The 286,294-nt window shown below is 36.6% G+C and overlaps 11 protein-coding genes and 1 long non-coding RNA gene across 12 annotated transcripts; 7 read left to right on the forward strand and 5 right to left on the reverse strand.

The window, feature by feature from the left end:
• Positions 1-7,832: 7,832 nt before the first annotated feature.
• On the forward strand, positions 7,833-9,026 carry LOC137391760 (innexin unc-9-like). Its single transcript, XM_068078293.1, has one exon. The coding sequence runs from the start codon at positions 7,833-7,835 to the stop codon at positions 9,024-9,026; it is 1,194 nt and encodes a 397-aa protein (XP_067934394.1).
• Positions 9,027-9,430: 404 nt separating this feature from the next.
• Positions 9,431-16,057, reverse strand: LOC137391118 (mediator of RNA polymerase II transcription subunit 19-like). Its single transcript, XM_068077482.1, has 6 exons — positions 15,763-16,057; positions 14,859-15,012; positions 13,701-13,800; positions 12,829-12,928; positions 12,154-12,255; positions 9,431-9,866 (listed from the first exon to the last, which is right to left on the reverse strand). Exons 1-6 carry the CDS (start codon positions 15,935-15,937, stop codon positions 9,856-9,858), a joined length of 642 nt encoding a protein of 213 aa, XP_067933583.1. The 5' UTR covers positions 15,938-16,057; the 3' UTR covers positions 9,431-9,855.
• A 288-nt stretch (positions 16,058-16,345) lies between these two features.
• On the forward strand, positions 16,346-48,563 carry LOC137391996 (syndetin-like). Its single transcript, XM_068078576.1, has 24 exons — positions 16,346-16,498; positions 17,290-17,490; positions 17,639-17,710; positions 18,319-18,443; positions 18,553-18,706; positions 19,465-19,547; positions 20,529-20,670; positions 22,455-22,595; positions 23,245-23,259; positions 25,822-25,960; positions 26,186-26,363; positions 27,153-27,342; positions 28,656-28,859; positions 29,725-29,801; positions 30,254-30,369; positions 32,176-32,267; positions 33,295-33,324; positions 33,970-34,145; positions 36,274-36,370; positions 38,127-38,285; positions 43,804-43,925; positions 45,246-45,344; positions 45,747-45,837; positions 48,188-48,563. The coding sequence occupies exons 1-24, from the start codon at positions 16,457-16,459 to the stop codon at positions 48,371-48,373; spliced, it is 2,931 nt and encodes a 976-aa protein (XP_067934677.1). The 5' UTR covers positions 16,346-16,456; the 3' UTR covers positions 48,374-48,563.
• A 148-nt stretch (positions 48,564-48,711) lies between these two features.
• LOC137391997 (uncharacterized) lies at positions 48,712-59,306 on the reverse strand. Its single transcript, XM_068078578.1, has 5 exons — positions 59,081-59,306; positions 54,063-54,165; positions 50,196-50,267; positions 49,138-49,381; positions 48,712-48,964 (listed from the first exon to the last, which is right to left on the reverse strand). The coding sequence occupies exons 1-5, from the start codon at positions 59,189-59,191 to the stop codon at positions 48,823-48,825; spliced, it is 672 nt and encodes a 223-aa protein (XP_067934679.1). The 5' UTR covers positions 59,192-59,306; the 3' UTR covers positions 48,712-48,822.
• A 543-nt stretch (positions 59,307-59,849) lies between these two features.
• Positions 59,850-119,052, forward strand: LOC137390367 (tetratricopeptide repeat protein 28-like). Its single transcript, XM_068076699.1, has 32 exons — positions 59,850-59,882; positions 72,664-72,831; positions 75,799-75,912; positions 79,215-79,362; positions 84,297-84,569; positions 88,134-88,403; positions 88,698-89,263; positions 91,890-92,117; positions 93,229-93,600; positions 94,299-94,505; positions 95,724-95,876; positions 97,300-97,484; positions 97,743-97,870; positions 99,723-99,895; positions 100,033-100,242; positions 100,737-100,970; positions 101,110-101,356; positions 102,149-102,317; positions 102,649-102,870; positions 106,423-106,604; positions 107,224-107,549; positions 108,710-108,944; positions 109,338-109,618; positions 110,169-110,380; positions 111,739-111,919; positions 112,905-113,004; positions 113,114-113,229; positions 113,338-113,535; positions 113,877-114,018; positions 115,155-115,343; positions 116,706-116,858; positions 117,073-119,052. Exons 1-32 carry the CDS (start codon positions 59,850-59,852, stop codon positions 118,233-118,235), a joined length of 7,578 nt encoding a protein of 2,525 aa, XP_067932800.1. The 3' UTR covers positions 118,236-119,052.
• A 106-nt stretch (positions 119,053-119,158) lies between these two features.
• LOC137391840 (elongin-B-like) lies at positions 119,159-124,569 on the reverse strand. The gene is made up of 4 exons (XM_068078383.1): positions 124,420-124,569; positions 121,088-121,234; positions 120,862-120,961; positions 119,159-119,420 (listed from the first exon to the last, which is right to left on the reverse strand). The coding sequence occupies exons 1-4, from the start codon at positions 124,420-124,422 to the stop codon at positions 119,296-119,298; spliced, it is 375 nt and encodes a 124-aa protein (XP_067934484.1). The 5' UTR covers positions 124,423-124,569; the 3' UTR covers positions 119,159-119,295.
• Positions 124,570-124,817: 248 nt separating this feature from the next.
• Positions 124,818-139,357, forward strand: LOC137390165 (mitogen-activated protein kinase kinase kinase 13-A-like). Its single transcript, XM_068076445.1, has 12 exons — positions 124,818-125,018; positions 126,056-126,127; positions 126,314-126,492; positions 126,831-127,066; positions 128,667-128,853; positions 131,102-131,293; positions 132,567-132,731; positions 133,925-134,083; positions 135,158-135,234; positions 136,885-137,041; positions 137,154-137,270; positions 138,620-139,357. Exons 2-12 carry the CDS (start codon positions 126,113-126,115, stop codon positions 139,041-139,043), a joined length of 1,908 nt encoding a protein of 635 aa, XP_067932546.1. The 5' UTR covers positions 124,818-125,018; positions 126,056-126,112; the 3' UTR covers positions 139,044-139,357.
• Positions 139,358-139,694: 337 nt separating this feature from the next.
• Positions 139,695-144,208, forward strand: LOC137391632 (tumor suppressor candidate 2-like). Its single transcript, XM_068078150.1, has 4 exons — positions 139,695-139,788; positions 140,865-141,032; positions 142,332-142,473; positions 143,599-144,208. Exons 2-4 carry the CDS (start codon positions 140,899-140,901, stop codon positions 143,680-143,682), a joined length of 360 nt encoding a protein of 119 aa, XP_067934251.1. The 5' UTR covers positions 139,695-139,788; positions 140,865-140,898; the 3' UTR covers positions 143,683-144,208.
• Positions 144,209-144,517: 309 nt separating this feature from the next.
• On the reverse strand, positions 144,518-152,051 carry LOC137390069 (protein Tob2-like). Its single transcript, XM_068076311.1, has 6 exons — positions 151,823-152,051; positions 151,463-151,717; positions 150,410-150,601; positions 150,033-150,248; positions 148,606-148,839; positions 144,518-146,122 (listed from the first exon to the last, which is right to left on the reverse strand). The coding sequence occupies exons 1-6, from the start codon at positions 152,049-152,051 to the stop codon at positions 145,992-145,994; spliced, it is 1,257 nt and encodes a 418-aa protein (XP_067932412.1). The 3' UTR covers positions 144,518-145,991.
• A 5,080-nt stretch (positions 152,052-157,131) lies between these two features.
• On the forward strand, positions 157,132-182,189 carry LOC137392145 (2-hydroxyacyl-CoA lyase 1-like). The gene is made up of 15 exons (XM_068078775.1): positions 157,132-157,213; positions 157,592-157,696; positions 157,901-157,941; positions 158,070-158,150; positions 158,706-158,856; positions 160,216-160,310; positions 160,391-160,503; positions 163,364-163,499; positions 167,893-168,082; positions 168,317-168,469; positions 170,375-170,475; positions 172,725-172,883; positions 178,266-178,373; positions 180,190-180,379; positions 181,624-182,189. Exons 1-15 carry the CDS (start codon positions 157,151-157,153, stop codon positions 181,654-181,656), a joined length of 1,719 nt encoding a protein of 572 aa, XP_067934876.1. The 5' UTR covers positions 157,132-157,150; the 3' UTR covers positions 181,657-182,189.
• LOC137392109 (uncharacterized) lies at positions 173,489-177,478 on the forward strand. The gene is made up of 2 exons (XM_068078735.1): positions 173,489-174,360; positions 175,450-177,478. Exons 1-2 carry the CDS (start codon positions 173,489-173,491, stop codon positions 177,476-177,478), a joined length of 2,901 nt encoding a protein of 966 aa, XP_067934836.1.
• Positions 182,190-187,702: 5,513 nt separating the features above from the next.
• Positions 187,703-192,347, reverse strand: LOC137391844 (uncharacterized). The gene is made up of 3 exons (XR_010978180.1): positions 192,261-192,347; positions 188,583-188,703; positions 187,703-187,860 (listed from the first exon to the last, which is right to left on the reverse strand). It is a non-coding gene; the product is annotated as an uncharacterized lncRNA (long non-coding RNA).
• Positions 192,348-286,294: the final 93,947 nt, after the last annotated feature.

Below are 286,294 nucleotides of genomic sequence, written 5' to 3' on the forward strand. Positions count from 1 at the left end.
TTACTGTGATACAATAATAGAAACTGTGTCTGTTTGAAGCCACCATTTAGAGGTTGTGAAAAAAGATCGCTATAAATGGGATTTGAACTCGTGACATTCAGCGTTGGTGCATTGGGAATCCAACAATGTAACACGTGCACCGATCACACGCCTCAGTGCACTTATTCGCTCTCTGTGCTTTATTGGCACACCCGACGATCTCATACATTAGACTGCCAGGGTACTAATTGATATACTCTCAGGTTTACATGCTTATATCTTGCTGTTCCGTGTGTGATTGCCCATATTTTGGACCTTCTACTGTGAATGTCTAATGGAGTAGTATCTACCTCAGACAGTTGTGACATTTACAGCCAATTCTGGTTTTGTGCAGCTACGTGAGCAACTCTTCCATCTTTGGTCAGTCAGGGTGCTAGTGCCATTAAAATATAAAACAGAAACTAACTCAAGGCTTTTTAATAATGGCTCACCAAAACCCTACTTGAAATGTATTCTTGTAACTTTTGCTCATCCAATGACACTAACGCAAATATTGCCTCTCTTTTAGTAAGTTTTGAAGAAGGGCTGTTCGATCAGCCATTTCTGAAAAACTTGCATTCAGCAGCCTTACAATAACATTTATTGTTTGAAAAAAGGGTTTCCATTTTATCTTACCTGGCTGTAAAATACATGTGAGGGAAATGAGCATAGGCCCTTGCGTAAAATCTGTACTATCTGATAAATATTAAGCTGTATGTGGTAAACTAAGCTATTTAAATATAATATAATGTATTTACTCTTTAGTTGAGTAATTATGTTGGATATGTCATTGAGGATCGATCAGCGAGCCAGGCTGAGTCAAACAATCACGACAGAAAATTCCATTAACCACAGAACAGCAAATTTACATAACCAAAAAATACATGTATATAATGATTGGTTTCAGCAGAGGAAGCAAACAAACTCTTATCTGGTCATCAGATTCACTTAACCTCTGCTGGCCTTGAATATTTGGTCGGTCTAGTTGTCAAATTATCGGGCATCTGTAGACTGAGAGTCTTAACATTGCATCACATTTAGTTGTTTTGGTCTTTCGACAACCTACCTTCAATTCACTATAGAGGAATATTGGAGGACATCTACCCAACTTTATCAATGACCACTGCATCACCAACACCAAATGCTGCTGTTTTATCAATTAATGGTGTAATTCGACTCTTATATTATGCATATTTATTATTTAAAATAGTACTCTGTGCTAGTAACTAACTAACTAACTAACTAATACCTATGTATGTGCACAATCATTCCACGATGTAGGAAGATAATTGTTGTGCAGATAGTAGTGTGCTTGGCCGAGAAACTGAATATCTGGGTTGGACTATTGTGCAGTGCAATCGTTTTTTCGAATGCTCTCAGTGTGGTTTTAGACAGACAGACAGACAGACGGACACAGTTCTTATTATACTAAAGACTGATGTTGTATTGGCTATGTTGACTTTTGATTAAGAGACCCTTGTTATCTGACCTCATGGTAATGAGGTGGTAAAATTAATAGAGCATACGCAATCACAGAAATTGTTGTCTTTTTCCATTACAAATGTAGCTGTAGATTTTTTCACCTGCACTAAAAATGTGACTATAGAACTTGTTCGCTCATCTTTCTTGACTCAAAAGAGCGAATACATCGTTACCATTTACCCTAAAAATTTATGTTTAGAGGATAACCCCGAGCTGACATAAAAGCAGAGGTCTCAACAATTTCACATAGTCTACCCTTATAAACGACGATTAGTAATGTCACTCGTACCCTTTTAGAGTGTGCCTAGACGACCCAAAAGCATCTTCAGTTATCCAAAAATTAAGCTTGGGTTACCCAAATTACACAGACTCCTTCAGCATATTATAGGCTATGTAACGCCAAAGGAAAGAGAGAATGCTATAGATCAATACTTGAAACATAGTCATGTTTACCATCAGCTAAATTATTGATTTACATCATGGCATCACGTCTTGTATCATTGATTAATAGAAACCTGTACTGTAGACAATGCTTTCCATTATATGTATATTCAAATGTCGGTCAGTTCAGCTGTGAATATATGGCTGAATGTCTGTAATAGGTGCGCCATTATCATTCAGCTTTCCCATGTTTTCTTCATTCTGCTTATCAATTTTGCTCTTTATAGCACAATTATTTTGCTATGTGGTCAAAGCTCGGTGTTTGAATGAAATTCTTTCAAAAGGGCTTTTTAAAAACATTTTGTTAAAATTTCAAAATGATGTTTTTCATATCAAATAATCTAAATAATTTTAGCTCTTTCCAAAACTAGAAAATGAGTTCTTCATTGTTTTTAGATTACATTTTAGATTTACATCATAACCTGTCAATTAAAAAGCAGTGAACAATATAATTCACACTGAATTTCTCATAAATATTTAATTAATAGAGTAGGTTAGGCTGGGTAATATATTATCACATCAGATCTGTAGCAGCTCGAACTGGAGCCTTTTCTCCTCAGATTTTTGTGTAAAATTAAAAAATGTAGACTTTAACTATGTTCACTTGCTGTGGAGGTTTTATTAGGACTCAATATACTACACAAAACACAAAATATAAAATACATTCAGTATATAGTAAGCCACAATTAAAATGTTTTCACATACCAGTTGAGCTCTTAAAATATCGAAAGAGAAAACATTTGTAGCAATTTCTGAATTAAAACAATCTTCAATTTTTTGTTTGAACTCCTACTTGTTCATAATCAGAGATGTTCCAAAACCGAGGCCTGACCAACGTCATCATCAACAACAGGCAAATGTTATCTTTGCTTCTATTGTACAGCTCTTTTATAAAACGTTAAGAAGAAAAGTTTTTTGTTATAATTTTTACACAGAACTATATAAATGGTAAGCCGACTAACACGCCAATCGTTTAAGATCATGATGATAAAGGGTATGACTTTCAATCAAAAAATCATCAGTTTCTTTCATTTATGATAAACTACATGTTTTTTTTATTTATGATAAACTACATGCACAGAAAATTAATAAAAGTATGAAATTGTTTTAAAAAATGTTTTTTATCTCTTTAAAACCTGAAGACTGCAGGTGGCTGCACAAAACTTTTAGTAGCTCAGAAAAACAGAATAATAGATACTCCTAAAACCACTTTACATTTTAGTAATGGTTTTAGTCTATACAAGTGATATATAAACTTATTTACTATAAACAAGCTTTTTTATGATAGAGAATAACAGTGCTTTGCAAAGTGTGTCAATTTGCATTCTCAAAAGCATGAAGTCAGTAAAACACAAAATACATGAGACAAGATTTTGTGCCAGCATTTCTGTAACAGTTTTACTCTGGTTAACTTTGTGTTACTAAACTAGGAAATTATTATGCAAGCAATAGCACATCAACTTTTACAGACTTCAAGCAGAGAAATAACTATTTTATACTTTAAATATATGATACTTTTCAAATCGGCAAAGCAGTTAATGTTGGGTTAAGATGGCACATAAGATCAATAAGTTATAGTGTATTACATCATACAACGGTTTGTTGATGAGACATATTTAACCTGATTAGAAACATAATACATGTATATCTAACGATTTTGTCATGGTTGACTCTTGTATTAAAGAAAAGTTATATTTCTCCTATCAAAAGAGTTTTATATGATGTCAACTAGCCAGCTGTAGTCTATGGATGGTGTAAAATGTATAAATCATATTTTAGATATTACACTAAAAATATATCTCTTAATGCCATTCAAAATACGGCTTTAATTTATCCAAGTTATTTTGTCATTTTCTTTTCTTAGTGATGTTTGCTGATAATGAAAAGCAAAGTTTATGCTATGAGACACAACATTGTGACACCTGTCATTTTATTATGCTTACTCTTCCGATGAGACAGTAGAAGGTAGAACATACCAAAGCACCAATATCTGTAAGTGCCACTGTTCACTCATTGTCATAGAGGTTTACAAGTGCAGATTATTGTGAGAGCAACTGATAACAATATACTTGTCGTTTTTGACTCAGAGAATTTTTATGGCAGGAAGATCCTATTGTTGTTATATTCTAATGAACAATGCTCTCAATTGATATTAGAACAATGTTAACTTTGCTCATCTATACAACATCAATAATGGGTGACTCCGGAACCATGGATACATGTACACAACTTTGCTGTCACGCTTCTACTGATATACTGATTAGTAAAGACAATTTATTGAAACAAATGCTAACACAAGCATTAGAAAACATCAATGCGTGCGCTTATGCAAACTTTTTTGTGTCAGCATAGATTATTGATCGCTGTCAAAACTGCGTAACAACTGTATCACTTGTATCTGGTGAGACATGAGGAAATCATCCAGTTTCACTGTGGTTACGCTTGTTTTCATCCTCTGCAGTAAACAACCTAACGAAATGAGTAGACAGATTTCACAGAGTTGTCTAACATATTTTTTTTTAAATTTGCTCTTCTAAATTTTTGAAAAAGGTAAGATACATTGGCTTTATATGTTTTATAGAGAATATCAGTTCTGTAGTTTGTATATAATTACAACCCGACCACTGACTCATGCTCGCAATGGATTGGTCAAAACTGACAGTTTTATATTTGTTCAAGTCTGTTTATATACTATGTATATGTACTTGTGCTTTTAGAAGCTAGGTTAGAATCAGTATTTATTCTAAAACACATGAAGTCAACTCAGACTATGGCATTGTTACACTTAATATAAACAGGCAGTTTGTATGTGTGTGCGCACATGACATTTTTGACAGGTGTATAGAAACACTAGTTTAAAGTGGTATCTGCTTGTGTACCAATTGCATGTTACTTACCTGCTTTTAAAGCTGATCCAATGACAAATTTAATGATTTTTTCTGAAAACTCGCAAAGTAAACAATAAAAATTGATTTGGTGCAAAGTTAAGAAAGTTTGACAGGCAGTTTGCATGTTTTTGGAGTGAATTACATTATTGTCGAGTATACAGAAGAGCTCAAAGCTCATTACACACTACAGAGTGCTGCTCACAGAGCTTCTCTCGCTGCCACTCATAGTTTAGAAAAACTTATCACAACTGATTCTTTAATATTTTGATATATTTTTAAAACTGATAATGTATGTATTACAAAAGGAAGTTTTTTATTACATGCCAAAAGAGAGAACAAAAAGAAAAAACAGAAGTCAGGAATTATTGAGTGAGTTGAAGAAAAGTGTTTTAATAGTTGGTAATCTAATACTTTTGCAGGATTTGGAAAATGAATTGAAGGCTGTAGTTACAGAAGGTTCATAAACTAAATTAAAACTTATTATGGTGTATGTAGTAAGTTGGTGTCACAAAAGAGAAAACGATGTTTGTCATATGTGGAAGGATAAATACAAATATTCAGGGCATAGTTTATGCATAGTTTACACAGAATTTTAAAACCTGTGACACAAATGCAAAAATGAGAAAGTTTGGGATAAGAGAATATGTTTAAAGATTTTGTGATGTGATTACTGATAGTGTAGTAAGCTGGAATACGTGATCGGTAGTACAAAGCTATCGATGCACTTACTACAAAGCTAGAAAGTATAAAGCTGTACAAAGCTACAAAGTTCTTGCCGTTTCTTTGTAAATCAACATACTTTATAGCAGGCAACATTCTGAACTCAGTTATGCACTCAACTAAATTAATTGCTTTATTAACAGACAACAACATTGTTATCATATTATTGTTACATTATTATATAACTCATTCAGTTAACAAGATTGTTTCCCAACTAGTATAAAAGTAAAGAGAAAGTATTTTCATATTAAAGTTATTCAATGAATCTTGCTTTTTGTATACCAACTGTTTTGTATGTCTTGAAAAAACGCATACTACTGGGTACAGATAATAACATTCACAAAATTTTTTGGCCTAAAATTACCCAACTTTTTAATTTAAGCTTTATTATGGCTGCTACACATTTTTATATAGGACTATTTTTTATCCTATCACAACCTTAACAATCTAAGCTACACATACGTAAATGCTATACACCCTGCTTCATTGATTTATTGAAATTTTAATCATATTATACGTTATTAGAGCATACTTAGCGCTGTTTGCTAAATGTATAACACGAAGCTTATCGAGTTCAGAAACAAACTAAAACACTTACTACTTGAATATATATACCTGGTGCTGTGGTTGGTGAACATTAGTTTTTCAGTTGTGTGTTGACTATGAGTTAGAAACACGAAGAGCTGAAAGCCTTGAGATAACTTGTTTATAGCATTTTTATGGCTACACAGGTGAGATTGTATCTATAATGGTGCATTGTGGAAAGTTATACATTCACACATAAAAAGCCTAGGAAGCTTGAATATAGATATAGCTGCTTAAACGAAAAAGGTAGTACCCCGGCCTGGGTACCTTTGCAGTATTGAAATTGTGAATGCGTACGCGTTATGATGCAATATTTTGGTTGTGATCATGAAAGTCTTTAAATAATCAATAACAACACATGACTTTTATACAAAAAACTTCCTAATTTTTGCACTTTTGTAATACAAGATTTATTTGCATAGAACATATCTAATTTATTTTATAAAATGACAAAAAAGAAAATAACATTTATTAAATGACTGACTTCATCATTGTCTTAAACATCTACTACTAATAACTAGCTGGATTGTGGGTCTGTCTAGATATTACAAAACTATTTATTGGAAGCCATTGAGGTTACATCTGTTGAACATCAAATAACTCTAGCTGTAGCAGTTTTAACTGGTCTGCTAATACTGCAAGCTACTGACTGGAGCGTGAAACTTCACTGATGGATGTTTGTTCAGAGAAAGTTATAATGTTCTTTATATATATGTATTTCCAAATTACACAGAAACAACTTTGAACGAAACACTGTGAAATTTACAAAATAGTGGGTTTAACATAAGATGAGTCCACACGATAATATGTGATAATATGAAATTGATAAATTGATATACAAATCGTGTATCGTATACATAGTAAATAACTTCTCACGAAGAATAATAACCAATGTATGACACGAATGTTTGTGAATAATTGCATAACAATAGAAGTAAAAATAAAACAACCCTTTTAGCTCTTATTTAGTAGCTTGGTCTATCTTGTTAACTATTATTTCATATGTACTTCTAAATATCAATACAGAACAGCAAGCGCATCCTTTTCCGAAGGCTGCATTCAAACTACTGCTCAAATAACCAGTGTTACTAAATTATTTGGGTTTGCAAAAAAAGTTATTTACTTGTTACTAATTGGGCTGCGAAAGGGGGACCATTGAATTTAGACCAATGTCCACCTGGGTGGCTGCCACATGATGATTTTGGCAGACTCATCTATAGACGAAGGAAAACATTGGGATTGCTCTTTTTAATGAGTGGTCAGTGCAGTTGAGGCTACAGCTTGCCATAGAGTAAAAATAAGAATGCAATTCACTAGACTAGCAATGTTTTTAATGCCATGTGATTAGAACACTAGACAGAAGAACTCACTATGCACAACACAAGAAAACTATAATTTCATAATTTAATCATTGCAAGTGACCTTGGGGAAAACAGTTTCAGAGCACAAAGTTTGCTGCCTGAATAAATACAATGTGTCAATAATCGACATGCGAGTGAGACTAACAGACATTAAAGCTCGGTTTGACGTAATAATAACAGAATCGAATTTAGCCTAGGATACGGTAACCCTGCGCTATGGAGTACAAACTGTGAGCAAGTCTGTCTCAGGCACAGGCTCAGTAAGGAGAAAGTTTTAAAGATATGCGTGCTAAGTTATTATATAAAGTTCTAACGTTTCATGTATTTCCCTTTTAGAATGACTCTCCTCGAAGCTCTCTATCCGTTGACGGAAGTCTCCGGATTGAATCGACGGTATGATGACGACTGCGTCGACCGTCTCAACAGCCGATATACAATGTTTATCTTCATAGTACTGGGTATCATTATCAGCACTCGTCAGTATGTCGGTGACTCAATATCGTGCTGGGCACCAGCAGAGTTTTCTCATGAATGGATCGAATATACCAACAAAATCTGTTGGATCAGCAATACCTACTACGTGCCGATGGATGAGGCGATACCAAACCGAGATGATAATAAGGATGTAAAAATTGCTTACTACCAGTGGGTGCCTATCGTGATCTTTTTGCAAGCTATTCTCTGTTTAGCGCCGAGTATGGTATGGCAAACGCTGAACAATCAGAGTGGGATTAACGTAAACAAAATTGTGTCGGTAGTGACTGGAAAAAAACACGGCGGCTATGGAGTAGGAGAGAATACTATTAAGTATATTGTCAAAAATTTAGACAGAGCCCTCCGATCACAACAAGAGTATCGTACAGGATGTTTTGCCAACCTTCGCCAAAGCATCGCTCGAAACTGCTTCATCATATGTGGAAAACGATATGGAAACTATTTAATAATGCTCTATCTATTTGTTAAAATTTTGTACATCGCAAATGGAATCGGACAGCTGTTCCTATTAAACGCTTTCTTAGGCGATGGGTACTACTTGTACGGAGTAGAGGTAGTAAAAGATATAGCTCAAGGTAAGAACTGGACGACGTCTCCAAGGTTTCCTCGAGTAACTCTTTGCGATTTTGATATCCGAGCTCTTGGCAATCGAATACACTCATACACCGTGCAGTGTGCCTTACCTATAAACCTTTTCAATGAAAAGGTTTACATATTTATCTGGTTTTGGCTGGTATTCATTTCTATAGCGACTGTTCTGAACTTTGTTCTGTGGATGTGGACACTTTTCAGAAGGAACCGCCGACAGTATGTGCATAAATATCTTAAAATAATGCACAAGAATTTCGCAAAGGATGATTGCACACCTTCAAAAGAATTCTGCGAAGACTACCTACGGCAGGACGGCATATTCGTGCTCAGGATGATCGCTAAAAACACGAATGACGTGGTTGTAGGATGGATAATACAAGAAATGTGGGAACATTATAAAAAGTACCATCCACAAACCTCAAAGAAACTTTCTGAAGACGTTTAGCATTGGCTTCCATGTTGGAATAAATGGCAATTAGAAACCAGTTAATTCCCAAGTTAAAGGATACCAAGTTAAATGTGGTATAATTTATGAAACTTTTAAAGCACTCGTTGCAGAAGAACCCCGTTATATCTAGTTTTACACTCTGTAGTAAACTGATGTAGGCAGTCCTTATTTTGTCTGTCTAGATATTACAAAATTATTTATTGGAAGCAATTGAGGTTTCATCTGTTGAACATCATATAACTCTAGCTGTAGCAGTTTTAACTGGTCTGCTAATACCGCAAGCCACTGACTGGAGCGTGACACTTCACTGATGGATAATTGTTCAGAGAAAGTTATAATGTTATTGTTATAATATAGCCGGAGTGAAAAGTTCTCCTGAAATAAGAAGTATGCGGGTGGATAGATATGGAACAGCAAGAAATAACACTTAAACATGGTTTGTCCGTACAACACACTGTGTATTGTATCTTATCAATCCATAGAGAAACTGTTTCACAAGTTGAACATAATAGAAACATTTTATATTTTTTAAATTATTTCCAATGATATTATTTTGTAACTAGTAAATTTTATGCTGACAGCAAAATGGACCAATGCGTGAATAGTATTAAATGATCAAATAGACTGGCCAATATACTGTATGTTGCGACTATACATATGTCATTTATGTCTATGTACAACTATGCATTGTCAGTTATGTTTATATACGATGTATTGTGTGCTAATATAATATATAACTACAGACAAGCAATAAAAACATGCTCATAAATATGAACTTTCAGCCACTACTCCTGGTCAGAGGTCTTATGCATATGACTCCTTGGTGTCATGGAGACCCTGCAAAAGAAAGGCAAGCAATCTCTGTTCAAAGAAAGCTAAACGAGCATACGGTATATATCACATTTGAACAGCTATCTTGAATTTTTAGCACCATTAGTCAACTTCGACTTATGATCCTATCAACATACGGACTTTTCGATATAAGATAAAAAATGTTGAGCAAATGTATCTCTCAAAATATGAAGTTTTTGAGAGATGCATAAATCTCTCGAAATATCTCTCAAAATTTTCACAGAAAACTTCTTAAAACATAATTCTTTAAATTAGTACATATGTATGCAGTTTTCCTTCATATTATTTTGTTCTGCAGTACTTGAATAATAATAAAAAAGGCTTCTACCTTTCTTGACAGTCTTAAAAATGGCTAGTATGAGTGGTAGTAATGGTAAAATAAAGTGGTAGAATAAAGGGAGAAAGTAACGTTGCTCTTAGCAGTAAAACAGCAACTATATAAAATTTAAAAAAATTTTGGGCAAATGTCTGCGGATAGTATACTTGAAGAATCTTCCAAGCCATTTATAAAGTTATTTTAACCTAAAGCTTACAAAGTCTAAGAGAGACGAATCTCTATCACCAACTCTGGGATAGAGATACATCTCTCTATCACCAACTCTGAGTTGTCTCTCTTAGGCTCCCAGATATATATATATATATATATATATATATATATATATATATATATATAACAGCCTATACATTTCTCTATAGCAGTTATTGTGAGAATGAAGGTATGTGAGGCAAAAACATCTTGGAACCAGAACAAAAACTCGAAACAAAAAACCAACCATGAACAACCTCCTTCCAACCACCAACAACCACCTCGCCAGAAGAGATATATGAGCAGTCGAAATAACATTTAGAAAGACACATCCCAAATTTTAGGCACATTTCCAAGTTTCTGCTGAGCCATATCTGTACATTTACATTCATATCATTGTAACAATATCTAAATTGCTCAGTTAATGAAACAATCTAGAAAATCATAAATACTGATGCTAGCCTGAGCCCAGCCAACCTCAACGTGTTCACCCTGTATAAGGAACTTGTCTCTGCTGAAATAAACTGCTTTAAATACCCAATACTCCTCAGTTAGTTTGGCTACTAAGTAGTGAGTCTAACGTCTATAATCTTTGCTTTAAAACTTTAGCTACGAGCAAGCTGCAGAAAAATATTAGAGTTGTCTGCTCTATATCATCTAGTTTATACTTGGAGCAGATACACTAAAGCTCTGAGCATTATAGCATCAGTCTAGATCAATTAATTCAAGGAATTTTTGTTACAATTGATTTACAGACGAGATTCTGTTTACAGCCAAAAAAATCTGGTTTGCTTTAATTTGAAACAGAAAACATCTCAACCCCAGCATCACCTTGATCTTTTCGTTAGCAATTTCCATATTCTGAGCAGTGAGAGATCCTCAAATCGTGCCCATAAAGCGCAGAGAATGTAGCTGCACAATTATTAAGTAATACCTAAAGGCAATTGACGCAGGCGGTAGAGTAGTGTCGGTTTACTGATTTAAATATACCGAATCGGAGTTTCATTAAAATCAATTTTTTATTCTAACCATTAACCCTGGCTTCGGAGAAATGGATGGCCAAACAGAGATCTTTTTTTACAATAGTAAATATATATAGTAGGCATTTTTGTTTTACTCTATTAAAATATAAAATATTTTTCTTTGTAGCGTAGATTTTGCAGTCTAGAAGGAAAATGAAAAATTCGATGTAAATTGACATTAAAGGTGCACGCTTCCCTGAACGCAACATATTCATAATACATGTACATGTGCAATAAACATAATATGTGTACATGTACAATAAGCATAATACATTTACATGTATTCTGTTCATAATACAACATGTACAATAAACATATGACATGTACATGTATTATGAATAACCTTTTTGACATGTTTTTAATGAGTCATCAGCACATTTATTTTCCTTTTCTAGCTGATAAGAGTAACTTTATGTTCATTAATTATATTTATTCACAGACACATACTGTAAAGAATTGCAGTCATAGATTTCTCAACTCTATAGTAGTGATAGTGTACCTTACCTTCAAAGTCTATGAGCCTTCTCAACTACAGCTTTTGATGTGATTTTACAAACGTGCTTACAGCCAATAAACAGCAACAAAAAATTACAAATGAATAAACTGGCATGGTCATTTTAACTAGACAATTGGTAAGTTAAAAGCTAATGAAAAAGTGGAAACAGGTACTAAGAGGAGACAACTACTGATGAAATTGTTATGAAACACGAGTAATGATATTTACCCTTATCTTTTTCTTTCTTTTTCTTTTTATCTTTACGTTTCTTAGGCTTGTCTCTTTGGCTCTTCTTCTTTTCTCTAACTCTCTTTCCCTCAGCCGCTTCATCTATATCAGATTAGATGAGTAAATATCCAAACCTGCTCCTAGAATTTTCTAGAACGCTGACCAAGAAGAAATGACTCAAGTAAACAAGGAGTATCGATAGTTAAAGTGGCGAGTATCAGTGACAGATTGAGACAGTACAAGAAAGCAAGAAGAACTTTTAAAAAAAGACTGAGTGCGAGGAGAGTGAATGTAAATAGAAATGGTGGAATGATAGGAAATGGATAAAGAAGCTAACGTGAAAAAAGAATGAGAACAGGCAGCATGTAATAAAATATACACATCATTAAAAGCATGTTATCCATAGAACTCTTTTTAGAAGGTTAAAATGAAAAACAAATTATATCAATACAGGCAATTGAAGTTATCTTCTCTACCCTTTGATAAGCTAGCGACAGTGCCTTGAACATTCTTCATTAAGATAAATGTATGCCTTAAAGCGCAGCTGTGTTTTACTAACATTGCGTATTAAATGGTCTATTTTATACGATATCCACTAGAGGACACCCGCTAAATAATAAGTTAATGTACATCCTGTAAAAGAAACCTACTAGTTATGCACCCTACAGCACCTACCGGGTGGCTGGTAGGTCATTGCACTGGTTCCTGGGTTTACTTCAAGTTTTGATCTCTTCGGTTTTTTTTGTGGAGCAAATAATCGGTGCTGCTCAGGTAGCTAAAATATCCAATACGCTAATAAATAATAATAAATAATAATACGCTTTAAATAAATACTCCGAGAATAAACTGAAATATGCAACATGAAACTGGGAAGAGACAAATTTCATACATCTTCTATTAGGGAAACGGTCACGCAGAGTTCAATTAATAAATACATGCTGTGCATTTACATGCCACAACTAACAAATCCTGCATCCTGACACTGACCAGCAGGTGCTTACACATAGTAGTCATCAATAAAAAGATTCCTAAACTTCTTGTTGAAAATAAAGCATTAAATCTCAAACTGTGCAGATCTACTAGTGGTTCAACATTTTATTGTTTCAAAAGATGGCAAACAATCTTTCTCAAATTTGCTATTGAAATCTTGGAATAAAGCATCCATATCGCAGAAGATTTGATCTCTAACCCTCCAGTTCACCAGTCCGACACCTTACCAATTCAGCCATACAAGCTTGATGCATTCAGGCGATATATGTCGCTATATGTGAGCAATAACGCTACCGCTTTCGGTCATGACACAAAGTGATGGCGTAACATTACGGAGAAAAGTAGCTCTTATTAGTAAGCTTACTCAAATTATCATTTGGCAATGTGTCAGACAACTCTCATTACCTATCATTGTTTATAAGCTAATTTTAATACCCAGGCAATGACGGGTAGCACAGCTAGTTAACTAATATAATTAACTTCGCTAGAAATGTAAGAGCTGGATTTTTGATAAGAGGCTAAATTAGCATTGAGAGGCTGTATAAGCTGATTAATACCTGTCCTGGGTGCAGACGGAATCCTGCAAGCTGGCTGCTCGATAAAGGTACAAGTTCTTTGCCTGTGATTGGTGGTCGGTCTATTAATGACCGCAAGGAGCTGTGAAATAGCAATAACCTTTCAGAACTCACAGTTATCGCTCTCCAGAGCACAACTAATGAGCAGGACCACAGGCTAAACTGGTCCATGAAGAATTTTGTTAGGATTTACCCTAAGTGAATGCCAGTCTGAGTCTCAATCTGGCAGAATCAGCTTGCTATTAAAACTATATATTCAAAACCTTGCTATTACTTACACACCTTATGGTTTCACAGCATTTTATTTACAATGTGTAACCTTATATCTAAAAGTAACACAATGATTTAAACAAATATATACTAAAATAATAAATATTTTATAACAAAAAACTCTTGTGTCAGGCCTTGTCAATAAATGAGTATACTTATAAAACAAACTAACAAATTTTATGTTAAAAGTTGATCGAGTATTAGACAATAGACTTGCCATGAAGAGAATTAAAACAACAGACTGCAACTACCACAGGCGATTAGTAATTGATGTATTAGATTTTGTGCCGGAGACCTGTATTATATAGAGTCTGAACTTGCAAACCAACGGTGATGGTCTAAGTAATTTCGTGGTTCCAAGATTTCCAATGTAATCGTGAGATACTTGTTTGTTCAATAGATAACTGTTATAGATTAACAACTTTCGTAACAAAACTTGTTGAACAAATAAAGATTTACATACTAACTTGAGTTCTTGTATACCTTTTGGTAAAAATAGCATAAGATGATATGAATCACTTCACGATAGATCGCGAAATAGTAAAAGTTACTAGCATATTTTATCCAATAAGCTATAGCAAATGATTTAATCAATTTAATTTACTCATTTAATCAATACACGATTGATCAGTACATTTATTTATTGATCATTGTATCGATTGTACATTTTCATTGTTCTGCCACACGCTGTGTTATACTATGTTGGACATATTACAAATTTTAAATAATTAGTATAAGTGAACATCAGTTAGTTCGCTACTAACAACAATAAAACAACAATTAAAATAACTAATAAAAAAGATGACACTAACCGTTATACTATAGTGGACCAACTACAAAAAAGGAAAATAATAATTAGAAATTATTAACCTGCTCTCATCAGAGGCACTAAGGTTGATGCTGCCAGGTAGTGAGAGAACAGAACTCAACTCTTCTTTCATTTTCTTACCACAGAATTTAGCATAAGCATTCTGAAGGCCATGATGATGAATCAGGTTCATGGAGCCAGTCACTTCAGAAGGTTCTAGAATAATAGATTTCAAATAGCTTGAGAAATTTTGTGAGCTAAATTTGTGATGGATTGATTGAGCAGATTGAGAAATGTGAGCAAACTGAAAGCAACCGGCAGCTAAAAGATAATGAATTAAAAGAATATGAGCTAGAGTATTTTAGTCAGCTCTGATTGCATGAATGCTCCTTTTAACCATAAGTAAGCCAAGGTCCAAACTATAGCATACTTCATATATGTGAACATCATTTGAAAAGTTTAGTTTCAACACAAGTAAAATTTTGCAAATACATTTTTATATTCAAAATACATACCAGTATATATATAGTAGGCTTATGAATGACGGGTGGCACGCAGTACATGTATTTAAAATTTAAAACTACAAAAACAAATGAGAAATTAAAGCCAACTTTTTTGATGCAAAGTGCAAACAACTTCAATTTTACAAAAATTGTATGGGATTGATAACTCACACTTTTTAAAGCCTATCAAGAAAAATATTCAAAGACTGCCATAAAAAACTTAAGTTCTGTGTGACTTCTGACTAGGTTTTAAAATTCGGTCTGAGACAATGTTAAACTTATTAAACTTTAATCAGTCACTTACACAAAATGTTCTTGAAGGTTATTGAATTTAGCTGAGTAAAAAGAACCGAGTCTTAATCAAACACTCGCGCTCATGCCTTCGTGAAATCGGGTGGATGTAATAAATCCACTGTTACAACAATTTAAACATTCTAAATAGTGGTTTGTCTTGAAGTATTACCTGGTAAATCTTTGCAAAGATAAAACGGTCCCTTTGGAACAATAGTAGGATTTCGACCAAGAAAAATCGTGGTTTTAAGAGTACCAGAGGAGTCTTGTCTCGGTATGTTAGAAACCACTTGAGGTGATCTGCCACCCTTTGGACTAGTTTTCAGTGGTGAATCAAACGAGGCCATTTATAAAATTAACGTAACACAACACATGACATATGTGGTATTCTTATATTTATTGTACAATTTTATGAGCTAACGAATGTAGTAGCATTAATCAAGCATTAACCATTTATTACAGTAAGTTTTTGTATTATCGCTCCTTTTTATCCGCGACACAAAATTATCTCGTACTATGTTGTAAAGTAATATATTTACCTGTCGCTAATGTGAGTTGACTAAACATCAGTAGACTGCTGAAGAATATTAAATGTTTATAAAATGCTAGATATAAACACCACGTTTTTAATAAATAAAAACATTTAATTAAAAAATATTAACATAACCTATACGTATAAAACTTTCTATACAAAATTCTTGGAAAGGTATGTTATTTGCGAGGCACACAGAGGACATCCTCTTTTTTAGAATAAGTTCAGTATGTACTGTATAAGACAATGGTCTGTTGACCTAGTATTGTTAATGCTTAGCAATGTAGATGCTTGTGCTTAGTTTTTCGTGGGAATATATTACTGTTACACAAATATGGATATTAAAAAACGGCTGCAATCATTGGTAAAATCCAAGGTAATACACACTACATTTGCTTACTTTGCACATCTGATTATTTTGTTATTCAAAGCTTCTTTATTCCCTTCCCTATTGCTGCAACATCTTTGTACTGAAATTTCGTTCATCTATAATTTATAGAAAACTGTTTTGCGAGTTGACTTACAAAGTAAGTTACAAGTGACATCTTTGCAGATGTCTTGTTTTATGTTGGACCTCAAAAAGGCTGACTGTCTCAAACTCCATAATCTGTGAAAGGTTTCAAGTATTGCAGAAAATAAAAAGAAGTCGTGTTTTACGTTTTTTGCGTAGCTATAGCAATAACAACTGGCATGAAACGCTTTGGTAGTTGGGTTATATAAAAAAAACCAGTATTATCCCATTTGGCTTCATGTTTCTTTATCTGCAAACATGTAAAAAAAAGTACTAATAAGAAATTAGTGTTGCAACTAAACCATCTCTGATCTGTGTTATACACGAGGATCTGATTCGTTTGGGATCTGTGCACTGCCCTTCCAAGGCATGATAATTGAAACTGAACAGTTTGATAGACATTAGAATTCAAGTAGAAAATTGCTTTGCCCTATTGGATATTGATACCTCACACAAAACGAATATTTTTCTCAGAATTGCTATTGAAAAACAAACTGAAAATTTTGTTTTGCATCTTCAGTCTTGGTAGGCCTATATGCAACACTGAACTTTGATGCATTTTGTGTCAGCTAGTGTACTATGTTATAGCATTTATGTTTTATCTGTTTATAATGCTTTACCTTTTTTATTTTTTAGTGTTTTTCTGTTTATTGTAGGGCTCATTGCCGGGTGGATTAGAAGGACATCAAGACCTTACACAACTGTCTTTAAGCGATGAAACAGCTATTAGCAAGTTTAAAGAGCATGTTGCTGAATCACATCATGATCCACGAATTGATCAAGAGAACATTGACAGCATCGAGGAAAACTATTTTACTTTTGATAGTAGTTTTGACCCTAATGCATATGAATTAAAGGTGAGCTTCAACTTGTAGTGAGCTTCAACTTGTAGCTAGCAAAAATAGGCCTACTAATACATTTGGGGATGCGCTGAATTATTTTCAGTTTGTAAAAATGTTAGTTTTCTATACAAATACTATGGTTGTTGTGTATTGCATTTTATAGCACATAAAAGATGGAGTTACGCTGTCAGATATTGCTGCACGAAGAGACAAACTTTGCAAACAGCTGAAATCTGTGAGTTATTGGGATTTACAGCTAAACTTGTGCTTACTTTTAAATCACTGACTGATTTAATGTTATATTATTTTATGTTTTCACAGGAAAGCATTTCATTACTACAGCTATTTTAGGGCCATAAAAATTATAAGTTTAACATGCTGGTAAAGTCGGCCTTTTGGGCAAGGGTATCATAATTTGTGGGATGAACAGAGTAATGCAAGCCACCATACTGCCTCAGTTGAGAAAAATGGACAGATTATACAGGATCACTCATGACGTGACAACCTATGGCATAACAGCAGTAAATGCAGTTGTTAGATATAATAGTTAGGTAGCTTCACAATAAGGCTTGCCATGGTTTCATGGATCACCACATTTCCTTACCAATCTTGTATCAATGCAGTCAACTAGGGGTTCAAAGGTTACTCAACTAGACAGACCGCTAGCTGTTTCAGATTATATTTTGTCACACCGAGAGGGGATCGGCACAAGCAGCTTGCCTGACTTTTTCAACTGGGCTGTAGTTACATTTTTTAGAATCATTTGTTACAAATTACAGAAAGTGGTGCATAATGCAAGTGATTACGTCTGCACCATTTCTAACTGGATATCACATGCTGCAGGTCTCTAAGAGAGTGTCTGAGCTAATACTGGAGAACCACCCAGCTTATGCAACCGAGCTAAAAAGAGTCATGGAGCTACAGCAATGCTTGTGCACAGCCCTGACCATCTGCACTAACAGCAGGCTGTGAGTCAATCTTTCTTAATACCTTTTTCTTGATCAAGTTTTTAGAATTTTTTTCAAAATTTTTAGTTTTTCTATAAAGTTTTGTAAGTTTGTGCTCTTATTCTGGCAGATCACTGAAACACTCTCAGCAAGAGTTTACGGTGGCCAGTCTTCGTATGCTCGCCAATCATCGGAAGCGTCAGCAGTTGCAGGGCATTATGAGGTCTCTTAAGACTATAAAAACTCTGCAGCGGACTGATGTGCGTCTCAGAGAAATGCTTCAGGTGATATTACGCAGACTGAGAGGTAGTAATATTTCGTAGCCCAGTTTAAGGGTATTGTTTGGAGCGGAACAGCTTATAATCTGAAATTGCTTTTGAATAAATGGAAACTACTTTTAGCTAAAATGAAACTACTTTTAACTAAAATGAAACTACTTTCAACTAAAATGAAACTACTTTTAACTAAAATGAAACTACTTTCAACTAAAATGAAACTACTTTCAACTAAACTTAAATGCCTTCAACTGAGCTGGAATTACTGAAAAACAAACCGAAATTCTTTACAACTAACCTGAAACTACTTGTAAGGAAACTGAAACTGTTTATGACTAAACCGAAACTACTTAAAGGTAAACTGAAACTTCTTATTGTCAAACTGAAACTACGTATAGATAAACCGATTATTGGCACTTGAAACTTGCAACTTGAAACTTATTGGCAAATTAAAACTATTTATGGCAAGTTTAAATGACCAAAAATCTACTGAAACTTCATATTGGCAAACTAAAACATTCTATTGTGTGAGTAAACTGAAACGTCATACCTGTAACCTAAAGGTTTTTATAGGTTGCGCATTTAAATTATAGACTAAAACCTCTTTCAAGCAATCTGAAACTTACTACTAGGACTCTGTGTGATCTATAACATCTCGCGTTGACACTCCATTCTATGAACATCATCGTCAATAATGCTTCTGATAGGAAGTTAGTACCAGCTTATACTACTTGTGTTCATCTCACCTTTGTGTATAACCTTTGCAGAAGGAAGACTATGCTGGTGCGATTGAACTTTGTCTGGAATGTCAGAAGGCTGCCAGCATATTTCGTCACTACACTTGCATCAGGTAATCTTAAATATGATGTCAGTCCTTCAAGTATGAGAGCAATTTTCTACCTCTTCTTACTCTGTCTTTATGATAATATATGACTAGTAACTATGTAACAGGGCTTCTTATAGGGATGTGATGTTATATTGTCAGAGAATAGTTATTGGAATGGTATCCATGACCAAATATCAAGAAAATATCCATCATGACAAAATCATTTAGCTGTATGCACCTCGCTAAACTTGGATTTATCTTCTATATGCCCCTTTCATGATGAATGCTCAATGACCTGCGAGTGAATCCGCTAAATCATTTTGTCATACAATGAACATGTTTGTTATGAAATCAGTGTTCAGTTATCATATCCTACAAACATTAACATATTTATAATGATCTTGGACATGGCTTTTAGTGGCGCATGCCATACATTTAACTATCCACTGTCAATGGATTTTGCTTAATTCAGTTATCATAAACCATTGTGTACCTCGGTCAAGGTAAAATCTCATGTATTTCGTCTCAAAATGTGAGGCTTAGCCAATTAGAATTTGAGTTCCTCACATGTACCTAGTCACATACTCCCTACTAACAGGTATTCCAATCACGCACCACTACATGTAAGAAGTGTTAATTACTTTAACACTTCCAAAGCAGCCTTGGTCGGTCTTGTGTTATGGCCAACTGTTACGTCTGTGCTGTGATACCAGCCGGTGCTGCTTTCTGCATGCTTTTGGAAGTGTTAAATTGATTTAACGTGCGCCGTAGACTAACCTCAAGTGAATGCTGAATTTATTATAGTAAATATTCCTTGAGTTAGTGATTGATGTTGACAGTGCTGATTGAATAGTAAAATAGTGCATCAGAAGTGTTCACATCAATCATCTCAATATTAGTTTTGGGATGCGCCAATGGCTGTTGTAGATGAATTCGTTATTCAGTCTAGCTCACAGTTATTGTAGCATATGTTTGTTTGAACCCTGTTTATGTCTGGTGCTTCAGTGAGCTCAACTCCAAGTTGCAAGATACTCTGGAGAGCGTGGAAGAGCTCTTGGACACGGCCCTTCTAAAAAGCTGCAATCACTTTGATCTCTCTCACTATACCAAGGTTCAGCTCGCCTACAGCTTGTTAGGCAAAACTCAGGTGCCTTGCTCTCTACATTTTTTACCTCGATATACATCTGCGTGACCTCGAATCTCCAGGTCTGCAGTCAGGCAGTGCTATTTATTAGGCCAAGCAGCTACATTGCTATATAATACAATAATTGTGGTCATACTCATTACACCAATTAAAATACGCACGCTTGAAGCACTTGGGAAAATGCTATTGGTTATTACTAGAATGCTTGAAAATCATGATTGCAAAAGAGATCATTACGCGTAATGATTATTACGCTGACTTCAAACACGGCTCTTATTATAGTCAAGGTTTTGACTAGCTTAAGTTACTCAAATTCATTGGGTGATTATATTATTACCTGTGCAACGCTCAATGCTACATACACTAGTATTCAGTTAGCGTATGTATAATTAATATTTATATAAACATTTATTTAGATATATTTATATATTCAATGATATATTTAATTATAATATATAATTACCGTGATTCTATTTTAATATACAAAGTATATACAGTGGTGTTAAAAAGTAGTTGAGCTCTTTAAATTGGCCAAGACATCCACTGTTTTTATTGATTAAACTAGTTAGTTATGAGCTAAACCTAGCAAAGGTGTGTATCGTTAGAAAGATTAAAAGTTGTAAAATTGAAATATTTCATTTAGAGTTACTTAACACTTTCACTGCCATCCATGTAAAAATTTAGCGTTCGGCCTACTGCTAGCCATTTTACTGGAAGTTGCCGGTTTGGCTGCATGATATATATCCAATTTTTTCAATTTCAAACCCTATCTAGAACATTTTTGTTAAATATTTTATGTTGCCAACATGTTAACAAACAGAGCTATGCAAAAAATTCAATGTACTGAAATTATGTGCATTGCTAAAGCTATGTAAAGCTATGTGGAGCTACAAAGCTGTAACGATCCTCTACATTGTTCCTTACTCTTACAAAACTACTACTTTCACCATCATCAGAGTCAGTGCTCTCGCGTTCATTATCTGAGTACTTGATTAATTCTGAATCAGCTATGACATCATCAACAAAAGCTATTCTGTTTCTAACACGGGAGGTGCTTGCGGGAGTCATATTACAACTAAAAGGTTCGATCATAAGAAAATAATGTTCATATTTTACTGGGAATTTTCTGACCAAAGATTATAATTTGCTTCGCGAATATAGGCTAATATTTTAGAGAATTATTCAAACAACAATATAATACTGATAATATAATACTAATAATACAAAACAAATAGTAATGATCATTGGTTATGTTGGCACGAATCATTAGTCTTCAGTTACACGCAACCACAGTAAATTTTGCAAAAATGTGTCTGCGGCAGGCGGTCATAGAATTCGGATGAACTCGCGTATTGCAGTGAAAGGGTTAAATGCATGCCAGCTCACATTCCATAGGAAAACGGAAGTGAAGAAATTCCCTTTCCAATGTTATATAGTATCCTATAGTTTGTGGCAGACAAAAAAGATATTGGTAATAAACTGCGAACTTTGCCTAAAAGTGCAGCCGATCCATTGTTTTGGAACATCACTGCGTATGATGTAATAAATAAAATGGAGTTTATTGCAATCGATTCCTGGTACAATTTTTTGCTTAAGCAATCGTCTAACACTAGAAGAAAACTAGGTTTTACGGTGCCATAGTTTTGTGCGCACGGGTAGTTGGTTCATGTTAATTACCATAGCTGAATGCACAATTGTGTGAATCCCTACACTGAGATGATAATTTGCTTCGTTTGTTTGGAGTTGTTCTCTCTACGCAGCTGCATTTCTTATTGCACTCTTTATAGACTGCTATGGACCAGCTGCACATGCATTATGCGAGTACAATCCATAATGTGGCCTTCACAGTGGTGCTTGGCTACGTGGAGCTTTGCTCTGGTACAGGCGACAGCACCTTTCAGAAGAAGCAGTATGCCGAGCTCTGTAAGGTCAGCTGTCTTTGATCAACATTTGGTTTTTGTAAAGTTTTGCGTGATAAGCGATGCTTTTCTCTGACTCATTCATGTTTTCATGTTAATCCGCGAGTTTCCATCATCCGCAAAATAGAAATAGCAAAAATCTGCAAGTTCAGCTAGTTTTGTAACTCGCAAATTTTTACCAAATGTTTCATATTTGTGAAAAATCGAAACGGCACTTGCAGATGATGCGCAATAAAATGCAAGTTATTTAATTTTAAACATTTTTTACACATCATTCATTCTTATTTTGATTTAAACAGTTTCGAGTGCGCCCTTTGACCTATGGCGTAGAAATCCTTATATTTTTTAACATGCGAATGTCCTTTGAAATTCTTATCGCAAGGTAACTCAATGTGCGCACAACTCCAAATCCGCATCATCTAAGTCATCGAAGCATAACCATCAGCTCTTATATCTCATTGTGTTGAGAGGTAGGCAGGGTTTACGATCCAATTAAGATGCTTGACTGGGGCGGAGACATGGTTAGCAAACAACCCAAGGTTTAGCTTACTTTTGCAGATGTTGGATGGAATACTCATTATATCCTCTCGTACAATATATTGCTGTTACAATGACTATTCCTGTTTTAACATTAATATTTACATTTGCTTTTTCTCAGGATCTCGAGAACATGGCAAGTACTCTATATATTTGGTATTTGTTTACACTCTGACCAACTTTAGCTTTGGCTCTATACTGTACTGCTAGCTCTGTATATCTCTTAGGAATCGTTGCTGGAAGCTATTTTTTAGCTTAAGAGCAGAGGACACAGTAGATTGGTGCATAGTGAATGTCTGCTTTTTAGCTGATAGAAGCGTGAATGGTTTAACCTGGATAAGAATGTGTTTGTGTGCTATTATGTGTGAAGGGTATCGCATGTGGGTGGTTGGCTGGCGGACACTTGTGGTCAATATTTATGAATGTTGATGTGAATGCTTGTGTTCAGTATTTATGAATGTTGATGTGGATCCTTGTGGTCAATATTTACAGTATAAATTTTGTTGTGGATGCTTGTGGTCAGCATTTTTAAATGTGGATGCTTGTGTTCAGTATTTATAAATGTTGATGTGGAGCCTTGTGGTCAATATTTATAAATTTTGATGCGGACGCTTGTGGTCAGTACTTATAAATGTTGATGTGGATCCTTGTGGTCATTATTTATAAATTTTGTTGTGGTCAGCATTTTTAAATGTGAATACTCGTGGTCAGTATTTATAAATGCTGACGTAGACACTTATGTGCTACCTGTTGCAAAAATAGTTGAGAACCTAAAAAGTCTATGTCAGAGAGCCAATGCTAACAATGTCACAAGCCCCTAGATGAATTGACATTCCAAAAGTTCCATATGTTCAACCCTTTGTTAAATAACTGCAGGTGCTTTTTTTTGCATTAAGAGTTGACCTGATCTGGGTAGAATGCTTGCTCACCAAGTACATGCATATCTGTAAAGAGGCCTCCTAAATGTTATATTTGGCAACACTGACTCTGAATTGTAACAGTCTATTAAGTCAACATAGTATAAAGGATGCATACATATATATGTATAACATAATAATCAACCTTACTATAACTCCCAACTATCTGCTCACTGACTAACTGGATTCACACTTGTTTAGTTTTACTGTTTTGTCCTATCTATGCATTTTCAGCCACTCTAACAAGGTTCTCCTCCTAAACATTAATTTATTTGTAAAGTTTCTATTTTTATAGGATTTCTAGCTTTTACAAAAGGGATCAGCAACAATGTACGATTGTTCAGATTATAAAAAATAACTATTGCCCAATAACAGTTGACCTGCAGAGCATTTAAAAATGTTTTGAAATTTTTTAAAGAAATAGTTTTTATACAATTTTATCAGATTTGTGATGACAACAAAGTTTATATATATAATTATAGCCATATTTCAACGTTGAAGTTTATTTGCCATTCAGCCACTGACACGCATTTCTGTTTGGCGCATGCAGCAAGCACTTGTTTGTGGTTGCCATGTACAAATTGTCATCTTGGCTAGAATACTCAATAGTGCTGAAGTCATTTGTTATTTCTTCGTTGCACTTCATGTACACTTTTACAGTCAAACCTCTTCATACGAAGGTAATTCATTCAAAGATTTTCTTTGTATGTTAAAACCGTCATATGTTGCAACACATATTTCTATAAGAGTGCATTATAGTCCATTTAATTTGTTTCAAAGACATCATATAACTTCTTAATAAATACTGCGGATAGTTAGCATATCATTATATTCAATTCATTATATAACGCTTTGTAAAAAACTAAACTTAAATAATTTCTATAAAAAAAACTAAATAATCAATAAGGAGAGGTTTTGATTGTTACTTCACCTTAAAGACAAGCCAACAGAAATGTAAGTCTGACACTGCAAATGTTTGGTGGAAGAGTAAGTGATGGAAATACATGGCGTAACTTACTCTAACTTACACTAGGCGGAGTTTATAGCTTATTTATATTTTATCCATTTATTAGCTATCACATTTTTTTTCATTTACTTTCGCTAACAAAACCGAAATGTGTCAAAAAACTTTGATAGCCAATGTTTGAAATTATCTTTATATAAAGTCAAGTATTTGCTCTAATTGTATATTATGTTGGAAATGATGATTTTGAAAGGATTGTAAGAAGAGGTTTGACTGTACCTTGTCTGGCTATTTCTCCTGATTAAGTTAGCTATACTGTTAGGAAGGCGTGACTAGTGGAGTGCCAGTTGCGATTGTGCTAGTTGTAGGGATGCACCAGCTAGCACATCTTACTCTGTCATAATAGAAGCTGTCTAATCTCTTAAACATTCACACGCTGAGGATGAGGTAGCTTCGTTATGTAGTACTAACGCGGGCTATTAATATGGTATGTTGGCTCAGTTGTCTTAGCTTTGGGAAACAATTTCTCTGTTTGTTTTATAAAATGATGTATAAGTAATAAAATTGTCATTGATACTCCTTTTTTATTTTCGACCGTACAAATTATAAAATGTAATGTTTAGAGGTTGTGCTGTCTGAGGCTGCGTTTAGATATCTAGTATCGAATTAATATTGAACAATTCGGTCTAATATTAATTCAATTGATGAGTTTTTTTAGCAAAGTTCTTCTGTATACGCAGTTGATGCGCTTTTAAGCGTCTTAGGGATGCCAGGCTAAAGTCAGCCCCTGTATATTTTAGTTACAAACTATTTGCAGCACATCACTCATGAGTCATTTATTCCTTGCTTCTTGGGACTATGCAAAGCTCTCTGGGGAGTTCTTCTTAACTATCACAAGACAAGAGAATGGCACGCTAGCCAGGAGGGCTCAACTCCCACTAGTACTTCTGATGATAGTAAGTGACAGATAGATGTTTGAGGCTAACACTGGTTGGAAGTGCACATTTATGCAGCAATAGCTTCAAATTTATCTGTGAATTACTATTCCACATTTTATCGCTAAATCTCATTATTCAGCTGCTATGGTTTGGATGAGTCTCATAGCTCATAGTCTCATAGCTGTCTATCATATATAATTTCGACTGTAGGAGTGATGTCAGGTGATGTGGCTGATTGGTTAGTTTTAGATATTGCATCTGGGGAAGATTTTGATAGAAAGTACGTCGCACAAAAATTGGAACACGGCCGAGGAAGGCTGTGGCAAGAAATACAGCTCAAAATAAAAACATTCCTTCTCGCCATTGATCTCTCCAACTTCAAATTCAATGAATTCACCCAAGTACTCAATCTTGTCAACAGGTTAGTCTAGTGAAAGGTCACTAAGTAAGATGTGCCTAGTGTGCCAAAATTTACTCTGGAATAACAAAGAAAAGTGGTTTTGAGTGTTCCCGATCCTTGTTAGGGTCAGTCAAATTAAACTTTGACCTCTATTACTCAGTTTAAGATGACATATAAATGGCTTATAAAATTGCAGTCATCATGAGCTTGCTCCTGTATGTAGCTGGCAAGCTACCTTAGGCTGCACACTTTGGTGTTGCTAGAGGGAGATAAATCCAATCCGCTGACTTGGCTTAGCTGTTCATTGCAGTATGAGGTCATTGCATGGCTAGGCATCTTTCCTCACAAAGTAAATTGACTAATATCATGTTGTCATTCATGTTATTGGCCTTGACCTCGCTTCCCTTGGCCATGACAAATGTCAAATCTATGACAGTGCTTATGGCTTTGATCAAAGGGAGATAATTTTACTGCTAAATTAGCATAGCTAACAAATACAGGAATCATTCGCTATAGCAAAAATATTTAGTTTTGTTGCCGATTGCGGCAGACATAACCTGTAGTCACTATCATGTATATAGTTACATGTATATTTACAACTAGTCAATATTGGGAGTTGTTCGCTCAGGCTTTCTTACCTCCGAAATTTTGTTTTCGCTTTTTCCTGTTTACTGGAATATTTTATAAATTTTCAGTTTTTTTGAGTTACTCAAATCTAATTTGTTGGTCAGCACTGAGGCTGAGAAAGTTGATAGGTGAGAATGCTGTGTCTTTTTGAAGCTGATAATTCTCTTGTATCTGTTCTTAAAGGTTGGTGTCCATCGGCGAAGATTTTTCTGGCTCTAAGTCTGAGCTTTTACAGGAAGCTATGCACACTCAGACCCAGAACTACTTTCATAGATACCACTCAGGCTGTATGGAAGAAGTGAAGATGTTTCTGGAGAATGAAGGGTGGGAGTTGTGTCCTGTGAAGCCCTCCTTTACCATACTCCAATTACAGGTTTGTGGTAATAACACGTCTATGGCAACGATAACATGTCCAGGCCCGTATTTCCTGGGGCGGCTGGCCAGCTGAGCCGCCCCAACCTTTTAAAAAATTTCGGCGGACAAGTACAGTCAAACTCAGATCACTTGCTCTCGGATAAAATGTAGAAATTAATTTTATCTCGAACACTTGGTTAATTCGAACGTATTTGTTTGGTCCGTTCCCACCCAATGATAAATTGCTTTAGATAACTCAACCTCAACATCATTAACTCAAACAGTTATTTGCCCAACGGCTACGAGGATGGTTTTTATCGCTGTAGAATATCACTTTATTCCAAGCCATAGAGATAAACATTAACTTTTAATAGTCCTTGGGCGTCATTATTATCATGATCGGCAAAATATTCTTGTTAACGACTTTTAAAAAGGTTTGCGAAAGGTCAAGTTTTACCAAACATTCGTTTTGCAATGGCCCAACGAAAGCGTAAAAACCTTCGGATGAACTTAAAATAAAATCGGCAAAATTGATCTTTGTTGAAACACTCAAAAGAAAAAGATGTCTTTTTTCTTAGCGTTTAGCTGCGGCCAAGTTTAGCCTATTTTATTCTAAAAACGTACTGGCAGTCACATCACCTCAAACAAACAAATCTCAAATAATAGAAAAATATTTATACTTTCCAATAAAAAATTTTAAAACTACAAGAGAGGCCCGGTTGAGGCCCTACATAAAAGAAACCTGCTGAGGGGGCTTACACCATCCCCCCTCCAAACCCTCAGATGTTCATAACTAGTTGCCTAACATTTGCTGCCCCAACTTGCAACCAGGGAATACAGGCCTGAACATGTCTATGGCGATACATCTTTGAACGATGCTTCTTTGTTCTGTCTAGTTGTTTTGGTATTCTGTTTGTCAGATGTTAGAGGTGATATGCTGTGTATGCTGCTGTGTCTATCTATAGTGGTGTTTCTATTGCTAATGCTTTTTATCGATGCATTTATAGTAGCAAATTTGTGATGATATGTCTATGAAGATGAATGGTGATATGCTTATGATCACACATATGTCTATGCTGCTGTGTTTATCTATAGTAGTATTCCTATGATCAGGTGCTTTTTGTGCTGATATGTCTATGATGATGAGCGCTATATATTGTGAGGTCAAGGATGAAGTGTCTGCTATAACAGATCAGTAGAGGTTGATGGTATAGAATGCTGCTCTAACTATATAGTCTTGAAGGCTGCATCATTAGGTTAGTGTATATTATCAAGTTAAACAAGTGAACCGGATAATACTGCGATTGCTGATTGAAGATGATTGGCTTACAGGAGTTTAGTTTTATGCGCAATACTGGTCACTCAAGTGGACTGACAATCCGTACAAAGCTTTTCGCTGGCTCCGATGCCACTCTCTCTTCCACATCTTCAGCGAGTGAACTCTGCCAGTCGAGCAACCACTTCTCTCGGGATGTTTCGCCATTCGATGAGCAACCAGATGAGGAGGTGCAGGAAGACTTGTTCACTACTAACGGGGTTAGTTGTTGGTGTGGTTAGAGCTGGAGTACTAAAGGAATTCTTCAGTGATAGCTGAGCTTTACTGCAGAGTTCTATAGAGTCAAACCTCAACTTATAATCACCTTGATGCTCAAACACGCGACAATTTTGATATACAAGGAGCAGTCTAACATTGTATGCCAAGGTTTGACTGAATGTTGTTTACATTTAAGGGATAATCTCTGTTTCATTTTTAAAGATACAAAGAATTTTTAAAATGTTGAGAAGTTGTAACCTTTTCACCTTTCAACAGTTAGACTTGCCTCTGTTGGCACATGGAAATGCTGCCAACTACACATGTTATTATTGTACACACAATACCATAGAAGGGTATATAACAACGTAGTAAAAAATCATCTGTTTTCCTTTTTCCTGTCTTTGCAGATAAAACTGGGATATTTAATAACACTTTTCTAATTTTAACAAAACCAAAATTTAACATCGAGTAATAAATGTTAATGATCAATAAGGGATAAATAAATAAATTTGGTTTCTGAATCATTTTCATAAATTGCCTAGACTGTTCTGCTGTATTAGCTCTGTATTATTATTTGCTAACTCTTAAACCTCATCCGCTTATTTATATGTTTTCATTACGGTACTTTAATAGTCATAATTCTCTATAGAGGTAGTAGATTTGTTCATCCGCTAAGATGGTTGATAATATGACTCGGCCTACAGAAAACATTTTTGGTCACAAAAAGCTATTAGTGTAATAATTACTGTTGAGTGAAATGGTGGGGCAGATTTATGTCTGTTTGCATACAATTATCCTTGTTCTAGTTGTCAACTGACAGTAGAAGTAGGCAGTTGCTATCAGCTAATTTGTCACTCTGTCTCCCAGAATGAAGACTCGTCCGACAGCGATGCTGACATAGCCAGTGAGTTGAAGGCTGATTACATAGATGAAGAAGTTGACAGGTATGTAGTTTCTTTTACTTTGCCTGATTCTATGTCAATGGTGAGTTTTAACAGATATAGTCCATTGCAGGCAGACTTGTTTGTTTCACGAGTATTGTCATCAATTTTTAGCGTTTGCACTGAAAATGACATTCTCCTGAAGGAATGATTCCTTTTTATAAAATATAGTCGAAAATACTAGGCTCTAGAGGTCTATAAAATATTTTGTAATATAAACACCCTTAATGTTTATAACACTTGACAGTCAACAATGATTTAACAATAAATGAAATGCATTAATGCTTCGTCATATGAGCATGGCATTGTTTTAAAGTTTTCCTAAGACATCGCCATTATTTTTTTTAATATGAGTTGCTGAAATCTCCGCTAATAAGTTCTTTTTTTATTGTATGAAAAAAAATTTTATATCAATTTTTTTATATTGCAGTGTATTTATTAATCGTTTATTGTAGTCCTTCCTCTAGACCAAAGCGAAAAAGCATGTTACGAGAAAAGAGCATGGATAAGGACCGGCGTGTGAACGCCCCTGTGCTGACTAATTCATCATTAACAGTTCTTAGGCAATTTGGTCAGTATCCATCCTCGCTCTCAGTCTATAAGTCTGTCCTAATTTTTATTGATAGAAAAGTTGAATAAACTCATGTAGCTCGGACATGAGACAGCAATAGAGGCTCAATCTAAACAATTATTCGAATGTTATTTTGGACTAATTTTTAACATAAATACAACAAAGAGTTGTGTGCTCTTATTCTATTGAGACGAAGAGAAGACTATTCTTAATCTCATGCTATGTAACTAATAATAGTTGTTTATTATATGTTTGTGAACTGCTCTCTCAACTGCTACCAAAATTTGCTAAAAGGCTTTTCGGTAAACAGCTATGAACCTTTTTTGATCTCTATCTTATTGGAAAGTCTAAGGGTTTATGTTCTATGAAATCTTGTTTTTCAGGAACCTAGTAATAATTCTAATCTTTAGTCCCTAGGCTACATTGGGAGACACGTTGAAGAGCGTCAATTTATTTTAAATTCCACTTTGTCATTCAGTGTGTTTTAGTTTGTGTAAAGGCTGAGCGTTTCCAAATTGTTTGGCTGATTTCATTTTATCATCACACGCATAGCATATGCTCCATGCCTTCCGCCAGGTCGCTAAACATATTTGGTTTCAAAACTTCATCTGGTTCCTGAAAACCAGCCACTTAAAGGTTGACTTGCAACAAATTTCATATTACAGTTATTTGGTATCAAAAAATTTACCATGTCTTACTCTGTTGTGTTGAAGGTGCCAAATATCTGGAAATGTGATTACAAGCTCTTGAAAGCTCAAAAACGAAAAGCCGCCATAGATTGGAATCCATTTATTTCTCTGACGTAGTCATGACAGTTTGGTTATTGTCTTGTCACGTGATGTTTTCACGTGAATTGAAAGGCCAATAAAAAGCTCAATATAAACTTATCGTAGCACTAGTTTATGACAAACACTTCGGGTTTTACCGAAGACCCCGTATCAAATATAGATGCTCGCTACTTTACAGTTTTGTTTCGGCTTGAACTAATCGTCAAGTCGTAATCTGATCATGTGACCCAATGCTTCGAAAATAATTTTTGCAGCACTTTTCGATTATCACAGGTGACCAATAGGCTCGTCATGATTATCAGACAATGATATGTACTCCTTTGAGCTAAGGTAAAAAAATTAAAAGAATTTTTACGGTAAGTTATAAGATATCACTGCTAAAAGTGACAGCATTACGATGACGATAAAACAGACGCGTAAGAACAATAGACATGGTTTTATTGAATGCGTGAAGTATATTTGTGAAAATATTTCGGCGGATAAGGTTGCACGAAAGTGTAAACAGAAACCATCTACCACAACTACGACATATTTGAGCCGTTTTGGAAAGAGAATCCAAACTACGGCGGTCTCGTGTGGCTGCGATTAACTGTTTGTTTTTTAGCTTTTAAGAGCTTGTAATCACATTCTCACATATTTTCCACCTACAACACAACAGAGTAAGACACGGTGAATCTTTTCATATCAAATAACTTTAATGTGAATTTTGTTGCAAGTCAACCTTTAAAGAACCACCTGCGGACTATATGATTGAAAGTTAAAGAAATTCTGGACATTGTGTGGCTTACTGCTAGTATTACTTGACTGCTGCCGAGATTTTAACTTCAGCTCTTGAAGACTAGTTGGACATGTGCCTACAAGTTAGAAAAGATTTGTTATTAGTAATTAGTTGCTTATAACAAAAGTGAGTTTTAACGGCTGAATTTAAGTTGTTATTAAAATGCATGTGTAGCATATGTCTTTATTAACCTTCTATTTGTGTGTGGCTATGTTGGTAGACTGAGAATGACTGTTGCAGGTAAATACATGAAGATGATGACCTTGCTAGAGCCGATTGCTTTTCAAGTAATAAACAGCATGTCTCAGCTCTTTGACTTCTATTTTTATACAGTGAGTACTGGGAATAAAAATAAGGATTGTCTGTTCTTGCTTTTACTAAGTGATCAATTGTTTTCTTTTTGCATTTAAAACTTTGTCCATTGTGTGATACCAAACGAACTAATAATGTAGGGCCAGATTTCTACTTCATGTGGGACGACACATACTCGTATATGCTGTCTTTAGGCTACAAAGTTTGGTGTTTTCAGAGGGAGATAAACTTACTTGACTTGGCTTGACTACTAGCTGCTGTATAAGGTCATTGCATGTATAGATACAGTGTTTAGAGATAGGCCCAACATTTAACTGGCATAAGAGTTGTGCTTCCATCTGTTATATTAATTATATGTTAATTTATATGCTAATGAGTATTAATCAGTAGTTATGATTAACTGTTCAGTTGCAGCGCTATGAAGATCTGGGAACCTAAGTTTGATATTAAATATTCTGTTTCATGTCTCTAGCAAATTCCTTTGGAAATCAACTTTGGATTACTGGTTGTCCACAGTCTTCTGCCAAAAAACATACATGTTATATAGCAACAAAGTCATAAGATTTTACTGTTATTGTATGTTTTAGATATGCAGTGTATGATTTGGACAATATTGGTCATTTCCTTGTGTTTGTTTAGCTAAAATATTTTTAGCACAAAGTTCACATATACACCTCTGCACAGTCGCTGTAAATAAGACATGACAAAAGTAGACACTAAGTATCGCTACATATAAGTATACACGGCATACTTGCTTGACTGATCAGGGTATCAGCGATGTTATATTAGTTTTTACTTTTTATTATGGATTGATGAAAGAATTGTGATGAGAGCGAAGATGTGTCAGTCAGACAGCTACCTGTAGCCAACTAAAGGTATTTGTGTGACTCTATGTTGACATAAAGTTTCTGACCTTGAAAGTTGTGTTCAGGATTAGCGACTTCTCTATGACATGTTCTTTGCTCCTGCACCGTTGACAGTGTTTTACATTTAATGGTTTTATCATTTATTCATCTATTTTACAAATTAGCATGGTCTCTTTTTTAGGTTTACAAAAGATTTGCTGTGATTAAGATGGTGAGTTACTTATTGAAAAGAATCAATTTGTGAATGACCCACTCTATGATTTTTTAGCACTCTATGTCTTCGGTACCACCGCTCTTTGTCCTTAGTACCACACTCTGTTTTTAGTCCCGCGATGTCTTCAGTATCATTCTATGTCTTTGGTACTACTCTATGAGTTGACTATCATTCTTAGATGATAGTATCACTCTATGTGGTACAGCAGGTACTACTACAGTAGTAGTGGCAGTTTATTTGAAACACTTAATAAATCAACAGTAAAAGTGGAATCTTGTGAAAGTGGACCTAAGTCTTCAGTGAGTTTCTAGTAGAAGTTTGTGTTTATTAAACATTAAAAACGACAAAAAGCTAGGTTGTCATGGAACAACGATTTTTTTGCTCATATATTGATCATTTATTATTATTTGCTGTTATCATTATTGTATGAACTTTGCATTGTTCAAATACATCGCTACAAGGTAAAGTCAATAGCAAATACCTGGTCATATAACTGGGTCATCGTCTGAATTTGTTAAGTTGCAGTAAGACAAGTTATTTTCATTGTTAGAGGCATAGATTTCAATTGCTCACTTTCATACCATGTTTTGCTCAACCAGCCAACCATTATATATGATCGTAAAGATGAGTCTTCTTGCGTAGGGAGAGGATCCTACGGATGCTAAATCTGGCATTAGCTCAAAGCTGCAGGCAACTCTCCAGAGGCTCAATGATGATTTTCAGTGCAATGGAACCTCAGGCTATCAGGAGTTTGGAGGCAGCGGTACTGCGGAGACCTTGTACAATCTGTCAGAGAAGGTTGTGGCCACAGAGTCTTTGTAAGCATATAGTTTAGTTATTATTATATTGTACTTGAACAAGATGGTTGGAATGGAGTGAGTAAATCAGGGTTTTTCAACCTTTTTCATTCAGTTCCCCCCTTTTGCCTTTTCATAAATTTGATTCCCGCACTTTTAACTCACATGACTAAAAACAACCGATACAAATTATAATCCCATTTTATTGTACATATCTAAACATGACAATTTATTATTAATTTTTATACAGCACGCATACAACACACAAAAATCATGACCTTCGGCATGCCAGTGAATTGGTTTATGACTAGGTTAACTTACTATCCAATCAAAATCTGGAGGGATGTGTTGACTTATATCTGGGTTCTGACTAGTAGCTCATTATTAGCAACTAGTGTTATAGATAAAACCATAATATTAAATGATGAAACCCAAACTCACTGGCACTTCAGGACATCAATTAAAAATGTAGCAAATCAGACACCTCTCTGTTTCCCCCTTTGTATATTCAAAAGTTCCCCCTTAAGGGGAATCTCTCCATGGTTGGGAACCCCTGGAGTAAAGGGAGGGGTGGGCCGGAGAGCAGGAGGGGACAACAATGGTCAATTGTAAGTGTTGACGGAGTCAAACATGTGTATACAGCAAAGTGTTGATTCTGATTAATATTGCAAAATGTTGGTTCTGATTAATATAGCAAAATGTTGATTCTGATTAATATAGCAAAGTGTTGATTTTGATTGATGCTAAGATACATTGCTAAAAATTGTTAACACAAAATATTTAATGGGTTGCAAGTATCTGGTTATTAAAAGTTGTCTCATCTTGCTTGCAAATGATTAATCATAAAATATGTTTTTGCTTTGCTTTTACTGTGCATTAGAAACGCTATCAGCTTTCATAGCTGAAACAAAATCTTCCAGCAACATTTGCTGTGAAATCTTCATACCGTAGCATTCGAAACTATATAAATGGTATATTTCAACATATCTTTTGTGCCTACATTTGTGTTATAATTTGCAATGAATTGGATATGCTGTTTTACTCTTTTTTTTGTTTTTGTATTTTTTCTCATTACGGTTGGTTCAGCTAGTGATGTTTGTTGATTACACAAAGTACAAGTTTCTCTTACTCCTATCCATTTAGTGTTACGGAATAGTTGTGCGCTCAAGAACCAGAAAATAAAAAGAACACAAGCTTCAGAGAGACTAGCGATGCATTTGTTAAAGTTGATCACAATTATTATCTTATGATCATATAAGCATCCAAGCATTGTTAGTACACTTGTAATGCTAGAATTGATAGCATAGCTAGTTCAGAAAACCCAGTTCATTGGGAGGACAACTCCGTTTTGTCAGCGACACTCGAGATACACAAACAACTGCATTGAGGAATGTTGATGATTAATTAGATTGTCTCTCAGTTTTAAATACAATGAGGTTTAGTGAAAAAGAGCAGCTGGCAGAGCTCTCGGAGTCACAACCTGACTGAATGAATCCATAGCAATTATCTTATTAGTATCATGCTGAGTCGCTGAACATACGCGTAGTTGAGGTCAATCTGTAATGATGCTGTAATTAAATGTGATTGGAGCATGCCTGACACTTGACAATAGTCAGCGTTGAGGAATGTATTGTTATGAGTCACTGCACTCAGCACTGGTATCGTGTACGCTTTTGTTTTAACATCTCTACTCATGTTCACCTGTTGGTGATTTTACTGCCATTTGCTAAGCTTCCTACTAAATAAATTATTATGATTATGAAACTGAATTTATTTACAGTGAAATAGAAATTTTGAGACATTTGCTTATAGCTTGAGTTGTGTGGCTACATTGTCATACATGACAATTCTTGAATTGATTGTGGCCTTGATTGTTCTTCGGTCAGACTCCGTTATTTAGAATTTATTGGCAGCTTGATTTTCATTGTTTTTTATATTAAATTTTGTAGTTTCACTCTGAAAATTAATTGTTACCAAACAAGTGGAAACGTACAGAGTTATAGAGAGAAATGCTGGCATGTTGTCACAAGACACTTTAGCACACTTCATTATTGAGTTAACCCTGATAGCAAATGAGTTAATCATGGTAGCTATTGAGTTAACCCTGATAGCCACTGAATTAACGCTGGTGGTTATTGCTCTACTGCAGAGTTTACCTTGCCAAACAATTTGAGTTTCTGGAACCGTATTTGGAGAAGGCAATTCCAGCAAGTAAAAAGGCATTTCTACAGCAGTTTTATTCACAGGTGAGTTGCTGTTTAAGCATATCCTTATAGACATAATATGGAACCCTCTGGGAATCTATAAACTATACTAGTGTAACAAAATATAGATATAGCATACATTTATCTACATGCAAATTTCTATGTTTTTTCGCTCCTGTTTTAATTTTCGTATAGATGTTAATTTCACATAGATTTGTGTTTATATTATGTTACCTCTATGGAGGTGCACGTTTCTATGTTTCCTTTATTTATATTTGTATACTCTCTCTATACCGAAGTGCCTTTTGTAAGAGATAGCTACAAGAGTTTATACCTTACGCGCAAACACGCTGTGCCAACATGGGTCTGCAACATATCACTGCTTCTACACACACCTGATTATGCGGGTGTGTGTTTTAGTTGAATCATAGGTGACTAAGTGAGCAACTTTGTGACACTGCAGAAGTATAAGATGCGAGGCTATTGATACAACTCTGGTACACTCATATAGCTGAAGATGTTTCAAAGACTCACCCACTGCTAGATTTCTGGTCATGTGACTAATTAGGAAAATCTAAGATGACACAAACCATTATTAAATTATAAGTGAGTCGTGTGGATGACAGAGCTATTCATAGTATAACGATCAAGCGTAGTTGGTTGATATGGCTTGTTTTCTATCAAAATTACGTTGCGCTGCTATTTTTGTTTGTTTCGACGACCACAAATTTTGTCTTTCGATTTGCAAACAAATACTGGCAGGCAAGCTCATACATCATACAGAACAAGGGCTATTTCGTGCTACTTTTATCATCTCACACAGAACTCCCAGAACAACTTCTCTCATGACACTCTATTAGTGCCTTATGATCAGACTCTATATAACTACAGTAATAGTCTTGTTGGTCAACAGTCTATTAGCAGAATTCTAGTTTCCTTTCTGTACATGTAATTGGAACAAATTTGTAGTGATTGGAGCCTTCTATATTTGATATTATAGTTTATATATTATATATTGTGGATGGATAATCAAGCGATGTAATAGTTTGATCTAAACTTGTGGCATGATATCCTTAGAGGAGTTGTGACAGTGGCCAAGTCTTTGCGTGTGGGAAAAAAACTATGGAAAAACTTGTTTTTAATTCAGAATTCAAAATAATGCACTCAGAATATTTCTATTAAAACTTTGACTATATCCACTTTGCGGGTGTTCTGTTGTTTTATTTGTTGTTTTCATACGTTGTAATATGATGAACCGTAAGTACTGATTGAAATTTAAGCGCTCTTCTATCAAGTCTGTTTCCTTTAATTGTGTTATTCTACATAATCCAGATGTTAGTTGTATACAATATGATGATTATAAAACATGTTATATTATTATTGTCAGTTGTTGAATCATTTCGAAAACTAGCAAGATGTATATCTCATTAGTTTTTGTTTCGTTTTAAGAAAACATTTTCATTTCAAGTATTACTCAGATAAGATGTGTAATTTTATGTTTTTAGTCAGTTTAGAAATCTAGCAAAAGTTTTGAAATTGTACTTTATTATTATGTATGACCTATTGCGTGGATACTTGCAAAACGTCTGGTTATCAGCTCTTGATTGTACCCTCGCACAAATGGCAGAGTAAAGAAAACTAATATGATTTTAGTTCTAGCATAAATCAGAAAATGCTTTTGAAATGCTTTAAAAATCATTTGTCACACCATGATGAGACTCACTAGTGTATGTCTATTACTGCAGTCCGCTAGTGTACGTATATCTGCGTACATGGCTACAAGGTAAATGTTTTGCAGACCATAGTGACTATTCCGGAGTTGCGGTACCCTGTTTACCAAGCTGTGACGGACAAAGTGCTGAACCAGGAGCACATAGTATCCTTGATCGGTGGGGTTCGATGGGATATCAAGGACATTATGTCTCAGCATAATAACTACGTAGACATCATTCTGCGGGTGAGTGCTTTCTGCTAAGCTAGCAGTTCGGTGTATGTCCGGTAGTGCAGAGTATAAGTTAGGAATAAACATGGCAATATAGCAAGCCCATTACCTACAGTTAGTTGCTGAACGTTTGCTGTGTTATACTAAGTTTTCATACAGTGATAGTGTAATGACACCTAGTTGTGTCAGTTTGAAGCACTACGCTGGGTCGACAAGCAGATCATGTTTTCATAGTAGAGCGATGGTTATGCGCCGCCTTATGTCAAGGTCAAGCAAAATCTATGCGCACGCACAAGTGCGATGTCGTTGGGCGCTAAGGCCACTTCTATGCCAGAAAGACTGCACTTCGCATGGGTGTCTCTCTTCTAAGCAGCGACTGAATCATAACAGAATGAGATGCGCCTGTTTTTCATGATGGTATTGCAGCGCCATAATGGGGGTGTGTTGCTACACTATCACTGTATGAAAATTAGTATTTGTTTGTGCCTCTATTATGCAATAAATTCAATATAACATTAAAAGATAAAAATAATTGTTATTTTAGGTGTCAATGTATCAGATTTACAATGGTAGTGTAGTTACTATCATAAGGTGATATGGTCGCGTTTGATGAACCAAATAAAAATCTAAATTTTTATAAGAACTTTTTTTTTTCAGCACAGTTATTGCTTGAGGGCATCATTGTAAAGAAATGGATTTGCTCTCCAATTGTTGAGACTAATGTAGCAACTGGTTGACTGGATTGTAAATTTGTACACGTTTTGTTATAAACAATGCAAAAAAATAGGTATCCTTGGAATCTATGATTGGGGGTTAGCTAATTCAGTTTGTTAAGTGTGCTGAACAGCAATAATATTTAAAAGAGCAAAAGATCTGCATGATTTGCATTTGATTGTAAAAACTGCCTTGTCTCAGTCGTCGACGCAAGATCAGTAAAACGCTGCATTCTATATGTCTGTTTTTGACAGCCGTCATTGACAGCGCACAATATGGAATTGATCAATCAGATCTTACAATAGCGCTGAATGTACAAACATCTATCGATGGAGATTATTATTCAAAATGAAATGGATATCGATGTTGTATTTCATTAGCTTAAAGTGATACATCTTGTATAGTCAGAGTTTGTTGGCTTAGTGTAGAAATATTGCAAAGCCGTATTTCAAATCGTAAGTAGATTAGAAACCATTCTACTTCCAACTCTCTCTGCAGAAACGCATCTCCAACAAACCATCCTTATTCAAATAAAATAGAACCACCTTTAAACCACCAAAGCTTGAGAGCCACCAAAACTGTAATTGAGACTTACAGTCTAGGAGTTGTCTGCTCACTAAAATCTGGCAGTAAGGAGACAACTCCATATTGAATAATTGATAAGAAAGTAATTGGTAATAATAAATCAAGCCATCAATAGACTGGGTCTTCAGTTGCATTTCGCACTTTCACTACGACTCTATGATTGGTTTGGTCAACTTTGGGTCATAAGTCTATCATCAACAGCATATGTTAACCTATAATCATACGACTATCATCGACAGAACATGGTAACCTCTAATCATACAACTATCATTGACAGCATATGTTAACCTATAATCATACGATTATCATTGACAGCATATGGTAACCTCTAATCATACGACTATCATCGTCAGCATTTGTTAACCTATAATCATACAATTATCATCGACAGCATATGGTAGCCTCTAATCATACGACTATCATCGTCAGCATTTGTTAACCTATAATCATACGACTATCATCGACAGCATATGTTAACCTATAATCATACGACTATCATCGAAAGCATGTTGAAAAATGCTCTTCCTCCTATTAATTGAAGATTTTCATAAGGGACTTCAATGCTTTCTTCTTTTACATAAAAAGAATGTTGTGTGCGTTTTATATATTATTAGTGCATCTGTAATAGTCTTCATAACAGTTTCTTATGATAGAGCTATGGCCAACAGCGCTTCCATATGGCCAGCAGCGCTTGCTTCGGTTTATTGAACATAGAAGAGTTGATCCGTCTCAGAAGTCTTATTATTTAGGGCAAGACTAGCTTCAGGGTATCAAAGTGTTTGTGTGCAGTATTTTTAGAGACTGCTTTAGGACGCACTCTATTGTTTATAGCCTTGCCTTACTTGCGATTTTCTCTGCGGGCTATAGCTAAAACAGGACTAGAAGCTTGATAAGCTCAAGCGTAAAACCTTTTGCTCTTGCTTAGCTTTTTTCACAATATTAAATGGAGAGAAAGTGTTGTCAGCCCCGGAGTCGTGACACAACAACGTCTGCATAAAACTGAGAAATAAGCCTATTTCCTAAGTTGATGTCTCATTCATAATAGAAGTTACAAAATGGCTCCTTATATTTTTGTGTACAGTAGTGTACAGTACTCCTTTAACGTAAACTCCTATAACATAAATTTCACTTACTGTAAACAATCTATGTAAAGTTGTTGCTTCATATTACATAAAAAATTCTATATATTGTAAAGTGTTTGGTTGGTATAAATTTTTAAATTTGATTTTTACAACGAGTGTCCCATAGTTAGCCTTCAAAATATTATTTTCTTTGGATTTTTTTGGAATGGATTTTTTACGTTGTCGGAGCGTCTACTGCATCTTACAATCCTTACAAGGTAGCTATTTCATGATCTACTCTGGGTAAGAACACCAGCCTGCCAAAGGAGAGCTCGATGTTCATAGAGTGTTCCACATCTGGATCTAACTGCTTTAGTCTGTGCATGATATTTGCATCTTCTGAATAGTTCCGTAAAGTTTAGGGTTAGAATCTATGAAGCCTCTCGACCTCTATCGGAGAGATCATTGGGGTGTCAGAGCTCTGCAGATTCACTACTCTATAACTAGCAAACAAAGTCTGTTAGGAATAAGTAAAACACCAAAGGCTTTTTACCGTTTATACCGCTCTGAAGAAATGAGGAAACACTATATACTCTTGGCTTAGGCTGGTATTGCATGTACTTGTGTGTACCAACCAACTTTCTAATAACTGCCAGGAGTATCGCTCGAGCCACTTTTAAATTATAAGAATGCTGCATGAATGGCATAGAGAGATGTTGTTACAGTAGACATTGGACACTGTAGGATGATATGTAATGGCTTGTTTTTTACAGCCACAAAGTTGCACCATTTTTTTTCTGTAACCAGAAATTTAGTCTTGCACTTATGGTTACAAATAAAAATCCCTTGCGGGTGTCGAGAACTTCATAAGCAACGATTCACCACTTCTGTCACCTTTCTAAAACATGCCAGAATGTAAATTCATTTGCAGTGACTCATAGCATTGCGTCTAGCAGCTGCGTTGAGTCATTTTGTCTCTTGATTCTGAATCAAATAAATTACTCCAAGTGTATTTTTATAAGAATTGACAGTTACTGTCTCAGCGTGTGCCAGAGGTGATCCAGAAGATCTTCTTGCACAACACTCTCAGTGGTGTGCGACAAGCTTTTGATCTATATTGCTACAGTAAATCAGCAAAACACTTGGTTAATTTTTATAAAAAATGCTAGCGTTGGTGGAATAATCTATATGGTGACTGCTCATGGCTTCACTTGGCTTCTCTCTGGTGTATTTCATGGGCTGAATTGAAAATACATGTATATGAATCACCCTTGGACCTCATTACAAATCCATGGCAGTGTATAGTTATCTTATTTCTCCAGGAAACTAGGAATATCTTGTTGGTGAAGCAAACGAGACCCACTTTTGGCAGCGTCTATGTAAATCGAAATTTAACAGTTAATAATGTGAATTGAGGTCAACTAAAGATCAAAATAAAGAACCGATTCCATGTCGCTGACATTTTTACCAATAATAACTGCTTATGAAAACTTTATTGAAGTACAGCTGATGTTGGTATTTGTTCCAAGTACTATTACATATAAGTATGGGCTTGCGTAGGACTCCAGTTCTAGGGAGAACAAACATTTCCTGTTCTGTGTTACAATATTTTTGGTTTATTTTTGGAAGTTTTGGCAGACATTGTTTAGCTGGCAGTCTCTCTGATTACATAAAACTGGGTTTCCTCAGCCTTTGATGTCCCAATTTATTTGCCATGCACCGGTATCTGCACATATAGACATATCTCTAATTTGCTCACTGCATACTGGCGTCTCTGCACGTAATAATATCTCTAATTTGCTAGCTTTCTTCTGGCATTTACGTGCATAGACATTTTCCTGATCTGCTAGCTGCGTTCGGGCATCTCCGCACATAGACATCTCAAAGACTGTTGCAAACCTTGTTAGCGGGTAACAATTAAGTTACTCGAGATGCCATTGGAGAATAATAGCCGCAGGCGGCTACCCCTGCAGGCTTGACCGCCTCCATTGTAGCTGGTGTCGAAGGAAACTCGTGGCATTTATGTGATGACTGGCATTGTGAGCCGTTGGAGCGGGTGATATTATTACATGGCTGGTTATATGATAGCTCCCGAGTACTCACCGCTGTGACACTCAGTAGGGGCTAGAGTACTGTGCAAATATGAGTAATTGCCCACTAATTGTGGTATTGACTTAGCTGGTGGAATATCTCTCATTGATCCACGGCTTTTATTCCTCGACTGAGTGTTGGTCTCTGATAGCTGCACCGAGACTGATGTGCTGCGCCCTCATTCGTTTGCACAAATATGTACATCAATTAGCAAAGCTCTCTGAACTCTTTCAAAAGTTGGTATTTATTTGCACTGTCTATTGTGTTATCGAGATAGAAAATGAACAGCAGCACCTCTCTTGTTTTAGTGATTGAAGGCATATTAGTAGGATATTGCGGTTATTTCGTGCTAGCTATTGTATTCTGGTACCCGTGAATAGAGGCACCATTCTGTTTTTACATGAAGGGTGATGGGAGATAGCATGTGGGCTATTTTGTTGAAATTCTATGCTGTGCATATTGTCCCAGATGCAATCCCTAAATGTATTGCATTTCCTTGAAAGGTTAGGATGCGTTTTGTACTTCTGACAGTTGTAAATAGAATCTTAGAACAGTAAACGCGGTTTAAATTTTTAGAAAAGCTTCATGTAAAATGGCTTAGTTATTGTTAAAATAAAAATTGGAAAAGTTCTACATTATGAAACAACAATTAAGTATTTCTGATATTAGACTGAGAACATGAATATAAAAATCAGTACAATTTTTAATTTGTAATAATATTTTACTTCAACGAAAATATAACAATTTTAAAGCTATGTTTGTTAGGTAAGCTATCATGCAAGCTAGTTAGGCAAGCTATGAAAAGCTATTATAACTCTTTTGATTTGTATTACTAGTACGTTGGCAGTGAGATCGGCATGTTCAATTATTCTAAATATGTGTACAATTGTTCTTTGAAATGGAAAGGTGGTTAAGTGTCACAGTTGGTAGTGCGCTTGTCTGCAAAGCAGAACGTGGGAGTTCAATTCTAGTACAAGGCAATCTTTTTTCCTAATGTTCTTAGCGCTGCTACAGATGGATGGACTAGGGCTCTTATTATAGTAAAGATTACCTCTAATCCTAATCTACTTGTGCTTTGGCAGGAGCTGCAGCAGTTTGCTATGAGGTTAGCAGAAATAGAATACTCAGTGCCGGTCTCTGCTGAGGTCAAGGCTGTTCTATGGCAGCAGTGCGCCAAACTTGCATCACAAACTTTTGTAGAAGGGTAAGTATCACTGTTGCTGCGGCATGCTTGCTATTTTCTTCGCCTGATGAATTCATGCTGATCGTTATTGAGCGTTTTATGTAATTAGAAAGGAGTGCTGCATTTGATTGCATAAATAATTAATTCATCTTTGGCTGCTTGTATAAGACAGAGAGTAATTATTTAATAAGAGATCTTAGGCGGTATATCGCTCAGATTCCTCCAGCCGCTCAAATATTCTCTCTATTACTCATTACCACCCAACTTATCTTATTTGTTTCTGCCTCTCTTTTTTACATCATTTCCTGTTTGTCTTAGATATGTCATAATCCTTGCAATGGCATCATATTCTATTTGTTCTTATCATCAAATTCAGAAATGCTTCCTACGCGGAATGCTGACTTGTGTGCAAAGTTGTTAAACCCGGAGATTCAACCGTTTTGTGGCCAGATTCTTTTCACACTGAACATCGATTGAGGTGAAGAATTAATAACGGCCCTTATTGTGTTGAAACAACTCTATGGATGGCGTATTAGGCTGTTTAAAAAACTGCAAACAGTTTGGCAATCAGAGCTATTGTTGCAAGGGAAGATAATTCTGTGTTTTAACACATTTTGCTGTTTTTACTTCAACATCCTAAAATGTGTGCGCGCAATAAACCACTTGGTATACTTTCCTAATTATAATTTGGTAACATATCTACCGCTTGTTTTCTGTGTGATATTAAACATGAAAGGCAAAAATGTTTTTTATGGCAAATTAACTTGCATATTAAAGAATACAAAGGGCATGTTCTTGTGAGGGCATTGTTCCGTGACACATATTTGAATAACTTAGTTGCTACAACTGGCCACGATCTGACAAGATAAGAGTTATGGGCCTTTCAGCTGTTTTTAATGTTTTCAATGATATGTCTAATGGGTATTTTCTACATTATCTTCGGAAATAGCTAGTGTATGGTGGGAAGCCAAGACTGTAGTAACCATGGAACACAACATAACTGCAGTCAATGAGTATCATAGTACTTTGAATGTAGAAGCCAATGGAGGGCATTGAGCATGCTCAGACTTGGGAGGACATTGGTTGGCAATAGTCTGCACTTGGAAATAGTTTGCAAAGTAAAATTTTGACTCTTTCAAATGACAGTTTTCGTTTTAGCAGAAACCAAGGAAGTATACTTGTTTACATTTCTGAGTAGTATACAGGATCTACTAGTAGTAGTATACAGGGTCTACTAATGGCTTATGTCATGTTGGTGCGTTGTCATGAAAAAGTGTCTTGTACATTGAACAAATGGAGGGAATAGCGTGTCTCCAACTGGTTGTTTTATTTGTTTCCTAGATTGTCTTCTGTAAAAAAATGCAGCCCGGAGGGACGAGCGCTCATGCAACTTGACTTCCAGCAGTTCCTTATGAAGTTTGAGAGAATCTCGGGGACGAGGTGGGTAACCTAGCTAATAATATTTCAAGTCCTAAGCCGTCTGCATTCATAGCAGCTTTTAGCTGTGATAGTTTTAGCTCATCCGTGTTAGCAGATCGTTTTAGGATTCATGTCTATGTAAGTATTCCGTAGTCCATGGTTTATGACTGCAGCAAGCTTGTATGCCTGCATAGTTCTATGGCTATGAAATTTTAAATTATGTGTACATTTGCCATTGTGTTGCTCTATAGCCATACAACTCTGTGACTGTGTGATTCTCATTATGTGTAGATTCATTGCTGTTTAAATCTATGATCATATAACCCTATTCTGCGTATTCAAGTGGTCGTGACTTATGCTTATGGGTGTAAAACGCGGAACTAGTTTAGTGTTGTTTGTATATCTTTGAACTTGTACTTACAGACCAGCTGCTGCCCGTGAATATGTTGAGACATATATAAAAGCCTACTACTTGCCCGAAGACAAGCTTGAACTTTGGGCTAAGGAACACAAGGTACCTCGGGCTATTTGTGAAGTTACTCTCTATTTTTATAATATCAAGTTTCATAGCTCTCAAGTTAATGATTGTTTTTCCGTAGTATCGTATTCGAACGACGTGTATGCTTGTTTTCGTGCTTTGATTTACATATCTAAACCTTGTATTCATTAATATTACATATTCTTACACCTTTATTTTAATAGTTGAATGAATTTGGTTGAAAGTGAATTCATTTTTAAGATAGATAAATTTTTAGTGTGTACCTCCATGGAAACATGATGATATTACTTGGCAACACTCCAAAGATCATATCGAAAGCAGCAGATAACCTTAAAAATAGTAATATTGGTAAAGAATGTTAACAATGTAATTATTTAGCGTTGGTTGTCAGTTTGCCTGTTCTTCCATTCCTGATAGCTGATCTTCCATTCCTGATAGCTGTTCTTCCATTCCTGATAGCTGTTCTTCCATTCCTGATAGCTGTTCTTCCATTCCTGATAGCTGTTCTTCCATTCCTGATAGCTGTTCTTCCATTCCTGATAGCTGTTCTTCCATTCCTGATAGCTGTTCTTCCATTCCTGATAGCTGTTCTTCCATTCCTGATAGCTGTTCTTCCATTCCTGATAGCTGATCTTCCATTCCTGATAGCTGTTCTTCCATTCCTGATAGCTGTTCTTCCATTCCTGATAGCTGTTCTTCCATTCCTGATAGCTGTTCTTCCATTCCTGATAGCTGTTCTTCCATTCCTGATAGCTGTACTTCCATTCCTGATAGCTGATCTTCCATTCCTGATAGCTGTTCTTCCATTCCTGATAGCTGTTCTTCCATTCCTGATAGCTGTTCTTCCATTCCTGATAGCTGTTCTTCCATTCCTGATAGCTGTTCTTCCATTCCTGATAGCTGTACTTCCATTCCTGATAGCTGATCTTCCATTCCTGATAGCTGATCTTCCATTCCTGATAGCTGTTCTTCCATTCCTGATAGCTGTACTTCCCTTTGTGACACCTGCACTTACCTTAGTGACACCTGTACTTACCTTCGTGACAGCTGTACTTACCTTCGTGACACCTATACTTACCTTTGTGGTTTTCCTTTGGTGTTGCTTGCTGCTCCTCTCTCTACATAGATTACATATGTATACATAGTTATTTATATATCACAATCTAGTTTATCTTTATACCACTTATACGTGTCTCTCTTTATACCACTTATACATGTCTCTCTTTATATCACTTATATGTGTCTCTCTTTATATCACTTATACGTGTCTCTCTTTATATCACTTATACGTGTCTCTTTTTATATCACTTATACATGTCTCTCTTTATATCACTTATACACGTCTCTCTTTATATCACTTATACACGTCTCTCTTTATATATCACTTATACGTGTCTCTCTTTATATCACTTATACATGTCTCTCTTTATATCACTTATACGTGTCTCTCTTTATATCACTTATACGTGTCTCTCTTTATATCACTTATACGTGTCTCTCTTTATATCACTTATACGTGTCTCTCTTTATATCACTTATACGTGTCTCTCTTTATATCACTTATACGTGTCTCTCTTTATATCACTTATACGTGTCTCTCTTTATATCACTTATACGTGTCTCTCTTTATATCACTTATACGTGTCTCTCTTTATATCACTTATACGTGTCTCTCTTTATATCACTTATACGTGTCTCTCTTTATATCACTTATACACGTCTCTCTTTATATCACTTATACACGTCTCTCTTTATATCACTTATACGTGTCTCTCTTTATATCACTTATACACGTCTCTTTATATTACTTATACGTGTCTCTCTTTATATCACTTATACGCGTCTCTCTTTATATCACTTATACGTGTCTCTCTTTATATCACTTATACACGTCTCTCTTTATATCACTTATACGTGTCTCTCTTTATATCACTTATACACGTCTCTCTTTATATCACTTATACGTGTTTCTCTTTATATCCCTTAAATCAAATACTGTATCAAAGTTAACGGGCCTGAATTCCTAAACTCAATAACGAATTATTTGTCTAAAACAAATGTGTCATAAGCAAATTTTTGCTTTGTTCTATTGAGTTGAAGTTGCAAAGAAGTAAAAACTGTAGCGATGTTCAAATGCTTTAAAGCTTTGATGGCAAATGCATGATGCACTGATGAACAGTATAAGAACCTCTTTAACATGAAAAATAAGATCTGATTGGCTGGTGTTTAGCAAGCGAGGGAATATCTGATTGGCTAATGTTTAGCCTGTGGGGAATTATTGATTGGCTACAGTTTGGCATGTAAGGGAATATCTGATTGGCTACAGTTTATCATGTGAAAGTATATCTGTTGCGTGTTGTTGTAGGAGTACACAGGCAAACAGATCATGATGTTAGTGAACTGCGTACCACAGCTCAACAGAAAGGGCAAGCAGAAGATCTTCTCACAGTTGGAGGAACAGGACAGTAGCCTAATCAGGAACATGAGTAGCTCCCCACTCGTCCATATACAAAACTTCACCAAGAAACATAGGAGGGACAACTCTACCTAGTTCACCTTCCACAGAGTTCATCATGGTTTATTAGGTTATATACATTCAGGTATCATGAGATTCCATATATCGATATAGCTATATGTAATTGCTATTTATATCACACACAACATTTATAACTATGCATTATATATTTATTAACATACATATAATTTCTCTTTGTAATAAAATAAATTGCATGTCAAAAGTATCACGTGTAATATATAATCATATAAATAGGCCTACTGGGGTACATGATGCGGTATGAGCTGGAATGTAAAGAAGGTAAAGTTTGAGTACAGACGTGTGCTTGATGCTCAAGCGTATTATAGATGTTCAAGTGCAATTCTCTTTGCTCCTTCAGCTAAAATATAGACAGGATAGACAGTCTATAGACCCTTTATCTTGATTGCCCTCATAATCTGCTTTCAATTCAACCGGTTTCGTTACAAATATCTCTGAGAATTCGTTCACTGTCCTTCGAATATCTCCGGCCGTCGATTTCTGCTTCCCTTCCTTGATTTGGCTCGTTTGCGTATTTGCCTCTTGAGCTCTTTTTCTCTTCTCTTGGCTAATTTCGCAGCACTTCGTTTTTTGTTCTTTCTTGCCTCCCTGTAGAGAGAGTAGAGAGGTGTATTGATGCTTGACTACACACAAGTAGGAGCAGAGGTGTTTTTAATGAGGATTATCTTAACATGAGTGTTTGCATAAAACATTTCTGAGCCCACTTACTCCAGCTCTCCCACCCTCCTTCAACTAATTGCTTAACACGCTTGCAATCCTACCTGTCGCTTTCTATTTTGTTCATCCATGTCGTCCATTTCTTCTCTCTGTAGTCAGTCATCACTTCTAACATTATGTCTCCGTGTTCGATTCGTCCTGTTGCGCTAGTCAGGGCTACTGTATACGGGCCATTGTCTTCTTCCGTCACATGCAACAGTCGAAGTTTGTAGTCAAACCAAGTGTCGTAAAATGTCCTCTTTCTGTAGTGTGGCTGAGAAAGTGACATAAATCGGCTGCCTGCCACGCCTAAAATGCAACACACTACCACTGATCAGATCATTAACTGATAGCTGGGATGATCCACAGGCCTCACAAAATCTTTGCCAATTTCTGGTGCAACGATCATTACCATATTTATGTAATGAACTGAGTGATTCATTACTTTTCATTGGACTGTCATGGCAGCATTTTACTATGAATGTCGGTACAAGTGAATTGGTAAGTTTTGGGATATCTGAAAACGAAGGTTGGAAGGATGAGGCATGCGTATCAGTTAAACAATACGTCTCCCACGATATGGCTAAAACATTTTTTTTCTGAGCATTAATAGACAAAGTTTTCTGTTTATTGGAAATTGTGCAAAAGAACTGAATTGTAAAAACTATGTTCAAAATCGTTCAAGGTAGCTCTGTCAGCTACTTGCTAATAAGGGCTTAACTATTGGGAAAACTAAACATTTGTATGAAGCATGTAGAATTTCTTAATCATGGTTCTACCGTAATGAAATTGAATATTAATTAGTATAATTGGTTTTGTAAGTAAACTAGATTTTGACAGATGCTGAGGTTTAGAATAAAATGTTCCAGAATTAAAAAAATTGAAATAAAATTAAAAATAAAATAAAAATTAAAAAATATCCTTTGGAGTATACAGACTTGAAACTCTACGGTGCTAATCTCCATGTTGTGTAAAAACTCAAAACAATAAAAAATTTTGGAATTGAAGGTATAAGAGCTGACCAACTTGCTGGTTATCGGGAGCTTCTTTTATTTCATCATATCATAGCTGACAGCTGAAAGGCTGATACTGATACCTAACATGTTACCAGCAAGTAGCTCACCTGTATCTAGTAGTGTGTCGTTATAGTACCACGAGACCTCTTTGGTCTCTCCAAGCACTTCACATTGTAGGTCTACAAGAGAGAAAAGCGCAGGTAAACTTCAAACCATGATAAAAAATGCTGTCGCTTCAAACGGAAGCAACCAAAGAAACAAAATCAGTAAGGGTGTTTTTCATTGCTCAAAAACTGCTAGAGGCAAGGTTACCATGTGTCATTTGACTTATTTCTCTTTTTTGACAGACTCACAAGTACATGGTAAAGCTGTCAAGTCTTTCTAATTAAACACCTTTCTTGTTATTCTAACTTCTCTCTGCTTTATGATTTCTTTTATGATGCAATGTACTATGAGTCATCTGTGTGGGTGGTATTATTTTACCACCCAAAACCATACGCAGGACCTTGGGTCTCAACAACAGATCAGGTTGAAGTGCAACTTGTTGAGGTCCAGCCAAGCAAGACCAAGCTGATAAATATTCACGCTCCGCCTTACATTTTACCACAATTCTTTAAATAATCGCTGCAATGTTCTGCTGGAAATATGATGTTTACAGTAGCAGTGATTAGTAAAACAATTTTGATTTGATTTTACAGCGAACTACAGGTAACAGCCGACTATTGCTAGTTAAGTATTATATACATATTTTGTTTGTGGGTTTAAGACATACTGTTGCTAGGCTAAGTGATTTTGTGGGCAACCTTTAAATTTCAAACAGTTCACTGCAAAATCACATAAGTAGGCGATAAAATGTATGTTGCAATACGACAGCATGTGATTAATCTTTAGCAACCTGTTTCTGCTAACTTGAAACATTTAGTCACTGTTGATTGGCCAATATCAGATCGCTGTGATTGTTCAAAGATAACACATTTTTCATTAATTAAAGTTAAACAAAATGCACTCTAGTCATATATACAGTAAAACTTCTAATTGAACGCCATGGCGCTCTATTTTTCAACCTTTCCTCTATGGTGGCAGTCAATTGGAAACGGCGTTTAAATAGAGGCTGGCGGTGTATTTTTCAAATGGCTTGTCAGAATTTTCGAAAGATTAATTTAGCCATATTCCGAGCGAAGTGAATGTCACCTATATTTTGCCCTCTTTTTCCCGTGGATCGATATTTAACCTTTTGGATGCAATAAATCGGCTAACTTATCTCTAACTTGTCAAAAATCTTTTAATAAATGTGCATCGAGAAAGCGGGAAATATCTTTTGGTTTCTCAATGCCAGTTGATATCTATTGCTTGCCATTGACCTGCGATGATATTAAAGCCTGTGTCCTTTGCAATTTGTTAGAATTTTCAATTTTTATTTCATTCTAAATTTGAAGACATTTTTTATACCTATATTTAACAATCTTGCATGAAAGCTCATTGCACTCACTGATATGTTTGCTACAGTTTGTAGCCAAAAATAGCTTTTCATGTGCAATAGAAGGGAAGTTATGAGCATTGATTCATTGTAAGCTGTGTTAAGATAACCACAGGGATGCTATTAAATAACATGCAATAAATCTGCATATGTATAAGTTATACAACAATAGTCTATCAAATGATACAAATGTATATTCATGAACAAGTGGCATAAACGAACCATACTTATATTACACGCAGAAACAAAAATTAACGCTTTTAAAACAAAAATATTTCCATCGCTTGCTCGGAAAGCTGCTTTCTAAGTGTTGCTTTCAATGGAACGAACATCTCTTCTTCTGCACTGCTGAACTAATCGATATTAGCGTCTGCACAATTTTTTGGCAGAGCAAAACTTTCACGCGCTGCATTTAGCACTAATGCAACACATAAAAGTTTGCTCGCTAAACGTAACCTTTGGTCCAGAACTTGCAAACCGGTTTTATATGCATGTCCTTCGAAGTATTAAGACCCTGTTAAACAAGGAACCACTATTAGCCTGAGACAGTTAGTAGTTATTTCTATGGGATTACTTTTTCAAAGTTCCATCTACCATTGTAAATTTAATCCATTTTTTTGCATATGTAGGCTACTTCAAAGTAGAAAGATCCAGTTAAACAGAGAACTACTACTAGCCTGAGACTGTTATTGATTATTGGTACGGTGTTGCTTTCGAAGTTTTAACGAAACAAGCGAAAAGCTTTGGAATTGAACAACGAGAGAATTAACTGTTATTGATATAAACGATTCATTATTAATACAATTTTGTGAATACTTTTCTACTGATCAGTTGATATTATGAGCTTGTCAAGATCAAATAATGTCAAAGTGCCAATCAAATAGAGGTTGCGCTCAATTGGAGAGTGGCGGTCTATTTTTCAACCATTCTCTCAAGGTAACGATTAATTGAAGGTGGCATTCAAATAGAGGTGGCGTTCAATTAGAGGTTTTATGGTATTTTAATTTTTATGATTAGGTATTGAACAGGAAATGGATGTACTGAGTATTAATTTATTGCTAATATTATTGCTTGTTTTAGTGAATCCTAATGACCAACACTGGAGGTAACCACATGGCAGTATTACAAGTTAGTGGATCATATATTAAAATGAGAATAAATAAATATTTAACTGCAAAAGTTAAAAGTGACGATCATCTGGCGCAAAGCAACCTTCTCGCTATCGCTACCGTTGAGGTTCAACTCAGACCAAAAGCACTTATTCATTAATCTTCTATTCATGTTTACTTGTAATGTTTTTTCCTTAAACTAAATTCCTGCATGCTTTATACCCAAGTTGAGTTCCTCCCGATCGTTGAGTACCTGGATATTCAGTCATAAACATAACTTCCTGAAACGATTGTACAATTAGATTTTACGATTATCGATTTTCAAAAAACCCAAGGAAACTTTTTCTGCTAGTACTCTAATCAATAGAAGTTCTACTGTTACATTGCAGGTCCACTAGTTACTACTGGTCTCACAGTATGCTCTGTGGCTGATGATGCTGCCATATCTAACCGATAGTACAGTCGACCCCCGCTTCTTCGAACTTCATTCCCCCAGACTTTCAATTTTTTAAACAACACCTGGGTTACGGACGATTGTCTGATGGAGCCAGCCGTGTCTGACTAAAGAATGACTGCTTTGTCCGATAGGTGGCTTTCATGATAGACGATGCGAGCAACGCGTGCTCCTGAGTGATTTTTGTACAGTAATTTTTGTTTGTTATTGCACTGCTAATAATATTATACTGTATCCTATTGCTGGTATGACCATACTTTTCTCTCTCATGCATGCTGTATATGCATGTTGTACGATACTGTAGCCCACGAGTATGTGCGTGAGAAACAATATAGGCTGTGTAATGTACAGTACTCTATTTTCAATGTCCGACCATATTTAGTCTCCAGACATGGCCCAGTCTGTATTAGTGCGAATATACAAGGCGTGTCTGTAATTAGAAAAACTTTGTAATACTAAAAATAAGTTTTTCTTTGGCGGTCTATTTTTTTTAACTCTGTAATTCATTAGCACGAGACTGTCTCAGTGTCTGGTATTTCAAGTCAATCTAATAGGTCACAAAAGTATGTCATAAACAAACATGAACCCGCTGTGCCTTGCAGGATAAAATTCTATGAAACTAGCTCTACATGCTCTGCTACCTGCAGTTTATATTAGAATCAATAAACATGATGGCTATTAATACATTCTAGCCTACTAGCATTTCATGACTATCTCCTGGCCCCGCCCTTCTTCCTGTTTATTATTGCACTTCATCATTCAACCTATACACTGTAGATACTCACACAGTAGAAACCTACAGTTTTAATGTCTTCATGAATAACCTTACATAACTAATGACACCCTTTAATTTTGGCTCAGAGGCCCATAAAGCAAGGTATAACGAAACTTTTAGATTACAAGAGTTCAAGGTCAGATATGTGTATGGGCTTACCAACATATGGAAGGACGCTGTGTAGCCACTGTATCATGACAACCTTCTTGCACCTTAGGACCTCCATATCTTTACCCTTATTCGCCAAGTATCTCGTCACATCCTAATCAATCAGAACAATTAATGAAATGCTTGTCAGGCAGTAAAAATGTGCGTCAACTTTCGCCTTATTTTTTACGTGGGCTGACATTTTTTGCTTCATTTTATGTGTCCAACTTAAGTCACCTAGAACATGATTTTATCACTTCCAAAGCATTTGAATAATATCTCATTGGGTGTTACAATTTAGTCTGCCCTAACAGTTTTGATAAAATGCATTCATTTGTCCTTTGTGTCTTCGGTAAACAGTTATGACTGAACTCTTTACTTATGTGATCAAGTGAAAAGAGTCAACAGGTGAGTCAGCTAGTCGCTGCCGTCTGACTGTCGTATAATCAAAATAGTGAATCAGATGTAGAAGTTGATTTGATTCAAAACATGACATAATGCTTGTGCCGATCCTAAGCCTTTTCATGGAGTTATCATATAAATCAGCTGGTAATATGAGAAAGCTACTGGTTTGTTGTTGGTTAACACCTTCTGATACACAACTAAGACTTGCTGCTGTATTCTTTGGGTTGCCGTTGCTGTAGTCACACCTAACATCACACACAATGAGCTTTTCTTTTAAAGCTATTAATCCTTAAATGCAACTTTTTGAAAAGATTTAAATTGTATTCTATGAAATTACAAAAGACCATTTTAACCACATTTTTATGAAACTAAACTTAGATGAAGAACCTTAAATTGCATGGAAACCGATGAATGAATGATTTGGTTTGTTGGCACAGCAACCTGCTCGAGGCTGTTACTAATTCCAATATTTTAGCTTAACCGTTTTATGTCATTTATGAGGCCGACACTCTGTGAGTAGTTGCAGATCTGGATGGTATAGCATCCATTGTAACGCCATAATAAAAAAATTGTAAAACTGAAATATATAATTTATGAATCTATAAAAGTTTTGGTGTTGCTACTCTGTCATCAAATTCACTTTTATCTAAGGCAACATTAATTATTCAAACATGTTTATTTTGTCCAACTCATGATCTAGTCTGTCAATCACAAACTTCAATTCATAATTTAATACAACTAAAGCTCTTTTCTGAAAATTTTTGCTGCTCAATAGTTAGCTCATAGAATTCTTGTCTGTGGCTTATCAGTATGTTATTTATTTAAAAACTTCTAAAAAGAATCCACAAAACACGGCAAATGAGTGACTGCCCCAAGTTTCTGTACAGCGATAAGGTAGTGACACGCCCCCATGTGGAGCTGCAATGCCGTCATAGAAACAGCTGTGTCGTTCTCATTTTGTTATGATTCAGTGTTGCTATTTGGAAGCGAAACACCTGAAAGATGCGCCATCTTTGTGCCATAGAAACTACCTTTGCGACCAATACGTCTCACTTGTGCATATGCATGTCTTGCTTTCTTATGTCTTTAACTATGTCATGTGCATAACGAATAACGCTATAGGAAGTAGATGTTTTTTTTTCCGATCATCTATGGTTTGTTTTGTCCTTGACCTCTTAAATATACAACCTTGACATAAGGCGTCGCACAGCCATCGCTCTACTACAGCCTCTTATGGAAGTATGACCCTCTTGTCGATCCAGCATAGCACTGCGACGCTAACGCACCCAGATATCGGTGTGTCAGCGAGATATCGGTGCGATGGAATCGGTGCTGTATGGAAACTTAGCAATAATCTAACAAGTAGGCAAAACAGACTAGTTTAGGATTTCTAGGAATCTATATATAATATTATATCATCGCTTTACAGAACCGTATTAGAATCATAGCAACAGATTGTGAAAAATGAATCATGTCTTCTTCATAGCCCATGATTTGCTCCAGTATCATAACCATATTACTATTAGCATTATTTGCATATTACCTGCAGTAATAAATAGGTCATTACTAACATTCGTCTTCATTGCTCAACGTCCTGGTGCGATTGGCATGCATGGACGAAGTATTTTACAGATAGAAGGTGAAAACCAAATGTATGCTTGTGTCTATTTAAATATAACAATAGAGTTATAACAATAGAGGTATGACAAGGCGTTTTAATATTTAACCTGCTTCCATGACAATAGCGTAGTTACTATAAGTGGTTTGTAAATACTTGTGGTCCTACTCTTGCCAAACATTTTAAAGAGAAACATCAACAATTTTTAGACCAAAGGCTAAAGTGATCATTGTTTATTTATGTAGCACAGATTTATGTTTCTTTGACAAGTAAGAACTACAAAAATATTTTATTAAACTTATGAGCAATTCATCTCTACTAGTGAAAGTAACAGACTAATTATAGACGATCCTAGATCTTCTGAAAGTACGATTCCTATATATAATAGGTCTATCTATTTGTAGTAAAGTTGTACAGTTGTTTAATTTAAGGCAATAGATTAATTCAATTGATAATTAATTAATATATTTAGCGAACTAAAGTACATGTAATATTTGGAGTAAATTGCTCACCCATGAAGCACAATAATAGAACAGGGATAAAACTGATAAGAATAATAATCCAGAAATCAGCACTTCTAGGGACAGCAAAAATTCTTAGAAAACTGCTTTTGAAGTATTGAATGATGTGACAACTCTTTGGTTCAAAGATAGGACAGGAGCTCACTATGAGACCAGTCAGACAGCTATGAAAATTATATATAATAATAATAGTTTGTTTATTATAATAAATAAGAATGATAATAGTAGCTTGTTATTTATTTGTTTCACAGGTCACACCAATTAAAAAACCGGCAGTAGTCGCAGCAGATAGAAACTAAGCTATTTCAATTATCGTTATTATTACTATTACTCTATATACATTTATAGTAAATTGATGAGTAAGGCGGAATCTCCCTTGAAATACAAGGCCTGGAAAAAAACACCAGAAACACGCATTATACTAACTTGATGCTTCAGTTTTATATTTGCACCTGGACAGCGGCAGCGCAGCCAAGGAGTTAATTTTGGTTGCCGAGGAGCAGTTGAGGCTGTTCGTTGACTTACAAACAGCTAAATCTAATTTAGATGTCTATAATTAGCTTTAATTGGCTTACATTGTAAGAATTTTCTCTCTAAACGCTGCCAGATGTAGACGTAGGCGAGGTACCAAGTAGTGTTGAAAATTAGCAGTTATGTAAAAGATTTAAAAGCAAATGTATACAATTGTGAGGAGGAATAAGAAATGAATGAATATGTTTCACATTTGGTCAAGTAGAGTGAGAACGTGTGACTGCACCAGCTACATGCGGTATATATCATTGATATTTGTATAAAAGAAGTTTAAACATGTTATTATTTCATTTGATTTTAGTTTTATTACACTGGCCAATGCCAAAAAAGTCCAATCAGGCAGAATAGAAATAATAACATGGTAATTCATGTATTTTATTTATTATTATATTTATATATTTGTGGACCTCTATACCAATATAATCTTGCACGAATGTTGTTTCTTTAAAATGAGTGATTATCTTAGCTTGATCAACAATTGTTCGAGGGAACTTTGCGGCTACAATGTACGATGCTATAGCAGCGATTTTACCCTTCACATTTGGTTTAAAGAGAGCACATATTACTGTCATTTAATAAAACAATCTTTTAATTTGACACTTGGAAACCTAAGATTGTGTGAGATTTTGTCAAGAACATGTGGTTTGGGTTATCTCAAGCCTCTGCTTTTTGGTTCGCTACTAAATGACCTCTGTCACTGTCCTTTCACCTTTACTGCTTTCAGAATTGCGCTCAGTAACTTGACTTATAGTAATGAACCTCAATATTCTAATCCAATAACATAGAAATATTTTTAATTGAAAACTATCTCAAATATCACACTATATTGTTGGAGTGAAAGACCTCATGTTAGTCTCGGTGCGGAAACTATTTTTCTCACGCTTGCAGCTACTATTGATCTAGACCAATTCTAGATAGATAATTAATAAACACATGTACAAAGTAGCAGAGGTTCTAATCAGATATCATGCCAGAAGTAAATTACATGGCAACTAGTAAGCAAATGACAACTGACTTAATGTGAAGAATCTATTCAACAGTGTTGTTATTCTATCTGTTATGTGGCATCAGATTTTGGTTGCACAGTGTACATGTTGGTTGTAAGATAACCCTTGGTCTAAATGGATCAAATTATTACATTACCCTATAATTAAATAGTTTGTTATAAATATAGATATAATCAATGTATTTAGATAGCTCGTTATATATATAGATACAATCAATATATTTAGATAGTTTGTTATATATACAGTATATATATATAATCAATGTATTTAGATAGTTAAATATACAGTATATAGATATAATCAATGTATTTAGATAAATATATATGTTTATATAACTATAATATATCTATTCATGTTACATGAAATTCAAATCAAACATTTACTGCCAAACTGAAATATAAATTTATTTAGTATAAGCTGTATTTCTTTAGCTAAGCTGAAACAAAGTTATTAAAATCTCATATATCGTGTTACCACTTAAGTTGCTAAGAGGATTTAATCTGGATTAGACAAACTGAAATCCTAAAAGTACAGGCGTTAGAAGTTCAATGAATATTTTATGTAATATCTTTAGAATTGCTTTTCTATTCATATGGCTCAAGACTAGGTATCTTTTCATGCTACTTTATTGAAATCTCTTAAATTTAATTGAGCAGAATAAATTTTAAAGTTCAATGTATTTATTAGGCACCTTGAACAGCTTAATACAAGAGAATTGGCGGCCAGCTCTAGCCGTCGACAATAATGGTAGTTCTCAATTTTTTAATTGCTTTAGCAAACAATGAAGCACATTTCTATGTCTTTGAAATGAAAGCATTTGTGGTTAGGATATAAAAACTGGCTTGTAGCTTTGATAGAATTGTTTTAACCAGGTGGGAAATAGGCGATACCGAAAACCTTACTTTCATTAAAAGAGATCTTGATAAAAAATTAGTCAATATAACGTACCGCATCGCTGCTAAACTCAATCTCAGTACGCTTTCCTCTACTTTCTCCTGTTGTCAATCGAAAAAAGAGAATCGTCGTTAATAGTCCGATTGAAAGAATATTAATCCACATGCTTGTTGATTTCTTCTTTCTTTACAGTCTGTGCTTTAGGGTATGCTAGGATAAGTTCGATCCTTTTTCACCAAAATTAGACAATAAAATCCTAAGCTATGGTATGCAGAGCTATTTGATGGTTTGCCATTCATAGCTTCTGTATGTATCAACAATAAACAGGCATGTGTAAAGTGGCGTGTTATAACAGTGTACTTGGCACTACTTGCTCATTGGAATAAATAATGAATACAGCGCCAATGCTGATTGGCCGACTATATCACGATTGCCGCACAATCGCTTTAAACAACTAAGTTCCGCATAAATTTGGGGTTGTCTCATCAGAAATGTAAAAAGAGTTATCTACTCATCTCTGAATGTATTAAACAAAAGTTTCGTACATTATTTACTAAATTTTTATAGCAAAAACTTTTAAAAATTATGTGTTAATATTATAAACTAAAATTTAAAAATATTGATGCATTCAACAATTTTTTGTATAGTGCAAATTACGCAACTGAGGCTACTCAGCTATTAGTTTCTGGACAACAACATGGCCGATAAGTTATTATTTTTTAGTTAACGATTTTTGATGTCATTCGTAATGTAACGTGCAAATGATTTTACTTTATAGTAAAATAAAAGTTGCTAGCTCGATTGTGTGGGTTGGATTATAGCCATGGCTTCTACAAGCCGACGAAATTATGATGAGGTAAGCAGTCATTTTCTATTATGACATGCCTATGGGTTGTAAGACATTGAAGATTTTGTCATAATGTAACACAAAACCGAAGTGATGCACAAGAGGGAAATCACTTATTTAATATTTGCTATGTGGATATATCTGAAAGAGAAAATAAGTTTGATTGGTTTTATCTGCAAATACCACCTGTTTAGACGTGTTGTCTATATGTTTTTATATCTAAAGAGTTTTTAAGTGTAGTTTTGTTTTGCATACAACTTCTAATTTTTTAGAGATGTTATTGGTTGGCATTTTTTCGTATAGAGGTTTATTTGCACTTATGGAATATTTTAATTTTGACAATGGAAAATTATAAGATTCCAGTGAAACACAAGTTTTTATGCACACTTGGGAGTTTATGCCAAGCATTTTTGAAGAAATGCTTTGCTCAGGTTAGCGATCAAAAAAGCTAAAATCATTTTGAGAATAATGGAGTAGAGTATCCTAAGCTCTCTATTTGCGCAGTAGCTTAAACAACAGCTAGTTCATGCCTTTTCAAGTTCATGCTTATCATCGAAAGAAAGTCATTGCGTTGCCTTTATTGTTTTTCATACTTACATGTATGTCTTTTGGGCCATCCTAATAACGGAGGTACATAGTTGCAAGTAGAGACAATGTTTTTGCTGTTTTAATGGTTCATGACTGAATGACAACACATGGAGAATTCAACAATTAGGTAGATTGTTGTATGAAATCACAAAGTAACATCAATTAACTCAAACAATGTGTGTTGCGGTGAATTTTTTTTACAGCGCCAATGAATAACTAGTTATCTTTTAACAGAATTCTATTATATAAATAAGTTATAGCAGTTTTGATGAAAGTTTAGAGGTATAAACGGAGCAATGAGAAAAATGTTGGCCAGTCTTTATAACTTGGGAAAATCCTGTGATTATACTATGTTCAATTTTATAATAAAAAGATTTTTATGAACATGCTCATTGTACACATGCTCAAGTCGCAGGGCGAAAGCAAGCTAAATGGCTAACCATATTTTATAGTAGACTAATATCTGAAGGAAATAAAAAGTCAGAAAGAGTAGATTAAGAAATCCGGGGTTACCCGGTTAAATTGGGAAGATTGACAAGTACATCTTCATGAGTAAATGGTTGTATGTTTGCCACTGAGGGTTTACAAGTTTTTTAAGAAGCTAACCGTATTTGGATCTTGCGACCAATGTTAATTTGGATTAATTACTTGATTCACAGCTAGATCTAAAAATGGATGTTCGAGATTTGCAGCTGGTTGTCAAATATGTGAATGGATGACATTTAATGTACACGAAGATTTGCCGGCGCAAATACATGTAAACATGTTGTACCTACACATGTAAGGCAAGTGTCTTGACAACTCTGGTAAAATGCTCATGGTACATTTCTTTGCACATCTAACTATCCAACTACAAAATTCTATACCAACGGCGGTGAACTTATGCCAATTGAAACTAATGTTATTACTTGAGACTGCCAGCGAAAGATTTTTTTAGCGACATGCTATGCTCACCAGCCTTGAAAAATATAGATTCCAAATCTAGAATATAGATAATGAACTACTTCTGTATTCCATTTGGTCTCTTCAGATTGTAACTGTAACCTGTGTGCTCAGAAAACTATAGATATAACTTCTGGAAGCCAGCAAATGTGCATGTATGAGCAAGCATTTTTCAGCAAACTAAGGAAGTCTACCATAAAAACATAAAAAACTGTCCCGATTCTAAAAAAATCTACTTTCCAGTTAATGCCCAGTTATAGCTATCAGTGTCTTCTTTGTGTTTGATGATTATTATTATAAAACCAAGTTTTTTATGAATTTATAAACCTAATTGGTTTTATTGCATTAATCATGAAACACAGACAATGCGCTGATAGCTATAACTAAGGATCAAAGGAACGATAAATTTCGTGGACACCTTCATTCTCGTTGTTTCTTTTCACTGTAGACTGACATAGAATGATTGCCGACGAATTTTTGTTTGCCTCCAAAGCTTGTATAGTACAGCGATACTTGGACATATGAGCTTAATGTGTACAAGGACTGAGCTTGAATGGCAATGTTATCGTATCTCAAAGCATTATTTCCTATATAACATAACTGGATATAAATTATTCCGTTCCCATCTAAAAAGGATATATTACGATAGAAAATGTGTTTCGATTGTTTTAATTCTCTACGTACACTCACAAAGTAACAAATCATTACATAGTGGTTATGATCTGCAATAAAATGTAACATTACTATGTACAGTACTGTATGGAGTTCTTACCTTTGAGACAGACGGTAGTTGCTAATGGTAGTGTCAGAGATAATCGCCAGAAACACTTGAGTACGCTACACTTTTGTGATGCTTTGTAAAATAACATAGACATAAAACTGAACTTAAATGAATTTAGCTTACTAAACACACACTTGAACATGAGTGTGTGTTTTGTAAGGGAAATTCATTTAAGTTATTTGCATTTTGTTATTTATGAAAAAGAAAACAAAAGTCTAATTTTATTTTATTTTTTATAATACTATCGTTGTCTGGCTTAGCACTTTTTGCCTCGCTTTCACTATGACTGTTAGCCGGCCTTGAAGCATTTCAAACGGATCTGACGAGAAGGACCATGTGCTGCTGTTTTCGTAAGCAGCCTCTTACATGCTCAGCCACCTAACAGCCGCATCAAGAACTGTCTCGTATGCTCATATCTCAAATCTTTCTCGTGTCTCAAGGCACAAACTTGCTCAAAATTTTGCTCATATCTTGAATTTTTCGTATGTTGGAACATTGGTATGTTGAGGTATGACTGTACACCTGAATTGAATATTGGCAACATAAGTAGGAATAGCGAACTGGTAAATAAGCTATCTTTCTTTCGTTTTGTTATTCAGCTCGAAACCATTGAAGGTTATTTTAGGTGATCTTTCATCATTCGTGTTAGTTCCAATGGATTTATATGCCGATGGTATTTGTAAAGCATCTAGTGTGTTCCACGATTTCAGTCAGGCATTACCTCAAAAAGGTGTGGTTCTACTATATACATCGATTGCTGTAAAATGTTGACAGATGGCCTGTTTCCTGAAATGAGCTTATCATGAAAATATATATAGCTTTTACACAGAACTGCCAGATTAGCTTCACCTTTTGGTTTTATAAACAAATTATTCTTTATTCATGACTGACATCAAATAATGTTAGAGGCTTAGGGTGTGCGTGTAACCTGAAGTTACCTTTATCTGTCCTGCGCTTGCAAATAGGAACAGCAGCGCTGTTCCTGCACCTAGCTCGGGATATTCCATTTGTTGTACACGGCTTTTCACTACTAACAGGAATTTCATCATGTTCGGTTGATTTAGTTCAGGTGTGTTTACCTTTTCCTCGTATTCACGGTTTACATAGTCGAACCTATTGAATTATGGATGGTGTTAGCGAAGGCTGCATCAATAACTGAATGGGCTTTTAGAAACGACACGAATTGAAATCGTATGGTCTACTTTATGGTATGTCAGCGGCCAGCGAATATGGCGAAATGAAGGACAAGGCAGATTGGAAGATATCTGGTTGAAGTGGTATACTCAATGCTAGCCTCTGGTAAAGTCTGCTCCCTCGATCACACAGTTATCGACAATTTGTTTTAGATTCTGGTTTGGTTTCATGTGATTTTACTCAATCAGCCAGTTCATCCTTGCTGGTCTGCCACAATCTATTTCCAGGCACTCATCTTACCCATTTGCATATCCAGTACTACCATCTCTACTACGATAGAAGCCTTTTCGTTTATCCAAAGCCGTGCTTACAGGGTAGGAAAAAAGGTTGCTTTCAACTGGGTTTGAAATCATGACTTTTGGATTGACCACCTGGCACGCTACCACATGCACCAATCATTCATCTTATATGGTTTTGAATTATTGTGCACATAATTATTCTCTGTCCTTTATTGGCACACTTGAGCGACCCCTCTCAGCGCATCAGACTGTCTGGGTGCTAGTCATTAATAATTTGTCATATTGCCAATGTATTTTACATACACAAAAATATTAGAGAAAATGATAGGGTCTACACAGAGTAAAGTTTTCTCTTCTACATGGTATTGTGCTGTGCTTCGTGAGGCGTTTGGCTGAAAAAACAGATAAAAGTTTTTCCGATCTTTGATGACACTCGTAAAAATGAACTCGCACAAATTTTTTGCAGATTTTTATCGGAAAGTATTTGTATTTTTTATCATTTACATTTTTTTATGTTTGAGGTGGTCGATCTGGCTGGCAGGATGTTTTAGGATTAAAAATGATAAAATCTGATCGCGGTTAAAGACGCCTCAAGTAAAAGTGCGATTACGCTGTCTATAGTTATAAAGAGACTAACAGAATAGAGGCGCGTAACGCTGCAGCTTGAAAGCAATAGCCGATATTAACTATAGCAACGATAAGAACTAGTGACATCATTTTTCTTCTGAGCGTTTTAACCGCGATCGAGTTTGGTCGATTTTAATCTTGAAACATCCTGACAATCAGATCGACTCAAACATTAAAACAATCGCAAATAATAGAAAAATACTGATACTTATAAAATCTACTAAACACTTCGTGCAAGTTCATCTTCAAGACTAGGATTTTAGAGTCCTTCAGAGTTCAAGGCCATTAAATGACAGGTCTAACCATTACAAGTAACTGTCGGAAGCTTGTTGCATGTCTCATTGGATCTACTAGACTGCAATATGGTACGTGATGCAGTCATACTGCCAACAATCTCTCAGACTCAATGACATGTCACCACATGTCTTATTTGGCATCAATAGGCAATTCATTGGCTCAACTCAATTGAATAGGTTTACAAAGTGAGCGATGTAGTTGTACACATCCGCTTTGTGTAGGATTATTCTCTCGCTATTCAAGAGTAATAATACTGTTACATCTGCTCGTGTCTAATCCCAGCGTCTGATCCATAAACTATCCTATAAGTGCTGTAGGCATAGCCATAGAAATGAATGCAACTCTCACATACCAATCACTCATCGCCATAGCTACCAACTCTCTCCCTTATGCTTCTGCGGTTAATACTTTCAGTTTAGCATTATTCTTCTTATAGTTTAATTAATTAAGCCCAGTGTGATTTCCCAATGGCCTGATGCACTCGTTTTATTTGATAAAGTAATTGACATGCTCAAGCGGGTTCGCTAGATTAGACCTGTTGCACCTCTGGTGTCACTTTAGTTTTTGAATAATTGCTTTCCTTTTTATGGCCATATTTTCCTACTAGTAGTATTTCTACATACATTCTTTTCTGAGCAATCATCATCGTGTACTGGAAATGGAATAACTCAAAGACCGGTCACCTGGTTAAGTTGACGATTCCTATCGATCAGTGCTGTGAGTGCTGTGTCTGTTCCACCACCCCTTTAACAAAATTTGTCTGCATATCATTATACCATGTCCTTTAACACGTTCCCTATCCGAATGGTTTTGTTATATAGTTAATAGAGGATTGGCCAGATTATAGATTATCTTAAAAAAGCTTGCATGTTCACAGAAATATGGATGATTACATGCATACTCCTTTACTAAATTTAGATGATGATAAGTTGTTGGTGTGCCATGGAGTGTCGATACGTGCTATAGTGTGTAATCACAGTTGTAACCTCTATATCTTTACTAGTATTCTTTTGTTTCCATTGAATCCTGTAGCAGCCCTTGGCACTGATGGTATCTTTTCTGGTATTATGTCATTCAAAAGCTTCGTTGTAAATATTTAGAACTTTATGCATTGGTAAGAATTCCTATTTAAAGTGCCTTAGGAAACAGCCATTATTCATAATATGACGTCTCAATAACATGTATTCTGCACAAATGAAATGCTATCATTGATGGGTAGAAACTTGTAAAATAACCTTGTATAACCATTCCTTCTAAGCAGTCAGTTTGTGACACGAAATATTTATAATATATGCAGGTATGAAGGTCCTTGCATATTCATTAGTTGGTGCCACAGCGTTTGTGAAATCTTGTTTGTGATAAATAAATCATTCTGTTAGAAAACTCAACAAGTGTATTAGCTGATTTCTATTCTAATATTTAATGTATTTTATCATTTTAACGGTCGTTTGATCTCTAGGTTTGGCCGAGGGGTAGTTGATCGATGTCTGTAGGAAACACGACCTTATCTGATCAATCTGATAATTACACTCATCAATAAAATTGCATCATCTGCACTCAACCTGTTGTTGACCAACAAACCTTTTAAATTCCAAGATACATGTAGAATGAACTGTGTATAACACCTATGTTGGTGCCGCAGTACCCACGAGGAGCCCTATAAACTAGGATCTCGCGGTATCTAGAACTTCTTTTCATCTCAGACCTACGGTCTGTCGGTAACATACAAACAGGTCATGCAGAAGATCACATCGCTGACACAGTCGGTGTATTAATTAGCAGTAGACCTCTTTGCTGGCAGCCGTTTATTTACTTTACTAGAGAGCGAGCTCTACCCTAGTATATACAACTGATATGTCATGGCCCAAAGCCCTAGATAGCCGGGACAGCCAGTTGATAGAACCAGCTTGTATGGCTATATGGTGTCTAGTTGTTTGGAATCACTTTGTGGAATGTTGCGAAAATCGTGGCATTTTTATTTTCCTACTTGGTTTCACTCAACGAAGTAGGTGCCAACTCTATGGTACCAATGACTATACAAAACATCCAAAATAATCATTTCTTTTAAGCTTTCAGTACCGAAGCGGATGACCAGTCAGACGCATACTACAGTTATTTAGTGTATACAGTTAAAACCTTATCTTTCTTATGGGTTACTTTTTTGACTATAAATATGCAGCGTGTTATTTTATTCACAGTACCCTTTAGACCCTATTTTTTTAGAAACTCACCTTGAACCGCTCTTGCGAATAAAAAGTTTTGACGAATCCAAAGTTTAAATAAAAATTACATATATAACAGGTGCAAACATACTCGTTTCACTAAAATTTTATATTTCTTTGTCTAGAACAGGCTACTTGAGCAACAACACAAAACATAAATTTTACTGATAAATTCATCATCAATGGTTAAGAATTTAATCATTAGCAAAGCTGAGTATAGAAATGTTACATGTGGTAATAAAATAAAAATAATTAAATGGCTTGCCGAAGCCTTGCATATACAAGTAGAAATTCAAAATTATCTTTTTTGAGTACTGTAAACCCATCCCCCACCATCCGACATTAATTCGTTCCAGTTTTGACATAAGGTTCAAATGTTGTATAGAGAGGCATAGAAATCCATAGTAATTATCTAATGCAAACACCTCCTGGTGAAAACATCAAAATTTTATATATACATACTGTAGGTCTACATATTAAAAATTAGTAACATAATAGTATATTAACCTTATACTAACTAAAGCTACCTACAGTAACTTTAGTGTATTTAGCGGTTATGATCTGCAATAAAATGTAACTTTATAATGTACAACGTGAACGTGTATATGCGGTACCAGCGGTATGTACCGAACGGAGTTCTTACCTTTGAGACAGACGTATAACATGAACTTAGAATTTATCTTAAATGAATTTAACTTACTAAACACATACTTAGAGCTAAGTTTTAGTTTGTATTTCAAAGAACTTTAATTGTTCATCATCTTAATCTTTATTACCTGTTCCCGGTTTTCACTTTCCCTATAACTTATAAGGAATAATGCTGAACTGAGAAGAGGAACGAACTTCGTATCTCTTCCCGGCGTTGTGGAAGAGATTTCGGCGAATATCATATCGGCGTCTTCGTTATTCCGAGGTATTCAGCACATCGACTGCCAAATTTGAATTTCAAGCGACATTTTTGTTGATGTCACATGGCAAAAAAAATGCAGTATGGAGGGGTGAAAAAATGACGTTCCACATCATCAGGCGAAAAACTGTAAAACGGAGACGTCGTAACCCAAGAGTGCACTGTGCTTGGTCACTATCTAAAATAATTCTCATTGTAAAACTTGGCTCCAGTGGCTACTAATTTCAATCAATGTAATAATTAAATGTTAAATTTTGCGTGTGGCGCAGATGAGTCTTGGAAACATAAAAATGATCTCAAATATATTATTTTTTATTTCTAAAAAACTATTGAGTTAAACAAAAAATACATTAGGCCGCTTAATAAAGAAATTAAGTATTAGATCTGGATTTTTAAAATTTGAGGCATTCAAATATGCTGTTGGTGTGGTGATGAGGTTATGTAAAAATATATCGAAGCCGTGGATCATAGCGTCAAAAGCTGGCTGCTTACTCTGATTTTGTTGTTTTGGCAAAGGTGACAAAAATTTTTTGGTCTGGGATTGTATTATGTCAGTCTGATTAGCATAGAAAGCTCAAAATTTGAGTCCATCATTTCATCAGCCCAAAGAAAAAAATGGACTCCTTGTTCTATCTTTTCGCTGAACAAAACTCATAAATCGTATATACACTGCTGGAACCATTTTGGCATCACTTGCGCATAGTTAAGTATTTTTGTTTCAGTAATTAAACTTTCAATGAGCCCCTCTTTGCTACGTGATTTTACCAAATAAATAGTCTAGGTAAAAAGTAATTTAGAAATTGACATTAAGAAGCTAAGTAAGGCATTTGCCACCCAGTGGGTAGTGGGTTGTAAAATCACACAGCTTTTGTTGGAACTATTTATCACGGATCGGATCGCTTGCCAAATACTAATGGAAATTTGATTAACTTTATTGCGTTAAGTTGTAATTAAAATCCGCCTAAATTTTCAAATGGATACATTGATTAGATTATAGGCTAAAGTCAGTTTAAAGCCAGGTATAATCTGAAGAAGACGTTTATTAAACCGTTCTTTGAATAATTTAAAACTGTTTTGTGGTGTTGCATTATTATTTTTTATGGTCATACCTCTGCTTAGGATCACCTTAACACGTGAATTTGTGAACATATGAATGTAAAACTTAACCAATCATTTGGCACTACATCTAAACGTAATTTTCAGCATGCGTTATTCGAAAAATTTCATTGCATCACAGATTCATGAGTAGAATTGAAGATGCTCGTTAGAAGTAAACGTAAAAATTGTAAAATTGCTAAACATTGCAAAAAATATATATACAGTCAAACATGGATAACTCACCCACGAATAGCTCGAACACATGGTTAACTCGAACGGTTTCTTTGGTCCGTTCCCACGTAATAATAAATTGCTATAGATAACTTGACCTCAACTCTGTTAACTCGAACAGTTTTTTGCCCAACGGCTACCAAGACGGTTGTTATCGCTTTAGAAAATCACTTTATTCCAAGTCATAGAGGTAAACCTCAACTTTTCGTAAATAATAGGCGTCGTTATTACCACCGTCGGCAAAATATTTTTGTCAACGACTTTTCTAAAAGTTTGGTGAATTTTGATTTTTACCAAACATCCGCTTAGCGATCGCCTTTTGGAAGCATGGAAAAGTGAGGTGACCTTCGCATAAACTTCAAGAAAAATCGGCGAAGTTGATCTCGGTTAAAACGCTCAAAAGAAAAAGATGTCTTTTCTTCTGAGCATTTCAACAACGATCAAGTTTTGCCAATTTTAATCTAAAAAACGTCCTGGCAATAACATCACCTCAAACAACAAAACAATCTCAAGTGATAGAAAAATCTCCTATAATTTTTGATAAAAAAGTTTTAAACTTTACATTAGAAGCATTTAATTTGAAACAAGCCATTTATGCTTTTGATTTCTATTATAGTTTGTATATGTGCATGTATCTACTAATAAATAAATAAATACATGGACTTGTGACAGTGCTTTGATAACTTGAACGCTCTGATAACTCGAACACTTTCGCTCGATCCCGTGAAGTTCGAGTTATCCATGTTTGACTGTATATACTAAATTAGTTTAGATTTTAAATAATCTAAAGTGAAGCAGGCTGCGCAGAATGCCTTTGCTGCCGCCTCTACTTCCAAACCTTCTCATTGCAGAGTCTTCACTTCCATTTCCCTTCTCCACAGTAAAATAACAATAAAATCCTTTTTATTATTATTTCTGTTACTTTATTTATTTGCTTTTGAACATGGCTTTTATATATCACATTAGGTTTTGGGGTTCTAAAACGCATTAAATGATATAGAATGAATTCTAATAGAATTATCTGTTGTCATCATACAACAATTTTGACCTAAGAAGCAAATATCAGAATGAACTAATTTTGTATGTAGAGGCTTTACTATAAAGAGATCAAAGAGCCTTAATGAGAATGGACTGTAGCAGGAATCAGGATACATTTTAAGTTACAACATAGAGAAACCGTCCTACTTGAGTCATTGAAAAAAATATTTTACAAATGTGGCATAAAACTGTTTCAAGCAAATGAAATGTTAGATTATCAAAAACAAAAAGCTTTTTTGTCAGGCATTATCAGTACCTATACTTGAACCTAACTTATGCTAGTCGTGAAGGAAAGAAAGGAGTGGTTGCAATAGTTTCTTTAAAAGGGCCTTTTTTGATTTTTTTAATGTTAGCAAATTGATCGAAGTCTTCATGCCTGATTATATACAGAGGTGTAGTAAACTTAAAGTCTCTTTTTAAGTTTACTCTGGAATAAATTTACCCATTTTTATAGCTTGTTGATGGTGATTTAGGCTGATTTGGTCCTTGAGCCCTTTTGCTGCCAGGTAGTCAGTTGCACTTTCTGCTGCAGTGTCACCTTAAATTGGGATTGCGCAGCTTTAGTAAGATTCATTTTGTTCTATTCAATATCCAACATTTTACTGCTTCAAATTGATTGCATTCTTTTTAGTTTCCCCAAAACATAGAAAAAATTCATTAAGTTGTGAAAGACCACTATTAAAGTTTAATAGTATGCCGACATCTGATTGAAAGAATGTACCATATTTTCGCGAATAATTTATAAAAACGGCTGCAATATAAAACTGCTTCTTGATTTTAATAATCGTTTAAATTGTGATTAAACTTCATGAAAATAATTTATCAATCGCTTAAACGTAGCTGATTGAGATTGTTAGCGCTATAGCCAAGTTCTATATTTAAAAAAAGTGCTGTCACAATAATGAGATGGCTTTTGATAAACAGTAACTTACCTTGTCATATTAATAGTTGATTAATATGCAAGGAAATCTGTAGATATTTACTCCATACAAAGGTAATAACATTTTAGCTGTTTTTGACCTTGAGAAAATAGTTTAGCTACCACCAAATAATGAATTTTGGAATCAAAGCATCATTTTTCATAATAGTAAAGACTGGTTAAAAGATTATATAGCCTACTAATCTTACTTTTTATGAGAATAAATCGTCTCAAACTTCATGAAACTGATAAGATTCTTGGGTTGTGTCATGAGGAATGTTAGCTCAAGTTTCAAGACTGACTACGCGGAGTGAAACCTGTCAAAAGCCTCTTTAGCTAGAACAGGAGCTATATGCATCATCAATGTCAAGCAAAGGTGAAAAATTTAGAGTTCCTAGACAGTGGTGCAACCAAGATGAAGCTTTGCAGCGTGTTTGGAATAGCTACCTTTATTGATTTGAAGTATACTAAAATGGATATGACAATAGCTACCTATAGTGCTGGGTAGAAAATTCTGATTTTCCAGTAAAATCGTTTGTGGCATAAGAAATGTGAATACACTAGAATGGTTTTTCACGCAGATGTGATCGTAGCTTCAAAGAGTCCTTCTCTTCCCCCATGTAGTTGGAAAATGAATAAAGCTTCAACTTGTTTACTATAATAAGAGCCGTGTCTGTCCGAAGGTTGGGGGGGTTGAAAAAAATTGCATCATGCGGTATTTGAATCCGCTCCATTCAGCTTTCCCTCCCGCAAGCACCTGCGCCATGTGTCCACCTTTCACGATGTCAGAATTATTGTGCATATAATTGTTCTCTGTACACCTGACAATTTCTCACAGCGCACCCACTGCCAAGCTTCTAGTATTTATAATTGCGGTTAAAAATGAAAGCTGATCCAATTTTTTGCTGTAGAGCTCCCAGTTCTCATTATAAATGCTAATGCAATAGCACCCGAGGTGTGTAACTATTCTGAAATGAATCTATTAATTTCTGTACAATTACAGTTTATTTGTGGTTCATTTAAAGATTTAAGTGAGATCTACATGTAAATACTTCAGGGTACAAAATTATACCTACAGCGTTAAAGCATTTATGAGACTGCTGTGTGGAACAAATTTACTCTTTTGTTTAACCAGAAGAGGGTGGCTTGGGTATGATGAAACACTTCCAAACAAGCTAGCAACAAAATGTTCAAGAGAATGATTATGACTACAGTGTGAATGTCATCCAGTTGTTTTTAGCTCTTCTAAGAACAGCTCAAAACAACTGCAGTAGAGGTCTTCACTAATGTTCATGGATATACTGTGTACACAAGTAAAAGGCAGTATACTTTGGTAAACTTTAGAATAACCTAAATTTGAAAGTACTTTATAAATTATATATGTCTTCATAAAAAGATTTAGGTTTTGCTATTATTCATTTATAAAAAATATTTCTCTCCCATTTATCTTAATGAATTGTGATATTTTGAATATTTGTAAAATTATATTTTTTGTAATTAAAAGTGAACTTGTTATTTCATTTGTGCACTGTCGCAAGTACTGAGCCACTTTGCTTGGTACCAAAATACTGTGCAATGACCTTTGCTCGGAATATGGTGCTTTTTAGATCAACTGAACATATTTGAGTGGGAGAGAAAGTCTATTTCTGTATTTTGACATACATAAAAGTCTCTGCTAGCATAACATTCACCAACTTCTGTCAATAGCTGGAGCTGAGCCAAAGCGAATATTTGAGCGCTGACTCTGAAGCGAGTGGCAGCGGGGCTAATCAACAGCTCTTTGCTGAAAAGGTACGGCAGAGTCATGGAGCCATTCAGAAAGGGGATTACGAGGCTGCCATCACCTGCTATACAGATGCCATACATCTAGACCCGGTCAGTTAATTTGTGTTTCTGGTTGAACTCAAAGAGTTATTGACTTAATATACACTGGTAATCGTAACTATGGGACCACCTAGTTCCCTCTCCTCTACTATCCTTAAAGTACAATGGTGATAGTAACTATGGGACCACCTAGAAGTTTTTTCCTCTTCTATGTTATTTATGGCATAAACTCACCTTTATATGGCGCCTTACAGTGCCTCGCGTTGCGCGTTCACAACTCGAGTTGTACAACTCGAGTTGCCGTGTTGTCCAACTCGAGTTGCCGAATTGTACAACTCGGCCTGGGTTTATGACCTCGAGTTGTGTTACCTATACGCAAAACTAACACGGGTTCGTAAAGAAAGCAAAGTGAGTAATTGGGGTGTCTCATTTACAGAAATTTAATATTAATAATAATAATGATTTAAATATGTATACATATTTAAATTATATATTGGCGAGATTTGCGCATATTCATTTCTATAAATATAAAGAGACAAAAACAATTGTAGAATGTAAAAAGCAAACTAAAAACAATCTATATGAGAACCGAGCAGCGAATTTTTTTTTCCCAAACAGGTTTACACACGGCAGTAAAATTTTGGCTCATGATTGGCTTTAGTAATCGAGTTTTAGTAATCAAAACCTACATCATTACATTGAAAGTCAATAGTTATAATTAGAGAGGAACACAAAATTCCAAAATATTATTCAAAATGGCTTAATTTAATGAGTTTCAAGTGAGCGCCTCTTACGTTTTAACAGCACTTTTTGAATGATAACATCAGTTTTGCTACGTTATTTAGAATTTTGTGTTCCTTTCTAATTATAACTATTGATTTCTAATGTAATGATGTAAGTTTTGGTTACTAAAACTCAATTACTAAAGCCAAACATGAGCCAAAATTTTACTGCCGTATGTAAACCTGTTTGGGAAAAAGAAATTCGCAGCCAGCCGGGCAACTTCTTTTTCAAATAAAAAAAGAGTCATCTCTCTAGAATCTGACAAGAAACTGAATGAACACCAAAATGAACATAGAAATTATTTCAACGGCGTTTAATGATGCACAAAAAATTCCATATAGCTAGAGAAAATGAAACGATGAGATGTTCTCAAGCCGAGTTGTTGAACTCGAGTTGCTGTTTAAAGAACTCGGCTTGGGTTTTGATGAACTCGAGTTGTACAACTCGAGTTATATTTACAAACTCGTGTTGTACAACTCGAGTTGTGCAACTCGAGTTGTACAACTCGAGTTGCAAACTCGGCACAGTATAATTCTAATAATTCGCTATTAGCTCTAGTTTTACAGTACACACATAGTTTAATTTCTATTAGCTAACGGGTGTCTATTGATATACCATTGTTAATATAACCAGATCTACGGTTATTCTACCGTAATACCAGTATATTGCGCCTTACTTTCGAAAAGTCGTGTTGCGCGTTCACAACTCGAGTTGTGCAACTCGAGTTGATCAACTCGAGTTGTGAACGCGCAACGCGAGGCACTGTAAGGCGCCATACCTTTATTATCTCAGACCAAACATGCTATACATATTTGATAAGCAAGTTTTGTAGATACTGCCACCAAAAGTATTCTCAAGAAATATAATCTATTTATTGGGTACTCATTTTATCCTATTCTGTTATTGACTATAAGGGCAGGCCAACTATATAAACTAAAATGCTAATGATATCCCAAAGGCTACTAATTTACGTTCATATAGTTACATTTATATATAGGCCTTAAGTTCAAAAACTGTGTTGAATCTGGCGAACTTTGTTCACAAACATAAACTTAGTTATTGGATTTTTCGTCATAATGTGCAGATACTGCTATGTTAGACCAAACAAGGCTAAAATGCAAATATGAGTTGATATTTACTATTCGTGTATAAAACATCCTAAGCTTTTCATTGATGTGCATTTTGCCAAAATTCAGCTAGTAAATACTTAAACTATGATATTAATAACGAATAGCATGTATTTTTATGCGGTCCCATAATTCCGATCATCACTGTATGTTTACTGTGTTAGGAATATTATTCAGGGAATATCTGTACTTAGTCATCTCAACAGTATGCTACCTGCTCACTCATGCTTTCTATTTCTATGACAATCAGGGTTAGGCCAGAGATGGAACCTTAAAAGGTTTATCCCGTAACAGTAAGTTTGGCTGCAATTTCCTAGTTTCATGCATGATCTGGACAGTTCTGCGCTGGAGTGATGAATGCACTCTGATTACTCTTGTCTGATTTGGAGCTTCTGCCTCTTTTCCTTGGAATAATGTGGAATCCTAGAAGGGGTTAAGCCTTGGCTGTCCGGTAGAGGTTCATATTTTTTTAACATAATTGAGAACCAGCAGTGCTGGGTTGTCCGCGATACATTTAACCCTGTAAGCCAATCTGCTAGCTTTTTGCTGACAGGACAGCAATATTTAGTGTAGCACCCACTTATGAGGATGCTAGTACATGATGTTTGAGACAGCGCATTCCCATTATCTGTACATATTAATATAATTACTAACTATTTTTAACTCCACCTCATAACCAGTCTCAATAAAAAGTTGATAAATGGATTGGCTAATGTAGCACATGCTCATGCCTGCCTGTCTGTCAGAAACGGTAACGCTATAGAGTGTGGAACATAAATAACGGATGTTATGTATTACATAAAAAGGTTTACTGCTCTTTTGAGTGCACATTTCTAATACAACAATTTGTGGTAAAGCTCGGCCTTTATTTCAATTAGCGCTGGTGGGATCAATTGATTCGTGTGGTGAGAGGAGAACTTGTCGGGTTTGTGTTTGGCATGGGCTACTGTCAAACTTAGAGCCAACTAGTGTAAACCGGACTCGATCATTTTGAGATAAGGGTCATAGATGTATCTCGTTTCTTTAGAGCTCTTTAGCATTCTATGAAAACATAATGTGGTTTGATAGAAGTCAAGAACATCAAATGAATCTTTCTATATATTTTCAGATCAACCACATATTGTATAGCAACAGATCCGCAGCGTACATAAAACTAGAGCAATATGAAAAGGCACTGGCTGACGCGCTCAAAGCGAAGGAGCTAGATCCGTCCTGGCCCAAGGTTGGTTTGGAGCTGCTGTACCTGGAACTCTTATGTAATGATAGCCGTATATGGCATATATGACATGGCGTGCAGGTGCTTGTACAACTTGTAAAAATGGTAAATGACAGCGATAACCTTTAGCTTTGACCTTATGGTACTTTTATCTCTGACCCGCTGTCACCACTATTTATCATCTTCTAAGCAGGCAATAAGGGGCGCTGCAGTTTTCCTGTTCCATGTTTACTTCTCACAATCAACTGTTTTCGCACTGATCAGTCAGTCCTCCATTATTACCGCCTGTACCTGTATGCGAATCACCCAATTATCGATGCTCGTTATGAGAGCTATTGTTATATTTGTGCGTGTCCGGCTTATTACCTTGAAAGGAAGTTCTTTATCACCACAATTACCCTGAAACAACTAGTTTTTGTCTTTTTCTATTGTCAGAATTTATGTGCCATTGAATAGGTTTGGCCTTTGCAGTTACTCTATTGACTCGACTATTATAGCAAACACTCGTACTGCACTCATTACTCCCTGTTTGAAATTTCTGTCTGGAGTAGCCAAAAATACTCAGTTGGTACTCACAAAACAATTATGATCTTCCGTGGCAAAAAAACTCGTGAAAAAAAAAACTCGTGGCATGCACATTTCATCACCAAAGCTTGCAGAAAAGGGATTTAGATAGCCAACTGGTCTGCATTACGGTTGCTGAAAATATAAAATAGTAATGAAAGCTGGGTTGATTACTCGGTGTTACCGATGTCTGTTACTTGATGGTAATGAACTGCATCTTCATCCTTGACTTACACAGAGGTCAAGGATGAAGGTGTTTGCAATGTATGTGTTACTTTTAAGCAGACTTGCAAATACCCACAAATCTGCTACATTTCCTGTGATTTAACATTATGCTTCTGAAATTTAACATTTGTATTTTCAAATACACGCGTAATTTGCTCCATAAAGACAACTCGCAGAGCTGTTTGATCTGTCTCTACCTGGTCTACCGAAGTAATGTAAATTCTTTCTGCAGATTATGACGTACTTTCTCTGGGTGAGATTTAGTTTTCCAAAAGCTATGAAACTATCTTGTTATTAGAATTTTTCAACTTATTTTCATTTACATAAATGGCCAATTGAACTTATATGGTTTTTTGATCGGCAGCGCTAGGGTGAAGTAGTCATCAGAGGTCAAAGAGACTAATGATTACCTGCATTGTGTGCAGGTAATTTCAACCAGGCTCTTTGATCCTTTCTCTAAATACTTGTGGTCCAACTTCAGACATTTCTTCTTTCTGTCCAACCACTGCTCATTGCTTTGTTATTGCTATGCCACAGGCTCTTAATATTGTATCACGGAATACTGAGTCTAGATTCCCCTTGGTGTTTGACTTGTCAGCTACTCTTGTGACAGCTGGACTACTAGCTATGCATGTTTTCATTAGACGTGAATCGTTTTAAAATGTTCAACTGTATATATTGTTGGTTAGATTGTTATGTTTGTAAGAGATCGGAATGCATGTTATTTTATGAGTTCATCATCCACCGACAGTCGTCCAATAGTGTTGGGGTTATTCAGTTGTACTTTGTTTATTTGTTTACTCCTATCTGGTGATCTTCATCGTCAAAGCACTCCAGTTCTTGGTCCGCGTTTCAAATAAAAGTTACGGATTCTTTGTTACTTATCGATTGTGTTTTATTATTCTGTTCTATTGATAAAGTGTAAATTATAAGGTGGCACTCCTACTCCTCGCTGCCATAAATTCCAACTATTCATTACATACAATAAGTACCAGTATTATGTTTAGCTGACTTGGGCTATGATGATATCTACCTTCTATGTGGTATTACAGAGACATTTTTTTGTCAAAATTGGAAAAGCGGTATTATAGCAATAAGATTTTTTGGTCTGAACCCATTTTCCATAACCATATATATATTTAAACTGGTTTTTCGTCGGCGAAGTTAAAAATTTGTACGATTATCACTGGAATAGCACGCAAGATTATTGACAATACTCTCTCTCGCTATGTTTACATGTTAACCTGTTAACATGTTAACAGGTTAACGAGTTTGGGTCATCTGCAAGGTGGAAACGGCAAAAACCTGCTACTCAAGCAAGTTTTATTACTCACAAATATTTACCAAATGTTTTATGCTTGTGAAAGATGGAAACGACACTCGCGAAGATCTGCGATTTAAAACATTTTCACACTTCAGTTGTTCCTATGTCGATTTGCGAGACAGGAGTGCGCCGCTATGACCTCTAGCGTAAAATTCCTCATCCTTTTTAACAAAGCGCCCGAGTTAATCCGCAATATGCGAATGTCCATCGAAACACTTATCACACGGTAACTGAATGTGCACACAACTCCAAATCTGCATAATCCGTACACTGGAAACATAGTCTCTATAAGGACTGATTCACACTATATCGCCATACGTCGAGGTTGTTCTTTCGGCACTCATCGTCGACTATGTGCGCCGTAAACCGATGGCATCGTCGAGACAATGCGGATACGTCGGGAAAGTTTGCAGCTGTCAAACGTTCCCAATAGCTCGCCAAGCATCAACTACAACCTGTACAATGTGTACTATTTTGGCGATGGTGATTCGATGTCGTGGATAGTGTGATCTATTCGTTTCCGTGTATGATAGTCGCTGCTGGACTAGCATTTGATTCGAGCACATGGCAACAAACAAAGAGATTCCTTCGAAACAAATTAAAAAGAAAAATGAGCACACTGATGTAAACGCGGACGGACGTGTTTGTGATAGTGGGAACATTTTTATTACCAAACGATCACCGAAGTCTTGCGGCATCAACGCCGAGATATGGCGATATAGCTTGAACCAGCCTCAAGTGAAGCCTGCCAACCAGTTGGCTAGTTATCGTATAAGTACTGGCTAAGTGAGACTGACGGTATTATATATCTTTAAATTCCAGCAATTATGTTTTGGTGTAAGTTTTGCTTATGAATAATACTTCACACAAAAGACCATAGACCTTTTGAAATTAATTTGATAATGTGATGTTCTCAGCACACGGCTCAAATTTATCAACAAAAGTATTAAATATCATATAAGTTAGTTTTGATGCAAAATCCTTTAGTAGGCAGACGATATTTAGTATTGGCTGAACTGTAAGTCCTCAGGCTTCTTTGATGTCACGGCTAAACCCTCACAAACACTCGAAAGGCATCAGGCGTCTATTGAAACACTTGCCCTAATATATTGATATCAATTAAGGATTATTCCCTCTAGAATCGTAGTAGATTGCTTTGCTTGATTTGGCTGTAATGTATCTCATTCTTTTCTAGGCATTTTATCGTGAGGGTATAGCCCTACAGTGCCTTGGGAGATTTTCTGATGCTCTGGCAGCCTTTGCTGCCGGTCTCGGTTTAGATTCCAAAAACTCTCAGCTGCTCAACGGTCTCATAGATGCCGTTTCCAAGTCTCCTCTCAAAGGTACCGTACTTCCAACCTGTCCTCTTTTAGCATGTCAGTGTCAGAGGTTTTTACAGTGATACAAATGTTCTTAGTTCATAGCTTATGGTAAAGTCCAAGCATGTTGCCAAGGTAGTGAGTGAACTAGCGACCTAATTTGACTCTGGAGTATTTTTATTGTAAACAGTTTTACTTATTTTTTATTATGAAATATTTTGCATTAGCAATATAATATGTCTCATAATGATAAGTGGTGTCTACCCAAAGACATAAGTTTGATAACAAAGCACTTAAATTTATAGAGGTCATTAAACTTGTTTCCTTAATTGATATTAGATTTACTGTAAAAAAAATTCTACAGAAACAATAGCTATAGAGTGATTGGAACATTGCCAATCACATAGTTTATAGCTAGTCTAGTTAACAATGAGCTCTTATAGCAATAGTAATCATAATAATAGTAGTAATCAGTGGAGTTCATGACTAAATAATTATTAATTTAGTTTAAACTGAAAGTTTAGTCATAAACTGATTTGAAGTATCATGCAGACAGGACTAGAAATGCATAGTCAGTGGTATTTGAACTTACTGTTGTGCAAAATACAGACCAAGGGAGGCAAATCTCAATTTGAGCCAAAATACTAAAATGTCTAAAGTTTTGGTTGCTCTTTCTTCAAGTTGTGAGGTATCAGCAATTTGGGTATTTAAAATTTACACTAGTACCTTTTCACCTTAATTATTTTTATGTTCAGAATACATTTTTCATGTCATCTGTACTTTTAGGTAGTATGACTTAGTGAGAACACAATTCCTAAAAATTTTACACTGTTGCCACTCTTAGCTGACACAAATTTGAATTTTAATTGGAATTCAAGTTTGGTCTTAGTGGTTGAATTGTATTAAAATTATTTCCTGATGCTAGATTTCAAGATAACATAATTATGTGAGAGAACGAGTTGTGCTGTGAAAGAGAGAATATAGATAATATAAGTATTTACCAGTGGTCAGATTCAGTGGGCTGAACACAATTTACTTAGTGTTTGATGGAGCAAGGAAAATATGTGGGTGAGCGTGTAATCATATGTTTTAATTATATGCTTTAAATACAGAGTTCGCTTTTTTCTTTGCGATTTAAACCATTACAATCACACCGCTGCTACCCTGTTTGTCGTGATACATGTGTATCATGGGCGGACCTCATCACTCAGGTGTTAACGTGTCATACATCAATCATACCACAGCCACCTGCCGATAGTGACTTGAAGAGAACTGGTGTCTACATTCTCACATAGGCTATATATTCATTTGAGCACTGCTGAGTTTCAAAATGCACTGCACTGTTGAGGTTGTTCCGAACAAAGAGAGGATGCTTGTAGTTTTAATGTGAAAACTTTCATTAATGTGTTTTTAGTAACATGTTTATTGTTGTTGGGCAACAAACATTATTGATACAGAGCTTGAGTATTAACAGAATGATTTTTCAATTTCACGAATAAACGACTCCTTCACTGTCAAAGCGAAGCTAGAATCGCTACACTTTCCTTGGTCTAGTATTTGCCCAATGGTATGCTCCCCATCTTACTACATAATGCGGTGTATAACTTGATCAGTCTTGTTTTTAGTTCTAGTTTATATAAAACTGGAATTTCACATCTTTTTGTTTCATTACCTGATATGTTGTTTTCTTTTAAATATTACAATCCAACTAGTACACAGGAATTTAATTGAGGACCTACTCTTTCTAGGTTAAAACCATTGTATGTTTGATCAAGCATTCCCATAACAATAAATAATAGTTCGTTTAACATTTTTTCCAGCCCAATAACCAATAAGTGTAACAATAAAACAACTCCATTTATTTGAATGCCACTTCTATTTGACTCCCTTTAAATGAGAAAGTTAAAAAATGCAGGGCTACCCTTTAATCGAAAGCCCCCTCTATTTGCCCTCAACTTTGACATTCTCTGGTCTTTGTGAACCCATAATAGAAAGTGATCTGTAGAAAAGTGTCCACCAAATAGTATTAATAATGGCTCGGATACATCAGTAATACAATTGATACTTCATGGTTGCTGTAGTGGTTGCCATGATTTTAGTGGCGGTGCACCTGAAAAGATCAATCATCACAATCATCAGAGCTACACTCTGATATAAAAGTCACTAAAGTCTAAATCATATCCATCGTCGTCAGATTTGTTCATAATGTAGTTTACAATTTTACCTGAAGACTTGGAAATGTTTTGATGAACGATGAGAATATTTTAAGGAACACCATATGAAGTAATAGCAGCCATTGCTATGGCTTATTCTAACTTTAAAACGTTAAAAATGTCTTTAAAACGTTAAAAATGTTGTGTTTTCTCCAAACTCCAAAGCTTCATGGGTTTTTCTTTAAAACTTTGAAAGTGGCACTATAGAAATAATTAATTACTTTAACTTACTGTATATGGTGTAGTGTACAGTTACTTTAACTTACTGTACATGATGTAGTATACAGTTACTTACTTTAACTTACTGTACATGGTGTAGTATACAGTTACTTACTTTAACTTACTGTACATAATGTAGTATACAGTTACTTACTTTAACTTACTGTACATGGTGTAGTATACAGCTACTTACTTTAACTTACTGTACATGATGTAGTATACAGTTACTTTAACTTACTGTACATGGTGTAGTATACAGCTACTTACTTTAACTTACTGTACATGGTGTGGTATACAGCTACTTTAACTTACTGTACATGGTGTAGTATACAGTTACTTTAACTTACTGTACATGGTGTAGTATACAGTTACTTTAACTTACTGTACATGGTGTAGTATACAGCTACTTTAACTTACTGTACATGGTGTAGTATACAGCTACTTTAACTTACTGTACATGGTGTAGTATACAGTTACTTTAACTTACTGTACATGGTGTAGTATACAGTTACTTACTTTAACTTACTGTACATAACGTGAACCTCAAACTAGCTTAGCTTATTTTTTTACATTTAATAGTTTCATTATTTCGTGTTTTTTGTTTGGAAAATTCATTAAAAAATAAACAGTTATAAGCTTTGCAAACCTTCAGAGCTTCTCAAATAATAATTGCTGTCACAATGAATGACAATGCAGCTCATGAACTTTGGCCCAATAATAAGAAATCGACCAATAATAGATTTCTGTCTCGTCAATATATGTCAGTAATAACGGAAAAGGTACAAATGGAGTCACTGTTATTGTCTATGGAGGTTTGCTAGTTCTAACTTATGGTGAGAACTAAATACTTCCTGAACTAAGATCAGCGTTACCTGGCCACAAGGCTCTTTAGAAATTCTAAGCAGTTGCTATTGTTATAGCTTTTCAAGCAAAAAAAACTATTATTTTGACTATAGTTCAGCATTAATAGGTGCTGTGAGCTACTATAACCTGTCCAGTGTCGTACTATTATATAAGTTATAACAGTTTACCAGATATATCTGAAAAGCAAGATCTAAAATGGAGAGACAAATGCTAACATCTAGCAACACACGTAACAATGAACTTGTATGGACCGGGATTACTAGACTATTGTGTCAATACGAGTTGTCAGTGTAGGCACCTTGATGATGAGGCGTTATGATATTAATATTGACTGCTACATTGATTTTAGCTTGCTCTACAGTTTATATAAGATAGAAGTCGCCTGCTGACATGACTGCTATTTCTAGAACCTTCTCTAAGTCTTTAAATATCCTCTTTATCCATGTCTAGAGGAATTGTTAAATATTTCAGTGTCTTTAACATAGTGTTCTTTTGGTTTGATAGTGGTATATCCGTTATTGTTGCCATATGTCACCTGCTCTCACCTGCTCTCACCTGCTCTCACCTGCTCTCACCTGCTCTCACCTGCTCTCACCTGCTACAATGGCTAGTATAGAGTGGTTCTTAAATTACTCCTGGTTTGTATTGTCTGTTTAGTTGCCTAAAGAGTGGTACTACCTGACTAGGCTTCTTCATGCGCTAACTGTTCCTTGTGGAACTAAGCATGTTATGTGGCATGTAGCCATGAAATTGAAAAACAATGGCCGTGGGAAAGTTATGTCACCTTGAAGACTGACTAGGGGATGCTGCCATTTTTTAGCACCAATAGCATGACTCAAAATTGTATTGCACTTGCACCAGAGGGATTCGCCTTACCAGACCTCTTCATGACATTTGCTGACCGATCATCCAATTCTTAATTTATAGACTCTTATGTCATCATATGGTCATTTTGTGTTGCCTAATATTTGACTAATGCCATAGGAAATGACAAGTTTTCCAACAAAAAAGTAAAAACTTTTATTTCTCAATCGAGCGTCTCATCTGGAAGTAATGAAGTGTGACTGAAGAGTATTACGAAGATATAAAGTTATTAAGGTTTTTTGTGCAGTCTTTAGTTGAACTTTATTCACCCCATTAACTGCATCAGTATTGGCTCCTCCAGAGCCATAAACTTATATAAAACTTACATTAGTACATGGCTAATTATTTCGTTATCTATTACGTATTTGGTTACTACAAACAAAACAGTTTCTTTGTATCATTATCACTATTAGTACCCTTTCAGTTCTGTTCACCATGATAGATCATCGCGTGGTGAACAGAACTACTCGCACATTTATTCTAAAATGTGGCAAGGAGGTAGATTGGCGCAGGCGGTGTACTAAGTCGAAAGTTGCGAGTTCAAATCCCGTTGGACGCAATCTTTTTTCTTAACCTCCAACTCTGGCTTCGGACAAATGCACAAAAACGGCTCTTATTATAGCAAAGTTTGTCAGATATTTTTTAGAGATGCATCTATTTTCTTAGTCGATTCACTTCATGTAAATCCTTGTTCTTGTTCAAAATCTGTTGTGATGGTAAGTGTATCCTCAATAGATTTGACAAACTTATGTATCACTTATTCGGTCATTCATTTAAAGTATTTTTTGTTGATTGCAGGTGTATTTCTTCCAACATTCCAGCAACTTCAGTCGATGAAACTGGAGAAGAATGCATTTGTCGTCATATCAGTCATAGGACAGGACCTGCTTGCCTCCAACCACCATGCTGCCTCAGTTGTAGTGCTAGAGTCAGCGCTGCGAATCGGTACATGTAGTCTCAAGCTTAGAGGCAGCGTCTTCTCGGCGCTGAGCAGCGCTCATTGGGGTCTCCGCAACACAGAGCAGGCCATTGTCTATATGCAACAAGACCTCTCTGTTGCCAAGTCTCTTGGTATGTTGCTATGGGAATAAATTGGGAGTTGGCTTCACTTGTTACTTAGACAGCTGTATACACTTAAAGTTGATAATCTATGGCGTAATCTCTTAACAAGCTAGACGGTTCATCAGCTGCTGGCTTATATGTTTGAGTTTCTATTCTTTTGTATATGTTAAGGGTAATCACCCTGTCTGCTCAATGAAGTATGTTATGGTGTGTACTTAGTTGTTGGTATAGCCGTATGATATGCGTATCACATGCGCCCCAGAGTAATCTCGTCTGCCCACTTAACCCACTCTCTTCTCTTTTAACCTTGCAATATCATCATCATTTCCATTGAGTCGCTTTCTTGAAACTCAAACCACCTTTTCTTAGTATCCCGATGCACCTGCTGGGCCACTTCTGTTAGCCATAAGCTCATGTCTGGACACAGTGAAGTCTTCTTCAATAATACAAAATGTTTCTGATTTTATGTTCGGAAGTTTTTATACTAAGTGTGTGAAAATGCGAAACGGTGTCTTGGATCATGTAGGAATCCATAAATGATGCACACTTATAATATTACAAAACTATATAATATTGGTTTAACACCCAAGAAATATTTGAATGTGATACATTAAAGTTTATTAAAACAGTATGCTGAATTGGTGGTCGTCTGGTGCAGGTCGATTGCTGAATTGGTGGTCATCTGGTGCAGGTAGATGACAATTATACCAATTTTTTTCTATCTCTATTTTTGAGATTAAATTCCCAAATCTCAAGCATTAATATGTGCAATTGCGAGACATTGCGGCTTGAAAAACTTTGTCGTTGTGAGTTTTGCTTTGCTAAAGAATAAAAGATTTTTTCTAAAAAAACTCGATCATTTGCCTGATTTCTATGAGCCTCTATTATCAGGGTAAAGTTATGCGGGAAACGCTTTGGAATTCATCTTCAATATTGACTTCGATTTTTCTAAATTTCTGTGATTTGGCTGACATAGAAAATTGAGCTGTTTGCATCCCTACAAATGCTTCTTTGATTCGGCTACTAAAACCTTGTAAAGGCAGAATCACAATTCTATCAAACTATAGATTTTATGTAAAATTTTAACTAAAGGTCTTATTCTAAAAATAACTATCTCATTCTTTATGTTGTCTTTTTTCGAGTAAGGAAGTTTTTTAATAACGCTCCTTTCATACTTGCAATAGCAAGTAGACCTACTAGAAGAAAGACTAGTATACTTCATTAGTATGTATTTAAGTTTTTATAGTTAGAAGTACATGATCAGCTTGTTTGGGGATAATGTATTTGTTTATATTAAACAAATATGTTTAATATTATATGTTTTATTATTTGTTTATATTGTTTATCTGACAGTTTAATATTTTTGAGTATCAATTATCAGAATAAGTCTCAATGTTACCAGTTCCCTCTTTATTCACATAAAGAGATTACTATTAGAATAAAACTTGTGCTCTGAACTCAGTCAAATAAGAGATGCAATATCATGGCAAGTGTTTTTCTGGTCTATAAAAGTGCTCGACTTAGAGCATATTAACTGATTTAGTTAATTTTTATTTCACATTTTTTAATGTTTCGTTTGAAAGGAGTCTTTCTGAACACAAAACATTTGTTAGTTTGTGATAGGCTGTTTTGGCTAGGAAGAAATAATTACATAAACTAGTGTGATACATTTTAATGCTTGATGCATGTATATGAAAATCCTGCAAGAGTTTAAGTGTACTTCATCAACTATTGTTGCAAATGTCTCTTGTAATAATCATAGAAGCATAAAAAGTGAATTCCAAAACTGAGTTGAGTTTAGACTACGTGTAGGAATAGTTTTTAACGAGTCTATGCAAAAATTTAAGACTGGCAAGATTTCAATTTGGATAACATTTGTATGCTATAAGGCAGCAGTTTTTAGCTCAAAAAGGTTAAATTAAATGTTAATGGATTTTAGTTCTCTGAAACTTCACTTACAAAAGCAATTCTAATTTAAAATAATTCCAGAAACAAAAAAAATTTTTTTGAGGTATTTTATTCTTTAGCATTTAAAATGAATAATATTACAGAGAAATAATTGTTGATCTAAATGTTTTTTTATTAAGCGGGTTGTTTTTATGGTACACAGCCTTTCCTGTGCAGCAAGCTCGAAGTTGTCTAAAGTTAGCGAATGTCTCCCCAAACTTGTCAGTAAATCTAATCCCATGTCATTAGACTAGATGGCTGTGAATACTTGTATGATATTTAAAAGAAAACGCGCAAATGTTTTTGCTGATCTCATGTTCACTAGTACGCAGGCTGTCTAGTGTGCTGTGAGAGATGATCAGGTGTGCCTATAAAGCACATAGAATAAGTATGTGCACAATTATTCTAAATGACTGGAAGGCGGTTGATTGGTATGGATGTTATGCTATACGAATGTCATGAGTTGTACTGTTGACAGCAGCCTTTTATCCTAACATTTAACCTTGCCTTTGGAAAGACAGGAGGACAGACATGTCGCCTTTTATAGTAAAGATTGAAGCTTCAGGTCTTACAGAATCCTTACTTTTTTTGGTTATGAATAAAACCAATTCTTCAAGTCTATAAACTCTAATAGCAGTTTTATTGCTGCCTCTGTTCTAAATATTCATGTGTTGAATTGGCTGAACGTGAGCAAGTGGTCTCTCTGTATATTGAAAGAGGTTCCCACACCACGAGTGTTAACATATGAAATTAGCTGTATAATAATATATATGGTCATGCACTCTTCTCGCTCTCTTCACCCAGTGCTTGAGCTTCTCTCTGGAAGGTGTAACCATGGCTTGTTTGTTCGTGCCCAGAATTACTATAAAAGAAGGTGAATTGATCATCGCTTGTTGTTTGATTAAACTAACCAACATTTCTAGGCTATTTGAAAGTAATGAGGTTTATCACATCAAAACATTGAGAATTGCAGAGTTTCTATAACGAGGCTGGGGTTATATATAAACGCCCCAACGCAGGCTGTCTACTGGCTTAACTTCACTCTGATCTACTCCTTAGGCAAATGCGCATTTGTCAACATAATCATAGGGGTGGAGATATGTACCCATAGAGGGGCTTTTCTACTTGTTTACTTTTCATGTATTGTGGGTGGTGTTGGTGTGAACTTGTACCTTGTCTATCTGTCTGTTCATATCCTACTTTTCCTGGAGACGGAGTAAACGTGTGTGGAACAGTTTTAATGAAAGGATGGGTAATATTAGAAGGGGGCTGCTTTGTGGCTGTGATGTCACGTAGTTGATCACTGTCATTAATCACCCATTGGCATCACCCATTGGCATCACTTATCGTACTGAACTGGATGTGGAATGCAGTTTCTCCGCACGTCAGTCGTGCATCTAGACAAGCTCTATTGTATCTGCATCAATATTTCTGTCATTGGAGGAAGGTTCTTGTTTTGGTAATGTACTTAGCAATGTCTAGTGTCAATGAAACCAGCTGATGGGCATATAATGTCAGTGCACTGCTTTGTATCGGAGTGATGTTATACGTATCTGACTTGTCATTGACTGAACTACCAACTTTGTGTTAGCAGCTGTCGGTTTATTAATGCTTCTAAATTGACAGATGACCAGGAGGGAGTTTGCCGTGCTCACGGTAACCTTGGATCAGCTTATTTTTCTCGAGGAAATTACGGGGAGGCCTTAAAAAACCACCGCTGCCAACTAAAATTGGCCATGAAACAGAAGCTACGTACAACGACAGCGACTGCGCTGAGCAACCTAGGACATGTCTACACGGCGATAGGAGATTATCCCAACGCTCTGGCCAGCCATAAGCAATGCGTGCTCATCGTGAAACAGTCGGCGGATAAGCTCTGGGAAGCGCGAGAAATTGGTAAGTTTTGGAGGGTTATACTAAAGAGATCAGTGTGTATCTCATGAAAATTTTTCTGTAGCATGCATTTTTTGAGTGGATTGTTTTGTCCAGTGTCTAGTTCGAATTTTAAATAATACTATTGGCAGTGAATGTAGCAAGATGTTCAATTTTATTTGCAGCTGCGCTGATGTGTATCATTATGCATACCATTTTTTCCATGTTATGTAATTTCTGGATAGGGCTTACTTTCTTTGTTTTCTCAACAGTAGTTGTAACCATGACGATAATGTGACATTATCCCCTGTTTGGCAGGTAATGTCGGGGCCGTCTACACAGCCATGGGCGACTTTGGCAATGCTCTTGAATGTCACAACGAACATTTAAAAATTGCACGAGAGTCCGGAAACAAGATGGAGGAGGCACGGGCTCTCAGCAATCTCGGAAGCGCACATCATTACAGCCGCGGCTACGACAAGGCCATCGGCTACCACCTCAAAGTTTTGCAAGTCTCCCAGGATCTCGCGGACAAAACACTCGAGGCTCGGGCGTATGCTGGATTAGGGCACGCCGCCCGCGCTATGAACAACTTAAATAAGGCTAGAGTATACCATGAGAAACAGCTGGACAATGCACTACAGACAAAGGATAAAGCGGCTGAGAGCAGAGCTTGCTCGAACATTGGAATAGTCTATCATCAGTTGGGGGAATACGAGGCGGCCCTCAAACTACACAAAAAACATCTGAGTATTGCTAAGAACTTGGGCGATCGGACTAGTCAGGGTAGGGCATATGGTAATATAGGCAATGCGTACAGCGCCCTCTCCCAGCATGATCAAGCAATCAAGTTTCATAAACAGGAGCTAGCGATATCAAAAGAGGTAAGCCTGACTGTGAATCGTTGGTTAAATATCTCTCTTGCTGTTTTTACTGAATAGCTGTGAGGGTATCATTTGTCAAGTAAAATGTGTGAGAGCCTCTGCGATGCCATGCATGTTTTATTTACGTGATATCCGACCTCCTCGGATGACTAAAGTAATTTGCAGATGGTTGACATACTGTAGACGGTTTAAAGGGCATATTATTCGTCATGTTCCTCGTAGTTAAAATAAGCATCCTTGCAATCAATTTGTATTTGGGTCTAAAATTCAGCTATTTATGGTTACCCGCCAAGGTTCTGCATTTTTTAATTGGTCTTCGCCTCCAATGGAAAAGTGCTATCTTCGCATCGGGGCTTTGTGACACACGCTGCAGTTGTCTGTGCGGGGTTGGTGGCACCTGCTGCGCTGAAAGTCTGTGAGGGCGTTAATGACACCTGCTGCAGTTATGCTCATGGGCTTTATCATCGAATCAAATTTTTCTGATTGTTGTCAATAAGAGATGGTTTAGATGAATGGGAGCATAACTCCTTGTGATGGAGGGGAATGTGTTCCAGTCTTAGCTACAGTTGTGATGATTCTTGGGATAGATATAACATGACCCCTTATAGCACGGTGCATGTCGTCACAGGAGCAGGTGTCTCATGTACTTGTGGGTTTATTTTTTGTTTTAATTATCTATTTGCTATTCGAGCAGTCACTCGCCACAACTGGTCAGAAGGAGTCCATGAATTAATAGAGTTCATGGCTAATTAGTGGATAATTGCTCTTGTAAACACATTCCTAGGGTATGCTTCTTGGTGTGAATCTATTGATTCTATAGTCTGACTGTAAGTGATTTATATTGAGTTAAACCTGATAGTTTGTTTACATAGACCGCTATCTATAGAAACTTTCTCTGCAGCGCAGCGTTTTTACACCAAGTTGTTTGCACTGGGCAGCGTTTGTGAAATCATTCTATCAAGCTTATTGGGTTGAGTGACATGAGCAATGATCGAGGTTTAGATATATATCCTTTGCGCTGATTGGTTACTTCTTGGGGCTGCACAAGATTTAAAATATCGAAAGTGTTTTGATCACTGTGCAGGTGTTTTGCATGTCACCTTTCTGTTTTTATTTGGAATTTTCTAGAATTTTGCGCTGAAGAAATACTGCCACCTAATGAGTAGCTCAGTAATCCTAAATAATTGGTTTATCCATAGAACTTTACGTTATTAAATGTTTCTAATAGATCCAGTCATACTAAATTACACATGGATGTGGTATTAACACTTATCCAAGTCATCCAACTTGTTTGTCTTGTTATGGCTAATGGCCGTCATTGAAGAGATAACTCACTGGATGCTTAAGTGCAGCTTTGTGATTTTTATGTAAAATATCATCATACTGTTGTATCCTCTAAAATGGTGTTTCCTAATTAAAAGTTATACTAAAACTCACAATTTAAGCAGAACTTGTACAGTCTTGCTTAAGTTGTGAATTTTAGTATAACTTTTAAATAATATTATATTATAAATAATATAAATAAATAATATAAATAAACAATATAAACAATATAAATAAACAATATAAATGTAATATATTATAAACATATAAATAATATTATATGTATAAATTTTGCTACAAACCTTCTATAGTAGGAACATATCCGCTTTATCGTAGATCCAAGCTTTAAAAAATATTCCAACACTATTAGATAAAATAAAAAGATAGCTGCATATTTTCTAATAACTATCAGAACCATTGCCATGGTTCTTCAAACGTCTTTGACACTCAATCAAATATGTTCTGGTAGAACTTGCAGTGTTTTTATCATCTACCATTTCTTTTAGCTCAGATTTAGGCTGGGTTCTAGACTGCTCACCAGTTGTTAGATCGTTAGTTAGGGTGACAATAACTTCAGTAATACTTTATTCATTTGTGGTTCTACCTGTGCAGTTAAAATATATCTTTGTATGGAGTGAATGTCAGGGAATCTCTGAGCCTATTCGCAACTTGCATTCACACTTACTGTTGTCAATAGAGTGAATGTCAGGGAGTCTCTGAGCCTATTTACAACTTGCATTGGCAACTACTGTTGTCACTATAAACAATTTAGGTTTTAGTAATGTTTGTTGCATTTGCATTTCAGATTGTCATGAACCTAACGGCTGGTCATGGCACCTTTTGCAATGCTGCGCTTTTATTTTAAACTGTTATAAAATAATTAAGTTATAAACACCTCAAGTTATAATAGACAAGAAGAAATTTTGTCTTGATATTGTGATGAATTTCTCATGTTGGTGAAATGTACTTTACAACTCTATTGCTAATGTCTAGAGTTCATGTATCAGCTAGTTTGCTGCATTGGTAATTCATATGTCTATGTTTTGCTGAAACAAATGACCTCCTTACGTCACAGGCAAAATCTTGCCTCGCAAGTACATTGGTCTCCAAAACTGGTTTCTTGTTTCGCTAAAACCAAAATCATTGATAAAAATCCTCATATGTCATGATTATATTGTTATAAATAAATATGATTTAAAAATGTTATCAGTTAACCTCTAAATATAAGTAAACGATATAACTGATACTATCAATATTGTCTCTCCCTCTGTATATCCAACTTGTAATTATCTCCCCTGTGTAGGTGAGTGACCGCCACTCTGAAGCTTCAACACATGGTAACCTAGCTGTCGCCTACCAAGCACTGGGCATGTTTGAGCAGGCGCTACATCACTACAATGCTCATCTAAACATAGCCCGAGATCTTAAAGATATTGCTAGCGAAGCTCGGGCTTTGAGCAATGTCGGCAACTACTACAGTGTGAGAGGAGAGTTTACACAGGCTATACCTTTCTACATGCAATACCTACAGGTAGAGTGAGGAGTGTTGTAATGTTTTCACTACAGTCTGTTGTGATGGGGGTATGCAGCGAACAAAACTGGTAACAGGAAGGCGAGGTGATGTTTAAATCACTTCAGACATGTTGCTGTCTTCACAACTTTGGGATTGTTATCACCTGTACAACTCTTATGTAATACCTGTGATGCTCATCTCAAACTATGTAAATGTACTGAGTGTACTTATGATATGCGGAGACATTAATTTGAGTTTTCTCTTGGCTCTTTTATCTGTTGTCTATTTTATTAGTGGCACTTTATTAATGTATTATATTGTATAGCCTATATTGTACTGTTTAGATATATTATATTGTATATATTGTACTGTTTACATATACAGCCATACCTCAACATATGAGCTTGATGTGTTCCGACACAGAGCTCATGTGTTAATTCTCTCAGAAAATAACTAAATACAAATTAATTTGTTCCCACACTCTAAAATAACCACCTAAAACAGGATATTATGATGAAAAAACATGTTTTAATTGTGCTAATTCAAGTAACAAATACCTATTTAGTGGTTATGACCTGCAATAAAATGTAACATTATTATGTACAGTACTGTATGGCGTTCTTACCTTTGAGACAGACAGTGTGAGAGGCAGTTTGTTCAGTATGTGACACTTTGTGAAACTATGTAACACAACGTAAACTTTAAATTTAACTGAAATGAATTTAGCTACTATACACACCCTTAAAAAATTTGTAATCTTACGCTACACAAAACTTAATTTCAACTTTGTTTTCATTTTCAGCTTTTTACTTTTCTTCCAACTTTGCTCTTTTGACTCGCTTTCACGTTCACCTTTTAGCCGCTCCTTTTAAAACTTTTTCAAACTGATCCGAAGAGATAGACCGAGCGATGCTGTCGCGCATACTCAGCCACTTAGCAGCTGTATCGAGAACCATCTCGCATGCTCATATCTCAAGGCAAAAATTTTGCACGGAAAGTTTATCTCATACCTCAAATTTGTTGTATGCTGGAGCACTTGTATGTCAAGATACCATATTGTATATATTGCGCTGTGTAGGTATATTATATTGTATATAAGGTATAGTCAAATTATATATATTCCTTACAGTTGAGCCAGGAACTTACAGACGCTGAGGGGGAAGCACGAGCGTGCCACTGCCTTGGATTCGCACACTACTCACTTGGCAGTTATCGCGAGGCCATTCGGTATTACGAACAAGACCTTGCTTTAGCTAAGGATCTCAAAGACCAGTTGACAATGGCACGGGCGTATTGCAATCTCGGACTCGCCTATAAATCTCTCGGGCAGTACTCACAGGCCCTCGAGTATCAATACAACTTTCTCCAGATCACTCATTCTATAAAGAACATTCCGGGCAAGTTTAGGGCCATGGGCAACATCGGCGATATTCTTATCAACATGCATAATATGGCGCAGGCTGTCGTTCTTTACAATCAGCAGCTCAAACTTGCAAAACAGGTTGGTTTAATTCTCTCCCTCACCAAGAAGTTCTTGCCAGCCAGTCTCTGCATTTCTGTACTTGAAAAATGTCCTTTGAATATGCCGCTATTTATTCAAAAACACAATTGTAGGCTGGTTTCTATAGAGTCAAAGAATTTAACCAAATTTCGTAAATTCTAGTTTCTTGTCATACTAGAAACTAAATAGAGTCGAGAGTTCAAAAAGTAAAGAGTGAGATTTTTATGTTTATTGGTAGTTATCACTATTTCACATCCTTAGTTTTGCATTAAAATATCTTAAAATTATATTTTATTAAGCATTAAAATATCTTAAAATCATATTTTAATATACTAAGCAGACCTTAAACTGTAGCAATTAAGATCTTTAATGATTACCTTATGCATTTTTTCCAGACAAGATCTCTCCATTCTTTGAATAACATTTGGAAGAAAAAGCTTGCTTTTCACAAACCAATAGTGTTGTGCATATCTATGCATCTACTAGGGTTCAACCTTAAACATACTCCCCACTATTTCTGTCTACCATGTTTAGTAACAATGATTACTAGTGGGCAGACGATTTTACAATTTGCCATCAGTTAGGTTAAGCCGGTCATTACTGGTTTTCTATGATTATTACTGGTTTTCCTACATCCCTTGAATTGCTACATATATCTGTTATACATGTATAAGCTAATTGCACTTTGATCACTTTAGGCTAATGATCAATCCCTTGAGGCAGCTGCCTATGGAGCCTTAGGTATCGCCCATAGAATCACAGGGGAGTACGACAAAGCCCTAGGCTTCCACACGCAAGAGTTAAATCTAAGGCAGGAGCTGAACGATCTGAGAGGAGAATGTAAAGCTCATGGTAACCTTGGCAATGTCCACGTCTCACTAGGAAACTACATACAAGGATACAAGGTAGTTATTTTACATGTTACTATTCATGGACTCGGTATGGTGGACAGCAAATCTTTTGCTATTTACCAGGTTCTAGATGAAAATATACGCTCAAGTTTAGTTGTCATGATTGGCGCAACGTTTGCGTAAGGTCATGAGCCACTGTGGTGCAGCTATAGTTGGCTTAGTAAAAAACTTTTCTGTTTAGGGACTAGTTAGTCCATTATCCTACTGTGTCTGATCTTAAATGAAAAGAAACTATTGGCTGGTTACGTTGAGCCAATAAAAAACATGTTTACAATCAACGCTGAGTTGAGTTTCACTTTGCAAAACAGTTGAAATTTTATCGGAATTTCTCCTTCGCGATTGCCAGTTGTGTCAGACACATTACAGCTACCGATGTTTCACAAATTGTAAATCAATTATAGACTTCTTATTTTTATAATATTTATTCTTTATATAGTTTTCATTTCTTATTTATATGATATTTATTCTTTATTTATTCTTGGTTCTTTATTTATTAATAATACTAGTGATATTGACTATTTATAATAACAGTAATAATAATAACAATGCCGTAACTCTCAGCATGCTCAAGTCTCACTCATGGCAGTAGAGAGAGAAACTGAACAAGAGTTCAAGCTTATTCTGCTACACATTTGTAGACTTGTTTTACAACACAACCTGATGTATAATTTTATGCTGATTGATTTGGTGTCAGAATATTTTTATAGCCATTTTGGTTCAAAGGTCATGACAGCTTTTATGCGCCTTTGGCAAGTATTAGGTTTTACCAAATATTTATGTGCCAGTAAATGAACTAATTGGACAGTCAGAGTTAATAAATAATGCCATTGATTATTTATAATTTTATCTTGTTTTAGCGCTCGTATTTTGATGTTGCTTCATTTTTGTCATCCTTAATCAATGCTAAACTTTTTTATTCTTTATTTGTAAAGAAATAGAGAATAAAGAAAACTCTGTTTCAGAGTGTGTTTGTTTTCATGTACTTGAAGAGACTGCGTTGTACTTAGGCTAAGGTGTTGCGGTTGGCTGGAGTTAGGATTATGGCAGCTAAGTTCCTCGTAAATTCCTATTGTTGAGGAATGCGGTGTCAGCGGGCTCTTTATTTACTGGCCCTCTAACTTACCTTTACTCATGTACTAGGGACCCTGACTACTTCTCAACGTTGACCTCACGTGATATATACCTCTGATCTGTTGTTGTGTCATTCACCAGTGCTATGAGGAGCAGCTGGAGAGAGCTAGAGAGGTGAAGGATTCTAGCATCGAGGCACAAGCATGCGGAAACCTCGGTATTACCAAAATAAACACGGGGCAGTACGAGGAGGCAATCGGTCTGTTCGAGCAGCAGCTAGCTATGCTGGAACAAGTGAGAGCTCGCATTTCATTGGCTGCTTCTTTCCGTTTATACGCTTATACGCTTGGTTACGTTTATATTTTAATAACTCATTTTAATATCTGACTTTAGTATACATTTATAAAACAATAGTAAAAGGCTATTATATATAATATATATATAAATATATTTATATATATATATATGTATCTATATATAAATATATTTATATATATATGTATTTATATATACAGTATTTATATATATATATGTGAAGAAAAAGTGGAGAAATATCTCCCTCTTGGAGAAGAGATTGAAAAAATGCTGAGATGTAAGAACTGTAATTCCAGTAGTCATTGGGGCGCTGGGCGCAGTAACACCTGCGCACAAAATGTGGCTTGCCCAAATACCGGCAGCAATAAACTCAAGTGAGTTGCAGAAAATTGCGCTATTGGGAACAGCTAAGTTCTTGAGGCGAGTGCTCGAACTTCCAGGTTTCTAGTAGGAGACCCGAGTTAGAGCAGAAATTACCACCCATACGGGTTAACCGGGGTGAGGAAACAATTTTTTTAGTAGAAAATTAGATAGTGTACTTAACTTGGTTAGCTATTGTTTTGTGCTTGCGCAGTCATCAGGCTGTAGATCACAACTTATGAAGTCTACAGCCTGATGACTGGGCAAGCACGAAACTGACAGTAGTTAACCAATATGAGTATTCTATCTAATTCTCTACTAATTTATACTGCTCCATTCTATGTAGAGCACTGTGGTTCTAGTTCTACTTATGATAAACTTCAATATATACATGTATATTATTATGCTGTCCACAAGGTGTTTGCTGCAATATTATCTACTGGAGTTTACTTTTGTTCTCTTGAAAACCTGGAATTAAGAAGATTTTTCTTGCAAATAATAAATTATTCTTGTTGTGTCTTCACTTTGTGGGAATTGTTACAGAGTATACATTGTACATATTTATTTATATTTGCTGTGGCATGCTGGCTTTGTTATGAGTCATTGTCCAAGTCATGAGTCATTGTGTAAGTCATGAGCTATTGTATAAATCATAAGTCTTTGTCTTAGTCATGAGTCATTGTGTAAGTGGTGAGTCATTGTGTAAGTCATGAGTCATTTTGTAAGTCATGAGTCATTGTGTAAGTGGTGAGTCATTGTGTAAGTCCTGAGTCATTTTGTAAGTCATGAGTCATTGTGTAAGTGGTGAGTCATTGTGTAAGTGGTGAGTCATTGTGTAAGTCATGAGTCATTGTGTAAGTCATGAGTCATTGTGTAAGTCATGACTCAGGCGTAAAATTTGTCACAGATTGGTTAATGCTTTTAAAAAAATCTAATATGTATTATCAATTAGCTGCTTTAACTTGTCCCTCCTGCTATCTACGCTCTATGACATCAATATCTTTCTTTTTTCTCTTATTCTGGTATATGATAATTTCTGCAGGTGGTTGGCACGAGGGCTTTGCTTGACAAGGGTAGGGCATTTGGCAATCTCGGGGAGTGCTATGAGCAGTTGACAGACTTTGAGGAGAGTGTCAGGTGTCACGACCAGTACCTTGTCATCGCTCAAAACACTAGCAGTCTCGTTGATCAGGATAAAGCTTACAGAGGGCTTGGCAATGCTCACAGGTTAGTTTAGATAAGTGTCTCCTTTCCCTACCAAAGTGTTAGAAGAGTCAAAGGAAATGAAAACATTTTATAAATTTTTTATATATATTTTGTGATGTTTTTAAAAAATAGTTTCTCATTATTAAGTTGTAGTGGAATAAAATATTGCTTGGGTTAAAGATGAAGCCTGCAAGCGGAGCATGCTGACTGGAATGCTGTGTTGATACTATCAGTCGTAGCTTGTGTAGGTTTCATTTAATACCACTGTTTGATATGCAGGTCGATGGGTAACCTGCAGCAAGCGCTTGTCTGCTTCGAGAAGCGACTGGTTGTGGCCCATGAGCTGGATGACAGCGTGCACAAGGGTTCAGCATATGGCGAGCTTGGGTGTCTTCACAGCCTGCTCGGTGAGTCTCAAAGCCCCAGTAGCCGCTGCTCTTTTCCATTCTTGAGATATAATGGAAATTAAGGATGCTTTACAGTTTCATACCTAGTTAGGCTACACTGAGGTGTTTGGTTTCCATTTGCATACTACTGGGAATTTTAGGCGAATCACAGTAGATTTTTTTATTCGGCTGCATGAGAATGCGCGAGGGTATATGAGGGTGCATAAGGATACATGTGGGTACATGAGGATATGTGTGGGTATATGATGGTACATGAGGGTACATGAGGGTGCATGCTAGTACATGTGGGTACACGAGAATATGTGTGGGTATATGATGGTACATGAGGGTACATGAGAGTGCATGCTAGTACATGTGGGTACATGATAACTAAGTCACATAGGGATGGTTGATGTCAAGCGCAAGTGTGTCCTGAGATCTTTGCAAATATTTTAGTGTTTTTAGGTTATGGGTACTGAACACTTGCCTTATAGCAAATGTGTCCAATGTATGCCAAAAATGATTTCTTTGGTCCACAGAGTAATTAATTAACATGTTAGTCACACATCGCTGACAGCAGCAGGTAGGGATAACTCAAAGTTTATGTATGCACCTGAGATTAAACGAATTCTTATCATGTACCCCATTCCACGATGGAGATTCTTTGATATTTGATCAGGCGTATGTACCCCTCTAGGATATGTGTAGGAATCTGAAAACACCCTGAATGTATGTGTATGACCAAGACTGTCTCCTCCTCTGCAGTTAAGTTAGTTTGTCCTTATAAAAGGCCTTTTGCTAGAAGTTCTTTTGCACTGTAATTTAACACCCAAACTTAAATGTTATTGCTGATTTGTAGTTGTTTGGAATTCTTTAGTAAGAAGGTCGCCGAGTAATTTAGTCTAATGATGCGTAGGAAAGCAGACAACTAACTACATGTGTCTGTCTATTTCTTTGTCTCCCTAGTAGTGTCCATCTCTATCATTTTATTTGTCTGTCAACTTGCCTATTTACCTATGTCAAGGGTCCTGTAAAGCCGCTTATGAGAAGTTGAGTACACGTTCTGGTGCATACTGTGGTGCATACTGTCCAAGTAATTTTACCTGCGCCAGACTGTTTTTACTTTATAAAAAATGTCCATCTGTTGTAAGGGCTTTGCTTATGGCAAGGCTGTTGACGTTTTATAGTAGTGGCATCGCTGTGAAACAGCATTATTTGATGAATCGGGTCTTCTTGTGTTCCTGGTATCGATTAGACTCTCAACTAAGAATGCCTGGTAAGCGTTCAAGTTGGTGCCAGCTGTCGCCTGCTAGGAAAAAGCAGACATCGTAGATGGTTTCTACAATGGCTGGTGTTGATAGAGCCTAATTGTCTAATGCAGCCAAACTGCGGTTGACTTACTTATGGATGATGTTGTGCTGGGCGGCTGGTTTATCAGTCGCTGTCAAACAAATCTTGGAGTACAAGATATTTACGTGATCTTGTCAAGACATCTGCTGTGTAAACACATGTAACAACCGGAAGGATTTGACAGCTTTCCCATAGTGTTCAACTGCCATCTGCAGGCTTCATGTGACACGAAGAATAGTATCTTTAGCGATCCTTTTGCTCTCTCTATTAGGCAAACAACGCCATATTTTGCTCTAGGGAAGACTCTGCAGTCACCCCTACCTCCACACTTGTCAAGTTCTCTTCGAGTTCACGACAAGTCCCATTTCATATACCCTAGCATAGGCATCATTGGTCATCATTTGTGTGTTTTCCTTTTAATCTGCTGATTTATCAAACTTTCTCACAGTATAAAACTTACTTCCTCCAGAGTACACTGGGAAATTAATCCATGTCTAATTTAGTTATTGTGCTCTTTGCTCAGGCAACTTTGACCAGGCAATATCCTGTTTGGAGCATCAGATCACTCTAGCTAAGGAGCAGGCTGACAAAACGGGAGAAGGGGACGCGTGCTGTGGCCTCGGTGGTGTCTACCAGCAGATGGGAGAGTACGAGCGGGCTATAGACTTTCACAAGAAAGATCTGCATATAGCGCAGGTCTTGCCTCACTTCTTGTTTATCTGTCCGTTTCTATTTATGTCTGATTCTTTGGCAACACGTGTCTCATGTAATCTCCATTAATGTACTTTTTGCCCTCTCGCTCTGGGAGACTCACAACTCTTGTTGACATTTAGGAGAGCAACAATCTCTCAGCGCAGTGCCGTGCGTACGGCAACCTTGGCCTGTCATATGAAAGCCTCGGTGACTTCGAGGGAGCGCTGAGTCATCAGGAGCAGCATCTGAGTCTGGCTGCTGAGATGAATGACAGAGTAGCTAAGACCCTGGCATACAGCAGTCTTGGCAGAATTCATCACGCTCTCACTAACTATCAAAGGGCGTGTCAGGTACGTCCCACATTCCTACTTGGTCCTTCACCAAATGCTCTATAAAGCATCGCATTACTAGCGTCCCTACCACTTTTTGTTAGGCTTTATAACCGAATTATCTAGAATTTGTAATTTTAAGCAAGGCAGTAAAGTGTGAAAGGGTTTTCTTTTACGACTTGAAAGGTTTCTGCTGTGTTACATTCATTGAGATAAATTTTGGTTTAGAGTGACTTTTACATTCTAAAGAGAGTGTAGGTATAACATACCCTCATAGTTTGTTGTTTTCTTGTTATAAAATCTCAGGCAAGTCTTGTCAGGAAGTGTCTTTGAGTTGCAACTGAATAAGCTACTGGCTATTAATAATGCGCGAGTTCTGCTCCTTTTGACTCGGATATATTTGTTGGCAAGTCTAGGTGCAGACAGGAATATTCTATTATTATAAGCCAAGTTAAAATAGATCATGGGAATTGGGAAGTTTTTGAAGTGTCCAATTTAGACTTTGATCTTCGCAGTACCTCCGGCAAGGGCTACAGATAGCGGAACAGCTCGGCCGGCGAGAGGATGAGGCTAAGATCAGGCACCGACTCGGACTCGCACTCTGGGCTGACTCGGACTTGAACGAGGCGCAGCACCAGCTATATAAGGCAGCGGAACTGTTTGAGAATATTCGACGAGAGGCGCACGTCTGTAGTGATTATAAACTATCGTTGTTTGACCTTCAGACGGCCTCTTATCAAGCACTTCAGGTGAGAACCGTTATCTGATTATGCTGCTCCATGCTTTACTGTGTTCATGAATCCTTTTTTTATTGATTTGTGATTATCTAGTGCCAAATTCATAGTTCACTGTGATGCTGGGCTGAACTTCTGTAAAACCTTGTTGCAGAGAGTTCTTGTAGCTCTGGGGCGACATGAAGAGGCGCTCGTCGTTGCGGAAAGAGGCAGAACTCGGGCTTTTGTAGACTTGCTGTTAGAAAGACAAACCGGTGGGGACGGCATGTATGGGGCAGTGGACAACGCCCCGGTAACCATAGATCAAATAATGGCTACAGTGAACAAGGCTAAGTCTACCGTTATATACTACTCCATAGCTGCTGGCTATCTCTACAGCTGGCTACTTGTACCGGAGAAAGGTTTGTGGAAACACTTGCTTTTTTGGTTTTGTCATGTTGACAGTTTCTGTATTAATGTTGGGAGTTATCAAACCATGTCAATGCATCGATGCATGCACAGCTGTCTAAGTCTCCTATATTCTTTACTTGTCTTAGTATATATTCGAAGGTAAAAACGTGCTCACATAAAACATACCTGGCCAGATGTCAATTAAAGTAGTCACATTGTTTTATAAGTGATCTGATATTCAGCTGATTACATTTCATTCTAGAAAATGGAACAGAGGGCTATTGACTATTCTTGCACACCTTGGCCAATTGCTGACATTGTTTCATTTTTTTTATTTCAAAGTGAGTGTGTCCATCATGTACCGCATTTTGCTATTTGATTAACGCAACCACTGATTTTTTAGACTCTGTTCACATTAAGGCTAGCTTTTGAGTATTGCACTGATTGGTTGGGTCACATCATTACATTATAGCTTTAGAGCAAAAATGCTTATAGTTGATGAATTCTGAAGTAAAAATTATGTCAGATGTCGGTTGTTCGCGGAAATGTAACATATTTACATAGGCCTATGTTTATGGATTTACAGATTTTTTATTTCAAAAAGAAATGTGCTGAGCACAATCATTAGCGGCTTGTATCATCATCATCATCATTGTATTTTTGGTAATTAATGTTTTTGATTGGATAACTTCCTGAACAATACTGAGGAGATAATGATAGGGAATTCTTTTAATGATGCATTGAAGTTTTTTAGTACACGCTAAGTTCACACATAGTCCTCATTCTATGTGTTCATTGAACAGGTGTGGCCAAGTTTCATGAATGCAGTGTGAGTGAGTTGGAACCAGTTGATGTTGAGGCTGATAACATCAGTTTGGCAGGATCCGTGTCTATGCTTGACCAGTATGTCGGACACGCGAGGGAGTCCCTAGGTGTGGAGACCCACTTGCCCTCTAGCGGCTGTTCCTCTAGGTGAGGTTTGGTGTGCACCGCGCGATGTTTAGTTTAAAGATGTGCACAAACTGCAACACCTTTACCTTTTAGCAAGTATAACTCTTCATATTTTGTTGGACATTTCAATTCCGATTAATTAAATTATAAGATTGGGAATAAGGAAATAATAATTTCCTTTTGCCTATTGTATTTGATAGTCATCGTTCATTGTTCTGAAAATACAACTGTCATTCCGTAGTAGCAGTTTCCTGTAAGAATCGCGTAAGGTCTTTATATGAGCATCTTCGGAGTTGTCTGTACCTTGTTGATTGAGGTTCCATGCCAAGAGGCTGTCAATGGGGTGTTATAGGAGCTCGATGAGAGCCGGTTCTATTCCGAGTACATCGGGTGTCTTCAGTCAAAGTGAAACGGACAGCTACGCAGGAAGTGAACTGGATGAGGCATGGACACAACAAATTGAGGAAATCACAGGTCGAATTAACTCGGAGAGTGACAGGACTGGGTTTCTTCGGATGGTCAACCGCAACCATGTATTCAACAGCAGCAACTATAGCCTTGGTAGTTTGTTCAGGTAAGTTCTGGAAGGAGATAGCGAGCGATGCGGTAGTAGCCAAAAAGTGGTGAGTGAGTGATTGTGAAGCAGTGGCTATCTTTAATATAAGAACCATTTCTTTTCGACCGTCCGTTTGTTAGGAAAATATGATTACAATTTAATGGGATTTGAACCCACAACTTTTGGCTTAGTAGATCAACAATCTACTACCTGCGCCAATCAACCGCCTTTGTGCAGGTAGGAATAATTTTGCAGTTACTTAATAGACCTGACGATCTCTCGCAACGGACCGGACTGCCAGGGTACGGGTAATAATAAAAGCGGAGAGGAGAGAGGGTGAGAAATGCAAATGGTGGTGTGGAGAAAGAGGTGGATAAGGATGGTGTGAGAATATAACTAGCTATTGGATGAGATGTTAATTGGAAATGGAAAAGAAAAAGAATTGAGAATGAAATCTTTCTATTGGAGACAATAAATTGCTGTGTAAGGTAGAAAAGATATGTTTTGGGGGTGACGCGAGCTGCCCCTCACACGTGCTCATGTACTCACAGGTATTAAATGCGGAGAAAGGTGCTCAGGTACTCACAGGTGTTAAGCGCAGAGAAAGCTGAAGAATGTAGCGATAATCACTGAGGCTGTTTCGTGTGGGTACGGAGTGAAACACGTTCAGTGCATGACCAAAATATTTTAGTAAAAACAACTACCAACGTTTAAAATAAATATTTAGTTTACGTGTTCATTAGCTTTGGCTGTATGTGTCGAGTGCCAAGAAGTCTCCATGCCTACTGGCATGTTCACCCGAGGAAGAAGAAATGCAAGCACTCGACAGCCTGTTCAATCCCTTGTACGCTATAATATTTATTCTGCACAAATAAACAAACTGTTGAGACATTTTTGAGGTATGTTTGACAGCTTTCAACTGCTCTTTGACCTGACAGTCAGCATCTAGCTCCACCACTCTGATTTAGATTATATTGCGCAATATATTAAGGCGTGTCGTGTCGTCCTATATTGAAATTCCGTAGTCCTTTATCATGTTTCATCATCATTCATCATCGGAAGAATATCGTTGCTTGTCCCACGACCAAACGAGCGGAGCGAAGTGTGGGAGTTTTTATGATAAATGCATGTGCACACAACTTACGAAAATTATTCATCAACAATGAGACGAACCCTCGTCAAGAAATTTCATCAACAAATTTAAGCATCGTTATGTAAAGTCGTTAAAGTATAATAACGATACAAAACACATTTAAACCTATTTAAATATGTTACCAAGTCTTTGTAAACCGTCGGTATTATCTTAAAACTTACCCATCTGATCGGATTATACACAAATAGACAGATTAAATTCAACGAAAATCGCCACAAAACACTTGAAAAGCTTGGTTTAATAAAAGTTAAGACCGAAAATTGAAACGCCGAGGGACAGATAATAGAACGATGAAGTCTTGCGCATTTCACGAAAAAATAACGTGCACTTTTCGCCAGTCTATAGCATTGTCGAATTGCCGAAGGTTTTGGCAATTAACATAGGAGTACAGAAATCGTTTCATTTTTGCCGATTTCAATTTTTTCATTTTCATTTGCCGACACATTTGAATACTTTCCCATTCTAACTGATGTCCAACGCAGTATAAGTAAAGCAAATGACGATGATATTTTTTAACGTTTCTTATGAGATTATTACAATAATTAATTATAAGTTTGGATGACTACAGAACAATGACTACGTAGTACAGACTTTCTAAAAATCTAACGCAGTGTAAGTAAAGGCATGACGATGATATTTTTTCTAACGGTTCTAATGAGATTATTGCAATAATTAATTATAAGTTTGGATGACTACAGGACAATGACTACGTAGTACAGATTTTCTAAAAATCTATATAAATATCACAACTTCAGCATATTGTTAGCTATGACGTTTTGAAATGTAAACAAAATTGTGCATTGGTTTTTTATTATTACTATATAAATAATATTGGTTATTCTAATAATATCAGTGCATTTTACTTCTAATATTGGCCAATATTGCATTTCTTTTTTTGCAGGAGGAGAAATATAAACATATAATCTTTTCCTTTCATTATTGCTATTTGTTGTATATAATAACACCCAGTACATTACAGTTACCATTGCAGTTATCCTATTTGACTGCTAATATTGCATTTCTCAACCATCAGTACCCTTTCTTTTTTCCAATATCACTTTGGTCGTGGGCTGTATGACAGTGGAATTTCTAGTTTAAATATATTGTTTAGCAGTCCGTTGTATAATTGAATAATTGCTTTTTTGAAAGTTTGGTACATGCCACATTGAAAGCGTTTTATGTACTACACTTTTATTGGAAACACCCGCATGTTCTCACTTTCCTAAAGCTATAGGTGTGTTTAAGTTCAGTGCGAGCATATCTCACTATTATATTATTAATAACCGGCTTTATATAAAACAGGTGATGTCTTTACACCCTTTTATGGATAGTATTAGTTAAGAGTATATTCCTTTTCAAGTAGACCAAATTTATGTTATTGCGTCTGAACCTGTTCTACAGTCCTGCTGAGTTGTCTTATTTTGTCAATGTGTTTGATTATTGAATATATCATTATATAATATCATTATTATTTAATTATTTAGGTTAAGTTAGCACTCCACCATCCTTGGACTGTGATAATCTATAAATTATCAGACTGACTACAATTTAGCATATACTAAAGCCATACTCTGCGTACCAAAGCTATTCCTGCTAGTCTTGTTCTCGTGCAGTTTGACACTTCCTTATCTCTCCTAGATAACAAAACATCTGTTGCCATTTCGCACATTGTCTTTCTAAATACTTCTTTTGATATTAGCAGCTTCAATCGAGCTTACCTCGCAATTCTTGTCGGGCATGTGTTCCAATCACATATCTATCTCATTTTGAGCTTGATCTGGACACATAAAAATACACTAAGGACTCCGGTCTCACGAGCACAGGCTTAGCTATATGTTGACGTGTGATAATCTGACCTCATGCTCGGATATTTCTACTCGTCTGGAAAAAGTCATAGAGCAATGGTGGCTGGAATGTTCCGGTTTGCTCTATCAAGTTTTGGCTATGCTGATTGGACTAGCTACCCTGCATATCGTAATTATCATGCTGATTAGTCGAATCGACCAACCACTGCCTCGATGGCCACTCATGGAGAATGTGCGGAGAAGCATATTCATTTGCCAGCTTTGATTCTTTCTGTAACAGGACATATTTGACATTTCATTATTGTATTGAGGAGTTGTCTTCTTTTGTCTTGACATGAATGCCTTATTTTGTCCTTACATGAAAATAAACAAATTCGTTGGCCCTCTTCCATTCCTAAACAATCCAATCAACTTCCATTGTGACACGCTGTATAAAATGTTATGATGCAGTTTTGATAGTAAACCACAAAGCTATGCAAGCATGCTATTTGTACATAAAGTTGTACAATTGTTAATATATTGCAGCGCTGCTCAGTAGCCTAGCTGTAGTTATACAACAGACCAAATTATTTCTGTAAAAAATTTGGAAACATGCCATTGGTTTATTTTTAGCATGACTGGCAGTCTGAATGGATATAACATCGGTGCTAAGAGGCCTCAATCCTCAGCCTCTAGCTGGTCAGGTAAACAACCACTGACAGCACTATACGACCTACTTATAGCTCCTATGGAGGAACATCTTCCAGATGGCAACACCTACAGCCTACATAAAGACCTGGTGCTAGTTCTTCAAGGTACGGCGTAGAAAAGTGCTGCTACACTCCTATCTTCTTTGTTTACTATATTGCTGTCAGTGATACTATGCCTATCTATCAGTGACACTATGTCTATCTGTCAGTGACATTATGTCTATCTGTCAGTGATACTATGTATATTTGTCAGTGCTACTATGTCTATCTGTCAGTAACACTATGTCTGCCTGTCAGTGACACTATGTCTATCTGCCAGTGACACTATCTATCTATCTGCCAGTGACACTATCTATCTATCTGTCAGTGACACTATTTCTATCTGTCAGGGACACTATCTATGTCTGTCAGTGACACTATGTCTATCTGCCAGTGACACTATCTATCTGTCAGTGACTCAATACCAACTGTTATTCAGGTATTATGTGGTTGTCATTCAAACTATATAGCTGTTACAGGTGCTTTGTATAGTTGACACTACAACTATGACAGCTGTTACTGAGGCTATCGTAGACACTAAGGTGCTATCATAACTGATACTGAAATTCTGTGAATATCACTGCTAATGTCACTCACCAAAGCTTTCACTGGCACTTGCTACTATTGTCACTCTACAATATCGTCTACAGTCTGCAATGCTAATGCTGGATCTGTCTTTGTTCAGGTGACCTCTACCTGGTTCCCTTCTCCATCCTCAAAGGTTCCAAGAGCAATGAGTATTTGTATGAAAGGTTTGGGCTTATCGTCTGCCCTTCTCTCACCGCCCTCTCTGACAGTAATGTTCCTATGAGATTCAACACAGGTTCTAGCGGTGCCCTTGTAGTTGGCAATCCATATCTACCTCCTAGCATCAAAGAGCAATGGCATCTGCGAGACCTTCCAAGTGCGGAGAATGAAGCTAAAAGTGTAGGCGAAATGCTGGGAGCGAAACCTATTACTGGAAGAGCTGCTAGCAAAGAAGCTGTTCTAAGGAATGTCCTCAACACTGAGGTTTGAATCGCTCTGTACTTGGTTATTAGTTAGGAGAAACTCGTCCTCATCGGATCAAACCAAATATAAGCGCAAATCATATTACTAACCATACCTGATATACATAATACTCGTTACTAACCATACCTGATATACATAATACTCGTTACTAACCATACCTGATATACATAATACTCGTTACTAACCATACCTGATATACATAATACTCGTTACTAACCATACCTGATATACATAATACTCGTTACTAACCATACCTGATATACATAACACTCGTTACTAACCATACCTGATATACATAACACTCGTTACTAACCATACCTGATATACATAATACTCGTTACTAACCATACCTGATATACATAATACTCGTTACTAACCATACCTGATATACATAATACTCGTTACTAACCATACCTGATATACATAATACTCGTTACTAACCATACCTGATATACATAATACTCGTTACTAACCATACCTGATATACATAATACTCGTTACTAACCATACCTGATATACATAATACTCGTTACTAACCATACCTGATATACATAATACTCGTTACTAACCATACCTGATATACATAATACTCGTTACTAACCATACCTGATATACATAATACTCGTTACTAACCATACCTGATATACATAATACTCGTTACTAACCATACCTGATATACATAATACTCGTTACTAACCATACCTGATATACATAATACTCGTTACTAACCATACCTGATATACATAATACTCGTTACTAACCATACCTGATATACATAACACTCGTTACTAACCATACCTGATATACATAACACTCGTTACTAACCATACCTGATATACATAATACTCGTTACTAACCATACCTGATATACATAATACTCGTTACTAACCATACCTGATATACATAATACTCGTTACTAACCATACCTGATATACATAACACTCGTTACTAACCATACCTGATATACATAATACTCGTTACTAACCATACCTGATATACATAATACTCGTTACTAACCATACCTGATATACATAACACTCGTTACTAACCATACCTGATATACATAAGACTCGTTATGTTTTTATATTTAGGATAAGATTCTAACATGCTCTTTTCAAATTGCTGACAGATTACATAAACAGTTTCTTTCATTGTTATAGGTTATACATATCGCTGCTCACGTCTCCTGGAAATTGTCTTCCCTTATCCTTTCACCATCTGAGTATTTAAAGTCATCAGATCAGTTCTCCGTGGAAGAGAGCCAAGAAAGTGGCACGGATAGTGGAGGCAGTGGATTTGAGACACCTTCATTGACGGAGTACCTGCTGACTGCTGCCGATATTCTTAACACTAAACTGCAGTGCAAATTGGTTGTGCTAAGCTCTGGACATACAGGTAATGTCATACTCTAAAAGTTTTTTTCTTTACTGCACATCTTGTTTTTACAGATGTTGTTTGTGCAAGTCAATGTGATGTAGACTTAATGCTTAATACGCAGTTTATATCTCAGCTTAATACGCATCTGGATATATATATATATATATCCAGATGTACATGTACATATATCCAGATATACATGTATATATACATGTATATATACATGTATATATATACATGTATATATACATGTATATATATATACATACATACATGTATATTTATACATGTATATACATACATGTATATTTATACGTGTATGTATGCAGATAAAACAGTTTTTCTTGATGCCGTAGTAATTGATAGTGTGGAGTGTGTGTGTGATCTAATGTATCATCAATTATATTCCAGATGATGCAGCAGCACGAATTAACTCGGATGGTGTGGTTGGTTTAACAAGAGCACTGCTCGCAGCTGGTGCAAAGTGCGTCCTTTTCTGTTTATGGCCGGTACCGACGGAGGCTTCAAAGGCACTCATGAAACATTTCTATACTGCCCTGCTGCAGGGCTACTCTGCTAGTCGAGCCCTCAGTGATAGTATGAGGAAAATTCAAGCTATCAAACAGCTTTCCCATCCGTCCAACTGGGCTGGCTGGGTGCTTGTCGGCAGCGATGTTAAACTCAGCAGCAAGGTGAGCAGCTCTTTACAGTTACCAGTAGTTACCAGCAGTTACCAGTAGTTACTAGTAGTTACCAGCAGTTACCAGTAGTTACTAGTAGTTACCAGTAGTTACCAGTAGTTACCAGTAGTTACTAGTAGTTACCAGCAGTTACCAGTAGTTACTAGTAGTTACCAGTAGTTACCAGTAGTTACTAGTAGTTACCAGCAGTTACCAGTAGTTACTAGTAGTTACCAGCAGTTACCAGTAGTTACTAGTAGTTACCAGTAGTTACCAGTAGTTACTAGTAGTTACCAGCAGTTACCAGTAGTTACTAGTAGTTACCAGTAGTTACTAGTAGTTAACAGTAGTTACCAGTAGTTACTAGTAGTTACCAGCAGTTACCAGTAGTTACTAGTAGTTACCAGTAGTTACTATGTTTCACCTAATAAACTGTAATACAATATATAGTATTCCTAATGCGTAGCTTCCATGTTTCTACTTACCATAATACGTGTAACGCGTATAACAAACTTGGTCACCCGCCCGGGGTGAGATGTGATATATTAACTCTGTAATGCAGGTTGCACTAATGGGTCACGCCCTCTGCGAGATCATCCAATCCACAAACAGATGCAGGGAGGCCATGAGAGTCCTGTTGCACCTGATAGAAAAGTCCCTCCAGCGCATACTGCAGGGCGAGGAGAAGGGAATGTACACGACACAGGATAGCATTGAGAGCAAGGTCGGCGGCATCGCAGGATGGAAAGACTTGCTCACATCTGTTGGCTTTAGGTATAGTCTTGTTATTTTAAACATCTCTTTCTAGGTTATTATTATTTTGCATCAACGTTTACATCGCTTATTGCAAAATATACACATCTGACCATAAAACTCTATACTTTTATTTTTGATGTAGTGTATTAAATACTTTTCTTTGTAAGAGAGATTGCTTTTTTGTGTCAAGTCATACATTTAATAGATCCAAACGTATTAATGGAAATGATGTCTTGTGAAATAATGTTGAAGACTTAATTAGAAGTATTCTAGATTGAATCATTGCACCAAAATTATATCTCAAAATTTTTTGGCTCATATTATTGTGTACTATAATGAATATATAAAACACTTAGCGACACTTATTTTAGGTCAGTAGCCGTTTTAATCTATGACATAGTAACAAGGGTTTTGTTCTTGTGAGATGATTATTGAGTAGTTGGACTGTAGTTACTTTTGGCACTCAGGTGCTAAAGCCTTATTGCAAATGTGCTGAGCCTTAAACCATAACTGTCACGTACAAATTTTATCATATTTTCTAGGTAAATCAGCCATGCTGATTCCGATTTTGTACTCAAAATAAAGATTGGTCCACTAACCTTAAAAGTAATTTAGGCTTTTTTAAAGCGTTTCAATATCCGTTTCGAAAACAACACAATCGGCATTACAAGCTTCGCCCATAAATATGTGACGAAACCTAGCTTTTTCAGGAACGGAAGTTAGGAATGTTTAATCCGATTTAGGATAATAGAGATGGGTGCCCTAAAACCCATTATTATCTAAATCCAGCCTGTAAAATAATTTCAGTTTTTTATGAAAAGTATATAAACTATTTAAAATCGCTCGTAGCTTGTTACATGATGTTTAAATGGGCTGAACGCCGAGAAAAATGAGCTCAAAAAACGTGGTTTTATCACAAGCTAGCGTTGTTATCGTTGTATATGTTATCATACATGTATATATGTTGTTTAAATATGCAATGCTAAATAGCTTATCTACCTTTCAGAAAAGACTGATATTATTTTTAAGGCTGAATTTAGATATTAATGCATTTTCAAACACCCATCTCTATTATTCTAAATCGGTCTAAACATCCCTACGTAACTTCTTTCCTTAAAAGCTAGGTTACGTCACGTATTTATGGGCGGAGCTTGTTGAGCCGATCGTGTTGTTTTCGAGACCGATATTAAAACTTCATTACTCTGAAAGTTGGTGGATTAATATTCATTTTGTGTACAAAATCGGAATCAGTGTGTCTGATTTACCTAGTAAATCCGATAAAAGTTGTACGTGACAGTTATGGTTTAAAAGAAAGTCTTCGAAGTATTTCAACCGCTACGACATGTTGCACTGAGGGTTCAACTGTGTCTTACTAGGTTTGAGTCTGGGGCTAATGGAACAGCACCCATAGTTTTCTTTCCCTTGAGTGATCCAGGCGAAAGACTCACTCAATGCAGCACTAGTCTTCAGGCCCTCCTCTTCCTTCCCAGGAATGCACTCACGCCTCTCGCCAAACTCCTTACTAACTTTGAGGCGGGAGAGGCTATCATTCAAATTGTAAGTAGAACTTTGCTTGGATGTCTAATTACAACGTGCTCTTTGGAGTGCACAAGGCAATACATTAAAGCTTTTTCATTTGTATAGAAAAAGTTGTTCATGATATCATTAATTAATCATCAACTCTTTCACTGCCGCACTAAATTCGCAATTCTGATCAAATTAATTTAGACTGATTTTAGACATACAAAATTTTCTACAAGATAAATTCAAAGTAGTTTAGTGATAAGTCAAATAAAAAAAACGACAAAAAATAATATTACAAATTTTGTAGAAAATTTATGACGAGTTTGTGGTTATAGACCCATGCTTCAACTGTGGTTATTACGACTAGTAGAGGCTACTACACGACTTTTAGAGTCAGAATCACTTGAAGAGTAAACGCTATCACTAAAGGAGTGGCTAACACCACTGAGTGAATCATCTGAATCGCACTCTTGCAAAATTTCTGATGCTTCCTTTGCATTGAACGAACTCGGTGAATTTATTGTCGCCATGATGGTAGCGATCTGGTGTTCCCGTGTTGAAAAATGAGTAAAAATAGAATTGCTTAGCAGAAAGACTTACGATTGGTTTCACGTAATTGGCAACAAGGTTGTTTCGTTGGAGACAAAATTTGATTGGATTAGCTAATGCGTAGGCTTCGTAATGAAAAGAAGAGTGAAACCCTATTGATTAGCCGATTCATCGGCTGACGGTCTGTACTTCTATTATCACGATTGCCGATAGGTCGGCAGGTAACGGAGGAGTTAAGTGCTAATAATAGTAAAAAACCTCTTCAAGCTAGTTGTATTGTTAGCAATATTTGCTATCAGTAGTTTATGTAGCTGGTGATGCTTCATATGCTTTGAATATAATTGCTGTTTACTTACATGGACATCTGTTTGAAAATGTGAAGCCTTTTCTCTATAATCCTTTGGAGATGTAACGTAGTAGAAGTTGTGCCCTCTTTTCTTGGGTTTTAACATTTAAAAGTGGCTTGTAGTTAAAAGAGTTGCTGTCACGCAGTGAGTCATCTAGTCAGTTGAGGATGAGAGTCAAGTTGTGGAGAGTACCTGGCTGCCATGAGTTCCTCGCCTCGCTCGGTCAGTTTATTATCCTCTCTACCTGCTGTTGTCTGTCAATTTTTTGTTCGTCTGCAGTGAGTGACTTTCTTTAATCGACACGCGCATGTAGTGTGGTTTCCTTTTGTAGGCTTTGACCTGGTAGATGTAGGCAAAGATGAAGTCACCATCAGAACAGGGAAACAGTCTAGTAAGAGAGTTCTTCAATACGCAGTCCAAGCGCTAGCTGTACTCTTCAATACACAGGTTAGTGTTGGAGTTGTTTTCTCATCTAAACTTATCCACTTTAGTGTATCATCTATGCTCTATGTATATGCTATATATTCTCTGTAACCTGTTGTATTGTTGTCGTAGGAGGCTCCACGAATGGGTCTGTCGGGTTCAAGCAGCATGGAAAGCCTTAACTCATCACACAGCAGTTCCAACACAACGACCACATCCAACCTTAGCAAAGACAGCTCTACTCCCCAAGACAGCAGCACCCCTCCAAGCTCTCCGCATGGCAAATACTACAGTCCAGCTGGCAGACTGTCTTCCATACGTGCTCACCATGTAAGTCATGTAGACTATTCCTCATTGTCCTGTCAATTCTTCCAAGTTTAGCATTATAGACTTTTTACTTTATTTAAATTTATTTCTCATTACAAATAATTTTCTTTCAATTTAATTTTTATCTTTAAAAATTGTAATTCTATTTTTAAATCTTTTATTTGTTTGTTTCACCTCAAATATTTGTAATTAAGAGAGGTTTCAAAATCGCTGTATCACGTGTAAGTTTCATGCAATTTTCTGTTCTTTAGGAAAAATGATTTAAAATTACTTTTTTATATAGGGTTAGCAATAGGGTTGTATAAGATTAGCAGGGCTTACACTGTATGTTATTACTTTGACAGGTTGGGTACAACAGCAAACCCCGCAATCCCAGTGGCAGTCTGCAGAGGCCCAAGCCAATGCTGCCTATGTCTAAGTCACCACGCAATTCTAAATATACGTCTGTTAATGTGGATGATGCATTTCGGTTCGGTGGGCCAGCTGGTAAGTTAATAACTTGCCTGTATAAAGATCATTCAGATCAAGTGATTAACTTTTTAAATTCAAACAATCATATATATTAGAGTAGACTTGACTGTAAAACACTGCATTGATCTACTGTTGACACATGCTTTACTCGTCTGGCAGAACTTTACAAGATGGATGATCTAGATGGTAATTCATTTTCATGTCTTTCGCTCTCTGACATTATATTTATGCATTACATAATGGCAGCGTAGAGCACGGCTTTTGCAGTTCACTCACAACATACTCGTCGTCGCTGTATCTAGCTGTGTTTACGTTTGAACCAACTTTAGTTTGAGTCCAACTCTGTGATTATCACTTCAGCTACTAGTTGGTCTTGTGTATAGGACAGTCACTTTGCTTTAATAGATTGTTTATGATGGACGCTTGTTCAATCTGTTTCGTAAAATTTGGTTATGGTACAATAACAATTTTTAAAACGAGCTCTGATGACAGAGTTGATAGAGATTATTTGAGGCCTTTTAGCTTAATCGAGATTTATTGCTGTGAAACTTGTCTTCCTTTCACCAGTTTGCATTTGGTTCCAATTCTTGACTTTACGTTAGAGAAGACCCCCATAATATAACGTTTTTGATTTGTCAAGTCATTTTATTAACTGACATGGCATAAGCTGGAATACATCAACCTTCTTCATTCAAATTTTGATTTCGATAATCTCTACATACAGATTTTTTAAATTCAAATATTGGTCTTGTCATGCTCTGTTTGCCTGCTCTCTCATTCGTATGCACTTATCCATTTGTTATTTCTTATCGGTTAGATGTGTGCCTCTAACTATCTTTTTATCTGAAGCACAAAAGTTTGCTGCATTGTATTTGTTTGTGTTTTAGTTATTTAAGTTAATATTGAATACCTAAAATAAAAATATTTTCAGAGATCTCGAATGCGGATGTGAATTTTTTTACTCGCTGTTTTAAGCTATTGCAAAAAGCTCCCTAGATGATTTTAAAGTAACAAGGACTATTTATGTTGCCGAAATAAGGGATTCAACCGAGTCCATTAACATCCTTAGTTTGTAGTAAATAGCTTGATGATCTGTGAACTTACTGAATTACATTGTCATGTAAATAATTGATTTTATACAACGTTTGCAGGGAGATTTCGTCTGACTGATGATGAAGTAAGGATGGGAGGAGCAGACAGTGATGGCACACCTACTGACGATGCTAGTTCAGTATCTTCGGCAGACACAAAGAGACGCATCTCGACCCGCCCTATAACCAGGCACACTAGCAGCAATGTTGATGCAGGTTATGCTATCTCATCACCTAGTGACAGCGAAGGTTAGTTGGTGTTAATCAACTTCACTTAACCCTTTCACTGCCGAGCATGTACAAATTTGGGTATCTGCCAAGTGCCAGCCATTTTACCGAAAATTGCCGATATTGCTTCATGATATGTAAACAGTATTTTTTCCAATTTCAATCTCTATTCAGAACAATTTTGTTACATATTTTAATTTGCTAACATTTTAGCCATCATTGCTATGCAAAAATTCAACGGATCTATACTTTGTGCGATGATAAAGCTGTGTGATGCTATGATCGATGCGAAGCTAAAACGATCTTCCATGTTTCTTACTCTTACAAAATTATTACTTTCACCACTATCAGAGACAGTGCTGCTGCTTTAATTATCTGTATAATCACGAAAATCTGAATCTGAAATGGCTATAATGTCATCAACATTACTAATTACCTGTTTTCTAACTCGCGCGTGGTAATTAATGAACTCACACAAAAATTGTTCGTTATTAAATTATAAATTCTCTAACAAAAGTTTTAAATTGATTCGTTACTTTAGGCTAATTTTATAGACAAATCTTCAGACAACACTGTCAATTTCATAAAAGTCTTAAAGACCGTGGGTTATGCTGTCAACGAATAATAAAATGAGGTAACTACGCAATGGCTGGGAAAGTCGCAATAATTCGTCTACAGCAGTCGTCCCACGAAAACGCATTTAACGTCTACGGTAGTGAAAGGGTTAAAGATGAACTTGTACAAGAAATGTTTTAGTAGATTTTATCAGAAAGCATCAGTAGTTTTCTATCATTTGTGATTGTTTTTAATGTTTGAGATGATCTGACTGCCAGGATGTTTCAAGATTAAAATTGCCAAAACTTGATCACGGTTAAAGAGCTCAGAAGAAAAATACATGCAGAAATGACGTCACTAGTTGCTATCATTGCTATAGTTGATAACGGCTATTCCGTTCAAGTTTTGCGTTCTCTATTCTTTCGGTCTCTTTGCAACTACGTATACATGTCATAATCGCACTTTCGCTTGATCTTAGCGTTTTAACCGCGATCAAGTTTTGTCGATTTTAATCTTAAAAGATTCTTTGCAGTCAAATAACCTCAAACATCAAAGACAATTGCAAATGATAGAATAATACTGATACTTTTTGATAAAATTTACTAAGTTTTGTGCAAGTTCATCTTTAAATAGGCAGCCCTTTGTACTGATTATGCTACAATGGATTATCATCTTCAGGTGTATTTGTTATTTAATATAACAAATTGGCACGCTATATAACGATACATCTGGAAACTTCCTAGCAGTTTTAGTTGAAAGCATTGAATTTCAGGCCTGTTAGCAAATTTCTCTTTGCAGTACTAAGCAGAACATTTACATTTATTGCAGGGGCGATATCTCCATTTGGCAGAGACAGGGCACGTAAAGCACTTCCCCCATCTACTCGAAGAGTAGACAGAAGTCGGTCTGATCAGAAGTCACCTGCTAAGGGGAGGGGCAACCTGCGAAGGCATGTCGCGCATGAGTCAGACTCAAGCGAAGGTGATTTTTATGTTGGTTGTTGGTGTTCATCATGATAAATATTTTGTTTAAAAATCTACTCTGCGTACAATGGTTTTGGTCTTGTTACTGTTAATGCCTGGCAATATCAAGTAATTGAAACCAAATCGTGTTTGTGGACCTAGTACTTTGCATTACTTAATCTCATTCCTACACAGAAAATGCAACATCACATGATTTTTGATTACTGTTATAGGAAGTGCTTCAAGCTCACACACAATGACCGCTTCAACTGTCAAGGATCCAGCTTCGCTAGCTTATCGCATCATGGTGGATGCTAAATCAGAGCTTCAGGAGGTAGAAAAACTCCAACAACAGAGTGTCCAACAAAATCGACAGGAAACACAGCGACTCCGGGAAGAGTTTGCTGGCACAGTGCCTCGTCCTAGTCTTTCACCTGACACTAAGTCACCCCGACCAATACTCAAAGACAGACCGAATACTCTGAAACCTGTCATTGCTCCGAAGCCAAAGCCTAGAGTTGAGGCAACCTCACCTCAGGGGACAGTAGGCTCCATAATTCCTGTGAAAGGTGTTAGGTTTAATGTGCCGGAGATAGAAGTAGCAGAAAGTGGTGAACCTGTGGAAATGGTCCGCCCTCCACCTGGTTACGAAAGTGAATTTGTTGAGGAGACGGATTGTGTGACTGCAGTACCTCCCAGTCCCTGTAGTCCCAAAAATTCTGTGGCTCCTCCGACATTCCCACCCTCATATGAGATAGCTATGAACCATAAGGCTATGATCAAGCATGTCCGCCAATCAGAAATCCAAGAATCCGAAACATCACCAAGCCTACGTGCCATGAAGAAAACAGGCAGGAGAGACCTTTCCGATTCTCGGGAACAGCTGGTAGATGGATCAGACGTGGAGAGTATAAGATATTATGAGAATGGAGCATTTGAAGTTTCAGACTCGGAGTTTGAGCAGCACAAGTCTACTTATATAAACGAGACAGAAGCCGTTCCTCTGCAACGTGCTAGTCCACCTACACACAGTACAGCCAGCAGAAATTCAGTGCATCAATCATACCCTGCCTCGCATGAAATATATGAACCTAGCGATGTAAAAAAACATACAGACCTCTCTCACATGGACTATGTTAATGTCTATGAAGAACAAACGAGAGGTAATGACAGGTATGTAGCTGATGTAAGCAAATCTTATAGGGAAGATTTGTATGCAGAGAATGTGGTCAGGAGCCAGGCACATTTGGGCAAACCTTCATTTAACCAATCGCAGCAAAGTCGGACCGGGCGATTGCCGGCTGGTGATAATGCCAGCAACAATTGGACATACGGTGCCACGTCGAACTCTATGCCTTTTTACATGGCAGAGGGCATGAAGGCATCCGAGTGCTAACCTTTCTCACTCCATAACTTATATACTTATATAGTGTACAATCATGGACTATTGTTTTATTTATTGCTATAATGCCAATTCAGACAAAACGACTTCATTTGACTCCTATCGCTGGTTTTGCTCATGCATTTGAACAAGCTATATTTTAACAGCTTTGGAGTATTAGTTCTGTCATAATAGTTGATGGTTTCATTGTCGTCCCGTTTCCTCCATTGAAATGCTCACATTTTATATTTTTATATTGCATTATCCGATCAAATTGATAGCAAAAGCATTTTTGCATTATTAATGTTATGTTATGCAAGCTCTGTATGAACAAATGATAAGCTATGCGATATTGTATCTTACTATTGATGTATAGTAAAGGTTTTTCGATGTCATAATTTGCATGCAGTTTTACTTTTATAATGTATATATTTTGTACAAGTTCAATTTTATATTGAGTTTCAATATATCGGCTACAAGCGAATATGAATTATTTAAGTCTTGTGTTACTTGTAGTATACAATTTTTTAGACTTGTGAGCTGTCTAGAGCATGTGTAGCGCTATAGATAAGTCACTCACACTTACAAATATATTGCAGTCAAATGAGAACTTTGTTTAGTTTGCTTCATGGTTGCTGTTGCTAAACTGCCCATACATGTAAACAATATTAATCATGCTGAATGCATTCTTGCTGAAGCCTTTTCCATGCATAGGAAAAGGCTTATAAGGCTTAAAGGCTTATGCACCAGTTATAAACACTGGTGTGCGATCAAGTAAACAAAGTTCTCACTTTTTAGAAATAGTTCTCACAAATTTACCAGTGGTCCGTATTTACCTGTGAAAACCAATGTAATCTGTCTTTAGCTGGTAGCTAAATAACTCCGTAAAAACTGTTTTTATAGTATGTGTGCAGATAAGACGACACAATCAATTGATATCATAATGAACCGATTTTATTATAAATTGCCATGTATAGCAAAGAATACTGGAGATATAAATATACAATTGAGAACTCTGTACAAAGCTTTAGGCTATGAATTGAGATTATCGGTGACGAGTTAACAGACGCCATGCTCAAGCGGTTTGTGCCTCGCCACCAGAGCTGACATGTGATGCTTCCTGTTGTGATGCCTTCATCACATCAGGCAGTTCGGGCGCAGGGGAGTAACTGACTATATCCAACGGCTCAAACTCACCATCTACAAAAGAGCATGTTCAAAAATGCAACAATTTTAACAGCAAGTCTGTGAAGAACACATCTTTAGTATCTGTGACTAGCGAAAAATTTTAAATGTGAAAGAAATTCATGTGACGACTCATCTACTGGCTAGCTAGCAGTTCGGCAAACAGTAAATATACACGTACATTGTGCATCAGAAAAAAATTCAAATTAGGAATGGTCTTCTCTCGTATTTTACTATCAGACAGAGATCAGACAACATGCTGAGATAATGGATTGCAGTTTTTTTGAACTGACACGAATGCTTACCATAACCTACATGCTAGTAATCATTTGATGCAAACGTTCAGTTAACAAGTGACATGAACCTTAATTGTTGAGTAAGATAACTTTACAGACAAGCAAGGAGTTGCATACCCCTGTTGTATTTGACTACACTGATGTTTAAATGCATAGCTGTCAATGGTGCACTTTAACATTAATAGTTGAAGCATGAAGTGAGAAAAAGTCTGAGGATGGTAATACTAACAGGTATTAGCAGTAGTCGTGTTCTTTTATAAAAAACTAACACTCCACAGTAATGATCTTTGCTGATGTTTGAGATGCTATAATATTAATATAGCGAGGCCGAGAACCTAGTTGTATCGCTTCGCCATGGATCTTAATCCTATATTAATAGGCTTAATAAAACTCATGCAATTCTAGTCTGGTCAATAAATAACAGTAGCTTGCCTATTGCAAGCCTAATTAATGATAAATAAAGTTGCTGTAATCGGCTTTCACAACTTTTATACTTTAACACAGATGACATAAGACAGTATAAATACATTAAATTAAAACTTTCATGAACAGAGTGACTTTTGAGGCTATGAAAAATGTTATGAGATCAGCATATTATGATTTTGACGTGACGACTACACATGTGACACAAAATCTGTCAAATCTCAGCAACTTGTATCTTGGTGGTAACCCCCAAAAGCACTAATTGTACTACATACACTATTATTCTCAAGCTATTATCATTATTACATGTTAATGAAAATTCCCACAACGAAAATTAAAAAAACAAAAATGTTGAGTGGGTAAAACAGTAACTTCTAGACTAAACTATCATAGATAAAACAGTAAGTTTTAGACTAAGTATTAGACTAGTATTAGACATCATCGCTTGACTTCCATAAGAAAAAACATTTTTGCCATCATTTGCACAACACCCATCGAGAGAAACACCATAACTTTTGTAGGTGCGAAAACAGACGAACATAATGCGCGTCAAAGTTCTCATTAAGCAAATCAGTAAAATTCACACGCAATTTGATTTCTTCCACTAGACACTGGAGTGGAAGTTTAAAAATTTGATCACTCATAGCGTTCCCAAAACACCAGTCAGAAAGTGTTGCCCGCTCAAATAACATATTCAGTGCATAACATCTAATCAAAGGTGTGCAAAGATTTCCTACCTGACTGCCGGTAGGCTATATTGATTTGGGCTGGACACTGAGCTCTAGCGGTATTCGGCGTGTACCCATTATCTTGAAGGTTTTTCTTTTCATCCATCGGCTGTCAAGCAAATCAATACACAAGTTAACAAAAATAGCTAAAATATCATTTTGAAAATTAGCAAAAATATTTCCAGTTCTATAGTGTCAGTCAGTAGAGGCCAACTTTAACAAGTTACAAACTCACCTCCTGCTTCCAATTGAACAGCAACTGGTCTTCAGGAGCTACTTTTGTAATACCCTCAATCATTTTTTTCAATTCAGCAACTGAAGTTGTTTCTTTCGCATCCGTAAAGATTGTGCAGTTTTTTCTTCTAATCATAAGGAAGACATCCTGCGAATGCCAGAGTGTTTTACTATTGTTAGTTATAAGTGTCTATAAAATTAATACTACCAAAAGCTATTTCAACCTGAACGCCAGTCTGTTTGACGTATTTGAAGTGAGTAGGCTGGACATCAGCACAACAGGGGCTAATCTAAAGATACCTCATAAATCAGAAAGGACTTTGAGCTCCCTCAAATAATTGCACACTGCCATTTTTGAGTTTCAAGTTGAAAGTTTAACTTCAATGTTTTCAACATTAAAACAACGCTAGCCTGTCTCAGAGTCACTCAAAAGGTCAACACCTTGTATTCAGTCATAGTTCGATCGGCGAGTGCCTCCTCATTTAAGAAATTTGAGATACAAACAGCATTTCGAGCATTATTTTGCCTTGAGATACTGGACAATTTTGAGGTAGAAGACGGTTTGCGACGAGGCCACTAAAGGGCTAAGGATGTGAGAGGCCGCTTTCAAGAACAGCGTCACTTAGTTTTTCTCGTTAGATCAGCTTGAAAAACTTTTAAAAATGAATGGCTAGATGTGATAGTGAAAGTGAGGCAAAAAAGCGCCAAGCCGGAATATAATAAAAATTAAAAAAAAAGAATTGAAATCAGTGTAAGATTAAAACTATTTTTAAAGTGTGTGTTTACTAGAAGTAAATTAACTTAATTTAAATTTTGTTATGTCACGTAGCGTCACAATGGTATAGCGTATTGAAAGTGTGGCCTTGAAGTCTCTCTCACGCTGCCGTTAGCCACTATGTCTGTCTTTGAGATAAGAACTAGCACGACTTTTCATGTAATTAGGACATCAAATAATGAAAAATACGATCAAACCTGTTTGGATCAATTGATAAAAACTATTTTCCAAGGCAACAGTAACTAATCTTTAAAAGAAAGAAGTGATGTGAAAAATGAAACGTGGAAACAAGTAACATTTTTTTAAATATATGAAAACAAAAACATATAACTGGTATTACTTTATCAAGTTGCTCCATATCACTATATCTGACAGTAAAAAACTTCTTTGTTTATTATCACTTATATTTCTTGCATATAGTTTAGTTCTTTTTACATTTGACTTTTTACAGTTTCATAGAATGGATTAAAACGCATTTTAACATTACAGTATATGTATTTACCTGAAAAATTTATCACTGCTGGCATACAATGTATAAAAATTAAACAAAATACTACGAAATCCTACCCCTACGCACAACTAAGCTGCGCAAAAGATTGCATTGTCAGTTGAACATGACTATTCTCTACCACTTCAGGCCTATTTAACAACTTTTACTATCATATCCTACTGCTAGAAATCTTGTTACATATTACATTTAGTTTGTGCTAACGTTGTTGCTACATTCTCATTAACGTTTTTTCGAGAATCTCGCTTGTGCGGATATTATTGATTTATATAGACATTAGCCATATTTCGAATTGATTTAAACTCTTCAATATATCTATCTTTTTAGTATCAACCCAAGAAATGCTGTCTTCAAACCCAAACCTTCTGCTTGTTAAAATATAATTTACTTCTGCCTGTATTTCTGTACAGCCACTCAAGGAGTATAGCCGTGAAAGAAAATGATGTTTTAACTTCCTAGCTTTTATTTCCGAACCCAGATTTTTCAAATTAAAACAACTGCGGTGCCATATCTGACAGAATAGCTAATATAAAATACGTATTAGTGGCAAACAAAACACACTGCTGGTGAGTTCTGTAACCAAAGATAATTTTTATGGGAGGACAGCCACAAACTTTATAGCCCATTTTATGTTGTGCTTAGGGTTGGGTTTAGGGTTGCCTTTAGAGATGAGATGATTTAGTGGACCAGAAGAAGTTTAATTGAGTGCAGTAAAACTTCTGTAAATTTCTAACTTCTATTCAATTTTGCTACATGTTATAAAATTTAGAATAGTGATGTGAATTGCATTTTTATCGTTTTCTCAAATGCCTCAAATTACATGCTGACATAATTGGCCAATGCAATAAATGATGTAAAAATGTTACATTAATGTGTTGAACATAGTAATAGGTTGTACCAACCAAATCAACATAAGGCAATTTGGTTGGTACCTATGTAGTCATCATTGTTTTTGCCCTAAATGTGTAGTCATCCTTTGCGTGTTTTTGAGACATTTTATATATATCGAATGTTTCATATAAGATAACTGATGTTAAAGAAGAGGTTGGCTGTAGCAACTAGCTGATTATTCTAATCACTTGTTTTAGCCTTGCCGTATCGATGATTTTTGTGACAGAGTCTGATTTTCCATGGCATTCCCACAAAACTTGAGGTAACAACAAACCCAGTTTATAATTGAAAATAATGCAATGATGTGCACATGGTAAATTAACCTAGATGCATGGTGTTTTTGGTGTTAAAAGAGACAGCTACTTGGATAGCTTCTAGGTATGTGCAAATACTTTTTGGCTAATCATGATACAAAAAGTTCTTAGGCGCCTTCTTGTCTCGCTTAGCATAGTTTTACAGTTTTGATTCAAGAACTAGCTTCAACTGTCGGTACTAGCCATTGAAAATCAGTCTCCATTGGCCAGTAACTTTTATTAGAGTTATGCGAGATGATTATTTCGTAATACTTGGTCTAATCAACAAAACAAATAATGAAGTCCGAAAGGTTTTCGCTTACACCAGCTGTAATAGCCTACTAAAATTTTCACAAATAACCATTATGACTGCCTCGTGACTTGATCAATACCATGACCTGCCGCCAGCTTCCATTATCATTCAGCAAATTTAGACGGGTTGCAGCGAAGAGTACACTCATCAGTAAAGTTATATCGCTTGTAAAACTGTCAAAATTACTGTACAGTAATATGATCTGCATGTTAAACAACTAAAAACTTTAAAAACTACCGCGTTTTTCTTTGATACCATACATCTATATATAATTTATCCGTGAATAGTTTTGTCTGTAGCAGGACAAAAAGCGAAAATGAAGATTAATCGTATTACGTTAATACAAAAATGAAAACCTAAAAGAGAGAACGAAAAAAAAGACTATTAGATACGATTATTTAATTTTATTAGTTCTTACGTCCGATTTTTTTTAACACAAAACGCGTATTCTGTTACTTTTATTTGGAGATTGTGGAATGCGAACTTGTTTATCAATAATTGAAACACCTAACTATACCATACAGCAAAATTAACCATTTGCCAATTAACCTACCATGTTTTACGCAGTATGACAAAATACTTCTACAATCAACACCGTCTGTACAATGAACTGAATGACAACCCTGATATAGCTACGCTTTTAGCTTTCAAATAGCTAAGATGCTAGACGATGGGTTGAGAAGGAAACTTGACTATAACTGCGGGATGATGATGATATAGTAGTTATTTTCTCTTTACTTATTAGAAATTTTAGCTGTCTGTACCATTATTCGTTTATTGCAAAAATTTTCCGACTATTGTGAAAATCAAATAATTGTCACACCATAACAACAAATCTTTTCCTACGTATATTATTGGCTGTCACTCAACATATCACGTGGTCATCACGTGCTAGTATGAGACTCATAATACTGGTTTGGAGATCTGAAGCGCTCAACCGAAACACGGCGTTATCTATACAGACTGCTACAGTAGTCAATATCATTCCTGTGATCGCTGCAAACAAACCATTTACATAAGTTTTCGTTATAAAACTGTGATTAGATTGAAACGTATCTTTTGATAGCTTTATCGTTTCACCATATATCACATTCGATTAGCCAAAGACACATTGTTTGGACTACCTCTATTATAACTGGAATATATTAACACGTAAGGTAGAAATTTCTAAAACCAATGTTGTTTGTTTATCGTAGCAGTTCATTTTAGTGCATGTATCGTGTATAGTAACAACGAATTTAGTAGGTGTGCGATTACTAAACAAGCTGTGTAGCAAGGCTGTGTATTCCACATCACACTCCGCCATAAGTTTGGTAATATATCACAGTGTCAATAGGTTGGTATTAGCATATTTTCAATTGATTTTTACCGCATATTCTTTAGCAATCTTCAATTTCCGATTGCTTGATCTAGTCAATTTTGACAGCAGGCCTAAAGTAGTTTTTATTATTTCTAAATATTATCATAGTTAAAGTAGAATTTCTATGCTAAACAAATACATGTATCTGCCACTCATGAATATCAACCTTGGTTTATCTTGTTAGTTATCACGATTTTCAAATACTAAATATGCTCTACAGTATGTGCTCATTGCTGGTGAAATAGAATGCTATAGTGGCAGTATTTGACTGTCAGTTCTGTTAATACTATCTAGTCATAAAGTCATCCTGTTAAATGAAATTTTGCCTGACCGACCCATTTAATGTGCTTATATGTAGTACATGATTGTTTAGCGAGGTAAAAGGATAAATAATATATATAATTTAATTGTGTGTTCATCGTGAAGAAGCTTCACTAAGATATGGACAATGGTAAAATGTTGAGAATGCACAAATAGTCTCAACTACCTTACTTAATATGTAACTAACTTATACCAATTGCTAAATATAGCAGAGCCGTGTCGCTGATAAAACATTAGCCTTATTATCATATCAACTATTACTGCTCACTCATTTCATTGCATTATGGGGCTTTTGAAAAGTATTGCTGATTTCTTTACTACTAAAACATTGAACAAGTCTCATCTTATCAAGTGTGTTAATTATGTTTATATAGTATAGTAGTTCCTTGCATTATAGACGGAGCTCGCATTTCTGCTCTCATGAATCGCTTTTAATGTACGAATAGTGTTTTATTAACACATGGTAATGTCGAGTAGGAAAATATGTGTAAACATTTATGTTGTGCAGGTAAACCCTTGATGGAAACAAAACAAAAATGAGTTACTGATATCTAGAAAGTCCAAAATGCATCCTACAGCGGTGAGTAGTCAGTAGTCATTTTTGTCACTAGTCGAGAGTCATTTTTCTAACGCTTCAGTTACTTGACAGCAATGAATTCTGTAAAAAATATTGTTTCCCTTTGGTATTTAGTCATTATTGCACTATTTTTCATCTGGTTATGATTCATGGGTAACACGGTTAAAAAAGTTATGTTATCTTTTTTAGAATGAACCAAAGTCTCCTGCCAGAATGACTGGGTGCCGTCGACCCTCATATATAACTGTTACCAAAGAGCCCTTGAAACAGCTGAAAGTTATGTTGCCGGGGCATGGCTCGACATCAGCTAGTTCTCATGATGCCGATGGTATTTCACACAGTCCTGACAGTGATTTTTTCTCGTCCAGGTGAGATAGTGGATAATAGTTGTCTGATAGCCTGATGCAAGCTGTATTGATTAACATCGGTGTAATATTATAGCGACAGAATTTTCCGTCTATTGATGCGCCGGTGGCAGTAGTGAGTGACTGGTTCATCTTGCTATAAAAGTTTACCTATGCAATTCTCAATTCTCGGTGATTAACTACCATAGGAGGTGTCTTCCAAACTCCTTGACAGCATTTGTTTAGTAACCTACAGTGTTTGTTCTTGTACAGCGGTAGTTCCATGCCGTTAATGATTGCATTATTGTTTTTACATACGTGTAGGTAATACCCTAATTTGTGAAACCTTATTTCCGTTGCAGCTCTCTTCAGTTGTCTGAGAGCACAAGTCAGGTTGACTTCACTGCTCCTTCAACTCCCCAAAGGCAGTCTACTAACCAAACGGACAGGCGGAGTGTGAGTAAAGGCCCAGCTCACGCTAGCCTAGCTAATAAGTCAGCTTCAGAGCCTCAGCCTCATTGGATCAGCGGAATTATTACCTGTCTTCGACCAGTCTGGTCTTTTATTGGCCGAGCGGCTTTAGAGGAGAAGCTCAGAGGTGAATATATTAGTGCCACTGCTGTCACCCCACCTGCTAGATTTCAGTTGATGCGCCAATCAGTTAGAATTATTGTTATAAAGGTACTTTTAGCTTGGCTAGCTGTTGTCAGTGTACAACTTAGACGGGCCTCTGAGTGTATACATGAACTGAGGTCAAATGTTACTAGGAAACAGTGGTGATGGATATGTGCTGGTGGCATGACTTGCAGTGCGCTTGATAATTGAGTTTTATTCTCATAAACAATATTTATCGCGTAGCCAGTCTTGAAAAACACTACATAAATCTGTCAGATTCGAGGGCAGACGAAGATGAAAGGTGCCAAATGAATAGTAATGTTAGACAATGTAAATAAAATGGCCCAAACTATCAGCTCATTAACCGCTGTTGTTTTGAGCCCAATAACTAATGGATGCAGTCAGACAGAACTGCTGCTCTTGACTAGCTCTTTTTCAGCCAGGGGAGATCCTTCTCTTTTTAGCTTTCAACTTCCTCCAAGATAATCATTTACCGCATGGTTAGCGTCTGCGTTGTCACTTTTTTCTAGAACCAATCAATCATAAGCAGATGACGGGTTAGTTCACATTTGTCAATTATTTTATTGTCATAGTAACCTGGCGATAGAATTTCAGTGGGCGGTGATATACTTGATGTCATGTAACATTTGTTGCATTTCAAGTTATCAAAGATGGCTTACCCCGAGGTTAACTTCGTTACATCCCTTGACACTGTCTGCTCATCATAATTTGAATCAAGTTATTTCCTTTAGTTGAGATCCTAAACTTGTCAACGTAGTTCTATCCATTATCGCTATACTGTTTGGTTAGGAAAACTGTGCAGGCATCAAGCTATAAACTAGCTCTATTTTTTGTCGCAGAAAGATTATGTTCGTTATTAAAAGTCGCTCACTATGGTTGCACGACACGAATAATTCGCAAGTTTTGGTCATTCGCAAGATGGCGACGGCAAAAACTTGCAAGTCGAGTGAGTTTTGTTACTCACAAGTGTTTACCGAATGTTTCACGCTTGTAAAAGATTGAAACACCACTTGCAAATGGTGCGCCAAAAATACCTCGCAGGTCATTCCATTTTAAACATTTTTCACACTCCAGTCGTTCCTATTTGATTTGAGCAGTTCCGAATACACTGTTATGACCTATGGCGTAGAAATCTTTATCTTCTTTAATAAAGCACCCGCATGCATTAATTTTCTACATGCGAAGGGGCATTGAAACACTGCTCTTGGTAATTCAATGTGCGTACAATTCCAAAACTGCATCATCCACAGAGAGTTTAACAGTTGACCGATTGTACTAGGTGGCTGTCACACACCAACCAAATCTTGCTATTCTCAGACAGCAACCACTGACAAAAGCAAGCTTACTGTTGAAGTTACCTGATCAGTAAATGCTAATTTTTGTGACGATGAGACAGGAGTATATATAATAACAAATACCTTTTACTTTACACCCTTTCTTCTTCCTCCAGGACTGTAGGGAGTAGTTACTTCATCACCATAAACTCTATTGTCTCAGCTCACTTGTCATGTTTATAGCTTATTTTTTGCCAAAAACAATTATATTGTTTGTTTATGTTACAGATGGCAGCTTTGAGGTAAAGTTTGAGGAGATTACTGACCTTCGGTATATCGGCAGCGGAGCCCAAGGCTCTGTCTATTACGGTAAACTTCGGGGTCAGGAGGTCGCTGTAAAGAAACTGAGACACTCTAAAGATACAAATATCAAGCACCTACGTAGACTGAGCCATCCCAATGTCATCGCTTTTAAGTGAGTAGTGAGGGCTATTCATTGTTGGTTGTAGTTGTCAGTACACCCTGTTGTAGATATCAGTACATCCCGCAATGATCGTCAGTACACCCTATTGTAGTCGTCAGTACAGTGAATGCTATCATAGGTGTCTGTCCACCCTCTGATAGTTGCCAATATATTCAATGCTAGTCATTAGGACACCCTGCCATAGTTGTCAGGACACCCTACTGTAGTTGTTAAGACACCCTACCGTAGTTGTTAGGACACCTTGCCATAGTTGTCAAACACCCTGCCATAGTTGTCAGGAAGCTCTACCGTAGTTGTTTGGACACCTTGCCGTAGTTGTCAGGACACTTTGCCAGTCATTATGGCACTCTGTCGTAGATGTCAGGACACCCTTTTGTAGTCGTTAGGTAACTTTACTGTAATTGTTAGGACACTCTGCCATAGTGATTAGAACACCCTGTCGCAGTTGTCAGGACCTTACCATGTTCGTCGTAGCCATCGACATACTGCGGTGTATCAATATCTGTCTGAACACACTTATTGAGCCTTTCCAACAGTGCATAGGGATGTTTGACATTAAATTTATTAGTTGTTGGAATTGTTTCTAATCAGCCAGTTCCCATGTGCGCAATATTGATTAATTCCTTTATCTTGCTGCTCTTGTCTAATGCATCAACCTTTGCTCCTGTGCTAGTACGGCTGCCCCAACTTAATCCTCTGCTTTATTGTATCTAAATCAATTAAGTTTTTACCTGCCTCGTCTACCTGCGCCAAAGTAACAGCTCACCTGCTACCTCACTGGATGATCTGCTGCTGTATATGAAGGAGCTATTGTAGAGCAGCTGAAATGCCGTGGCCATACGGACATACTTCTGCTAGTAAACATGACCAAGTTTACCTTATCCCTAGTGAATGTTGCGACACACTCAGGCCTAAGAGATCAGATAGCATAACGATTGCATCATGTTATGTCGTAGCTTCTATCTGCGTAAGACGGTTGACACTATTAGAAAATATCTGTGATAACAAGTTGTTCTTGTTTGGTAGCCGCTTGGAGCCAAGGCTTTTATCAGCTGACCATGCATTGAACTCTTGACCTTGAAAACTTTCTTACATTTTATTTTGCTTTAAGTTTTGTTTACACCCCTTCCCCCCTAGGGTTTCGACGAGTGGCCGAATGTTGTCTGTAATGTCAAGTTGACGATGAGTTGGAATTCAGCCTACAAGTCTTTGGAAAGTCCATAGTTTAGTCCATTGTCAGCCAATCGAATGTAATCTCTCACCTCATAACTATCGAATGTCGGATAGTAACTTCCGGTAAACTAACGATTGGCATTGTATAAGTAAATATTGGACTACAGCACTAGAGTGATGAATAAAAGTGAATACACTTTCTGCTCCATGGTTGTCTTTCATATTCCGCTGCTGCAGCCACTCAGCGCTGACTCGTAATGATGTCATTGTTTTTCTAACATTTATCCTTTGCACTAGATTATCTTTCCGTTTTGAAAAGGTTACTTGACTAGACTCGCCAAAAATGGTGGGCTACCTAGCATTTTGTTCTTGAATGGATTATTCCTGCTTTCCTGAGTTGTGTAAACACTGAGGATGCTTCTTCTAATGTTCATTGTTATCCGTATGGGTCCTGTCATACACTAGGTTTCCGTTGTGCGGGTGATGCAGATTTGGAGTTGTGCACACGTGAAGTTACCGCGTGAGAAGTGTTTTAATGAACATTCGCATGTCGTGGATTAATACTGGCTCTTTGTTAAAAAAGATAAGGAATTTTACGACAGAGATCATAGCGGTGCACTCCTGTCTCTTTCAAAATAGGACCAACTGAAGTGTAGAGAATGTTTAAAATGTAATATTTTGCACGGCATTTGTTAGCGCGTCATTTGCAAGTGCCGTTTCTAACGTTCCCAAGAATGAAATATTTGAAAAAAATTTGCGAGTAACAAAACTTGACTTGCGAGTTTTTTGCCGTGTCCATCTTGTGGATAACGCAAATTTTCGGATTAACTGCATTATGGAAACGTTGATCGTACTACTTGTGCATGCTTGAACGGTGATCGTACTACTTGTGCATGCTTGAACGGTGATCGTACTACTTGTGCATGCTTGTTCAATATTTTTATTTCAACAGGGAAGATTGTTTACTCTAGTTATTTTGCAAACATTTCCGGCTTAAGGACATTAAGAGGTCTCGCTAACTAGGATACATTAGTAGATCTTGAGGTAATGTTGTTCATATTTTTAGGGGCGTCTGCTCACAAACCCTCTGTCACAGTATTATCATGGAATACTGCGCTTATGGCCAGCTTTATGAGGTTCTGAGAGACCAGCGAGAGATTCCACCGCAACTGCTGTTTTCATGGGCGCAACAGATAGCGTCTGGCATGAACTACCTCCACCTTAACAAGATCATACACCGTGACCTCAAGTCTCCAAAGTGAGTCTGACTTTAGCTTTTTTATCTCGTTTCATTCATTGAATGTCATTTTTAAGTTATAGCACTGTCAGTAGCATAGATTCTATGGCAATCCAAGGCATGGAGATTTGCACAAGAAGCGGAAAAGATGATTTTGGTAACCTACGCCAGAGGCTACCAAAAGGAAGTGTTTCTCTGATAATTGTATTACCATTGTCTACTTTATCCATTAGTTCAATATTTCAATACCATCGTTGCATGTCGCAATCTGATAAATAATGCATGCCATTCATTTGCCGGGATGATTCACCTCGCAGTAAATCAATGAAGTGTTAGTCATAGATAGATAAAAATAAATGACTACCTGTGTCAAACCATTGTCTCCGTTGACCTGCCGGGATGTTCGGCTAATGTAAATCTTGCTCTGGTGAAGGCGGCTTTAACTGGATTAGATAAAGAGTAGCGGAGGCAGCGTTTGGATCAATACTAACGCACTTAGCTTAACTTTGAATGCCTTCAAGGGCACTTGCAAGCACTAGTGAGCTTAGAAACAAGCTTGTTGTGGCAGCTTTAATGTGCCAGTTGTCAGGCTTCCTTTCATTTTTGCATTTGCATATGTTTGCAAATACTTATTGGACAATTGTGGGTCAACATTGTTTTACAATTCATAGCAAATTTTACTGAGAAACAAACTAACTACTGTGTACTCATGTAGTCTCAGCGCTATTATTATGGTTGTATTGTATGGTTTAGGGGGAACGATTTCTCCCTATTTGTATAGATGTGAAAATAATATTTTGTATGCTGCCAGGTATTGAGCATGTCTAATGTCAGAAGGTGACAATTCAAAGCTTGTTCCTTTTTAACACATTCCACTCAATGGAACTGCCCACAAACACCATGATTTTAATTTTCAGACAAGCTTCATTGATATATGTTTTCTGAGGAACTGCTAACATGAAAAAGTCATTTTTTTGGGGGAAGGTTTGACTAGTTACGAGCAGTTTTTGGTTTGCATTAAAAACTGTGATCACTTCTATGGCTATTCAAGGCGCAGTTTAATAACATTTTGCATTTTGAAACTAATAAATTGCTCTTACCATCTTCTCTGTTTCCCTGAAACGTGTCCTCAAGTTCTGTTTTAAAGGAATAACAACTCCTACTAAGTATATCTTTTAACAACAGTTAATATTTCCAAGATTTTCTGCTGATTACTGTAAACAATTTGGTACTCGGTCGTAATCTCAGACACGTGGTATAATAACTCCTCATACCTCCTCTCCTATTCTTGCAGCATTCTAATCAGTCACAATGATGTGCTCAAGATATCCGATTTTGGTACAAGCAGACAATTCCACGAGCACGAACAGAGCATGACTATGTCCTTTGCTGGAACTTATGCCTGGATGCCTCCTGAAGTTATCAAGAATGAGCCCTGTTCAGAGAAGGTTGATGTCTGGTGGGTTAATGTGAATATTTGATGAGATTCTGTGGAGGCATTGACAAGTGTCCATGTTTTGTTAGAGTTAGCTAATTGTTTCATAGAGTTCTTAGGTGTTTAAACTATGGTCTCTAAATACTTGATCTCTAGTGCTTTGGTTGTCAAGTATATATTTTAACTGTTTATTTCATAGAGTTAGAATATTTCAAATGCATATCACAACTATGTATAGAGTTAGATAATGCTCTTTGTATAACGTCATACTTACAGTTGCTGAACTATTAAAGACACAAAACATGTGATATTTGTTTAACCATCAGCCTTATCGTGTGAGCTCGTCATCTGATCCTACTGGTCACATGCTCTGGTTTTTCCCACATTTTTGACCATATCAGCTCTACTTACTTACACGCCTTCAGACAAAGAAATCGGAACTGATCATCGAATATCCATGTTATCATAGAAGCGGCTCATGATTATCCTGTTATCAACTGTACTGGTCAATTAACTCTATTGTCACATCACATGACGCCACATCAGCTCAGACATCTCATTAGCCCTTCGCCGTAAAAACCGCAGCATAATAACCAATTGCTTGATGGATGAATCCTTCTTAACAACTGCTTAGCGGTTTACACTCGGTTTTACCTACAATGATTACTTCAGCGCGCTCTTGTTTGTAACAGCTTCCATTTTACCTGCGATTACTATATCGCTACCTACTGTGTAGATTTTGAAATTTCGCTGGTCTTAAACCCCCTTGTTGGGACATACGTTCAGCTCTTTATTCGTGTCACTTTAGACCAACTACAAAGCTTGTTGAGGTGTTCTCTTAGATCGCGAACAAAGCATCTTAGACATTTGTGATATTTTGAAATGACTACTAAGTTTGTTGTCAGATGGTGGCTGACATTTGTTACAGTACTAGCCTAACGGCTACTAGTACGACAACTAACAATCAATAGTTTAATTATGCTAGCATTAATTCCTATTATTGCTTGTTTACTATGTGGAGATTCATCCTTATCCGTTATCCTTGGCCCACTCACGCCTGTTGTTAATATGTTCTTGCTTTGTTTTTTACTGCCTCTGATTCCCCAGGTGCCGAGTTGTGTTGTTATATTTATGTGTGTGTTACTCATGGACGCGCGCTTGCTTGTAACCTCTATAAATATGTATCTAAGTGCAGACGATAATAATATGAATTGCAGGTCATACGGAGTTGTGCTCTGGGAGCTGCTCACGGGAGAGATTCCGTACAAAGACGTAGACTCTACGGCTATTATATGGGGTGTGGGGAGCTCGAGTCTGCTCTTGCCCATTCCTGAAGACATGCCTGAGGGCTTTAAACTTCTCCTAAAGCAATGTTGGTGAGTCATTGTTCTTGCGACTGTTCCTATTGTTATCTATTATAATTGTTGTCTACTGCTGTCACTTTCCCTCCCTTTCGGCTCCTCGTGTTTTCATTTTATTGCTTTTGTGCAATTAATCTTCTCAGATCTTTAGGTATCCAAAGTTCACATCATAGAAAAGTTGAATTATGAAATGTAAACATTATTTTAAACATGGATGCATTAATCTTCCTAACAGATTCTAGTTGAAAATGATTTTGATCATGTCTAAAGTGATGGTTACATTTGATAACTCAACTTTTTTAGAACATGACGTTACTATAACTTGACGTAACTTTTTTGGTTAGAACGTAAATTTACTTTCTAGAACGTAGCGTTGCTTTTTAGAATGTAATAATTACTGTAATTGGATTGGCAAAGGCAGAAAGGAATCTATTAAGGCGTTTGATTGGTTAAGCTTTAGTTTTATCATTTAGACATGTTTTCGTTTTTTTCGGTTTTTTGTCTCTCACTTCATTAAGCTTGCTTACAGTTTTACCCTCCCTTTTCTTCCTTCCATCACCCGACTCTCTACTAGTCCTTAATACTGTTTCCTCTACCCTACGTCAATGCTAAGCTCTTATCTGGTCTCACTCAGATATCTCATACGAGCTGATAGATGGTCTGCAGTCTCTCACGCGTATCTCCTCCCTTTCTGTCGCAATCTTTTTTGTCTCGAATCCCTCTGCAGCTGTCAGCTAGCTCCATGGGCATTGCCCAATGGCCAATTCATTGTAAATATGGGTGCTGCTTTTATAGCCTAAGGTTAGCTTTTGTTTTTGGTGAGGGGAGCAGTGCATTTTTTGTGACCCGCATGCTAGTGATTGCCAGCAAAAGGCCAACAATTGTACTGTTTTTTGCTTTTTCACCTAGCACAAATTAATACTGTTAGAGTAGAGTGTGGAGCATTATTTCATCTCTTTTTTAGTGATTCTTTAAATAGCCATTTGTTTTTACATCACAAGGAATTGAAGCTAGATGATAAATTTTAGTCTGTGATCCTTGGTTTCCGCAATCATAGCACAATATTACAAATAGCTATGGCTGTTATAGGAGCACCAGACCAAGGAATAGGCCTTCATTTAGGCACATTCTCATGCACCTTGAGATTGCATCCCCTTCATTGCTAGGTGAGTCTTGCTGTTTTTCCTTCCTGTTCCACCTTCTAGAATATACTACTACTTCTCATTGCCTAATCAGCCTCCTACTGATTATATTTACAAATGACTGTTCGCTCAAATGGACTGGGAAGTGTGTGTAGATATCAGTAAAAATTCTTCATCTCACCCACGTTCACATGATGAGGAAGATTCGTGTGATTGATTTATCATCTGTATTGGTTGTTGCAAGCATTTAGTATTTCCTCATTGGGTATTTTTGGCTATATGTACTTTGATCAGCCACAGTTGGGTTTGCGTTCTCTTTTGCTCATTTCTTGCAATTGATTAGATTTTCGAAAACATTCCGGTATGTGACACATTCTTGTGACTACTCGTGTATGGGCTAGATAACGGGCTAGATAACGTTGCTGAAAGGCAGGCTAGTGCTTTTGTTCTACTCACTCACTCTCATGCGATAAAAGGTTTTGCATTCCTTTTTAAAAGTTGCCATTGTATGTTTCCTGTGTTGACGAGGAACAGCCTAAGCATTAGCATTCTGTCCCACTGTCTTGGCAATGTTAATGCGCGTTTACACAAAGATGATATGTTGAAGTTGTGTTTTCGTTGAGAGTTGTAGGTAGAATGACTTATAGTCTGTTTATGACTTGAACTACATTTTTGCGAAGATTACTTACCAAACCTACTCAAACGCCGACTATACAAAATGGGTCAAATTTTTAACCAATGAAATGCAGCGTTAAGATCCTTTTCGTTTCTTTGTATTTTCAGCGCTATTAACATTGCGATATATGACCGAGATATATGAGATATGGACCATGTGCGAGATATGGACCCCGTCAATAGCGGTTGTCAAAAATGGACAAACCTAGTGTGCAGCATTTCACTGATCTTGTGTTGATAAGTGGGACATGGCCATTTTTTATTTTACACCAAACAGACTTTGTCGGCGTGGAAACAACATCTTCTTATGTGAATGCACCTTTAGAGGTTTTAGGAAAAGTGATAATGGTGATTTCAGTTCCATGGAAGGCTTAAAGCACCGTTTTAGGTTTACTAGAATGTCATTCAGTGGTCTCGTAATGTCATAGGTATACGTTTTTCTAACTTTCATTTTGGCTAATTGCAATGGTAAATTATTTGGTCGCTATTACAGACCAAATGGTTAGGTTGTTTTAATTATTTTGAAAGTATTTCATATCTTTAGTAGCCACAATTTTGATAGTTGTGTGCAAATCAAATGGCTAAAATTCGTGAAGATCGAGATTTGACTCTGACATAGACATCCTTGTTGGGTGGAGTACCAGTATCCTATAGTCAGCCATGGGTATGCTAGTCAGGCAAAATTGCTGTGGAAAGTTTCCATTGGCCTTTGTTGAAGTTGACGTCATTCAGTTGTGTCTACTTGATTGTCGAGAAAGGGGAGAAGTTGCAATGTTAGTCGTTATTGTGTTGAGTACTGAAGTAGCTGATGAGAAGAGTGTATTGACTGAGTTAACTGGTTCCTCGACCAGTTTTCTTGTTGCTTCTTTGAATAAGTTGCGTGTCTTTCGGGTTATTACATGCGTTTTATCTCACTTTGCTTTTGGAGTAGTGCGTTTATTATAAAGTTTTTTGGAGGCTTGTTTCTAGTCGCTAATGTAATGCTCTTCGTCTCAACAGGAACTGACGCGGATGAGTTCTACGAGATGCAGATGGTCTGGAAAACTCAGATAAAACGCAGATTTGAAAGTCTTAGACTCGAAGGGTGCAGTTCATACCTGAACAGCGCTAAGGAAGATATATCTGGTGCGCATCAGCAGCTCGCTGAAGAGTCTAGGTAAGGTGGCAGCTGGTTTAGCTGTTAGCTTAGATACACGGAGTTTGAGCAGAACATCTTAAATATCTGGTTTGCTCTTCTCTAGCGGCTCTAGTCTGTTTCTTTCTTTTAGAAATTTCCAAGATCTGATTGGTCAGTATAAGAAGAAACTTGTGCAGACGAACAATCTTTATATGGATTTATCTTCTGTCATGTTACAGCTCGAGCAGAGAGAAAGAGACATAGTCAGGTACTACTAGGAATGTCAATACATCATTGTTAGACAGCGCATCGAGAGGAGATTGAAATATTATCTCATAGTTATTGTAAAATATGCGCACACCTTGGCTTATCATTTTTATATTTTGGCTGTTTTTTTTGGTCTACTGCAAGCTTATATTACTGGTTTTTAGGCCTGTTTTATTTTGTTTTTAGATATTTAAGTTTTGTTAAAGGTTGACTTGCAATAAAATTCACATTACAGTTATTTGGTATCAAAAGATTCACCAGGTCTTACTCTGTTGTGTTGTAGGTGCCAAATATGTGGAAATGTGATTACAAACTCTTAAAAGCTCAAAAAAGAAAAGCCGCCGTAGATTGCAATCTCTTTATTTCGATGACGTAGCCATGAAATTTGGTTATTGCTTTGTCACGTGATGTTCTCACGTGAATTGAAAGGCCAATAAAAAGCTCAATATAAAACTTATCGTAGCACTAGTTTATGGCAAACACTTCGGTTTTTACCGAAAACCCCGTATCAAATATAGATGCTCGCTACTTTACAGTTTTTCGGCATTATTCAATCATCAAGTCGTACTCTGATCATGTGACCCAATACTTCGCAAATAATTTCTGCAGCACTTTTCGATTATCACAGGTGACCAACAGACTCGTCATGATTATCAGACAATGATATGTATTCCTTCAAACTGAGGCTAAAAAATTAAACGAATTTTTACAGTAAGTTATAGGATATCACTGCTAAAAGTGACAGCATTACGATGACGATAAAACAAACGCGTAAGAACAATAGACATGGTTTTATTGAATGCGTGAAGTATATTTGTAAAAATATTTCGATGAATATGGTTGCATGAAAGTGTAAATAGAAACCTCTCTCACAACTACGTCACGTTTGAGCCGTTTTGAAAAGAGAATCCAAACTACGGCATTCTCGTGCGGTCTCTAAGCTTTTAAGAGTTTGTAATCACATTTCCACATATTTTGCACCTACAAAACAACAAAGTAAGACATGGTGAATCTTTTCATATCAAATAACTCTAATGTGAATTTTGTTGCAAGTCAACCTTTAAGATGCATTAAATTGTGAAAAAAGTCTATGGATTTGGTTCTTATTGAATGGAATCTTCATTTTTTAAAAATGTTTTTTAATCTGTTTGCATTGACTAGCAGGGATAAAGAGAAAACACAAAAGCGCTTTACCTAGTCTCAGTTTACATAAAATTATTCTCTTAGGATATGATTCACATTTGCTATGACAATTATACTTGGCTACCCAAGAGCTAAAGCAGGGCAAACAGCATTTAAATCTCTGGTAGCTGGTTGTAGACGACTGTGAAATGTTTAATCATATTACAGGCAAGAGCGGATGCTGGCTAAAAAGAAACGAACTCTCAAATCATCAAAGTCTACGGACGACTCGCTGGGTGTCTCATTTGTGCCATCATCACCGCTTAATCAGCTCAAGAAAAGAGTGGATGACTCCATATCAGCTTTGAGTATTGACATACCAGACACGCCTGGTTCACCACCATCTCCCCTTGTTAATTCTCACTGCACTTTTGGTGCTACTATGACTACCGCCGAGTCTGGTGTTATAACATCACCAAAGTCCCTGTGTTTATGTGACATATCAGAACCTTGCAAATGCCAAATAGACAGCATGTACAGCCTAGATAAACAGAAAGTCTCTCGTACTGTTAGTGACACCTTAAATCAAAACTATCCATTTGCTCCCTGTGATTCAGGTTCATCTCACCCCAGTGCATATCAAGACACGTAGCACAAAATGATGTCCGCTTTTTAGTGCTTATATAATTATTGTCCATTTGTAGATAATTATTGACAGAGTATTTACCTCGTAGGGGCCATAATGTGCACTTCAACACTCTTTGAAGTTTCTTATTGGTTGTAATGTAGATTTTTGTAATTCTACTTTTCATAAAAGTCAATCTAGTTTTTCTTTTACTACTTTTGTGCCAAAGGCATTATTTTTTTGGTTAGTCATACTATTGTGCAAAGGCTATATATTAGCTACCCAAAGTTGTCTTTTGGCCCATTACAATGTATCATGTAAATAAAACCCTATCTTTTTTACTTGTCACACACCAATCAAGTGCCGCTAAAACTGATGTTTTCTACGTTTGAATATTGATTCTAGTGACAGGTAAAATAGAATTCACAATTAAACTAATACATGTCTATAATATCCACGCTAGCTATGAATGAGTTAACTCTAGATGACTAACTCTTAGATTTTGTTAGCTTATAAAGAGTAAATCAATGCAATCTGACTATATCTTGAAGTGGTGGAGTTGTTCTCTACTACATATCGTAGACTGAGCGTTATTCGTACAATATATACAAAGGCCGTACCAGCGAGTTTCGCGTAGCAGGTAGTATGCAGGCAGTGTTTCCTCTTATTAGTTTTTGTATCATGTAATACTGCAACCTTTTATCAAGGAGGCTCGAGCTGTAGTAAATTTTAAAATGAAAACCTGAATTTACGGCCTTTCTGGACTCATAAGGTTGAAAATGGTTTATATCATTTAGATTGCTCACAGATATATATGGTTTCATTCTTTCTTTAAACCGGCAAACAGAATTTAGGGATATATTTTACATTAGCTAACAATGTGCCTAAACGTCTTACTTTACGTATTTGTGATAGAAGCTCTTATTACATATTTCAATTGTTAAATAGATTAATCTCAAAGCTATTATAGGTTGGAACTACTCAACTAATTTGATGCAGCTACAAGTAAAACAATTTACATAAAAAATATTGTTTTAGTATTGTAATTTAGAACAACAAATAGTATGTGAAGCCTTTATGCTGTGCATTTTAGCACTGTCGTCCTACGTTTGCTTACTTCCTATTTTATTTAAAATTGTGAAGAAGGCAACGTTTGGCACGTTTGCCATTATTTTTCAATGCTAAAACAGATATGTGGCTAAATCACATAGAAAGGAATCGAGTACAACAGCCACAAAGCTTGTTCGTTTCTTTTTCTTCTTAGCCTGGTTCTACATACATTCTTTCTCCTCATCTTCTTATACAGTTTTGTTCTCTTTTTTCTCTCTGCTAATTTTTTTCCCATTCCAGTTCTCTACATTGTCACATTCTTCCTTTATTGCATCATACTTCGTTCTATTTTTATCTGTTCGTTACGGTTTTTTCCTCGACTCAATTTTCATTTATATCTCTGTCTAAGGCTTTATTTTGTTTTTTCTACAAAAGATTAAGCACTATGTCTACTGTGTCCACCATTTTGGTTGCATGGTTTGTTGTTCTAGGCTTTCTCTCTAGCAGAATATCAGCCATGCAAATACTGCTAGCAAAATTATGTACAAAGTTATTCAGCACAGATAGCTATGTAAAAACAACCACGATTGTCTATTTCAGCGCATGCTCTTTTGTCAATATAAGTGGTAACTTTTCTTATTTTAGGGTGTATAATACAAGGTCTTTTGAAGGTCATGTGTAATATATTTTAGAGAATGTGTCATGTAGTTTTTACAAGCCAGAAGTCAATGTGATTCTTTATATTTATTGTATTTTAAGAAGCCTAGTTTTGTCATGATGATCTATTCTTATTCTTAGCACGACTTGGTCTCAACACATGTGTCTCTAAAGGATGGGGCAAACGTCATCTAACTTTGCAAAAAAGGTAGGAAAATGGGCTCTTGGAGACAATTCTAATGAAGATCAACAGAACACAAAATGCATGACTCGACCAAAGTTCAATCCATTTGTGTATCAACGACCTAGGTACGTACCAATTTTACCATGGCATTCTGGTGTACGTTGTTCTCAAAATTACTAGTCTCTGATCTTCTTTGCTGGGTGCAAATTGATCTGGCACTCATGAATAGTGTTCAACATTTGACAAAATATTGCTTGTCTCTCAGTCTAAAAAACTGATGAACAATATTGTGACTCTAGATACAGTTTGTTTTGTGTTTATTAGCGACTGGTAACATCTTAATGGATTGACTTTCACTTTTTGTCTTTAACTACTAGAGGCCATCTTGTAGCTTGCCCGCTGTAATGTACTGCTCACCGTAAACATCTGCTGCATTCTTTTGATGAGTATGTTAGCATATTTTAGCCATCTCTAGCTCACATTTTGTATTATTTGCGTCTGTTAAGACTTGAAGCCTGTGTGGAACATTTATTTTTTAAATTCAGCCTAATCATTGTATCAGTTTTATTTCAGAATTTGAACAGTATATTCATGTATTCTTTTTGATCAAACTGAATTTGCTTTATACAATGATTTCTTGTTGACAGTAGCTGTCTCTTGAGACTATGATGACACATATTTCGATGAAACACTGATTTTTTCCATGCTCGGCAATATTTTGGAATACGATGGATAAAAACTGCCAAATCTATTTTCAATAAATTAATATTTGTGTTTAAACCTTGTGAATAATAATAATAATAATAATAATATAGGTTCCTCATTGGTTTTAAAAGTAGCAAAATGGTTTTTAATAAATTTATTGATTAACATCGATTTAAGTTGTTTTTTTAATTCGAAGAAAAAAGTTTGTCCGAGTCTTCATATACAATCCTTATAACATACTTTACATTTCGATGCCCAAATTTTTCTTTTTAGTGTAAAAAGGAAATAAATATATGAAATCGCTGTACTTTAGGTTTCTGCAGTAATTAAAATAGCAACCATGATAATATATTGAATGTATTTTGTATAGAATTGAAGTAATTATCTACACCAGTTATTGCTGATGCAGTCGTTGGGACGATGCAAGCTGCTGTAGCTGTGTTTTTACATTATTTAATCCAGCTATATATCTGAATTCTATGTAGTAGTTTTTGTATATACCTCCTTTGTTAATTATCTAGCTGGTCAAATTTTATCAAGGTAATATTTGCTGAATGTTTTTACCAAAATCCAGGTACGATGCATCACCTGTCAGGTGTGTTTGATCGAGTCATCATGTTATTGTGTTATCTAGTCATATAAAAATGTAGAAACTACAGACACAGAGATGGTTGTCGTCGCATTTGTGCGAGTAACTGATGAACTTTTGCATTTTGTAGTTGCATGTATATTGATGTGGACGGGGACATTGCCCACGAATTCTATGAACAGCGACGAGTGTCATTTAAAACTCCCAATAGTAAAAAGAGGAAGACGAAAGTGATAATGTGTAAAATACCCCCTGAGGAGTTACGGCCTGTGGTAATCATATACTTACATGTCTATGCATGCAAGCCCTTGATGGTGTTTCTATGGCTTTAGACGTCTATTATTGTATTTCTTAATACTAACTTCCCTTAACATGGTTCGATAAGTACCATAAAAACCTCTAATTGTACGTCACCACTATTTGAACACCACCTCTATTTGACCGCCACTACAGAGGAAGGGTTGAAAAATAAAGCACCATGGCGTTCAATTAGAGGTTTTACGGTATGTATATATCTGTCTACATAGAGTTTTTGAATGGTTAAAGAATATGTAATTTTTATTTCTATTACTAATGATAATTTTTAAAGGGCTTTTTAGGGTAGCAAAGATTCAGCAAAGGATGCAAAGGTTCAGTCGTGACTTGGAGCTGTTGCTTAGTCAAAATAATGCTCAGTTGACTGGGGGAAAGCAAGGCGCCCACTACCTTGTAATCCTAGCCCTGTTAGTTTTAGATGCTATTCATGATTTCTTGTCAGGTCAAGTTTAAAAAGAGCAATTCTGCAGCTAGCAATATTCCGGCTTCCTCTTGCTTGGATGTATTCATCGTCAATTATAGCCTCTACGGTTCCACTTTGTTAGCACACTGGCAGGCTCGTTTGCTGTGAGCTATCGACAAGCGTGCTAATATAGCACAGCGAATAGCAATCTGTATAGTTATTTTGAGATGTTCAATGGTAGTCGATTGGTGCAGGTGTTAGTATCAGTCCACCAAGCTGAAAGGCACGGGCTCGAATCCTGTTCAAAGCAATGTTTTATCTCCACCTTTAACCGTGGTGATGAACCGACATGGCTCTTGTTAAAGTAAAGATTATTATGATAAAATTTAATTACATCCAGGATTCTTCATGGTTTGTTTTATTTCGATGTAAATAAATTACTTCAAGCAGTTGATATGCTAACAAAGTATGTGGCCACAATTTCAAATTGTGCCAGCTACCATTCCAAATACAATCGTGCTTTGGTTTCCCAAAAAGCTTTGAAACAGGAAAATTCTTTTTTGACTAAAAACCTTCATTAATAATTTCATGCCTTGTTTGTATATTCTGTCAGAATGTGCTGTACAAGCGATCTGTAACGGTTGTAGCTCACAAAGTGATGTGCTTTTGTATATTGTAGGGAATGGAGGAGTTGTCTCATCCATCCATAAATGTCAACTATCCATTAATACTTTGTGAAGCATCTATGATTAGACCCACTTGAAGCAACCTGCTGTTTCCATGTCTATCAGCTGCTGTCCATGGTATCAGCTAAATTACTTTGCATAGCAAACAGCTGTTACATTTCCCTTCTAATTGTCTAGGTCTGCACATGTCTCTCATTCTATGATTGCATTTCAGCTCTCCTCTTAAGTGCCAACAAATCAATCAATAGAGTTGTAGCTAATGGTTTTTCATAGCTGTATGAACACATTGCCTTTTGGAATACCAAATCCTAGTGAGCAGATTCGTTGTAGTCCACCGCAGCTGTAAGCCTTACCAAATGTCGTACCCCTATCTTTCTAGTGCGCATGTTATTATATTTATATAGTACATTCGAAGGGTGTCAGATAAATTTATCGTGTGTCATCATTTTTATCGTAATATATCTATTTTGGGTTATGCTATAACAAAAATATATATTCTAATAAAGACATTTTCCATCAATAAGGCTTCTGTCCTCTGAGCAGAACGTTCAGGCCTATACAATGTACAATGCCAAAATTTTTAGCATTTTTAATATAGTGCACGCACAACACTGCTTGGAATTGATCACTTCTTGTTTGCCTTTGCATCCACTAATTCATCGTGTTACAATGTAATCAATTGCGTTACAATGCGGTCTTCAATACCTAACTACACGATTCAACTTCAGTATTTGCCTCATGGTAATATACCTAACTACACAACTTCAGTATTTGTCTCATGGTAACATACCTAACTACACAACTTCAGTATTTGCCTCATGGTAACATGCCTAACTGCCAGTTAACAATACGTTTCCAGTCTGATCTTTTATATGCATTGATATAAAGCAATTTGCATTCTCTTTAATCAATTTATTTCTTATATTCATAGTAAAATAAAACAATTTCTTGGATGTAAAATGTATTGACAATTAGCGATCGTTGGTATATCTATCCTAGTGTACTGTAGTTGTGCATCGGGTGCTGACTGCTGACTACTGCAACAGTTACTTATGCAAAACCAGTAGAAAAGTAAAGGCCAGTATTTGAAGTGTGCATAAACGGTATGATTGTAAACATAAATATTTGAATATACGATTGTCATACATTGCCACCAGTACAACCATGGTGCAAAAATTGTAGCCAAAGTTCTCAAAACCAACAATATACATCATGATGATGACCACCACCTGACACTAAGGCTATAAAGGACTGCGTAAAACAATACCTATAATAGGGTAGCCAAACCGAGATACTAGTAGGGTTTATAGTATGAATAATACGAATATTCTCTGTACGAAATTATGAAAATAAACATCTAGGACATTAGATAACACGCCCGACATTGCTCCCTATATAAGCACTTTTGTTGAGAGGTCGAGCGGCGTGAAGAGAGGACGAGAAGTGGCTGTTGGTAAACGCACTCCTCACCGAGTAATGTTTGAGTGACAATTGTAAACAAGACAGAATGGATAACAACAGAATATGACAAATAGTGGGACATTCTGGAAAACAAACAAAATGATTAAAAAGAAAAAGATAGAAAACTATAGTAATGAGATAGAGAATGTTGATAAATATCAATTCGTCAAACGAGAATAAATAATAAGGGCTGAAAGCAAAATGTTAAGTCGATGCCAGCACTCTCGGTTGCTATGTGGGTCAGCCTGAGCGCAAATACAGTAATATGGTAATACAGATTATACCAGCCTCATTAGCAGCTCGCAAACTTATAAAACAAATTGTATATATGATAGCTGTTAAACCATTAAGTTCCCTGTATATATATAATATATATCTTTGTAAACAGGATTATACGGCTCTTATAATAAATATTTGCTTAAAGCTAACTACCAAATAAAAAATGACTTACATGAATACAGTCAACACCATATCTATGACTCGTTACTTGAAATAGAAAAGTATATGCACTATGCTCGAATGTTCGTTGGCACTAATATATCTCAATATAGAATACATCTGACAGCAGTTTTGCACACGCCTCTTCAAGCTTACATGGCTCAAAAACACTGAACGAAAATATTTTGACAAAAATATATAGAAGTTTCATAGGATGATCATTTAATTTGTGAATACGATTCGAATAACATTTCTAGGGCAAGATAAAGGGAAGACCATAGAAATATAGCATATGGGACTTGCAGTGACTTAGCATATTCACATGTAAATAAATAATGAAAAATTAATATTTAACTGTAAGGAAACTAGAAACGCTTAATGCTAAACTTTGAAAAACTACATTTTTCGCGAGCAGATCAAAGATTTGTAAACGTGACTTGGATATTGACTGGGTGCCACAAGCCCCGAGTGCGGAGTGCAACACTGATTAGGCTGCCAAAAGAGGGTTGCCGCCAGCTGGCAAATTCATATCGCTGAGATCTATCCAGTCATGATCCGGAGAGAACATTGCCGTGAGGGTGGATGGTGCATTACATGGCGAATATCTCTCTGATGTGCCTGCAATTCAATTGACTTGCATCTTCTACTTTCTTAGTATTTAGTACTAGTAATTTTTTAATATGAAGTAAGTGGTTGGAATCTCAAGGCATAAGTACATATGGCATGCATTATAATAATAACGCTTGAGCAAAATCATTACGAGTAGCAGCAGATTCTTAAGACCTTTGAACCGTCGGGGCGCTAGTAGTCTAAACACTGAGTATTATAGCCATGTTGTAGCCAGAGGTGGTCAATAAGTAGGTGACCAGTGCTGGCCAGTAAGTGGATGACCAGTGCTGGCCAGTAAGTGGGTAATCAGTGCTGGTCTTTGGTGTGGGTAATAAATGTTGGTGAGTAGGTTGGTGTAGTAGTATTGGCCCCATATTGGCCAGTGTGTAAGCAATCTATAGATAGTCACTAAGTAGGTGGCCAATGTTGGTCACTCGGTAGATCCCTAATGGTAGTCTGTAAATAGGTCACTACTGCCGGTCAGCAGGTAGGTCGCTAATGGTGGTCAGTAGGTAAGCCACTAATGGTGGTCAGCAGATAGGTCACTAATGTTAGTCAGCAGGTAGGTGGCTAGACGTGGTCAGCAGGTAGGTCATAAATCATGATCAGCATGTAAGTCATAAATCATGGTCAGCAGGTAGGTCATTAATCGTGGTCAGTAGGTAGGCACCATAGACCTATTAACTATACTAAGTACAGTTAATAGGTCAATGGTGGACACTAATGTCAGTCAGCAGGTAAGGCACTAATGACGGTCAGCAGATAAGGCACTAATGTCGTCAGCAGGTAAGGCAGTAATGTCAGTCAGCAGGTAAGGCACTAATGTCAGTCAGCAGGTAGGTGACTAGTGGTGGTCAGCAGGTAGGTGACTAGTGGTGGTCAGCAGGTAGGTGACTAGTTGTGGTCAGCAGGTAAGTTACTAGTAGTGGTCAGTAGATCGGTGAACAAGTCATCAACAGTCAAATGAGCCTTTTAATGAAATGCTCAAATGCCAACTTCGACAAGAATTGATCAGCTAAATGCCAAACAGAAACATGTATTCATCGTTGAGCAAACTAACAGCCATTAAGCCACAGTTAAAGCCTGATTCTTACACCGCCGTGAACAGCTGGCGGTGTGCCTGCGGTCTTGGGTGATACTCGAAGAGGCTAATTCAGGAATCACGCAATTAAGGAATTGTCTGCTCCTAAATAATGGTACATGTATATTTTACGTATGGAATTCAGATAAAACACGTGTTTCCGGGCCAAGGTTGTATTAATTCCTTTACCGTAATCATAAATACGGATTAATCAGAAAATCGAAATTATGGAAATCACACGCACAAGGAATTCTGGGTACAGGAGCCGCTTGTGCACGGTTCACACTAACAGCGACATCCTGCAGCCTACACCGGGGACCATAAAAAAGTTCAACTTGTTGAGCTTTGCCGACAGCCACCGCCGGCAGAAAAATTGCTGTCGATTCTCGTCGGCTAGCTGGTTCTCAGCAACCGCCGGTTGCACCACTGCCCCCCTTTACAATTGGGTAAGAAACAGGCTCAATCTAAAAATGTTAAGTTGATCGACAATATTTCAGCACTCAAAGTGTGAGCCTATTTAACTCCATTCAACGCAGGAGTAGCGGAGCAAATTCGTAGTGTAATCATTATGTAAGCATTTCTTCGAGGAATTTTCCAAGACACTGTCCCAGAAGGAACTTCAAAACTAATGGCTGTGAAGCAAATACAGTGCAACCTCGGTTCTCGACCATAATCCGTTCCTGAAGGTTGTTCAAACACTGAGTTGTTCGAACAACGAAATCATTTTTCCCATTACAAATAATGTAAATCGTTTTAATCCGTTCCAACACCCTGAATGTTTACCTTGTTGGTACACATACATTTATTTGTACAGCAAAATGGCAAAGACACAAATAACATAAATGTAACCCGTAAAACGTAATATAATTACTATCGTAATCTTCCATACGAAAGATTACGCTAACATGAACGTGTAAAAATAAAAAAAGGATAAAGAAAAGAATTATGAATAGGATTTTTTAGGATACAGGATGTTCTTTTCTCTTAAAATATCTATCCAATGACACTTGCTTCTGCCTTCTTTTTAGCACTTTTCGGAAGTGGTTCATGATAGTGCCGTTAAAGTCATTGATGACTCTTGTGGCTGCAGCTTTATCGGGGTGGTGGAGTTCGACGAAATTCTGTAACTCGGCCCATTTGTTACACATTTGTTTAATCTCGCCCGTCGGGGCATCCTTTCTTGGCGACAACAGTTGGTCACGGTCAACGCCGCTCAGCATCCGGCGTTCGGACTCCGATTTGTTCAAACTGTGAGTCGTTCGAAAACAGAGGTTACACTGTATTGTTTTCATTTTTATGGGCATATGAAATATATCTATTAACCACACACCAACTTTGTGTACACCAAACTGGCCGATGTGCTATTATTGCATATTACATTTATTATATCGAGATATTATAAATGGCATACCGTTAGAGGTAGATGCGATTGGATTGGTGCTGGCAGAAGAGCTCACTGGTGGCCTGCTGGGAGCGACTGACCTGTTTACCGATGGGCTGCCAGCCATCTTGAAGTGGTCAATGGCAAAGTCTCCAGCCACGTTATTGCTCAAATGGGTCTGCATGCGATCGAGCAGAGCTGGATTAACTGCCGGTGCCTGTCGCATGGGAGCGCTCGGATAGAGCAGACCAGGGTTGTGCATGGCTACAGAACGTGGCAGCATTTAATGTTTGCTCTGACATGTATAGACATTGTATGAAGCCATTACAGGAGAGTAGCTTATTATGACCGACATCGATAAAGAAACAGTAGGCATGGAAAGTGGCTAATGAGACATTAGCTCATCCAAAATAATTAGTTATTCAACTAGCCAGCACGCACTGTTACAACATGCTTACACAGTGTATAACATAACGCTGCCGCTGCCTGCCAGTTCCAGTAACTGCTACTCGGCTATTTGTAATAGTGCATGACCAGTTACTAATGTTATCGATCAATACTGCATCGTCTGATCACAAACTCTTTTCATTAAATATTTTAATCACAACTACTGAGATGTTGCAGCCTAGAACAGCCATGGTCAGCAAGCAGATCTTTTTTGAGAATGTTTTGTTTAATTTTCCGATTGTGCTTTCAAAATAAGGCAGAAATCTTTTTCCATTACTCTCGGTTTACCCCGAGAGTTTAATTAAGCCTAGCAAAATTTTAAGTTTTGAGCATTTTTATAAATTGTTTTCCGATTTTTCATTTATAATAATAAAAAGATGGCAGTTCGACTAACTGCAGATTTTTAAATTTTTGTATACACATGTAAATACTGGACTGTGGACCATCACTAATGTTATTCAGCCATCCCTGCTATAGAACATTTCTATATAATAGCAATTGCCATGTCATATGAATTCATTTAAGGACAGATAACTTGGCTTTAGATAGTCCTTGATAGTCAATCTATGGCTACTTCAAAGAATTACCAAGTCTCTACAAAATAGCTGACACGCTACATCTGTTGTACTCGTTGGCTGTCTTACCATGTCATGTTGCGGTAGCACAGAGTGATGCCAATAGCTTAGTGAGGATCATACATTTGAATCGTCTTCACCTATTTCTTAAGCTTCCTATCATCCAGGCAGGATAACAAATTTCAAATGAAAATATGCATGTCAATCACAAAAATGATGGTATTGTTTTTTTACTGATGCCAGAGGAAAACAACTGAACCAGCCAGCTGCTCAACAGAGCATGCAGCTAAGATTGCAGCGTCAAATAAACGGAGACTGTCACCACACCATGTATGAATTTTTTGCAGACTTTGAAAAAAAAATTCATTATCAAAAACGTGGTGTAAAAAGACTCTTTCACGATTTTTTCAAAGTTTGTTAACTTGATTGGCTCACCTCTCGTAGAATTCTCTGTAGGGGAAAGACGACTTGATCTCTTTGTGTGGCTCTTTAGCTTTGTAGAGCCAAACTTGGTCTGTGCAAACATGGCTGCCGTCATTGTCTTATTGTTAATATTGCTCGGTCTTGGCGCTGATGGGACCCCCATCTGGAATGCTGGTGGCTGCATGTTGATTGCGTTGTATGAATTATCAGAATTCCATGGATAAGGAGCTGCAGGAAAGGAATAGACGATCTACATAACTGCTCATCGAGTGAAGGAAATAAATGCAAAAAGTATGGGTTAAATTGATGAAAATTGACCGGAAAGGGAAACAAATTACTTCATGCATGATTGTTAGAACCTACTAGCTAGTACCAATAAAAATACTTACCAGTTTTGGGAGCAGAAACCGGACTCCATGGGTCACCAATACTTGAGGGCCATGGAATAGGACTAGGAGTTGTTCCCCACAATCCTGTAGCTGCAGCAGAACCACTGCCTCCAGAGGACAAACTTAAACTTCCAAACGAAGATGAAAGAGTGGATGTGAGCTCATCCGGAGAACTTAGAGGCGAAGACATGTCTGTAACAACAACGACGAAAGGTTTATATATATATTGACCAGCTTGAGTAATATACAAAGATACGCAGCTCCCTCATTTCATAAAAATTATATAACAAAAAATAGGGGGAAATCTTGAAGTAACATCTATAAAAATAATGATAAAAATAACAACTATAGCCAAGAAGTAGAACATTCCGGAAGGTGGTTAGTTTTATGTCTGAAGCTTACGCCCTTAATCGTCAGACCAATGCATGCACGTCAGACCAATGCATGCACGCCAGACAAACACTCGCTCTAATTACACGCTAATGAATTCACAAAGTTCTTTCTATTTCCTAGTCAGTCTCTCAATTAGCACCACTTTGGAATGCTTTCCTGTGCCAGCATGCGCAGTCAGAGCGCGATAGTAGGCTTCAGTCTTAAGAAAACTTTGCTAAACTTTGCACTCAGTTGTAACAGCAAAAGAGTCTATAACAACCACGAACAGCCTGTCATTTAGAAAATATTGACGCGCAAACCCACTCCATGTATTCTCAAAGGATTTGAAGCACTAGCAGATGCAATAAGCCGATGCTTCGCAGTATGAATTAACAGTATCGATCCAGACAATTAGAATCCTTTGTAAAACAACGGAGATAATGTCAGCCTAGAAAATGCAAAATTATTACTTCAGTGACAGATTTTCCCCAAATGGGCTCTTTATAGCTTAGACAACGCAACAAGAAACTTGTCACATGTACCGGCAAGCAATAAAATAAATACAGACCTTATAAAGGGATAAACAATTCAGGACAGAGTTTTAGTCACTCAATTCTGATTGCTCAGCTTTTACAGTTTGGTTGTTTACATTAATTCACATGAATGACAAATTATACTTGCCCGAAGATGCTGAGGTAATAGCGGTTGGACAGGAAGTAAGAGACACTGGAGGCTGCTGAGGAAGACTGCTAATACTATTGGCCTCACTCAGCGATCCGGCAGTAGTTGCCGCCACAGATGTTTGGGGAGTTTTGCTTGTTGTGTACAAAACTTTCACCTGACTGTTTTCTCCCATAGTGAATGTTACCTCACCAGGATTTATCCAAATGACGAACCCTTTCGACAGATAACTGGCCACTTCCTCCATGTCTAAGCCTTTAATGAAAAGAGAATAGTTGTTCAGCTTAATCTATCGTTACCTTACCTAGAACAAAAGGTTACAACTTTTAAACATTTAGATTTTTGTTTGAAAACACTTACCAGAGTTAATCGCGGCATAGACGAAAAGCGGATCAAGTTTTTCTCCAGATACATGAATGCATCTATAAGCAGCTCCTTTGCTCGGGTTGTCAGGATGCCAGTTGCCTTGAATCTTGATGAATATTCCTTTTTCTACTTCTTCGCAAAACGCATCTACCCGCCGCCGCGGTAGCTTGTTGTATAAATTGGCGGCGATTAGGTTGATAGCTGCTGCTACTTCGATATGCATGCTAGGAAAACTTTTCCTTCAATAACCTGTAAAAATTGAACAGAAATGCTTGTCTGTTGCAGTTAGAAAAATGAATTGAACAAACGGCATGGCATTGGGTACTACGTCGATCTATGACAGAAGGTGCTGAATCGCAATGTCAAAAAGTAACTACGCTTCAAACATTCTCGTCTTCTACGGCAGTATTATCTTAAGGAGAGAATAATCCCTCAAGCAACATTTTTAGACCACTCAATTCAATTGATTCCTTATTTTACCACTTGCTTGCAGTATTTGCAAAACACTAGTAGTGAACAAAAGTAACAATTAGGTGATTATGAATGGCAATGCGTCAGCACGATAGCAACAAATTGTACTTGTCTAATTGCTGTGAGTAACCAGTGATCTGGATAAGTATATAAAGAAATACCCGATTTGGTTTTGTCCCACACAGCTACAAACTAAAGGTGATTCGAGACAATGTGCTAAGACTAAGTAATAAGATTTTCCACAAATTAATGAAAGCATTGCTAAATTCGCTATTTAACTTACCTCAGCCTTGCTGCTTGTTGCATTAGAGACATAAACTTATAAGTATTATCATTGTCAGCTTAAAGCCGATTGCTATACGGCGAGACGCCAGAATGTCAGGCAGCTTTGAGAGAGCCACAGTACAATGTGTTAGCAACAACTACACAAAGTAATTTAGGCAATCAAAAAATCAATGCCATGTCATGCTGCACAATAACAAACCGAAGAGAGAAAGCCAAGTTAAGAATGAGATTATTATGGTGTACGCTATGCTTATAAACTTGCTAATATCATTTCATTACTTATTGATAAACGTAGTGGTTTGCTTTATGTAGGCAGTGGGGTATACATTACATTGCAGCTTGTAATTGCTGGGTAGACTGATTTGAATGTTGTGTACACACTGAGTACGATACTACACAAAGCCAAGCTATTATGTCTACCACCTTTAGTACAAAATGGCTGATGCGATACAGAGCCCACAATATGTACACCCATTTTTATAGGTAGTATTTACAACTGGCTAGTTATATTCTATTTATAAGATTCGTATTGAGAAATCAGTGTGTTGAGCAAAAGCTAATGCAGACGGCGTTGCAATTTTAGCACTGTTCCCATGGGCATGGCAATCCTCAAGAGATAAAAAGCATTGTGGTCAGTGATGAGAAACTGAATTTGAAACCAGTAACGCCTGCATAGATGAAAACCTACTCTTATGAACACAAAACAAAAAAAATTAATTTTATTCGAACTACAAAACATCGAAATAAGTTAGCAAAACAAGTCAAGTAAACATACCAATTCCCACTTGTCAACTCCTCAGCTCGTGGCAAGAATGCGGAATGAATGCCAAATACTGATGATAGAATGTTGCAACAATTCACCAAAATTCTTAATTAAAAGTGCTAGTGAACCCCGACTAGAAATGCTTTGCCCAATGCTTTGGCTCAGAGAAAATAAACTAAACTATGTTTAATAAAATCTCAGACAGACAAGATGCCGAGAAGACAAGCGCCAGACAAATGCAAAGCTGCACATCATGCTTTCGAAAAGCATTCATCGAAGCATTTCAGATCCCGGCAGCTGTCACCACTGCATTCAATTTAATGTGACTGCACATCCTTACGTATAGACTAAAAGCAGACACCCAGAACGACACGGATATTACACCCAAAATGTTTCGCATTACATATTAAGGATTGTCAAAGAAATGGCCTAACTGTATCAACTCTGCAGCTTTTGATTTTGGCTTCGATTTAAACAAACAGATCGTTGAAAATGCCAGAATAACAAAAGAAATGCTACACGACACGTCGTGTCAATAAGCTAGTCGAACAAACAATCTGCTGAGCTAGAGTTGTCAGTAATTGGGTTATGCGCACTGAAATCAATGACCAAAGAAAAGTAATCCCCCAGGATTGAATACACGTATATTAATATCTGCATAAGCACCAGACCTGAGGGCTTGCCCTTGGTTAAACGCTGCGTTTAACACGCTATAAGTTAATCGCATATTCAGATGAAGTAACCACAAAATCTGAAGCAGAAATAGTATATAATTTCAAAGTTACATAGTCAAAATTTTCTTTAAAAGCATAGAAAGAATATTAAAGGGAAGCAGAGTAAGGTGTTAATAGTTTGACCCGAGACTATGACCGGCACCCAATCAGTGCCTTCTTAATCTCTGTTCATCTGACCATCACTTCTGAAGCTGTCCCTAACCAAATCACGCCAATGAGAGCTTGGTAGAGCAATTAAGGCCTCTATCCTATGATTTGGCTGCTTTATAATTGCAAAATCAGCTACACTCGGTTCAAACCGCATCAAAATGCTGCCGGCATTTGCACATTTTAACAACAACCAAAATGGCCAATAGGCCTACTATTTATTATTTATGAGAGTCAACGGAAGGATGATTGATGTCAGAGAATGTGGGTGCTGTCACAAATGAGAGCTATTGTAATATATCAGCACCCGCGATGATGCTGATGCAAGTGATGGATGGCAACATCAGAGCCTGAATAACATAATGCCACCTAGTTGGCACAGCCCTGTAGTGCTCAGCAAGTCATTTGACAAACGATTAGGTTAGAGAACATCAATAATCATGTTGCTTCCCTCTAGTGCTCTGGCTCAGTACTACTGAGAATAGTAAACTTGTGACAGTGCAGTTACCTTTTTTTTAAGTGAGTGTTTAACGAATTAGACCAAGACAGTGTTTAGACCTGATCAACATGATTAACATTGTGAACAATGTCAACCATCTTCTCTCAAAAACATGCTTTATTATGCAATTATAATATTCTTGATTTTAAAATACATTCGACAATAAAGTTTAATTTGAATTTATCAGAATTGGTATCTAAACAATGGTTAGACAGAACAAGTAGTACAAAATTAGATTACTAGGCGTGGGTAGGCCTTGCCAAAAGATCTTGTCATGTTCAGATAAATAACCAGACAAAAGAAATAGTCTGTAAGCTTAACTACCACTGATCTCTTAAATTGATCTCTTCACTAGTTTCTTTAATAGAGCTGACGTCTGTTTGTGCACACGTAACATTCAGAAAAAAACCCAATTTGAAAAGTCGAACTAATGAAAGCCGGTTGTAGATATTTGTGACGCGTCAATAACACGCGTCAATATCACGCGACTTGAAAGCCCCTTAACGTTTCCTAGCATTCTTGGTAACTCTATACAAGTGTGATTGGCTGAAATATTGAGTCATACAAGTGTGCTAATATTAGGCGACACTTAATGAAACAAACACTACAGGAGAGTCTGCGCGACTTCTGGCAGACATAAGCAAGTAGTAGTACAAACACTTTTATACCCAGTAAAGTACACATTATTGTAATTAAAAAGTGTAAAGAACAGCGCCTAAGATATTGATACATCACCTAAATTTAAATAGCTGCACCTAAAAATAAAGCCACTCTACATAAATGTAAAAAACTGCGGAAATATAGACACGCCATCTACATGTAGTAATCTGTACCTATACATACAAACAACATCTATTATTGAGAACCCATACCTAGATATACAGACATATCATCAAAATGTAAAAAGCTGCAAAACTACGGACATAAGATTTGGATGTGGAGAATCGGAAATAAATTGAAAGATTGATGCAAAATTAGCGCCTATTTCATTTCATAGAATAATGAGCAGATCGAGAGCAATGACAGTGAAGTGAAACTGAGCATTGCATTAGAAAACTCTTAATGCCGCCATTAACTCTAACGTAAAACTCAAACTTTCAAGTACCAACATTCCAGCTGCATAAATTAATGGGCAAAAGACTTCCTAGTGTAATTCATAGTTTGAACTCTTTAGTTATAGATGTTAAATTTGCAAAAAACTTTGTCTCTGGAAGTAAAGTTTAATTCAATATTATTTGTTAAGGAAAGAAGTTTTTAAAGTTCTTGCTTCACTTTCTCAACCTTTATTAAATTTTGACCTAAAAACGATATTGTAAATATACATAGCTGTAGTACATTACAAGAAAACATAAAATATATGTAAATAATTTTAAGAGATCAGATTCTGATGTTAATTTTTGATTTTGTTGTAACCCTTTTCATCATATACCATATATGAGATTAAAGCACACTATTTGAGCTTCAAACTATTTGAGACTGGGACAAAATAACAAGACTTGTCGCACTGCGTGAAAAAAGCTATAAATTTGTGATAAAACAATAATAGTAATAATTAAAAAACGTTAGACCTAATTATACTTACCCGCAATGCAGCATTAAACAACGATGACTTATTTTCTTTGAAACATCTGTTGCATCTAAACACAAATCGTATTCAATACACACTGTTCTGCAAACTGATTCAATGCCAAATTCTGCCAATAAACTTGCAATATACTTCCATAATTTGATTTAGGCTATTTAAGTTAAACAACTCAATGTCCAAAAACAGTATATAGCGTAAGTTCAATTGTAAAAAACATCACTGTTTTAAGAAAACCTTCATCACAAACCTTAAACAATTGTAGTTACATCTCAAACACTTGTAGTTAAATTAATCGTTTTATAAAGACATTTTGCAAATTTAATAGACTGCTACTGTATACTGCCATTTCAACATTAATATGTAATACAACTTACATGAAACTAAAAATAAACTTCCTTCTTAGAATAATTCACCGACGTATAGCGAGAGAAGAGAAATTAAATAACGATGGCAAGATCACATACTTTAATCTAGTGATGTGAAAAAAATATATACAGGTTTTTAGCTGTACGAAAATTTGCCTCATATATAGATTCAAATGACCATACTGATGCTTTAAAAATTACATAAACTTATTGCACAGATATAGTGAGTGGTGTCTTGAAAAGATTTTAAAAAAGCAACGCTCAGTATCTCGCTAAACAACAATCAGCTGTTAATAATTGCACTCGATAAAAGGATCTTTGACCTTTTTGTGGGCGCAGCTTACACTCCTCATACGGGAAATTTGAAGTTAAAAACTACAGCTATAGCGAAGGTTTTATTTACAACCAATGAAACATTAAGTTAATAAAATTGGTCTTATGGCGGCTCACATAAAACCACGTGATTAAGAAACATGGCTGATAGCGCTATAACCAAAGATGGTGCAACAATTTTAGCCGACGCTTTGAAGCAGCAGGTTTCTCTTATTATATGATGTTAATGAAATAAAAAACACGCTTTATGTTAGGAAGAAACCAAAATTTGACTTATTCAACTTTCATTTGCTTTTTAACGTGTTCAAATTCTAAAATCTATGTTGCTGTATCATGCAAATGCCGGTTGAATGCGCGTCTCAAGCATTTCATGTTTAGAGAACAATGTGGAGTAGAACATGTTTATACTATAGTTTGGCTGAAGAATACAAAGCGAATTTATATTTTTTTGAGTATGCTAAAGGTACATATATTTTGTGATCCTTTTTTATTTGGGTGTATTTGTTTGATTCCGAATTTACCACATTTTTACAAATGATGTTTAAGAAGGTGAAATCATCACGTTTATTTTTATGTTGCAGGGCATTGAATATGCTTTTGGAATTGTTGGATATCCAGTCATTGAGCTGGGAGCAACCTTACAAGAAGTGGGGATAAAATTTATAGGCATGAGAAATGAACAAGCGGTAGGATTATTTATTAAATAGCAATTTTAGAATAGAATGTTATCAGCATTCTTGCATGTTCTATTAGACATCGTCATGCTGCTGCTCTACTTTCAAACTCTGTATACTTTTGGTCATAAGTAAGTATGTATCACTCGATCTCTAGTGCAAATCTAATTAGATGAAAAGTACTAGTTTAAACCTTAAATTGTCATTTTATTGCAGGCTAGTTATGCAGCTAGTGCTATAGGCTACTTGACAGGGAGGTAAGTCAAGAGAATACCTTACTATATAAGTATAAATATAAAAGGCTGATATTTTACATAAAATATGAGATACAATAGCAGACTGCCCGTTACGTGTACTTGTACTTTTTTGTGCTGGTTACTTTTAGACCTGCTGTGTGTCTCACAGTTTCTGGACCAGGGCTCCTTAATGCTCTCACAGGAATGGCAAACGCTAAGGAAAATTCATGGTAATCATTGAGGCTCTTCTCTTTCTTCTTCTCTCTCCATTTATCTCTTCCTTTTTCCGCTTGAGAAATATGTTTGTTCACCCAATGTAAAATTTGACAAAGCTGTCAAGTACCAAGCTCAGTTTTGCACTTTTTCTAGAAGCGATGTATACACGTCGAAAATAAGAATGCTGAAAGTAGGAAGATAGAACAATGACTGGTTCAGCCAACCAATGAAGAGGCTGTCTTTGAGACAGTATATAGTTGTTCATATTTTTTCATTTTTGATACGGCTACTATTGCCATCCAAACATAATTTTGAAGTGAACAGTGCCAGTTTAAAATAGATCATATGTATTCACTTATCGATATTTACCCTTGAATAACAACTCCACATGAATTGTGTTTGGATTTGACTGCTTATCAGATGACTAGTTACATCTATTGTAAGATGCAGCACTTGCTGTCACCTGTCAGCAAGTACATGCAGCTACAAATAGACTATCTGCAGCCTTCTGCTAGCTGCCTGAATTAGTATATATGAAAGTGTAATATAAATGCACACCCATTTTGTAGGCCGATGCTGGTCATAGCTGGCTCCAGTGATACAGATCAAGAGGGAATGAATGCTTTTCAAGAATGGCCTCAGGTTGAAAGCTGTCGACTCTACGCTAAATATTCTGCTAGACCTGATTCAGTTGCTAGGATCCCATTCTACGTGGAAAAGGTTCAGTTCACTATTCATAATATATGATAAGAACTTTATTGGTAATTTGATGTTTTTTAACGTTGAGAAAGGTTAGTGTATGACTGGCATTTTACCGGTCATCTTTTGTTATCAAGTTGCACGTCAATCACCATGGCGATAGATTTAAAGATTTTGAACAATTGTAAACTTAAATTTGCATTTCATGCAAATTTGCTTAAAGAATTATACTTGAAAATATAGAAAAATCAACTAAATGTAGATACCTGCATCTAAACATACAGACATAACCTACATGGAGAGAATTGTACCTAGGAATACAGACATCACCTACATGCAGAGAATTGTACCTAGGGAAACAGTCATCGCCTACATGTAGAGAATTTTACCTAGGGATACAGACATAACCTATATGTAGACAATAATTGTTCCTAGGGTTACAGACATCACCTAGATGTAGAGAATTGTACCTAGAAATACCGACATCACCTACATGTAGAGAATTGTACCTAGAAATACAGACATCACCTAGATGTAGAGAATTGTACCTAGAAATACCGACATCACCTACATGTAGAGAATTGTACCTAGGAATACAGACATCACCTACATGTAGAGAATTGTACCTAGAAATACCGACATCACCTACATGTTGAGAATTGGACCTAGAAATAGAGACATCACCTACATGTTGAGAATTGTACCTAGAAATAGAGACATCACCTACATGTAGAGAATTTTTTCTTTTTCATATTGCTGTACAAACAGGAAATGTGTGAGATTTCAACTGGCATTTGCATGATAGAAAAATTTATTTTTCAAAACTTGAATGTGTTTAAATGAAAATGACAGTAAAACAAGTCAATTATGGGTTGGGATAATAAAAAGTATATTCTAAAAATATATTTGGAGAAAAACCTGCCACTTTAAAGCTTCTGCTAAAAACTTTGCACCTTTGGGGAATATACATGTATATAGTGCTATCAGGTATGTTTCTTCATTATAGAACAGCCAATAATGATAAAAGTTTAGCCTGTAATATCCATTTTTGGCTAAAAACAGGTAATTAGCTAGCTATAATACATGAGAGCAAACTGGTCATGCAATAACACGGATGAATGAGATATGTTTGATCACATTTTGATCACAAAACCCATCGGTATTTGCTATTAGTCAATCGGCAAAATGAATGATGCGTAATGGATAGCTGGCCATTATCATAAGTAAAGTTGGTGCAATATATGATTTATCATTTGTTCACAGATGTGATTTTGTCATAGGCTCGTAGAAACTCTACATCCTCGCACTACAGTGCACTGTTAGTTCATTATAGTAGTGCATAGAGTCACAAATCATGTTTGTAACTCATATTTTATGCAGGCCGTCCGATACAGCATCACCGGCCGCCCTGGAGCATCTTATTTAGATTTGCCAGGGTCTTTCCTGCTGCAAAAAGTTAATCTACAGTCTGTATGGTAAGAATGTCGCATGTACCGTTATTCAGATTTTGCTGTCGCTATTAACTTGGCGCTGTAAGAAGGTGATTGTATTTTAGGCACACTGTATCTTGTCCCAATCCCCAAAGACCTCTGGCTGATCCGACCCATATACATCAAGCCTGTGAGGCTATACGCTGCGCCAGACGACCTCTTGTCATTGTTGGCAAAGGTGAATATCAGGTTGTTTTTGCTCTTTGCTGTGTCTGGTTTACAGGCTATCAACAATGAATAGTTTTATCTTTAAACAAGACTATGAAACTTTGATAGGTAGAAAATTTTTGGAATATGGTTTAGGCCAGAGCTAAATTTAAGTTTGTCTATTTTTATTTGTTGTAATTGGATGTAAAAAAAACTATCAACTACATATTTTTGCAGCAGTCCATTTGATAGCTAATAGACAGGTAGGTGTTCATAATAAATATATTGAAACTTATGTTGTTCTAATAATTTGTGTGTTGCTAACAATGAAAAATCACTATTATAGTAGTATTTCCAAAGTAAACAAAGTTTAGGGAATGTTCAAGTTTGTTTTTATTAAGTTTTTATAAATATTATAAAAAATATACTAAAAACTATAATAAAAATAGACTTTGCTGGCATTCGAAATGTTGCTATAGTAAAATTACTCGTAATATTAGAGAATGGCACCTAGAGTAGACCTAGCCTGGGCATGGCTCTTTTGGGGGGGGGAGAGCCATGCCCAGGCTCTCTCCCCCCACCCCCCCAAAGAGCCATGCCCAGGCTAGAGTAGACCTAGAATTTTAACAAGACGTGCTAACAAAACATTAGATTTAACAGCCACGCACCACTCACATCATATCGGCAGTGATACTTATAATATTGGCTAGAGCCAGGTCTGTGTTGAATGTTCTACAAAGACATTTTGCGTAAAAGACCCAGACTCTAGCAATACATCATCGATGACTAGTAGTTTTTGTTTGGCTGAGTCGATAGTCGGATTACATGACAATAACGATAAGTCATTAAAATAATTTCACGAGAATTTGGCACGATTTAATATAAGAATGTCTTGTCTCATATCCATTTATTTAAAAAATGCTTGACTGGGACTGTATTACACTTCCTTTAAACCAAGTATCGATACGCTAATAAAACTTGTCTTGTCAGTTTAATAATAAAGTGCGGGCATTAATGCTTTGGAATCTCTACAGCCTTCACTTACTGTAGTTCAATCAATAAAGATATGATGCAGAGCAGTATAAAGTTGTCTTCCCTTATTTCACATTGCTCTGAATAAACATATGTATTTATGTATTGGTGATCTGCTTAAAAGATCCTGAGTCTATACACATTTTATAAAAAAGCTGAAACTCGCAACAGACATACAGCTGCTCTAATATCTTTGGCCCTTTAGCTTCTATAGATTGGACTAACAGTAGCTTTTGATCTACAAAATATTTTTTAGGGTGCAGAACAATATTTCAAAGATTGAATGATGGTGTTTATATTCGTATTGCTAGTTTAGTGGTTATTTTTGATTACAAATCAATCACATTGTCTTTCAAGATCATCACTGGCGCAACCAGAGCTTATTTAAAAGAAATTTGTTAAACAATGCTGTCAAGGGCGGTGTAACGCTGTATGTAACCAGTTCTCTAATAATGAGTGGATAACTCCTAGGATACTTGGTATTTACTCGCATTTTTAAAATTGTTTGTGCCTTATAGTTCATCTTTAGTTACTTGGCTTGAGTAAACGAGTTCCACATACCTTTATACAACACACTATTTATTACATTTTGAATAATTTTGTGAAATATCAGACAAAATCAGATAGCTCTTGGTATTGGACCAATCTGCAAACACTGATTTATCCATCACCCGGCTTGTGATCACAAGTTGACTAATATTCCAAAGGTTCAGATGTTGATATCAAGATAAGTCTAAATAGATAAACAAACTGCCACGTCAGCGTTGGGCTTTTCCTAAGCTTTTATTGTGGCTCAAGCAGAAGTGATAGTCTATTTAACTTTTGGATTGAATATTTCAAAGTTTGTACATTATAATTTATTGATTAGCTAATTAGTATTCCCACCATTGCAAATCAGCATTTAGCAAGGTAACTACCAAGTTCAGCTATTGCTTGTTGCTACATTGGTTTGCTAATTGTCCGTTACGTGTACTCACTAGTATATTTAGCATTATCACTTGTTAACTTTCAATTGGTTGTTATGGCTCACTCTGTTTACTGGTGCGCCATGAGAGAGCATCAGGTGTTATTACTATCTGCTGAGTTGTTCTGAAGTTGTGGTAAGGCATACGATTAGCGCAGGTATTAGAATGCTGTTCTACCAAACTGAATGTTGAGAGTTCAAATCCCACGCAATGCAATCTTTTTTCCAACATATACCTATTGCTATGAACGGACACAGCTGTTATCAAAGCAAAGATTGTTAGAGGTGAAATAATTTGACTGGTAACTATTCATAAGGTATCTAATAACTGATAAATTAATTAAAATTGTACTTAACTGCTAAATAATACAATAATAACAAATGGATGATAATATTTATTTGCTAATTTGAACGCCAAACTGTTCAGACCTTCCAGGTTACAATATATGGTCTAGCTGGTATTTCATATATAAACTCACATATGATTGTATTCTTGTCTTCTGTCAATGACCCAGGTTCAATTCATCGCTGTAATATATGGTACTACCCTTTCAGCTGATTACCCAGTTAGTTTAAATCGAGGTTTGAAACAGCAGTTCTTACTAGGGTAACTAAAATACACTCGGCCATGGCAGAATGGCCCTTCAAACTGACTTTTCCCTCTAAAACTCTATGTGCAGGATTTTCTCTGTGGAAAAATTTGATGAGAAAAAAATATTAAAAGAAGACAATCTGTAAGTTATGAGTAACTTGTGAATGCTGCAGCGATTAAACTATGTATGGATTAGTCTTTTTTTTAGAACTCTTTTTTTCTTCATTCTACCTTCCTTTGTACAATTCCGGTAACTACTTACTGTCACACTGTTTCTGACAGCATTGTGTTTGACTTATAAAGGAGCCGCATATAGTCGGGCTGAAGAGGAGGTGAAAGAATTTGTAGAGAGACTTGGACTACCATATCTACCAACTCCAATGGGCAAAGGCCTGATTCCTGACGATCATCCTCAGTGTGTAATATCAGCTCGTTCAAAGTTAGTAATTTTATACATGCCTCTAATGGTAAGGTTCATGTTAGGGTCATATCTGCTAACTGTTAAATTTGGTTTGAATAGAATGCTTAGCTGCAACACAGAATTACTTTAATTCTCTAGAGAATAGAATAACTATTGGCTAAAAGTTCAAGAAAATATAATGACATACCACCACACATATACAGTCATACTTCGACTTACAAGCTTAATGCGTTCCGAGACTGAGCTCGTATGTTAATTTACTCGCATGTTGGTGCAATTTATTTATATATAGAACCATTAAATATATATTGATTGGTTCCCATACTCTGAAAAATCCAAATGAAACACTCAAAACAAGATATTGTAACAGAAAGAACATGTTGGTTATTGTCCTAATTTACCAAATGCTTTCACAAAGCAACAATTAAAAAATAATGCAAGGAAATGTGATTAATTAAAAAGTAAAATTAAATACATACTATAGCAGCTAACGCTAGCATTTGCCAGAGAGGGAGATATAAATTAACCTTCATTACAACAGTTGACTTTGATAAATTTGTATTTTATCAATGTCTTAAAAGACAAACGTAGAATCAAACCTAATAGCAAACTTTCATTTTTAACTTAACGTAATTAAAAGTTCTTCGGCGTTCGTAGTTTGAAGTTTCCCGCTGCCGAGCTAATTTTTCCTTTGTTTCGCTTTCACGACTAGCCAGCCGTTGTAAGATAATCCTATATAAAGACGTTTGCTTTTGTCGCCGTTTCAACATGTTGCGATTAGGACGAACGCAGGTGTCGTCACAAAAGGTTAATGCACAACCACTAGCCAACTTGTCCGAATGTCTATTTTTATAGTTTTGCTAGATAGCACCGGCCTTTTCATATAGCATCGTTTCAGTTACGCTGTAACCGGCCAATTGTTTATCCAATGCCTGAGCGGCCGTGAAGATCGCTGCGCCGTTTAGAAACTATGGCCAGTCTTGCGAACTAAATGCCCTGAATATAATCCTTCTGTTTGATAATTGTGGATGTATTTCTGTCATATTGCTGAGCTAGCTCAATCACGCATACACATTTTGCATATTTTTCAATAATTTTCCGTTTAATATCAACTGTTATCATTCGCTTTTGCTTTGCATTATCTTTCATTTTTCATTCTTCGCAAACTTTCGGTCAGCCCAGAGTACTTTTAATTCTGCACTGAAAATCGCACAAAACAACACGGTACAAAAGTATAACCTGAGCAGTTAAAAAATACAGAGTGATGCTGTTCTCATAAAACACCTCCGGCATACTTGGCAACTGACTCACGTGCTCGTATCTCAAACATGGCTCGTATGTTAGTGCTAAAACTTGCTTAAAAGCTGGCTCGTATTTCAAGTTTCTCGTACGTTGGAGCACTCGTAAGTTGAAGTATTACTGTAAATTGAATGCGATGTAAATTACTCTAATTAGGAGTTGCTTGCTCATGCCAAGAATGGCATATTCAGTTATAAATGAACCTTCATAGTTTTTGTTTCAGAACCTGTGAACTTGGCTAAACCTAACATAGAAAGTTTGAAAGACTATCTCCCCATTTTAGACACTATAAAATTTTCTACACACAAAATGGGAAGTTGTCTACACACTGTATTTTTATTTTGTTTCTAGACACCCTTTTTCAAAATATTTTTGTGATAATTGTCCAACTGATTATCGAAAAGGAAGCTGTGTTCTGTGTATGAAAAATTAAAGTCAAATGTTAATATTCAAAGGTCAATAGGTCAATCAATCAATCAAAGGTCGCTGATCAATAGATTAAACCAGTTTCATCACTTTTTCCCCTTCCTCATCCGCTCATCGGTCATGTAAACTGTAATACTGTAAACGCTCCATCAATGAGCAAATTTTCACAATTATCATATCCTGGTTTTGATGAACACAGTAAATATCAAACTAATAAAAGGTATTTTAGGCACTTGCATTTACATGTACTTTTATAAATTGCCAGACACTGATGTCATTCACAGCTGTAGGTGTACTTGTGCATATACATGTAGGTGTGCTATATACTGCACAACTATATAATTAGTTAGCTCTATTGCTTGCTTTAGATTTCATGTTATCTAAAGTTTCAACAAGCCAGCTTTATCTCCTTTAACCAGAGTGCTCACTTTTTGGCACATTTGCTCTAAAACGATCTGGAGAGGAATCATTTAGTTGTCTACCCTTAGTTTATCTATTTCATGTGGGTCTTCTGGGTGCTGAAGGGTGGGGCTCCTTTTGACAATTTCCTAGTTTAACTTTCAGATTTGTAATGGTTTCTTATTGCTGGTTATTTTTGATTTGAGGACAAGCTAGTGGGGTTACTAGAAGCAAAGTAAAGGCAACACATTCAAGCTATACATTTTTGTCTATGCATTATCATCATCTCAGTTTTTGGTGCAATCTTAGATGCAATCTGCAAATTAGGTTCACATTATATTTAAAATGCTTCACGTTGTTGAGGGGCTTGGCCTGTGTTTTATGATCAATTCCAAATAACCAAGTGGTCGCTCTGTATTATATTAGTGGTACTATGAACAAGATGAATATATGCAGAGATCTTATAGAATAAACTTAGTTATTACCTGTTGAATATCTAAACAGCATATGTGTTGTGCTCGGTGATGGTTGTACAACATACATTAGCCGTTATAAGCAACCCTGTTGACTAATTTATGAACATTTATAAAAGGCTGGCCAGCCTAAGTGACAACTATAATAAGTATTTATAATGAAGTGTTTCTCGTAGAATGTTAGTTACGCTCTACTATTTGCATCTGGTAGTGATGGCCGTCTCTCGTCTCTTGAGTCAATATCAAAACGAGGCTGTTATAGAATTGGAACCATAAATGGTTAACCCAACAGTAATAAAAATGATAACATAACAATAGAGCGCAGAAAATAAGGTTTTAAACTACAATGAATGTAAAACTCACGATAAAAACACCAATCAAATATATTTGTCACAGCTGCATTGTGATACAGTGTCTGTCTTCATCATATATTCTATCTTTCACCCGAGACTCTTTCATGCATAAATTCTACACGTTGTTATTCAATAGACGTCTATGTCCGTACATTAATTAACAATAATCAAGTTATTTATAAAGTTATTTGTAATAATTAATATTATTGCTGCCTACAACCTGGTGTCTGTATTTATTGCTTTTATTCATGTATAATCATGCATTTTATAGCCTGTCCTCTTATCTGTACATTACAAAAATAGTTGATAGTCGGATTCTTGAGAATAGATTGAAAGCTCTATATGATAACATACATGTATATGATATATATACATATATATATGTATATATATATATACATATATATATATATATTATATCATGTATATATCATATATATATATATTATATCATGTATACATCATATATATATATTATATCATGTATATATCATGTATATATATATTATATCATGTATATATCATATTTATGTATGATATAAACATGGTATACATATCATACATGACATATATGATATAGTAATATATACATAATTATATGTATTATACCCTACAGGATAAAATTATTCGCGGAAGTAAATTTTGCGAAAATAGTCTTTTCAAGCATATTCGTGGACCAAATCATTCGTGGATGAACACATTTGCGAATAAATTAATCCGTAAAAGCATCTAGCAATAAAGTAAAACCTTCACAAACGTATACCACGTGTTTAGGTTTCAGTTTAGCTAAGAATTTTATGTCGATCATGCTAAGCTTTATATTTTTGGCTGCATCCAGAGGTTTTCACGAATGTTCATCGATTTGGAGGCCTTTGGTGAACCAACAATTTGTGGTAAGTTATGAGTTTTTTCAACGTAAAGAACTGCAGGAGAGATTTTTGCGATGATGATGCTGTGCCGACATCCAAATAGCTTGTGACAACGTTGAATAATTTTGTAAAGAAGTGTCATGCATCAGCAATGGGCTTAACTCAAAGCCCTTGCGAAGATTTTAAAAGAGTTTGGAACTCAGTTACGTTTACTAACCCTGCCTAGCGGCTAGTTTTTAATATGAGGTAGTAGTTATTCTCCCTTGTGCTAAAAATAAAACTAATTATTCGCGGATTTTAATAAATTCGCGGATTTGACTGTACGTGAACTCGCGAATTATTAAATCCATCGAATATTTTCATCCTGTAGGGTACATATATCATATATGTATATCATAGATATCATATATATAATATATATATGGTATATATCATGTTTGTATTATATATATCATATATCATGTTTGTTTCATGTATATATTTGCTCATTGTGTTTAAGTATTTTTATACTCAAATGTAAGCAAGCTTACTCTTACACTTTTGATAGATCAATAATCAGCAGTTACTTTCCCATGTCATCCTCTGTTCACAGAGCGCTGCAACAGGCAGACCTAGTGATACTTTTAGGCGCCCGTCTTAACTGGATTCTTCATTTTGGACTACCTCCTCGCTATTCGAAAAATCTAAAAGTCATACAAGTTGACATTTGTCCTGAGGAATTGCACAATAATACAACCTCTTGTATTGGATTGAATGGAGATATCAAAGCTGTGGTCCAGCAGGTATTAACTCTTGACTAGTAAGCCTGCATATGGTTGGATCATCTTCTGTATGCTAGCCTGTTATTGGTCAATGAGTTGTAAACAAGCCTTAATACTTGGTGAGTTATTGTACTGTGAACCATATAAGCAACTAATGTTGTCTTCCCAAGCTTTGACTAGAAATCTGATATATGAGATAAAACATCGCAGATTAGGTAATGTATATGAACATTATATGTAATCTTATCCATACAGTTGAGTGCTGATATGCCAAAGAGTTACCAGTTTCCACCAGATGCTGATTGGTGGAAAACTCTGCGAAAGAAGATGAGGGTGAATAAAGAGGTTGTTGCACAGAATGTAAATGACAAGTCCTGTCCAATGAATTTCTACTGTGCTTTTGATATAGTAAGTCGATTGGCTAGTGCTTGCGTTCATTAGCCAATGAAGTTATGTTTTGTGCTGTGATTATGAGCATCAGGTGACCCTGAGAATACTATTGCAATCTTCTTTATTGTGATGAGAGTCATGTCTGTTCGACTCTCCAAAGTCAGAGGTTGGGAAAAATGATCGGTTTTATTGGGACTCGAACTCATGACATTCAGTTTGGTTGAATGATACTCCCACTCTAACACCAATCGACCATTAATTGCAGAATAACTATGCAGATAGTTACTCTTTATGCTGTATCGGAACACCTGTTGATCTCTCGTTCGCCAAGCTACTAGCTCATTAAAAAAACTACTTCTGGGGATGACAAAAAGTTACATATCGATAGAGTAATATATATTTTGTAATACATGTTCATTGACTCAGAAAGCGTTACATTGAAAGCTTTTGTGCTCAATTAAGCGGTGTGAATAGTAAACACCAAAAAAACCAACTTACATATCCTTAGTATGTATATGCATGTATAAGCAAGTATGGAAAGTATTGTCAGAAGGGGTTTGAGTCAGATGGAAAGGTAGTGTTAGATAGGCATGGGATAAGGGCTGGTTGGGGATGAAGTCAGTCACGGAGGGTTGGTGCTTCTGATGAGAATCAAATAATAGACGTGTGTTAGGATTGACCAATTGCGAAAAGGATGACGCTTCTGAGCCTGCAACCACTTTGGGTACAGCATCATGTAAAATTGCCCATCTCCATTGTAGAGGTGTAATATTTTTAAAGACTTATCTATAGAAATTTAAAATGATATTTTCAGATTCTTCCTTTGTATTACGACCTAACTATATATAAATATAACTATATACATGTATACGTAAATAGCAATTTCAGTACAATATTTGTCTTAAACTCTGTGTCCCATTATAGCAATTCAAATCTAGCAATAAAAAATCCGCACAGCACTGGATTAGATCTCGGGACTTCCAGATCTTGGCGCAGCGAACTTAGCCAATATGCTACACTAAATACAGTGGATCCTTTGAGCAAATAGTCATTACATTGGTTAAGATGCTCAGGCTTGCAGCGTTTGCTCGGGGTTAATAACCAGCACTGTTGAGCGTTACTCGTAACAATTGTTAAGCTGGACCAAAATATGGGTATTGTTTTAGTATAGATTTTAATAAAGTTCTATTTTTCCAAGTAAGTTACTCAAATTCATTAAGTAATTATTCTATTACCTGTGCAACACCGGCATTCAGTTAGTCTTTACTATAATAAGAGCCGCGTCTGTCTGTCTAAAGCCATGCTCGTGAAGTGTTACGAAAAAATGCTTCAAATAGGAATTCTGCTCAGGTATCAGGATTTTGCGGCCAAGCTCACTGCCAACTGAACTATCAGACCACCTTACACCAACATGGAATAATTGTGCACGTAATGATTACGCATGATGGATGATTTTTGCCGGCCGCACTAGTTTAAAAAAAATACTACAGTAGCACTATGGTTTTTTTGGATACTGTATTTTACTCTATTGCATGCACATTTGACACATCGTGGGTTGTACCTTCTTTGGACCCCAGACTATGTACATGCATCATTAGCTCGACACCCTGTTTCTGTTTCTATTTACTGTCTCTGCATTAGGGCCCACTGCATACATGTGTCGCACACTGCAGGATTACCTTTTATGAATCTCAGTCTATTATGTCTTTTGACATGCTTTGGGACAAAACTCTATGGATCTCACTCTCTTAAATTCCATTCTGACATAGTGTCAGACAACTACCACGGTATAACAGTTGGTGCCTGTTTGATACAAATGAATCAATTATGTTATACTACACCTTTAGATTGATTCTCTTCTCAAATGATGTGATGGAAGCTGCACAAGAAGGTGAGATTTTACTGGAATACTTGTTTTTACAGGTTCAAAAGCTGCTTCCCAAGGACTGTATTATAGTAAGTGAAGGAGCTTCCACAATGGACATAGGAAGGTCTATGCTCAACAACTACCTTGCTAGGCACCGGTAAGCTCTTGTTTCTACTCCCTTCTCTAATGTAATTTCAGTCGTAATTTTAGCCGGCTATTCTAATCTTCTGAGTCTGTTATCTGGGTGCAGTCTGATCTCCCCCTCTGTCCTTAGCAGGGCCTGCTTGCTACATATCTTCTGTTGTGTTCTCTCAGATACTTGTATTTACAAGAATGCTGAACTGAGTGCATGCTGGAATGATATAAAGGTATCCCACCTACAAATGTATATAATCAAAGGCTTGATAGCAATTTGGCTTTAATAGCAAAAAAGCATTAGTTTTATAAAAGCATGTTAAAAAGCTTTTTAGCAAAATATAGCAAATTTACAATTAAAATACATGCTTAGTCATTTGTGTAGTACATTGTAATATCCTAACATCTACAACCGTGGTCACAAACTGAATAAAATATTAGCTATACCCCAGTCTGTTGCTCGCTAACATGACTTGCATATTAATTTTCTTTACTATAATAAGAGCCGTGTCTATCTATCTGTTTGTCCGAAACCACTTTAAAAGCGTGAGGAAAAAGATTACACCGTATGGGATTCAAACCCTGGTTTTTCGATTCTCAGCCAAGCTACTATTTGCACCACTTGACTTTTTTACATCTGAGAATAATTATGCACATAGCTATTACACATGATGATCTCTCACAGCGCACAAGACTGCCTATGTACTTGTTTGTTTAATAGCTTTCAATTCATTTGTAGTATGAGTTTAAAACGTTCCTTGACCTAGTTCAAACTGCAATTTACTCGCATTATAAAGCAATTTTTTACATAATAATTATGAAAACTAGCAATCTATTAAATCCCCAGAAGGCATGTTTTTTAATTAATTTTTTTAATGGAGATGGTGAAAATGCAAAAAGTAAGCAATACTGTACATGTAATCTGAACAATAAAAGTACATGCAAGAAATAATGAAGTTTTATTGATCTACTAAACCATCTAACAGAGACCGGTATTTAAGAAGGTGAAACTGGAAAAAGGTCATCATTTGGCATAAGAATCTCTGTTCATTGAAATGTCAGGTAAAACGATTTCTGGTGTGTGAATACTGTCAGCATCATTATCACTTTGGCATTTTTTCCTCATTGCCACCATCCATGAGCACTTCTAGATTATTTCTTGAATAACTTATCCAGAGTAATCTGGCGCGTTCTTTCGATTTGAAAATGTCACACAAATAGCCAACACTATTGTCATACAACAGAGCAGCTACCTAGCATGTATTTACATTTCTATTGCTGTGTCAAATATATCACACGCTCTATTTCTTTAGGTTTTGGTATTTTTATTTTATTTTTCTGTAGTGACAAATTTCCTTTTTAACACTCTTCATTACTAACTTTCTCTGGACGCATGGTAAACACAACAAAATCAAATCTGTTTCATTAAACAAATAGATAAAACAAACAGATAAACAAAAAGCACAAAACGCTTGTAATCTAACTGCTACAAGATCTTAAACAGGTTACATATATGCCTTAATTAGTAGGCCTGTCTGCAAACCTGAAGGTAACGAGTTCAAATTTAGTGCAAAGTGAATTTTTCTTTCATAAAATTTTATCGCTAACACTGGACTCACAAATGACAGACCAGCCAACAGACCAATGACAAACATAGGGATTTATATATCTAATTTAGTATTATCAATATCTAAACTATTACCAATAGTTTACTTACCGATAATACTAAACACCCATGTTTACATATTTAGTATCTTTCTATTTATCTTTTAGTATATTCATATTTAGTACATTCCTTTCTACCCTTGCAAAATTTTTAAATCCTGCAAAGTTTTATAACTGTTCAGTTTTATTTATACGTTAATAAAGTTTCTAAATATTATACTATATGAATTTATAATTTACCATCTTTGCCCGTTATTTAAATCCAAAAGTTCTCTGAATTTTTTTGTTGCTACAACTATTGTACACTTAGCTGTAATAATGTGCCATCAGCAATCATTGTGTGTACTGCTTATACAACTATTGTACACTTAGCTGTAACAATGTGCCATCAGCAATCATTGAGTGTATGATTTTGCAAAGAAAAGGGCAGTTTCCATGATTATTCATTTTAATTACAAAGATTATAAATTTTGTTGCAGATATTCTTAGCCAATCAACTGTCAATCTGTTTAACATTGACCAGTTTGTTGTGTTGTCTTTCAAGTTCTACTTGTATACGAGACGCGGTTTCTACGCTTCGTGGCTTTCCAACTTTTCTCTCAACAGGCTGGATGCTGGTTCATTTGGTACTATGGGAGTTGGACCCGGATTCGCAATTGCTGCAGCCATGCTGTGTCGAGACCGACATCCAAGCAAACGAGTTGTGTGTGTTGAGGGTGACAGCGCCATAGGTTTCTCTATTATGGAGCTAGAGACAGCTGCCAGGTAGTCTCTTCATGTGTGTTTCCTGCAACCTGTTTATATGCTTCCTGTTTTGTGTCTACTTGCCACTCTTATGCACTTCTCAGTCCTGTCTTGTAAGACTTATCTGCTCTCTGAGAAAACATTTTCACAGAGGTCAAGGTAAAACGAAGTTAATTTTGCGCTATTCTTCTCTGATAATGGTCAGCTGCACTTTTTTGATTGCTGAGAGCAGACAACTTCTCACATGATGTAACAATTAAACATAGTTGTAAAGCCTCGACACTTTTTGAGTTAATTTTGAACTAACATCTAGACATTGTATTCTTTATTATTTGGTTTATGTTGCCTTCTCATCTAAAGTCTGAATAGCTAATACCTTTACAATAGACTGAGATAACTGTTATATGTGTACTAAGTATGTGTGACCTTGAAGCAATGTTATGGGTGGTCTAGCTGATGTTATCTTTATGACTCATCAGTAGTGATCAAGCAGCCTAGCTAAGCAGTCGTCTTGAATTATCCTTGTCAACATTCATACAATAAAACCACCTTGAGGAAACTCCACATTATAATATGGTGTCAGGACGTCTATAGTATATAGTGTGGATTATCGCTTCTGGATAGTAATGGCAGAGGGTGGTTTGCGAGCTCCAGGTTGCTTTATATCTAATGCTGGCAACCCCAGTGAGACTAGCAGAAGCTGGCACGAATGGCTTGAACAATTTAACTTTTATATGCTAGCAACAGAGAAGTCAACAAAAGGGGGAGAAATCCAAGTAGCCATACTGTTAACCCTACCTGGACCACAGGGTCAGGAGATATTCCGAACTTTCAATCTTCCTGAAGAAGACCGCAAGGATATTGAAAAGGTTAAGGAGGCATTCACCCGGCACTTTACACCACAAGTGAAAATTATCTATGAACGGTACAAGTTTCATAACAGAACACAGCTTCCAGGTGAATCATTCGACAATTTTTTAACTGCACTACGCGGACTCTTGTCTACTTGCAATATACATGCTGATGAACAAAATAGTGCTCTGATAGACAGAATTGTATGTGGCATTAACTCACCAGAAGTCAGAGAGGACATATTCAATTTAGATGGCAATCCGGATTTGAACAAAATTATACAGCTGTGTCGTCGGGCGGAAGCCACCAAACATTATCTTACAGATATGAAGATAGACAAAGAGAATGCTAATATTAATACAGTACAACAACCGAACCATCTAGCTCACAAGAATAAGAACGGCGCCAGAGTAAATAACTGTAAATACTGTAAGTCGAGTCACCCTAAAGGAGCATGCCCTGCATACGGCAAAGAGTGCCGAAATTGCCACAAGATGAATCATTTCAGCATAGCTTGTATGGCATCACAGCGTAAGTCTGCTGCCAAAGCTGCATATGAGCTAGTAGAGACCAGTGGAGAACAGAATGACATAACTTTTACTGTGAACAACGACAAGAGCCGAAGAGAATGGTGCATCACCACAAGGTGCAATGAAAAGCCGCTACATCTCAAAGTTGACACTGGAGCTTCATGCAATGTCATGCCTAAAGGGATATTTGACTCTTTATCGGTGCATACACCTCTACAAAAGTATGGCAAGTCATTAGTTTCATTTAGCAACCATGAACTAGATGTACTAGGTAAAGTAACATTGTTGGTGGATGTTAGCGCTCGTTTTGTACCACTAGATTTTGTAATAGTGTCATCAAGTGCAGGTCAGAAGACCTTGTTAGGATTACCAAGTGCAATGGAATTGGGTTTGGTCAATGTCTCAAATACAGTCAGCGATGACCTTGCTAAAGCTTACCCAGATGTGTTCAGTGGTTTGGGGTGCCTCCCATGCAAACATGCTCTGCAACTGAAAGAAAATGCTAAACCAGTAATTCAAAGTGCCAGAAGGGTTCCCTTTAGATTGCGCAATAAGTTGAAGGACACTCTTCAAAAAATGGAATCTCAGGGCACTATAGCCAAAGTGAAACAGGCCACAGATTGGGTTCACCCTATTGTAAATGTATTAAAACCAAATGGCTCACTTAGAATTTGTCTAGATCCTACTCAGTTGAATAAATGTTTACGGCGTGAACATTTTGCACTACCCACGGCATCAGAAATATTTGCTAAACTATCTAAATCGCGGGTATTCACAACGTTAGACGCTACATCTGGCTTCTTACAGTTGGAGCTAGACGAAGATAGTAGCCTACTCACCACATTTGCCACTCCCTTCGGTAGATACAGGTTTTTAAGGTTGCCATATGGTATTTCTTCAAGCCCAGAGATATTTTGTCGCACAGTTTCTGAACTATTTGAGGATATAAAAGGCGTTGAGTGCTATGTCGATGACCTCTTGATTCATGCACCCACAATGGCTGAACATGACGCAATCCTCAAATCAGTGCTAGAAAGGTGCCGAGAAAAGAACCTCCGGTTAAATGAGTCAAAGTGTACATTCAGACAAAAGCACATCAAATATCTAGGTCACATAATTGGGGATGGAGTCATCAAGCCTGATCCAGCTAAGATCAAAGCAGTCATTGACATGCCTCAACCACAAAATGTGGAAGATGTTCGTAGATTGCTTGGAATGGCAACTTATCTCTCAAAGTTTTGCCCTAATTTGTCAGACATAACCACCCCGCTGAGAGAACTAACAAAAAAAAATGCGACTTGGTCGTGGTCAGGCACACATGATGAGTCCTTGGCGCAACTGAAGGCTGTGGTGACATCCACTCCAGCATTGCGAATGTTTGATCCAGACCTGCCTATTGTATTATCTGTGGACTCCAGTCAGTATGGCATGGGTGCAGTGATAATGCATAACGGGCAGCCGATTGAGTTTGCTAGCTGCACACTGACAGACACTCAAAAAAAGTATGCTCAAATCGAAAAAGAATATCTAGCAGTTCAGTTTGGCTTACGAAGATTCCATCAATATATATATGGTCAACATGTAGTGGTAGAAACGGATCATCTTCCACTCATAGGAATCATGAATAAGGGTCTTAATGATATCAGTCCCAGGCTATTGAGAATGAGACTACGCAATCAATTATATGATTACACACTTGTGCATAAACCAGGTAAAGCTCTAGTTCTTGCAGACACACTATCGCGTGCCTTTTTGGCAGATTTATGTGAAGATGCAGAAGCTCTAAGCTCACTAGATACAGAACAAATCCATTCAGTCACTAGCGGTGTCCTTAGAAACCCAACCTTCAAAGACCGGCTCCTTAGCACAGTGCAATCAGACAGCACTCTACAAATCCTTAGCAGCTACATACGAAATGGCTGGCCAGCTAAGAGGAGAATGTGCATTGAACCACTGAAACCATTTTGGGCAGCGAGATATGATTTGACGACACACGATGGTCTGATACTTAAAAACAGTCAAATAGTTATCCCAGTGTCTATGCGCAAGCAGGTAATAGATATCATTCACATAGGACATTTAGGGGTTAGTAAGTGCATAGAGAAAGCCAAAAATTCCGTGTACTGGCCAGGTTATCAGGGGCAGATACAGGATGTGGTGTTGAGTTGTGCAACATGCCAGGAGAATGTGAGGGCAAATTCACAATGTGCTTACGAACCATATGACATACCGCAGTATCCAATGCAATCAGTAAGCATAGATGTTTTTCACTTAGCTGGCAAGGAGTATCTAGTCACGGTAGACAGATATTCCAAATGGCCTACCTGCTGTGAGCTGAAGAATGCAAACTCAAGTAGCATTGTCGAGATACTGCGTAGGCAGTTCCTTGACTTTGGTAGACCTGAGATCCTAGTTTCTGATAATGCTTCGTATTTTACATCATTTGAATTTGAACAGTTTCTAAAAGAACTTGAGATACAGCATATCACATCTAGTCCGTATTATTCTCGTTCTAACGGCCTTGCTGAAAGGATGAATCAAACTATCAAAAGCAGCCTGAAAAAGGCCCATGAGTCAAATCAAACATTGTTTGATGTCTTAGCCTCCCTTCGATCTACACCACTGGGGGGTAAATTACCATCGCCTTCAGTTCTATTACAGTCAAGAAATCTAAGAAACAATCTTCAGTTCATGCCTCAACAGCTCAAACTTCAAAAAGTAGACATTAACCTAATTGAGAAAGCTTTCAGAGAGCGCCAGTCGCAAGATATGTTCAACACAAGCCCAGCTAGGCGACCTATTGAGATGTGTGTGGGCATGAGAGTTTGGTGCCAACTAGGCCATCGGCGTTGGGTAGATGGTGTGATCATCCGGAGAGCAGAGACACCCAGGAGTTTTTATGTGAATATCGGCAAGGGTAGAGTTTTTAGAAGGAACATAAAATTCTTGAGGCCATACAAGGAAGCCCCAACAACCCTGCAATCTTTGCAATTAGAGAATATAACCATGCGTAATTTTATGGCAGTGGAACATAGACCGGCACAAGGTGTAGACCACAATGACACAAGGTCAGAGGCCACACAGCCTTTAACCTCATCAGATACCTCACAGTCTTCACACACCACCCACCAGCCTAGTAGTAATTATCAGTCACTTCCATCTCCGCAAACGCACACAACTAGGTCAGGGCGCATATCCAAACCACCAGTGAGGTACCCCCAGCCAGAAAACTAATTTTAAAAATTGAGCATGTAACATTAACCTCGCTTAGTAAGCTGCATCCACCGACATACATTTTAGTTAACTCAGCTCCAAACTCTATTATAAACATTTTCTATTTTTATGCTTTTGTATTCACTGACATTTTAAGTTTTGTTTTACTGTCCTCCCAAAAAGGAGCTTGTTATATGTGTACTAAGTATGTGTGACCTTGAAGCAATGTTATGGGTGGTCTAGCTGATGTTATCTTTATGACTCATCAGTAGTGATCAAGCAGCCTAGCTAAGCAGTCGTCTTGAATTATCCTTGTCAACATTCATACAATAAAACCACCTTGAGGAAACTCCACATTATAATATAGTTAATTTTGCGCTATTCTTCTCTGATAATGGTCAGCTGCACTTTTTTGATTGCTGAGAGCAGACAACTTCTCACATGATGTAACAATTAAACATAGTTGTAAAGCCTCGACACTTTTTGAGTTAATTTTGAACTAACATCTAGACATTGTATTCTTTATTATTTGGTTTATGTTGCCTTCTCATCTAAAGTCTGAATAGCTAATACCTTTACAATAGACTGAGATAACGCAGTAGTTTTTCATTCTTGTTTTGTTGATCTGCCAAATCCTGCAGAGGTGCTGGGACTATGATTGTGAGGAAAGTTCCCTATTAATAGAACAGCTGGATCTTACACAGTACTTCTGACATGTTTGAGTTATGTTTCCACCAACACAGCCATGAGTTGTGTGTCTCTATGCGAAGCGCTGTCTACGGTAACTCTGTCGCATGATTTTCTGTAGATACAAGCTGCCCATAATATTTCTGGTTATGAACAACAGCGGAATTGCCTTTGGCGCCGACCCAAACACATTCAATGATTTGTCCACTAGCAAGGATCCCACCCTAAGGTATTTTTATTCTAGACTATGATTTTAGAGGTCCTAATGCCCAATTCCGTCCCTTTTTGTTGTATATATCAATTGCTTGAACATTATTGGCTTTCATGGGGAGTCTCAGTATATTTCTATTGTTGTTGACTACATGAGTAAATGTGCTAACCAAGTTACATGAATAAGAAAATATAGTGAGAGAATCATGACCTGATCACTGAATATCAGGCACAAGTTTGGGCAGTTGTTAGTTTGTCATGACTAGCAAACCTATAGACAAGTTTGAGGCAATAGTAATAATGGCTACCACTAACACTTCTAAGTAATACTAGTGCCTGTCATCATCACTGATGTCAGTAGCTGACACTTTTATGAGTAACTAGCACTAATAAGGATCACCAATACTAGCAGCTAACAACAATGTCAGTGACAAACACCGATGCCAGAAGCGAATATTGAAGCCAGCTAGTAATACCAATACTTGTAAATAATACTAGCAACTAGCACTGATGTCACAATATTACTAGTAGTTAGTAGCAATATTACTAGGAGGCGATACATATACCAGCAACTAACGTTAAGGCTAGTAACTAACACTAATACTGTTAACTAATGTTGATACCAATAACTAATACTAGTATTAGTAACTAATGGGGGCAAAGTTTTGAATTTATGGCGGGGTATTATCAACTAACTGTGCGCTGAAATAGAATTAGCATATGCCAACAATCCTTATGTACAGATGTTTATTAACAAGAGTTTGTGACCGGTACATACTAGAGATATAATGCAATAATTGTAAAATGTGAAACTTGAAACAGGACAAACACATTTTTGTAAAACATGAATACCAAACAACAATTTACTTGCAATTGGTGATCGATCAAACCAGTTACTTCCATCCAGCAAGTTATAGACAACTAGCGGAATGTCCGGTGTTGCACAGGTATTAAAAAACAGCTTATAAAACAGTGGCAGGTAATGTAGTGGTCTGGCACTTGCCATTAGCCTGGCACATTGCCATTGGCTAATATGAGTAAGCTAGATATCTACAGCTGTTACTAAAAAGAGCTGTGAGAGCAAGCATAAAATTACGTTGTGCTGTAATGAAGAGCGATAGTGTATTTTCACCCACACAGTGACATATATCACCCAATAAATCCATCTTTCTCGCGTAGCTCAATGGTTTAACATATCATCTGGTGAACGGGAGGTTCTGAGATCAAATCTTCTGTGATACAGATTCTTTATTCCAATATTTTAATAGCTGCAGCTGGACAAACCAAAGTGCAGAATCACAAAATAACATAATAACAGACACATAAACTTTGAGAATTATATGTATAGATTGTGAAAGCTTCACTTCCATGAAATATAGACAATCAGTTGCTTGATGATTAAAGGCATTTTTTCTGTCGGTGGGCGTGGCTTCTTCACTGATTCATCAAGTTTACACAGTGTTATTATATGCTGTCTGCCTTTAGCCATCTCAATGTACATGTAGGTTATCTTTTCCTTCAAGCTCTGTTGTTGAAGCTCATTATCGCTTAGCTATTACATGGGATTACTACTAGCACACGGATAGGATGTATAAATATAATTATGAATTGAAATATCATATCAAATGCAAACAAATGTATCAAATGCAGACATGACAAACAACAATAGACAATCAGTATGTGTATATATTATTGGCATCCCAAAATAGACTGGCTATCTTGTTCTTTAACACAATTTGATTCAAGTAACAATTCTGATGTACATAGTCTAGTTGCCTAGTTTTACCAAGAGATATCTTTGAATCTGTCAATTTTTTGCTGAAGGTATATTGTAGCCTCCATCCCGCAATGCTGTCTCCAGAGTGTCGCTATGACAAAATCATCTCAGCATTGGACTGCCCTGGTTACTTAGCCAAAACTCCACAAGAACTAGAGGATGCTTTGACTGCTACCCTCTCCGCCACCTCTGACAAGCCTACACTCATCAATGTCCTTATTGATCCTATGGCTATGAGAAAAAGACAGGTAAGTTATTATTTTTTGGAGACTTTCCAAGAAGCTTCATCTATTTTTTGAAAAAATTATGTGTTTTTGTTAAACAGCAAATTGCTTTTGATTTCTTTAAAGATGATCAATGATTTTCAGTTGCATGAAAATCAATAAAATGATGTCTTCTGATCATTTTGACTGACATGAGAAATACAAATGAATCTAGATTACGAGGGTCAAGATGTTGAATTGCGTTTTTTTTAATTAAAGATTGAATCCTTTGCAAAAAATCTACCACTGTTTCTTTGAACATTCTATGCAAACTAATTTTAAAATGTTGGTTCAGAAAAGCTTTTGAATAAATTCGACAAATACCAATTGAATACAACCCTGGGGTGAAAAGTTGTTAGCTCATTTCTTCATATCTGTTTAAATTAAAAGGATGGTAATTCCTAATGTGATATTTTTACAACTAATGAACAAGAGTTGGTGATACACACATGACCCATTTATTGACCCATTTATCAAACTGCCAACTAAATTGCTAATCACTCCAGGATCTCAAACTCTCTTATTATTTAATTATATTTGTGAGCTAATTAATTTTATATTATTTTTGATCTATTATAACAAGTTATAATCCATGTGTTCATGTAAGCATGCGTACATATATGCGTACATATTCATGTATATTTTGTGTAGATTCATATGTGTTTGCGTGTATATTGGTGTATATAAGTTTGGTGTGTATGTGTACATAAGCCTATATTGCTTAAATTGTAAACCAAATGCACATTATAAGGATTATACAACTGTATGGATGAAGATTACCTACGTACAACAAGAAGCTATCTATACAGTAGGATATTCCAGTGTGACCAATTGAAGGGCTGTACAGCTGCATTATATACATGTAGATTACCTATGCAAGTCTCAAGTTTCCGTAAATGATCCATATACCAATGACCTATTATTTACCAATGCCCTATAATTTACAATGGCCTATTTACCAATGCCTTATTGTTTACCAATGACCTATTTACCAATGACCTATTACTTACCAATGACTTATTTACCAATGCCCTATTATTTACCAATGACCTATGTGCAAATGCCCTATTACTTACAACTGATCTATTTATTTACCAATGACCTATTTACGAAGATGAAGTGGTAGGGATAGCGCCAGTAGTATGACTTGATGCAGTTTAGTTTCATTTTTTCGTACAGACATTTCCATTAATTTTATCGAACTAAAACACTCTTTGCTGATCTTGCAGGAGTTTGAGTGGCTGACCAGAAGTAACCTATAATATATCTGTACGCAAAGTTCTTTGTGATAACATCCAGCCATTTGCAGCATATCTATCATAGGAAAGGAGTAGGGATGAATGTTTAATTTGTGCCTCTGAAGATTTGGGAGAGACGAGCACAGGACACTTCCGTTCATTGTCTTTACGTGGTAGTTGATTGACTAATTTATCTCGTCATTTCACTTTCTTTTTTGTCAATGCTAGCCAAACTGATTTCAATTGATTAGTGATTTGATTGATAGCATTCCTTTGGATGAACTTCACATAACTCTGTCATATATGAAGCTATAAATATTTCTCATATTTTCAAACAAAATTTTCAATTAGGCTTTTAATTACATTTCTGATAATGTTCTGATGATCGTACAACATACCTACACATACGATTATTTATTATTTGGTATGATTAGCGGTTGAACATGAATGAATACAATTGATTTTCATAAGCAACGATCTCATCAATGATCAGTAGAGTAACACCTTTTCGGAACTAAGGATTATGAACCAGCTTTTATCACATTGGTTTGCTACTCTTTGCTAAAATATTACATTCAGATCATCCTTATTTGTCAAATGAATATATTTTCAAGTACAGGTTTGCTTTTAAGTTGTTGCAAACGTAAAAAAAGCTGTCGTCAACAGTCATGGTGCTAGTAATCTTTTTGCCATTTAAAGCTTTATAGGGTCAGTAGCTTGTCTAAAGGGTGGTCTGGTTCCTAACTACTCACCTATAGATAGAATATTGTTCCTAGCTCTTACCTATAAATAAGATCTGGTTCCTAGCTCTTACCTATAGATAAGATCTGGTTCCTAGCTCTTACCTATATATAAGATCTGGTTCCTCACTCTTACCTATAGATAAGACCTGTTTCCTAGCTCTTACCTATATATAAGACCTGGTTCCTAGCTCTTACCTATTATTAAGATCTGGTTCCTAGCTCTTACCTGTAGATAAGATCTGGTTCCTAGCTCTTACCTATAGATAAGATCTGGTTCCTAGCTCTTACCTATATATAAGACCTGGTTCCTAACTCTTACCTATAGATAAGATCTGTTTCCTAGCTCTTACCTATATATAAGACCTGGTTCCTAGCTCTTACCTATAGATAAGATCTGGTTTCTAGCTCTTACCTATATATAAGACCTGGTTCCTAGCTCTTACCTATAGATAAGATCTGGTTTCTAGCTCTTACCTATATATAAGATCTGGTTCCTAGCTCTTACCTATAAATAAGATCTGGTTCCTAGCTCTTACCTATAGATAAGATCTGGTTCCTGGCTCTTACCTATAAATAAGATCTGGTTCCTAGCTCTTACCTATAGATAAGATCTGGTTCCTAGCTCTTACCTAGAGATAAGATCTGGTTCCTAGCTCTTACCTATAAATAAGATCTGGTTCCTAGCTCTTACCTATAGATAAGATCTGGTTCCTAGCTCTTACCTATATATAAGACCTGGTTCCTAGCTCTTACCTATAGATAAGATCTGGTTTCTAGCTCTTACCTATAGATAAGATCTGGTTCCTAGCTCTTATCTATAGATAATATCTGGTTCCTAGCTCTTACCTATAAATAAGATCTGGTTCCTAGCTCTTACCTATAGATAAGATCTGGTTCCTAACTCTTACCTATAGATAAGATCTGTTTCCTAGCTTTTACCTATAGATAAGATCTGGTTCCTAGCTCTTACCTATAGATAAGATCTGGTTCCTAGCTACTTACCTATTGATAAGATCTGGTTCCTAGCTCTTACCTATAGATAAGATCTGGTTCCTAGCTCTTATCTATAGATAAGATCTGGTTCCTAGCTCTTACCTATAAATAAGATCTGGTTCCTAGCTCTTACCTATAGATAAGATCTGGTTCCTAGCTCTTACCTATAGATAAGATCTGGTTCCTAACTCTTACCTATAGATAAGATCTGTTTCCTAGCTTTTACCTATAGATAAGATCTGGTTCCTAGCTCTTACCTATAGATAAGATCTGGTTCCTAGCTACTTACCTATTGATAAGATATGGTTCCTAGCTCTTACCTATAGATAAGATCTGGTTCCTAACTCTTACCTATAGATAAGATCTGTTTCCTAGCTTTTACCTATAGATAAGATCTGGTGCCTAGCTCTTACCTATAGATAAGATCTGGTTCCTAGCTCTTATCTATAGATAAGATCTGGTTCCTAGCTCTTACCTATAAATAAGATCTGGTTCCTAGCTCTTACCTATAGATAAGATCTGGTTCCTAGCTCTTACCTATATATAAGACCTGGTTCCTAACTCTTACCTATAGATAAGATCTGTTTCCTAGCTTTTACCTATAGATAAGATCTGGTTCCTAGCTCTTACCTATAGATAAGATCTGGTTCCTAACTCTTACCTATAGATAAGATCTGGTTCCTAGCTCTTACCTATAGATAAGATCTGGTTCCTAACTCTTACCTATAGATAAGATCTGTTTCCTAGCTTTTACCTATAGATAAGATCTGGTTCCTAGCTCTTACCTATAGATAAGATCTGGTTCCTAGCTCTTACTTATAGATAAGATCTAGTTCCTAGCTCTTACCTATAGATAAGATCTGGTTCCTAGCTCTTACCTATATATAAGACCTGGTTCTTAACTCTTACCTATATATAAGACCTGGTTCCTAACTCTTACCTATAGATAAGATCTGGTTCCTAACTCTTACCTATAGATAAGATCTGGTTCCTAGCTCTTACCTATAGATAAGATCTGGTTCCTAGCTCTTACCTATAGATAAGATCTGGTTCCTAGCTCTTACCTATAGATAAGATCTGGTTCCTAGCTCTTACCTATATATAAGACCTGGTTCCTAACTCTTACCTATATATAAGACCTGGTTCCTAACTCTTACCTATAGATAAGATGTTTCCTAGCTTTTACCTATAGATAAGATCTGGTTCCTAGCGCTTACCTATAGATAAGATCTGGTTCCTAGCTCTTACCTATAGATAAGAACTGGTTCCTAGCTCTTACCTATATATAAGACCTGGTTCCTAACTCTTACCTATATATAAGACCTGGTTCCTAACTCTTACCTATAGATAAGATGTTTCCTAGCTTTTACCTATAGATAAGATCTGGTTCCTAGCGCTTACCTATATATAAGATCTGGTTCCTCACTCTTACCTATAGATAAGACCTGTTTCCTAGCTCTTACCTATATATAAGACCTGGTTCCTAGCTCTTACCTATTATTAAGATCTGGTTCCTAGCTCTTACCTGTAGATAAGATCTGGTTCCTAGCTCTTACCTATAGATAAGATCTGGTTCCTAGCTCTTACCTATAGATAAGATCTGGTTCCTAGCTCTTACCTATAGATAAGATCTGGTTCCTAGCTCTTACCTATATATAAGACCTGGTTCCTAACTCTTACCTATATATAAGACCTGGTTCCTAACTCTTACCTATAGATAAGATGTTTCCTAGCTTTTACCTATAGATAAGATCTGGTTCCTAGCGCTTACCTATAGATAAGATCTGGTTCCTAGCTCTTACCTATAGATAAGATCTGGTTCCTAGCTCTTACCTATATATAAGATCTGGTTCCTAGCTCTTACCTATATATAAGACCTGGTTCCTAACTCTTACCTATAGATAAGATCTGTTTCCTAGCTTTTACCTATAGATAAGATCTGGTTTCTAGCGCTTACCTATAGATAAGATCTGGTTCCTAGCCCTTACCTATAAATAAGATCTGGTTCCTAGCTCTTACCTATAGATAAGATCTGGTTCCTAGCCCTTACCTATAGATAAGATCTGGTTCCTAGCTCTTACCTATAGATAAGATCTGGTTCCTAGCTCTTACCTATAGATAAGACCTGGTTCCTAACTCTTACCTATATATAAGATCTGGTTCCTAACTCTTACCTATATATAAGACCTGGTTCCTAACTCTTACCTATAGATAAGATCTGTTTCCTAGCTTTTACCTATAGATAAGATCTGGTTCCTAGCTCTTACCTATATATAAGACCTGGTTCCTAACTCTTACCTATAGATAAGATCTGTTTCCTAGCTTTTACCTATAGATAAGATCTGGTTCCTAGCGCTTACCTATAGATAAGATCTGGTTCCTAGCCCTTACCTATAAATAAGATCTGGTTCCTAGCTCTTACCTATAGATAAGATCTGGTTCCTAGCCCTTACCTATAGATAAGATCTGGTTCCTAGCTCTTACCTATAGATAAGATCTGGTTCCTAGCTCTTACCTATAGATAAGACCTGGTTCCTAACTCTTACCTATATATAAGATCTGGTTCCTAACTCTTACCTATATATAAGACCTGGTTCCTAACTCTTACCTATAGATAAGATCTGTTTCCTAGCTTTTACCTATAGATAAGATCTGGTTCCTAGCTCTTACCTATAGATAAGATCTGGTTCCTAGCTCTTACCTATAGATAAGACCTGGTTCCGAGCTCTTACCTATAGATAAGATCTGGTTCCTAGCTCTTACCTATAGATAAGACCTGGTTCCTAGCTCTTACCTATAGATAAGATCTGGTTCCTAGCTCTTACCTATAGATAAGACCTGGTTCCTAGCTCTTACCTATAGATAAGATCTGGTTCCTAGCTCTTACCTATAGATAAGACCTGGTTCCGAGCTCTTACCTATAGATAAGATCTGGTTCCTAGCTCTTACCTATAGATAAGATCTGGTTCCTAGCTCTTACCTATAGATAAGATCTGGTTCCTAGCTCTTACCTATAGATAAGATCTGGTTCCTAGCTCTTACCTATAGATAAGATCTGGTTCCTAGCTCTTACCTATAGATAAGATCTGGTTCCTAGCTCTTACCTATAAATAAGATCTGGTTCCTAGCTCTTACCTATAGATAAGATCTGGTTCCTAGCTCTTACCTATAGATAAGATATGGTTCCTAGCTCTTACCTATAGATAAGATCTGGTTCCTAGCTCTTACCTGTAGATAAGATATGGTTCCTAGCTCTTACCTATAGATAAGATCTGGTTCCTAGCTCTTACCTATAGATAAGATCTGGTTCCTAGCTACTTACCTATTGATAGAATATGGCTCTGAGCTCCTTACCTATAAATCAAACAGGGCTCCTACTTCCTAGCTACTTCCACATGCAGTGTCCCCAGTTTTGGGATTGGCGAATCTCCCTCTTTTGTCAAGGGATGCTCCACAAGACACTTTTCCATGTGCTCACTAAATTTGATTTGTACCAAATGGTTTAATAATCATAATATTAATTACATTAAATACCAATGAGATGTTTGGACATGTCAGAAAGCTTTTAAAGTGATGATTTCAATGGTATATAACTTGTTAAAATCATGTTTACTTCTGAAAGCTTGTCCAAAGGATCACACAACTACTTGATTAAAGTTGTCTGCAACAAACAAGCTAAACAGCATCAGAGTTACGCAGCAGTAGAGGAGCAGTCACAACAGATGTGGTATATTAATTGAACAGTCTTGTGGTTGGTGCGCATAATCTCCTTTATTTAGGTATAAAATAATAGCAACTCATCCTATTGCATGGGGTAATGAAAATTATTGTCATGATATAAGTTTGTAGCAAATCGGATTGTGCCACTGAAATCTTCAAACTAAAATAAATTTGTAAAACTGTAAATAAGTAGTGAAACATGATATATATGTATCAAAAAGTCTTATTCATTGTGAGATCCTGTAACATTGTCTCACACCAAAACTGAACATCTATTTGGTTAAAATACATGTAAATCACATCCAAGGTGGTTCTATCAATGTAACTAAGTCGGAAACATTTTTAGCTAGAAATCTATGTACAACTAATCACATATGCAAATGATAAACTGATGAGAAACCCGATGATATAGTAAATAAAAAGGTTACATATAGGAGTAGTCAATGCTATCATGCAGAATACTCAAATAGAATAATACTAGCCTCCATAGACTTGTATAAAAACAAAGTACTACCGGTACGTATCTTACACTACTCTGTTATGCTACTTCACCAAAGTAATCTACTCAAGAGTTTTTTTGTTGAAAGATTATGTTGTTGATGACAGCTACATGTATATCTATTAATGAAACAGAATATTGAGTTTGTGCACAACTACCATTGCATAGAAGTGTATATAAGCATCACAAGACAACCAAGCATCATTAATTAGCTTCTGTAAACTCATTCTGCATCATCACTGCCATTATCAGAGAGCTCAGCTGGTTGAGAAGCTACAACAAATACTTCAACTAAAATAATTTAAACTGGTTACTCGACGGCATGCAGCAAATATTTAGGACCAGAGTTCAGATCTATATCCCCACATCTATTAAAAGCTACATGTATTAACTCTCTACAAAACTTAGAAAGGTATGACAGCCTTTACCATTACTTTCACAGCATCACACATATATTGAGCAAAGTTGATAATTGAAGCTTTTTCCTCGAATCCACTAAGGCCGGTGGCTTTGGTGAATTTCTGAAAGCTGAGGAACAAGCTAATTTCAAGGGCTGAATAGCTAATACTAATGCCAGCTGCATTAGCCTCTGCACAGCAAAGCCTTTCATTACACGAGGTAAACAAGCCCTCAAATGTGCATTCTGCAGTAGAAACATCAGATGCTAGGATTGAGTATGACAATCTTCAGAATTCAAAATTTCTTCTAGTTTTGATGCAAATTGTTTTACGACAAAAATCCATGAATGTGTTCGGGGAAAATTGATCCACAAGAAAACGGATGCTTGAGTTTTTAATCAGATACATGTAGATTGTGGTACATTTATACTAAAAATGAAAATGAAAGTTCTAAGATTGCCAATTGAGTGCAATATTGCTTGAAGTTATCCTACTTTTACACATTAAATAAGCTGTAATGAGATTGCTTTTCTGGTACATGAGAATTTGTTAACATCATAGAACATCACTCTTATTATATGATAGATTATTCAACACCTTAGCAATGTGTTAAAGTGGAACAAGTGGTAGTGTGTTGGTCTCCCAAGAAGAATTTCCTGGGTTCGAGACCAGCTGCACGGCAGCCTTTTACGGAGTACTTTTTACAAAGATCAGGGTTCTATAATACATCTAAGTGTGTAGTAGATGAAGACAAAATGCTAAAGTGCGGTAAACAAGCTCTAGAAAGAATGAGAGCCCACACAGCAAACATTCAGCACCTTAACGGGATAATTGAACATGATTGAAGGAATATAAACAATGGAAAAATAAAAAATACTTTATTGTCAAGGTAACTTGCAAAAAAGTGCTAAAACTACTGTGGCTTCCAGAGAGTAGTTGGTAGTGAAATTGGGTCCTTTTCTGCAAGCTTTAAGGGAGGTATTATTTTGCTTAATGTTGAGTTGACATCTTATCTATATACATAAGTAAATACAAACAATAATAACTAAGAATTGCAATAGAAAAATAATTTGTTATTCACAACTTAACCAACTTATATAAACCCTCCGTGTTGTAAAAGTTATGTACGGTTTAACTAATAGTTTAGATAACAATTGTACATTTGGCTAAATTAATATTTAATGCTTGAATCTTACACAGTGATACTTAATAATCATTATTTGATCTTATAAGTGATACCTTACATTACATTATCATACAGCTATTTATGGATGAACTCATGAAAGAAAAAGAAATCCTACGCTATTATGTTTCCTCTACTTCTATTGCATTGGTAAAAGTACTTAGATTACCACTGGAGTTACTGACTTCATCATTTTTCTGAGAAACATGACAACTGACAGTGTTAAGCATACTCTATATACCTGCACTAGTACTACAGTACCTGCACTAGTACTACAGTACTTTCGCTAATACTATAGTACCTGTACTAGTACTACAATAATTGCGCTAGTACATGCAGTAGATCAGCTATATTAGTACTCAGAGCACCTTCATTAGTGCTAAGAGTGTCTCGGCTAGTACTCAGAGCGCTTGTAATAACACTCTGCTAGTACCTGTACTAGCAATCAGAGTGCCTGTACTAGCACTCAGAGTACCTGTACTAGTACTCAGAGCACCCGTATTAGCACTCAGAGCACCTGTATTAGCACTCAGAGCACTTGTACTAATACTCAAAGCACCTGTACTAGCACTCAGAGTACTTGTAATAGCACTCAGAGTACCTGCACTAGTACTCAGAGCACCTGTACTAGTACTCAGAGCACCTGTACTAGCACTCAGAGTACCCATACTAGCACTCAGAGTACCTGTACTAGTACTAAGAGTACCTGTACTAGCACTCAGAGCACCTGTACTAGTACTCAGAGTACCTGTACTAGTACTCAGAGCAACTGTACTAGCACTCAGAGCACCTACGCTAGTACTCAGAGCACCTGTACTAGTACTCAGAGCACCTGTACTAGCACTCAGAGTGCCTGTACTAGCACTCAGAGTACCTGTACTAGTACTCAGAGTACCTGTACTAGCACACAAAGCACGTGCACTAGTACTCAGAGCACCTGTACTAGCACTCAGAGCACCTGTACTAGTACTCAGAGCACCTGTACTAGCACTCAGAGTACCTGTACTAGCACTCAGAGTACCTGTGCTAGTACTCAGAGTACCTGTACTAGCACTCAGAGCACGTGCACTAGTACTCAGAGTACTTGTACTAGTACTCAGAGTACCTGTACTAGCACTCAGAGTATCTGTACTAGTACTCAGAGCACCCGTATTAGCACTCAGAGCACCTGTATTAGCACTCAGAGCACTTGTACTAGTACTCAAAGCACTTGTACTAGCACTCAAAGCACTTGTACTAGCACTCAGAGTACTTGTAATAGCACTCAGAGTACCTGCACTAGTACTCAGAGCACCTGTACTAGTACTCAGAGCACCTGTACTAGCACTCAGAGCACCTGCACTAGTACTCAGAGCACCTGTACTAGCACTCAGAGTACCCGTACTAGCACTCAGACTACCTGTACTAATACTCAGAGTACCTGTACTAGCACTCAGAGCACCTGTACTAGTACTCAGAGTACCTGTACTAGTACTCAGAGCACCTGTGGTAGAACTTTCGAGTACATCTAGTAGCACTCAAGGTACTGGTACTAGCAGAAAAAAGGAACAAATGCTGGTATTAATCGGGCCTTTTACATTTTATAGAATAATATTAGAAATCAACAATTTCGGTGTATACAGATTGAGTTAGTTATATATTTAGCCAAATCGTCCGTAGAAGAATTAAAAAAACAACACTTTACTTTTTCGCCTTTGATTGTTTTTAACTGGTCACTTAGAGCTCATTTTTTTCAAGTCATTAGCTAAAGTAAAAGATCCTTTGACAATGCTTTTACTAAAACTGTACATATAATCGAAGCTTTAGCTGCCTTTTAATTTATTTTTAACTTGAGCAATTATATTTAAAGATACGCAAAGTTAGGTCTATTGTTATTACATAAAGATGGAAAAAATCTTTGTTGTGTAACAGGTCCAACTTTTGCTTTGCAATGCTGAAATCATCATATGCTGAACCCAATATTCCCCTTTCATTAACCACTTTCATTTGACAGGTCAACACCTATGACAACTCCTCTATTAATGATACAGATGATTCCAACTAATAATTAAAAAATGCGTTAGAGAGATGTAAAAAAACGTTAACAATAAAACAGTATTTAACCAAGAGAAGTTTTCATTCTTATTAGAAACACTTGAATGAATGATCCAGAGGTAGAGGTGGTGATGGGTAATACCTACACTTAATTTAAAACAGATACAGTTTAAACTAAGTTGACTTTTTATTAATATAATCTCTATTTAATGTTCAACTTCAGTCTCTCCGCCTTTTATCTTGACACTGTGATGTTTCAGAAGCCTAAACGCAGAATCTTGAAAATTACTTCAATTGCTTGAATTTTAAGGCAGGTTAAAAACTTTGTATTTTTAGACATACCTACCGTAAGTAGAGGTTTAACTGTATTGCTTGATAAGCTGGATTCTGATTGGCTATAGTACTTGTGATATGATATGAGATTATACTGAATAGATTAATGACGAAGAGAGACACAGAGGTGAGGTCTGAAGTGAAAGAGTTGATATTTGCTATACACACAGCGAAGGGGCCGAGCTAATGAATAAGTACAGATGCAGGATTAACCCTAACTAAGTTTTGACTACTATTATACGCCAGGCCAGCCTGTAACGGTTCGGCTAGGTTGAAATGACTTTTGACTCCAAGCTTGAAAGCTACCTTGATGATAAGCCACTCATATTTGGTGTTAGCAGTTCCAGTATTATAAAACACACTTCTTATTTCTCCATTGGACATCTAGGGTCCGTTAGGACCAACCATTTGCAAAATAGCGTTTTACATCTGCTTCAAAATTGTTGGTGAGTTGGCATCCACACAGCAAGCCATTTCCATTTAAGCAATATTCTACTTGCTCGCTTTACTTGAAAGCGAAATGTAACAACAATAATAATAAGTAGTGATAATGTAAAAACTCAAACATTTAATAGAAATGTTCATTTGTAGTCCATAAAATGAAGGTATAATTGTGTTCGCTAGTATTGGTTCACACTAGTAGCATGCCAAGGTATCTGCTAGTTATGCTACGTACGCCATGACAATGATACATATATAGGGCATCCAATGCAAGGTAAACATACCTGGACCTCCTGATGTGGAATTTACAACATTGTTAGGTTCAACTTTATCCTCCACTTGGCTTAAACGCCCTTCGAATTTTTCAATCACTGCAGACATAATTAATACAAACTGAACATCGATTGTTTACCTCGAAAGGTTGGTGAGTGCAATCAACAAGCTTTTTGATGTCTGGTGTCTGGATGTCGATGTTTGGTCTAAGCAACACAATAGATCTGTTGCTTAGACCAGACATCAACATCCAGACACCAGACATCAACAAAAGGCTAAAAAGAATTGTTAAAGATAAACTTAAACAAGATAAACTTTAAACACCATGTTAAAAATTAACTTGCACAAAATTTTAATAAATTCTATCAGAAAGTATTGATATTTTTTCATCATTTGCAATTGTTTTTGACTGTTTTTGATGTTTGAGGTGATCCGATTACCAGGATGTTTCAAGATTAAAATCAACAAAACTTGATCGCGGTTAAAACACTCAGATTAAGAGGCAATTATGATGTCTATACTCTGTAGTCACAAAGAGACTGACAGAATAGAGACGTGTAACGAACGCAATAATTAATAACAACTATAGCAATGACAGTAAGTTTTAATCTTGAAACACCTTGGTGTCGGATCACCCCAATCATCAAAAGCAATCGCAAACGATGGTCGGATAATCTTAAATGATGGCAAATGATAAACAATACCGATACTTTCTGATTAAATCAACAAAAATTTCGTAACAACTCATTTTTAACAGGGGTTGAGCGCAAAATACTATGACACCTCAGATACATTTAAAAACGCAAAAGTACCATATTTCCCCGCATATAAGCCTATCTCGCATATAAGCCGGCCGTATATCTCATAACATGCCATACATACCTATCAAAGCATAAGGTTACGGGAATTGAGCAACTTTGGAAAACTTAGTACAAAACATTTCTGATTGGTGAGTAGTTGTAGCTCTTGAGTCAGCTTATATGCGGAGATATATGTAGTTAATGATCTTAAATGAACATTTGTGAAATCAAATCTAAGCCAGTTCAATTTAATATATTTTAATACTCAAGTTTTAATTCTGTAATTATTTATAACTGAGGATAGGTATATATACTTACATGTTTGAACTTTAACTATACTTCTATCTTGTTCAATGACATATCCACGCACATCCTTAAAATTCGCACTCGTGTTCTCCATTGAAGCTGTATGTGACAACAAAGACTGTCAAGCAATGCATGGCACTGCACAGTTGGATAGCAATAAGGAGAATATCATCTTAAACATATAACCTCAACCAGTCCTTGATATTTGCCAGCCTGAGTTGAGATACAAATCTGGTAAAAATATTCAATAATTTAAACAACCAGGAAATGTGGCAGATTTGAAGACAAAATAATTTTAAGAGCAGTGTATTTAAAAAATTTTGTGGTTTTAAAACATTTTAAACAGTTTAGAAATAAAATATAATGTAATATTAGAAGACCTATATTATATCTAAGTTTTGCTAAACACGCAATTCCGATCTATTGTGGTTTCGTAATGGCGGCGATTAACTGTTCGTTTTTTAGCTTTTAAGAGCTTGTAATCACATTTCCACATATTTTGCGCTTACATCACAACAGAGTAAGAAATGGTGAATCTTATGATACCAAATAACTGGAATGTGAATTTTGTTGCAAGTCAACCTTTAAGAAAATATTGCTCATATAGAAATTCAGCCCTAAAAGATCAACCCAATTACTCCATAAAGTCATTGTGATGCTGCATAACAATGAATATAGCAGACAACTTAATAACAACCTTGACACACCATTTGTGCAATTGCTAGTAATTACTTTAACGTTTATCAGAGCACAGAATGAATGAGACTAATAGGGACTAATACTTCAAGATTATGTGAAGTGTCACGAATCAGCTAACATGTATTTCAACTTTGCATTTATTGCAGACGAATCAAATTTTAGTCTCGGACATGGATAAATTACGAGTGCTATGTAGTTATACATTGCCGGCAAAGGGTACATGCTCTTCATTGTAACATCACAAGCGCATTCATGTCATTCTTTATGCATTCACTATCATATCACATGCTGTACATGTCATACCATGCACTTTTCCAGCATGCTGCATGCCTTATAGAATACACTTATTGTTGTAATACCAGCATCACCCAGAGATGCAAAATGCACCTAAGAATAATACATTATTAGAGTTCCTGCCACAGCACATAAACCCATGGAATTACAAGCACTCGTGCTCCACAAACTAGCATATTCCAGAACAGTGGTAACTTTTAACTTGACCATTTTACAAAGTTATAAATTGACTTACTTTGAAGTTCTTCCTGAAGACTACTTATGCCACTTTGCATGCTGTCTAATTGATCAGAAGTACGACTTTTATACCTCTGAAAGTCTGAACTCAGTTCTGTAAGATAGTCAAACATGGTGAGGTAGTGTTAATCTTCAAGACGCTTAAAACTAAGTCCCAAATTCCTCAAAATATCATCAACCATTTAGATGTCATGCTGTAAATGTAACTGCTAACACCAGTGTCAGGTTTTTCTCATGCATCAATTTTATTACAAAAGATAATATTGACATACTTAATATTGATATACTAAATACTTTATAACAATTTCAAGATGTTTCTTTGCTCTTTGCAGCATCTTAAAATGTTGAGCAAATTAACCTAATACATATTATTTTTATAATTCTCATTCATAAGTTAAATAATAAATAATACAGAGATGAGATTAACATAAATTTGAAAAGTTGAATAAACAGAAAAGTGAAGTAAGTAAAGCTGTAAGTATCAGCTACTTACAGTACTAAGAAGAATATTTAGAAAACGAATGCTAAAATTTGTGGAAGTTATTAAAAAAAATTGTTTTGGCCACATGATCGCGACACAGCATTTTCATAGCCGCCAAACACATGAACAAACAAGTTTAGGTCATTTTTTAAGTAAAGCAGCAAATATCATAGTTATAGACAACAAGTTTTAGACAAAAATAAGTTTAGTTTATTTTTGTTCTGAATAGCCACACTGGTGAGTTTGGGAAAATCCTGAAACGGGTATTTACATGTATTTTACACTTCATATAAAGTAATACCATACAATCCTTGTAACATAGACGTTCTTGGAACAGAGTAATTATGTTGTAAGAGTGTCTACTGTACTACAAGCTGATTATTACAAAAAAATTTCAGTACAGCAATAACTCATCGAAGTTCTTGAGGAACAATGCTGACTGCAGAATGAGAAAAGCTGCCAAATTATGTCACTCACTCTACTTATTAGATATAGTATATAAGAAAAGCTGTAGTCTGTAAGTTATGACTAACTTCATAATCTGATGACTGTATAGTATCTGTGATACTATTGGTTTGTATTGACAACCTTTCCCTATTTTCTTATCTCTTTCACACCTGTTTTAGGGTCTATGATAACGGTTATTGTACATTAAGCTAAGGGAAACGCACACCTTCAATGTTAATTTAAATCAATTTTCTCGTTTTTCTCTACAGCAGTCTATGTTGCAAAAAAAAAAAAAACATTTGTACATGCGTAAAGTGAAAGATTAAAATAAATACCGCAGATACAGTTATACCTTGTTTTCTCTCCTAAATGCGGCAATAGAAAAAACAATACTTTTAAGGCAAACTATGGAACTCTTGTTATTTAAATTAAATTTAAAAACTTGCACCTATGCAATACGCAATACTTCCTACGCAATACTTTACGTTATATGGAATTTCTTACCCAAGTAATACCATGCAAAACTTTACATAGATTATTTATGTTCAGTGGAATTTATGTAAAATGAGATTAACATTATAGGAACATCTACTGTATGTTACAATATATTATTATTTTGCATGTACATAGGTGCCTTGTATGAAGACAGATGACTGGCATAAATCGAGAGCATGTATGCATTTTATATCAGAGCCAGTGATCAGCTGAAGGCCAGGGCACAAAGTTACCTCTAACAGTCTTAAGTAACCAACCTTGATAATCCTCTCTCATCTGGCTCTGCTGTCGCTCCATCTTCCTATTCTGTTCTACCATTAGACAAAATATTTACTAGTTACGCTGATAAAGACCAGCCTTTCATGCTCTGGCATTCTCCATTTTTAGTGATTTATAGCTCTAATAATATTATTTTATGACCAAATAAGAATAATTAATTTGACATGGAGGGGAGATAGTTTAGAGCATGGCGACACAACTTCAATGCAATAAAGCTCTCCTTTTAGACGAGGAAGCATTTTTGGTGGAGCAATCTATCTCTTACTTAGTGACTAGTACATATTTATATACTGCTAATATTCAATAGCGCCGTGTAAAGTGCAAAGGAAACAGGGTCTGCTTAATTGCAAATTCTATTTGCATATAGAACTTACTAAAGCTTGCTATTACACAGTCAATAAGACGACTAGACAAGTTATATTATAATTATTTTATATGGATGGTATTATATTGTATGATATTATACACTTTACGGAGTGTTATAATACTTACTTTGCTGCTCTTTGAGAATTGAATCCAAAGCTAAAATCAAACAAAGCGATGGATGAAAAGAAATGATTAAAGGTGAACAGATGATTAAATAGGAAAGTTATAAATTATTTAATCTTTTTTAATTAAATTAAGATTAAATAACATAGTTGAAAAAAGTCAGAAGACTAAGAGTTGACTGGAGACATACTAGTTTCTCTTCTTGGCATGGCATGATATGGTTAGATTAACCAGGCCTTCTGCCCATATAACGAGACAAGAAGAACAGGACTATGTATGACAAAAACTGGAAAAGACAGACAGACAAGGCACGAAGCCGTATAATAACAATAAAGAACCAAAAGATGATAACAGCAAAACATGAAATGAAGACATGAACAACATGGAGTTTGTTGAGCAAGCTGGGGTAAAGGACAGTCAGAGACTTTGATACCACAACAGTAAATGTTAAACATGTAAAAGGATGTTTATGACACAGTGAGATGCCTTCTATACCCATTGTGATTCTACCAAAAAACAGAATGATATACTTTGAACACCGGAGCCAACTGAAGGATCAATAAACGATGAGCATTTCAAGAAAGAAAAGAGCTTGATACCAATATGGTATGAATAGAATTTGCTTGCCATTAGTTCTTGACTAACCAGGCAGTTGTTCACTAAAACTTTATGGGTCAGACCAGCTAAGCAGCTGACGAAATCAGCTAGTATAAAAAGATGTTATTGAAAGGGCTAGTAGTAGAAAGCAACTGAAGTAAAACCTGCACTTCCAATCAAGTCAGCATATACATACTCCAACATACAATCTGAAAGCTCAAATAAATATTTAACTAATTTCAAAGATAAGATTTTTAAGGTTTCTTGAAACACTAGTTTTTTAAGTAAAAGTGAAAAGGCTAGTAAAATGTAAAAATACAAAAAGATAACAAAAATAATAAGTATATAAACCGTGTAAGTTTAAACTTCATATAAACCGTGTAAGTTTAAACTTCATATAAACCGTGTAAGTTTAAACTTCATATAAACCGTGTAAGTTTAAACTTCATATAAACCGTGTAAGTTTAAACTTCATATAAACCGTGTAAGTTTAAACTTCATATAAACCATGTAAGTTTAAACTTCATATAAACCATGTAAGTTTAAACTTCATATAAACCATGTAAGTTTAAACTTCATATAAACCATGTAAGTTTAAACTTCATATAAACCATGTAAGTTTAAACTTCATATAAACCGTGTAAGTTTAAACTTCATATAAACCGTGTAAGTTTAAACTTCATATAAACCGTGTAAGTTTAAACTTCATATAAACCGTGTAAGTTTAAACTTCATATAAACCGTGTAAGTTTAAACTTCATATAAACCGTGTAAGTTTAAACTTCATATAAACCGTGTAAGTTTAAACTTCATATAAACCGTGTAAGTTTAAACTTCATATAAACCGTGTAAGTTTAAACTTCATATAAACCATGTAAGTTTAAACTTCATATAAACCATGTAAGTTTAAACTTCATATAAACCATGTAAGTTTAAACTTCATATAAACCATGTAAGTTTAAACTTCATATAAACCATGTAAGTTTAAACTTCATATAAACCGTGTAAGTTTAAACTTCATATAAACCGTGTAAGTTTAAACTTCATATAAACCGTGTAAGTTTAAACTTCATATAAACCATGTAAGTTTAAACTTCATATAAACCGTGTAAGTTTAAACTTCATATAAACCATGTAAGTTTAAACTTCATATAAACCGTGTAAGTTTAAACTTCATATAAACCATGTAAGTTTAAACTTCATATAAACCATGTAAGTTTAAACTTCATATAAACCATGTAAGTTTAAACTTCATATAAACCGTGTAAGTTTAAACTTCATATAAACCGTGTAAGTTTAAACTTCATATAAACCGTGTAAGTTTAAACTTCATATAAACCGTGTAAGTTTAAACTTCATATAAACTGTGTAAGTTTAAACTTCATATAAACCATGTAAGTTTAAACTTCATATAAACCATGTAAGTTTAAACTTCATATAAACCGTGTAAGTTTAAACTTCATATAAACCGTGTAAGTTTAAACTTCATATAAACTGTGTAAGTTTAAACTTCATATAAACCATGTAAGTTTAAACTTCATATAAACCGTGTAAGTTTAAACTTCATATAAACCATGTAAGTTTAAACTTCATATAAACCATGTAAATTTAAACTTCATATAAACCGTGTAAGTTTAAACTTCATATAAACCATGTAAGTTTAAACTTCATATAAACCGTGTAAGTTTAAACTTCATATAAACCATGTAAGTTTAAACTTCATATAAACCGTGTAAGTTTAAACTTCATATAAACCATGTAAGTTTAAACTTCATATAAACCGTGTAAGTTTAAACTTCATATAAACCGTGTAAGTTTAAACTTCATATAAACCATGTAAGTTTAAACTTCATATAAACCGTGTAAGTTTAAACTTCATATAAACCGTGTAAGTTTAAACTTCATATAAACCATGTAAGTTTAAACTTCATATAAACCATGTAAGTTTAAACTTCATATAAACCATGTAAGTTTAAACTTCGTATAAACTGTGTAAATTTAAACTTCATATAAACCGTGTAAGTTTAAACTTCATATAAACCATGTAAGTTTAAACTTCATATAAACCGTGTAAGTTTAAACTTCATATAAACCATGTAAGTTTAAACTTCATATAAACCGTGTAAGTTTAAACTTCATATAAACCGTGTAAGTTTAAACTTCATATAAACCATGTAAGTTTAAACTTCATATAAACCATGTAAGTTTAAACTTCATATAAACCGTGTAAGTTTAAACTTCATATAAACTGTGTAAGTTTAAACTTCATATAAACCATGTAAGTTTAAACTTCATATAAACCGTGTAAGTTTAAACTTCATATAAACCATGTAAGTTTAAACTTCATATAAACCGTGTAAGTTTAAACTTCATATAAACCGTGTAAGTTTAAACTTCATATAAACCATGTAAGTTTAAACTTCATATAAACCATGTAAGTTTAAACTTCATATAAACCGTGTAAGTTTAAACTTCATATAAACCGTGTAAGTTTAAACTTCATATAAACCGTGTAAGTTTAAACTTCATATAAACCGTGTAAGTTTAAACTTCATATAAACCGTGTAAGTTTAAACTTCATATAAACCGTGTAAGTTTAAACTTCATATAAACCGTGTAAGTTTAAACTTCATATAAACCGTGTAAGTTTAAACTTCATATAAACCGTGTAAGTTTAAACTTCATATAAACCGTGTAAGTTTAAACTTCATATAAACCGTGTAAGTTTAAACTTCATATAAACCGTGTAAGTTTAAACTTCATATAAACCGTGTAAGTTTAAACTTCATATAAACCATGTAAGTTTAAACTTCATATAAACCATGTAAGTTTAAACTTCATATAAACCGTGTAAGTTTAAACTTCATATAAACCGTGTAAGTTTAAACTTCATATAAACCGTGTAAGTTTAAACTTCATATAAACCGTGTAAGTTTAAACTTCATATAAACCGTGTAAGTTTAAACTTCATATAAACCGTGTAAGTTTAAACTTCATATAAACCGTGTAAGTTTAAACTTCATATAAACCGTGTAAGTTTAAACTTCATATAAACCGTGTAAGTTTAAACTTCATATAAACCGTGTAAGTTTAAACTTCATATAAACCATGTAAGTTTAAACTTCATATAAACCGTGTAAGTTTAAACTTCATATAAACCATGTAAGTTTAAACTTCATATAAACCGTGTAAGTTTAAACTTCATATAAACCGTGTAAGTTTAAACTTCATATAAACCATGTAAGTTTAAACTTCATATAAACCATGTAAGTTTAAACTTCATATAAACCATGTAAGTTTAAACTTCATATAAACCGTGTAAGTTTAAACTTCATATAAACCATGTAAGTTTAAACTTCATATAAACCGTGTAAGTTTAAACGTCATATAAACCATGTAAGTTTAAACTTCATATAAACCATGTAAGTTTAAACTTCATATAAACCGTGTAAGTTTAAACTTCGTATAAACTGTGTAAATTTAAACTTCATATAAACCGTGTAAATTTAAACTTCATATAAACCATGTAAGTTTAAACTTCATCTATGTTAAGTTAACATAAGTGTAAATGAACCTGTACCTCCGTTTTTGTATCCCTAATGTAAAATTATTATTATTACTAATTATTATTACTTATTATTACTCTATTAATTTATTTTTTACATAATGTATTATTTACATAATAAATGTTTTAATGTTATGTATAAGTACTTGCAGTATTCATTATCATATATTTTTGGCAGTAGAATAATTAAACTCAACAAAATGTATTTTTATAAAAAATTTTGTTCAGCCGTGCGAGGGTCTTACCATACAAAGTAAATTCCCGACATTGCAACGAAAAATTTAAGACAAAAATTTAGAAGATTTTCAATCTGTATGCTGAGGAGAGAAATGATGAAATGCTGATGAAATGAGAGATGAGGAAAGAGTTACAAGTTTTAACTAGCCACAAGTCGTGCAATAAATACAAATTAATTGTAGCCTACATCAAGGATCCTGACCTGTTGGACCATTCTCAGGTGAAACAACCTATTAGCTCCATGTTGCTAGACAGTCTTTTGAAAGCAACGCCATTGAAATAATTAGTAATTGTATCAGGCTAAAAGTAGTTCATTATTTAATGCGGTTTTGATACTTCGATGTATATGAAAAGCGGTTTAGCGCGCAAGCTCTACACTTGACTAAAGGTTTCTCATTACTTGCGCGAAAAGGATTCCAAGTGGCGACGCGTAAGTTTTGCTCTGCTAAAAAATGTTTGGATGCTAATATCGACTAGTTTAGCAGTGAAGAAGAAGCGTTGAGATCAGAAGAGACAGTGGAAAGTATTGTCAGTCAGAACATGAAACAGGTAACAGCGAGAGGATAAAATAGGTCCAAACGAAAACGACAGTCAAAATGCAGGTCTAGCAAACGATGCAAATATCTTTGTTTCAAAACATTAATTTTTGTTTCTGTATGCATTATTAATATGGTTTGTTTATGTCACTTGTTCTTGAATATTTATTTGTAGCATTTGCTAAGATTATTATTATAACTTATAAATTTGCAAATTTATTTGCAGATTTATAGCATATTATTTATACTATGAAGTATAATATTATTTATTTATGCGGATATCTCAACTCCACTTTTGATGGATTGACATTCATAACTCATCTTCTATTGCATATAAAAAGCCAGTTCTGGCTGCAAATTGTAGCAAACATATCAATCGAGTGCAATGAGCTTTTATGCAACATTTTTAACGGTAATTATAAAATAAAAATATACCTTCAATTTAAAATAATAAAATAAAAAATTAAAAACTCTAACAAATTGCAACGCAGGCTATAATATAAATATAGGTTAATTGCAAGCAATATATATCACTTGGAAGAGTTATTTTTTAAAAGATTCTTTTGGGTATATTTTGAAATTTACGTGAATATTAATTAGTAAGTAGCCCTCTTTTACAATTAGTATTTGAACTGCCTTTTTAACCAGTTGCGCGTCAGTAAACTATGAACTATTGAGAATTTCAAAGTGCTAAAATGCTGACAAATCTTTATAGATATATTTAAGAATGTTTAAAACACTTGAAACTCAATTTAAGCTTGCAAAAAATAAACCCTGAAAACTCAATGTTCACACATGCGACCAAATGAGAAGGAAATGTTTCAATTCAAATATCCGTGTTCACATCTTGCATATAAACGATGCCAATGTACTCACTAAATGCTTGATACATGTTACTAATGCTAAATGTACTTGTACTATTAATATTAAATGTAAATTGTACTAATGCTAAATACAGTGGTTGAACTACCTTCAGGGTAACCTAAACTTTAACAAACCACCAAACGATTGTTTTTAAGAGCACCATTCAAATAGATGGAGACACATACATGCAGTATTGATAAAGTCGTCATTCCTCTTGCTATTAATATTGATTTTGTTCTTTTTCCTTGCTTCTTCGATGAAACCAGATCCTTTTATCTTCTCAACATGTCGACAGCTTTTAGTGAGCCTAGAAAAATAGCAATATGTAATAGCCTATAGCATTAAACCTATTCACATACACTTGCCGAACCATTCTGGAACAATGCTAGATGAATGTCTGGCATTGCATGAGAAATAAACAAGGTTTTTCACAGACAATTTAGCATTAGTTAATAAATTTAGATGTAACTGGCTAAGTTTCTTCACCCAATGAATTTGAGTAACTTAATCTAGCAACTTAAGTTAGCGCCGTTATTAAGAGTTATAATAAGAACCGTTATTATAACTACGAGAGCGTTAGGAAAAAAGATTGCGCCATTATCTCTCATGCAATTATTAAAGCCTGGGTTCTATATGACAGCGTAAGGTGCGCCAGCTGTGATGTGGGTCAACTGTGATGTGAAAACCTCATCGCACGGTGAACGTGCGATGATCGCAAGGATCCAGCCGAATGGATCCTTGCGACGGGTACGTGCGATGATGTATCCCACAATACACTGCTCGACCTTTTCAACCTATCCCACAAAGCAAGCGGAGGGCTGTTTTGAAGAAATCGTGAAAAAATTGGTCTACCATAGGAAAGAGTAAGCGGAAATTACCCACCCTGTCCGATGCAAGCATGGCGCCTACGCGTGCTATGGAAACACTGCATCACAGCTGACGCAATGCATTGCGCACGATCACTGCGCCGCGCACGATCACTGCGCCGCGCACGATCATTGCGCTGCTATGTGGAAACCAGGCTTTAGCGAGAAGCCATGAATGAATGGCAAGTGTAATAAACATGTGCACAATTATAACATAAAACAGCCAGTTGCACGTGTAGTGTGATGGATAGCATGTTTGTCTGCAGAACTGGAGTTTCTGCGTTCAATTGATTTTTGAGTTCTAAAACTTCTCGCTAAAACTGGCCAGACAGACGACAGACAAACAAAGATATATAATTATATATACTAGCTGTACTACACAGCGTTGCCCGGGTAATAAAAAAATCTTTGGACAGAAAATTTATTTATATTTAACATAAAACCACATTTGCCATTTTAACTTTCAAACTACATATCATGAGAGAAGTTTGTTGTGTAGTTGAAACAAATTAAGAGAAAAGGTTTCAAATTTTATAACTTAAAAGAAGTGTTTCGTTGAGAAAAATTGTGAGGAAAAATAAAACTGTAAGTGTTTAAACGTGAAATCATTAGGAAATAATGGCTAAATATAGTTTGATCTGGTACGATTACAATGAAGAATTATTTGGTATACAATTATATGATTTCAGTTCGTTTTAGTGTTGGCAGGTGAAAATTGGCATACCAACACATATTTTTGCATGCCAGTGTTGGCATGCAAAAATATCGTAGGCTATAGACGTACATAGAGTGGTATAGAAATCCAGCGCAAGTATTTAATGCAATAGTCTCCTGGTAAAAATCATCAACAATAAAAATTAGTTACAAAATAATATTTAGCTTCAGTAACTATAGGTACCTCTAATGACTTAAGTGCATTTTGTGGTTATGATCTGCAGGATAAGATAACATTACAATGTACTAACTTAAATGAATTTAGTTTAAAACACATACTTTAAGGTTTTAGTATGTATTTTTGTAACTTCAAACTTTTAGCAAAAGTTTTATTATTTATCTCTTTGCGAATCTGTTTTTACCATAATGGATAACACTACACTCGCCATGGTGAGCAACGTATACCTCTTAATAACTTACATAATCAATACACAAATTGCCAAACTTTAATTTCGAGATAACTTATTGTTGATATCATGTGGTGGAACAAATTAGCCCTAATGAAAAAAAAAGAAGCATCGTGTTGCATATACTTAGGCCCATAATATTTCTTAACAAGGGCATCGTAAAGCATGGGCACAATGCTAAAATAATTAGCGTGTGCATTCGCTACACCATATACGATAACATCTTTGATCAAAAAGCCTTATCTAGCTCAGTGTTGTTAGAGCGCGTGGATATAAAACTTGCGGTTGCAATCTTGGCAAGTTTTAATCTATCATAACGTGTAATTTTTAATTCCAAGATTTTATTAGCTAAAGCTGGACATACAGAGACACGAATACACAGAAAACAGACGACAAACTTTGAGAAATATATATAGATTAGCTGTGCCTCCTGGCGTTGCCCGGGTATTAAAAATCGGTTTATAAACGATGAAAAGTGATGAGAGTTGCCTACTACTTGCTATTAGCCTGGCACAATGCTAATGAAAAATGGTATTGAAAATCAACTTATAAACAATGAGAAGTAATGAGAGTTGCCCGCCACTTGCTATTAGCCTGGCACATTGCCAATGGAACATTCCAGTAAGCTAGTTAATAAGCGCTAGGCTTCTAATGACGGTACGCCATGACGTTGCATCAGTGTTGTCCAGCTACAGCTATTCTAATAATAGTTATAGCTGAAGGGACACACATACTTTCACATTTATATATATACATGTAGAGATACTAGATGGATGCCCGGCGTTGCACGGGTAACAAAAAAAAGTTGTACAGAAAACTTTCTTTTAATCAACATATCCAACATTTACCAATCTAACTATTAAATCAAGGTGTTTATTTCTGAGTACTGTGCTATTTATGTGTAATTCATACTGTACCGACTGCGGTGCCTACATCAGATCTATACTCATTGAAATAGTCTTGTTGGCTATATGAGTTTAAGCATTTTTTTTCACTTATGGGCATGCACTTTTTTCTGATATGGCTTCATGGATTTTTCTTCGGCTATGGCTTTGCGCAACGTTAGCTGCAGTATATAACGTGAAGCCATGAAAGATTGGCATGTATTCCAAGTAGCTTATGTGCCAAATTTAATCTATGGTATAGCAAGTTGGACAGTATAGTGTATTGGATAAATAGATGTCCGCAAAAGTGGTGGTTGTGAGTTCAAATCCCAAAGCAGCCGATTTCTCATTCTTAAAACTTTATTGCTACAGCTAGACAGACGGAATTACATACAAACATTGAGTTATATATATATATATTATACATATATACTAGCTGCATAACCCGTCCACGGGAACAGATTCACGTACAGCCAGAGGTTTATTGAGAGTTGTCTTTTATACTGTAAAACAACTCCAAATATGCAGTCTACTGAAATTGTTGCGCTGATCAGATTTTGCATACACATTTGCAGTCAGACATGTCAATAATGTTTTGAGAGAACGATGGAAATCTGCAATGTGTTTTACAGCAAGTCTAAAGTGCATCAGTCTCAAACCACTCAAATTGAAGATGTCCTATTTTTGCACAGAGAGCTGATAATGAAATTGACATTGCTAAGCAAACTGAAGTTCTTCAAACTGGCAGTATTGACAATTTTAGCATCTTTTAAGAAATTCTATGAAATACTTTGCTATTGCACTGCTGAGCTATCGCCAGCACTTATTGAATGGAGACTTCTACATGCTTAAAACACTAATCATGCCTCATAATTTCTTTGTCTATAGCCTGTGTTTTGACATGGTAGTGTATATACAAAGAGTGCAGCAGTAATGTGGCTGTGTTGATAAAATTTATTATCAGCAAAATTTACAGGTATAACAGCACAGACAGTGTGATGTCAAAGCCGATACAGCATTAGCACCTTACAATAATAAAACATAACACCAACATGATAGCCTTTTTGCCGAGCAGAAACTGCTGAGCAAACACGGCTACGGCTAGAACAGGCCAGAACTGCTACTAAAAGCATTTCTAAAAGTGACTGAGATGGTGTGCTGTTTTGTAATATACCCTGCTCTCTTTCTTCTTACTGTCGCTTATTGCAACGCTCAGAGTACCCGTGCAAGTTCTGTAGTAGCTATAGTTCTGTAGCACTCTTAGCTGGAAAAAAGTAAAAGTAACTCGGCTGCAGAAGGAAATGAACATGTTTACTATCACGAACAGTGGCAAATCCAACGTTTTAAAGTAGAGGAGGTGTGGCAATTCATGGACAATACAACATTGAATGAGAAGTACTTGCCTTTTTGAAGTAGAAATCTAGCAGGTAATTTTGATGCGAAAACGTTTTTTCCGGTAGTCTGAAGAAACAACCGTTCATGTGACCTTCCCTGTACGCGTAAATATAAATATTTAGTAAATATTAATTACATGTAATTTACTACTCATTAATTTATTTAATTAGTAAATTTTATTTAATTTTATTAATTTATTTAACCCTCATATTTACTACCCATATTAATTCAGTTCGCTTTGTACGACTGAATTGAAAAAAGGAAAGACCGCTCTATAAGGTGGACAAATACACACTCAAATATACAGACAGACTTTTTGCCGTTTATATAGTAGATAATATATATATATATATATAACTCAACGTTTGTCCGTCTGTACTATATATATATAATATATATATAACTCAATGTTTGTCCATCTGTACTCCCGTCTGTTCTGCTATAGCAATAAAGTTTTAAGAATGAGAACAGATATTAGTATACATATAGAATAATGTAAAGGTTTTGTGCCACCCTTACTTTCCTCCACTAGTACAAGACTCGGTGCATGAGTTTATACATATATTTTCTGCTCCGTTTGTAAGAGTACAAGAATAGTCAAGCACATGCAATGCACAGGCTTAGAACAGCTCTGCTTTCCAACTTAAATGTTCATGCTTATATAGTGGGTAGGCCTCACCTCTGTTCTACTTGGCTGGGCCCGGCTTTGGCTTGACTCGGCTTTGGCTTGGCTGCAGGTAGATGCCATCCACCACACACTCTTGCCCATTGGCGACTAGGGTCTCCAATTCACATCTTGATGGAGCACCAGTTGTGCCAGGGCCTCATGTTGGCGGGCTCTGTAGCGGAGGCGCTACACTTCGTCCAGCAGCAACTGGCGCTCTTGGCCCTCCAGGTGTCCTTGTCTCAGGGTTGTCTGCATGGTTTCCGCGGCCCTTGTCCAATTCTGTGCGTCCTGGGCCAACAGCCAGGCTCGGCTGCGCTGCGTCTGCAGGAGAGTCTAGCTAGCCAGGGTTCGTCCCACTATCTCGGCCAGCGGGCGGTGTCTGGATCGGTCCAAGGCCGTCTGGCTGCTCTTGGTTGAGGCTGGGCGAATCTGGGCCGGAGAATGGGGCTGCATCCTGGCTTGCTGGGCTCCTCTTCGTGGGCTGCGGCGTCTCCTTCTTCAAATAGTGGAAGTGCACACAGCCATTATCAGGGAGACCCGCATGTTCTCCTAGCAGAACTGCTTCCAGGTATCCTGGTCGACCAGATACACTACCAGCTATACTCCCCCTGCTGGTGATTAGCGAGGTGTATCAGCATCTGGTCCCGTGACACGTGCTGCCAATCACAAGGGCTCACAAACATGGCGTAGTGTTGCAGCACATTTAAGGTGGATCCGCCGAGTGCTGGTCGTAAACTGACAGATCTGGCAGCTCCCATCCCTCACCTGCTCTTTCACCGTTGTGACAGTCCGGGCAGTGAGATACTTGATTGTCCTCACCACTGTCTTATTTCGTATTCTGTTCTCCTCTGGCTGCGGCTCCCTCACGGGCGTACTCCCCCTAATCGCAACAGCAATTGGAGAAGAGGACAACTCAGGTGAGGGGGCTGATCTGTCTCCTCTTGGTGCGTATAGCAGCCACCTGGCACTCCTCTTTTTTCTCCGGCAAGGTTTCATTGAGCAGGGCCTCTACTCCCTCCTCCGTAAGGGTTGCATCAAGCAGCGCCTCCGCTCCCTTCTCTGTGATCTCCAACACGGCAGAGTCCGGTCTTCGTGCCATGTTGAACTCCGTGCTATCCCCCTTGAAATCCATCACGTTTGCCAACGTTGGCCTATCCATCCCTTCTCCAGCTTCTTTCAAGCTAATTGTGACCGAAGTCAGTAGATCCTGTAGTGATGTGTTTCCTTCGCTATCCATCTTCTCGAGCGCTCTAACGTCGTCCAAAGAAAATGGGTGCTTTAAAAGGAAAGCTTTGGTTGCGTCTGTGAGAGCCGTTTTGTTGTTTTCCCGTTCGACCTCCCGATCGTTTTCCGGCAATTCCATGAAGCAGCATACTCCATCTTTGTACCATTCCAGCTTCCTAGTGGTCTGGGCTGGTCTCGGATTGTGCCGGACTGGAGCTGATGGGATTTCTGGAGTTGTGGTTTCTCCGGCCTCCTCCGGGTTTGATTCCGGTTCTCCCAGAACTTCTTATCTTAGTGGGACCGCATTGACTTTTACTGAACTCGGTCTTTGGCGCTCTCCTTCCTCCGGTCCGGCCGGGTTTTCTTTGGGAGTTGCCTCTTGTCTTTGTTTTTCTGCGGCCTCCATCAACAATTTTTCCCAGTTGGGAGCGACATTGGCACTGGGTGGCTCCTGACCTCCTCCGGCTTTCTCTCCGGCCTGCTGGGCTGAGCCCCCTTCATGTTAGAGCCCCTCATTGGCTCCAAAGTGGCCGGGGCTTGTCCCAGTCTCTCTGGGCAAGCATGGTAGGGCTTCAGCTTTGTTTTGCTCTGGATGGAAGACTGACCCTGTCGCTCTACCAGATATGTGTGTGGTTGCCACAGGCCTTCAGAACCTGGTATGGTCCCACGAACTTCGCCTGCAGCTTGGGATTTTCTCCCCGTCTCTGGCGTTTGTTCATGAGCCACACCCAGTCGCCAGGGGCATACAGCGGTGGCCCCTCCCGGTCCTCCTGTCGTACCTCTATCTGACTCTGTTGTAGTGCCTCCTGTACTTTTTGTAGCCTTCGCTGCACCTTGAGGGCGTACTCATAGGCAGGAAAGAACTCGGTCGGTGGGGGGCGACTCTCCAGCTGGTCCAGCAACCTCAGCTACCGTCCCAACATCAGCATGTTGGCTGTTTCTCCGGTTGCGGAATGGGGGTACCTCGGTATGCCCTAATCAGCTGGGGAAGCAACAGATCCCATTCGTCTTGTCCCCGGGCCAGGAGTTGTGCTCTCAAGGAGTCTCCGAGTCCCCAGTTATTTCATTCAACGATTTCGTTGGCCTGTCGGTGGTAAGGAGATGGGTGTGTTTTCCCTACGTTCCAGAGTTGGCACAGTTCGGCCATCAGTTGGATCTCGAACTGCGCCCCCTGAAGGACCAGCACCCACTCGTTTCCTCTTGGCGTGACTGGAAATGGCTCCACCAGGTCCACAGCCACCTTCTGCCAGGGTAATTCGGCGTAGAGCCTCCTTTTCCCTCCGGCCGCTTTTGTCCCTCCATGCTTGGAGGCCTGGCACACCTCGCAACTCCTGATGAGCCGTCTGACTGTGGACACCAGTCCGGGCCAGTACCAGGTCAGCTGGAGGCGGCTTGTCGTTCTTCCCACCCCAGAGTGGGTTAAGACGTGTGTGTGCCACACAGTGGTCTCCCACATGGCCGGCGGGTAGACGGAGCACCATCTAGCGTAGCCCTGCGGGGCCACGCATGCCTCCAGCACGCCATCCTGTCGTATGCGCAGAGAGCCCCGATTGTGATGCAGTATATCCAGCTCTCTGCTTCCGACTTCCAGGTGTTCCGCTGACACCTCCTGTCCTGTGGCGATGGAATGGTACATGATGGCCACTGGTTCCTGTCTGGTGGCCTGTAGCCTTGCCAGCTCGCCCTTCAGCCCTGATTTCCTTGGCCGGGCTGGTAGCCCCTCGGGGGAACCACCAGCACTCAGGTTTAATTCCGCCACTGTTGGGGCGGGAGTCCCGTGCGAGTTGCCAGCCGGCCATGGGGTATGCAACGTTGCCCAGGGTTGATCACGCCCTGTCGAGAGCGGAGCGGGCGTCCCATCCAGGCAACTGGTCGGTACCCATGCGGCTAACAGCCCTTGTTCCTTTGCCAACTCCTTCCGTGAGAGGCCTCCGTCCCTCTGCTCAATGCTTGCACATTGATGGCAGTCCTGGCAGGTTTGCCTACTCAGCCCATCTGCGTTTCCGTGGCGAGTTCCTGACCGGTGTTCCAGAATGTAGCGGAACTCCGCCAGGATCTCGAGCCACCTGGTTCGAATGTCCCCTCCTCCTGCACAACCACCGGAGCTAATCGTGGTTCGTCCGTAGAAGGAACTCTTTTCCATACAGATAGGGCCAAAAGTGCTTCACCGCTTTGACTGCCGCGAGTAATTCTCGTCGAGTGACGCAGTAACTGTGCTCCGAGGGGGTGAGGGTTTTGCTATAATAGGCAATGACCCTCTCGCAGCCCTCTTGTACTTGGGACAGCACGGCCCGTACTCCACATCCACTGGCATCCGTGTCCAAGATGTACTGCCTCCGTGGTCCGGGTAGCCCAAGATTGGAGCGGTGTTGATACTGTCCTTCAGCTTGTTGAAGGGGATCTGTTTTTCTTCCGTCCATCTCCAAGACGAGGGTCCCTTGCAGTCAGCCGGTGCAAGGGATGCGCTATAGTGGCGAACTCCGGGATATATTGTCGAGGTAGCCGACTGTCCCGAGGAATCCTTGGAGTTCTTTCACTCCGCGCGGGTTCGGCCATTCCGTGACTGCTTTTACCTTGTCGGGGTCCGTAGAGACTTCGTCCTGGCTTACTATGTGACCCTGGTAGCAGACCTGGGGTTGCAACAGTTCACATTTGGACGGTTTTAGTTTTAATCCGGCCTTGTGGAGTCTCTGGAAGACCTCCTCCAGCTGGTGCAAGTGTGTATCGAAGTCCCGTGCGATGACAATAATGTCAGCGAGATATAGCACCAGCGTTTTCCAGTAGAGGCCACGTAGGACGCGTTCCATGAGCCTTTGGAAGGTGGCTGGGGCGGACGTCAATCTGAAGGGCAACACCTTCCACTTCCAAAATCCAGATCGTGTTGAGAAGGCCGACTTCTCTTGTACTTCCGCATCCAGGGGTACTTGCCAATACCCACTCACCAGGTCTAACGTGCTGAAGTAACGACTGTCAGACAGTGCACCCAGGCTGTCGTCGATCCTGGGTAGGGGGTAGGCGTCCTGCTCGATGACGGTGTTCAGTCGCCGATAATCGATGCAGGAACGCAATTTCCCGTCCTTCTTCCGGACCAGCATGACGGGGGAGCTCCAGGCTTCTCCAGCTGGTTCGATGAGCCCCTTCTTGAGTAGGTCCTGGACCTGTCTTTTGGCCTCCGCCTCCTTTTCCGGCTCGAGCCTGTGGGGAGTTGCCGGACCGGACGAGTGCCTTCCTTGAGTGGAATGGAGTGTTTCACCTCGGAAGTTCTTCCTACGTCGTCGTCGCCCATACTGAACACGGTGGCATACCGACTCAGCAGAGGCCAACCTCGCTGTCTGACTCGCCCCTGTCTCCACCCCGTGTATGTGCCAATGGTGGCTTCAGACCAGATAAATGGCCGCTCCGTCGTGTTCATACAATGGGTGATGACCTGTCCTTTGCGTCCTGGCTGATTCAGGCTACTTGCCACTAGGGGTCCGTTGGGAAATCCTTCAATCAGCCCCATGGGGCAGTAATTCCGCGTAGTGATGCGACAATGTATCGCCTTCTCCGTCCGGGCTAGAACCACCACCCCTGATCACCTGTACTTTGCTCTGTAGCAGTCGTCCATGCCGGTCCGTTCAGACTAGCTGCTTGCCATCCACTCGGACCACTGGTTGTTCAAACTCGAGGGAACACTGATGGGCCACAAAGAATGGCATTCCCAGTATGGCATCCTCGCTTAAACAACTGACTACAAAGACCTTCTCCGTCCTCACTTCCCTCAGACGAATTGTCAACCGGATTATTCTGTAGAAGGGGAGCCGTGTTCCGTCAACCAGTAAACCGTGGCTGTCACTCTCCTCGAGCCGGTCTCGCACGGCTCCTGGCAGTCGGTCAAAGACCTGCTTATTTATCAGGTTTGTAGTGCATCCCGTGTCTAAGAGAAACTGGATGGGCCGCCCCTCCACTCTTCCTGGAAAGAAATAGCTGGTGGAGTGAGGTCGGCTGAGGGCTTGCGCCCTAGTGGTGTCTTCCAAGACATCTTCCTTGAGGCCTGGATGACTTTCTTTCCGCGGTGTGGCGGGACCAGTCCAGTGATTCCTGCGATTGCCACTCCAATGTGGGGAAGGTGCCGGTCCTGCCACTTTAAAGGCAGGCTTCCAACTGTCCTAGAATGATCGAATGGTTCTCGATGTCTGGGGTGGAGGGGATTTGGGAGTCACCCTCCTTCGTTTCGGGCTACGTCCTCGCCGCTCACACAGAGGGGCGTAGGCAGTATCTGGGATGGGGAAAGCGTCAGGGCTGGCCTCACTCAAGGATTGATAGTAATTTGTGTCTCCACAGACCCTTCTTGTGCATGAATCTCCCTCGGTCTAGTTCTTTCTGGTTGAGACTAGAAATGCCCCGATTCTAAATTCACCAACTGATTCACCGATATACCGATTCCTATTGAAAAATAATCCGATTCAGATATTTTGTGTTGAATAGATAGTTGTTCATTTTATTATGCAAATACAAACATAATGCAAAGAAAATATAAATATTAATGTATTTATTTGTTTGTATTTATGGAAAAAATATATATACATATTCACATACTGACATACCGTGCGTGTACTAACAAAACAGTCCATGTTTCTTGTAATTTGTAAATAAAAGTAATTACTGTTAGTGGTACAGTTCTCTCTGTGATAACGAAGTCTTTCTTCTTTTGCTGAATGAACTGCTGCGCCTGTACAAGTTTAGAGCAAATCAATGTTTCTTTTAATTACCGTTAGTGATTCAATTATCTCAGTAAGACGTCTCTTTCTTCCATCACTATCAATGTAGCCAGGCGTACTGAAGGGGAACTCACTTGCCACAGATGATGGAGGACAGGCTAAATATCGATAAGCCACCGGGGCTACCGTTTTTTGTACAATACAAACGATACATTGTATCGTCAGGATCAAAAGAGCGATAACTTTATGCATCAACTGTTTAAATTACTTTCGTAGTGCTAGTAAATAGAAATATTACAATGCGTTCATGTCTCCCATCTTTGTTATCTTGTTCGTGATTAGCTGCAATAAATCATATCGCTGTTATCGGGAAATACCACACTTTTTGAATACGTCCTGACTAGAAAGTTTCCTTCGCTGCGTTGATCAGGCTATAGACATGAAATAAATTGTGCGGCAGGCCCGAAATTCATTAAGTAAAAATGAGAAGCTTACAGCTGATGATTTTTTATTAGTGTAACAGGCTAAAATACGGTTTTCTGCTAAATAGTTGTTCTGTAAAAAGTATCGGAAGGTTCAAATTTTTTAAGAAAAGATCGGCCGATACCGATTCAGATACTTGACACCCATATCGGCACTGATACCGACACCAAAATCGGGGCAACTCTAGTTGAGACCATCCGTCAGCTTCCACCGAATCCCGTATGACTTTAATATGTTTCCGGGGATGTTCGGCCTTGGCACAGTCAGTAGTGGGAGCTACTGCTGTTGCCTTTCCTCGTTTCCCGAAGCCGGTTTTGAGTAGCGGGGGCAGTTCGACCATAAGTGCCCTGGTCGGCCACAACCCCAGCAAAAGGTAGCTGGCTGATTCCTCCTTTCGGTTAGAGTGTGGACCCGCTCCTGGAGCCGTTCCAACTTCTCCGTGAGAGATTGGACTAGCCGGGTTAGTCGTCCAATAACGTCGGTTTCGGCCGAGTTTACCTGGTCAGAGGATTCTCCTTTCAGGGCTCGCACCGAAGATCCGGCGGGTTTGCGCTCGTCTCCCTGAATCAAGAGGTAATAATTTCCGGCCTGTACAGCATCAGCTAGTGTGGGCGTGTGTACGGCCAACAGATGTTGCTGCATGGCAGGGTCCCTTAGTGAGCTACAGAATACCTCATATGTATATATATATACATATGAGTTCGACTTAAAATTATATAACTTAAGTTTTTACTTTGTTTCATTTAAAATAATATTTTAAGGTTTATTCAGAATGTTTTTTGGGAAAACGTTAGTTTTCAAAAAACAATCATTTTAATTGTGTACCTTAAGCACAGTACTTGCAAAAAAGTTATGTTTGCATCATTATGGCTTACGTTTTCGTTTGGTGAGATTGTTAAAAATGTTTTGGTGCTTGCGTATCGCCCTTATTCAGGGATTACCCTAGTGGTAATCCCTGAATAAGGACTACTAATGAGCACAACCTTAATGAGCCCAAATCAGAGACGTCACCACAAAAAGTCAACTTTATTTATATATTGAGAAAAAGATGGAGATGTCAAGAGACATTTCTGAGACCATTTATTGATTCGTATTTATCGACCGGTCATCAGCCTGGAACACTGTAAGACACATTGATTCAGTATTCAGCTACTTTCTAATTGGTACCTAATTTAAACCTTGCTATCAGTGATCACACTTGATATAGTATGTTTCCATCATTACTTGTTTCTCACTCTGTATATTAAGGCCCACAACAACGAATATTCATGTTTGTTAGTCTTTGATGTTTTAGTACAACGCGACAAAAATAATATTAGTTTTTGCTAAGCTTGAGCAGTTGTTCAACAAACAGTAACCAAAAACAAGGATAGGATATAGTGTTAGCTGTTAGAATACATACACATTTTAAACTAGCCAATGCCTTTTAAAAATTTGATCATTTACTAATTCAGGATAAAGCCTGAGCATAAGCTAACCTAAAAAATAACAGACAAGCAACCATAGTTCAATGTTCAATTTTTACAAAGGTATCAGTGACTACAGTCATTCCTTGATTTAAGAACAGCCTAATGTGCTAGTTTTTTATTTATGCGACATGATTTGCGCCAGATCTTTTTGTCATATGTGCTGAGACTTGAAACATGAGCCACTGTTTAAGAAAGCTGCCACTATGTTAATGGCAGGCACTGCAAACGAGACCTGTGAAATGTCTTATGTTTATTCTGAATCTAGTGCTCTTTTTTACCTGCCGCCATAGTGCAGGTAAGTATTTATGGGCCCCATGTTAAAGCCAAATGCACAAGAAATGGTGAGAAGCAAAATGGATGCTGTTGACAGAAATGAGGTAAAACAAAGCTGGAAAACATGAGGGTGGTGTTCATGTAAGACAGGGTGTTGTGTTCTGCATTTGTCAGACAATCGAAACACTTCCACCATTAAACGAAAGAAAAAATGTTAAGTTTATGTTAAAAGTTAGCAAAGCATTATTGTTTTTGGCAAATATGTAGATAATTTTGTTCATTAACATAACAAAGAACTCATTGCTATCATTGCTGTTTTCATTGTAGAAAATGATTACTGGCACTTTATGTTAAAAAAATGCTTTTCCTAAGCAACATCCAGTCTCTATTAGCCACATTTATCTGACGGTAAGAAAGCTAAATAAATCTTTTTTACATAATATAACATTTTCATTGCTTTTATTATGCGTAGTTAAAGTACAGTATATCCCCGCATATAAGCTGATTCTAGGACATGAAAAATAAAACAGTAAAACAAAAATATTAATGGTTACATAACAATAATGGTTATCACTATGATTAACTCTTTCGCTACCAAATAAATTTTTTACCAAGACAGTTAAATATCCGGTAAACCCAAATATTTGACATTATTACGTATAAGTTGCCATAACATTCAACAAAAATAGTTAGCATGAAATTTTACATCATCCGATGCCATGAAGTCCACATATGTGCTGCAGAATGAGTTCAGACACATTTTTCCTCATCCTAATACCGTGGTTGACAAGTTAAGCATGTTCCGAGTCAGATGAGTTGCCATTTTTACTGTAGCCTACGGCATTATTATTGCTATTAGGAATAAATACTGTCACTGCTACTATGAGTCTATGACCCAATTATAGATAATCATCAGAAGTCCATTGATCTACAATTTGTGAAAGAAATGTAACTATAATGCATCTGAGCATTGCGAATAAGAAACAGCTTTTAAAACTGTGATTTTCCAGAGTGAGCCTAAGGTAAGCGTGATATGCAAACATGTTTTTATTGGCTCAACGTAAACAGATGATTATTGCCTTTTGATTAAGCAGAGACACGATATGCTAATTATACAACTACTCGCCAATCAGAATTTTTTTTAATTAGTTTACGTATTTTTTTATGCAATATTACATATACTATATTAATATGCGAATTCTTATTATTCCCTGATTTCAGGGCTGTTTTCTAGAGTAAGCTTATATGCAGGTAGGCTTATATGGGGGACATACGGTATTTGTATGTATAAATGTATATGAATTCATGGTGCTAATGAAACGTTTCTCAGGCCTAAAATGCATTAATTTCATCTCAGTTATTTTAAATGAGATTAATTCGACTGACACGCAAATTGATGCATATATAAGTTTGATCAATCATAAACTGAATTAAACTTGTATCTTAAGGTTCAACTGTATTTCAAAGTGTTTAGAATGTTCAACATGTTTTAAACTTTGCAACTACAAAGTAACACCACTAACAGAGGCGCCGTTAGAATCCTAATGTTGCAATTGGTCAAGCAGTGCAAAGAAGTGTGATCAAGCCAAGCGCCTCCATTTGCATCATGTCAACACCCATTACGTCAATTATAACATTTACACCATATCAGTGTGTCTTCAATGCGGTTTGGCATAAGCTTTAGAGCATTGGTTCCTGAGACACAACAAGTACAAACGATAATATTGGCTGATCAAGATATGCAAGAAAAGCAGCTTAACAGATAACTGATGACAGATATCAAAGAAAAGAGATCGACACACAGAGAAAGTTAAGAAGAGAAAGTTAGTGTGTGCCATGCAAGCTAAAATATCTTGATAGAAGTATAAACATGATGAGATTGGTGAGTTTACGAGCAAGGATGATAAATACTAACCGGGCATGAGCTACCCATGCAGAACTATTCTCCACAAATTCATGTCTCTCAACAAATATACCACAGCTGTAACACTTGAATATATCCTCCGCAGTCTGCATGAATCCTGCTTCGCAAATCTTCGAGTCCACAGTTGTTTTTTGAGTAAAAGTCTCATATCGTTCAGTAAAGTATTCCATTTTATCTAAACAAGAATACCAACAAAAGATCTGATTAAAAACAATTTGGAATGTATATGATTACTATAGAGGACACATAAGCTGATATAGATCACTATAGAGGGCACATGAGCTGATATGGATTCCTATGGAGGACACATAAACTGATATGGTTACTATAGAGAACACATGAGCTGATATGGATTACTATGGAGAACACATAAACTGATATGGATTACTATAGAGAACACATAAACTGATATGGTTACTATAGAGAACACATGAGTTGATATGATTACTATATAGAGGACACATGAGCTGATATGGATTACTATAGAGAACACATGAGTTGATATGATTACTATAGAGGACACATAAGCTGATATAGATTACTATAGAGGACACATAAGCTGATATAGATTACTATAGAGGATACATGAGCTGATATAGATTACTATAGAGGACACATGAGCTGATATAGATTACTATAGAGGACACATAAACTGATATGGATCACTATAGAGAACACATAAACTGATAGAGATTACTATAGATGACTCATAAACTGATATATATTACTATAGATGACTCATAAATTGATATGAACTAGTACTATAGAGAACAAATGAGCTGATAGGGTTTACTATAGAGGACAAACAAGTTGATTTGGTTCACTATAACAACCAGTGTGAGTTCACTGAGACCCCCTTGTGTGGTCTCAGATATGTTGTACCATGGAACACGCATGTAGAAATTTTGGTTGCGCTATACCAATAAATAATAAAATATGTTAAAAGTGCCACCAAACAGAGTCACTTGAGCTGCAATCAAAACCAAATGGTTTGTAAGCAAACATTACAGGTTTAAATTCGAGCTCCGAAACCCTAACATTAAGCAAATGGTCCTATGTTCAAGTCTTAGCAAGAGTTTACTCTAACAATATATTTTAAAAACAATTAACTAAATGTCTCACCAAGCGTAAAAATTTATCATTTAAAAGCATTAAAAACTTATTATGAAAAACCAACTGTATAATTTTTGATCATATACACATATAGAATTATGCGAATACATCTGTGATTATATCGCCATATTTATATGTGTAGACGATATGCTGCATGTTAGAGAACTTCCTGCGTACATATACATATGCATGTAATTGATGCGTACTATTACTGCCTAGTACAAGTCCTTCAAGTAATCAATGTTAAACCATAACTGTCACGAACAACTTTTATCGTATTTACTAGGTAAATCAGACACGCTGATTCCGATTTCGTAATCAAAATAAAGATTAGGCCACTAACTGTTAGAGTAATGAAGGATTTTTTATAGCGTTTTAATATCGTTCTCGAAAACAACACGATCGTCATAACAAGCTCCGCCCATAAATACGTGGCGTAACCTAGCTTTTTAGGAACAGAAGTTACGTAGGTATGTTTAGACCGATTTAGAATAATAGAGATGGGTGTTTTAAAATCCATTAATATCTAAATTCAGCCTTAAAAATAATATCAGTCTTTTCAGAAAGGTAGATAAGCTATTTAGCATTGCATATTTAAAAAGTGCGATAACAACGCTAGCTTGTGATACAACCGCGCTTTTTGAGCTAATTTTTCTCGGCGTCTAGCCCATTTAAACGTCATGTAGCAAGCTGCGAGCAATTTTAAATAGTTAACATCCCTTTCATAAAAAACTGAAATTATTTTGCAGGCTGGATTTAGATAATAATGGGTTTTAAGACACCCATCTCTATTATTCTAAATCGGACTAAACATTCTGAACTTCCGTTTCTGAAAAAGCTAGGTTTTGTCACATATTTATGGGTGGAGCTTGTAATGCCGATTGTGTTGTTTTCGAAACGGACATTGAAACGCTTTAAAAAAGCCTAAATGACTTTGAAGGTTAGTGGACTAATCTTTATTTTGAGTACAAAATCGGAATCAGTGTGTCTGATTTACCTAGTAAATACGATAAAAGTTGTTCGTGACAGTTATGGTTTAACAGTTAGTCAGTGATGCAGCCTAACTTGGTAAACTTCCCATAATACCATGCATATTTTCTGGGAGCAAAAAATAATTATGATTTGATTATCTCACTCAACATGCAACCGTTTATTGCACAGCAAAAAGATGATTATGATCGACTTGATCCTCCTGAAAAACTTAATAGTACCTTTTCCTCCCAAATATAAAAGCATGTTTGAGATATATTTTTATTAATTAAAATTAGTAACAACAACATTAGCGATTATTGAAATCAACTAGCAAAATAAAATTTAAATGCTAAGAAAATATTACTTCTTGAGGGTAGCTCATTTCATCCAAATCTTACCAAGTACCACAGAATAACCTAACACCATTGTAGACCAATCTCCTCATGGTTATGTAGATGTAAGATCTAGCAAATAAACAGTCAAAACGTGAAGCACCAGTTATTCTCAGCCTTCTACTACCTATTCTCTAAAAACGTCCTGAAGTTTCTCATAGGATTTTAAAACCAAAGCAAAAAGTATACCTTCACTCACTTTCTCCTTCATTAATCGACTAATTTGGTCTGCATGCTGTTGTAAGAGAAACTTCAAGTGTCTCATCTCCTCTTCCATCTTTTTATCTTCAGATGGCTTTCTGGATTCTACAAATGATTCATGTGTTAAATTCTCAGAAATTGACTACTTTTACAAGGGTACTTGAACGTTCCTCAATTACACAAAATACCCACTACAAGACAATAGTGAAATCCACACATGATTGTTAGTTATATTTATGTCCAAACATCTATTGAAACAGAAAAGTAAATAGATCATGAAATGTCATTAACTATTAATACAGAGACATGGTAATTGAGGTGTGTTAGTCTGTGTAAGAAGCCGGTAACTCAAAACCACATGAACACTATGTCAGTGAGTCCAACAGGTACTTTTTCAGAAACACTTCAAACTTATTTATAACAGTTGTCTCTGAGCTAAACGGGAAGAGATTTATGCGTTTCATACATTTGGCACACAATTTTTATAGTAAATTTAGGGACAATTTAAAAAATGAATCACAAATTGTTCATTGCAGATCCCAAACTCTTCGTAAACAAACCCAAGCGTACCCCTTCATGATAGTTTAACTCTTTACACATTTTGAATGTACATTTGATAGTTTTAAAAGGAAAACAAAAAGCGAAACACTTGCATCTGTTCCATAAAAAAACTCCTTTTATTCATTACTATTTTAATAAATTTAGTTTTACATAAATTCTAGATTTTTACATGAACGTTCGTTTAATCTGCATCTGTCATTACATTTTCATCTCAAATAAGATTAAACAACACACCATGCATTTTTATACAATTATTTGTTCCAACATGTTTTATATCTTATATATGTTTATAAATATATAAATCTCAAAGTTTGTCTGTTGTTTATTGTTGCCGACGTGTCCAGTTACAGCGATTAAAATCTTACAATGAAAATTCCTACCGTACTGGTATTGATCTCGTGACGATTACAAATGCAATTATGCAAACACGCGCACCTAACCACAAGCCGAAGCCATTCTTATCTTATTTAGCTCAACTTTGGTATCCTTATCAAGACTAAAAGCTGAACATTTACAGATTATTATGAAATAATATTACCTTTTGGGGTTGTTCTTTTGAAATTGCTTTAAAAGCCATTTCAAAATCCATTATTCATTGTTCTTTATTTGTAATTTTCAATTGTGTAGTTTCAGTTTCAAACAGTCCGTTACAATACAACTGCACAATTTCGATCTTCAGTTTCCGGTTATTGCGAAGGGCAATCGCAAGAAGTTGCAAAACTAAAAAATGTTCACATTGCCATTCTCGAGTAGGAATTGCTTCTACTTTCTCCTTTTGTTAGACAAAATACCCTTGGATGCTTCCCTGATGTATTTAATTTTGGTATCTTATTCTAAATTTTGAAGGATAGCTTCTGTAGTGTCAGTAATCTTTTTATAGTCTCACTTCTATGTAACATTTATTAATATTAAATTATTAATTCGGCATATTCATAATTTTTTGACTAGTTTATCTCTTAATGTGTTCGAACTGCTCAAAACACTTTATTCATGATATGAGTTCAAAAGTTATGATGGTAAATATTGTACATGTTAAATAAAAACAAATTTTCTGTGCAAAAACATTTTTACTACCCGGCCAACGCCAGGCAGTTATCTAGTGTTTATTTATAAAAAACATTGGAACAGCCCAAGTTTTGACTGTATATTAAGCATATTTTGTAGAGTATTTACGCTCCCAGACAGCGCATGTAATGAAATAGGAAAAATATTATGAAGTGCGCTGAAATGCTTAAAGGTTAACTGATGCCATTTTAAAATTACATCTAACTATAACAACATAATCATGATATTTTAATTTTCATCACTGATTTTGCTGTTAGTAGAAAAAACTAGTTTTTGATACACAAACACTGTGTGTGCAAGCTCTTGGCTGTGACGTAAAGAGGCTATTTCTCGACAAAACACAGACACATTATAGTGAAAGGGTACTAGCACTTGTCTATATATAAATCTCAAAGTCTGTATGTATGTAGTTCAGTTTGTCCATCTATAGCTATTAAAATCTTGGAATGAAGAATCCGTATTGCAGAAGATTTGATCTCGGAACCTTCCTTTCACCAGGCAAATGCCTTACCAATTTAGCTATGCGAGATTGACACATTCATTGGGTGATATATGTCACTATGGGGGTGAAAATACGCTACCGCTCTCCGTGACAGAGCAACATTTTATGCGTGCTCTCCCATGAGAGCAAGTAGTTAGCTCTTATTAGTATGCTTACTCAAATTAACCATAGGGAATATGTCAGGCTAATAGCAAGTGACAGGCAACTCTACCTTTCATTGTTTATAAGCTGATTTGTACTCCTGGTATAGCTATCAAAAACATTTAACAGATAGTAAAATATGCATATGCTAACGGTTGAAAGTGAAATAATATATAAGTTAATCTTTTCAAAGACAACATTTTTTCCCCTTAAAGAATGCCTGTAGGGAGAGTTAAGGTACAAAAAACAATTCCCAATGCGGCATTCAAAACTCATTTTCTACCAGTTGATTTCAATGAAACAGCATAGAAGTAAGAATTGATGAATTCATCATAATTATTAACATGCTGAATGTATCTGATTAAAAAATGTTATTTGTAACAGCCTTCAAATCAGTACTAGTAATGATTTTAATGGTGAGAGTATCAGGAATAACCGCTAAGTCTGTGAGGAGTTCCTTATTAAATAGTAATAAAAATACATCATCAGAAGTTTGTCTTTTCACCAAGCAGACATCGCTAAAAGTGCAATTGCTGAAAGCTATCATTAGTTAGCAGCAGGAAGTCACAACTCTCTAAATACTAGAGAGTTGAAACTCTAAATATTGAGAACTTTCTAGCTAATGGTTTCTAAATGAAATAACTTACCAGGCTTCAAGGTACCAGTGTCACTTGGCGAACATTCAAGTAGATCGTTGTCCAAGTCTAACAATATAACACGTCAAACATAATCCAACAGGTTTAAAAGTGCATCAAAAACATAGACTAGTAAGCATATACTTAATGCAATAGATATAGGATATATAATTATATATATAATAATAAAATAGATACAATATTATATAAATCTCAGTGTCTGTAGATTGTTTGTTCAGCTATAGTGATAAAGTTTGAGGAATGAAAAACCCACATCAAACTGGAGTTGAACTCAGTACCTACAGGTCAACAAAAAGGTGAACTAACCATTACACTAGGCTATCCTTTCTGTAGTAGGGGATTATTGTTCACATAGTTATCCGCAGACTGCACATAATTATTCAGCTCACACTATACTTAGCACCTTATATACAGCATATATATACATTATAATCACAATATACAGCATACTAATAAATGTTATGGTATGCTTGACGCATAACATAACAATTATAAGCAACTAACAATTATAAGCAAGTTGGCTTTAAGAAAGCTTATGACACAGCTCTTAATTGCTGGGTTTCCATGCTTTGCATGAATTTAAAGTTTCTTCCACTCCGGATCATAGAAACGGTTAAATCTGAACAGATTCGACCCGTTTCACTTTACAAAATTGGTGCGAAGGCAGTCACAGTGAGACTACCATTCGATCTCACCGAGACGCTCACTGCATATGGATTTGAATCGATAATATCCAGTTAAGCTCGCCCCAGTGGAGATCAAATGATTCAGTGTATTTCGCATGAGTATACTCTAACTACTATTTCCAACAGTAAGTTGCTCATAGGACAATGATGAAACAATTACCTTTTATCTATTTTAGTACATTATTCATTAAACAGCTGAACCTACATTGTACAGATTCCCACTGCACTGGTGCCGACCTTTTTTTAGGCTTAACTCTTCTAGCATAGAAAAGAATTTTTACTAAAAGTGACTGTCATTCGTGAGACCTTTGAGGTAATAACTGTATAGAAAGTGGTAAATTCTTTTGCTGTTTTGTAACATAGAGGGATATTAGTATTATTAATGATAAAGAAAACTCTGATCAGATGTCATGGCCGAGTTCGTGCAACAAGTGTACGAAGCATGAATTGAAAAGTGACTGTTGACCCAAAAGTGAGTCTACTTTAAAAAGGTCTGTTTTGAGGAGTACATCGATAGTCTTGGAAAATCAATAAAGTGCAACTTCGAATCGTTGAAACAGTAGGGTGTGAATTCGTTGGCAGAGGTCAAGTCCGAATCCATTCGAAGCATGGAAACCCAGCGAATATCGTAAATTACTAGCTGAAGTTACTAGCTGAAATTACTCAAATCCATTGGGTAAAAAAACTTTGCCAATGGCAACTATATTTACGCTCCCCGACTTATAAACAGATACATTCCGAACGGCAGGTCGTAAAGCAAATTTGTTCAGAAGTTGTTTCAGTTCATTATTTTGTACGGAATGTATGTTTCACCCTTTGAACCCTGACAGCCGGTAATGCGGCATCCACATGGCTCTGTTTACAAAAGCTGTTTCTAATAGAGTAAACCAATCAAATTAATAATTGCACATGGCATTGGACGGGAAACACTGTTGGATCACACACCGTGATGAATGATTGTGATGCAGATGAAGATTTATGTGATACCAATAATTTTGCAGATTATTTGAAGTCCTAAATTATGATGAACATGTGCTCGATGGATATAATGCTACTATGAAGACTTTTAGATGTTTTTATAATTGTACGCATTTTGATGCTTTTAGCGTGAAGTACAGTGAAACAATTTTTTGTATTTGATGACAATTACTGTGTGTTGTTGAACTTTTTACCAGTGTTTTACCAAATATCATTGTATTATGAACATACTTATAGATATCTTTAATAAAAGTTCCAAAACCTCCTATCGTAGGACAAGTTGCCCAGGGATATTGACAGACATTGACATGGACGATCCAACTTTCAAAGGGTTAAGTATTATATAAGTATGTTTAAGGCTTGTGTAAGTAGCCTATATTGGTTTGTACTGCATTTAAAGAACACTAAATAATTATAAAACAATCTTCTCTATAAAAATGTGTACAAATGGAGAGAACAACGCCGTTTATATCCACCATTGTTCGTAACACAAATGTTCATAAGTTAACGTCTGTAATGCTAAATTTTCTGCGCAAAATCTGTATATATCTATATACAGATATATATATATATATACGTATATTATATATATAAATATATATGTATATATATATATGTATATTTATATAGGTATATATATATATATATATATATACGCATACACTGAGCGGCATAATCACGTCGCAGGTGTTGTGTATAAAAGTCTATGTGATGAGTATGGCCTTAATAAACCACAACACTGGTGGGAAGCTCCTGGTAAGGTCAATGAAAATGACCGCGCTAAGATCCTCTGGGACTTCTACATCCGGACTGACAAGCATGTCCTAGCAAACCAACCAGATATAGTGGTGGTGGAAAATGAGAACAAGAGCGCTACTATAATAGATATAGCAGTACCCAATGACTACATTATAGCCAGCAAAGAAAAAGAAAAGGTAGAGAAATATCTCCTGCTTGGAGAAGAGATTGAAAAATGCTGGGATGTAAGAACAACTGTAATTCCAGTAGTCATTGGGGCACTGGGCGCAATAACACCGGCGCATAAAATGTGGCTTGCCCAGATACCGACAGCAATCAACTCAGGTGAGTTGCAGAAAAGTGCGCTATTGGAAACAGCTAAGATCTTAAGGCGAGTGCTCAAACTCCCAGGTCTCTGGTAGGAAACTCGAGTTAGTGCAGAAATTACCACCCACATGGGTTAACCGGGGTGAGGAAACAATTTTTTTAGGTATATATAAATCTCAAAGTCTGTTTGTTTGCAGTTCAGTTTGTCCAGCTATAGCTATTGAAATAGTGGAATGAAGAACCCGTATTGCAGAAGATCTCGGAACCTCCCGCTCACCAGGCAAATGCTTTATCAATTTAGCTATGTGAGATTGATGTATTCATTGGGCGATATATGTCGCTATGTGGGTGAAAATATGCTACTACTCTCCGTTACAGTTATTTTACGCTTGCTCTTCCATGAGAGCAAGTAGTTAGCTCTTATTAGTAAGGTTACTCAAATTAGCCATTGCCAACGTGCCAGGCTAATAAAAAGTGAAAGGCAACTACATTACCTCTCATTGTTTATAAGCTGATTGTTAATACTCGTTCAACGCCCCTATACATATATTAAGATATATAATGTATATCAAAACATCATTTGCCAGACCCGAAAATAATTTATTGGAAGAAACATTTTTAGCTCAGTAAAAGTAAAAATAATGGGTTTATTTGTCAAGCTAACATTTTTGAGCAGGGATTTATGATTTAAGGTCAAAAATAGCGAAAAGGCTGAAGGTCAGTTCTTATAAAAAGGTCATGAATGGTGCTGGAAAGATTATCTGTTATTAAATGAGCTACAGTTTGGTAGTAGCTTCCAGCTGCCCAAATCTTTCCTTACAAGAGAAACAGGCAATACGCTTTGTCAGCTAGGCTTAGGAGTAAAAATTGACAGACTTTATGATAGCTTTACAATTTCTTTACCCAAATAGAAATAAATATTTTAGTTGAAGTGAAACTATATGAGCAAACAATCAAAATGCATGTAGTGTTAATAACATTAAAACTCTAACATCATTAATTCAGTACATGTTCAGGTGATTATCATTTAAACAATGAATAAGAAGAATAGGAATAAGAAGTTCATAATAAATGAACTAATATAAAAGCAATATGTCTGCAATAAATTACAGAATTTATAAGACTTGACACTGATAATAAAATGAATACCCATGTCGTCGCTTTGGTCACCATAACCTGGCCATCTTCCCTCAGCCATTATTGTCTAAAACGATACTTTAAGTCTTAAGATATTCAATAAATGCTGAATGTCAGTATGCATGTGAAATCTGTTATATGAGCGTATGCTTGTGTGCAAGTCTACAAGAGTATTGTGCACATTTACACTTATGAGCGTGTGTGTGTTGTTTTCTCAATGTTGCGATTCACAAGAAGCACAAGCTGTAGCATAATAACATTCCTTATGACATTACAGTTGAACTAAAGATTTTATGTTTGCCATCACAAGGCACGCTGTTTGGAGTGAGCTAAATTGCAGTGATTCATGGAGCAAACCATGCAAAACAAACATTCTTTCATCCACCGTCTTACAAACTCGCAGCAAGCCCACCACTATTAGGCTACTCCATACAAAAGAAGAGTACAGTACTGTACAGTTTATAAGACAATTTTTGTTGACAATTTTTGTTGACGACCATGGGTCATCTTCATTAGTAACTGTTAGGATGTTCCCATACCACAGCCTGTCTTAATGTAGCTCTGGGAAAGTAATTATGTCTCCATATCCATGAGTGTCATACATTACTGAAGTTCAGTCGTTGTCTTGCTATCTAACTATACACACATACTTTACACAAACACTGTCTTCTCTCTCTACACATTCAATATAGCTAACAGCATAACATGGTGTCAGGATGGTAGAACGGCTACTTGGCAGATGGGATTAGCCTTCGCATACGGGCGCATTATCAGCCATGTCAGAAGGTGGCTCGCTCAGACCACCAGCTAACTTTTTAGCAAGTTTTTCAGCCCAGAATCCAAGTGAGGCTAGCAGAAATTGGGCAGCATGGCTAGAGCAGTAGGATTTCTACATGTCGGCAACCGAGAAGAATGCCAAAGACGAAAGCGTACAGGTAGCCACTTTGCTAACAATACTTGGAGCGGAAGGGCAAGAGCTGTTCCGAACATTCGACTTGTCGGAGATAAACAGGAAGAAAATTGAGTCTGTCAAGGATGCATTCACGAATTACTTTGCTCCAAAGGTAAAGGAGGAGTTCGAACGCTACAAGTTTTACAGTCGAGTGCAACAGCCGGGTGAATCGTTTGACAAATTTCTGTCGGCGCTTAAAAGCCTCGTGTCAACCTGCAACTTTCATGAGTCAGAAAGGACAAGGCACTAAGGGACAGAATCGTATTTGGTATCATCTCTGAATCGGTACGTGGGGAGCTTTTCAATGTGCCAGAAACTCTTACATTATCCAAATGCATCGAGGTTTGTCAACGTTTCGAAGCAACGAAGCAATATTTGCATGACTTTAAGACGTCAAATTCAGGACCAGCTGCTTCTGTACACACCCTAAACACGCAAGACAAACACAATTTGGCACGGCAAAATGCCAAGCTTCCACATGACATGCAACAAAAGAAAACGGTAACTAACTGCAGATATTGTGGAGGTTCGCATATAGTTAGACAATGTTCGGCCTACGATAAGCTTTGTAAAAACTGCCATAAAAGGGGACATTATCAAAAGGTCTGCCGATCACCGCCTTCCGCCACAAAGAACACAGCATCAACTGCCTCCAGAGTACACGAGCTTGCTTCAGAAGAGTCAGACGCACTACAGGAAGTTAACGGTCAGTCTAAGCAGTGCAAAAATGAGTGGTATGTAACAGTTAACTGTGACAGCAAAAGCCTACGGCTCAAGGTAGACACTGGTGCCTCTTGCAATGTTATACCAAAGTCGGTTTATGACAGCTTGGGCCTTGCCAATACTAGAATAGAGAAACACAGCCAGCTACTGACTTCATTTAGCGGGCATCCTATTAAAGTAATAGGAAAAGTATCACTCATGCTTGAGCATATACTGACTTTTGCTATACATGATTTCATAGTAGTTGAGCAGGGTGAGACAACTCTTTTAGGCCTTCCTAGTTGTATTGCTATGAATTTGGTAAAAACTGCATGTGCTGTAACTAATAACTCTGTTGTATCTGAGTTTACTGATGTTTTTGAGGGATTGGGTAAATTGCCTAGTATGCATGCCTTGAGGCTCAAGGAGGGTAGCAAACCAGTAATACAAAGCCCTAGAAGGGTTCCCTTTAGATTGCGAGATGCTTTAAGATGCACTCTTAACTTAATGGAATCCAAAGGTACCATAGTCAAAGTTAAAACTCCTACAGATTGGGTCCACCCCATTGTGAATGTACTGAAGCCAGATGGATCGCTGCGTGTTTGCCTGGACCCTACTGAGCTAAATAAGTGCATTAAGCGGGAGCATTTTGCTTTGCCGACAGCGACCGAGATATTTTCAAAATTGTCACAGTCAAGGGTTTTTTCCTCATTAGATGCGACGCAGGGGTTTTTGCAGCTTGAACTAGATCAAGAGAGCAGTTTTCTGACAACATTTGCTACTCCTTTTGGGAGATACCGGTTTTTGAGATTGCCATTTGGAATAAGCTCTGCGCCAGAGGTTTTTCACAGAACAATCAGTGAAATATTTTCTGACATTAACGGGGTAGAGACATTTGTAGATGACTTGTTAATTCATGCGCCTACAAAAGCTGATCATGACGTCATACTTAATAAAGTGCTAGCTAAGTGCTGAGAAGCCAATCTTAGACTCAATTTGGCCAAGTGTAAATCTGAGCAACCTGAGCTTAAATATTTAGGGCATATAATAGGACAGGGTTTCATAAGACCGGACCCAGCCAAAATCCAAGCAATAATGGACATGCCAATTCCTCAATGTGCTGAAGGGTGGTAGGGTGACTTACTTGAGCAAGTTTTGTTCTAACTTGGCGGAGGTTACAGCTCCGCTTAGAAATCTAACAAGAAAGGGTGTACAGTGGGTTTGGACAACTGAGCATGAAAAATCACTCATGCAGTTAAAGTTAACCATTAGCAGTGGTCAGTTACTCAAAATGTTTGATCCTAAGCAGCCAACCACCCTCAGTGTTGATAGCTCGCAGAATGGCATTGGAGCAACCATATTACAGAATGGGCAGCCTGTAGAATTTGCTAGCTGTAGTCTGTCTAGCGCTCAGAAGGCTTACGCGCAAATTGAAAGTGTATGCCAGAAAGAAGGAGTTTTTAGCCATACAGTATGGTCTGAATAGATTTCACCAGTACGTTTATGGACAGAAAATTGTTGTTGAAACAGACCATTTGCCATTGCTGGGTATCAAAAACAAAGGGCTGAATGACCTCACACCGCGGTTACAAAGAATGAGACTTAGGACACAGCTCTTTGACTATGACTTGATTCATAAACCTGGGAGCCAAATGTTTATTGCAGATACATTAAGTAGAGCTCACCTCAGTGACCAGTATCCAGACAGCGCAAGCTTAGTCAGCAAAGATCATGAGCAAATACATGCCGTAACCACTGGTATTTTGTCAAGCAATACACATCGTGAGAAATTTATCAAAGCCACAATTGATGATCCTACACTTGATACACTGAAGTCATACATACTAAATGGTTGGCCAGGAAGCCGACGAGCATGTTTAGAACCTGTAAAGCCATTCTGGAATGTAAGGCAAGATTTGAGTGTACACAAAGGAAGTCAGATAGTGGTGCCAATATCACTTAGGAAAAACATTAATGGCATACACAAAGCGCATCTTGGGGTTTCCAAGTGCATTGAACGAGCCAAAAATTCAGTTTATTGGCCAGGCTACGTTGGAAACATCACAGATTTGGTTGATGCTTGTGAGATATGCAAAGAAACTTCTAGGGCAAACAACAAAACAGCTCTTGAACCTTATGACATTCCCGACTACCCCATGCAGACGGTTAGCATGGACATATTCCAATTAGGTAGTACTGAATATTTAGTCACTGTTGATAGATATTCAAAATGGCCAACTTGTCATGCATTAAAAACTTCAACGTCTAAACAGATCATAGAGTTGCTGAAGCAGCAATTTCTTGATTTTGGTCGGCCGGAAACTTTAGTTTCTGACAATGCATCATACTTTACCTCGTTAAAATTCAAGTCTTTCACTAAGGCCTATGACGTGGATCATATAACTGTCAGCCCTCATTTTTCTAGATCAAATGGATTGGCTGAACGTATGATACAGACTGTGAAAGCCAGTTTAACCAAAGCTCGTCAATCTGACCAAACACTCAGTGATGTCATTAGTGTTCTCAGATCTACACCATTGAGAGATGGCCTTCCGTCCCCTTCAGTGCTAATTCAAAATAGAAACCTCAGATCTACCTTGCACATGCTACCTAAGCAGCTACATTCACAACATGTCGACCAAGACAAAATTCGAGAAATATTCAGAAAGCGGCAAGCACAATCTCAGTTTTGCAATAGTGCGAATAGTATGCCTCACAATTTTATAGCAGGAACAGATGTGTGGGTAAAAATGGGTCATAGAAATTGGGTTAGCGGGGTGGTTCTAAAACACGCTGACACTCCTTACAGTTTTCTAGTACAATTAGCTGATGGCAGAGTTTTTAGAAGAAACCAATCATTCCTAAAAGTTAGGAAAATTGCTCTCACAGCAGAAAAATCGAGTCACGAGCAGCCCAGTAGTCCTTTGATTCGTAATCCTCCTTCGACCAGCGTGCCACCCTCAATTGGCATTCTACCCTCAGAGCTGTCAAATGAACAAACAGCAGCTTCTTGCGCAGCACGTGGTGCAGCAGTTAGAAGTCCAGTGGAAAATGATAGTCTCTCCGGCTTCAGCGCAGTCACCAGGGGTGGTAGGGTTTAAAAACCACCAAAAAGATATGGCGCAAATATTTATGATAAAAACTAACCATGACTAGAGAACCTTTGGAAAGTTTTTGTTCAGTTGCTTGCTTTTATATAAACCCTTTTAATCTTGTCTTACTGATACAGCATGTTTTATATTATTGTTATATCATTTTATGCCTTGCATTTTTACATCATTGCAACTACACCTTACTCATCTATGTGGGTAAGCAGTTTTGGCAAGCAGCACGCATTTCATTGTCTTTTGTTGGAAGAAAACGGTATGTTAGGATGTTCCCATACCACAGCCTGTCTTAATGTAGCTCTGGTAAAGTAATTATGTCTCCATATCCATGAGTGTCATACATTACTGAAGTTCAGTCGTTGTCTTGCTATCTAACTATACACACATACTTTACACAAACACTGTCTTCTCTCTCTACACATTCAATATAGCTAACAGCATAACAGTAACTTTGTTCAAAAGAAACAGGATAATAATTAGCGGCAGAAGAGGGTTTTACATAAAAAATGAAGATCTTGATACAAGTATTGAAACACCCAGATCTGTGGCGAGAGACTCTAGTGTCAATAGACATTTCACCCCGAGGGAAAAAAGTGAGATGAAAATATTTTTCACTTTTAAACATTGATAATTTTGCGTTTTTGAGCCATCAAACCCAAAAACAGAGCTCAATTTACTATGTATAGAGCTAGTTATAAAATAAGTAAAACAGATGTCATTAAAATAGATACTTCCCTGCTTGTGTGATCGTCAGGCGTTTCCAAGTCTGGCAATCGTATAAGCAAGAACAAAATCAAACCACATCCAGTTTACTTATCTATATACATGTATATATCAATCTCAAAGTTTGTCTGTCTGTATCCCGTCTGTATGTCTTTTGGTATGTCCAGCTATAGCTATTAGAATCTTGGAATTAAAATCTCGCATCGTGCTGAATTCAAACTCACGATTCTTGCAACTGAAAGTTTGAAATTCGATGGCACAATCAAATTGGGCAATATTGTGGCACAATTTGATTGTGCCACAATATAAATACTTATTGCACAGTTTTACAATAAATTACAGCTAAAAAATGTAATTTTCCTAATTACAATGAATCACTCAAATCAGGCCGTGCATCTGTCACCTCCAGTCTCTGAAAGACAGTGTTTATTTTAATTGCCGTAGCTATATACAAACTCTATTACAATATGCACGGATATATACAAAATATAGCATCTGATAATGAATAGTTTTAATGTCAAATTCTCTTTATGTGGCACAACAGTACTAACTCAAGTTATACAGCGCATCTCACCAGTGCAAGTTATCACTGTCTGTAATCTCAGGCTACATGAAGAATGATTAGAAGACTAAAATAGCACCGTAAAATATTTTAATAAGTGCTAGTAAATTAGTAACTAAATGAATGCTGTACTTAATTATTCTTTGTTTAATAAGTGGGTAAAAACAAATAAATATATGTAATCAACAAATCAAGAACTACATAAAAATAGAAAAAGTAGCTATTAAATAAAACAATCATTAAAGCATGTGTGACATGTCATGGAACTTCTTCAAGTCATTCTTTTTGTGAAATCTAATTTTGCCTTTTAATAAACTTTTTAAATGCTAATTTAGTCAAAAATCATTTAAGCACACGGTAATGATTTATTGGCGCAGTTGAATGGGAACAAAATATTAATAGTTATACAGCAGGTTTGCTATTCAATGGTCTAAACCCGAGTCTATAAAGGCTCTTACGAGACAAAACTCTTACTATAAACTGTATACACCCTTTTCCCGATTTCACACGCTAAATGACGTATCAATTGCTACATCAATTCCTACGGGTTATGATGCCCCTGGTATAAAACATTTTTCGGCCCAACTCAACAAAACATGATTTTTTTGTTTTCGCAAAATGTTACGGCGAACTTGGTTTTCCGCCATACTAGCTTGAAAATCTTAATTGAAACTATAAACTCTATAAAACATGATACTTTTTCATGAATTTCTATTTCTGGTTTTTCGCAAGGTTTAATTTTGAAATCCCGGTCAAGGCTAATCCTTTTCACGTGGAACATTGTATTATATCGAGTAGAAATAGCCTCTACATTCTCTCTCTGTTCGATCAGACCAAGACAGTCCCATATCTCATTTTTACATCTGTACCAGTATCAAGAGGTACCAGTATCGTCGTATTGGAAGTTTTGATGGATACCTTCTTTGGGAGCAGTAATATACGCACATATACGCTTTATGCACACACACTTCTATGCACGAATTGTTATTATTAATTCAACATATTCAGGATTTTTATTTTGTTTCCTCAGTTCGTATTAATTGTATCATTACCAAAATCATCTTTTATTGTAATCGTAGCAAAAAACACTTGATTTAGCTATTACTTGCTAATTATTTCACATTTACATTTAAACACTATTGTAGTTGTTTTATTTTGTTTCTTAATTTACTTGACCTGCGCAAAACATTTTTCTCATGATATATGAAGTTTGAAGGTTACAGTTGTTTGACAATGTTTGAAAACTTTTACAGTTGTTTTATTTTTTCTCTTAATTTATTTAAACTGCACGAAACACTTTTCTCATGATATGAAGTTTAAAAGCTAGAATGGTAACTGGTGTTATATGTTAAATAAAAATAAATTTTGTGCTGAGACTGGGGGTCCTACCACACAAAGTTGTAGTCAGAATAGTCATTTTTAAAATCACTGTCGTCACAATTGTCACCTTTGTCCCGATCACTCACAGAGTAGCTCATAATTTTCTGGTGAGATTTAATGTCACCGTAAAGTAATCCCCCAAGAATTCTCATCAACTATAGTATAGACTTTCTTTGTGCCTTTCTTCCTGCCTCTGAGGCGATTTAAGCATTTGTCCAGATTTAGAGCTTGCGCTTCCATAATATATAGTTGTTTACACCTCTTTAGAAAATCATCATATGATTGGAATCAACTTTATCTTCAAGTTGGCAACCAAAACAACCTCTTTCTTCACATTCATTATTTTAATACAAATATCCATTCTGGTGGCACTGGGTTGCGTTGAAAACCTAAAACTTGCTGCTCAGCTTACACTTTTGCTAGTCAAAAGCATGGCTCAACCAGCGACTTTCACAAATTTATGAGTGATGTTTGTTAATATACTATCATTGTTATGTAAATGACTATAAGATAATCTATGCAAGTACACAGTAAGATTTATGGCTTCATAGTGCATGGCAGTCATCTGGGATACGCGAGAATGGGTAGCCTGTGTGTGGCTAACCGTTAGTAAAAGCAAAAAGTTGTGCGGGACCTTAGTTTTCAGGTTGAGGTTTTGTCAATGCTCACATACCATGGTCTATTGATAATCAAGATTGAAAAACTACAAAATAATGTGTTTTTGATAATAAGATATTTTGTTCAACAAAGAACAGTTGAGCTATACTGTGCTGGCGCACACAACATTCACAATAAAACAGTACCTTTTAATTTTCTCAGTTCATATAAAACTTAGTAGTGGCTCACATCATATGAGGCTTTTTATTTCATGGATTGTTCAAGCATGTAACACAGCTATAAGGTATTTGTCGAATTGTTGTTCCGGCAATTTAGCAGTGACAAAATTAATGAACAAGTCATTTCTCATCTACAAGTACAGTGGAACCTCGGTTTTTGAACGCTTCGGTTCTCGAACACTTTAGTTTTCGACAAATTCGGTTTTCGACCGAAAAAATTGAGATTCGTTCGTCTCGGATCTCGAACATAAATTCGATTCTCGACCAAACCGGAGCATGCGCATTAGAACTAAACGTTCAGAAAAGCTCCAAAAACAGCATGGAAACATTTGTTAATAGCGGTAGTAGCAAGTTATGCTTCAGAAATTCTTTACAAAAAGAAAGGAACCGTCTGGGACGATGTCCCTCTATCAAAGAGATTTGTTAGGTAGGCAACTCTTCCAGTCGAGTTACGCTAAATTGTTTTGGAGGAGGATTTTCCTTCAAAGATGTGAAGTAAACTTGCCATTGCTGCTTATATTTTCTTTTTTACATGATTTCTGATGTAACTGATGTTGCATTTTTTGCTGTTTCATTATTAATTGTTGCAATTTTTGGTATTGTATCTTCACCTAAAATGTTTTCGATCTTTCAAGAGCAAAACATACGATATTTTTACTTTTTGTTTTCTTTTTTCATCATCATGCATTGAAAATCTTTTATTAAAAATGAACACGATCTATATCTACCCGTCTTGTAGTATGTAGTATACAGTACAGTTATATACAGTAAATGGTGTAAAATCTTAAAATACTTTACCGAAGTTGTTTTCTCGGCTTGGAACGGATTAAAATTTACATATTAATTCTAATGGGAATAATTGTTTCGGATCTTGAACTACTCGGTTTTCGAACAAACTTCTGGAACGGACTATGTTCGAGAACTGAGGTTCCACTGTAATTGAAGAAATTTTACTTGAATATTTAGAACTTTACACAGAACAATGTAATAGTGATAGATTTTACCTAAACCTGGGTTGGTTCTGTTATTCTGCACATCATATGTGCTAATTATCATTATGATTTGTACGCATATACCGTAAAAAACCTCTAATTGAACGCCACCTCTATTTGAATGCCACGTCAGATTGACCACCACCCTAAGAGAAGAGTTGAAAAATAGACCGCCACTCTCCAATCGAACGCCACCTCCATTTGACCACCACTTTAATATTATTTGATCTTTATGAGCCCATAATATCAGCTGATCAGTAGAAAAGTGTCCACAAAATCGTATTAATAATGAATCGTATATATCAATAACAATTAATTCTCTTGTTGTCCAATTCCGAAGCGCGTTGCTTTTTTTTGTTAAAACTTCGAAAGTAACACGATAACAATAATCAATAATGGTCTCAGGCTAGTAGTAGCTCTCCGTCTAATGCGGTATTTCTACTTCGAATTAGCCTACATACGTATATAAAAAACGGATTAAATTTACGATGGTAGATGTACTTTCAGAGCAACGCTATAGAAATAATTACTGACTGCCTCAGGCTAAGAGTAGTTTTTCGTTTACCGCGGTCCTAATACTTCGAAGGACATGCATATGAGAACCAGTTCGCAAGTTTTAGACCGAAGGTTACGTTTATTGTGAGCAAAACTTTTACGCGATGCATTAGTGCCAAATGCAAAGTTTTGCTGCCAAAAAAAACTGTTTGGATGCTAATATCAACTAGTTCAGCAGTGCAGAAGAAGAGTTGAGGCCCAAAGATATTATTGAAGGCATTGGACAACTAGAAGATGTTCGTTCCATCGAAAGCAGCAATCAGATCGCAGCTATCTGAGTAAATAATGGAAATTTGTTTTTTTCAAAACGTTAACTTTTGTTTCTGCATGTAATATAAGTATGGTTCGTTTATGTCACTTGTTCATGAATATCTATTTGTATCATTTGATAGATTATTGATGTATACCTTATAAATATGCAGATTTATAGCATGTTATTTAATAGCATCATTGCGGCTATCTCAACACAGCTTACAATAAATTGGTGCTCATAACTCCACTTCTAGTGCACATAAAAAACTAGTTTCGGCTGCAAACTGTAGCAAACCTACCAGTATGTGCAATGAGCTTTAATTCAACATGTTAAATATAGATATAAAATGAAAATGTCTTTAAATTCAGAATAAAATAAAAATTAAAAATGCCAACAAATTTCAAAGAAGGGCCCAGGCTATAATATCATCGCAGGTCAATTGCAAGCAATAGATATCAACTGGTAGAGATATTTCTCGATTTTTGATACACATTTATTGAGATGTTTGACAAGCTGGAGGCAAGTTAGCAGATTTATTGCATTCAAAATCTTTAATACCAGTCTACTGGAAAAAGAGCAAAGTATAGTCAACATTCGCTTCACCCGTAATAGAGCTAAAATTATCTTCCGAAAATTCTGACGAGCCATTTGAAAAATAGACCGCCAGCCTCTGTTTGAACGCTGCCTCTAATTGACCGCCACTATAAAGGAAAGGTTGAAAAATTGAGCACCATGGCATTCAATTAGAGGTTTTACGGTATGTGCTCAAAACCTTTTTCTTGTCAACATTACGCATATTTTTTGGGGTTAGTAGGTACTTATTTCCCAAACACTTCCAAATTTCAACTCTCTATGTATTTTGAAACGAAAGTAGTTTTTTCAGTTCCACAGAAACATTACTTACTTCTTCCCATTCAGTGGGAACAAAGTTAATACTGGTCTATCTATCTGTGACTATATGGGTCTAGCCTCACCCTTAGCACAAAACGAACATGGTATTTTTTAGTAATATGTAATTATTATAGTTACTTCATTCCTAAAGATTTAACAATAACCATACAAATGGCTCAGCTCTACTTAAAAAACTCACTGTTCGGGTGGTTTTATGAGTGTCAAGGAGCATTAGATGACTTCCAGCACTACTAAGCCACAACTTAATAAATGTTTTTTTTCTGAATATAGCAGAAATGGGCAATCGAGTTAATATGCTTGCTCGAGTAAGCCTTAACCCTTTGAACTTTAACCACCAGTATTCCGGCATTAAGTAGGGTGTGTCAGAAACCCTAACAGCTAGAACACCGGCATTCACATGACTCTGTTTACAAAAGCTGTTTTTAAGTAACAGAGTAAACTAATCAAATTAATTGTTGCACAAGGAATTAGAACAGAAATTTCTCTTCCATTTTAAACCATTTTCAAATATCCTAATTTATTTCTTTCATTATAATAACAACTTTTATTAGAACGATATCGCGAAAAAATCAATAGGACTCGTTTGTTGGTAGGTCATAAATATTGTGATGCAAATGAAAAATTATATAATAGGCCTACTAAATATAATTTTCTAGTTTATTTTGAGTCATGAAACAATGACGAACACAGTGCTTAATGAAAATGATGCTACTGTAAAGATTTTTACAAGTTTTTAAATCATACAAATTTTTATGGTTTTAGCCCGAATAGCTCTGAAACACTATTTTTCTATTTGGTAACATTTGCTGTGTGTTGCCAGACTTTTTTTACTAGTGTTTACCAAATATCATTGTACTATGGGCACATTTAGATATATTTAATAGAAGTTTAAAAACTTTGAATCGTTGAACAAATTGCCCGGGGTTACTGACACACATTGACAAGGACGGTCAGTGTTCAAAGGGTTAATTCTAATCTCACAAATGAATTGAATCGATTCTCTGGTATCTTTTACTCACTGTAGAGATGCAATGACTCAGAGCATCCTATGAGTAAGAATTGAATTGGCTCTTTACTGTTACTATAGAGGGGTTGACTTGATTCTCTATTTTCGATATGACTCAAGTTAAAATGCACCAAAGTTTCCTATTGTTTTTACTACCTTTATGATTATTACTGCATTGACAGAAATTTCATCACATACAGTGATATCTTAAGTAACCAATCAGTTATTGATGCGCACTTATGCAAGATGCAGTACAATGTTTCCAGCAGCACACGTTTCCACTACACCTCGATACCGCTGTGTATGTGTTACTGGTTGATAATATGTATGACACACTAATATAGCCCTATGGTCTGCCTTCTCACTGACGGTAAGCTTATTTATAAGCTTTATGACGGCTTGCTAATATTGTTCATTCTACTGAAAAGCTTTTATAAGAGCACCCTTTAGTATCTAAACAAAAAGCATTGATCGCGGATCAAAGATTTGCCTGAAGCTTTGCCACAATAAAATTGGGATGTTGGTTCTCATTTTACTAAAAAAATGAACCAGTTAGTTTTTCCTTTACTCAGAAAACATTGCATGAAACCGCAGTTTTCAATTTATGTTATTTCCAGCTTAGGATTGATGAAAACAAAAATGCAAACAGTGATATAAATGTATTTCTGCTAGTGAAAACCTTTATCACTAGACTTAAGATAATTCCCAGTACTATAATTTTATCTTAGATGTGTGTCTGCGTTTTGGTCAAACTGCAACAACGATAGTTTTTTTTTGCAGCCAGTTTTACTAAACTACGAAAATATTACATACGCCTTTTGTATGTTAAATGCGTTGATTCTTATACAGAATTTTTCAGTGATTCCAAAAGACGTTAAAGTTCCGTGACAGAAACTCTTCTTTTACAACAGAAATTCCCAGTGTATGCCAGCAAAAAATAGTCGGCATGACTTAATCCCATCTAAACAAATAATGAAACTCGTGGTTAATATATTAGCTGATATTTGCTATACAAATAGCCAAGGAACTGAGATAATGCGTGTAAATAAGTTAGTGATTGCGGTGTATTATTATTTTGATGTAATGCCATAAGTCAATTTTTGGTAAGAATTGATAGAGAATCGATTTTACCTATTTAGGAAAATTGAGTTGAACCGATTCATAAAGTTAAGGTAGCTAGGTAATTGAGAGTTGAGTTGTGGTGAATTGTGACTCGATTCAATTCTCACACAATCTATGATGCGAAAGAATTGGAAATTGAATTGTTAACTTTTTGGGTGAGAGCTGAATTTAATCAAGCTATTTTTTATAAGCCTTAAAAGTATTTCTGGAAACATAGTATGACCTTTGTACTAGATACAAACATGAGTGTCTTTAAGCTAGGCAGAGTCCATTCACAGACAAAGGATGGCTAGGTGAGGGTTATAACTTAGTACTCCAAGATGGTAGCAGAAGAATGTCACTAATGTATGACTTGCCTAAAACTCTTGGTAATTGTAGAAGCTATTATGCTCTTTGAGCCACCATTTAAGATTGTTTACCCGTGGTAAGATAAATCTTACTGGTCAGCAGGTGTAGTAACCCATTAGTCTGACTTAGTTGACAACACATAACTTGTTGGCATTGAAAAATCCGATAGCTTTTACTATTAGCTTTTAAATCGAAATGTAAGGAAAGAAATCTGAGTCTTAGTAAGGATTTATTATTTCAAGTTGTCATTCCATGTTTTGAACTTATTACAAAAATTATTTTACTACATGTTTGTCAAGTATATACCTGTGTAGGCGTTATAGTGCAGCTTTTACGTGCAGTAATAAGATGGCGTCTGAGTGCGGTTTCTGCTAACACCGGAAACTACATAAAATCACATGACCACATGTGATTTTATGATCACATGTCACAAATGTGAAATCTCCTTTTTCTTTGGCTTACAACTAAAATTTATACCCTAAGTAATATTTTACAACACAAGGTAAAAATAGGATAGAAAGGGCTAAATCTGGCAATCTTAGCAGCGAATTGCCAAATGTCGACAACTGGATAATAGCAAACATGATACTACTACTAGAAAGAATTAAGTAAACTTAAGTACCTAACTGAACTAAATTTAACAAAATAAAAGCTAAATGAACTACAGCCAGAACATTTTAGCAGCAAATTGCCACATGTCGATCACTGACTAGTAGAACTCACGAAGAAAAAGATAACTGAATGAAGACCGATTAAAGATTGAGTAAGTAACTATGTACAAGACAGTCAGCTCAAGAAATTAAGCCGACATATCATAGTCCTTGTACCTCCTTGGCAGTTTGCCAGGAGTAGTATGCTGACTAACTTTAATAGAGGACAAAAGAATAGTGGTTGATAAGTCAGCAGTGACATCGAGATCATTTTCAGGTTGAAGAAACATCTCTTTCTAGCACTGCATCTTTATCAGCTCTATCCAGAGACACTTCGGACGTAGGAACATGTGCCCCACTAACCCTTCTCAAGTGCACACGATTCCTCCTGAGTTGCTGATGTCCATCATCAATTAGATAGGACTGGGGTGTTGAGTGTCTGTCCAACACCACCGCTGGCTGCCAAGTGTGTTGCTTGTCTGTTCTGACCAATACCTCCTCTTCAGACTGAAGAGCTGGCAGTCTGTTGGTTCTTTTGTCATAGTATTCCCTTTGTTGGAACTGTCTATGCTACAAACCTGTTTTAGGACCCCACATCTTGGAGCTAAAGTAGAAGACAACTTAGTAGCCTTAGACCTGAGACATCTGCAAGCCACAGCCGGAAAGAGCAGTCTCTCTATAAGCCAGCAAAGAAGAGTACGCATCTTCTTTTGACTCATGAGCTTTCTTGAGCAAAGACTTCACTATTTGCACATACCGTTCAACCATTCCATTTGAACGGGGATAATTAACCCTGGAGGTGGCTACTTACAAACCCCCCATCATCAGCAAAGGATCTCCTCTGACTGATACTAAAAGACATGCTATCAGCAACTACCTCCATGGGAACTCTGTGCGTTGCAAATATAGATTGCAGAGCTTGAATAACATCACCTGCAGTTCTCTTTTACATCATTCTCAACTTTGGGTAGTGAGAAAAAAAATCTAACACTACTAAAAAGTCCTTGCCTTGAAAATGCAGAATGTTCATTGCTACTTTCAGCCATGGTAGATCTGGTACACTATGGGGCAAAAGGGGTTCTCTCTGCTGTTTTCTCTAATGCCTGTTGCACACAGAGCAGCCATGAAGACCTGTCTTTAGCCCTAGCCAGTATACTGACTGCTTGGCTCGATCAAGACATTTGTCTATACCCAAGTGCCCTTGATGAACTATGTCTAGTATCTGTTTCTGCAGAGCCCTAGGAACAACTAGACATTTTCCAACATAGAGAAAGTCTCCCTTCTTGTGCACACTATCTTTTACACCCTAATAAGGTTTACACAATGATGCGACCGATTTACGAGTGTTTGGCCAGCCAATTTCAATCAGATTTTCCAACCCTTTCATCTCAATATCACTGGCATAAGTAGTAGCTAGATCATCCCTGAGGGCATCATCATCTGTCATATAGTGGACCATCACAACCTGATCATCCATGATGTCCTTAGTCTTTCTTGCTAATATGGGAAAATAGGCCCTAGAAAGAGTGTCAGCAAAATATAGCTTTTTCCAAGCACATGACACACCAACTTATCTGGATATTTTTTCAGTCTGAGCAACAGCCTTTGTAGCCTCGGAGAGGCCATAGCAGCAGGCTTAGCAGTAATAGGAACCAGAGGCTTATGATCAGTTTCTATGTTTATGGTGCCCCATACACATACGTGTGAAACCTTTCACATCCATAAACTACAGCTAAAAGTTCTTCCTCAATCTGAGGACAATTTTGCTCTGCAGAGGCCAATAAACGCAATGCATAGTACGCTGGGCATCCCTCCTGGAGCAAGACAGCTCCCAAACCAGATTTAAAAGTATCAACCTGTATTGTAACAGGTTTATTAGTGTCAAAATAGGACAACACCGGATAACTTGCTAAAACCGTTTTGATCTTAGAAAAAGCCTGGTCTTGCTCTGGACCCCAGTTAAAGCGATGCTCATCCTTCATTAATACTCTCAATGGCTGCACCATCATAGAGAGATGAGGTATGTAGGACCATAGATAGTTAACTGATCCCAGTTAACGCTGAACACCTGTTTTGTCCGTTAGAGAAGGCATCTCAGAAATGGTTTTGACTTTATTGGGATTGGATCTCAAATCCTCATTAGACACTATATGAATTAGGTAAAACACCACTGACTGAGCAAGCTGTACTTTAGACCTATTGAACTTGACAGCTCTTCAACTCTTTTTCAAACAGCTCAGTTGATGGCTTCAAGCCCAAGAGTAGTCTCAAGAAACAATACCTTCCAAAAGGAGTATCCAAAAAGAGTAAGCAAGCTACTCTCTTGCGAGAGAGGCGCATGCCAATACACATGACGCATATCTAGAATAGAGAAATATTTCATTCCTTTAAACTTTAGTATGATATCTTCAATGGTAGGTATCTTGGGGTGCTCCCACGTGACTGCCTTGTTAAGATCCTTAGGATCTAAGCAAAAGCGGAGTGATCATTTGCTTTCTCCACAATCACCATACTGCTGACCCAAGGAGTGGAAACATCCCCCTTTGCAATTATCCCATTAGCCTCCGTAGACTTCAACTGTTTCAACAGCAACAAGTATTGCTAACGGAACTCTACAAGAGGCATGAATCACAGGCTCTACTTTTGGATTAACACTAATCCGATGATCACCCTTCAGACAGTCAATGCCTTCAAAGACTTCAGGAAACTCATCTAAGATACTGTGTACACCAACAGTTTCCACTCTTTTTACTAAATCTAGTTCCTTAACAGCTCGAAGGCCCAGAATTGGAGAGGAACATTCAACAAACTCAAACATTAATTGTTGGGTTCTGTTGTTACCACCATGCAGTGTCAGATTAGCTTTACCTATATTTGGAATGGGACAACGCCCATAACAATGCAGTTTCGCACTTGTAGGATTGAGTGCAACGCCTAGCTTATGAGCCACGGACTTTGGAATAAAGTTGACTTCAGCACCAGTATCCAGTTTGAAACAGACATCAACTCGATTTGGGCCAACTGGTATATTTTGCTGCCATGAGCAATCCAACGCATCACCAACACCAACATGACCAATAGAGAGAGAGTCACCATGGGAACAAATTCATCAACCTGTCTCTGTTCACAACATACAGCAAAGTGATTCAATTTTTTGCAACTATTACAAGTATTGCGATAAGCCGTACACTTACCCGTAGCATGACTCCGCCCACAAAAACGACATTGGGACACTACTTTATCAGCAGACCTAGGCATTGGAGCAGTTTTCCTTGGTTCAGTTGCTTCTCCAGAAACTAATGACACGGTCTTGTCACCATCTGCCATGGCTGACAACTGGGACCTTGTCATTTTTGCAGCTCTGATATCATCAACAGCCTGAACCAAAGTTAGATTGTTTTCTCTCAACAATCTCTCTTTCAGTTTGGTGTCAGACACACCAAACACCACTCTAAACAATAACGTCTGTTCTCTCAGATCTCCAAATTCACAAATACTAGCTTGTGTTACAAGTCTTTTGGTAAACGAATCAATCCCTTCATCAGCAACCTGCTTCATGTGCCAAAACACGAACCATTCATACAGAATATTTCTACAAGTTACAAAATGCCTGAAATTCCTCCAAGAGTATGTCATAATTTTCATGCTTCCAGGATTGTCATATTCAAACTGACTGTAGACTTTGTATGCCTCTTCACCCACTGTGTGAAGAAGTGCAGCAAGCTGTTGTTGTATAGCAACATTACCAGCAGATTCAGCAGCATTATTAGCTCAAGGTTCTGTCACTAGATTAACTGCTAATAGATAGTTTTTAAATGAACGGCGCCATTTGTGCCAGTTCTCGACAACATTATCAATGAATGACAACGCCCAAGGAGGTTTTAGACCATCCATGACTGTCAACTCAAACAAGTAATAATATACAGAGATACAGCAGTAAGCTGAGCTAGCAGTAGTGTATTCAGCAACAACCCACAATAGAAACAACCAGTCAGGAATCAGTCAGACACGTCACAAAGAACAATAATAACCTAAACAACATTCATGCCAGACACGAACTCATATGATGTTAGTCAGTCATTCAATCCACAGAGAATTTACTAACGAACTATATAACGCTGATAGTAGATGTAATAATAATGACCTACATGCATCAAAAATAGGGTTGTCAGATTGATGAACAAAAATACAGGACATATTGTGGCTGGTGGTGAGTTCTGTATTTGAAAGTGTATAGCGTATAGTTTCTTGTATATAGTTACATGGTAATTGCATGATATGATATACATGTATATAGATATGCAAATATAATAACGATATACATGCATATAATGCTGTAAGGTAGTGTATATTAGACCCTACTTAGTATGCATTGTCTGTTCTTCGCTTCAGTGTTGCTTACAATATTTTGTTGTTGATTGTCTACACTTCTTTAGCAATGCACCATCTTTTAATACAGCAGCATAGAATGCTTTGCAGTCTATTTTCATATTGCATGCCACTTGCAGCTCTGATTTTATAAGTACAGTTGAAGCAGTTTCTGTCTTTTGTTCATTTGGCTGTCATGAGAAAAAATACACGCTCAGGGCCGGCATGGCTGGTTGGTATGGAAAGTATAGATAATACAAGTTTAGTTGTTTCCAGAAATAGTGGTGTGCTATCCAAGATGTAACTCCACTTCTCAGCTGGGAAGCTTAAGGACTTGATGTTATCCCAGGGAATTCTCCTGATACCGCTACGCTCCTTGTACAATACATCCTCATCAACATGGCTTAGATTGAAATCATTCTTTAAGTCAAGCATGTGTAGGTAGCTAGGAATGCCTTCTATCAGTGCGAAATTAGTTGCTTTGTACGAATAAGAGTCCTCTGTGAAGTCAAACCATTTCCCTAGGTAGGCAATAACTAAAAAAACAAAATAAATTTTGTAATCTGCATTATTTGTATTGTATGCTGTATGCATGTATGTGACCCATTATGCTTTTTCTAACTTCTACCAGTCGGAAAAGTGCCACCTAAAATGGCTGTTATTTTTTTAAGTAATTATTTATCATAGTATGCAGCATTATACATACACACCATTGCCTAGGAAGCCAACAAGATCTGTGGTGATTATCCGGTGTTTGTTAGTACTCAATTTACTCAATATTCTTCTGGCTGTGCTACCAAAAAATTTGTTTTCCATTCTGTCTTTCAAGGAGCCTCTCAGTCCATTCATAATGCCATAAAGCTCCATTATTGTACCATTGTCCTTTCGCGAGTTGCAGAACAGCCTTCTCAAACAGTGGTAATACTTGATATGAAGCTCAGATAGAGTTCCACAATGCATTCCTTTGTTTGAGGATTGTCAGTCCCATCGATTTTGAGTTTCAGTAACTGTTAAACAGCAGTTGGGCAATCATCCCCAAGTGAAATGAAATAAATTTTCACTGCTGGTAAAGCCTTCAGTAATCTCTCAACTGCAGGTTTTAATGACAGCCATCTTGTGGGCATACGTCTTAGTAGCTCACACCACTCTATATCAAGAAATTCATAGAACTCCTTAAGCTGCTGTCTTCAGTCTACTGAAGAAGAAAAATGATTGAAGACCAGTATTACTATTAACTCCATTTCTAATTTGGAAGCAGCATTCACGAGATGAGCACAACAGTTGACTTTTAGTAAGTTTGGTTGTTCTATTTTTAGATGTTGGTGAACAGAATGGTGCACTCCATAGTTCACAGATGCATTGTCAGCACTATACAATGTCGTCTTCGACATATCAATGTTGAATTTAGTTCGCGATTTCTGAATATCTTTAGCTATGCTTATAATAGTCTTCTTTGGAGTCTTCATAGAAATCCCATAAAACATTGAATGTCATCATGTGGTGTATAGAATCTCAGCATCACTGGAAACATTTTTGGTTCCCTTTATTACTAGCCTCACCCGCAATACTAAATGACAGCAACCCATCTCGTAGTTTTTGCACAGCTGCACATACACAGTATAATGGTGCCAACTCATTCTTGACAATAGCCTCAGCTTTTGTTTGTCCACAAGATATCTGCTTTGCAAAAACATTCCTAGAGTATATATAATCCTATCCAGTTTCATATCACAGTCCAATGAATTACATATAACTCAAGCTATATTTCGCTGTGCGAAATACTAATGGTAAGCTCAGCAGCAGTTATTTGACTTTGCTGAGAGCTTTCTGTAAAAGCAAAAAATGTAGACAACAGCTGATTATCTTTAGTCGAGCTTACACTTCTCTTATGGTACTTGATTTCTTCATGCTGTTTAAGGTCTGCTGCTCCTCCTGATGCGATGGAGAAGTCTTCGCTGCAAAGACTGCAGCGCGCTTTGTATTTATCTCCGCTCACAGGCTTTATTTGTTGTATATGCGTGTGTCTGCCTCGTGCCCGTTCGTATTGCAAGACCTTAGGTTACGCATGCCAGTCTGGCATTGAGAGGTCACACCACAAGTACGTGGACCTATAAGAGTCGACCGTGTGGACGGCTACGGAAGTATATAACCATGTGACGAACTGCAGACAAGGCTTTTCCCTTGTGGATTATTTGGTGAGTGTACATATTCAACATTATTCACATGAATTTCTCTTACCATGTTTTGCTATATACTGTTAAGCGCTTGGATTTCTTTGGTGGCGTATTGTGAAGATCTCCACCAGTCGAAGAACTTGCCTCAGACATGCTGACTAATGGATCACCTTATTTATTGTGGGCTGTGGCTGAAAATTTCATAATCAACTGGGACTTTCCTGAATCAGTGGGGTGGGAAGAGGAGTTTCCCTTCTATCCATTGCCAACTCCACAATAGATAGAAGGGAAACTTCCCACCAATTACAGCTGTTTGTTTGGCTATTGTTATACGCATAGATACCTATATTATATATCTATCAATCATCGATGTTATTATTATGTAGTAATCCAATTGGCTCAATAACCAATACAGCTGCAATGGTTGTTGTATGTGTATTACATGTACATGTATTTATAGAAAATAGTTACAGATGAAAAAAATGCTCACCAGAAACTCAAATACAGGACAATTAGGGTTAAATACAGGACAAAGATAAAAAACAGGACAATCTTGTCAAATACAGGACATCTGACAACCCTAATCAACAATCACTATCTCTTCTAAAACACACTTGTAGTTTACTAAAAACAAAGAATAATTGCAACAATTATTGTATTTTTCGAAAAGGGAGAGGGCATCCTATGAAAACTATTGTAACTTTACTGCAGCCACCATGTTAAGTATATACAGTATACCTGTGTCAGTGTTACAGTGCAGCTTTCACCTGCGGTAGTAAGATGACATCTGAGTGCGGTTTCTGCTAAAACCGAAAACAACATAAAGGTCACATGTCCATAATGTGACCATAATGTGACGTGTTTAGTAGCAATGGTTTTGACCAAAAAATGTTGTTTCACATTGCAAATACTGTCATTAACGTTGTATGTTTTTTGATCAGCAAACCAAAAAGATTGTTTTCGTGAATTCAAAGGCTTTGCTAATGCCCATGCTGAGGACGTTGCAATGACCACAGTTATTTGTGTTTAAATCGGTGTTCTGATTAAAACCTTTACACAGTCATCACTCGTTATATTCATTGATCACGATTAAGCCTAGTTGCTTACAGATTATGGAGAAAATAGATTTGTTCTGTAAATAGTTTATCTGCTGCAAAGCCGACAATGCGGAAAAACCTAACCGCGGTTGTTTGCATCACTTATGCATGTATACCGATTTCGTTTTTCTGTTCCGGCTACACGCTTAGTAACTGGACGATTGAACGGCCGTCGATAGAGGGGAAGAGACACTAAGGCGGCATTTTTTTGTTCGATAGGCGGCAACTTCAAACAAAAACGACATAGCGGACAAAAATACAAGTTGACATGTTTTTGATTTAAAATGAGAATATTGAGAATATATAAGATTTTGGTTTCTCGTATATAATGCTTACATATATTTTTTGAAGTATGGCACTAAAAATATTAATGTTTTATCACTGATTTGTTTTCTAAATTGAAATTAACAGTGGTACATGTATTAATTTTTAAACGCTAACGGCGGCGTTTCTTCAATCAGCTTAGCCCAAATATTTTAGAGCGAAATGTTAGTGTTAACGTCAAAACTGCATACAGCTTTTCGTTCGCAATACAATACAATACAATAGTTGATAAAACTTTATTCCCGAGTTTATGACTATGAAAGTTCAGACAATGACGTCATAACTAGTCATGACCGTGGCGGCGGAAATTCCACGCCTCCAATTGATAACATACAATCATACATAAACATATTAACTATTAACTAGTTAATACTACTTATAGGTCTATGATAACATATTACTGAGACACTAACTTTCACCCTCCAAATACCCACTTCAAAAAGTAGCTAGGGTAGCACAACAGTTCTACTTCTCCATTCTTCACTTTGTTGGCGACTTCCATACATTGAAAGTTTTCCTTTCCTAGATGTTTAACAAGATAACTCCAAAATTGTATATCAAATGATTAGTAAAACCAATTATTTGAATGATAATTATTATTTTAATTATTAATAGAATTGCGAATTTTTTGCTAGTTTAGATCAATATAAAAGTCCTCCAGTCAAAATTTTCTTTTTAGCACTAGTTCTAAGCTTCAAAAAGTGTAAAAAGAAGTTCAGCTCGATGCAATGTAAACTTTATGAACGCACGCCGGCACCAGAAGTGAGATTTTTATAAAACAGTGTTTAAATGCTTGTCTAAACTTTTCTATGTTCCACTCAGCTTAATTCTTATTCACATATTCAAAACGTTTCAATAAGCCACATTTCGACTGAATTGTTGACAGCCATGTCTTGGATTAATAAAATTTCAGAGTTATCTTATTTTGAGAAAAAATATTTTTCTACTATCGAAATTCACAGTAGCCTGATAGAGATCTAAGTTTGCTCGCTTTTTGAGATGAAAAGACAACTCCCATTACCGTGATTTATCATTTACTTATAGCAAGGGTGACTTCAGGATTTTATTTCTTTACCAACATGATGAGTGTCCAATGTCATTATAATACAGACTCAACAAGCTAATTTGCAATTCACACTCTTCCGTGATTATTGATTTTAAATTTGAGTATAAAGAATGTCTAAGATATTTCCATATTTTACTAACTTCTACAGCTTGCTACAAGAAGATTAACAGTGTCACAGAAAGCTTATAAGGAAACGACTTGTCTAAAATTATAAAAATCTATCTGTCCTGGTGTCATGTAAGCCTTAGAGTCGCTTGAAATATTCAATCAAATCCACAGATACCAATGCCACACACAACATGTAGCGAGAGACAAGGAGGTTGATCGGTACCTCAAAAATCTTTTTGATCCGACAATCGGGCTAGTTAATAGACACCAAGATCTTTAATCACGGTTATTTCAATCAATATAATGAATGCGATAACAGTAGTTCACAGCTTGGATATTGTGGTGTAATGGATTAGATTGCTGGTCTGTTCTGGAGGTCTCGATATCAAATCATCTTTTATGCAGATTTTATTTTTCTAGATTTTAATCGCCATAACTGGACAAACAACAAACTTTGAGCTTTAAATATACAGTTGGCTCTCCTACAGCGTGAATAATCCGTTTCAAAAACGTTTACGTTATAAAGATTTTACATTGTACGAACAGAATAGTAAAATAAAGGTAAATTGTGTAATCCATTCTAAGATCTTTCCAAACGCTCCCTTGGGCCATACAAAAATGAAAAAAGCTAGACTTAACGTTTCAATTTGTGGGCTGTACTGTAACTACTGTATTCTTGGTTTGCATTGACAACTTTTCTCCTTCTTCTGATCAATTTTACTGGTTTTATAGACAATGACTACAGTAATTTTACAATAATTTAATGGGGAGCGCACATCTTAAATGTTCATTTACAACATTTTGCTTATTTTTTCTAAACAGTTAAGTCTATTCTGCAGAGTGAAACTAATAACAAATATTTTGTACGCCTACAGTAAAGAGACGTCTCTATTATAAAAAGAGAGGTATTACCTGTTCGTTGTCTATCTGTACTGAGGGGTCAAGGCTAGGGTAAAAGATAACTTGTGACAATAGTCCAACTTGAGATATTCTGATTGGTAGACCAGCGCTGTAACACCTGCACCAATAATTGGCGTTTAAGTATTTATGAACGATTGCGCAACTACCTAATTCTCTGTCTGGTCGACACATCTGACAATCTATCACGATGAATTAAAATGTCACGGAAGTTGTATATATGTGTATATAACCAATATAACTCTATATGCACATCGTTTTTTCCCAAGCGCAGCGATATAGGTTGCCATTCAAATCGAATTTTGAGAACTCACCCGACTTGACACTTATGTTAAATGAAATTTTTTACGTAGTATGAAGCAAAAACTCTCCATATATTATTTAATTTATCTGGAATTTACGTTATATGAGGGATACGTTATAGAAACGTTGACTGCGTAAACTAGATGAAGGTATTGCTCGGGTACTAAGAAGTATTAGCACAGAAAACTTATTTTTATTTAACATATACAACATTTACCATTGTAACTTATAAACTTCATATTATGAAAAAAGTGTTTTTGTGCAGCTCAAATCAATTTAGAATAAAAGAAAAAATGAGTACATGGAAGTATGTGTATGAAAAAGGTTACTGTTCCAGCAGAAGCTTATTGTATACAAAGTTTTGATGGACAATACTGGTCTCTGGTACTGAATGAACGATTCTTTGTCTGATACATTGTCTGATCGATTGGAGAGCAAATGTTGAGGCAATTCCTATTCCAGATAGTACAATTGTGAGCGTGAAAAGTATTTGGCTTTCACAGATTTACCGCAACCATAAAAATGAGTGTAACGACTCCTTTTTAAAATTAAACGGCACATTTGCAAATTATACATTAAAAAATAGGTAATGATGAAAAAGTTAGTTTTAAAAAAATTCAAAAAATAACAAGTTCAAAAAGTAATATTAATTAATAATATAAAGTGCCCATTTGGGGTTTGTAATCGTGAAAAGGATATATAGCATATGGTAAGAGTATTTGAAACGATGAGAACTGCTTAGCCTTGGGGTCAGGCACCTTTGTTGGTAGACAAGGGTGCGTGACAAGTATAAATATATTTCTAAATATATATTTAGAAATATATTTATAATATATAATATATGATAGGATATATTCGCTAGCTCTGATATCGTATATGGTATATGATATCAGAGCCAGTGATAGTATACTGATGATCAATCCGAGTATGCTAGTGACTCAAAAAGGCATCGCGTCAATGGGGTTAACAAGTTGGTATTTCTTAAAGTACTTCTATGTAATCATATATAAGGTGGTAAGGAGTACCAGGCTCTTTCCAACTGATAAGCAACCTGCCAGTCTTCACAAGCAGTTAAAGTAAAAGGTGAAAAAGGTTGTAGTGCCTGTAAATGCCCAAACCGGCTTCTGTGGGTGTGTAGAGTTGACAAACTAGCAAGATTTCAAACTGTGCGAAAATATGAGCAAACAAATAGTTGGGGCGGCTAGTGATAAATTAATTTCTGCAGCTTCTTCTGAATAATAGCCATCTCATTTAGGTGAATATTTGATATAAGCTATATTACAATATAAAAATCTACTGGGTATAAAAGAATTATGTAACCAGATTAATGTGGATGTCAGCAGGTAAGAAGATGCCAAGAATATAAGATCTGTGTTTTGAATAAAGCTGCCCTTAGATTGACTATGTGGGCTCAGCAGGTTAATCTTACTGGCTTGAGGTTCACTCCTCAACATAATGAGATTGGGACTTTAGAGCGGGTAATTGTGCGTAATTATGCTGAACAATTGATATTATTTAGTAATATAAAGCATTAGAATAACTTTGAAAACATTTTACTACATATCTAACTAAAAAGCAGGCAAAGTTTTATAACATCAAACATCACATCCAGTCTATATGCGCTTGAACTAATCTGTTAATCCACATGTCACCTTTCAGTCCAGAAGTGTCGCCTTTCTGTCTGCCGTGTCGTCCTTTTGTCTCAAGTTGTCATCTTTCGAACCAAAAACGCCATCTAAGTGACTGTTGCCTAAATGTCTATAAACCAAGTGCTTTTGATACCACAAAAGAAATATAAAAAATATAGTGGACATGCTTACTCATAATGCAAGTCTCAAACCCTGTCTTTTGTAACTGCGTATATACATATACATGTGCCCTTATAATCACAAAAGAAAAAAGCTAAAAATAGATACAAAAGTTAAATCATCATTTTGGTGCAAATTATAGTGTGTGATCTACAATATAATAACCTACGGAGGTTACTTGTCAGCAAAAAAGATGCCTAATATGCAAGCACAATCTACTAACCTTTTCCGCTAACTAGGGAAACTGAAAAATTTAAACAAAATTTTATTTGGAAAAGTCTAACTCAGTAGTTTTTTTTATGGATCGAGATTAGATTTTAATAATTTTTTTTAAGGAGTGCTAGGCAATGCTTCATATATGAAAAGTCAGAAAGCATTATAGTAGTTTCAGAATTATAACAAACTGGGTCATAAGGATTAGTGTTGCTCTTCAATGATTGGTATTGATTCCATGATATACTCTTTTCAGAAACAACAACAATGCATAAATAACCATTAAGACTAAACTTACAAAACAATAATTCAACAAATACACTGCAAAAGCCTAGTTGCGGTTATAGACATTACAACAATCTTCTTGTAAGGCAAAATAAACCAAGAAACCGATAATATACATAATTATTAGCTCCTCAAATACGAGTTTACTATTTAAATTCGGTTCACTTGCGATCAAAAAAAATAGTAGTAAGGTCTAAATCATTTAGATCAAAGAAAATCATCATTATTCACCGAAATAAGTGTAGACTATCTGCTGCAGGAGATCAGCCCACCAAACAATGTCGTACTAAGCGCAAGGTCAGGCTTTGGCATTTGGCCAGCACACATGTATTTCATTTACACCAGAAGATCAAGTGTACTAAAACGCTTTCACTACGAACCATTGAGTGAATATTGTAAATTTTCTATTAACTAGCTTTCTAATTTGTAATCCGTTGTGGGACAAAAATACATTTTTCATGGTTTTAATCATTACAATCAATAAAACCTGTTGTAGCTGCGTATCTACTGAATGTTTTATAGAAATGTTTTGTGTACAAACTGAAGAGTTTTATTTATTAAATTGAATGAACTTTTGCTATTTTGTTGAACGAAAGGCGTGGCAATACTCTATTAGTCAGCAGTAGTTTCTCATCCTTCTTGACCTTGTTTGCGATAAGAGAGTGAATCCTGATATTTTTTGAATTTATTACAAAGCTGTAACATAAAAAACCATCTCTCTCTGATTAATTTGTTACTTATTTTGGTAAAAAAGTAAAAATCTTTTATATAAACCTGAGAATGGTGTATTGTACAGGACAAATAGATGTGTAGTAAGTATTGACTGCTACCAATACGATAATTGTGTGGTTAACTTTATTACTGTGTACGTGTTATTCTCATCTCTTGATGTAAACATATAAGTCTAGTTTACTCTTTGGGAAAACAAAAAATAATATAACATTTATCACGTCTTGCATATTATTTCACTGCAGGGCATTCTGTGCGTATGTTTAGAAACAAATTATTGTACACCAGAAATTTTTACACTAAGATTTCATCTAACCGATTTAAAAAAATATAAAATCATCAGTGATTGGCAAGTTCCAATGATACATTGAAAGAGATGATTTACTAATGTGTTTGACATATCATTGAGCACAGACAAGGGTAAGAAAGGAAACAGCTATTCAACAAGACAGGTTAGGTCATTATCGGTTTTTTATTGGCTGTAATAATTCAGAAACATGATATAATGGTTGTAAGTACATATATAATCTTAGTCTACCTATACTACTATTGATAAATTATGTAAATGTAGGTTAAAATTAATAAAATTCAGTATCATATGAAACAAAAATGAGAAAGTAGTGAAATATCAGTGAAAAATTCAAATTTGAAAACCCAACTTCCCTACCGTTACTGTCTGCCATTTTGCAATTAAACATCCTTATCCTGTCTCTACCGCATGAATATATCAGCAACTGAGCACACTATCAGGTCTTACACTGAGCGTTATCAATACCTTAACTACCTTCTATGCTAAAATTCATTCCGTTGTCTCAAGACTAAATGTTCAAAGAACCTAATATGAAAGTAGAATATGAAATATGAATAATAATATTTATATATATAATAATATTCATTAAAATATAATACAACGATAATATTCATGAATTAAACTAATATGAAATATGAAAGTACAACAGTAGAGTGATGGTTGTATTAACAGGGTTCTCTAATTTCTACATGGCAAAATATTAGTTCAGGCTACATGGCATGCGTGAATGCATTGATTTAATAAAAAAATTATTCCCTAATAATGTTTCTGACTCGCTTTGGACTATGGTGTTTGAGCATTAATGTGATTTTAGCTAAGCATGGCTGAGCCAAAAAGCGGGAGGACCTTGACAACCAGAGACATGCCCGGTTGCAGTGAAGCACCACTGATTATTTGTTAACGTTTCAACATTCACAACTGTCCACAGACCTGTTGCACTGGACATAAAGATATATGAACATACAGGGCAAGTTAAGGTCTGATTCCTTTGCTGTCACTAGACCTGTTGATCACTGATCAGGAGCCCTTCAGCAGTTGGCCAAAGCTGTATTCTGAACTTGCTCTTAATTCTATCAATTATTAGCTTCTGGTTCTGAGGACGAATAATATCAGACTGGCATCTTATACATCTTACTCTGTATCTGTAATAAAATTGAACAGTAACCAGCTTTAGAGTGTCCAACTTTGTAAAATCAAATGCATATGAAACCTGATGTTGACAAAATGTCCACTCAAGCAGGTGATCCTACCTTTATCTCCATGAATTATAGACAAACCACATGACTGTAAGTAGCTAATGTATCTAATAATATTAAAAAGTGTCCAACTGTAAAATCAACCAAGCGAGAGGCAATGTTTTGGCAAGGGAAGATGTTGGTTGCTAGATAAGGTGAAATGCTGCTTGATTGGCAATGCCTGTCGCTAAGCGACTGATAAAACATTAAGCCTAGAGCAATAAAACAAGCAACGCTCTCGATAAAAAAGCAGTTTGGCTGACCGTGTAAGAAATGGATGAACTACTTCAAGAGTTTTTCGAGTTGGATACAAAAAACCAGTTGGAGTTAGATACAAAAAGGTTGGAGTTTGTGAAAAAGGAGTTAGAGAACCAATTTTTGGACTTTGAGAAAAAATATGGGCATCACGACTCACCTCGCACTGTAATCTCACCTGAACGCGACCCAACATTGCTTAATGGAGACCGTTGGGGAGTAAGATACAACTGTGCTAATTTTATTAGTTGGCTAAGACGTAATGAGTAAGTATCATCTATTTGCAACGCAAATGATGCTAGCAGACGACCATAAATGATCATTAACAGGATATTGAGCGATTAGTCTAATGAATTGGGAGCGCTGAAAGATTCTCGTACCAGAGTAAAATACAAAATTGACCACAGCAGTGAAGTAAACAAAACAGAAAATTAGAAATGAGGAAAATGCCAACATGAGTCAACACTCAATGTTGTTAATGGTCAACTGAAGTCAGGTATGAGCTGCTGATTGCCTGTGTTAAAGAGTAGTAACTACACAAAGAACACAACCATGAAACTTTCACCAATTAGGCTAGTATTGTATGACGAGTCTAATAAATTGGAAAGGCTAAGAGATTCTGATAGCAGACTATTGAAATACTTTTATATTAGAGTGTTGAGAGACAATGATGTCCAAGAGATATTATAAAGAATAAGATTTATTTTTCTTAATAAAACCATTCAGTTTTATGAATTAATAAAACGAAGGTGGAAGCACATTATTTTAGAGCTAATAAACTACACATAGGAGAGTCTCTGTAAATTTTAGCCATTGCTACCTACTTCTTTAATGTCACTTCCTGTGTTTATTTACAGGTACCAGCTTCCTAGAATTCATTTTGAGGAATTGAAAAAATTAGCTGAGTATTTGAATACGTGGAGAGGGCATTTACCAATAAGAACAGAAGCTCTAGATTTTCTCGGAGAGCAGGCAAAGGATCTCGCCAGTTGGCACACCAGGCAATAAAGGATTATATTTCAAAGAAGAAGCAAGAACTGGAACAAAATATCGAACAACTAACCAATGTCGATGCTAACGAAGGGGAGCAATGAACAGTAACAATACTTTCCATCATCAAATAACAGTTAGACCTGAATGTTTAGTCACATTTAACTGAACGCCATTATTAAATCATTTAGTAATCCATAGATTACTAAATGAGCGCCATTCAACATTCATAGATGTTTATAGATGTTTTCAAGGTACTTCGCTGATTCTGTGAGCTGCAGTAGTAGCTAATTAGCAATGTATGAATAGCTTATATTGTGTGGAATTGTCATAAAATACATGTACAGGCGTTGGCCTGCAGTTCCAATGAACAATGCTTGAGCCTTGAGGTATTCCCAGAGTAGTTGACAAACGGATGAGTGCATTTATACTGAATGCATTTCATGCACAACACAAAGTTTCGGAATCGATAGCAAATGTTTATATTGCATAGAGGTGTAGTATATGACAATGTGGTTTACTTACAGCGATTTAAGATTAGTACTCGCAAAAAGTGGAAACCATCCTGAAACCAATAACTTTAGTAAAGCAAAGGAGTAACGAAAATGAGAAGATGAACCAGCAAACTTGACATGGCCATTTCAAAAAAGAAAAGATCATAGCTTAACATAGAAATATTCATGATTAGAGGCTGAAAAAGAAGACATATAAGTGAACACTAGTGGTAAGGTCTAGCATAAATTGCTCATGAGAAGATAAATCTAAATTTACTGAAACCCATTTAACCAACTTCGCACTCTTAATTTAATGGCAGCATTGCTGACTTTATTGTAATAATAGCAGCTTCATGGTTTTAAAAGCTATCTCATTGTGCTTTCTGAAAGCTTTCTGCTTTTTGTTACAATAGCCTTTTCATAATACCATTTTTTTGTTCACAACTGTCAAGATGAACACAGCTAATAAAGTTTCTGTCAATAAACTGAACATTCAAAGTATCTAAACAACAGGTTATGGGCCCAGTCAACCCATTAAATATTATCAAAGAACTATGAATGAGAAAGGCTGGACTATAGATAAGCTGAACACTGATAACTATGCCACATGGAAGTTCAAACTCAAACACCTACTCATAGCTAAGGACTTATTTGGATATGTGGATGGAACCATTACTCTGGAGGATGATGCTAACGCTGCCGCTAAAGCCGAGTACAAAAAGAAGTCAAGCAAAGCTTTTTCCCAAATGGTGCTTTCTGTGAGTGATAGTCTTATTTATCTCATCACTGAATGTGAGGACCCAGGAGTTGTGTGGAACAAGCTTAGAGCTCACTTTCAACGTGATACACTGGCGAATAAATTATTTACATACGATGATAATAGCAAAGATGATGAATCGGCATTTACTGTATTGGAGACAGATGTTGACTCTCAAAAATGGCTGATCGACAGCGGTGCTACCAGTCACATGGCGAAAAATAAAGCTGTATTTTGTGATTATTTTAAGCTAGATTCACCTGAGTACGTTGTTGTTGCCGATGGGTCTCAAGTTCAAGTAGTCGGAAAAGGTATTGTTCAGCTGCAAATAAAAATTCATGGAAATAAAACTAGACGTGCTACACTTTACAATGTACTACACATACCTGACCTACATGGAAATCTGTTTTCTGTAAATGCGGCTACACAAAAAGGATATATAATACAGTTTGGACATTCGAGATGCTGGATTAAGAATCAAAGAAAGATGTTGATAGCATCAGGATCTGTAGTAAACAGGCTATATTATCTTGATGTCGAGTTTGCTATTCGTACTGCTAATTCTGCCGCGTCCTCCTCCCTACTGTGGCATCAACGTCTCGCTCATGTAAACGTAAGCAGCCTCAAAAACATGAATCATTGGTGTGAAAATGGTTGTAACGTTACCGGCGAAATAGGTGTCTGTGAAGCTTGCGTGAAAGGTAAAATGTCTCGACGTCCTTTTCCAACTGACCGTGGCATTAAATCAAGTAGGGTTTTTGAATTGGTACATACGGATGTGTGTGGCCCTATGCAGAATGAATCTTTAGGTGGTAGCAAGTATTTTATTTCATTTATTGATGATTTTAGTAGGCATGTGCAGATATATTTTTTACGTGACAAATCTAGCGTGTTCCAGACGTTTAGAACTTACGAATCATTAGTGACAAATCAAACTGGTCAGACTATAGGTACACTTAGAAGCGATGGTGGTGGAGAATATACATCTAATGAGTTTGAGAGTTACCTTTCAGCCCAAGGTATACATCACCAAGTCACCACTCGCTATTCTCCACAACAAAACGGCTGTGCTGAGAGATTTAATCGTACTGTTTGTGAGGCCGCTCGCTCGTTAATTTCTGAATCTCACCTTCCAAAGTCATTCTGGGCAGAGGCAATATCGACCGCGGTATACATTCGTAATCGCCTCCCCACACGAGCACTTGAATGGAATACAACTCCTTATGAAAAATGGAACAACAGAAAACCTGATCTTGGACACGTGAAAATTTTTGGATGTTTAGCCTACGCTCACATACCCGATCAGCTGAGACGTAAACTCGATGAGAAAGCAGAATCAATGGTGTTTGTGGGGTACAGCCTTAGGTCTAAAGCCTACAGACTCTACAATCCGATCACTAGAAAAATAGAGGTAAGACGTGATGTCACTTTTGATGAGACCAAGCTCGGTTTACCAAAACAGTCGTCAAAGCCAAGTGTAGACAACTCTGAAGCGGTGAATATTGACCTATCAGAAAATAAAAAGGCTCCTCCAACACCGACGGTTACACATAGGCGATCACCACGTTCCACTCAACCCATTGTTCGGTTTGGTATTGATGATTTCACAAACCTTGGTCACTCTGCTCACTCAGCAATCAACATTGTGGAGCCCCTTAGTTTGTCGCAAGCACAGGCCAGCACAAATTGTGATGCCTGGATCAAAGCCAGCAATGATGAGTATCAATCACTGATCAACAATGGTACATGGGAACTAGTTGATCTTCCGCCCGAACGCAAAGCGATTGGCTCTAAGTGGATTTTCAAGGCTAAACACTCGTCTGATGGGTCTATAAGTAGATTCAAAGCTCGACTTGTGGCAAAGGGATATGCACAAAAGGCTGGGGTGGATTACGATGAAACATACGCCCCCGTGATTCACAGAACATCTCTGCGAGCACTCTTATCGGATGCTGTTGAGAGAGATATGATGATACACCAAATGGATGTACAAACGGCTTTTTTGAATGGAAAACTGTCAGAAGATGTACAGGTGTATATGGAACAGCCAGAGGGTTTTGTTGTGCCGGGTAAAGAAAATTTAGTCTGCAAACTTAATCGCTTGCTGTATGGACTTAAACAGTCGCCTAAATGTTGGAACATGGTATTAGATGAATTTCTTAAATCATTAGGTTTCATGCAGTCCTCCGCTGACAACTGTGTGTATATTCGCTGGAAAAATGACCAGAAAGTGATGATTGGTGTCTACGTAGATGACTTGTGTATAATGTCAGACACTGGTGCTCAGATGACCGAATTAAAATCGGCTCTCTCGTCTCGTTTTAAAATGACGGATCTCGGACCGCTTCATCATTGTCTGGGATTACTTATTGAGAGAGGAGAAAATTCTATGCGTCTAAGTCAGAAGCCTTACATTCAACAAATAATTCAAAAGTTCAACATGGAAAACTGTAAGCCTGTCGCAAATCCGGCAGCATATGATGTAAAGCTGAGTCACAAGGATGGAAGCAAATTAGCAGATCCCAATCTCTATCAATCGATGGTAGGAAGTCTACTATATGCTGCCGTATCTACTCGTCCAGATATTGTTGAAGCAGTGGGAGCTTTAGCCAAGTTCAATGCTTGCCCCACCCAGACTCACTTGACCGCAGCCAAACGAGTAATACGCTACCTGAAGGGCACCAAGTATTTGTGCCTGAATTTTAGAAAGCAAGGTAAACCAATGGTTGGATACACAGATGCAGATTATGCGAGCGACGCTGACCGGCACTCGAAATCGGGTGCAGTCTTCATTAATGCTGGTTGTCCAATCAGTTGGTCCAGCAAGCGTCAGTCAGTCGTTGCTCTCTCTACTACGGAATCAGAATATATTGCGTTGTTTGATGGTGTTGTTGAGTGCATGTGGTTACGTCAGCTATTCTCAGATATTGGAACCACGCAACTTAATTCTACAATCATCTTTGTAGATAATCAATCAGCTGCAGCGGTCGCAAACAGCCAGAAAACTAGCAAGCGTACAAAACACATAGATGTAAAATACCACTACGTTCGTGAGGCAATTGAAGCTGGTGATGTCTGTACCGAGTTTTGTTCGACAAATGATAATATCGCTGACATATTCACGAAGCCGCTGCCACGTGATCGATTTGTCAAATTTAGAGACATGTTGGGTTTGAGTTAATTAATTGTCTGACCACTGAACACAAGACTGTTATATTTTGCTTTTTCGTTGATTAGGATCATTGTATTTTTTTTTGTGTCACAAACTGGCTGTTGGTGAAACCATGTAACTGAGTGGGAGTATTGTAATAATAGCAGCTTCATGGTTTTAAAAGCTATCTCATTGTGCTTTCTGAAAGCTTTCTGCTTTTTGTTACAATAGCCTTTTCATAATACCATTTTTTTGTTCACAACTGTCAAGATGAACACAGCTAATAAAGTTTCTGTCAATAAACTGAACATTCAAAGTATCTAAACAACAGACTTGAGCGCTGTTTGTGCTTTTTTTAAATAGAGTATTTTAACAGATCTTTGTAGAATTCTAGAAAAATTATTTAACAGAAATAATTCTATTGTAAAGACTGAATTTTGAATAAACATTTCTTCTCATTAAGTTATTTTTAATTTAAACAAAACTCTTTCACTCCAATGAGAACATATTAGATTTGGTCAATTTATCTTTCATAATGGTCTTTTTTTAACTCTGGTACAGACAAGCTCGGTATCATGCCAGAGTGTAGTAAGGATCCTATTGAGCAGATACTATGGACACTGCCTACAGTATAAGTATAGAGAGTACATGTTCTACTTTATGGACTATTAACTTGTTTCATAGATCTATTTAGTTTCATGTTTATTAGTTATGAAGGCTGCCTTTGATTAGACAACTTTGTTTGACAAGGTTAAATGTTGTTTGATAGACAGCACAGGCTGATGTTTGCATAGCAAGGGAAGATACTTATTGCATAGCGAACCTAGGTAAACGCTGTTTTGCTTTGAAGGTATAACATGCTTTAATTGATTTCCATTTGTTCTAACTGCCGTTAAGTATCGAACAGAGCAAAGTACAAATGATTGGAATATAAATATAATCATACCAACAATAGATAAAACAATTCTCTTGCTATATTGATGTGAATTGATGATGATATACTAATAACATCATTGATGGAATAATTATGAAATGCTGTGAGAGATCACATAGAAACAAATTCCATGGTTTGTTAGTCGGATTCTTTCACAGGTGAGAACATGACTAGGAAGTCGGGTTTCTTCATAGCTAGTTTAGTGTACCATCAGCAACTGATTCAAACAAAAAGTTACAAAAATACATTATAAAGCCTAATAAAAGGTAAAATAGCTGTAATAAATGGACACACATGCTTATAATGCACATCTCACATCATATAATGACACCGTAGTTAACTAATACCATTGTTTGCTATTCTTATCGCAGCGTAAACACTCTATACCAGCCTGTTGAAAGTAGCAATAGATGGTAAGTAATACCATCATTTGAACTAAATACAATAAAAATAAGATTCATTTTAGCACTAGATAATAAAAAGCATTACTACCTGATAATAAATACAATAGAAAAATATGAAAAATCTTTAGCAAAAGATTAATGGCGACAGAATATATACTATATTAACGCTTGAGTTCAAGGTCACATGGGATGTTATATGGAAGGTTGACATCATTGTGTGAACGCATACAGTCATTGAGTTTTCATTGTCACCTCTCACAACTCGCAGCAACAAATATAGAAGTTAAAACTGCTGTAATAGTTGCTGGCTTCCAGAAACCTTCTAGCATCTGTGTGATAATTCTTTTGTCAGCTTGACACCACCTCAACCATTTTGATCTGAAAATGATACGCACCTATACATGAATTATTCCATATATGGTATACACACCCTACATGTTATATATAATTAGTAATATATATGAGTAAACAAATGAGTACGGTATCTTGTTTTTATCAGGCTCCAAGTTTAGGAGTGTAGAACAGGCATGTCCAACAGGTAGCCCTGGGGCTGCACTCGGCACTTGGCTTCGTTTTTTGTGGCACCCGAAGGCCAGCATATTAAAAACTTTTTTACCAGTTTATCTCTGTTCTTAGGTTATAGTTAGCGAACACCGCAGCTATGGGTAGTGCGCATATAAATGTCAGCTAAATTTGCAGGAAGATTTTTTTCAGTTTGCAGAAACTGAAAAGAAGATATTTGCCGATCCATTTTCTGTCAACCCTAGCAATGTAGCAGTCGAGTTACAGATGGAGCTCATTGACTTGCAGGCTAACGAACGTCTCAAACAACAACATCTCAGCCATGAACTCATAGAGTTTTATCATGATTTCTTTCCAGCTGGCACATATCCAACTCTACGTAAACATGCTCTTCGAATGGTTAGCCTCTTCGGCTCTACCTACTTATGTGAGCAGTTCTTCGGTCGCATGAAGCATATTAAAAGCAAATATCGCACCGGTCTAACCGATGAGCATCTAGCTCAGCAACTCAGGGTTTCGTTTTCAGGCATTAAACCTGACCTAAACAGGATTGTATGAGAGAAGCAGTACGAAATGGCTCACTGAGAGTAGTATGCTTTTTGTAATTACATGTATATGTATTTAAAACCAATATATTGATGTATTTGTTTTTTTTGTAATTACATGTAGTTAAAATAAATATATATAAATGTATATTGACTGTGGAGAATGAGAATTACACGTGATGGATGGAATCATGCTTTGCAATATATACAATTATGGTAATTCAATTATTTGCGATATACGTAGCAGATATGTGTGGCCCCCAGCCTAGGCTTGACTTTACATAATGGCCCCCACTCTATAAAGGTTAGACACCTCTGGTGTAAAAGATAGCTCCACGTTTATGAGTGTAAAGGATAACTCCAAGTTTATAAGTTTAGAAGATGACTCCAAGTTTATGGAATGTGGAGGATAACTCCAAGTTTATGAGTGTAGAAGATAACTCCAAGTTTGTGAGTGTAGAGGATAACACAATGTCTATGAGTGTAGCTGTCAAATTTCTCTCACACCGCTGTTAGCCCTACGTCTGTCTCAAAGGTAAGAATTCCGTACAATACTATACGCAGTAATGTTACATTTTCCTGCAGATCATAACCACTAAATACACTAAATTTCCTGTAGGTAGCTATAATTACTAAGGTTTTGGTTATAGTTATAGGTTATAGTTAAACTATTTTTTTATTAATTTTTAATATGTACAGAAAATCTTGATGTTTTTCACAAAGGTTTGAATTAAATAATTACTATGAGCAATATCTCCCATGTCAGTTCTAAGCTGCACTGATAAGCTTTCTTACTTTAGTTTGGTTGAGAACTCTGTGAAAAGTGTGAACGTATTGGCTTTGGTGCAATGCTCATCACTCTGGTGTCAGCACATTGACTTTCTTAAAGTCTGTGAAGCGACTTTCACAGACTTTCACTTTCACACTTTTTTTTGTTTTATAGGAAGACACACTTAATTTTTCATCGCAGTTTCTTCTCAGCCGCGACCAGCTGTATTAGACACATGGCGGTTTCATTAATGGAACCTTCATGGAGGTTTCATTAAATGTAGATCAATGGACTTCTGATGATTGATTCATTGAACAATAGTAATACTGAAAGTGGTTATTTTATTTTTAGCGGTAATAATAATGCCGTAAACCGTAATAATATCGATAAATTTTCTGACTCGACACAAACTCAACTTGTTATTCAGGGTAGTAGCAAAGGGAGCTGAACCAGTATTGGAGCTCATTCAGTAACACATTTGTAGCATTTTTATGGCATCAGCTGATGTACACTTTTATATTTTGTTATCAAAATACTTTTCATAAACTGTGTGGTTCAAAGGTTATGACAATTTTCATGTGCCAATCAATTAGGTTTTACTGAATATTTAATAGTTTTAATTTATTTATAATTTTGTTTATAAATTTATAATTTAATAATATTTTTTATGGTAAAAACATCCATTTGTTTGACCGTCACCTCTAATAAAGCACCACTCTAAAGGAAGGGTTAAAAATAGCGCGGCATGGCAATCAAATAAATGTTTTACGGTGTATGATATCTCTGCCAGCAATAGTATAATGATTACTTGATCAGGGTATGCTAGTGACTCAGAAAGGCAGTGCTTCGATGTTATTAAAAGGTTGGTACTTCTATGTAATCATATATTAGGTAGTAAGGAGTTCCAGGCTCTTTCCATCTGATAAGCAACCTGCCGGTCTTCACAAGCAGTCAAGAAAAGAAGGAAGTGAAAAAATATGTAGTGGTTGTAAATGCCCAAACCGGCTTCTGTGTGTGTAGAGTTGACAAACTAGCAAGATTTCAAATTGTGGGTAAAATATGAACAAACAGATAGTTGAACATTTAATGATGGATTAATTTCTGCAGCTTTTTTTGAATAATAACTATCTTATTTAGTTGAATATTTGATACAAGCTATATTACAATATAAAAATCTACTGTGTATAAAAGAATTATGCAACCAGATTAATGTGGATGTCAGCAGGTAAGAAGATGCCAAGAATATAAGATCTGTGTTTTGAATAAAGCTGCCCTTAGATTGACTATGTGGGCTGAGGAGGTTAATCTTACTGGCTTGAGGTTCACTCCTCAACATAATGAGATTGGGACTTTAGAGCGGGTAACTGTGGGTATGCTGAACAATTGATATTATTTAGTAATATAAAGCATTAGAATAACTTTAAAAACATTTCAATATATATCTAATTAAAAAACCATTCAAAGTTATGTTACATCAAACATCACACCCAGTGTATATGTGCATGAACTAATCTGTTAATCTACATGTCGCCTTTTCATCTGCCTGTCACCCTTTTGTCTGAAGTTGTTGCCTCATGAACGAAATGTGTTGCCTAATCGTCTGTCGCCCTAATGACTGTCGCCTAACTGTCCATATACCAAGCGCTTTGATACCAAAAAAGAAATATGAAAAAAATATAGTGGACACGCTGAACTATAACGCAAGCCTCAAGCCCTGTCTTTTGTAACTGCGTATAAACATATACATGTGCCCTTATAATCACAAAAGTAAAAAGCTAAAAATAGTTACAAAAGTTAAATCATCATTTTAGTGTAAATCATAGTGTGTGATGTGCAATATAATAACCTACGGAGGTGACTTGTCGGCAAAAAGGACGACTCATATGCAAGCAGTCTACAAACCTTTTCCGCTAACTATTGAAACTGAAAAATTTAAGCAAAATTTCATTTGGAAAGTTCAACTCAATAGTCTATTTTCATGGATTGAGATTCGATTTAAATAATTTGTTAGTTCAAGACAATGCTCTGTATATGAAAAGTCAGAAAGCAATATAGTAGCTTCAGGTGCGGATCTAGGAAAAAAAGTGTGTGGTGCAAAATTTGTGTAATACAGTGTATATCTAGGGTGAGAGGGGGTGCGTGGGGCCACCCCTAGCCTGGCCCCGCGCCAGCGAAGCCTTTTGAAATTTAGGCAACTTAGAATGAAGGAGAGGTGTGTTTGAGTCTTAAAAGTGTAATCATTTGTTTGCAGCAAACAACAAGTTTAGAGGTAAAACTTGACATTAGATAGGATTAATTAAATTGGTTTTTTATAATGTTTATTATACTATGTCTATCAAAAGTACAAATAAGCAGAAAGTTTACAAACATTTGTACAATAAAATAAAATCAAGACAAAATCAATCATAAAACCTCAAAAGCCATTTGGTTTGGCTTTACAGAAGTAAGCCCTTATTTCTGCAAACTACCATAAAAATGTTTTGTATATTAGCTACACAACGATGCTCTCATAAAACAGACATAGTAGGGCATACTTTTTGGAATTGTTGTTTTGTTGTTGAAAGAAATGATCCAAAGTTTGTTTTTGGCTTTTCTTCCGAGACATTTTGCTTTTAAAATTACTTGTAATACTTCTTTCAAAAAAGTTGTGGCTTAATTGGGGATGTCTATTGGGATCACCTCCATTTATTTATAAGCTAAACAAATTCAGGTCAAGGTTATTAAAATATGATGGTCATAACGAGCCCTTGCTGGGCTGTTTTTGTTCATTTCCTCCCAAAGCAAGTTCTCAGTGAAATGAAATGTAATTCACTCAATTCTTGATGGATTTTAAATCTTTTTTTTAATTTTTTGCCATATTTAGGGTAGTGTATTAGCACCATATGCACCACAGTAGATTCGCCCCTGAGCTTCAGAATTATAACAAACTGGGTGATAATGATTAGTGTTACTCTTCAATGATTGGTATTGATTTCATGATATAATCTTCAATGATTGGTATTGATTCCATGATATACTCTTTTTAGAAACAGCCATGATGCATAAATAATCTTTAAGACTGAAATTGCTAAACAATAACTGAACAAATACACTGCAAAAGCCTAGTTGCGGCTATAGACATTATAACTAGGTTCATGTAATGTAACATAAACCAAGAAACCAATAATATACATATTTATTAGCTCCTCAAATATGAGTTCATTAATTCATCTCTGTTTACTTGTGCTCAACAAAATAATAGGTAAGGTGATATACCACTTGCTTGGGTATGCCTGTCTCTAAGCAGCTAACAAAGCGCTATGCATAGAGCAATAACACAAGCGATGCTGTCAATAGTGTTGAATAGACGCTCCTCAGCACTAGGTTACAGCTGTTTCTTAACAAAGCACATACAATTTGATGGCTTTTTTAACTGTACATGCACATTGTAGTACGATACCCTACGAAAAATATTGCCATTGTTTACTAATATTATTACAAACCTATTTCATTCTGTTGTGCAGTAACAGTAACTAGGAGGGTACCTTTACCTATATTCTCAAATATTTTATATACAGTGAAACTCGGATAACTCAAACTTCAAGGGACCGAGCAAAAGTGTGTTATGAAATTACATTTTGGCGAGTCCAATGATACTAATTTTTATAGCTTATGTTCCTAGAATTATTTTTTTGTATTGTGTGATTTTTCTTTTGTGATCAGATGGCTAGCTTTACTTTTAAATGAGATAGCTTTTTGTTTTGCGTTTAACTCACTCTCTTTTTGATGATCATTCAGTCAATTCGGACGTGTTTTAAGAAGAGTGTGTTAGAGGTAAATAGAATTCCATCGGAATTGTTAATTTTCCTTGTCGTATTTGTAATTGTAATTGTAAATTGTATTGTATTGTATCGTTGTATTGTATGTTTTGAATCTGGGTTGATTCTACAACTTGTTGTAGAATCCAGATAGTATTCATTTGTAATAAAATAAATACTCACTAGACAAAGGACCCGTGTTTTTGATTTGGAATGATATTTATTTGAGATATATAACCAATTCCATTTCATTGGGGGCTTGTCCGGGATCTTTAAATTTAGAGTTGGGATTTAAGATTCTTAACTTTGAGTTTATTTGTCTAGTGAATTTGTCAGTCTGTGTTAGCAGTAGCTAATTGCAATTATGTCAAACCATGATGACTCTGTTGAGGCTGGGTATATTGATGGAGATGACATATTTTATGACAGTAGGGAAGACACTTTCCAATCTACCACTGTAGGTTTACCTACTATACCTTCATTTATTCCACAGAGAACTATTCCTCCTACACCTAGGCCTAGATCTACCGTGGTAGTTGGGTCATCTTATCCTTCTGTCACCCCCAGAGAAACGTTATCTGCTGAGACTGTGATAGATGATGCCTATAATAGGTGCTTTCCCAGCTCAGAGCCACAGATAGGCCTAAACATTTCTCCGGTGCCCACTGCTAGGTCAAAATTAGTGAGGATAAATCAATATCCTGATTCTTTAGGGAAGAGATTGAGTAGGCCTAACCAAACTGTAAATAAGTTTGAAACGACTCCTTGTGTTTCCGATGCCTACGCAAGTACAGGGCTGCCTGTGTTACATAAACCCAGTGCTGCTGAGTCGGCTCCAAAGCCGTTGCATTCTTCAACCTCAGCTCAAATTAATAGTAATACCGAAGATATGTTGCGGACTTTGGTCAACGAGTTCACCCACGCTATAGAGGAAAGGTCAACTTCAAATGTAGTCAAATCAACATTGAAAACCCCTCGCTTTGATGGTACAGGAGATGTACATCTGTTTATACAACAGTATAATGATGTATGCGCATTGAGTGGTTGGGAGGAAAGGGTGGCTTTAGCACAGCTGAGAGGTGCTCTCGATAAAGGAGCAAAAGAAGCCGGCAGAGCTGATAGTGTTAAAGAGGTGTTTCGACGGTTGTTATACATGTTTGGTCTTTTACCAGAGGAAGCACGTGAGAAACTTCATCAAACCCGACGTGAGCCTGGTGAAAGCTATATGAACTTGGGAAACCGGGTAGGAAGACTGGCTCGTCTTAGTTATGGGGGTCTTGGTTCAGAGGTGGAAAGTACTCTTGCTGTGGAAGCGTTTGATCGAGCGCTAGACGACCCAGCATTAAGGCAATATATATCCCTAGCCAAAGTCAATACATTGGATGGAGCTGTTAAAGCTGCAGAGCGCTATGTAATGCTTGCACAAGTACCTCCTAAACCTGCTCCACGACTGGAGCGAAGTGCTAGAGTGGCTGTAGTGGACTCCACACCTGACGAAACTTCAAGATTCAAAGCCGGCTGCCCGAAACCCGACAAATTTGAAACACTGTTAGCTTCATTCTCCCAGAAGTTGGATGCACAGACTAAGCAAATTGAGGAACAGTCACGTCGTCTTGCTCTCTACGAGCAAGGTAACCGACGTCAGACTGACAATTTGTTGAGGCCTAATTCTTCTTCAAATCGTGTTAATGCAGAAAAGAATAGTCGGGCCTGTTACCAGTGTGGCAGTACATCGCATTTTAAGCGAGAGTGTCCACAATTAACCAGTGCTAAATCTAAAAATTCTAGCAATTCGGAAAACTAAGTAGGTCTGCACAGAACACTGCGGAGGCTGGTGGTAGACCGGAATCATATTTCCGCATAAACAGTGGTGGGGAGGAAACAGTAGTTAACATTGATAGCCGAGACGTGGTAAAAGAGCCAGTTGAGGTGCCTGATCACCTACTCACCAACAGGTTACCTGCGTCAACGTACGGTTCTTCAGTTACGACTACTTCGAACCAAACCACTGCTTGCACAATATCGGAAAACTTTTCCGTGAACATGGCATCATGCACACCTGCGTTATATTTGCCTGGAAGAGTTGGGCGTATAGCAGTTCGCTATCTATTGGATAGCGGATGTACCCTCAACATTCTCTCCAAAAGAATATTTAATAAACTTCCTCAGGTTACTAAGAAGAGTATGAAGCCTTTTCATTGCAATACTGGAACCTTGGCAGATGGGTCAGGGTTGCCAATTGAGGGTCAGGTAGAGTTGGATAGTAGACTTAGATCAGAAATGATCAATGTGTCTTGGGTAGTAGCCAACATTGAACCTGACGCCATTTTAGGTATGCCTTTTCTGCTAGGTAATAATTGTCAACTTTTCTGTAGTAATTTCACATTAGTAATGAATGGTAAAACTCTACGATGTTCTGACCGCCATGGAGTGGACTACACTAGCTCTGTGCAGGTAGTGTCTGACGTAGATGTTCCTCCGCAATCTGAAAAACTGTTGGATTGCCAATTATCAAGAGTTATCAATTCTTCTGTTGGAATGGTAGAAATGAGTAGAGCGACAGTTTCCAGAGGTTTAGCTTTGGCTTCTTGTGTTGTAGCATGCACCAAGGGAGATAGGTTTGTGGTCAGATGTTTGAATCCACAAAATAAGACGGTATTCATTCCGTCTGGGTCAATTATTGGTCAATGTTTTAGTGTGGAAAGTGACCAGCTTGTCGAAACGCCAGTCGAGTGTGACACAGGTCAGAATTCAAAGCAAGGGGAATTGCTATCTGATAAACCTGTACCAGAACACTTGGAAAATTTATACAGAGAAGCCAGTAGCATTTGTACACTGACATCACAACAGAAAGTGATTGCCGGCCTACTAGACCGGTTTGGAGATGTTTTCTCTGCCGGAGATCACGATATGGGGTGCACAACTCTGGTTCAACATTCGATTCCTATCGAACCGGGAACTAGACCCATTAAACAGGCACCTCGTCGTCTAGGGGCGGAGAAAGAGGTGGAGGTCGATAAGCAGGTTAAGAAGTTGATCGAACAAGATCTTATTGAACCAGCACAGGGGGCGTGGAGTTCTCCAGTGGTGCTGGTTAAAAAGAAAGACGGAAGCTGGAGATTTTGTATCGATTATCGACGACTTAATGCCGTCACGGTACATGATGCTTACCCACTTCCCAGAATCGACGAAAGTTTAGAAGCTTTAGCTGATAGTCAATATTTTTCTACTCTTGATTTAATGAGTGGATATTGGCAGGTTCCTTTAGATGAAGACGCGAAGAACAAATCTGCTTTTTGTACTCGGGGAGGGTTATGGCGATGGAAAGTCTTACCATTTGGTTTGACCGCCGCCCCGGCCACTTTCCAACGTACGATGGAGCGGGTTCTCCACGGTCTTCATTGGAAGTCAGTGTTACTCTATCTAGACGATATCATTGTCATTGGTAAAACCTTTGAGCAACAATGTTTGCATCTAGAAGAGGTCCTATCACGTCTTCGCGCTGCCGGGTTAAAGCTCAAACCATCGAAATGTCACATTTTTCAACAAAAAGTGAAATATTTGGGTCATGTGGTTAGTGATGCAGGAGTGTCTACCGACCCGGATAAGATAGCCGCTGTGCAGGAGTGGCCAGTTCCAGAGAACTTGACAGAGCTGCAATCGTTCCTCGGGTTCGTGGGGTACTATCGTCGTTTTGTCGACAACTTTGCATGTAAAGCCCGCCCTTTAACTAAATTAACTGGGAAAAATACACGTTTCCAGTGGTCAGAGGAATGCCAAAAAGCGTTTGATTTTCTTCGACAATCTTTGATGACCGCACCTGTCCTGTCTTATCCTAATCCTCAGTTGGAGTATATCTTAGACACGGATGCCTCTCTAAATGGTGTGGGCGCAGTGTTATCCCAAATTCAAAAGGGTGAGGAAAAAGTGATATCGTATTACAGCAAAGCTCTTTCATCGGCAGAACGCAATTACTGTGTCACACGTCGTGAGCTCCTAGCTATTGTGAAGGCGGTAATCCATTTCAGACCTTATCTATACGGTCGAAGATTTAGAATTCGCACCGATCATGCTTCTCTGCTCTGGCTGTGCCGGAAGACAACTCCTTCAGCACAAGTGGCTAGATGGCTAGAAATTCTAAGTGAATTCAATTTTGGTATAGAGCATAGGCCCGGCGGAGTCCACAGTAATGCAGATGGCCTGTCACGCCGCCCATGCCGCGACTGTTCACAGTGTGACAGAATGGATCGCACTGGTGGGGGCCCTAGTTTACCTGATATTCGTAAAGAACTCTCAGACATGAGAACCCAGGAAGATACGGTTGTCACCGATATTATTGGCGAGCAACTGTATGGTGCTTCTGACTTTGTTAGTCACTATGATAATCCCTCTAATGAGTGCCATAGTGTCTTGCAGGAAAAAGCCAGAGATGGTTCTCTTGTGTGTCCAGTTAATGGAGACAATCTGCAAGACAGCGGGGAAGAACAAGTATCTCTACCGCTACCAACGCCTGATTCTACCGAAACCAACCTTGTACTGAGTGGCGCTCAGAAGGAACAAGGAGAAGTTTCAACGGTATATAAGGCTGTTGATGACCAGGTAGCTATTGATGCATCTATCGTCAATTTGGGAAGTTGGGAACTACGAAAACTCAATTCAATGATGTCATTAATGAGAATTCGAGACGATGGTGTCCTGGTTGTTCGAATTCTCAATGGCCAAAGAACTAAAGAGGTCATTGTCTGTCCTAAGACATTGCGAAAGGATTTAATATGGTCCACCCATACCCTCTCTCATTCCGGTCGGACAAAGACCTTAAAAAGGTTGAGGCTAACCTGGTATTGGCCGGGCATGACCGCTGATGTACGTAGGCTGTTACGTACTTGTGAAATTTGTCAACGTGCTAAGTCCGGGGGCCTTCTTCCCTCTTCCAGGGCTGGGCCACTCTGGGTTGGTCGACCATGGCAAAAAGTTGCTATTGATTTAGTGGGACCGTTGCCAGAAACCTTGAGAGGAAATAAGTGGGTCTTAGTTCTTACCGATCACTTTACTCGGTGGCAAGATGCGTTGCCTCTTTCGGATGCAACCGCACCCGTTGTTGCCGAAGCTTTAGATAGTCGAGTTTTTTGTTATTTTGGTCTCCCTGAAGAACTTCATAGCGATCGTGGTTCGCAGTTTGAAGGTGAACTTATGACCGAACTATGTCGTTTTTGGCGAATAACTAAAACACGTACTACACCGTACCACCCTCAGTCTAATGGAGTGGTGGAACGGGGTAATCGAACTCTTGGTGACTCACTTCGATCCATGCTCCTCAGTTCCGGACAAGAACAGAATAACTGGGATTGTTTGCTACCTCAAATTATGCGAGCTCTGCGAGCTACTCCGCATTCAAAAACTGAGGAAACTAGCAACTTTCTCATGTTTGGACGGGAATGTCGCCTGCCAGATCAGTTGATTGGTGGTACGTATTCATGTGAGCTGAACACAAGGCTAGAGTATGCCCAAAGACTAAAGGAGCGTCTAGAGTCAGCTCATGATCTGTTGAGGTCCCAACAGAGTTTACTCATGAGATGGCCTGACTCTGACGAGGAACCCTTATTTAAACCCGGCGAGTTGGTTTTGGTACAACGCAAGCGAAAGAAAAAAGGAGTTAACCCTAAGCTTCTGCCAAAGTTCGAGGGTCCTTTTTTTATTCGCAAGTCATTTAATAATGGCACCTATAAAATAGACGGCCGATGAGTAGTCAACGAATGTCGATTGAAATTATTTGTTCCTTGTGCTGACGCGGACGGTCGACAAACTCCTCATTTAGGACAAACCACCCATCAGTCTATTCTAGAGTACACAGATGAACCTGACAACAGGTCTGTTCACTCAGACTTGGCTGGTGATCCTGTTGTTCCAGAACCTGTGTTGCCTACGGGAAGGTTAGGAAGGACTCGACGCCGACCGAGGCATTTATTTGATTACACATTGTATTAGTTTTGAGTAGCGGTGCAAAACTAAACTAAGTAGATTGACTTCTTTGGTAGTGTCAGTTGTGATAATTATGAGCATGTAGATCTAATTCTCTTTTCATATGTAATTGTTAACATAGACTGTTTGGTTTATTTCCCTATGCACGAGGTGAAGGACTTTCTGTCTATCATTGCACACACCAGCATGCTGCACCTACAACTACTTATGGCACCAGCAACTCTTCCTTGCTTCCAATTCTGAAGTTGGTTACGTCTCTTACTACAGATGGCGGAATCGGTCCCACTCCAAATTGAAGTAGACGTAGAGGAGGAACAGATTGTGCTGGATAATAATGAAGACGAAAATTTAACGGTATCACCGGAACCTGAAGAACCGGTGGTCAATGTAGAGGAGCCCGAAACTCAGCTTACGACCACGGGCCCCGTCAGAAAGCGACTGCGCACTGTAAAGTTTGTCGATGAACAAACATCCGTGGAAGTCAAGAATGCCCGCCTTCACCCTAATGGATGCAAACTGTGTTCGTTTACCATATCTATCCCTGACAAACTTACGGAGCATATCCGCACCCACTTCACAAGGTTTTTCTGCTCCTGTGGTGTGTCGGAAAATATCAAATCGTTGATCGGCATGCATATTCAACAGCAGAAGAGGAACTTGGCCGCCGATCACCAGGACATAACGAGTTGTTATGAAGTGGACCGAACGCTTTTCCAGAATTTCCTACAGTTTGTGGGGTTACCAGATTCTACAGCGTTTGGAGAACTGGTGCACAGGAAGGATGGTGCTCGCAGCATCAAAGTGGAAACAGTAACTGCCCCAGCCACCACTTCTAATGATGCGTCATCCCTCAGTGTGACTTTCAACAAACGGAATCGGGATGTTCGGCTACTTATGAATGAAGAGGAGTCGACTGCTGCCGCAGCAAGCATTCGTGCTGGTCGGGAACAAAAGCAACAACAATCCCATAAACCATCCTCGGCATGTGTTGCTGCCCTCCGACCTGCCCTGAAACGAACAATGAGCGGTAGTGTTGTTAGACCCTCGACTCCTTTCACAGCGGTTCCCCGACCAACTACGCTAAATACGGCTACTACCAATGTACACTGCAATGCTGAAGTTTTGGTACTTCGAGAGGAGTTAAAGAGGGTTACTGCAGAACGTGATCGCCTCCGCGAAGAGAACATTGCTCTGCGAGTGGAAAACCAAGGCGCTCGACAGACGATTGGAACTGTACAAGAGCACCTTTCCCAAATCCAGCAAATTGGGAGACACCTGGGAATGGCTAGAGATTTGATTCACAAATTTATAGGGAATTAAAGTTGTACGAGTTTCCAATGTTGAATTGGGGTAAAACTTAACAACTTCTCCTATTAATAAGTTTCGACGAATTGTCGAAGAACAAACTTATATGTAATTTCTTTTTGTTGGCAATCGATGCTAAGATCATGTTGATACTGTGTCGCATCTAGGGGCGGAGAATGTTATGAAATTACATTTTGGCGAGTCCAATGATACTAATTTTTATAGCTTATGTTCCTAGAATTATTTTTTTGTATTGTGTGATTTTTCTTTTGTGATCAGATGGCTAGCTTTACTTTTAAATGAGATAGCTTTTTGTTTTGCGTTTAACTCACTCTCTTTTTGATGATCATTCAGTCAATTCGGACGTGTTTTAAGAAGAGTGTGTTAGAGGTAAATAGAATTCCATCAGAATTGTTAATTTTCCTTGTCGTATTTGTAATTGTAATTGTAAATTGTATTGTATTGTATCGTTGTATTGTATGTTTTGAATCTGGGTTGATTCTACAACTTGTTGTAGAATCCAGATAGTATTCATTTGTAATAAAATAAATACTCACTAGACAAAGGACCCGTGTTTTTGATTTGGAATGATATTTATTTGAGATATATAACCAATTCCATTTCAAGTGTTCGAATTATCAGAGTGTTCAAGTTATCAGAGCACTGTAACAAGTCCATGTATTTACTTATTTATTAGTAGACACATGAACATATACAAACTATAATATAAATCAAAAGCACAAATGGCTTGTTTAAAATTAAATGCTTCTAATGTAAAGTTTAAAACGTTTTTATCAAAAAGTATAGAGATTTTTCTATCACTTGATATTGGTTTGTTGTTTGAGGTGATGTTATTGCCAGGACGTTTTTTAGAATGACATTGGCAAAACTTGATCGTTGCTGAAATGCTCAAAGAAAAGACATCTTTTTCTTTTGAGCGTTTTACCCACGATCAATTTTGCCGATCTTTCTTGAAGTTTATGGAAAGATTACCTTACTTTACCTGGGATTCGTTAAGAGCAACACTCCGAGGCAGTTCAATTAAAAGTTTTACGAGGTTTTACGGTACATTGTATATCACTCACGCTTTTTGAATGGATACTTATTGAATGTACACACGTATTTTGTGTTTAGGGCAAACGATGAATAGTTTTATTTAGCTAAGACAACGTATACGTTTGACTACCACAATTCTTAAGACGTTTTAAACATTCAACATTCCGACGTTAATTCAACACGGAAAACTATTCATCACGGGCTAGCCAGGTCACGCACTCAAGGATTTTCGCCACGCAAATACAAAACAAAACAACATGCTGTTTTTGTTTTGTACGTGCGTGGCGAAAATCTTTGCGCCCGTGACCCGGCTAGCCCGTTCTATTCATCGTATAGCATTATAAATCAAATTTCACCAAACCTTTAGAACAGTCGTTGACAAAAATATTTTGCCGATGGAGGTAATAACGACGCTTATGAATTACAAAAAGTTGAGGTTTACCTCTATGGCTAGGAATAAAGTGATTTTCTAAAGCGATAGCAACCGTTTCGGTAGCCGTTGGGCAAAAAACAGTTTGTTATAACAGTGTTGAGTTCGAGTTATATAGAGCCATTTATCATTGCGTGGGAACGGACCAAGCAAATCCAGTCGAGTTAACCATGTGTTCGCTATATCCGAGGGTGAGTTATCCATGTTTCACTGTAGTTAGTTTAATCTATCACAACTAAAAATACATTGCATATTTTGTTGATGCATGGGCATACATATTTGGCAATATTTCACAATGCTATTGAAATCATGAGATTGTCAGACATTCAGACAAAGATATAAATTTAAACAGTTTCACTAAATACCGCATTACATTTTTATCATGTCATTAATGTCCAAACTAGAGTTCTTATGACACGAAAAGTTGTATATTGTATTTTTGAGATTAAATTTATTGTTCAATTAGCTAGTAAAGTTCTAGCAAAGGAAGGAATGCGGAAGATAAAATATGATGTCATCTCAACATTCATCTAGTTTCAGCAATGGTTTGTTGTTATCCACTCAAACATACCATCAGACATTCTGACACACTTGAACCTGTACGAGGAGCTGCTTGAAGCATTTAATATATTTACTTCACCATATTTGTTTCAGCTACTCGTGTGCCTAATTGCAACCAACTGTATCTTCTGCCTTATAGTAGCAAGGGTTGAGTGTGTTTTGGGATTCTAATGGACTTTTAGCTTGTTGAGTTGAATATCTGACAGATGTTATAAAATTTATTCATTATATGTAGTAGAGAACCTGAAGTTATGAAATTTTCCAAATTTGCATGCGATCGATGAAGTAAAGCTATCATCCTTCACATAACTTTATTTAGTAATATGGAGCAATCTCTGTTAACAAGAGTGTGTTTAAGGCTGCACTCTTGATACATTTGCTTATAAAAACAACATTTTTATTTAAAATTGCAGAAAGAAGATTTTGCATAATGAGATAAAAACTAAGACTGAATCAAATCACTAATTAGAGATTTAGTAGCAAGCATAAATGAGACAATTAATTAAAAAAATGAGTTGCTTTACTACTGAAAACATGATATGATCCCATGGGTACAACACTACTTGTTTTGCAAATGCTTTATTGATTGTACTGTTAGAATCATTACATTGTAAAGTGATGCAAGAAGTTTGCTGAAAGAACAAGCTAAATGCTTTGGATGATCAATAACAATTAAGGAGGGGAGATAAATCTGAATAGTGCATCAAATGTGGAACATGTTACCAGATGCAATACAAATTAACAAATAAAAAAGATTTGTGGATAAGAGAGTCAAATTGCCTAATCATTGCGTTAATTATTACTTTTTTTTTTAAATGTTATCATTTTAGTCTGTATCCGTGAGTTGCTTGTTTCTGTTTTTGTATTACCCGTGTTTAGATCCTGCATAAATTTCCCTGATTATTCGTATTTATCCTTTCACACATACGAAAAATGTTGTTTTCTATTCCATGACACCAACAGCATTGCTGACTTGAGTGCTGTTTGTGCTTTTTTAGATAGAGTATTTTAATAAATCTTTGTAGAATTCTAGAAAAATTATTTACTATTCCATGACACCAACATACTACATCCACCATCATATGTTTCAGTTTATGAACTTTCTGTTACTACAACCTTCAATTCACTATTCAGACTCCCTTTGCAACACTATTAGATTACCAACTTTTAAAATACGTCTGTGCAACTCGTTCAATAACGGCTGATTTCTGTCTTCCCATTTCTGTTTTGGCATGTAACAGAAAGCATTTTGCTGATGGCTACTAATGCCAATAAAAAATTATACATACATGTACTGTATACTAGTACATCATATCTAGAACATGTTACCAGATAAAATGCAATTTCACAAATAAAAAAGATTTGTTAACAAAAAGCCAAATAGTGTAACTGTTGTTTTAATTACTAGCTTCTTTTTAACACATCTTAGTCTGTATCTGAATGTTGCGTGTTTCAGTATTTGTCTTACATGTTTCTAATTCCTGTGTAAACTATGATCAGAATACATGTATTTGTCTTTTCACACATATTACAAACATTGTTTTTTTTCCGTGACATTATCATACTATATCCACCATCGTACATTTCAGTTGATGAACTTTCTATTACTACAACCTTCTATTCGTTATCCTGATTTCTCCGCAATACTATTAAACTATCAACTTTTAAAACACTTGTTCAACCCACCGAATAATTCCAAAGTTCTGTCTTCTCATTTTTAATTAAACATTTAATAAAAAACATTTTGCTGATGATTGATGGCAATAAAAGTTATGCATGTTTATTGATTACATTGATATTAATTCAGAGTGATTTCCACAAATAGAAAATAGTTGCTAAATGCTAGTTGTAATATACGGCGTAAGATTCATGTCTCTCACTCATCACCTGAAGTTCAGATTTCTCCAATAGATCATATCAATTACAATAACAGTGAAGGTGAAAATTGTCTAAAGAGGAGCTACTCAATCAATAAGCTGATTTGCTCAACCTCAGATACAAAGCAAGGTAAAACTAATTTTAAAGAAATATTTACAGTCAGGTATAATTTGATGCTTACATTAGGTATGTCATCCTCATCATTGACCGCAGAACTATCAGTATTGTAAACCTTGCGTGGGATAAACCAGAGCAGGAAAAATGTCATGAGGAGAATGTCTAGAGTCAAGGCTTCCACCCTCATGGCAGGCCATATCTGGAAGTTTGGAGAAGGAAGTGCTACATCAGTCTTGAAGTCGTCAGCAGTAATGTTTTTTATGGTCGACATGATTGATGCTAACAGAACTTCTGGTTTTGAGGTCGAATAATATCAGACTGGCATCTTGTACATCTTAGTCTGTATCTGTAATAAAATTAAACAGTAACCAGCTTTAGAGTGTCCAACTTTATAAAATCAAATGCATATGAAACCTGCTGTTGACATCATGTCAGCTCAAGCAGGTGATCCTGTCTTTACTTTTATCCATTATGAACACAAGTCACATGACTGTAAGTAGCTAATGTATTTAATAGTCCCACGACCAAACACGAGCGAAGCGATTGGTCAGGAGATTTATGATAAATGCATATCTGCACTCAACTCCCGAAAAATTATCCGTTGACGGCGTGACCAAACCCTTGAGCCGAAATTTCTTCAACAAATTTAACCATTTTTCTGTAGAGTCGTTTAAGTATAATAACGGTACGAAACACATATAAACCTATAAATATGTTACCAAGCCTTTAAAAGGTTACCACAACATTCTAAAACTAACCCATCTAATCAGATTATACATAAATAGACAGATTAGTTTGGCCTAAAATCGAAATAGAAACTTGAGAAGCCTTTTTTAATCAAAATTAAGACTGGCCAACGAAACGCCAATAAGGCCGTGCGACAAATAGTATAACCATTAAGTCGTGCCGAAGATTGCCAAAAGCCGAAGATTGCCGAAGAAGCCCAATTGCCGAAGATTTCTGTAATTAACGTAGACTGTTTGAGGCGTAGACCGATTTACAGGTACGAAAATGTGGTACACAGTTTATCAGCCTACGGTTTTTGTCCAATTACCGAAGGTTTTTTAAATTATCTAGAACATTAGCCAGACTTCTTTACATCTTATCTACAAGCTACAGTCAAACTACAATGCCCCTTTGTGACAAGAATATTTGTTTATTTCACTCCAGTTTGCAGAAAACTTCCAGCCGTGTAAATGCTAATGCTTGCTTTCCGTTACATATCGCTGTCAAAACCGTTCTACATTCAACACGACCAACTTTCAAACTGTATATTACACGGCAGCTTGCCAATCTGACTTCTAATATTGCATTTCAGAGATATAATAAACATATTTCATTATTGCTGTTGTTAGTTAAATTACGTACAGTAGGTTAAGTCTACAGCTTGAATTAATATTTATTTTATTGTTGTAAAAAATAAGTTTGAGATAACAGTAAAGTAAGTCTGATATTTATACAACCTTTTGTTTAGCATAATTGACCTTTTGAAGTTCATTTCAAAACAACTTAACAACTACCATGGACATACAACCTCTCAGAACACCACGTCGTCGCAGTGGCCGTCTATGTGTCTCCCAATTATTACGGAGGATGAGAAATAGAAGGTCCTCACAGCAACCATCAACATCAAATGATAATGTTTAACAACACGCTACTCAAAATAATAACAACAACTCATCGATTCAGATAATTCTTTAGTAGATGGTGTAGGCGATGTAAATGACATGGACTTGGCAGCTTCTTTATTTACAGATGAAGATCATGATTTTATGGACATTGTTGACCATGAAAATATTGCACCAAATATTGCACAAAACAATATTGCTCCTACCAATGCTGCCCCCCTCCATCACATTTCTCATTTTCAATCAATGGATTGTTCTGATTTTCAAGAGCTGTGTAACAATTTTCTAGGCAGACTTGGCAACAACATATCACAGCTCACATGTACTGAATGTAATGAGAAACATTTTATTACATACAATACTCAAATATGACTATGTCATACGTGCTAACAAGTTAGACCTGACACTGTTAATAAGTTCAGTGCAGCCAACAATATGGACCCAGGTCCATCTGTTGAATTGTTATCTTCTCTTACACTTATAGAACAGTTACTCATTGTTCAGGTTAATCCTACAATGTCTATATTCCTTCTTCCGCGTGGTGGCCATTTTGGGTTCAGAGGTCATGTCATCAACTTTTAACGATTCTGATGAAATTATCGCAATATTTAATTATAAGAATGGTTATTTGATTTTATAAGATCTAATTATAAGAATAAGCTTTCGAATTTACAAGAGCGAAGTATATAGTGACCGATGTTGGGCAATACGTTACTGTTATTATTTTTTCTAGAGAGCTTTGTTTAATAAATTTTCTAAAAATCTATATAAATATCACAACTTCTTGATATTGTTAGCTATGACATTTTGAAATGTAAACAAAAGTGTGCATTGGTTTTCTATTATTACTGTATTACTGGTTGTTCTAATAATATCATTGGTTGTTCAAATAATATCAGTGCATTTTACTTCTAATATTGCATTTCTTTCATTGCGGGGAGAGATATAATCTTTTCCTTTCATTATTGCTGTTTGTTGTACATAATAACACCCAGTACATTACAGCTACCATTGCAGATATCCCATTGCACTGCAGTGCCATTTGACTGCTAATATTGCATTTCTCAACCAAAAATACCCTTTCTTTTTTCCAATATCACTTTGGTCGTGGGCTGTATGACATGGGAATTTCTAGTTATTAAAAATATAGTTTACTAGTTGAGAACAAAGCAGCTGCTAAGCAGCTGACAAAACATTAAACCTAGAGCAATAAAACAAGCAATGCTGTCGATAATATAGCAGTTTGGCTCTCTGTGTAAGAGATGGACGACATACTTCAAGAGATAATTAAATTGGATGCTGAGAACCGGTTGAAGTTTGTGAAAAATGAGCTAAAGACAGTATTTTTGAAATTTGAGGAGAAATATGACTATCCACACTCACCTGGCATTGTACTCTCACTTGAAGAAAAACCAGAAAGGGATGAAGCGTGGTGGAGAGTGAGATACAACTGTGATGCTTTTATTGAATGGCTAGAAGATAAGAAGTAAGTGTCATCTATTTGCAATGCATGTGATAATAGCATACGACCCGCATATGATCATTAATAGAGTATTGCGTGAATAGTCTAATAAATGAGGAGCGCTGAGAGATTCATGTACCAGAGTAAAATACAAAAGTAACCACAGCAGTGAAGTAAACATCACAGAAAATTAAAAATGAGGGAAAAGTCAACATGAGTTTCTCTCAGTATATGGTAGTCCTTGGCCAACTGTAGACTAATATGAGCTGCTGATTGCCTGTGGTAAAGAGTGGTAATTACACAAAGAACACAACCATGAAATTTTACCGGTTAGGCTATTATTGTATGATTAGTCTAATAAATTGGAAAGGCTAAGTGATTCTGATAGCAGACTATGCAGATTTTTATATTAGAGTGATGAGAGACTCTTATACTAGAATATTGAGAGACTATTATACTAGAGTGTTGAAAGACTCTGATACTAAAGTTGAGAGAATCTGATACTAGAGTTGAGAGACTCTGATACTAGAGTTGAGAGACTCTGATACTAGAGTTGAGAGACTCTGATACTAGAGTATTGAGAGACACTGATGGCAAAATATATTGTAAAAACAGATTTATTTTTTTAATAAAACCCTTCAGTTTTACGAACACAGTGTAAATAAAGCTAGCGGGTAAAAGCACATTATTTTAGAGCTAATAAACTACACATAGGAGAGTCTCTGTAAATTTTAACCATTGCTAGCTATTACTATAATGTCACTTCCTGTGTTTATTTACAGAAACCAGCTTCCTACAGTTCATTTTGAGGAATTAAAAAAATTAGCTAAGTATTTGAATACGTGGAAAGGAGATCTACGAAAGCAAGTAGAAACTCAAAAATTACTTGACACTCAAGCAACGGAATGTCTCCGGCTGGCACATAAGGCAGTAAATCATCATATTCGGAGCAGGGAGCAAGAACTGGAACGAGACATCGAACAACTAACCAATGTCCATGCTAACGAAGGGGAGCAATGAACAGTAACAATACTGTCCCTCATCAAATAACAATTAGACCTGAATGTTTAGCCATATTTAACTGAATGCTGTAATTAAATTATTAAGCAGCTAAAATCTCTAGTGGTTAAACTTACCATTTAGTATTCCATAGATGTTAGTGTGTGCCATTTGACATTCATAGATGTTAATAGGTGTTTTCAAGGTACTTCACTGATTCTGAGAGCTGCAGTAGTAGCTATAATTAGCAATGTGTGAATGGCTTATATCGTGTGGAGTTGTCATAAAATTCATACACAGACGTTGACCTAAAGTTCCAATGAACAATGCTTGAACCTTGAGGTATTCCTGGAGTCAGGGGCAGATCTCCTATAGTGCATTTGGTGCAAATGCACCACCATAAATATGGCAAAAATTTAAAAAAAAAGATTTAAAATCCATCAATAATTGAGTAAATTACAATTCATTTCTCTGAGAATTTGCTTCGGGAGGAAATGAACAAAAACGGCCTAGTAGAGCTTGTTATAATGAACCAGTTTTAATAACATTGACCTGAATTTGTTTAGCTCATAAACAAATGAGAGTGGTCCCAATAAACATCCCCAATTGAGCTACAAATTTTCGAAAGAAGTACTACCAGCAATTTTAAAAGCAAAATGTCTCAAAAGAAAGGTCAAGAACGAACTTTGGATCATTTTTTTCGACGACAAAACAACAATTAAAAAAAGTATGCCTAATATGTCTGTTTTATAATAGCATCGTTAGGTAGCTAATACTACGAAACATTTTTTATGATAGTTTGCAGAAATGATGGCTAATTTTTGCACAGCCAAACCAAATGGCTGTTGAGGTTTTGTGATTGATTTTGTCTTGATTTTATTTTATTGCATGTTTGTTAACTTTCTGTTTACATGTAATCTTGATATACATAGAATAAGGAACATTATAAAACACTTATTTAATTAATCATATACAATGTCACTTTTTATCTCTAAACTGGTTGTTTGCTGCAAATAATGATTACACCTTTTTGGGCTCAAACACACCTCTCCTTCATTCTAAGATGCCTAAATTTTAAAAGGTTCCGCTAGCGCGGGGCCAGGTAGGGGGGTCGTCCCGAGAACCCCCTCCCACTCTAGATATATTACACAAACTTTACACCACACACTTTTTTCCTAGATCCACCCCTGGGAGTAGTTGACAAACGGATGAGTGTATTTATACTGAATGCATTTCATACACAACAAGAAGTTGTGGAATAGATAACTTATGTTTATATTGGATAGAGGGGAAGTATACGTCAATGTGGTGTACTTACAACAGTTTAAAGTTACTACTCACAAAAATGAAAACCACCCTCAAACCAAGAACATTAGTAAAGCAAAGGAGTAATGAAAATGAGTTGATGAACCAGCAAACATGACATGGCCATTTTCAAAGAAGCCAAAATCGTAGCTTAATGTTGACATAATCATGCCAAGTGACAAACAAATAAGATGAATGAATTAACACGAGTGGTAAGGTCTAAATATGGTAGTCATAAACTGCTCATGAGATGATAAATCTAAATTTACTTACATACTTTGCACTCTCAATACTGACCAACATTAGCAATTGCATTGCTGACCTTAGGGTTGTTTCAGGTCAGCAATGCTAGCAAGAAAAGGGCACAAACAAACAGGTCAAACAAACATATTTTTTAAAAAGAGCATTTGAAAGGAGCTTTGTAGAATTTCTAAAAAATAACAGAAATAATTCTACTGTAAAGACTGAATTTTGAATAAACATTTCTTCTCACTAAGTTATTTTTAAATTATACGAAACTCTTTTGCTACATGAAACAATTATCTTGCGATATTAATATTAAGTGATGATGTAATACTGGTAACATGATCGTTGATATAATTATGAAATGCTGTGAGACAATAAAAACAAATTTAAAGGTTTTGTTGGTCACATTCCTTCACAGCTGATAACATGACCAGTTGGTCACATTCCTTCACAGCTGATAACATGACTAGTTAGTCGTATTCCTTCACAGCTAAGAACATGACCAGTTAGTCATATTCCTTTACAGCTTAGAACATGACTAGAAAGTTGTATTACTTCACAGCTGATAACATGACTAGGAAGTCGTATTCCTTCACAGCTTAGAACAAGACTAGGGAGTCGT

Source organism: Watersipora subatra, chromosome 3 (genome assembly GCF_963576615.1).
Source record: "Watersipora subatra chromosome 3, tzWatSuba1.1, whole genome shotgun sequence".
Taxonomy (NCBI): Eukaryota; Metazoa; Bryozoa; class Gymnolaemata; order Cheilostomatida; family Watersiporidae; genus Watersipora; species Watersipora subatra.

Coding starts and splice junctions, on each gene's coding strand:
- LOC137391760 (XM_068078293.1), top strand. CDS start 7,833: ATGACTCTCCTCGAAGCTCTCTATCCGTTGACGGAAGTCTCCGGATTG.
- LOC137391118 (XM_068077482.1), bottom strand. CDS start 15,937: ATGGCCTCGTTTGATTCACCACTGAAAACTAGTCCAAAGGGTGGCAGA. Junction 15,013..15,762: donor TCTTTGCAAAGATTTACCAG/GTAATACTTCAA, acceptor CTATTATTCTAG/AACCTTCTGAAGTGACTGGC. Junction 12,929..13,700: donor TCCGTCTGCACCCAGGACAG/GTATTAATCAGC, acceptor TGGATATTTTAG/CTACCTGAGCAGCACCGATT.
- LOC137391996 (XM_068078576.1), top strand. CDS start 16,457: ATGGATATTAAAAAACGGCTGCAATCATTGGTAAAATCCAAG. Junction 25,961..26,185: donor CACTAGTACTTCTGATGATA/GTAAGTGACAGA, acceptor CTGATTGGTTAG/TTTTAGATATTGCATCTGGG. Junction 26,364..27,152: donor GTACTCAATCTTGTCAACAG/GTTAGTCTAGTG, acceptor CTGTTCTTAAAG/GTTGGTGTCCATCGGCGAAG.
- LOC137391997 (XM_068078578.1), bottom strand. CDS start 59,191: ATGTGGATTAATATTCTTTCAATCGGACTATTAACGACGATTCTCTTT. Junction 49,382..50,195: donor CGACACACTACTAGATACAG/GTGAGCTACTTG, acceptor GTTGCATTTTAG/GCGTGGCAGGCAGCCGATTT. Junction 48,965..49,137: donor AACAAAATAGAAAGCGACAG/GTAGGATTGCAA, acceptor CTCTCTCTACAG/GGAGGCAAGAAAGAACAAAA.
- LOC137390367 (XM_068076699.1), top strand. CDS start 59,850: ATGGCTTCTACAAGCCGACGAAATTATGATGAG. Junction 75,913..79,214: donor TAGATCCGTCCTGGCCCAAG/GTTGGTTTGGAG, acceptor ATTCTTTTCTAG/GCATTTTATCGTGAGGGTAT. Junction 100,971..101,109: donor CCTCTTATCAAGCACTTCAG/GTGAGAACCGTT, acceptor ACCTTGTTGCAG/AGAGTTCTTGTAGCTCTGGG.
- LOC137391840 (XM_068078383.1), bottom strand. Junction 120,962..121,087: donor TGTTCAATTGGAAGCAGGAG/GTGAGTTTGTAA, acceptor TTTGCTTGACAG/CCGATGGATGAAAAGAAAAA. Junction 119,421..120,861: donor TATAGCCTACCGGCAGTCAG/GTAGGAAATCTT, acceptor GCTCTTTTGTAG/ATGGTGAGTTTGAGCCGTTG.
- LOC137390165 (XM_068076445.1), top strand. Junction 127,067..128,666: donor TTTAGAGGAGAAGCTCAGAG/GTGAATATATTA, acceptor TTTATGTTACAG/ATGGCAGCTTTGAGGTAAAG. Junction 128,854..131,101: donor CCCAATGTCATCGCTTTTAA/GTGAGTAGTGAG, acceptor TCATATTTTTAG/GGGCGTCTGCTCACAAACCC.
- LOC137391632 (XM_068078150.1), top strand. CDS start 140,899: ATGGGGCAAACGTCATCTAACTTTGCAAAAAAGGTAGGAAAATGGGCT. Junction 141,033..142,331: donor TTTGTGTATCAACGACCTAG/GTACGTACCAAT, acceptor TGCATTTTGTAG/TTGCATGTATATTGATGTGG. Junction 142,474..143,598: donor CTGAGGAGTTACGGCCTGTG/GTAATCATATAC, acceptor TGTATATTGTAG/GGAATGGAGGAGTTGTCTCA.
- LOC137390069 (XM_068076311.1), bottom strand. CDS start 152,051: ATGCATATCGAAGTAGCAGCAGCTATCAACCTAATCGCCGCCAATTTA. Junction 150,249..150,409: donor GGTTTCTGCTCCCAAAACTG/GTAAGTATTTTT, acceptor CCTTTCCTGCAG/CTCCTTATCCATGGAATTCT. Junction 148,840..150,032: donor TACAGAGAATTCTACGAGAG/GTGAGCCAATCA, acceptor CACGTTCTGTAG/CCATGCACAACCCTGGTCTG.
- LOC137392145 (XM_068078775.1), top strand. CDS start 157,151: ATGGCTGATAGCGCTATAACCAAAGATGGTGCAACAATTTTAGCCGAC. Junction 178,374..180,189: donor AGCAAGGATCCCACCCTAAG/GTATTTTTATTC, acceptor GGTATATTGTAG/CCTCCATCCCGCAATGCTGT. Junction 180,380..181,623: donor TGGCTATGAGAAAAAGACAG/GTAAGTTATTAT, acceptor CTGATCTTGCAG/GAGTTTGAGTGGCTGACCAG.
- LOC137392109 (XM_068078735.1), top strand. CDS start 173,489: ATGGCAGAGGGTGGTTTGCGAGCTCCAGGTTGCTTTATATCTAATGCT. Junction 174,361..175,449: donor GAATGGTGCATCACCACAAG/GTGCAATGAAAA, acceptor AGATGTTCGTAG/ATTGCTTGGAATGGCAACTT.